This window comes from Falco rusticolus, chromosome 8 (assembly GCF_015220075.1).
Source record: "Falco rusticolus isolate bFalRus1 chromosome 8, bFalRus1.pri, whole genome shotgun sequence".
Lineage (NCBI taxonomy): Eukaryota > Metazoa > Chordata > Aves > Falconiformes > Falconidae > Falco > Falco rusticolus.
The window spans coordinates 52001040-52251407 of NC_051194.1; the positions used below are offsets into that span (position 1 = coordinate 52001040).

A 250368-nucleotide genomic window follows, 5' to 3' on the forward strand; every position below is an offset into this window, starting at 1 on the left:
AGACCTTTGTTCTGCATCACTGACTGCTTTAGGTCATCCCCAGAGACAGACTTAAAGCAAAACCTCTTGAACCTTCTTGAACTTTAAGGAAACTCATTCCTGGATTTTCCATCTGGCTCAAAAGCTCTGCAACGGGCTGAGATTCAAATACCTCTGAACTGAGGGGAAGTCTGGAGCCAGATCCACAGCTGTAGCTCGAGGCCATCCTGAGCTTTTCATGTCAGGTTTCTTTGTGAGTGCCGGCTCCATTCTGCACAGGGCAGATGGGCCACAGGCCATGTGGCAGATAGAGCAAGAGGAATTCCTCTCACACACCACTCACACAGAAAATTTACCTCCAGGTAAACTACGTTAAGAAGGCTTCATTATATCGGACAGCTGTTTACTCTGCTGAAGAGTGTGAGGAGGCCTTTTCTGCTTTTCCAGGACTTTCATCTGCTGTCTCTTTCAGGAAGAGTAGGTGTAATAAGATTTAAAGCTCTGCCATGTAATTGTCATGAAGTTTATATCCCATGATTCCTGTTTGTGAGCAGAAATAAATTAAGCACCTGGGTAAGCCCTCTCTCTCTCCTCTTCTCCTGAGCACCCAGTGCGATGAGAAAACTGCCGAGAAACAACCACAATTAACGATGGGGTCACATTTAGTTCAGCACCATCGGCTGGTTAATTGGCTGATTCCATTACAGTTCTCCTTATCTGCGTGCCAACATAGCTTCTAACAAGCTGCTTGCTGGGTAATTAATCCTGTCTAGGGTTTAGATCCTGAAGCTGGGTCTGCTTTAAGGGACTATGCCATTACGAAGTGCTTCCTCTGCTAGCCAGGGCTGCTTCACTCAGAGCTCCTCCTTGCAGAGCCTGGCTGTGGGTCTGGCTGGCAGACAGGACACATGGAGACATTGCTTTCCTGGTGGTTTTCCTTGGTTTTGTGAAAATAATCCAGACCCTGTATTAGTTTTTCCTTGTGTTTGATGCTGCTTGACAGATCAGTAGTGAGGCAGTGCCTTGAGAAGTTAACTGTCCCCACTTCCTGCAAATGCAGATCATTTTAATGAACAAAACCATAACAAGATGTAATGATCTCTGCTAAAAAATGGAAATAAGTTTAGAAAGTAACCAAACAGAGATCTGATCAACACAAAGAGCGAGCAAGAGGAAAATTAAGATGGAGAATCATTTCCCAGCTGTACACTGGTTTGATGGTAAGAGCCAGGCTTGAGGGTTCATGCACAGGGAAGATCAGACACTAGCAGAGTCAGCAAACAAGCAGCTGTCAGGGTCTGCCACTTCTGTCGCTGTCGTGCCTCCTGCCACAGGCTACCCAGGTGAATTTTTGGGGCGAGGTGTACCCTTGTTCGTCCTGGTGAATGGACAAGACAGAAGTGCAGATTTTATCTGCTCTGATCTAAAAAGTCCTTTCAGGTTTCTCGTGTAAGCTGTAACTGAGGAAGCATTCACCTCAGCCTTCCCCAAGCTGTGATGTGCTGGGGTGTGTGCCAGCCCGCCAACAGTAGATATGTACAAGGTGATTAAGGTAAGAAAATTAAACTTGGAGGTGAATGATTGGACACATTCATTTGTGTAGTCTCTATCTACTTATTTCTCATGTAAATACTTCTAAAAATGAATGCATGGAAAGTAGGTCACTTTGGAATAACATCCTCGGAAGCAGGGATGTTGGAGATGCACATGGAGAAGGCATAACGCCAGGATTAGCAGGGACACAGCAGGGATGTAGGCAATTGGATGCTTTGAGCTGTGGGGAAAGGGGAGAGGTGCTTGTATTTTTACCATCCATTCTCATTCTACTCTCATTTTTGGAGGAGATTGGCTACCTCCAGCTTTTCTCATGGAAAACTTTCCTGTATCAGGTGGTCTCAGTCCTTGCTTTAACTTGTATCAGTCAGGTGTGAAAGTAGCCCAGCAGTTGTTAACGAAGTCACCCGAATGGTATTTACTTCTGAAAGCTGGAAGAGAAAGGACATGGTCTCAGAGAGAGCAAGGTCAAAATGAAATAAGACTTAATAGATGAATCGAGGTATTCCTCAGAGGCCATTTGCACCTTGGCCAGTGCAGGAACACCATGCTTTTCATGAGCTCAGAGACTTCTGCGTGAGTTCTCCCGGCTGAGATGGGTTTTGCTTCAGTTAATGGCCTGATAGACTTGAAGTGTGCAGGGCAGGTATGAGCTCTGAAGCAGACTTCAGAGCAGAAAGAAAAGACATCTACCTCCTAGCCAAACAGGGCACGAAAGGCTTTGTTGGCTGGGTTGCTTGGACCATCAGGAGATAGTGGGGACCTGACACAACTTCATAATTGTGAAGGTCTGTTGTGGTGTACATCCATGCACAAAAATCCTCGTTATCAATCATTTCATAAATCAAATTTGGACATTGGTGTGCAAACTTGTCTTCACCTATCAATTCAGGCAGGTGAAACAAACACACAAGAGGCATGTGATAAAAGAAAGACATTGCTGATGAGAAGGGACTGATTTAAAAATTGGTGCCCCTGGATGAGCTGGGTAAGGCTTTGTGGCTTGAAATTGAGCAACTTTGCTGAGGAGGGGAGATCAGCATGGTGAAGACAGATTTGCCGAAAGGACAGAAAGGGAGCTAGGGAGCAGGAAGGGGAAGGCACTGAACTGGGCGTGGGGTCAGCAGTTGAAGACCTGAAGAGGAAAGACAGATGGAAAGGAGAGGTGGAAGATGTGACATTTGTCATGAAGCAGAGGAAGGCAACTTTACCAGTGAGGTTTGTGTGAACTAGAAAGTGGGGAGAGATGAGATTATACGGCAGTAGTGAAAAGAGGAAGCGGACATGCCAGTTCAGTTCATTCTGCTCACAGTCAGTAGCTGAAGAATGCTTATTCCTTAAGAGCATAAGCCATCCTCAACTAAGAGAACAACAGGGTTATGAAGGAAAGAGGATGCCTTCAGGCACTTGTGGCCAAGAGAAGTAGTGCCTACTGCTCTATGTACTTTCCTCCTGTGGGGCTACTGGGAGGCAGGACAGTTGATCAAAGAGTTAGATAGTTTTTTCTCTTTGATTACTGGTGTCAGAAAGGAAAGGTGTTAGGAATTTCATAGCCCCTGCACTGCTAGAGTAGGTTATCATTTTGTTTCTGGTTCCTAACAAGCAGGACTGCTGGAACGTGGCGCGCTGTCTGCCCTTGAAATGTGTGCCCATTTGACAAATCTCCTTTTGGCCTGGAGAGCTGCTCCTCTGCTTTCCTGTCCTGCTGCAGTTTAGCTAACTAGCTCTTGGCATACCTGCTCCTTTTGGGGACAGAGAGCTCTGAACACCCCCAGCTCTCTGATGCGGCCCAACCTTGCAGCAAGGAGGGGCAGTTCCAGAAGAACTTTGCCAGGTTGCTGCTACCTTCCTCTTTTGCTGGCTAACAGTGCCCGCACACTGATTTTCACCAGCATTAGTGCATTAGGGTGGTTCTTGCATTTCTGGCTGTACAGCTATGACACTTTGCAGTTTCAGTTATGGCTGCATTGGGGATATTCCCATTTCATACAACTTTGGAGCTCAGAATTTGTCAGGGTTGAACAGTTTTGAAGCAAATTATCTGAGGAAGGCAAGAGGCACTCCAATATGTTAAAGAACAGACTGGTACTATTGATGTATTTGGTGCCACATTTTCAAACTGCTGCCTGCTGGGACCCACATCCATCTGTCTTTTGTTTTTTCTTCCTCCAGAAGCATGTACTAAATACCATCTGATTTACTTAGAAAGAATGAAACAACCACTGTTCAGGGGAAAATCTAATGCAATTCAGGTCATCCTAACTTCAATGGATAAGACACCTGAAGACTTTGATATTATTACTGAGACTATTAGAATTGGTGATGCTTTAAATACAGCATTTAGAACCTTGGGAAGTTGTTCAACCTGAGTGGGAATAGGGTTGATGCAGAAAAATCCTGAGAGTTTCAAGACTGAAGTTAGAAAGTTTATTTTTGTTGTTGTTAAAAGCAGGCTGCCTTTACAAAGGTATCAGTAAGAAATCATGTTGGTTTTCCTGCATGGTACAACTGCATTACCTACAAGCATCTTGAACGTCAAATGCAATCTGTCAAAATCTACACTCCTGGTGTTCTGCCAGAAGGGAATATACATATATCCTATATTTTTTTTTCCTTCAGGAGCCCAGTGTTAGCCAATGCAATTTTCCTTGAGAGGCAAGAATTTGAAAGGGTTAGGCCCACGTATTTCTGATACCATCGTGGAAATTAGCATTTCTAACAGACCAGTGCTCAATCTATTATTTGTATTTGTAAAAGCATTGTGGCTCCTGTTTGGTTATTGGGGTTTTGTTGTTTGTTTTCTAGTAAACTTAGCTAACATGCAGGTTCTGTTGATCTGCTTATGCTGTGGAAAGTCTGAATTCTGTGGTGTTGCCTGGACATTATAAATAATGTGCACACATTTTAACCAGGTACTGTGCTGCCTTGTTGCTGTCAGAGAAGTCCCTGACTATATCAATAGGACCATTTGTGTGCAGCACATAAGTCCTGTCAGCAGGAAGATGTATCACACCTCTTCTGATTCACTTTTTCCGTAGGTTTGCTCTGTGCATCCCTTCTGAGACAGTCTACGTATGCTGTTTATGGATGTGAATTTTTGCTACCAAACCAGTAATGCTATCACTAGTCCTACTTAGATGTGCTGATACTAATAAACCTCATATTTTGGTAGAAACATACTATTTTCCTCCAATAAGGAAGGTTTTGTCAAAAAAAAGGTGCTTTTTAACAGTTTTCATGCAAGGAAGGAGAAAGGGATGGAAGAGGGGAGAGATGTGCTGCTTTAGCTACACATCTAGTTGGTCTAGTTAAAGTAGCACCATTTTTTGTGTGTAGACAAGAGCTTAGGAAATGTGCAGGTCTTAGTCTAAGGGACAAGACTTTAAAGCAGTCATTGAAGTCTAGTGTCAGTTTTCAAGGCTGAAGAATATTATTTTATTTAGGCTTCCAGACCAGCCTTGCTCCAGGAATGCACTTAGGCTGTTTTTAAAGCAAACATGAAATCAATAGCCTGGTGTTCTCCTCTGCTATTTCTTGCCAGAACCTAAGGACCACACATGGGTTTTCCCTCCTCTTCGCCACACTGCCAGGCATGCTCTTGGATAACGGCGGGCAGCTCTTGTGGATGAATGCGGAGAGGTTTCAAATGGCCAAACACACATCGGACATCTGGGCAGTTTTTGCTGCAAAGTATTTTCCGTCAGGCTTCCCTCCAGATATTGCTGTGAAAGGACTGGCTTACACCACCCTGTCACAGATTTTATCCAGGCTCAGACTTCAGTGGGAGTTTTATCTGAGTAAAGCTCAAATAGGAGCCTGTCAGCTTACCTCACCATTTATAATGTTCCTGGTGGAACCGAGGGCTGCGGTTTTCATTTTGTCCTTGGTGAATAGCAGCCCAGAGAGCAACAGGGCACTGTGCCTTCCTGCATATCACCCCAGTGGTGGGCCTCAGCTCACCCCTTGCCTGGACCCTTGCTAGGTGCAAGAAAATAACTTACTTGCCTCCACCCTGTGCTGGTAACAGGGGCTTCACCTAGAGTAGCAGATTCAAAAGCTTGTCCAAGAAGGACTGACTTGCAGCTCCCCACTGCACCCACTCCTACCTCCAAGCAGCTGCCATCCTCGTAAGGTAAGCAGGAACCTCTGGCCAGCTACTGATTTCTCTTGAACCAGTGGCCCAGAGATGAATGGTCTTTCAGCTTTCAGCAGCTCCCTCGAGCCAGGCTAGCTCCTCTTCTCCTGCAGGGCTTGAAGTTGAACCATGTGGTACCAAGGCAGGTCTCCAGTTAAAAAAGAAGACACACATTAGCAAGGAGGAGAGAAGCATGCTGAAATTGGAAGTGACCATTTTGTGTTTGATGTTATTCAGAGGAGCCTGTTCTTCATTTAGGACATTAATAGTTGTAACAGAAGCTGTAATATTTCAACAACAGTGGTGATTAGGAGCAAAGAGGCAGCTAATCTCCATCTAAAAAGAGCTAACTAGCCCGTCCTTTAGCCCCCACTGCACTGTCACATTTAAATACCATGAATATTCACTGCTTGGCACCCAGCTGGCAGCTGAGCTGTTTTGACACAAAAACCTTCAAACTCAAAGAGTTTTTAATCAGCCTGCAAGAGAGAAGAAGAAAGTGAGAGAAGGAAATAGGAACAGAGAAAATGAATCAGTGAGTTCAACAGAGAGGCAGGTACCTGAATCCGGTTAACCCCATCCCTTCTCTGCAGCCACAAGTGCTGCTTCTGCAGCTCTGCATCCCTCTCCCAGGCTGCAGGGGATGGAGAAGGGGCACCCTATTCCTCCTGGGCACCACATTCCTCCTAGGTGCTCCACCCTGGCCTGGACCCCCATATCCTCAGGCATCATATTATTCCTGCCTGCCCATTCTCCCTGGATGCCCTGTTCCCTCCAGCTGCCCCATCCTACCCCGATGCTCCTTGCTCAGAGAGCACCCCATCCCACTTTCCTACCCATACTTAGAATGCATCCCCTCCTGCTGCCTTTGCTTGTTTCCTGGTGCAGGGCTTTTTACTCTCACCCTTAGCTGTGTTTGTGACTGGTTACCAACATGCTTCTATTACAGGCAGCACAGTGTCACTCACAACACGTAATGTGCTTTAGAGCAGCCAGTCTTTGCCTGCAGAGTTTTCATCTCAGAAAGAGGTTCATCAGTGTTAACAGCTGCCATCTCCAATATCCTTATTGGTGTCTCAGAGTTGCCTACAGCCCACAGAAACCCCTTTGCTTCAGTTTTTGCAGCTAGGATTAACCATGCAGTTGCAAACACAGAAAATCTTGCTTTCTCCTGGATGAAAGGACCCCACAATCATCTGAAGGCCCAGGTTTCATCACCACTACAGATCTGGGCACTGATGGATCACCCAGCACTCCCCGTTTAACCTGAATCAGTTCTATACACACAACTACATTTCTGTCAAACTAGCTTGAGCACACAACACAGAGTTTATGCAACTTTATGCTGTTATGCCAGCTTTGGGCTGGTTGTGGTGGACAGTTTATACCTTATCTGGTGGGAAAGTAGGGTGGCATAGGCAGACTGCACCCAGTCTACTGCAACGCCTTGCTACGTAAAACTGACTTGTCTAAATTTTCTAAATGTGTTTAACTTGGTGAAGTGAGTTTATGCTGGATCCATGCTTCGTGTCATATGGCTGTGGCATTTTTGATCTAATACTGGGAACCACAAAGTCAGATTTATTTTATAATCAAACGGCAGCCTGAGCTTGAATGTTTGTGGCCCAGACTGCAGACCTCAATCACACGTGGGGAATCTATACATGCCCCTCAGCTGGCTGCATGTTCAGAGCACAGTGGGGACTTTTCTAACCTACTGTGTCTTCAGTGAGTCTGTTGTGCACTTAAACTACACATAAAGTTGTCTCATCTGCCTTCAGGGTCCTTAAAACTGAGATGCACCTCAAAAGCCAGTGTCCTGGTTCCCTTAAGGAAAACCCATGGAGAAGTGAAAGTACTAAGACTAATTTAGGCAGATTATTATGGCCATTGCAAAGGCTACTGGTATCCAGGAGGGTGTTGTGGTGACCTACAGAGACAGGCCAGTGCTGAGGGGAGGGATTGTAGATGGAAACAACAAGGCAGTTGCTGGAAACGCAGGCCAGTGAGAAAAATGAGCAACTAGCACTGGAGGAGCAAAGTGGGTAGCTGCATCCTATTAGCAGTGGAACAGAAACTCTGGGTGGTGAATAAAAAAGAGCAGGGTTAGAGGGGAGCCTGAAGGCCCTGCTACATGGTGTGATGGAAAGGGTGCCACAGTGGAGGGACTGAGAGAAAGCAATGTGGTGGCGATGCTGTGTGAGTCAGATCTGCACTACTCTGATCTATCTGGACTGAAGGTGGAATGTTACGGATGTCAGGGAAAGACCACAAAGAGAAATTAATGTAACCAAGATGGGAGATGAGAGTTTGGGAGCAGGTTTTTCTTGTGTGGGTTCCCCAAATCTGAAGCTAGTGTAAGATTTATTAGGAGTTACTGAAGCTGTGGTGACTTTTACCAAATACAGTCTGGGACTCCTTTGGAAGGAAGAAGTAGAAAGATTTGGGTTCCACATTTCATTAGTGCTCTCAAGATCCTCTGATGCTGCCCAGACTCAGAGATCTCACCCAGCACTTTAAAATGTACAAGCATGCACACAATAGCCAAATGTGCTTTATAATCTATTCCCAGGCAGCAGCCAAACTGGGTTTTGCATAGATTGGTACTTACTCTATTCAAGTTGATAATTATTTTGAATAGAATACTCCCCATGAAGCATGCCTGGAACAGCATCAAACCCTATGGGCTGTGAGAGGCACATCCATCAGCTGTACTCTGGGGTGTATTCTGGAAAGGCTCACAGCTGGATAGGAGGATCCATTTTCCTATATACTTAAATGAGAAAATAGCATGCGCTTTTCTTCAGTCTCTTCTCGCCAACATCTGGCCACTACTTACAATGAATTTGCACAGTTGCTAGAAACTATATCTGGGAATGCTTCCTTCGCCTGTGGAAAAATGTGGGAATCTAATATAGTACAAAACCAAGGTGTTCTAGCTAATACGTGTCTCAAAGATCCTGAGGACTTGGATTTGGAATGTTTTAGAGGAGGTGGGTTGGAATGTTTTAGAGGAGGTGGGTCAAAAGTGTTTTACTTGACATTCATCTACAGTTTTCTGTTGCCTGACTCCATCATATTTGCATATAGTTAACACATTCTGTATTAGGTAAGGAAATTCCAGGCTGAGCAGCAGGTAGCAGAGGTGTGGAACTGGCAGCACTCACTTACCTGAGTCCACCTTCTCCCCAGTCTGTTGTGAGGGGAGCATGGTGCTGCTGTGGTAGTGCTTTGGGGTTGTGGGGCTCAGATTAGACATAAAACAGAAGTTGTGGCCATCTGTGGTCATTAACATTCCATTACACCTTTTGGTACTGAAGCAGTTGGTGCTACATCTAGTCCACTTGCAATACAAGGCAGACAAGCCTTGTGCAGCCCAGCAAGAGGCTGCCTTGTGAGGTTTGCCAGTTGTGTTTTCAGATTGTGGTGGAGCATGGGACAGAATCCCATGCTGCCTGCCCAGAAATAGCTAATCCCAGAGCTGGGAAGCAGAGTAGCCGCACCCTTGTGACCAGAAAACATGCTGAGAAGGAAAGACTTAAGTATGGAGTGTGCAACATACTAACAAGACAGCTTCATTGTTTCTGCAACAGGATTTACTCTCACACGGTGGTGCTCGGTGCTGGCACATATATAGACAAGCCTTAGAACAGTTTGGGTTGGAAGGGACCTTTAAAGGTCATCTAGTGCAACCACAAGATCCAACTGAGGATCCTTGCAGCAAGCTGCACTGGGAGATGTAGCCTGACACTCCAAGGCAATTCTGTGAAATAGGAAGGGTCTCAAGCTCTTGTTGTAAATTGGATCCCTTTTCTCTGCAGAAATCTAAACAAGGGGTGAAAGTAATGGCCCTACAGAAAATGAAGTCTAAACCACCATGCAGAGGGGCAGAAAAGGGCGGTGGTGGTTCCACAGCCTTTACGGACTGATAGCCTACAGACCCCATCCTTGGCACTTGCTCATCCTTGACTCGCCCTGCTGTGCAATGACCCAGAGCAGGAACCAGCCCAGCTGAAAAATAAACTTTTGTTTTTCCTTGGGTTGTTTTTTATCTGGATCAGTTCTCTGGTCTCATTTGCTATATGCAACACAGACAGCGTGCTGGCATAGCTGGTGGTGCAGAGTACAGGTAAGGAAGCAATGGGGAGTGGGAGGGGAGCAGAATTACTTAAACTGATGTAAACAGCCCTGTGGTCAAAAATGCAACCAGAGCCTGATACCAGAGCCTGCCCGCAGTGCTTTCCTTGGTGTCAGGGCTGGCCTGCGGTTTGCACAGAAGTGGGAAGGGGACAAATGCCTCTCTTAAAGAAGCTGCAGAAATTCTTGAGTAATCAGAGCAAATCATCTGAAACTGCTGCTACTGGGACTCCGCAGCTGATGCATAAGAGTTCTGGAACCTTGTAAAACTTACTGGTGCAGCATCCTGATACCAAAAAGCAACAGTGCCACTTTATGTCTTGGTTCCTTCCTGTCTATCCTAACTCTCTTGCAGAATCATTTCTTCTCTGTCCTTCTCTGGGGGAGGAAAAACATCTGGCAATTCTCTTTGCTCCTTCCTTGGCACATCCTGTGTGCCAGGGAGGTTGCTCAGCACCCCTGGTATTGCCCTCTGTTAGGAAGGCCTTGTGTCTGCACCCCAAGGGAAGAGCTGCTTGGTCTGGCATCAGTGGTGGAACCCCACAGCACTGTCCTGTGCCAGTCACTGCCCAGAGAGCAAGCACAGCCACCCTGGATGCTGCACACCCTTTCTGTCAATGGCTGCTGTATTTTATCTCTCTGTGCTGCTGCTTCCCAGGCAGCATGTGATCCTCTGCGGTATGCTCTGGCTTCTATAGGGAATGGGCTGATGCTATAAAATGGTCTTTTTATGGAACTTCTTGGCAACGCAGAAAACTTTCCCATTGCCAGGGTGTTCTTTTTATTCAACAATTTGTTCCCAGAAAGCAACACATTTAACCAGATCTTCTCTATTAAGGGGCTTCAGCTGCATTTGGTTTTTTTCTGAGCTTATTCGGTGTGCTGCAAACTGCAAAACAGTGTCTTACAATAGATTTGTCTGAGGGAACTGAAGTGTGTACTGCTGTGATTCTGCCTGCTGTGGGAGCTCCTTGAAAGCCAGATGTCACATTCAAAGAGTAATCTGTGTTTACAAACACATGGCCACACACACCCACTGCTTTCAGCAGCCAGCAAACTAAAATTCAAATCCTGCAGTTTTGCTTCTCTACCCACCTGCCCCTCACCCAGCCAGAGCAAGAGAAGACAGTTTCCAGAACTTGCATGGGATCGTCTCTTTTATTTAGATGGGGGGAAAAAAATATTACTGTTTGTGGAAGGCTGAATTTAACTTCCCAACTGGGGCCTCTTATATGTAAGTTTTTGCAGACAGAAAAACACCAACTGCTAGCAAGATAATCCAGTTTCCCTTCTCTCGCACTCTGAGGAAGACTGTCTTTCCCCCCACGCCATGCTGGGTTTCAGTCTCGCAGACATTTTCCCGACCACTACACCCCCCCATCCCCCCACCCCCACTCCGGCAAGATCCATATCAAAGCTTCAGCCCCACAGGGTTCATTAGGAGGCATTTATTTCTGCATATTCCGGAGGGGGGGGGGGGATGGGGTGGGGCACAGAGGAGGCAGATAACTTGATTCACAATGCAAATAGGTTGCCCTTACTTTCAACCCTTCCTTCAAACCAGAAAACATTAAAAAACCCATAAGTTCTTCTAAAAGAATAAATACATTAATTCTGCTGGATGTTACATTGCTGGTGCCTCCAGAAAAGTGCCCTAGCACCATTTGATGGGAAAAGTCTGTGAAATCTATTAACTCTGCTCTTGCCCTTGCTCCCTGAAATGCTGTTAAAAGTTCAGTTGAGTGGGCTGAACCCATATTAGAGCGCTTGGTTCATTTAAGAAAGATTCTTAGCAGGTAGTTTTGCACAACAGGGCTAAGATGCTTCAAGGAATGAGGGTAAGTCAACTCAATTCTCTGCAAATTTGAAGCAGTAGTCTGTGATTTACTAATGGGGAGCAGTGAGTTATTAAGCTCATCACAACACAGCATCCTGCTCCCTTAGTCCAGAGGGAGCCAGCTATTAATAAATCAGAAACCAGTGCTAAGCTACAGGGATAAAAGGATCTACATTAATATGAAAATATTAATATCTGGAAAAGCAGATTATAATCTAAATGGGTTAGAATGAGATAGCACCATTGTTTAGAAGACATGGCTTGCTTCAAATCTCATTAGAACTGTAATCATACTCGCAATGGAAGATATCTTCAGACCCTTGAAATCGCTTTGGATGCTTGGTAAATGCGTGATCATGCAGGGGGGTTCAAAGGCCTGCCCAAGGCTTGCCTTTCCTCTGTGTCAGCTGGAGGATCTGCCTGAAGGAAGCAGAGACCCCAAGTACCACCAAAGGGGATGATGTGGCTGTTGCTTCTGAAGGGTGTGCAGCTCGTGGAAGCACTGCACCTGTCACTGGAATGGGCATTGCCCAGAGACACCCATGACTGGGCACGAGCTTCTCTGCTCCACTTCCCTCCAAAACTTTGTCCAGAAGCACAGGAGAGGCGCAGGTGGAAATCTGTGAGATGAGGCTATGTTCTCCCTCCCTCACTCGTGCAAACTGAAGGGAACTCCGCATAGCGGTGCCTGCTGTGAAGGGGCAGAGCAAGAGGGGTCATATTCAGGGGCTGTTTCCTCCCAGGCCAGGTCCCCAGAGCAACCCCTTCAGGGACATCTCCTCCGCAGTTGCCTCAGGTGCTGTCTGGCAGGGAGCATCCAAGCCCTCATTGCTCACAGCACGCTTCCCTCCAGGCCTGGCCATTTTGTCCTCCCTTGTACCAAACTGAGCAGAATCTGCCCCTGGTGGGGCTGCGGTGCAGCCTGGCGCTTACAGGCAGCTCCCTGAAAACACGGGGATGGCTAGTGACCTAGTCTGCCTTCATTCCTCACACCCAGATGGTAACAGGCCCTTCTCTGCTGCCTGTGCAGCTGCTTTCCTGGGTTTCTCTCTCTCACCCTCAGAGTTCATGGTTCTCAGGTTGCCTCCTCACTCAGCCCCTAAGGCAGCTCCATCATTCTGCTCCCAGGAGCCTCAAACATGGTCCCAGGCTTGGGGCCTCACATCTGTCTCCAAGCTTGTCTCCTGGCTCTTTCTGCGCCTGATCTACAGTGGGATGGTCAGCATCCCTGCTCCCAGCTCCCAGGTCTCTTGCAGACATTCTTTCAACTGGATTAAATCCTTCGTGTCTGCATCCAGCTGAATGGCTTGTGAGAGGGTTTTGTATAAAATAGACATCTGGTCATGTGAGAAACCTTCAGCACCTACCCAGCAAAGCAGGGTGCAGTTTGTCTTGCAGCTTTTCACCAACTGTAGGAGGCAGGTTCGTGCAGTTTAGCCCACAGCTCACCAGCATCAGCACGGTGACTACTTTCTTGCCTAGGAGACCCGTGCAACAGCATTGTGTTTTAGCTCACAAGAATTGTTGCCAGATTTCATCGTGAGGATAGTAGGCCTTAACGGTACTGTCACATGGTGATAAACTCAAAAGGCCAGTTCAGTAGTGTAAAATCTTTTCATCCTTTCTATTTTAAATCCAGTCAAAATGTCAAATGGCCTGAGATTTCATTAGAAGAGAAGGTTCTGCAAAGAAAATGCAACAACCGTTCTTGATAAGAAGGTCAAAGCCAAGGTCAGACTGTTGCTCAGAGCTGTTATTTTACTTTGGCACCTGTGGCACTTCCAGCCTTAGTCACCAAAACGAACTTTCCAGCACATCCTTCAGGGAAGTGCCCAGTCAGGCCAGTGGTCTAGCTCATGCTTGCTTCATCACAGACGTCTATCAAAAATAGAGACATTACAAATAAATTTTAGCCCAACTGCCTAGGGGAGGCTGGTGAGTAGAGTTTCATCTACTTAAGATAGGAAGGACCTTTCATAATGCATGGGTTTGATTTTCACAAATATTGAGACTATTCTTTGCATTAATGATAGAATGGATTAAACGTGCCCTGTTTTCCTACATAATACCCCTCTCGAGTTTCACTGGGACCAAAGCAGATCTGGCATTTAAACTAAAGAAATCCCTGTTTGGAGTGTGGGAGTCTCTGGAGAGGCCACAGTTCTGCATTGCAGCTGTGAAGTATGGCATCTCCTCTGTTGCTTATCAGAGATCTATGCTTCTCCTGGGAAAATTTTGCCCAAAGGATTCAGCCCTTGCCAAATTTTCAACTGGATTTTGTTTGTTTATTTTAAATTTCTTTTTAAACATCTGAAACCAACAAACTTAAAAAATGCTCTAAATCTATCAACTTGAGTTAATCCCTTAAAATAAAATAATAAAAAAGAATAATTCCTCTAGGCTGCCAACTTCTGTTTCTAAAACTTAGTCCAAAATGGATTTAAATGACTGAAATTCTAAACCCTGTAAAAATGGCGTTTAATTGAAAAGAATTGATGTTTTTCTTTTCTCCCGTGTTATTACACCTGTTCATAGCATCTGATTAATCTGAATTTTAAAGTGGTTCATATCAAACATACATGTGTATGTAAAATGCTGCTCTTCTGACCTTTGTGCTCACTTTGCAGTGACAGGGAATGCAGATATCTGAGGAGTGAGTCACCCAGAGCCAGCTCTGCCTCATCTCCTCCCCAGTCAGTCCTCCAGGAAAGCATTCCCCACGTCTATGCTCTCCTCCTTCTTCATGTCTATACTCATTTATCATGCAAAAAAATCAGGGCAGGGATGGAGCCAGATATTTTAGGTCCAGAACAGCTTCTAATTTTTTCCAAGGTTTCTACTGTGCTGAAAGGCAGAATTTTGATATGAAGCTACATGGACCCTGGAGGTGGTGTCTGGCTACAAATGCAGCTACATCTCTCTCAGCTTCAGGGGTGCTCCAAGCAAGTGGGTGGGCTGGGCTCCATAAATAGCGTGTACTAATCCATACTCCAGTTTATAGAAAGGGATCGTAGAAAACACACAGCCACAATCTATTCAGGGAATTTGTTAATATTAGAACCTTAGGGAGCAGCTCTGCTTACTTTATATACATGTTTGTTGGAAATATCAGTTCAATAAACAATTTTCTCAGCCCAAGTATCTTAGCAGTGCAGGCATTACAGATGAGGATGATGTTACAGGCTTTTAAAGTCCTAAGGCAGGGTCATTCTCCCCAGTACAGAGGTATAGGTCCACAGTTTTTTCTCATATCAGCACAATACATAGACATCCATAGCACATGAAATGCTTGAGCATCAGCAATCATAATGAAGGCCCCAAAGTGAAACTTAAAAAAAGTACACTTTCCAAGGACCTCCAGTCCTCTGGATAAGACTCATATTGAACTCTAGCGATGTTAGATGGAGATCTTCCGGTATCTTGCAGCAATAAGTATGTTTTTCCTGGAAGTAGCTTCAACTGCATATTCTGAATGAAATCTTTGCTTTGGAGAGAGCTGATGGTCAAATATCTGTAGGTATTGGTCCCTTGTCACCATCTGCCATCCTGCTGAATGATGGTAACATATAGAGTTGTCTGACCTGGTGTGTGGCCAGGACTGGAGAATCCCAAGTTTCTGCCTGTTTCCAGTGGCTTTGCAGGCAATATGGTATTCACCGAGGAGGAAGGTGAACAACTCTCTAACATAAAGTGGATTCTAATGTTTGTATCTGAAGCTGTTGCAGAGTATACAATGGCTATTGTCTTTGAAGAGCTTTGCTGTCTCATTACCCTGGAAAAAACGTTGGGATATTAAATGGAGAACAATAAATCCCACTATCAGCAAATAACCTGCTAGGAAATAAATAAAGTAAGAGAGTTACACTTATCCTAGCAGGTATGGCTTGTTGATACAATCTTACATTCAGAGGTTATTGCATTTAAAGAGCTTTTCTGGAACTATTCAGAGAATATGTGATTTGGTAAATAGGTGGAATATGATTTAGCTTTAAAAGAGCTGGCTCTGAAATAGTACATATCTCTAAAAAATATATTTCATCTTATGACCAGCTGGATGAAGGTCTTGCCAGGACACAGCAGCATCATGTTACTGTACACCGTGAAGACAATGCTAAATTCAGATGCAGGCTCCAGCTAAAATACAGGGTGTTGTGATGTGCTGTTTGGGGCCAGCTTGCTGTAGAAGAAAGCAAAATTCAGGGCTGGATCCCAGCTCAGGAGTCCTTATTCTCCTGCTGCTGAGAGCACTAGTTTTGCCCTACTTGTTTGACTAGGAATGAATGGGACTGGTTTGGATTTCTTCCAGACCAGCTGTACTTTGCCTCATTATAAACTTTACCATAAACGATCCTTTCCCCTGCCTTATCTCCCTGTCTCCTTCAAGGGCAACACTGGAGTGCAAGAGGGATGCTTTTGCTGGGAGCTGTTGTGAGCTGAGAGAACAGGCAAAAATGACCCTTTCTCCTGCTTGGTGTTTCAAACAGCTTCCACCGGCGTGTATTGAGGGGGTGTATTGAGAGTGTGAGAGAAAACACTGAAAAGGGAGGAGAGGCACAAAAAAGGAAGGGTAAAAAAAGTACAGCAAGGAAGCTAGAGACAAACTTCAAGTTATGGATTATTTCTCACCCAGGCTCTAATTAGGAAGCCTCTTATGGGACTGTGAAACTGTCAGGCTGCCAAATGTCAGCGTGTTTATCGGGGATCAGGTGATTCTCCCATCTCAAGTGGCTACAGTTTGGTGCCATGATCCTCCTGGGTCCTTCCAGTGTGTGTGACTCACACTCAGCACTGGCACCTCTGGGGGCTTTGACACGCAGTGGAAGGCTTTTTCTTCTCCCTTAAGAATTCAAAAAAAACCCTTTTCCTGGGATTTGGCCTTTTCATTCTGTTTCTGCACGGAGAGGGTTAACCATAGGGTGCAGAGCCACTTCTCAGTATGTGACTCAGATTCCCAGGGAAATCCCCAGCTTATCTGATGGAGCCTGTTAGTCTGCTAATTGAATAAGCTCCTATTAAAAGTGCAATGTTTTTTAATGACTGCTAACAAAGGGCCAGATTCTGATCTGATCTGATCTGATCTTTTCGCTTGGGATCATTTCTGCTGATGGCCCGGCCCTGCCCCTGATTGCAGCCGCGCAGGGTGGGAGGGAGGCAGCTGCCTCCCCAGCTCCGCCGGCCTCCACCGAGCCCGGCCTCGCTCAGGAGTGCGGAGCTGAAACCAAAGCGCTGGCTCTAGGGCTTCCCTGGTGCAAGTGAGCTACCAGCTGTGCGCTGCAACTTCAGTTGTAATAAGCCAAGACTTCATGAAGTGTAATAGGCAGGAAGCTTTTAATGGGGATCTTTAGGAAGAGGGAGAAGGCTGCAGGGCAGCCAGCGAAGGAAAGTTATTTGTTGGGAGACTACCAAGGACTCCACGTAACATAATTGCTGCGAATATCTAATATGCGATCCAAGCCCTGCTCAGAGTAATTAACTTTCCCAGTGTTGAAATCAGGTTGATTTGTTGATTCTACATATAAGATGTTGTCTATGTCTGCATAGGAAAAATGCTGTGTGTGCCTTTGCATATGCACAATCAAACCTTGACTTTAATTAAAATTATGTGCATTATATCTGTATCTCTTGTTCTCTATGGGAATTGACTTTGGGAAGGTATTTGCCTAATAGGAAATGAAAAAAAATGTGGTTAGCATTTAAAATGAACTTAGTTGGGTTCCAGGGCACTTCCAAAGGAAAGTGTAACAGCTCTGATTTCAGCCAGGCCCTGGCTGCCCCGGGACTGGGTTGAGCTCTCTCACATGACCCTGTGACCACATTTGCCTTCCATGTCTCACCTGAAACTCCCAGTGGGTTCCCCAAGCCTATGTGACATCAGAGCCATGAAAAGTTTCCTAATAGGATTATAAGGAGACTGGTTTTTTGAGACTGTTTTTTTGTTTTTCCTTGCTAGCCAGGAATGAGATCTGGCCACTTTCACCCTCACATGTCTCCACATCTACTCAGTTCCTTCTTGTGTGCCTTTTGTTTTTCTCCTAGGAAGGTTTCTATTAAAATGCAGGAGCTTCTTCTAGAAGGTCCCACATATGTATCCACACTGACACTGAGCCACTGCTTTAAAAGTTTCATAAGCAATCCATAAGTGGTGTTTTTTCCCCACAATAACAATAGCAAAGTGTCAAAAATGTCAAGCTCCTGTTATCTAAGGCAGAGTCTAAAATCCATTTCTCAGCCTGTCTTCTATTCCCCACTCCCAAGTTGTCAGATGCTGTGACATGCCTCCATCACGCCACAACTAGCAGTCCCAACAAACAGAAAATGATTTCCAACTGGCAAACACGCTGTTTACTTTCCAGAAAAATTGCACTTTCCCATCTGACAGCTGATCAAGGGATCTCCTGCTGCTGTCAGCATGAAGAAGTGTTTAAACACAGGGATGGAAGTTTAAACATTTTCTCATTATCACAGAATAAAAAAAAATTAAAAAATAATAAAAAAATAAAGGCATTGAGACTCTCTGGCCACCTGCTGTGCCAGTAATGAAGCGGTGTCACATGACCAGCCGGCAAGGACTTTTATCTCTGCCCCAATATCATTACTGAAGTGACACCTGTCACATGACCCGCATAAGGGCTTTCATCTGGGCTCCCCAAATGCGGTTCTGGCTCATGAGGGGGATTTTCCTGGTGCTTTTTCCCCCCCTTTAAAGAGCATTGCCCACTTGCACCATTACAGACAAGTATTTTGCAAGTATTAAAGCCCTCAGATTTTTTCTTGGGGATATGTAATTTAGCCAAAAAACTTGCTCTGGGCTGAAGTAAAATGAGTCTTGGCCTGGGAAAGAAGTTATTTCATTTACTTCAAGATGTTTTCAAAGCAAATATTTAAGTCTGCTGTTAAACCCTCTTTACATAAAAGAGGACGTTAAACAATTTGTCCAAAATCTCAGAGTTGTTTTTGATTTTTTATTAGGTGGTGAGAAGAAACAGTTTGATGACCCTCGAGCACAATGATCTCCATTTACATGCATTTCATAAACTCTCACCTGCTTTACCAACACATCCTACCTTGCCAAGAGCAAGTCTTTTCTGGAAAAAAGGAAAGGTCAGTCCTGCACCTTTCTGCCAATGTCTGGGATTTTTTTGTGAGGTCTTCAAGAGCAAACACCTACATTTGAGATGTGTCCACATACGTGATAGCAGTACTGAGCACTTACTCACCAGGACACATTCGGTTATTACCTCAAACCAGAACATCAAACATCCAGATGTGACAGGGGATGACCACCCACACAAACTAGATGGGAACAGGCTGGAAACAAGAGAGTCTGAACTTCAGGGCTTTTTCCTGCTCCTCCTTTCCCACTCCATACTCAGCCATGCATGAAGTCTGGTACTTCTCTGACCCCTTCATAATCCCATTCAGCTCACTAAAGCAATGAAAAAATAACTCAGCAAGAGTTACTAGTTTTCCACCTGTTTAGTGAGTTAAGAGGTTAGAGAAGTGGCAGAGAGCAAAAGAGAGAAAGACTGTGAAGCCTGAGGCTGGGAAGGAAACAGGGGAAGCACTGTTGGGTGGCACTAACTTGGTACATGAATTCAGATGTGTTTCTTGTTACCTACCCTTCCTGATGCATTACAACACTACATCCATTTTCCCTGAGAGCTGTTGCCCCTGAGGTTGTGCAGGCCAAGGGATGGAAAATACTGAGATCAGTACTCCTGATGTAAATAGTATGCCTGTTAGTTTGGGAGAGGAGTGGTTCTGGGGCAATTTGTCTCTCTGATCTGGCATATTTAAAGCATTGGGCCTCCTATGTTGAGTTAATGAGCAGAAGAGTGCTGGGCTGCAGCACATACTTCTGCCAGGGTCTTCCTAGCTTTCTGTCCCTCTAGATACAGAGCTAGAAGGTGTCATTTGACCCTTTGGCAATTCAGCATAAGAGCTTCGGCCATTTCGGGGTAGCAGCTATGTAAAAGAGCAAAGCCATTCTCTCTGCTGCTCCAGGACAGAAGAAATTTACAACTGATATTCTGGATAGATACCACGAAGAAACTGATTCAGTTCCCATCCTTAGATCCCTCACTGCCCATGCATAACAAATCATTTCGTTTAACATATCTTGAGCATTTAGTGTCTCTCAACTAGGAGCAGACATCCAGCCATAACCATCCCATGGCAGGCATTAGAGATCCTGCTTCTTCACTGCTCCTAGTCCAGCCATCTCCAAGAGTGCAAAAGGAATGTAGAACACCCCTATCCCAACCTGGGCATCATTTACAGCTGCTCTGAACATGCATATGACAATGCAGCATAACTCAGAAGTGAAAAGCTATCTTCTACCTATGCAGCCATCCATCCACTTTAGAAAAGCTGCTTATTTGTACCAGTTCTTAGAAGCTTTTGCAATGCAACAGCCAGGCCAGTGCCAGTGTGCTTAAGAACTATTGTTTTACTTTTAAAAAGGTTCCAAATGCCCTTCTCTGCGCAAATAAACCTACACATGGGAAGCTGACACAGGGATACACACCTATGTAGAACTCTATAGGATACTGTAGTCTCATCTTGCTTATACTGCTGTGAGGTTACTGTAATAATATTCCAGGTTTATTGCAGAGCAAAGGAAAGACAGAAGGTCCCAATACTGAGATAAATTTCTGTCCAGTATTGCAAAGGGAGGTGAGGCATTTGCAGTCATGAGAGTGGCTGGTGTCTGGGAGATCTAGGTCCATGCAATCTAGATGTGGAAAGGCTCTTAGGACATAGCTTGCCTTTTCATCAAGAGGGAGAACTTGAAGGATTGTCATATAACACAATACCTCTTGTCTTCTTAACTGAGCAGTACCTGTGGATAGTCTGTGTGCTCTTTTATGTAGCTAATCTATATGTTCCTGCAATTATATCTATAGCAAGGGCGAAGGGGAACATAAACAGTTGTATTGCCTCCTGCCCAGATCTGCAGTGTTTGGTTAGCAAACAGTGGATCAGGGTGGAGCTGGAGATTTAGCTCCCTTACACTAAAATGCCACCTTCCAGCTCTTTCTATGGCTGTCACCCATCTCTCTGGTGTTTTCCCATAGCTCCATGACTGGTTTTGTTCCAATGCCCCAATGCTCTGAATAATTCTTGCTCAGAGAAGTCCTCCCGTTCATGCCAGTGACACTACTCAGATGCATAGGAAGTATTCAAGAAGGTTTGCATGATTGCATCTTAATGATTTGTCTTTGTCTTCCTTTTCTTCCCAGATCTGCTGTGAGGTTACAGCAAGGCTTCTGGCTTTTGGTGTCCCAGAGCTGAGAAAAAGCATCCCAGACTACTGAAACCAAATGGACTAGTACTTGAACACAGGTAAGTTACTTGCTTTCCCAATTCTTCCAGGAAGAATTCTATGAGAAATTTCACAGTAACTGTAGTTGGGAAGGAGCACTCTGATTTCCCCATGTATCCTGATCAGCACTCACCTCATATTAGCTTTCCTTCTCATAGTCTGTCAGCAGCCCTGAGATCAAGGAGATTAAAACACCCTGGTAACTCATTAATGAGCCAGGACTCTCTGCAACAGCTGGACTAAAAATGGCCCATCTTTGGCTGCATCTTAATTTTCTGCCACCATCTCCATCAACACCTGCACATGTTTGGTACCCAGTACAAGAAGACCCCTGAATTCAGCTCTAAGCAACCAGTCTGCAATGCACATGTCTAATGCTCTGCTGGTGTGGAACCAGTATGCTGGTAATCCTGTTAGTAATGGCAGAAGCTCCCTCTAGGAAATTATAACAAATAGTCTTAAACAATTCCTTTTGTTGACAACTTTATCCAAGAAACCATCTTCCCTGGAGACTTCACTCAACTTTTGACTAATCCCTTCCTTCCCTCAGGAGCTCTTTTGTTAAAGGAGATTGTAGGCAAACCCCAGGAATGACAGGTCTCTGTAAGCCTTGGATCAGCCTCTACATTCTTTCAATTGTCAGTCCCCATCTGTCCTGTTTGTACATCAATCTTCTGGTCCAGGGATCTCTCTATTAAGTGACACATGGCTGAGTTTATTCTGCAAGTCCAGTGTCCAGACTGTGCTGTTACGTCTTCGTTGCCAAATCAATCTTTCTGACATTGCTTTCTGAAAAACAAAAGGCAGGACATCTGCACATTTTCTTTCTCTTCTACTGAAAGGTGATTTTAAAAAATACACCCCCTGCCCTGACCAGACTCTACTCTCAAATATTTGGCTTCCTTTTGTCAATATCAAGGGTTATTTCAAAGGTCCTTGGTGTAATGGAGGTAGAATCTGTTCCCATTGCAAAGGAATTCTGTTAGGATAAAAATCCATGGCCCAAGTCCTGAATCAAAAGGAAAAAGAAATCCTTGTTACAAATATTCTGCAGGGCTAGTGACTCTTTGCTTGTTAACAGTTGATTTAAAACAAGCTCAAATCTTCCTGTAGATTCAACTACACTTAGGTAGTACAGTAGCACATACGTGCAGTATTTATCTGCATTTTGAAAGGCAGAATGAGAATGGAAGCAGATTCCAATGATCCATACATTCCTCCTCAGCAGGTAGAGGGAAAGAGGTGGAGTAGGGTAGAAAATGGATGGAGTGTTGGCATGCTGGGATACATGCCTGGCACTATGTCTTCCCTTCCTGAAATGAGGAGAACAGAGAGGAGACTGTGATGTTGTTTTGTCCCTTGCTGCATTGCTCAGGGCCCATGGATTCATGACTGAGCCTGGTATGTTTAGCTTTTTGGCTTTTTCTGTTTTTGTAACTTAACTCAGGTTGGCCAATGAAGGAAGGCTGGCCAGTTTCATTATGTTCCCAGGAAATTCCATTCTCTCATGTGCCAGCGTGAGGCTGTTGTGCTTTAGATGCCTATCTACCTCTGGTTAGATTTGCAAAAGCATACAGAACCCCCTGCTTTCCATCCGTAGCCTATTAAAATGACAAAAAAATTATTGTTTCACTTATAATCTTGCTTGCATGTCTGAATCCAGATGAGTTTTTTAAAAAGAGAATTAATAATATGAACACCATCTCTTACAGAATGTGTTTAACTTGAGTTGACAGCTAAGCTTGTTTAGTATGTTTTGTAAGCAGATTAAAAAGGACACAATCACTTTGAGGCCAAGTTAATACAAAAAAAATGTTTAAGAATATCTACCATTTTCATGATTTCACTATTTTAAATTATGTGTTTGTGAAATACTCCCAAAATCAGTTAAAACTGGCCAAATCCAAGTTTGTTGAACATTGAAGCATGAGTGCCCTCCTCAAGTGAGTTGTCCCAGAAGCTTTAGTGGAACTGACAGCCAGCTTTTTGGACAGGATTAGTTCCTTTCTGATCACAGAAAGGGAACAGTCTGCACTTAGCTGAGCAGGTGAGTGAGGAATGTATTCAGGCTGCCTCCAAACCCCAATCTGCTCAGAGGGCTGGCAGTGTCAGGTCCTTCTTGAAAGGACTTGAGGCTGTCCTGTCTGCCTGCTGTTGTCTACATGATGAGGGCAGATGGGGTAAAGAGAGGCTGTGAGACCAGGCTCTGAGTGCTGGGACCTGATGCTATAGCAGGTACGTGCCATCTACATCCATTTGGAAGCACAGACGGGTAGCTGAAGTTTGCCCTGCTATCACAGCTAGGTTGCCTCTTAGCTTGGCAGACAATAAGACAGGCAAACTAATTTGGCCTCAAGACCCATTTCCAGGTCTGCCCAGCAAGCACAGACCCAGCTGGTGACACAGACTGGACACATGCTGTTAACAAATGCACAAAGTAAACAGAGACAGGATATAATAAAAGGGTATTTTCTGATAATGTCTTTCAGCAACAGTGATTCTGAGCGATCTTTTGGTCTTCTGTAACAAAAAGGAGATGAAAAATGTTGATGCTGAAGCATCATTTTGAGGTGTCATACTTAAATAGTGACTAATTAAAACCTAGAGTGTTACTAGCCAAGGAGATTTTGCCTAGCTCTGCTCAGGTTCTATTGTGTGTGAAATCAAAACAACTAAGCTATAAAATGTGAACTTGGTAGACAAGGACAAACAAAGCAATTTGGTCAGTTTAAGCAATGGGGAAATGAAGCAATATTTTGACTGGGGAGGCATCAGAGGAAAGGGCATTGCGGCGAGACGTGGGAATATGATGAAGAAAACCCAAACCTCCCAAGATACCACTGAGCATTGTGCATTGGGAGCCATTGGCTTTCTGATCTCTTCTCTCTGAATGTGAGATTTCTCACTTTGTCCTCAGCCTGGGATGTGGTCATCCAGCCCTGGGTATCAGTTCTGTTCTCCCACCTTCAATACACAAAGGAATTAATGCGCTAAGGAGGGTGGCAGCAGCTTTGACAGTGGGCATTATGAGCTTACTCAAGAATTAGTCGATCATCCCTGCTTTCTATCAAAACTTGCTTGAACCTCCTGTGAGACGGCCTTTTTGGTAAGAAGCAAACAGGTCACAGCTTGCAGGTTGCAGTCACACTTGTGGAACTGTGAACACTGATTGTCCTGTGGAAAAGTCACATTAAAGAAAAAGCTACAAAATGGTCCTTTTCCTCTCTGTGCTACTTCCCTAATGCTCTCCTGTGACATTAGCCACAATATAAACTAATTCAGGATCTTATTTCTCATAGCTCCATTCCTTCTAATTATTTTTTGGAAAATGATTTCTTTAATCTAGGCACCCTTCTCCGGAAATCTCATCTATGGTTTCTTTTCTTTTTTCTTTTTCTTTTTCTTGGAGTAACCAGTAAAATACTATTTGGTAGAACAGTGGTAGGAATGCAATCCGCTAATCAAAAGGATTCAAATGGATCTACACACTGCCAAGCTCTCTCCTTCCCACCCAGCGGAGGGGGAAAAAAAGAAAAAGAAAAAAGAGATAGGGCGAAGGCATGGAGCTTCTCTCCTTCAGCAATCTCACAAATGCAAAACCTTCCACTCCAGTGACTCCTCATTAACTTACCAAATCTGACAGTCTAATTATCGTAGCAGCTTCATGCTTAGAATAAATAAATACTAAAGTGGGTGTTTAAAGAAATTGAGCAGTGAAATCCAGTCATCTAGACAGTCAATAGAGAGTTTATTTTAAATTTTTATATTCTTATGTATTTATATCATTTTAGGAAAGATAATGAGATAGTTGTCTTTCAGGCTAATTGAGTTCCTAGGCTCATGGTTGCTTGCTGTCACAATATCAAACTTAGCTTTAACTTTTGTGCCTTAGAAATCTGATCACTACATCCCCATTTGCTCTTTTCTGCTGATAACTGGGTGAAGGAGAAGTATACCTGAGGATGGGAAATGACTACATGGGAGTTCCAGTCAGGATGTCTTTCACAGCAAACAAGACAAATTTTCTCAGATTTGCATTTAAGAGTGTTAAAGGGAAAATGGAAGTTAAGGAAACCTCAGATATAACTTGCAATTAGACAAAATACAGAAAAATGTCTGCTGACCTCTGATGCAATAGCATCTGACTCCATGAAGGGTATTAACAGCACTCCCCTCCAAGAGCACTTCATCTCCGTGAACAATAAGACCTTTATAGAGATTCTCTGGCCTGAGATCAATAGGAGTCAGAACATTTGATCCATGTCTGTAGGACTTTGTTTCCCTAAGTCATGTGGGCCAAACTTTGTGCCAGTTGTGTTTTTGCAAGGGCATGAGCTGGGGAGTGAACAAAGGGAACCTTCCTTCTTTTCCCATCTCCCCCTTCGCCCTGTGCTCCTACGCAAGGCCCAGCACCTGCCAGCACGGTGTCTGCTCCAGGCCAGTACCTGGGGAAGAGTTTAAGCGGGGCAGCGTTTCCAGAGGCCTGTGCCCTTGGCACGCATCTGCTGTGATGTTGAAATGGCTCTTTCCTGGGGTGGTGTCTTAATGACAGAATACAAAACCTCAGTGTTCTGTCAGTATTTACAGAAGCAGACCTTCCACCAGTATGGACATCAGGCTGGGTGGAGTGAGGGTTGTTTTTCCTGAGTTAAGTGAAGATTTGCTTATCATCTCACAGAAAAGAGTGCTTCTGGGTCAGGAGTGACAGCTGATGTGCTGCTTAACACTGAGTTTGGTTTATTCCCTTATTAAGACACATAACAAACCAGATTCATACACCTGGTGGGAACTTCACTTTCTAGGTGTCTGTATCCCATTTGCAGTGAAGGATATCCACTTGCTACATACAGAGGTGGTGGAACACAGAGTTAAAAAAAGCTTGACTATATAAACCTTTTAGCTATGTAGGAGAACCTGGGGAAACCAGCCAACCCAAACAAGATGTCCATGAAAGCCAGCTCTTTTTTATACATGCCCTGTGGTAACATCTACCAGTGCTGGCTAATCCCAACAGTGATGGGATTTTTGGTAGGCAGTGGCTTGCAGCCTTAACCTCCTCACTGCGTATGCTTGTTTTGCATTAGTTTAGATGCAATAGGCATTAAAATGACAGTGCTCTGTCAATATCAAGCTTGCCTCCTCCTCCTTGTCTCTGAAAAGATATAGTGGGCTGTTTTAAGAGAAACAGTACAGCGTCATCACCATCTGGCACACTGGTTTTGAGTCGCTGGGAGGAGGTAACGACCAGAGACCAACTGTACCCAAAACAAGCAGGTCCGTTCTAGTCAAAGCCAGGATCACATCCACACAACATGCAGTCTTCCTCACAGAGCACAAATTGGACTTGATGACTAACTGCTATGCCGGTGGTATGCCCGGGGTCGAATATCTCCTGAATTGTGAGAAAGGTCTACACTGAGCCTGGACATCAGTCCGGTGGGGATAGGGTCTGAGGTGCCAGCTCAGGCCTCCCCGGCCCATATGCCTCAGTTGTTTGGCCAAAGTTCTTGTTGAGTATGTTTTCTTGGTGGTGCACTGGTGCTAACCCCAAATCCCACTGCTCACCCGCCCTGCTTGCGAGCCTACTCTAAAGGATTTGAGGGCAAAAGAGAGGGAAAACAAACCAAATCTATAACTAAGAATAATAAGCTGCAATTGTTACTGTGTCTGACCTGTCTGACAGCAGAGTGAGATACCTTCTCAGAAGGCTCTTTGCACTTCAGGACTGACACTGAATTGAGAGCACAGCTCATGCTTTCTTGATTCGAGAATCTCATCTTTCTTCCTGAAGTGGTTAATTGGACAAAAAACATTCTGTTTTAGCAGGTGCCAAAGGGTTAGACTGAAGTTTTATCAGAGCTGCTGTAGTGCAGGGCTGCATTGCACAAAGATAATAATCTCAGCATTGTCTTAGCCCAGAAAAAGGGCAGCAAATGCTCCAATTTTACAAAAGGCCGTCACCGTAACCCCTGAGTCTACTAGCCACAGTGGAGGGGAGCTGAAGAATTCCCCGCTCCTCTCCTCCGTTGCTATATCCAGAGCTGCTGGTGGCATGTGTAGAATTAAGGCACCAGGATGATGGGTGGGGTTTGAATATGGGCTTTAGCAGCCCCTTCTAGAACTAGAGGCACATGAGCGAGCAGCCGTAGGAGAGGCCCATCTGTGGACCAGCCGCACTCAGGGGACAGACAGCCTTCCTCTCTTACAGCATGGGCTGTTCTATTTTTTCTAGCACTTTCCATCCAGATGAGCGTAAGCAACAGCAGCCTGTTCCCCTCTGAAGAAGCAGATCGCCAGGAAGGAAAGAACCCCGTGCTCCCTCTCCCTCTCCCCAGGGGCAGCACCCAGCCTCTAGCCATTAGCATTCCCCTCAGTAATCAGAAACATGCTGTTTGGGGGGGTACTTATCTTCCAAACACTGATTTCTCCAATTATTTTTTCCCAGGAACTGGCCTTTGGAAAACATCCTCTAGCTTCCAGCTTGTCATAGCAACTTATAAAAAGGACAGTTACAGATACAATTATTTCATAAAAGTAGAATATAATTTCTTGCAGGAGCCTTTTATTTTTTCAAATGTTGTTTCCCCTCTTACTCTCTCACACACCTTGGGATCAAGCCCCTCCTCCTTTCACCTTTCATCTCCAGTTCATTCTTTGCCCTTCTGCACTAACTTTCTCCTTCAGATGATGAGGACTAATAGCCAGCATCCCCCAGAACAAAGTAGGAACAAAATATATTTAAAATCTGCAGTGTGTTATCATAGCAATGAGAATTTTCAAACAGTTAAATTCCAAAATAGTGTAGTGCCGAAGTGACACAAGTGAACAAATATCTTATGTGATTATGGCAATAGGGATGGCTACATGGGGAATTATTCAGAATTGCCTAATTTTTACAGGCTTAATGAGTCACTCATGAATACGGTCTTGCATGATCATACTGTACTTGTTTCAGCCCTGTGCAGTTTGATTCTGTTCCCAGCACATTTGGTGTTACGATAACACCATGCAGCTTCCTGTCCAAAAGGTACTTCTCACTGCAATATGGGGGATAATAAATACGGGATGGTGCATAAACCCAGGTGAAATGAAACTATACCCTCTGTGGCAGCAAATTGGAGAGATTGACACATTATGCCAATCTGTTTTCTCATTCCTTCTATTTCTCCTCACTCTCTCCCTTTTTCTCACACTGTCTGTCTCTGTACCTGTTTTTTTCCACACTCTCTCTCTCTCTGTCTTGGCACTGACACTTTCATCTTCTCCCTTGGGGATTGGAGATGTCACTGCGGGAAGTGCTTGTCCGCCTCTCCGGCAGCAGCAGAGCCCTGTGGCTTTGACAAACCTCATTTAATTGGGAGGAAGCCAGGAGGGTTTGAAAGAACTGAAACATCCACGAAACTCCTTTTATCAGGCATAATTTAAACTCTGCATGGAAAAAACCCTATATGTATAAAGAAAAGTCAACTTCCCTCCTGCTGTGCATGCTCCCCTCCTCCCCCCCCGGCACAGGCAGGCTCCTGCGAGATTCCATCTTTTCATTTTTCTAAAAGTGTCAAAGTAGATTTGTGCTCTGTGGCTGGGTGAACAGAAAAGGAATGCAGATGTCTCTCACTCATGCACATACACACACAGAGCACCTTCTGAAGGGCAGCGGTTTGGGAGAGATGCTAGCTGGCTGCTCCTTCGCTTGGGATGTGTCGCAGGAGACAGAAATTAGGTTTTCAAATAGCTTGACAACACAGTCCAGGAAGGCTTCTTAATTGTCCCAGTCTTAAAAAACCCCACCAAACTAACTAGTGTAGTGGGTGCCCAGGAAGCAGCGGGGAATGTGAGGGCTTTCTGGCCTGTTGCCCAATAGGAGGGAGCTTTTCCTAGTGAGGAACAGAACCTGTAGCTTGAGAGACCCTTGTGTTTATTGTCAGCTCAGGGCAGAAGAGGCAGATCTGTGTGTACGCAGCTGTGTGCTTAAAAGAAGGGAGCAAGGAAAGAAGAAAATACAGCAAGTAAAACTGAGGGAGAACTGGTGCGACAGGGTACAAGGAACAGCTGTTGTCTCTGAACATCAAAAGGGAGCAGGAGGAGCGGTCCAAGGGAATTGGGGCTAGCACACCATGCTGAGCAGCTGGGAATTCAGGACATCAGGAGGGATGAGCATGCGAGTTACGCTGAACACACAGTGTAAGCCAACCCAAGGGAAAGCTTGGGGCCCCTGGAGTTACAGAATGGGGGAGAAACGACCTGTCAGAGCATATACACCTCCTCTTTGTAAATGCGCCATAGCAGCAGCCCGTCCAGGTCTCCTTCTAGTATTAACACTGTGATCAAGTGGAATAAAACAGAAAAACAAGCTGTCAAATTTGCAGTGGGATGTAAACTTCGCAGCATATGGGTTTGGGGAGGTAGGGCAGGAAGAAAAGAGAGAGACATGTGGGTGAATGGCAGAGACTTCCAAAGTACAGAAGAAACTCATAATAAATAGCATGCGAAGTAGTTCTTTCTTGGTGAAATGAAATCAAGAGTTAACTTTCCAGCAGGAACCTCATAGAGCTGAGGAGGCAGAGGGCTAAAGAAGCCATGAAGAAGCACATATTGTGCAGAAATCCAGCCTCTGGGGAAGGCTGTAAGCATCCTGGAGGCCAAATCAGCCACTGCTGGCACCCTGCTCAACCTAGGAAAACATGAGAAAAAATAGCATAGGTGATGAGCACAAGACAGAAAGCTGGAACCAGAACTTCACCCAGCTCTTTTCAGAGCTTGAGGCAGAGATAGCTGGAGGGACACAGGGGACCTGGATAAACCCACCCCAGCTATATAGCTTTCCAGGACATTTGCTTTTCCATGTGAGTTTGATTATGCTGGAGTATATGCTTCCAGGATTTCAGCTCTAACTCATGTTTTCAGAGGAATTTTGAAAATAAATTTTTATTTTGTAAAAAGAGTGTTGTAAGTAAAAGGGAAAATGCTGCTGGAGAGACTATGTTTTACATGTTGTAACTGGAATATCAGAGGCTGGTATTACCAGTTTACAGTGATAATGCAAGTACACAAAATAACCTGACTGGCCCACTGAGCCAACCAAAGGTCAAAACTAAAAAACTAAAGAAATTACCATTTCTCCTTTTCCTACCCTAGTACCAGTAGTGCAACTGGTTGTAAAATGAGTTGGGGATTCATGGAGATGAATCTGTTTCTCAGGATGAGTGCTTACATGTAATACGCACATGCTCTGTGCCCAGCAAATACCAGTGCCAAGTGGCTGCTTTCTAGAGGAGCACACAGCTGGGGACAAGGAAGTGGAAGAGAGAAAACAAACCAACAGGGAAACAAATAAAAATAGTCGTTTAGTTTTACAGCTTTTACTTTGTTTGTTTGTTCTGATGATGTTGCAGCATCAGGAGGCTCATTGGAGCAGGGCCTGTTGTGCTTCCTCCCTTGGCCCCCACCAGTGCTTCCCCTCCAAGTGACATCAGGTGCCGGAATCCCCCTGCCCTTGCCCTCCCCCTCCCTACAAAGCACATTTGACATACTGACATGTTTTTTTTTTACGAGATAAAATATATTAACAAAAAACAAAAGAAAAAAAACAAACAAAAAAAAAAGCAGAGAAAGAGATATCCTGAGAAACAGATTTATAAAAGGTATCTGGCCTCACTGTGGTAGGTAACTTCTGAATTCTCACCTCCACCAAAATGGCTTGAGCCCCTTCCGCCTTGGGGAGCAGGGACAGGTTAGGGAGCCAGAGCATCCAGCTTGAGGCTGCTTGCTAGAGCTGCACCACAGGCTGCCCCTGCCATGGCAGGATTGTACTGGGGGCTCTGCCCCTTTTGGTCCCTGCTGCCGCAGGCTCCCACACTGGGCAGCAGCAACATGATTCAGTGCTTCTCACCATGGCTCAGGCTTCCTGGTGGCGGCCATACTCTGTGCAGAGCTCCCCTTTGATTCTTAATTGGCCAAAGAGATTCATGGCTGAGTGGTCTGTATGCAGCAGCTCTTTCCTTCTCAAGAACCAAGCATGCCAAGGCAGCTGCTGAGCCGTACCAGCATAAGGACTGTGTAGCGCAGAGTTGGTGCTGACCCACATGCAGCCCAGAGCTCTGCCACAGGGGCACTGGGGCCAGCCTGTTGGTTATAAGGCTGTGATGGGGCCTGTCAAGGGATTATGGCCAAAAAGCAGAAGTGCAACACAGAAGCATTGGAAGGAATATAGTTATTTCTTTGTTCAGGCTGAGAGAGGATTTGTTCTGTTCCAGGACCCGTTATCAGGGTTTAGGACATGCTGAGCTTTGTGTGTCTGAAGATGTGTGTGACAACAGCTGGCATTTCAGCAACCTGTGCTTTCCTGAAAACTTGTCTGGGAAACCCAGTTCTGAAGGGCAGCACCCTTCACTCTGAGCAGGGCTGGATCCCAAGCAATGAGCTGAACAGATCATAAACAGCAGCAGAGAAAAATGTGGTTACGTCCTCAAAGCCTATTTGATTCTTGATCTGTGCATGAACACAGTCCTCAGGACAAATCCTGTCTAGCAATTTCCTACCTATCTAAAAAGTCTGTTGTGTGCCACAAAATCAGTAGGGGGGAGGGGGTTTAGATTTTAATGACTCTCTGAACTAGGTTAGGGCACTTTGCCTGATTATAAATTTATTTCACTGATACATATATACATTATGTATATGTGTGTGTACATATACTTGAAAAATCCTTCCTTCTGTTAGCACACTAGGGAGTGATTGGGTGGTGTTGGTGTGTCTGGTCAAGCCGAGGTATGTAACCATGGCCCTAGTGTCATAGCTTTTGACCACTGAGGAATGTGATTTTCCCCCTTCTAACTAATCACAAGATTATTTCATTGTCTTGTGAAAATGCTGTCCTAGCATGTCCTCCTTACTGCTGTTGAGCAACATTCCTACAGTCTGTTTCCAGAAACAAAAATTGGTACAGTGCAAAGTCTGTCTTCAGTCTGGGCAAGGGGGCCTGGGAAAGTACGACCTTCTGAACTGAACTGTGTCCTGCAGAAAGCTGCTCATAATGTCATTGAATCACTGCTTATCTGAGAATAATCACTACTCCTCTGAGAATAATAAACCCACTATGTGCCTACCTCCACTGCAATCTCTTGAAATCAGTTGCTTAACTGACGTTAGATCTGCTTGTTACTACAGAGCCACCCTGCTCTTCCTGAGCTTGCCAGAAGAGCTCATTTCAAGTTAAATCATTACATAAAGAAACAAATAAACCCAGAGGCGATTTTGACATTGCTGTTATAGGTAGCTTACCTGTCACAGATGACTCGGAGACTCTGAGGTCTCCTGGAAGCAACCAGTTCTAGAAAGTGTAATATGCAATCACAGGTTTAAATGAAAATCAAGCCAAAACCCATTCTTTGAGTCCTTGCAAAAAACGAGTACTCAGAATTTCAAAGGGCCCTATAGAGTCTGTCATCTTAGTATTTATAAATATACGTTATTCCTATAGGATTTGAGTACCAGCATTGGTGTTAATAAGGCTGTTCCAGTTCTGTAACCTTTTCCTGTCATACATCTGTGAATATAGGCCTTGGGCCTCCTGTTACAGTGCAAGTCTTAGCTTTGACTTCAATAAAAGCAGTGTCAGTCCCTAAAGCCTTCACATGAAGAAATCAGAAAGATGTTTGTGGGCCTGAATCCCCAGCAATTGTCTTGCCTTACCAGGGGGCTGCTGAGCTTCATGTATTGCCCTGTGGGCACCTGGGGCTTTTCTGCATGGATCTGGCAGAAAGACTGGGGATGGAGCAAAGGTGCTTGGGTCCTACTCTCTTCTTGCCCACTGCTCTTGCTGTCAATCCCTCACTAAGTTTGTTATCAAGTTAAACATTTTCACTCAGGCTTTGTACTTACCAGACTGGAACTTTGCAGAGTTTGCAGTTTTGGGAAGGGTGTGGTGGTGTTGCCATTTTTCAAGTACACATTTCTGAACATTGTGGAAAATGTAGACGAATACATTCCTCAAATGTTTTCTTACAAAGCATGAACTTTCTCAGGCTTAGATATGAATGAACAGCTTAAGCCTGGAAAATTTCCCTGTAGAGCTGATCAACAGAGACATTTTCTTGCATCAGAAAGGCTGTAATTTCTACCCAGTTACATTTTCCTGCGCACCATCTCAGACAGCAGAGACAAACGGTGCTCTAGCCATGGGAAGGAGAGCGGGAAGGATGGTGTCAACCTCTCTCCTAGCCCAGCCTGGACAAGCATTCCCCATGGCAGCCAGACCACCAGGAGGCAAGCGGCACTGGTCTGTTGCCAGTAGACTCTAAGCTCAGCTGGGGCTTGTGCTGCACTGCCCGAGAGCATCTGCCCTCCCTGCCTGCCTGGAAGCACCAGTCACATCATTCAGGGACAGAAGCTGCTGGCTGCAGGCAAAGCAGGAGTCCCCTCTGCCTTCACCTGAGTAGCCAGTTCCAGAGTGCCAGGCCCAGGGGCTCCGTCACTCCGTCTGACAATGCACGGACAATGTGAAAAGGTGCAAATGACTGAACTTTTCAGCATTTAACCTTTCCAGCAACAATTTTTTACCATTAAGCTAGGCAAGCAGGTCGTTAAACCTGTCTATCACAGGGTAAGTAACAGTTCACAGCTGAAGTGTTCCTTTACAACCAAATACTAAGGTAATCACTAAAGCAGTAAATGGCAATATAACTGGGATGGGACTCATAACTGTTCAGGTGCCAGAGCACTGGACTTATCGGCAATACATAGAAGTTATGTATTAGTGACTTGAATAGCCCCTTCCCAAATCAGTCACTGAGATTAACTCTGGCAGAACATTCCTCTTGGATCACTAGTAACATTTTCTCTGGATCCTCTTTCCTTCATTTTACCCCCTCGACTGTAATAAAAGTGTAGAAATAAATTGCCCATATTGAGTAAAGATGTAAATTTTCCAGGCAGAATAGAAGATAAGCAATTTTAAAAATGGTTTGGAAAGTCATAAGATTTTTTTCTATGAGGTAGAAATTTTTACCTCTTCACAGGGCTGGCCAAAAACTTTCAGATGTTGTTTCTGCCAGAAAACTTTGATTTGTGAGATTGAAACATTCCGTGACAATATATCAATTTCCGTTAATGTTTAATAAAAATGTCAAGATGACTTAAATATTGTACTTTACTGAAATCTTTTAACATTAATATTCTTTAATGAGTTTAACATAAAAGTTAAAAAATGCATGATCAGTTGATAACAGCAGGGAAAAATATTTCAGTGATATCTAAGTAAAATGTCACTTTTTGTGGAGTGCGCTTTCAGGATTAACATTCCAAAGAGGACATAGGATTTTCTTAACATTTACAGATAGAAATAGCAGCTTGCTTACTGGGAACTGGGAGGAATACCTGAATTATAGTTTTTGCTGTCTCAACCAAGCCTCTTGACTTAAATTTATCACTTACATAACATGGGGATTAATAATTATCTACAAGGGGTAGTGTAAGAGCCAGTGACCCAGCTACTGCTGTCCCTGTCCAAACACATCTCTCAGTGGAGAATTCTGCTTGAGTGAGGACTGCCAAACTTGCCACTTTGAGTATACAGAGCTTTGATTATAAATGGAAGATATGGGTAAGAAAACAGTGTGTCTCTGCTCAAGGATTTAATGCAGTTAACTAATCCACTTTAAATCAGTTCAGATTAATCTCCTGACTGACCCCATATAGACAAACCCTTAGCGAGTGCTGAGGCCCCATTGTGTCGAGCATGGTAAGAACAGAGCAGTAAATATTTTCCTTACTGTAAGATTAAGACCAATCTAAAATTGTAAAACAATGTAAAGAGCTACTCCTTAAAGGTAAGAGATAAGAAATATTTGGCTATCATTCCAAAAAGTGAATGAACTACTGATTTAATTGTCTTACAATGATGATACAGACATAAAATGATGGGATTGTGTAGGGCTGATTGGCTTTTTTAACAATACAAGTAGATCTGAAAGGTTGCACTTGGGTTTGTTATTTTCTGCCGGTATGCGAGGCAGTGTGTGCTAATGAGGAAATACCTTTCTATATGAAAACCCAGGTGGAAGTGGCTAATGAACTGATAATGAGGCAAGCAAGCCAGAGGACAAAAGTTAAACTTTCCTAATTGATGAAGAGAGAGAAAGAGGATGCCAAGTGCTGCTGGATGAAGGTGCTGGGGTTGCAGGCTCACAGAGAAAATTTCTCTCATTAGTGAAATCTCTGTGGCTGCATGACAGAAGCAGAGCTCTTGTCTGTGTGGCAGGCTGAGAACTGCAGCCCGTGCCCAGTGCCAAACAGATAGGAAGTTTCCCTACAGCCTGGCCAGCATATATTGTGCATTAGTTGCAGTGTTGCTCTTCCGTTTGGGATCAAAGCCACATGCGGTTTATTATGACAAGAAAAATTTCATCGTTTTAGAATTCAGTTTCCAACCATCCCATTTGTTAAATGAAGCATCAGCATAAGAAGTGAGATAAAAAAAAAAAAAAAAAAGCACTCGGCGTGCAGACTTCATCTGCAGTCTCCAAAATGTCATTTAAGTTTGTGTTTCAGAGCCTGCTGCTTGTTGCCTCCATCTGCTGGTGACGTTGTGGGAACGCAACACATACTAGAAATGAGCAGAAGTTGACTGTGGAAAGCTCCTAAATCTCATTCAGCACAGCAAAGCCTGCAGATATGTGAAAAAGTAGGCTTAATTTAAAAGTCATTGCTGCATCTGAAACAGCCCAGTGTAAAACTTGTGTCTGCTATAGTGAGACTACGTGGCATAGGAAACTTCCTTAGTCACCCTGTGCGATAAATCAAGGAGTAAAGCTAACCCATAGCGAGTTCATCATGTTATAAACAAATAAGCACTGTTCCCCATTGTTTGGAATCCGAATTTCAGAAAAAGGAAAGAAAAACTAACTCAGTACTTTGGGCGCTCCAGTATTCCCAGTTTGGCAAAAGCACTAGCTTAATGTCATGGGCTGTGATTCCTAATCCTTTCCTGCCCTTGACCCCAGCTGTCTAGATTCAAACTTGTAACCATTAATGGGGCTGGATCAAAACACTGGCCTTCTGGTGTCACCAATGGTGTTTAGAGGGGATTTAAACTCCCTGCTTTTCAGCGCAGTGAAATGAACACAGCAGTACATTAATGCAAGGATTTGAGCTCACACAGCATGAGAGCTTTCAAAAATAGTGTTAACAGAGCTACAACTGCCTCTTTCAGGGGAAGCAAAATGAGGGGAACAGAACAAATGAGCAAACATAGGGCAAAGCCTTGCTGCTATGGGCAGGGCTCCTAAGCCCGGGTAGCCAGGGAGAGGGCCCGTGAGTGCGCTGAGGCATGGGGCAGGAGCTCTCCCAGCCTCTCATGTTCTGCAGGATCTGGTTCTCAAGCCATGGCTGTGGTAAAACCATGCTTCCATGCCCCACAGCTGCATCTAATTCTCTATACCAAGTGTGTCTCCTGCAGAGAGGGGGCGAGATGACAAGCTGTAGGGTTGGCCATGGAAGCGTTGCTCACCCATCCTTCCCGTTCACCTGGGATCAGGCACAGGTTGAGATTCTGGCAAACTGTAGGCAATGGGCATGAGGCCCATTTCTGAACTTCTTTGTGCAAGAAGGCACAGGGGCATAGGGTGGTCAAATACTCCTTTGCATGTTTCATCCCTTGCCAGGTGCCCACAGAGGGGGCAGGAGAGCTGCTCTTCCTCCAGCTGCTCTGTGTGTGCCTGGCTCACAGACCCCACAGCCCATGCTGTATCTCCTCTTCAGGCTCTGCAGCTGGATGTGCTCAAGCCCACAGTAGTGACAGGAAAACATCTAAAGGTTTCCAGCTTTCATTTCAAAGATTCCTACTAACCCACCTGGCCCAGGAACCCTTCCAGTAACAACCTCAGTCTGGGGCTGAGCCTACACTGCTGAATCCAGTGGGAGTTTTGCCATCAACTTCAATGAGAATAGGATCACACCTCAGTGCTTTGTTTTGCCCGTGTTCGTTCCTTGCCTCGGGCAGGAACCTGTTTGTTTGTTCGCTGCCTGCACTCCCTGCAAACATCAATAGGACTAGCTAAAAGCATTCAAGCCATCAGATTTGGGGAAGTGCTCCAAAGTTTGTTTGCTTATCTGAACCATCCCAGGCACTCAGATTCACACAACTGGGCTGAAAATAACCTCAAGAGAGAAGCATTTCTCTCAGGCAGACTCCACAGCTTCCACTCGGGCTGAGCGTGTCCTGAGGGGTGAAACAACACTTGTGCTTCAGGGAAGAGAGGGGAGATGCACAGGAGCATGTGAATGGCAAATATCTTTAAACAAAGAGACTAATTTGCCTTCTTACCAGCAACCCTATCCAAAACTGATTTGATTTAGTTCATGACTAGGGCAAATAGTCCCACCTTTATATCACTAACTTTCTTCTATCCAGACTGGTTTGTATAATCCAGGTGTGAGCCAAGTGCTTGGTTCCAGTATGTTGCTGGAGCAGCTTGAAGGCCCTTAGGCAGGCTCTGAGGAGGGGAAAGGGATGTTGCATCTCAAGCTGGCACAGCTACTGCCCCAAACACTGGCTCAGCACCCTTCTCCCATATGTTTGCTAGCATGGTGGAATGTTCCCACAGGAAGGTGTCCTCTAATTCCTGCATTTCTGTCTCCTCCAGCCGCAAAAGGCACCAGCATCACAGGATCACAGCATGGCACAGGTCAATTCTGCCCCACTAGAGTCCATTAGGGAAAATCTATGAAGCCTGAAAGCAACTCAGAGTTGAAAACCGCTTATGATGACTAGACTGGTCTTTACTGGAACTATTTCCATGCTGCCTAAGTGCCTGTCCTCTCCCTCCCAGCCCTGCCACTGGCATCCTCCCCAGCAGCAGGAGACAACACGGCTGCTCAGACAAACTAGAGCTAAGCAGGAGCCAGTGCTCAGGCAGTTCTGGGCACTCACACATCCTCTTTTGTCTGAGCTAGTGTCTTTGCTAGCGTCTTTGCTAGCATAGCCTTAACACTTGCACTTTTAGATTGTCACTCTATATAGCATCAGGATACCTATCATAATTGCTGAGAGTTTTTGGCCTTGTATGAGCAGATGACTGGCATAAAAAAATTCTTTGTGATCAGTTTGTCCCATACACGAGCATTGTCCCATACACTTCCTCCCAGACTACCATTCCAAACTTGTAGACTACCCAGCCAAGCCTTCAACAACTTAGAGAGGAAAGTGCTTCCTCCAGCTGTCTGCTCTGTGCTTGCTCCCTATCCAAATTAAACTTGCTGTGGACTGCGACACATTCCCATTTCACGCTGGTTTGATTAATGTGTCTCAGCTAATTGTGTGAAGGATTCCAGTCCTTTAGACTGAGACCAGGTTATTGTTCAGCCAATCGTGGCTACCATGTGAAAATGGGGGCTGTTTAGTGTTCATGCACCAGAATCAAAGGAGGGGCATCTTGGATTGGGTCACAGAGCAACACCCACTTCTTTGAAAAGATGTTACTATGCTCTACTAAACCTGTAAACCTCTTGCTCAAAGCACGTCTTCTCCCTCCTCCTCTCCCCCCTGCTCTTTTCCCCCCTTCCAGATAGACAGGCTCCCCCCCCCCCCCCCCCCCCCCCCCCTCTCTTAGGGTACAAGTGAGAGAGAATGGCTAGACTGTAGATGGGTGGAATTCACATTCTAGGGTTTTTAATATTTCACTTTTATATTTATCTTACAGAATGATCCTGCTGAGAGGCTGAGAATCCGTGCTCATCATTTCCCCCTCACTGACACTTGAATATATTTTCCCAAGAGAAAACATTAAACAAAAAGAGAAAGAGAGAAATGGGGAGAGAGAGGGAGAGGGAGAGTGACTGAGCTGGCTTTTCAAAGCATACTTCTCAACCTGCCCACATCAAAATAAGAGACAACTGGCCCTTTGAAGTCCAGGACACAGACTTCTCTACCAGCCCATGTGGAAATAAAAGAAGCCAGCTTTATAAATCACACAGATTTCTCACCTTGCCCACATAAAAATCAGGGACAGTGACCTTTCAAACTGAGGTTTAAAGGTCCCCAAACCAATCTCCATAAAAATAAGGAGGGTTCAGATAAACTGTGTCTCTAGGTACCTGTCAGCTTTTCCAGTCTAAACCAGGGGATGTTGGTCCTTTGCACAGAGGAGTGGAGACTAACTACATTGTCAGCACTTGCAGCAATGAAATCTTCCATCAGCCTAACATACCCAGCACTCAGTGTGCTACGCATGTACCTTTGCTTCTATACTAGGCCAATCCCAGTGTTGTTGTAGGTCCTACAATACCACTATCATTAGGTAGTTCAAGGGATTTAGTAACACTGAAGCACAGGATTTTTCATAATGAGAATTACTGACCCCAAAATTGAGCGGCTAGTGGCTTAGAGAAAAAGTTGGCATTCTTGTGAGTAAAATCCTACCAGGGTTATAGTTGGGAAGCCTGGAAAGTCCTAGCCGGGTGTCCTCAGTTAGGACGCCCAATAACTGTGAAAAATAAGAAAGAGAGTGAGAAGAGCAATATCCTCCTTCTGCCAGTCCTCTGCCTTGGTATGAAGCTGGGGGAACTGGTCTCAATGGAGAGAGACTGGGCTTTACTGTAGACCGGCACAGATTCACACTGCCCTGGCTGGTGCTGGATTTACCACTGTGCGTAAAGCACACTGACGTTTTAGCACTTGATTTTCTAGCAGAAAGGGTCCTGCTGAGACTGAATGTTGCTGCTGCTGGGAACATCAGTGGAAGTGTATGCAGCTTCACTGCCAGGTGCCACTCCTGCATGTGTTTGCCAGTGCAGGGGTCACATTGTTAAGCCCCTTTCACTGCTGAAGGTGTCCTCCTGCGCCAGAGTAACTGGGGACTTATTCTGCCCACTTGTGCTGGCAGCAGCCGATACACTCAGCAGCAGCAGAGGCTGTGAGCTGTGACAGAAAACCCTGCTGTTCTGAGGTGAAAAAGAAAAGCTGGCAGACAGGTCTACTGGTGGGTGCTAGAAAGCAGTTCAGTGTGTCATCCTCAAAGGTCCAGGGCTTCAGCAGTGTCTTTGGCTGTGAAGTTATTGTGAATTCTGGGCTTCAGAAGTAGGTCCTCACTGAGCAAAGTCTGGGCCAGTAAAACGTCCTCCAACCTCATTTTAGTTGCTGAAATGTGTGAGATCAAGCATATCTGGATTTCTGTGCCACTTGCGGTTGTGGATGTCTAGTGTTATTATTAGTTACCCCGAGCAAAGTGCCTTGTGCCTATTGATATGGATGAGTTGTGCTAAAGAGGTAAAGCCACATATTTAAGAAGAGTTCACAGCACGTGATATGATACTGCTAACTTCAAGCATTCAAAGCTTATCATCCAGGCAACACCCAAAATAATCAGATTTCCTTAAAAAACGGTGACTTTTTAACATGAAAAATGTCAGGGTTTTTTATTCGCTTTTTCTCCAACATTAGATTTGTCTCATATTAATTACATTTTGCATATGATAGACATCCTTAAAATAAACGCTGAGATATATGATATGGGGAACTTGGCTCCAAAGAAATTTGTGATAAAATTGCAAGAAATCAGGAATTAGTAAAAACATACATTAAAGAAGGAAGAAATATAAAGCCTTGTTGTTGTAGTTGTAGCTGGTAGCTGATTGCTTTTCTCACAGTTGGGAAACAGCTGTGAGGGCAATTACAGCTACCTGGAGAAGACCGCTACAAGCAAGGACTGTATCTCATGGCTGGCACATATTAGCATGGTGATCTGTGGGAGGAGGCAAGCTAGGGTAGTTTGCTGTGCCCTGTGTTTCCAGACTGCTCATGGATTCAGCCTGCCACAGCACAGACTAAGGGACAGGGCCCCTGTCTCTGCTCACCTGTAAAATCAGTCTTGGAAGCTGCCCCAAATCAGCCTTGGAAGCTTGAAAGCTCCCCAAAGAGAAGGTGTCTTGCAGCATTCAGCCATGTGAGGATGTTGGAAGGAGGCTCACGCTATTTTGACAGTTCTGGATGAGGATGCATCCTTGACTGGTGTGTGTATCACATAAATAGGGCAGGTCTGCCCAAAGCAAGCTGTCCACAGGAAAGAGAGAGCTGGAATCTGAACCTGACTCCAGAGTTTGCTGTCTTTTTCTACCCTGTTAGCTTTCCAGGAACCCATAGCAAAGCCCCTATTTTAGAGATTTATTCTGCATTGAAAACCCAGGGGTGTGTTCTGAAGTGCCATCCCTGCCCATCTGGGCCCTCATTCTTCAAAGTTTCTTGTGAGCCATGGGACATCAGTCTTAAAAGCATCAGAGGGAGCTGGGAAAGTTCAGTACATAGTAAAATCATACTGTCCAGGGTCAGCTCAGCGCTCTGGCTCTCCTTGGTGAAGAATTTAAGAAAAAAGGTATTTGTGCATGCTTGTAGTTTGCTATGTAAGGTTTTCAGTAAATGCGTAAAGTTTGCCGAGTTTAGGTGTGAAAGCATTTAGAGCACCAGTCACTGAATGCTATATGAATATGGATTTATATTTATATTTTCTGAGTCTTTTCTTCAGACAAGATGCTATGTTTGAGTTTCCAAGATAATAGGGCAGTGATTTCCCCCCGCCCCCCACATAATACTTCCATAACTAGCACTGTCGGCCTAAGTAGCTCTTTCCTCTTTGTCCCCTTCCCATTTGGTCCTGCTACTGTTTGTGCAGCCTGATGATGAACTGGGTAAATAAACTGTTCTCATTTAGAGTAACCCAGGGAGAAAACCAAGTTATAGGTTCCCCAATTCATGTAGCCCCACATGTGAGAGATGACACAGGAGCAGGAATGAGAAGCCAGGGATAGAGATGGGGGATAAAGGCTACTTAAGGTGGTACTTGCCTGTAGGAGAAATGTTGGTAAAATGACAGTCAGTCCGTCCTGATGATTCAACAGGACAAACACATCTCGCAGAATGAGGATTTTCCAGCCATATAGCTATATGGTGTTTGAACCAACAGTCCTACGTGGAGATAAGCATGCTGGGTGATAAAGTCTCATGCACACAAATGCAGAAAGTCTCTAAACTAGTGCAGGGTGCCTCTATTATTAGTACATGAAAGGAGCTGGCTATTAGAAAACGGTAGGAATCCCCGTTCTGAACCTCACACTTGGCAAAATACCTCAAGTTAGGCATCGAAAGCCTCTAAGGAGCTTTGAAATCTTGGCCTAACAGAGCCTCATTCCAGGCTGTATAATAACATAAAACCTTCTGTGAAAGGCACTAATTATTTCATGGCTCTTAAAGCTTCCTCATGATTTTTAAATAAGGGGTTTTTTTTTCCTTCTATAGCACAAATCCTATTAATCATGGTATTAGTTATAATACTAGAGAAATGACGATGGGGCTATAACCCTCCAACTGCAAAACCACAGGAAATGTATCCAGAGATTTCAGAGCCGTGAGTGGAAGGATACCCTTCATTCGCACTCTAGGAAACTGGGCCCTGCCCTGGCTTTGAACCCTGTTAATTGGCCAAATATGGATTTTATTTTTTTTTTCTCTTCTCAATAATTCTTTTTTTCACTCTCTAAGAAGAAATCCAGCACAATTAAATGGACTGAACTCAAGACTAAGAACTGGACCCACTTGTCTGACTTATCACATTCTAGCTAAAAGCAGAGAGGAAACCCTACCAGGCAGGAGTGTTTCTGGATGAGGGAATTAAGAAGGAAAAAATCTGACCGAACAGACTTGAAGCTATGAAGTCCTTTGTCCTGACTTTCCACATGTCAGTTTCCTGTACTTTCTCCTTTGAAAACCACCTTTGGGAAACACTATGCAGGAGAGTGAATCCCTGGGAGGAGATGTGAAGGGGCAGACGCCTACAGCAAAACCCAACAGGAATCTATAGGTTGACCTTCCTGTCAAGTCAGTAACAGGGTCAGCAACAAGCAGTCAGGAAAGTACAGGATCCACTAGTGCTGGTAACTGCCTTAATTCTACCAAGCCACACTAAGGACGTGTCTCTGTGTTTCAGCTTCCCCAGCAGGAAAAATGGCTTAAGAGGCTCCTGAATATGTCTGCCCTCACTCACTGCTGCCTTTATAAAGTAATTTCACACTTTCCGTTATGCCAAAGCAGTCTCTAGGGCTGCACCATAAACTGGATGATACAAAATGTTCCAAGTTAAAATGAAGAAGAATCTCTGAAAAACCTCAGGGCCTTGCCACTTTCAAGGTAGTTCAAGAGCAGTATTAGAGCTCCTTTGTGAGAATATGGTGTGCTGTATCCTATAGTAAGTAAAGGATTTAACAAGAGGAATAGAATTTGCAGTACCTGCACACCTTTTATGCCTTCTTCAATTTGATGTCACTTTAATTGGCTTTAAATTTTTGATGAGATGACAAACATCAAAGGAAAGTAATTTGATTTACTCCTGTGTCTGTGAGAAAGTTGCCACATATAAAATGGGTTACAAAGTCTGCTATGAACTTGGCAGATTGGACCAAATTATTTCTGCTATTCACAGGACTTACACTTGGGACTTCAAAATTAAGTAGAGGGCTGGAGCAACAGATTCTTTTTCTCTCCCTGAAATGGCGTATTTTACTCACCACCCAGATCTTCACCAACTGTTCATAAGCACCAGACGTTCCCACAAATATGAGCTGGCCCTGGATCATTTCAAAAATATACATCCTGCACTCCTGAAAGAAACCCAAAGTATTAAGTCATTCACGTACATGACATATAGAATACGTTTGTTGGGATGGACAGAGAGAGGAAGAGAGATAATTGCTGGAATGGAAACTTAGAAGTCCTGATTTATAAATGCAGAAATCCTGATGTCAGCGGTAAACCCTGTATATATTGCAGCTCAAGTCTGAAAACTACCAGCATGATACGTAGGTATTATATACCTACCTCATATCAGGACATGGGGTGTCTGTATATATGTAGATGAATACAGGATTCAGCAAACACTAATATTCCTCTACAGTATGATGGTAGGCAGGATGTAGTATCATAAAAAACCCTACTGATTGTGGGAAGTCAGGAAGGTTTCCTTTGGGAAGGGCCATCGTACACCCTTGGTTTGGTAGCACTGTTCTAAGCACTTGCAGCTGTCCCTTATCGCAAGTTGTATGTAGTATCAGTAATCTCATCCAAGTCCTACAGATTGGAACACTTGAATGAGAAAGGTGACAAGTCAAATAGGATGGGAGCAGGACCAGAGATAGCTCACATTCACATCCCTCCAGTATTTTAGAAAAAAACAGAGCAAAGAACATACAAGTCTGTTCCCATCTCCTTTTTCTCATCAGCACCATCCACTAAAAAAAAAGCCCCACTCTTCACCAGCAAGACAGATGGTGCCCACTAAGCACCATCTTTTTTTCCAGCACCAAACAATTTGTTCCAGGTCTCTTTCAATTTATGCTGTTACAAACCCATCTAAAAAGATGGTCGTGGCCGAAGCCTGTGGACTATTTGGTTGTTTTCTGTGAGGAAAAAGGTGCAAAATTGGAGTGGTAACCGTAGAAAAGATAAACAGGGAACTACTACACACTATATTGACTTGAAGGGTACGTTAGATGCAGAAAGAACCCAGAGGCACTAACCACTAGAGCAGTTTTTCCTTCAGAAGCAGTTAGCTTTTCACTGGAAAACTGGAGGCAAGATTTCATTAGCATAAAGAGCTCAGTGATAACATGAAGTTAAAGTATTCTTATTTTTATGCCATCCCTTGCTCTGCACTTGCGCCAAAGCAAACCAGACAGCTTAAAAAAACCCCCACTAAACCCTGCAAAAAGTGCTTAATTTTATTAAGGTGGATTAGTCCTCCTGACAAAAATAATGAGATAGTTGTGGTCAGGGTAGACTTACCTATTTGCAAGTATTTCCATCTCTTCTTGTATGGTGTAAAACTGCTCATTTAGTATTTCTTTTTCCTCCAAACCTCTCTTAGGTTTCCCACCTTTTCACTAAGCCCCATCCCAAGTTTTCAAGTTTTGGTTATAGCAAATTTGAGTCCTTTAAGCTTTGTCTAACAGGCTCTGAAAGTATTATTTTCACTTGCTGAGCAACAACTGGTAATCTCTTCTGGTCATCTGTACTGCTGTGTTATACCTTGCACCTTGTTTTTGCAATACCGTAGATGCTTTTCCTACCTGGCTGTGGTCAGTTGAAAGCCTGACATGCAGCTCATCTGCAGTATCCATTTTGGTCATCCTTGCACAACAGGTGATGCCAAACCTGTTTGCAGATCCACATCTAACGCTCTTTTCACAAACATCTCTGCTGCACTTTCCCTTAGTTTCCTGTACCCTAACCTTGGGTTTTGTAAGTTTAGCTCCTTGTTTGTCTAATATGCTCTTACAGAGTCCAGGCATCATGAAACTTCACCCAAAGCTTTTGTAACATAGATTTTTTGTGTTTCATAGCACTACCACATCACTAGATATTATTTTGGAGCCCACAGATTGATTCTACTGAGACCAGTGTCATACCAATGCTCTTGTTTTCACAGCTGATGTACCCAGTGGCTCACCCTATTTTGCAACCACAGGGGCTGCTGTAATCCACTGATTCCATTGCACAAGTTTAACTGTGTATGGTCAAAGCAATTTAGGTTCTCTTGAGCTGTGGGGAGAAGAGAATCAGCTCTATATGTTTTTGGAGCAAATGATCCTGACATTCACCTGCAGTTTGGGTTCTGATACCCTAGCTAGAAATGCTAGGATTAGACTGCCAACAGCAGAAACTTTTTTCCTAGATTCAGCTAGCATTTCCTAAGGATTACTCATGAGCAAGGAGTTCAAAAATTCAAGTCTAATGAAGCAGCCTTTTCAGCAATAGGGAAGCTGTCAGTTTGAGGAGAGGAATGACTGGTGGGTTGTTACAAGTGCACCTTCTGGTAGAGCTCTCTTTTGAATTCCTGGTTTATTCCCATTATCTCTGGAAGCCTTTAAACCCCAGCGCCTCTAATAAAGACAAATCAGTCAGAGCAACCACAACTGCCAGAAAGGAAGGGCCTTTTGTTTCCTGTAGTGAGACCTGGCTGACCAGCTGCCTTTAATGGCTGCTTGATACTGTATTGATAGATTAGTGGCAATTATCACTGTTTCTATCTCTGTTTCCAGATGAAATATGCTTTTCTTTAAAAAAAAAAAAAGTCCAGAAGTAGCAGCTAGAACAACTGACTGGACACCCCCCTCTTTTCCCACGTATTTTTGTCTATGTGTTAAAGCAGGACTTTGGAAGCTAGTACTAGTCATCATATTAGCCTTTCAGTAGAGGCTTTAACTTTTCCTTCTGAGATATGGGATTTACAGTTACTGCTCTGACAGCATTATGAGGATCCTTCTGTTAATGAGGATGATTCAAAACCATCTACTTTTAAATATTTCTAAAGATTTCGAGCTATTGTTGGTTTGTTTTTCCCCTTTTCCTTCTTACCCCTCTGATTTAATTCCTGAGGTCCTCTTATTCCTTCCAGTCTACATGTTTCTCAAAGGGACTCGGCCCCATATAGAAGCCATGAGAAGAGCTAGGGCAGGAGGGGTCTCTCAGGAAAAGGCCTAGACATGATGTTTCACCATGTGCCAGATATGCACATGAATCAAGACAGTGACTGCTAAAGTAATAGGAGAGGTATAACTAATTACAGGGGTATTTACTGACCATAAACAGAGCCGGCTCAGACAGCACGGTTGCATCTGCCTACAATCCCTGGGGCAGGTTTGAACACTGCACTTACTCCTCAGTCTGCAGTGCTGCATCACACAGTAGAGAGACAATTTCATCAGGATTACGATCTAAGATATCTCTGCAGCATCCCAGAGTTCCCTCTCCACAGTTTTTCTGGCATTGGGAGATTGCAATTTTATATTTAACCAGAAATATATCCTTTCTCTTGTTCTTCACCTGTACAGTGAAGCCCTTAGCCTGTATCTCCCAGTTTGGCATAACAGGGCAACGTGAACCAGACTGGGGAGAAGGCTGTAGCGGGCCTGGCAGGCCCACGTTAAATGACTGCATGGGAACTCCTATTCAACATGAATCTGTCTGGGAAGATTTTTATTTTTTTTAATAGAAGATTAGACAAGGAAAGCCTGACTGAAAAGAAGAAATTACTTAAGGCACTCATGATGTTAGCAGCTACTAGTGCAGCACGTGCATAAAGCACTTGGTGTTTTTTTTTTAAAAAAAGTCATTCTGATATGCAGTGTGATCTCCCTGAAACATTAAGTCTCCCTGAAATCCCTTAATTGAATCTTGTAAAGTCCTGAAGAGATAGTGAGGGAGAAAGAGAGAAAAAAGATACAGAGAGATTAAAGCAGCTTTTCTAGTTAGTCCAAGAGCAAGAGTCTCCTTCTATATCTCTTTCTTCATCTATTCAAGGCCTCATTCACTTCCCATGTGCCTCCCACTGACAGTATTGCTGCTCAAGCACACTATGCATGAATTGCCATAATGTTTTATTTTGTTATAATTGGTTTCTTTAAACCAATGGCTTTAACACCCACTGTCTCATGCCATTACCAAGGGCATTCTGACCTGCCTTCATGTAAATTGCAGCATCCAAAAGACACAGGGGTTTTTTTCCCTTTCTTCCCAATAGACAAGTAACATCTGTGTGAATTCACATTATTTCCTAATAGACAAAAATTGAACTTAAATGCAGTGTACATCAAGATAATAAATGGCTCTTGTTAGAGGAAGTTCCTGAATAGAGCTTACTGAAGTACTCTCTATTCTCTCAGCATGACATCTTTCTTTAGGGAAACACTTTGAATGTTGTTATTATAAGGAGGTGTTATAACAAAGATGCCTATAGTGTGAATGTAGTGCAGTGGGACTGGGAGTACTGTGCTGTGCGAGCTGGTCAGAGTGCCGGATGGGATCTTTGTATACCACTCCTGTGTTGCTATTCATTATACTAGAGCAGAGTTACGTAGTGGGCATGTTGGTTTTGCACAGCCAGAAATAGCAGGCTTTCTGTGCATAGCCAGGGCTTTGGACAGGGCTCAGCTATCAGGAAAAAACAAACAGGCTTATACCAGCATCTGCCTAATACAAACCCTCCAATCTGCTAGGCAGGCATCATCTTCAAACTCAGCAGACATTCCTGAGAGACTGTCTGGAGGGGAGAGGTGACAGGTAGTGGGGAGAGAAGACAGGACTGTTTAGATTGGCTTAGCAGCTGGAAGCCATTAGAATTTAGCAAGGTCTTCCTCCTTGGAGAAATCTTAAAGCAATTAAATTAGCAGCAGGCCTACGGAGGTGAACAAACTAAAAACTGCCTTTTCCCTGAACAGCCCTCCAGACTTAGGCCATCACAGCCTCCGATAAGCCACGTATCTCTGGAGGGGTATACAGCCTGAGAAGGCTTGGAGCTTTGCTGTTTGCAAACTTAGCCCTCTTCCTGCAGCCTCCTGCACTCCCACCCTTTCCCAGTACAACAGTTAAGAAAAGTCCCGGTGTGACAGGCACAGGCAGAAATAACTGGTTTGAAGAAAGGGTGAAGCAGCAATACAATCTAGTGATGTAAAATTGCCCAGAACGAGGGTGTTGTCCTGCAACTCCATGAGCTGCGTGTTATCCGTAAGTCTGGACGCTGTTGGTGGCAGTGGGCTCAGGCTGGCGCAGAAGGCAGATGAACCCTAGGGCCCAGCTACACATCAAGACCAGCCCAAAAGGACCAGTGGGACCCCTGTGAAGCCCTCATCCTCTCCTGCTTTCTGCCTGCTCTCAGACACCCCTATCCCTTCAGCTCGGCAAACGTGTGCCTTGTTTCCTGTGATTCCCAGCCACATTAAGATTATGGGATAGAGCTTGTAAGGTAACAAGACTTTAACAGAACACAGCCTTTCTCCTGTATGAAATGCAGAGTACATCTGAGATAGGTTCTTTGAGAAGAAGGACAAAGTATCACAGAAATAATGAAAATCTCAGACACCTTTCTACCTCCAGACCCATTCAGAAACCCTTTAATGCCATGTTTTGTCATCGAGGCCAAAGTTAATTGTTGGTGCAGTTGTGGATCCATTGTTTCTTCACAAAGCCATTGCTGTAGAGAGCTACTGCTGACTCTGCTGACCACATAGACACAAAACAGTATGTGCATTAAGTGAAGGTGTTCGTTGCAAGACCTGAAAATGCTTCATAAATGTTACCAAATGAGATGTACACATCTCATAAAAATTATCAGATGAGGCTTATATAAATCCATAGATGAGATGTAGTGGCATCATTCCCAAAAACTTCTATGAACCCAGTGGCAAAACAAAACAAAACAGAACAAAACTCCCCACTGCTCACCCATTTTCTGCTCACAGGTGTTAATGTTTACAGTGACTTAATTTAATCACATAAAGATGATTTTTCCCAATGGACCCCAGATGCTTTGAAATTGGTCAGTACCAGTACTATCTAGATCAGAAGAATAGTCTGTAGCACCAAGCAACACGTCAGGAGGACAGCACCAGAGAGGAGTACATCTGTCTGGGGATGGACTTGGTATGAGCAAGGCCTGCAAATAAAAAAGATTGCTGTATTAGGACAGTCCTTCTATCTGTATAGTGCATAGATGATAGTAATTTGAAACAGGACATTATTTACTCTTCAATCTTTAAACACAAGCATCCCAATACAGTTTACAAGCAATTGACAAAGAAAGTGTGTCTGGAATATCGCTGGGGCAGATCAGATAAAACAATATTGTGTTTTGCAGGGCTTTACCATTTGTGACTGAAGCAGCCATCCCAAACTAATGCCAAAAAAGCCTTTTGTTTCAGCACATTATGTGTACTCTACATGTTACATTTTCTGAACATAGAGGGGTTGATTATCAATTCTCTGGAACCAGTTTTATGTAGCAGTAATTGCTCTGACTTAAATGAGGTTGCTCCCTGCACGTATCACTATAAATGCAAGAAAGGCTGGACTGACCACAGAAATAGTTTCCTGAAGTTCAGTAAGAGGTTATGCTTCTGTGCCTTAATTGGCTGTGGATACAGATCTATATGCATGCTAAAGCTTTGGTCTGAGCAGATATATTAGCAGTATCCAAACTGTGACTCACCAAAGTCAGCTAATTTGAGCTCACCAAGGCAACTGATGAGCAAGTTCTGGGGTTTCAGATCACGGTGAAGAATGTGTTGTTGGTGGACGTAAGCCAGGGCATGCAAAAACTGTAACATGAAGAGCTAGAAAAAGCCAACAAAAACCTGAAATGATTTCGTGTGACTTTGCATTGATACATTAGCTCTGAACTTAAGGAGAACTCCTGGAACCACACAGAGACCAAGCAAGTAAGAAAACAGTAAAAATCTCCAAAATTAGTAGAGCTGGCTGAGGAAGAGAAAACTGTGGTGCGGTATTACTGCCCTGCAGCTTTCTGAAGGTTTTTGGGTAGAATATTTGGCCGTGAGGGCAGTTATAGCACAGTCCCTCAGTGCACATTTTGGAAATTTAACTTGTCTTTAGAAATGGACTAGTGATTGCAGGAACAAGTTCAACATGCCAAAACACAGCTCCAGCTCTCAGAACAGCAGATATTCTGATTTTAGTGTTCAAGGCAAAGATGTACAGCAAGCAAAATGAAGGTTTAAGGAGCTGGAAGTTTTGCCCATTTGAGCCAGCTACACCAGCAGAGGGAGATCTACACCACCTCTTCCCAGGATAAACTGGACCAGTGAACTGATTTCCTTGACAGTCTGAATTGTTATCTTCAAGCTGGGAGAAAACACAAGGACCTGATTTGAACAGATATAGCAAGTAAAATATGATGAATGAAGCAAGCAAGCAAGAAAGCAGGAGAACAAGCAAGAAAGCCAGGAAGAAAGAAAAATCTAACTCCCACTACCATGGCAGTGTAAATAAGCCTGGGGTAAAACAAGCTGGGCTGAGACAAGGTATGAAGGTGGACAGTGGATAGAAACGAAATACAGCAAAAGTAATTGGACTTCACCAGAAAAAATATTTTTTTTTACCAGAAGTTCAATGAAAGAGGAGGAAAAACAGTGACACCCATAGGTCATTTCTGTACCAGAAAAGTGTCCCTGTAATATTCTGCATACTCGCATCATGTTAGATAGGAACCACTCAAGAGAAAAAAACAATAAAATTTGCCAGCAAAAATGAAGCAAGCTAGATAACCCCCCCTAAAGGAGCAGTAAATCATTTTGCAGTTTATTTCCTGCTGACAATGAGGATTGCAGACAGGAAAGCAGTACAGCTGGCTAGTGTTTATTCACAGAAATGCCAGTGAGTACGTTACAGCCGTGTACTCCATGTGCTTTACAAGCCCGCCTGGTAGCAGGACCCTCGAGATCTGTGCCAAAACTACAACACTGCATCTTGGATGCATCTGAGCTCTGAGGATGTTTAAAATCTGAGGCCCCAAGAAACTTCATTAAAATTGGTGTTGCTTAACAACTATCTGGAAAAAGATGTGAACAAGGTGGCAACATTTGAAGATGACAGAAGTATTTAGATTAGCTGTGATAAGAAGTGACAGTGAGGAACTTCAGAGAGATCTGACAAAGTCAGATGAATAGGCAGTTTGATAAGATACAAAGTTATTGTTGACAGCTGTAACATGAATTAACTGAAGCTGCTCGGGAAAAGGACCCAGGCATTCACTGAGGACATTCGCACTGAAACCTTAAGTCAGCGTGCAGCAACAATCCTGAAAGTTGATTAAATGTGAAGATGCATACAAAGGAGAGTAGGAGACTACTATAACATTAGTCTATAAAGTAAGGATACATCTTCTGCTGTGCTCAAGTCCAGTCAACCAATCCCAAAAAGCTGTGGTAGAAACAAAAGATATTTCAATGACTGTAAATATTAAGATAGTTCCAGATGAGGAGAAAGTGAGATTTGAGAGTTTTTAATTAGAGAGATGAATAATATATTCTAATGATAAGAGGATACAGATTTGTGCTGAGACATTTTCTTGCCACAAGATGTCATCGTTCACAAAAGCTGAATATCTTCTTGCAGGCTGAGGACATGGGAAGAGGGACTAACTGAAAAAAGGCTTTGGAGATTGAGAGTGAGGTTGTTAAATCTTTGTCAAAGGCAGATTTTCTCCCAATTTTTTGTCATATATGGAATAAATAAATATTAGTAAGTAATTTATAGTGACCATACATGGTGGAAAATAACACTTCCTCATGCTTTAAGGGATACTAGTCTTCTAATGAACTTACCATAACGCTGCACAAATGAAGCCCTCCAGGATGCTGGCCCATGTACTGTGCTAGATCTGTGCACTAAATAAAAGAGAACTTGAGGCAAAAATGCTTCTACCAAGAATGCCTCTTCTCTAAGTAGAAAAAATATGCAAGCACTACAAAGATGCCTCTTTCACCTCGGCAAACATCTGATCTGATGCTGCACACGAGGATATGCTTAAGTGCTGGGTCAGATCACGGACCTGGCTAACCTGTTATCTCATCCTAGCAGTTTATGACCTGAAGCTGACCATTAACAGAATCCATACTTGTGCCAGCATTAGTCATAAAGCTGTTGCAAGAAGACATTGACTGTATATTTTCCTTATAATTTGGTTGATAGCTATCAGCAAAAGCAACAGAAGTAACAAGACTCATGCAGAGAACTTTTTGTTGGCATCCTCCCCTCTCCATGAAAGCAACCTGCAGCTTGGTCATGGTGAGCCAGTGGGATCAGCCAAATCTGACCCCAGCTGGGATGTGAGCTTGTATCATTACTCCCTATCCTTGCTGTGGCTCACGAACAGTGCTTTTATTGTGTTGTCAGGGCAGAAATGGAGGAAAATAGTGTCTGCCACCCTAGCAGAGGCAAGATGTGGAATAATTTTTGCATACAGCTGTGGCATATACAGAAAGAAAAGAGTAAGGCTGTGTGGCTGGAAAGGAGGAGATCAAGAAGGAAAATCAATCACTGCACTAAAGAATTACAACTTGTTTCTTTACAGATGTCTCATAATGCAGTAAATTCATTACGCAGCCACTTCCCCATACTTCCCAGTACCAGCTCCACAGGAAGCTAGAAAAACATCAACTCACCATGTATTCCAAGACAAATGTTAGTGTCTCCTTGGTCTGGACAATGTAATGAAGAAGTACTATGCTGGCATGTTTCAAATGATTGAGCAGAGAAGCTGGAGAAACACAAAAGGAAGATCAACTTAACCACTGCTGGAAGTGGAAGGAGAGAGTGCACACAGCAAGGCAGTGAAAATAAAAAACTGAGGAGAAATACTCCAGACTTGGCAGTTCTGTAAGAAGCGGCAGCTACTGAGTCTGGAGGAGGTTGGAAAGGCTCCTTAGAGAAGCGAGCATCAGTGCTCCAGGCTTGGCAGGAACGTGTCCTTCTCTCTGAGGTGGGATCTTGCCTCTGTCAGAAATAGCAGTTCACGGTTCCCAGCTGACAGCTTCTCAGCTGAGGAGAAATAATTTCTTCAAGGCAAATGCCAAGAGACAGGGGCTGGGAGCTCCCAGAGCCAGAATGCCGCAGCCCCCAGCCTGTCACTGAGCTTCTCATCCTTCTCCCATCCACCTCCTGACATATGCCCTCAGCAGGGCCCCTTAGGAGAAACTGGGGTGTGTGGGGGGTGTGGGGGTGTGGGGGGGTGGGTGTGTGTGTGCATGCTGAGGAAGGAGCTGAGTTTCTGTCAGCTTCCAGCTTCACAATATCAAGGTGTAAAAATCTGTCAAAAGAAATTATAGATGCTAGCTGAATTCTGAATTTAGCTCTGTACTTTTAGCTTGGAGAAAGCATATTAGTTACTTTCTCTGGTTTAAAACTGAAAGAGCAGAGATCATGAATTTACTGAGTGAACCGTAACTTCTTTGTATTTATACAACTTTGGCACATTTATTCTTTTGGCTTAACCATCTAAAAGCATCACTGCAACTGTGGTCCTGGTCTTTAGGTGCTGATATGCCTTCACCGAGTCTCAGCACATCTAGGCTGTGGTGATGGAGGGGGCAGTACATGGAAGAGCCTCTGCCTCTGTGTAGACCACAGAGCACCACAGACTGATGCTAAGACAAAAGCTACAGCCTTCTGAGCCTTTCAGCCTTGCGCTGGGCCTCTCATGATAGAGCAGGCTCCAGCTGACACACCCATGAAGGCAGCTTCTCAGCAGAAAGTCTCAGAGATAGTCTTTGTGGGGGAAGAGCAAGCACAGCTTCATCATTTGCTACCTTAGGTTTGAGACAATAGTTGCCGCAGCTCTGTACAGAGGAGGGATATGAGGATATGGAATATCCCAGCTCCACCTGTGGACCCCTGGCACTGCTGAAGAATCTGACCCAGCTGTTATGCTGAAACTGTGCACAGAGAGAAGCCCCAAAGCTCAAGAAAAACAGAGGTCCCTGACTCCAGATTTTAGTTCAGTTTTTGACATAGCAGGATAGCCTCGGAGATGCTCCAGAATCACCTTTTCCTGCTGATTAAAACCAAATTAGTTTACTGTCAGACCACACAGTGCTACAAATTCTATTCATATAAGGCACGGGCATACAATCTTGTTTCTGCTGAATTAGCTGAAGCATACAATACAGAGCTTGGGCTGGCCATGGGAGGCCAAATGAGTTTTGGTCCTGGATAAAAGCTGCTTTCTGTTTTTCCAACAATTTGCAAAAGATATTTGAAAAGTTTCATGCTGGCAAAGCAAATTTATACTGGATTAGCACTTTGCCTTTTGTGACCATAACAATTTTACCTGGTTCTAAAAGCCCTACAGCGAGATACAGTGTATTACACAGCTGTGGCCTAAGCATATGTCAATACTGAGACAGCTGAGCATTAAAGGATGCCTGATTCAGCATCCCAACTACTGGGAACAGCACAGATTGTAAATTAGTTCTTGCACAGAGCTTGGTGCTGCTGCTGCTATGCTGCCTCTAGTACTGCTAGTCCATTTAACTACCACCAGTATGTTTCCAGTGCATGGCAGTATGAACCTCAAACATGATCTACATTGTACCTAATTGCCTACAAAACCAGTAAAGATACTCTGGCTAGATCCCATTTGCTAACCTGGCTCTGTGATACCTCAAAAAGCCCATACAACCAAGAGCTGTTGCTCCAGAGGAGCAGTACAGAGGGTCCACAGTAATATGGAGAATTCGGCCCCTGTGCCTGAATCAGGCCTCTGGGAACTGCTGCTCACTTGGTTGCTTCTACAACCCCCTGCTGGGGTGTCAGGTGCTGCAGCCAGAACTGAGCTTTAAACACATTTTGTCTCTGTGGGGTTTCCTGGGGTGAAGCAGCTTTGTCAGGGGGGTGCCATTCCTCCAGGGTAGCAAAGAATGCACCACCTTAATAAATCTTGTGCTTTGTTTGCGCTACTGACTTACACTGTAAATTTGAGGTGTCAGATGCTGCAAAGCTCACCACTACACAAAAGATCTATTTAAAGTAGACGCTTCATAGGGTCACTGTTGTTTGCTCCCATAATGAACAAAGTTAAGGCTCTCAGCCTGCCCAGTAGAGCATGTTAAAGGGGTGCTACTGATCTTTAGAGCATCATTAGTTCTGTGTAGATAAAGCTTTTAAGGCTTATTTTACTGGTGGGCTACAAATGTAAACACAGAGCAAAAGCATCACAGCAAATAAGTGTACAGGAATCTGCAACACAAGTCATTTTGTAAATAGGCATATTTTGGTACCTCTCTGCTTTCACCCAGAATTGGACTAAGGACTTTGTAAACTTTCTTATCTTAATTACACTGCTACAAAACCTGGAGTGGGTCCACTGACCTCTCGTTATTCTGAGTTGACTGGTATGAGAGTTCTTCTATGCTAGGGCTGCTCTGTGAAAGCTGGCACATCTGTTCCCTGACTCTCCATCCCCACAGTGACAAGATCAACCCTAGCTTTGAACTGCAGTAAGAATAAAACCCCAACAAAGTATGTGTGACCTCTTACATTGATAGCTCTCACTAATACTGGACTGGCACAAAGGTTGCATATTTCTGTGCACGGAAGAAACCAGATTATGATCCTCTTGGGGTTGTAGAGCAGATAAAAATAGAAGTCTTAATCAACCAGGCAGTTTGTGAACTTGGTCTGCAGGGACATGTAAATACATTCAGCCAAAATCAAGCACTTAAACAAAAGCATTTCTTTCTCAAAGAAATTGAGAAAGCTGCAGACATTTTGCCCAGAGTTCTACAAAGTTGACTGATAGAAAGAATTTTTCACTGGGCTGCTATGATAGATGTTATTAAACACCAGTTTTATTGAAAGCATTTCTCTTCAGGCTGGGATCTGTAATGCTCCAGGTATCAGCCAGGAAAGTGGCACCATTTGTGATAACAGCAAGCAGACACACTGGTTCAAAGGGCACATAGAGTCCACAACTGTCCAATGCAACAGCAGCAAAACCTGTCCAGTGCTAGTGTATAGAAATGGGAGTGAGAAAGTGACTACGGAGCAGGCAGCAGGCAGGAGGTGTAAGTGGGCCGCTACACTGCTAGAAAGGACATGCTCTGGCTACAGCCGGCACTTTCCTTATCCCAAGCTCGGATGAATACGTTACAAGGGATTATATCGGCCAGCAGGTTCCCCCTCTGTCCATTGCATGCTCAGCCTGCCCAGGACAAAGACCTCCTTCATGACGGGATAAGGAAACTGAGTTTTAGGAGAAGGACAGCTGGCACATCAAGTAGGCAAAAAAGGACTTAAGAAGACATCACATGGAGCTTTTTGAGGTTAAAAAAAATGCTCTCCAAGAATGATGTCCCTCACTCTTCACTGATGTTTGAAGAATCTCTTTTTGTCTTACCTTCCCAAATGGTTGTAAAGGGCATTCCCTCCTCTGCCTCCAGCCTGACCACTTTCAATACCACCAACTGGCCGTTGGTCCTATCAGGGCAGAGTGGAAGGTCACATGAAGCTCCTCAGTGCTCAGCATGACATTAACAGTCTTCCGGGTTGCTCAACACTTACTCAAGCAAAATTTCTATGGCTTCTCTCTGACCCCGGTCAAGCTCAGAAAGGAATTACAAACCCATCTCCATCTTGTCTTCATTATCAGCGAAACAGGAGCCAGCCTGCCTGGCTAGAGTAGCACAGTCCTGCTGATCATATTGCTAGAGTGTGGCTTTGGGCAGTGTTCCCACCCAGCCCTCTCACAGCTTTCCTGCCCCTGTGTGATGGCAGCATGGCCTCATCCCCAATTTTTCCATCACGCAGGGATCCCTCATTTCAAGGAAAACCCTCGCTCCCTCCCTGGTAGAGCCAGACAACCTCCCAGTGTGCTGCTGAGGAGCAATGTCTTTGTGGAGCCTACATGGCTGTGGTGGAGGAGTGCCCTGGAAAATTGGGATTGGGCTCTGTAAATAACCTGATTAAAGACAAAGCTGGAGTTTTGATTTGCCTTTATCTCCCATAAGAGGTGTTTTCAGCAGGCACTGGGAAGGCAAGAATGGCACCCGTGGTCCTTGCTCACCTGCTGATCCCCTTGTACACAGTTGCACAGGATCCTTCACACAGCTGCTCCACATGTACCTAAGATGTGGCAGCACCAAACAGGATGCCTTGTTTCTGCTTCACAAAGAAACTAGAATGTGTTTTAGATTGCTGGATAGAACAAGAAACTACTAGCATGTCATTCAGTAATTAAATACTGATTCATGGCTGGAATAATCATTGGATGAAATAAATATCTCCTGTCTGGCTCTATGGATGCCGCACACTCACCCATTTGAACCTCTCCGCACCATCCTGCCCCTGGAAAGGATCAATGTAACTCCAGGGCCTCTGTGTCCTGCACCTCCAGCTCTGGAAGGTGTAGAGCTGCAGGGGCTGCAGTGAGGGTAGAGGAAGGGGTGCTCTGGTTACATCCAACAGCTGGCGCAGGAAAAGGTGGCAAACTATATCGCTGGCAAACCACCACTTTACTGATGTGATTCTTTCCTTTCTCCTTGATTGCACTGGCTTTGAGCACTTCACATCATTTTCATCTCCCCCCCACCAGTCACAGATCTTGAGTACAGTTTCACAGCTCCGTCTGTAAGGGGAGCAACTGTCTCTATGTTCCTGTCTTGGTAAATGGTAGCGCTCACTCTGAGATCACACAAAGATAAAACTGCCTTAACTGCAGAGGATGCTTCTACCATTATAATTTGAAATACATGTTAATTCTCTCTTACCCTTGATTTATTGTTCTCTAGACAGCAACCTTTTAGGGCAGGGACTAAAAACCAAATGCAGGAGTGAAATTTCAGGAAGTTTAAATTTATGCCTTCTCCTCCTTAAACACACCCCCAACTCGCTTCCTCACCACTATATAATTTACACAGCTTGTTAATTTGGCCCATACTGCATAACGGTGCCATAAACTATACAACTATAAAACCAGTAGTAATGGCTGACAGGCAGGCTGCAAGCTCCTTCTGAGCAGCTCCATTGGATGGATGCCTGCATTATCATTTGACTCAAATGTAACAGGATTTGTAATCTATGGCATGCTGCCTTCTCCAGAACTGTAGGTTGTTGGCTCCCTCCCTGTTTTACAATCCTTCATTGGCATGGAGCCGGAGTGCAGTCTTCTCGTTCATCACATCAAACACATTTATTGTCATTTAAGGCACGGAGTCCTCTTGCAGTAGCTTCACAAGCCTGAAGCTGCAAAGTTTGATGCTGTCTGGTTAGAAGCAAATGTGAATGTTTTGCACTGCCAAAACAAGCGGAAGAACCCAGGCTTAACCCATCTCAATGCAGAAGTATCACAGTATGATATTAAATGCCTCTGCTGTAGATGCCACTTCCATGTGCCCAAGGTCTTGGATATGTCAGGAGCCCCTTCTCTCTGAACAGCAGCTGCAGCATCCTGGTCTGACAGCACTTACACACAGCATGTCTCCCATGTTGTCCTTTTTCAATTAACATGTATCTCGGTTTTTTGTCCTTTGCTCTTCTTCATCCCTCCATCTGTAGTAACAGTTTGTATGACTCACATGAGGTCCCTGCTTCAAGGAGTCTTGTGATTTCTGCAGTTTTTCTTTGAAAGTCCAACATGCAATGATCCAAATTCACCCCTGGAGTAGCTTCGTTGATCTCAGTTCATTTGGCACATGACCTCCAAAAACAGCCAACGTTTTTTCATACCTAAAGTTAAAGAATTAAGCAATAAATCCAGATTTTCTGCTCATACAAATGTATTCCAGTTAAGCAACTCTCAGTGTAATATGTCAGGTAATGAAGTGACAGGTTTGGTACAGGAACAGACCTTGACTTCCCTCCATGTCTTGCAACGCAGTTACTACACCAGGCTTTAGGCTTCAGCCGTTAGGCTTCAAGTTCAGCTATCTGAGCAGTGTGGCTGAGCTGTGCTTTCTGCAGGAGCTGTACGTTGACTGTCCTTGCTGTGGTATTTATGTTCTTAGCCATGATGTGGTGGCCATGTCAGCATGGGGAGCTTCTGTCCCTGTTGGATCACTTGTCTAAGGGATGCAATGAGTTGTAGCTGATAGAAAATAGTCTTGTCCACATGTTAAAATAGCCAGAGGAAACTGATTAATCCAGCCCAAAATAGGTTGCATCAATTATGTACTAAGCAGGCAATGCACAGTGGACTTACAGTGGAATTGTACAGATGAAAGTCCCCTTTTTTCAGTCCCTCATGAGTAGGACTCGCTGTGCAGCTTCCTAGGACTAACACCCAACCCACACCGAGAAAATGCAGGCAAGGGTGGAGGGAGCAGGCATCATACTGTGGAATTCTTATGCTGACCCCTTACATCCCTCAGTTTTCACTTGAATGCATGATGTGAAATCTTCCCTTTGCTTCATTGTTCTGGTGTCTAAGAATAACGCTCTTTCCTTGAGCAGAAGGGGTTTTTTTAAGCCAAAATGTCCTGGGAATGCAGGAACAATTTCTGTGTCTCACTGCAACCAAACTACCCAGCCTCTGCATGGCAAGAAGAAGCTAACATACCTGGAAGGCTTGATTTCTTTCACATTATTTTCCTTTGCACTTCCCAGTTAGCCATAATTTACTAAACAGCTATCATCATGGACTTCAGTCTGCTATTTCTTTTCCATGTATTCTTTGAGCCGTGACAATTCAGCAGTAATGTGGATGTGCTGTCCAGGCATGAGAAAGGTTGTCTAGACACGACATACTCAGCAATAAACTGGTTACGCAAGCATCATTCGCACATCTGTGCAAAGTTGCTTATTCTGGAAAATATTTTGTATTGTTATGACCATATTTACACAAATGGACTTTAAAGATATGTTTAAGCATAAATAATACTTGCATTTTAAAGGAACGGGAAGATAAATGCACAAAAAGTAGACAATAACCAAATCCACGTATCGATTCATACGAAGAGTGTTCATTTTAATGTTAGGTACGTTTTGTGTCAGGTAGTAGGGGGGAATTGCTCTCTTACAAGGAAAAGTCAGTTGTGCTGGTTAGCAAGAGCTGGAAAATGAAGCAAGCATGGCAATTGGTTCTAGGTATTGAAAAAAATTATGGAATACTAGTTCTGGTTAGCAGAGGAAACTAATAAAAATGTTCAATAGTTTTCCTTAGAAAATGTGAGAGTTTATAAAGGAGAGCCTGTACCTGTTTTCAGAACAGTTGTTTTTAAAGAAAAGGTTCAGGTGATCTAAGAAATAGCCTACCAGGTGCTGACATAACATGAAAGGCAACACCTTACTGAACTTGTAGAAGCGCATACCTGTGGTATGTATATACCCATATAGGCGTGTGTATAGTGTACATATAGACATATAGGTGTGTATATGTAGTGTACATATACACATATAGGTTTATGACTTTTAAACATATTCTGCAAAACCTACGCGTGGATAAAATCATACATGGGGTGTGCGTGCAGTTAGTACTCACACCTCTGCGCACCTGGGAGACCCCTGCGGGAAGGCCGGGCTTTGCTCAGAGGCTCCATGCGGGGGGGCGGCCGGCCAGGGAACCCCCCTAGCTGCTGATCAGCTTCCTGGGGCGGGTCGCAGCTTTGCTCTTTAGTTGCGCCTCTAATACTTTTCAATGCACGTTCAGTTCAGGTGCCTTGCCCGCACGCTCGGTGCCGGTGCCGAGGCCGTAACAGCGGCGCCGCACAGCCAGCCAGCCAGCCCCCCCGCACCCCGCCACCTCCCGCCTGCTGGCCCTCCAGGCCGGGGGAGGGGAGGCCGGGCCGGCCCCCCGCAGGCCGCTCTCTGCCCGGTTTGTCCCGGACAGGGACCCGTCGGCGCCGCCGCCACCGCCCGCCCCCCGGCCGCGGCCTCGCCGCCCGCCGTCCGTGCGCACGCGCGCGGGGGGACGCTGGGCCCCGCCCCCTGCGCGGCGGAGGCCCCGCCCCGCGCCCCCGCGTGAGTCGGCTGCGCTGCGCCCCGGGAGCGGGCGGCGGGGCCGGCGGGCAGGGAGAACGCGGCGCGGGTGAGGCGGCGGCGGCGGCGGCGGCGGGGCGGGAGGGGAGGTGGGGGTAGCGCGCCGTGCCGCGGGGAGGAGCGGGGCCCGCGTCACGTGGGGCGCCGGCCGGTGCGGTGCGGGCGGCGCTCCTCCCGCGGCCCCGCGCTGCCGTTGGTCACCCGCGCGCTCCCTCGCCCCACCGACGGCGCCTCAGGGCCGGCCGCCCCGCCTGGGCGTCCCTCCGCGCCGCTGCCCGGGGACCGGCCGGGCCGCAGGGCAACAGGTGGGGCGAGCTGCGGGGGCGAGGGGCGGCGAGGGCGATGGCTGCCCTCCCCTGAGGGCAGGCGGGGGCCTGGCTGGCCGGGGGGCCGCGGGCCGGCCCCGCGCCTCGCACACCTGCGCCTCAGGGCAGGGCCGGTGCTGCTGTGCGGCGCTGGGGGCCGGGGCAGGCCCCTTCGCAGCCGGGCGGGAGGGGGCCCCGGGGAAGCTGGCGGAGAGGCTACGGCACGGCTCTGGCTGGAGGTGCGGGCTGTCCAGCTCCTTTCGCCTCGGAGGGGCTGGTAGAGCAATGATGTTGAGATTTATTTCTGTAGCTTCCTAAAGGACTCCTCCCTTTGGATGGGAAGAGGCTACCTAAACTTTGAATAGTGCGCCCTTTATCTTCTCCCACTTTTCTTTCAAAATCCTTTCTCTTTGCATAACTTGGTTACTCAGGAGCAAATGCAGTTTCAACTTTTGGAGTCTGTTACGTGATAGTCTGGCGTGGCCGCAGTATCGCGTACCGGTGGCATAGCGTGCTGTCACTCTTGCAGACCTCTTCAGCGCAAAACGTTTTGGTGAGGCCCTGGAGAGCAGCTAGCATAGTCGTAGGTGTTGGAAGCTGATCGCTGCTCTTGTAGTGCAGCAACTTATAAAAAACAGCTATACTTACCATCTTTCAGTTTCTGTGGAGTTAACCGTTTTCAGAAGGGAAAGCACCTGAACATGAGCAAAATTAGGAAGGTGTTATTTCAAAAGAAAAAGAGGAGGAAGGGACATTCAGAAATTTTTGAGCCTCGTAAGAGTTTGGTAAATTCTAAATGATTAATTGCGTGCTACAGCAGTTTTCAGCTGTGTTCTTTTAGCTGATACTAGGTCCTCTCTTTGTGGTTTGTTTTGGTTTGTTTTGTTTTTCCCCAACTGCTTTACTGCTATACCTTGTTTGCTACCATCTCTCATTCACTGGATCTGGCATCAAAACCTTGAGCCGTTTTCCAAAGGGATCGCTGCTTTTACTAGCAAGTTTTGTTTTGCTCTGAGCAGTTGTTAATCTCACAACATTAAAAATAGTGGTTGTACCCACTCGGTGCTCACCAAAACACAAGGGCTTCTTCAACTGGTAACACATTTTATGTGAACCACAGTTACCGGTAATGATATATATGTAGATGAGACTGATGTTGACAACTTGGTTTTGAATTAGGAAGCTTGGAGGTAACCTCCTTCAGAACCTGAGTAGATAATTTTGTGTAACAAACTTGTAGTCTTGGTAGTGTAAGTTTTCGGTAAGTATGATGGACAAATTTATTAAAAATATGTTTGTAAATATGTAAGTAAACATGTCTGAATGTTGTAGAGGTGTTTGTAGTATTTATGAACTGTAGCAGGTAAATAAGCACATGAGACTGATGGGAGTTCTAGTAGTTCTGAAAGCCAGGGACATACCAGTTGTTCTTGTTCAGCGCTGAATGCTAGATCGGTTTTATATGTATGTTGCATATTAAAGAATGGTCAATGTCCACTGAGGGACGCAGTCCCATAGTAATGAAGGTAATGTTTACTCCATGTCATTCCCTGCTATAGCAGTTACAATGGTGTGGCTGTGTTTTGTGGAGAATTTGAGTTAGCATTCTACCCTGTAAGTGGAAAGTGACGTCAGTGTCATGCCAGTGACCATCTGTCTGTAACACAAATCCATTTCATAATTTGGCACTATTTGGCACTCTGCTTTTTATCTCTTGCAGTGTTGAAGCAAAAATGTAGAAGATAAAATGTATGGGCAGAGCAGTGTAGATGCTGGTGTCATACTGATCTTCCATACCATGAGAGTGATGTATTGTGCATGGCTGTTCTTCTATGACCTTTATAAAGTTTTTTTATGAAATTCTATGAACATTAAGCTATTTCAGGTAATCTTAGTGGAAAAGAAAGAGTGTATATGTAATGCTACAACATACTATTATATAAATGTGAAAATCAGCAAAGAAAATTGCATATTCCTATTGAGAGGAAGAAACTTTCTATTTATAATTAGTTTGTAGCTGTGACCACGTCACTTGTATTTTATATTAGCTGTGAAATGGGAATAATCTTGTGGTTTCCTACAGTGCATGAAAATTTGCACTGAACTTGAAAATTACTTCTAAAATGTTTTAAAGGTGTCTCAGTTGTGGAAAAAAATCATGGCTATGATTTTCCATAATACATGTAAAAGCTTAGTAATGCAACCTAAAGTGTAAGCTTTTGTAAATAAAACATAATGTATCACCACAATCGTATGACTCTCTTAATTTCTAATTCACCAGTGTTGCAGATTTCTGAGTTACTTAAACTTTCAATTTGATCTTGAAGGGAGATCTTGCAAAACCACTAATGGGATGCCTGACTTTAACTTTGTTTTGTTACAATCAGAAGTTTTCATGAGAATGACAGTAAATTGTTGTGCAGTTGAAGCGCATGAAAATGAAAGTTCTTTGAGCCCTTAAAAGGAAAAAAAAAATCTAAATCCCCAAAATATGGAAGCCAAGCATTTTAAGCCTCATTTACCTGATCCTGAATAAGTATATGTGATGTAATTTATACAATTGTTGATACTTTGGCTTTCTGAAAGCTCACATCTCCTTGATTCACTGATTAATTGGGTATTTATATAAGAAGCTGGAGTTCTTCACAGAGAAGTGCCAGCTTTTTTAAGAGAATGAATTTTAGAGTTAGGTGGGGTTTAGTTGGCTGTAAAAATAAAACTCCAAGTATACTTACTCTGAGCAAGAACAGATCACTGAGGATTTCCAAAAATGCACTTCCATTTTCCTTTGATATTTTGTCCACACCTGTGATTTACGTATTGCATGCCAGTTCCCTTATATTTGTATTATATAACAGAGACTAACTCTGTTAATATTTTAAAAAGTTTTATGGTTGTGGTGGGTTTTTTCCTCTTCCCCCTGTTCTTTTTTTGTAGTTGAGGAAGGAGAGACAGACGTGGCTTGAAAGCAGTATCTTTCTGGGAACAAGTGTGGCTTTCTGTTTCTAGAAAATATCCTCTGATTGCTTTTCTTTTTGGTGTGTGTTTTTGGTTTGGTTTTTTTTTTTTGAGCAAGGTGCATATCACTCTATCATACTGATTTGGTTTAATATTTTCTTGGCTCTTTATCTTTCTGTGATATGTTTGTTGCCAGTGCTGGAGCCCAAATCACTATTTTTAGCGTCCTCTATTTGGAAAACTGGAAATGTTTGGTGTGATGTGTTTCTGTTTGTCTGTAAAGGTCTGCTTGGTACTTTGTTATTCAGAGCAGTTTAGCGAAAGTGTTGGGATTTGTGATAGTTATTTCAATTATTTGTCAACTTGATTACTGTTTCCAAGTGTGAATTGAAACTTCTGTATGCAAGTTACAGGTTTGCATATATTGTCTCTTGTAATAAAGACTGGACATATGTTATTTCTATTTTCTGTATGTAAGAACTTCAGACTACTCATTCTGGATTTTATTCTTGGAGATGTATTGTCTTAAAAGACCATTATATTAAATAATGTATTTTCTGGTTTTGGATATCAGACAGCAGCTATAATAAAGCAAAAGGTCTAAATAATGTATGCATGAAACTTATTTTATTTAAATATGATTACATACATACATTAATGTAATTAATGAAATGTGCTACTTAATTAGTAACATAACATTACTTAATGTTAGTAATGTACTACTTCTAGTAAGGCAGTAGATCAAGGAAAATTACAATTCTTTCAATATTAAAAAGCCAAACAGATTATAAGAAGCAAAAATTAACTGTAGCTTTGTTTCATTACAACACAAGTAATATGAAGTTATCTTCATGAACATGGAAAGGTGTGAGGGTGAACTTGCAAAATTCAAAATCTGAAAGGATAAAAGTGTAAATAGAGCAGCCAGTTTTCTCTCCTTGCTTTCCATGGTCTTACCATATCTTCATAGATACTCTGATACCAGTTTGCATGAAGAAATGTTCTGAACTCTTAATTGGCTTTCTTCATTTCTGCACAGGTTTTAATAGAACTGTACCTTTTAATGCTAATACGTACTTTGGTTCAGGAGTATGGTTATGAATTCAACTCTGCCATTTTCTGCTCATACAAATATACATCCTTATAAATTTATATTGGAGCGTAGAATTCTATCTTATATTAAGCTGAAAACTGATCAATTTGATTTTTCTTGAGTGGTATACTGAGAATTACAGAAAGACACTGATGTTAATTTCTGTCTTTGAACTAGGTTTTGTTCAGTCTGTCCTTACAATAGACCTATTGTTAGATGAGTAGGTGGAACAAGTCTGGCTGTTCAGCTTTTGTCTGCCAGCTCAGTGTGAGTGAACTAAATATTTCACTATCCTATCCTAGTGTTGTTGAAGTGCTTATGTATTTAACATGGGATCTAAAGCTTTGCTTCTTGGTTTGGTTGTGGTGGAGGGTTTTTTTTTCCGGTTTAATGCTATTTGCAATTAAATAGCTGTTTTGTTTGTTTTACAGTTGGTGGAAATTACATTGTTCCCTTTGAAAGAGGAATGGTTTAGTGGTGATGGAGTGCTGCCACTGACAGATGGACTCACAGGAAAGAAGGTGAGAATGAGCAGCTAGGTGAAGCCACAGAGACTCCCTGAAATATGCCAGCTCATGATTGATTGCCCTGTAAAATTAAGTGGCGTCAGGATCCTCTTTGTACAGTAAAGGGAGGAAGAGGGGTAACTTAACTTTTTTTTCAGTTGTGTGTGGAACACTCAACTTACTACAACAGCAGCTTCGTTAAGTTGCTGTAACTTACGGAGGGCTAGCCATAGGCTAGAAACTTGGAAGTAACTGGTGAACAGTAAATCATATGTTACCTGCACCTGTGAGTTTTGATTTTGGATGAATAGCCCTGCAGTAGACTATTCTTTTGCTCCTTGTTTCTTCTACTAAGAGACCTGACAGATATCTCATGATTTGGGGTTCGAAAATTAGTGTCTTGTAATAAATAGTAGTATGTGACTATCCAAATTTGTCTTACACTGTTCTCTGAAGGCTTATTAAATAGATAAAAGGGTAAATATCAGGCTTTGAACTGAATTTCATGTACAGTATGCTGATGAAAACTTCCCATATTATTGTTTTGTGTTCCTTGGTGTGCTTTACCCATCTCAGTAAAATCCATCTTTTGATTTTAGGTAAATGTCCTAACTATGATGTTGGATTTTTCTAACTTTTTTTTTCTGGCTTATATTACTTGATTATTTCCTTTTTAATTTCCTTCTATTCTAAACAGAAGTATTTAAAATACAAGATGGACTCTGCATTTTAATACTATGTAAGTTGTTTGAAGTACTGACCTGAATTTTAGAGGAGTTATCGTCACCTTTTTCTTGTCTTCTTTTTTCCATTTTTTTCCTTCTTTTTTCTGTTATGTGGGAAAAGAAGAGAGATTAGGGATGGTCACAGGAGCCAAGAGAAATAATTTCATCTCTTAGTTATTGTCATCTTGAATGTTTCAGAGGCACATTGTGCAAAGGTATTGTTCATCCTATGCACCACAGTTAGCAAAATTTTTAGTTAAAAAAAATCAGTAGTGTGCATGAATAGGGCCTTGCGGCTTTTTGAGTGTGCTACTTGCGTAAGTTGTCCACAGTGTGGCCTATCAGGCTACCTTTTTCTGGGTTTGCTTCGGTTTTGCAATACATTAGATTTTCGTGTGCCCTTTCTTCTAGACAAAAATTGCCATGCCATCAAAGCTTTTCTCGCTACCTTATTGTACTTCACAGGTTCATGCAAACCTGCAAGAAGTGATTTATGCGGAGAGTAAATGACTTGGCTGTTGGCAAATAAGGACATAAACCTACTTTCTTCCTGTAGGGTGGATAACAATCTATTCTATATAAAGTTTTAAATAGATTTAAAGAAAACTCTTAATTTAATTTGAAATGCTGTCAGCCTATATTGATGTTTAAAATAACTTCTTGTGTTTGTTTAAATCTAGTGATTCCATAAATTGTTAAAACTGTGTGCTTGTTGTCAAAGTTCCGAGGAATTTCTTTCTGCTGAGAGGGAGAAGTTGCTGACTGAACATTCAAACCCCAGAGTGTGTTGAAGTGTTAAACCAGCTTTGGATAGCACCAGTCGCTCCTGCAAGCCCAGATACTTCCATTGTGTTTCAGGATGTTTTGGGGTTTTTCCTCCCTTGGTTCAATTGATTTGAATGACTGGCTCACTTCAATCTGAGAAGCTCATTAATAATTAAAGGAGGGGGGGACACCCACCCACCACTTCATTTTTCTCTGTAAAGGTAGAAATATGTATATAAAGGATGAGCTCTTACAGGTGTAACATTTTGAAGACACTGTGAACACGAGTAACTGGTTCACAGTAAAATGTGCACATAATACATCCTTTGCTTAATTACTTATTTTTAAAACAAATGTTATTTGAGATGTTTATGTCTATTTCCAGCATATTTGGTGTTCTGTGCAACTGATAAAAACGTGTTTGTAAGGCTGGTTTTCCTGCGTTTGATTTCCAAAAGCTGAATAATACAAAATGTGAATAAAACCTCATAAACCAGAAATATTCCTTCTGCTTTCTAATGCAGGAAGACTTAACATTCTAAATCTCACTGTTCAGGTAGGAACACAGTTGCTTACATGTGGGTGGAACTGATGCAAAGATGTCCCTCAGCATATAATGACAGAATTACATATTAATTCAATCTTGCTGTGAGCAACAAATACAATATGTAATATAAATTCTGTGTCAGTTGTGAATAAATGTATCTTTACGTTTACTAGTGACAAGATCAACTGCTTTTCATGCAGTAAATTAGAAATGAAAAGGAAAGCTAATGACTTCAAATAGAAGATACTTGTTTTTAATATAAATAACATTTATATCAAGATTACCAAATTGTAAATGAAATACATTGACTTCCGGAAATTAAAACTAATGCCTGATTTACAAAGCCTTTCTTGCACAGGTGAAAAGCAAACTGCATTACTGAACCACAGCAAACTTCAAGCTGATTCTGTATTTCCTCCAATCTTTTTGTAGCTCAGAAGAGGCAGAAGGAGCCAAAGAGAGAGGCCTGGTCTATGTTTGGAAGGCTGGTTCCTGTTCCATAACTCCGGAAAGGCTTCCAGGCCTTAGTGGAAAGACTGTATTACAGGCAGCCCTTGGAACACATCATGGATTACTTCTAACAGAAGGTAATAAACATCTGAATTGTAAAGATTTCAAACTTTAGTTATTGTCAAGTTTTCTTCTTTTAGATATTTTTTTTCGTTCTCTCTCATACACAACTTTTAAATGGTTAGATTTTTAACTTTGCCAATATTTCCTTCTTAGTTATAAGTTACTTAAAACTGTTGGAATAGAAATTATATGCATAGCATCTTCTTTCATACTCCTTTCTCTCTCTCTCTCTTTAAAAATGGCTCTGGATTTCCTGTTTAAAGATGGTAATGCAATCTGAACCATGTTTACTCAAAATGACATTTTTTTATGATGTCTTTAATTCAAAAAACACAGTACAGCAACAGGTTCTGTTGAAATGTAAGAGCTTTGGTTTTTGGTGTGCTTCTGGAAAAATGTGTAGCTAGTAGATGCGTTAGAATGAGTTTGTTTGTGAGCAGTTTGGCACTGTGAATCAAAGTATTTGTGAAAGCCAGTCCCTTCAATTGTTTGCATAGCTTGGTCCTTAAAATCATTTAGGTTTGACGAGACCTTTAAGATCATCAAGTCCAACCATTAACTCAGAACTGCCAAGTCCATCATTAAACCATGTCCCTAAGCACCGCATCTGCACTTTTTTTTGAACATTTCCAAGGGTGATGATTCCACCACCTCCCTGGGCAGCTGTTCCAATGTTTGACCACCCTTTCAGTGAAGAAATTTTTCCTGATATCCAATCTAAACCTCCCCTGGTGCAACTTGAGGCCGTTTCCTCTTGCCCTGTTGCTTGTTATCTGGGAGAAGAGACCAACCCCCACCTGCCTACAGCCTCCTGTCAGGTAGTTGGAGAGAGCAGTAAGGTCCCCCCGAGTCTTCTCCTCTCCAGACTAAACAAGCCCAGTTCCCTCAGATGTTCCTCATAAGACTTGTGGTCTAGACCTTCCCCAGCTTCATTGCCTGTCTCTGGACACACTCCAGCACCTCTGTGTCTTGTGGTGAGGGGCCCAAAACTGAACACGGCATTTGAGGTGCGGCCTCACCAGTGCCAAGTGCAGGGGGACAATCACTGCCCTGGTCTTGCTGGCCACACTGTTTCTTGTACAAGCCAGGATGCTGTTGGCCTTCTTGGCCACCTGGGCACACGGCTGGCTCATGTTCAGCAGACCGTCACCCAGCACCCCCAGGCCCTTTCCCACCAGGCAGCTTCCCAGCCGCTCTGCCCCAGGCCTGCAGCGCTGCGTGGGGCTGGTGTGAGCCCAGCGCAAAACCTGGCAGCTCTCCCTGTTGAGCCTCATGCAACTGGCCTTGGCCCATCGGTCCGGCCTGTCCAGATCCCCCTGCAGAGCCTTCCTGCCCTCCAGCAGATCAACACTCCCACCCAGCTTGGTGTCGTCTGCCAGCTTCCTGAGGGTGCGCTCGATCCCCTCATCCAGATCGTTGGTAAAGACATTAAACAGGACTGGCCGCAGCACAGAGCCCTGGGGAACACCGCTTGTGACTGGCCACCAGTCAGATGTAGCTCCATTCGCCACCACTTTTTGGGCTCAGCCATCCAGCCGGTTTTTTACCCGGTGCAGCGTACACCCATCCAAGCCATGAGCAGCCTGTTTCTCCGGGAGATGCTGTGGGAGATGGTGTCAAAGGCTTTACTAAGGTCCAGGTAGACACCATCCACAGCCTTTCCCTCATCCACTGGGCAGGTCACCTTGTCATAGAAGGAGATCAGGTTTGTCAAGCAGGACCTGCCTTTCATAAACCCATGCTGGCTGGGCCTGATCACCTGGTTGTCCTGCATGTGCCATGTGATGGCACTTGGGATGATCTGCTTCATAACCTTTCCTGGCACGGAGGTCAGGCTGGCAGGCCTGTAGTTTGCTGGATCCGCCTTCCTGCCCTTGTACTGATCAATGGGCATACTGTTGTAGACTAAACTGGAAGTTGCTGCTTTGATTTTTTTCTCTGATCTTTTTGAAGAGAATAGGTTATTGGTGAGCCTGCTATAACCACCTCTCCTCTACCGGAGTTATGAGCTCCGGTGGGTTTTTTTAGAACTTGTTTATTTCATAATTAAAAGGGCTTTTTGCATGTGTGTTCATGCACCATGAAGGCTGTTGTTTGTGGATATGATTAACTGGTTTTCCTGTTACTGAAAACCACTGTTCATTTTAAAAATAGATTTCAACTTTTCTTTAGAATTAACAAAGTAACTTGAACTGGCATTACTGCAATCTTTTCAGGTAAAGGTGATGAAATTTTGCAGAGGCTGCAGTATAACATCAAACCCCAGTGGCAAGGTAACATTTACCACCACCCCCCCCACTTATGACCTGATAGGGCAACCTGTTTTACTGTAGGGTGGCAAACGGTACAGTTTGATGGTAGATCTCTGTATGGAAAGATGTACTCTGTACTTTTTCATGCTCACCAAGCATGGTTGTGTGTCATTGTGTTGTATGTTCTTAAAATAGAATAGCCCAATAAATACACGTATGTTTGGTATAAAATATAAAAAGTAGAATTTTTAGTAGAAAAGTGTTACTTGGTTCAACAGCGGATGCGTGCACAAGGTAACATGAACATGAGGTGTAGAACTTAACAGCAGCAATAGCAGAGTGCAGCCAGCAGCGTTCACATGTCAATAGCCATAGTTTTGCTGAGCCTGGAGTAAGCTAGAAATTGGTATTTATCTGTTTATCTGACTCCCTCTTCAAATTTTTGTATTGGTTTAACTTCATCAGGCTCGTGCTAGGCTTGTTTTTTTGTTTTCTTCTCTCCTAGGTGGAGAGGTCTACAGTTTCGGAAAACTGCCCTGGAGATCAGGACTGGAAGAATCATGTGCTAATAGTCCTATCTTAGAAAATACTTTGCTTGGACATCATGTTATTACAGTGGCAGCTGGCAGCTTCCATAATGGAGCCGTGACAGAAAGTGGTGTGGTCTACATGTGGGGGAACAATTCTGCTGGCCAGTGTGCAGTTGCTAATCAGCCGTGTGTGCCAGAGCCACAACCTATCAGTATTTCTGATTCTGAAACCAGTCCTCTGTTATCAGTAAGGATTTTACAGCTAGCATGTGGAGAGGAACACACGCTGGCACTATCACTAAGCAGAGAGATATGGGCTTGGGGAAGTGGCTGCCAGCTTGGTCTCATAACGACAACTTTCCCAGTGACAAAGCCACAGAAGGTAGAGCACCTGGCAGGACGTGTTGTGCTCCAGATTGCTTGTGGAGCCTACCACAGCCTGGCTCTGGTACAATGTCTCCCTGTGCAGGAAATGAAGCCTATCCCAGAGAGGTGCAATCATTGCAGTCAGCTCCTTATTACCATGACAGAAAAGGAAGATCATGTCATCATTTCAGATAGTCACTGTTGCCCACTGGGTGTAGCACTGTCTGATAACCCACCAGAAAACCACATCTTCTGTCCCTCGTTGGAGACTCCAGAAGGAAAAAGTGTAACAGGTAGCCAAAGTGAAGACTGTCAGAAACCATTTGTGGAAGAGCATACGCTTGTTACATTAGAATCTGATGGAGCAAGTGTGCTTTTCAGCAGTGATGCACAGGAAGACGGTGGAATTCCTAGTCCTGGAAATATTCTGTTCCCAGAAAAGAAGGAAGTGATGAAAGAGTACTTAATCAGTTTATCAGATCACTCATTAAATGAGAGCGTGGAGAAGAACATCTGCACAGAACCTGAGCGGGTTGGTACCTAGTAACTAGCTCTTAATTTGCAACAACTCCTCTTGTATATGTGACAACGTTGTTATTTTCACAAATGAAAAATTCTGTTAGGTTAATTTAGCTGCAGTGTTCCTATAGTTCCAAAGTGTTTCTTCTCTGATGGTTCTCAGATTGAAGTGGAAGATGTTTTTATTGTCCTCCATCCATGTTCAGTTGTAAGCCTTCTATGTCATCAGTCTTGACAGTGCTTATGGTCTCTCCTCTTCATGGTTCAGGGTACCAGAACCACAGAAGCCAATTTCCCATTCTCTAGCTGTTTTATGGTGCATGCATTTCCCATTTGTGGGGAGCAGTAAGCTGGTACTTGTCTAATTTACTTTTAAGGTGAAACTTTCTTTTCTATATGTGGAACTAATCCCTTGCAAATCTAATTTCGCAATCATTTAATTCTAGATTGTAAGTAAAGATTGTAAAGGTAAGGTTAGTGTTGACCAAAAGGCTTCTAATGTTAATCGTGTAGGAGTGGCATAAACTTATAAACAGGGATGGGAAATACCTAGGTACTATGTGTGATCTGGAAAATGGTTCTACAGCACTGTTTTGAAACTATAGCAGAACAACTTAATAAGCATCAGAAAATGCTTGATACAAAAGTTTGAAAGCTGTTCCTAGCTTCCTGCTAAAATATTGCATTCTCTGCTTTTTTGGAAAAAATCTTATTTGGGGTGGGGGAAAGAAGATACAACCCAAAAGCAAGTAGACAAAAAACTAATCCAAAACCTTGCAGTGCAGTCTGGCAGTCCTGCTGGATGGTTTATGGTAAAGGTAATGTCTATAAGGAAAACTGCCACTCTGTGGCCCAATATGCAGAATTCATAGCAGAACTCTGAAAATGTCTTCTGTCATTTCAGGTGTTGTGTAGACATCAATTTCTTGTTACAGGAAGAAATTTTGCACAACGGTTCTGGGAGATAAATTTCACAGTGCCTAATAAATAGTTGGTTTTTATTATCACCTCAGCTTGCAAAAAGAAAAAGAAAGGGAGTAGTATTAAAATCAAACTGTCCAGTAACTTGATAATTCAGCAAGTTATGTTTTCCTATTCTGAGGGAAACTTAATTCAGAGAAATAAACATTGTGTGAACACAGTTGTCCTCCCTTGTGCTTGTTGCTAATACAAAGCATTCTAGCAGTTGTGGGCCCCTCAGACTCATGCAAGAACTCCTGCCATTAGGACATGACTGAAACGTGTAGTTTCATGCCCCCTTTCTCAACTCCTTGTTCTTGGAATATTTCCAGAGTACTGTTTTTCCTCACTCAGCTCCAGGAATAAACAAGCTTGGAACTGATTCACTGAATCTTAACACAATTGAGCATACGTGTGAAGAGCAGAGATGAGGACTACTGTAATGTTTCAGCATTAGTAAAATCCTTTGTTTTTCCTACACGAATCAAGTTTGCTTTTTCGTATTGCTAGGTATGCCTTTTATAAATAGGAATGAAGTACAAGTAAATAGGACCAATCCTTCAGCCTAGCTTTTCACAAAAAAAGTCAAGGGTTGTTTGCCTTCTGGCAGAATAAAGTGAGCTGTAATATTTATAATAGTATTATTTCCCACCATGTATTAGGTGGGAAAATGGAACTTCGCTGTCTTAGTTTTAACATTCGAACTATTTGGCAAATACTAGCTTGTGTGTTATTTCATACCTGGTGGGTAAATTAATTGCTGTTACAGGTGGTCACGTGCTGGTACTAATAATTCCCTTCAGTCAGTTTGTCCCTAGCTGGACTTGATGGTTATTAACTAAGCTTTATAGGGATGCAACAGCAGTGTAAGGGGACATGTAGCCTAGACTGGTCTTAAGATAAACCTTGCAAAATGAATCCATAAATCACTGTTTTCCTTTTAACATATCAAAGAGAGAACCTATCTCTGTAAATACAGCGTACTTGCTGATGCTTTTTAATTGGTGGCAAAGAAGTTAGTAATAAGCCTAAAATTAAATCCCTTTTTATATTTGTTTGCAAAGATTCATGGTTTTGGAATTTTAAAAAGACCAGACCCCCACAGTCTCCTGTGCATGAGCTACACAAGTGCAACAGACAAAGTTCAGTCCATGTAGAAATGATGCTTGGTCCTACCTTAAAAAATAAGATTCTGAGGAATAGATGTACACCTTAGTATAAAAAGCTTCCTCATAATGTCTTGTTCAGAACGGCACATAGTTTGAGTAGCGAATGTGTATGTCTTCATATCATCATCCTTCTGTGATGTGCTGTCTGGTGTGATAGTCTTCAATTTTTTTTTTTTTTCTGGTTTTAGCTTTCTCAAGAAGAACAGCTCAGTGCTTGTATTCCTGGCCCTCCAGGTACCAGCACATCTGCCTTGAACAGCTTGGTGGCCTCTTGTGCGTCAGCAGTTGGTGTGAGAGTAGCTGCTACATATGAAGCTGGAGCATTGTCTCTGAAGAAAGTAATGAACTTCTATGGCACACCTTCAAGTGAACCAGGATCTCAGTCTGGCGGTGGTGGCTCCCTAGGGCCTGAAGCTCTGAAAGACAGTCGAGAAGAGCAGGTCAGACTGGAATCCATGCAGGGCAAGAAGAGTTCCAGTTTAGTAGATATTAGAGAGGAGGAATCTGAAGGAGGGAGTCGAAGACTTTCCCTGCCTGGCTTGTTGTCACAAGGTAAAAAAAGCATGTTGGGAAGACCAACTGGAAAAATTACTATAGTGTGATTCACAATCATATTTGTGAAATACAGATTCACAAATCTAATCGTCTACCAAAGCTGTTTATGAATTGTAAACTATATTTTAGGACTTGAAAGCAGTGGAGGGAGTGAAGACTAGCAGATGTGCATGCTAAGAAAATCAAAAGCCTATTGGGTTTAGGAATGTTCTTTGTTGGTAAAGTAAGGTAATGCAGGCACATTGTAGTAGTCTGGGCGTCTTATTGCAAAATGGCAAAACTTTCTTCTGTCTAGGTTGCATAGCAGATAAAAATCTGTGTGGCCTGTAATCCCTACTGTACTGAGCTGGTTTTGAGCCAGGGACTTAGAAATACTCCAAATCCCACTGCCAGACTAGAAAGTTAATGACCTTCTTTCCTCATACGTTTTAGTGTTGTTAATTGCTCTGACTGGGTACGTGGTTTAGTTCTATATTGATCTTGGATCTGAGAGGAGATTTTCGGGAGTATTGAAATCTTCTAGTCACTGCAAGGAGATATTTTCTTTCAAAACATACCTTTTTTAATGTATGGTTTGTTTTGTTTGATTTAATTAAGTATAACTGCATAGTTCTCATATGGCTGTTATCCTGTAAAAGCTGGTTCTGTCTGCTTTTAGTGTATGTCAGCTTTGCTCTCAATATTAATTAAGACCTCTTTAAGAAGGCTTGATCAGTTATTTCAAATGGTACTGTTACTGTGTATCATGCAGTCTGAGTGATACATTTACCTAAAATGATGAGCAATTTTTCTATCTCTTGGCCTGTTTTCAGTTTCTCCTAGGCTCTTACGGAAGGTAGGCCGGGCAAAAATGAGGACTGTAGCTCTGACTCCAACCTACAGTGGTGAGGCTGATGCTCTTTTGCCCTCTCTAAGAACAGAGGTGTGGAGCTGGGGAAAGGGGAAGGAAGGACAGCTAGGTCATGGCGATGTTTTGCCAAGGTGAGATTTCTTTGATAAATGGGGTTTTTTGTTCAGTAGGTCACTAGGAAATCTTGAGTATTCCGCTTCCTCAAATTCTCAAATTTGGTCAACTGCCTTGCATTGTGTTCTTGTTCTTTTTAAGTGTTGTGATTTAAGTTCCTCAAAGTAACATATTTTATGCTGTATTGCTACTGAATACCAATCAGTTATGACTTTTCCTGGTGTAATCAGTGTGACTTTTGGTGATATTTTGACTTCATCCAAAATTTTGTCCTTCATGACCATTTTGACGTAAGCTGGCTTATTGCCAAAAGACTCCAATTATGTTTGTTTTTCTCTAACTTGTTATTGAGGAAAAAAATAAAACTTCAAATTTATTTTGGTGTCAAGAATACCTCTGATAATCTTTTTTTTTTCTTCTTCCCCCCACCCTTTTATGGGTTCTGGGGATTGACAGGCTTCAGCCCCTATGTGTGAAAAGCTTAGATGGTAAAGAAGTGATTCACCTCTCTGCTGGTGGCCATCATTCCTTAGCACTCACTGCCAAATCCCAGGTACAAGTGATTGTTATCATTTAATTACTTATCTATGACATAATTGTCATGTTTGTTGTTTTCTAGGTTTTTGTTTCTTTTGCTTATGAACTTTTGTTCCCATTTTTGGGAGGCAACTTGGAAGCACTGTGGAATTTTAATTCTCTTTCTGCTGAAGTTCTGCATGTACCATAAACGTTATGTTTAAAGATTGCCATGACTTAATTTGTTGCATTCCATTTCTGAATGCGAGAAGACAATTTGATAATGTAGGAAGACAGTGGAAATTAGGGAAGTGCTTCTTGCTACATGAATCTTATACCGTTGACGTGTGTTCACACAATTGATGCTTAGCTGTATTTTTTTACAGGTGTTTTCATGGGGCAGTAATATCTCTGGCCAGCTTGGTCACTTCAACTCCCCAACGACAGTCCCTCGTCTTGCAAAGGTACTTTGTTTTTGTATTTTTCTTCTTTCAGTCTCTTAACAAGCAAGTGCAAAGTAATTTCTAAAACTTGGCCTTGTTTATGGATCTGTGTGCTGTATAGTAATAGAGCCCTTGATTTCTTTCTTACACTGTGAATACAATCCTAAGATGAGCTTATGGAAATCTGCCAGAGAATCCTTTACAAAAACACTGGGTTTTGACCACATTGAGGTTCTAAAACTGAGAAATGTGACTGGTTGTACCTTTTTGTCAGATTTCACTTCTACCTTATATTTGGTTTCTCCGACACTGATGTTGTGGTGCTGAAACTTTTAAATCCTTTGGAACACTGTTTTTATTCTAAACAATTGCATCTTTAGCTTTTGTCATTTTTAGCTTTGCTAGGCTGTGACCACATTTGTTGCTTGTTTCTGTATTTCCAGAGCTGTTTTGGCAGTGGGTTTTCTGTTTGTTTTGAACTTCTCATCACATTGAGTGAATAACCACGTAATAATTTTGGGGTTAGACCAGACCCTTTCCTGTGTTTGCTGGTGCTTATCTTAGTGGAAAACTAGCTGCAGAGTTTTCTTGCTTAGGCCTTACACAAACGAATGTACAGCATGTTAACTGTTTCCTAAATGTATCGATTTCCCAGTTAAATGTAGAGGGGAAAAGAGTGTCTCAACTTTAATGAAACTCGCCTGATGCCCATTTAAAACAGATTTATAATTTAAAGGCAAAAAACCAGCCATTAGAAAGAAGACTGGAAAGAAAGGTAATTTTCACTATATATGCAAGATATTCATTTATGAGACACTGAAGATGAAAAATTACTGGTTATTGCAATACTTGGCAGGTGTGTGATGTGTGTGTATTGCTAGAGGAGTTAACTATTCTTCTCTGCTTCCAGTTTTGGGTGATGGTTTCTAATGTCTTTTCCTTCCTTGTGAATTTCAGGTGTGTGGTGATGGTGTATGGAGTATAGCAGCAGGACTAGATTATTCCCTCTTCTTAGCAGATGAGGAAGACTTTCAACCTGGATTATATTACAGTGGCCAGGAGACAACAACAGAAAATAATTTGTATGAAAATAGCTGTACTAAGAGTCCGGTTTTGTTACTGTCCTGTAGTAAGGTGAGTGGTATTTCCTTTAAGTTAGTGCAGGCCATACTGATGCTTTTTGAAAATAGAATAGTGCTGGTTGTTCAACTAGCTTTAAGGGTTTCAAGTAAAGTGAGCGGCGCTTAACAGTCAAATCAGCCGCACAGCATACGGAGGGCAGAGAAGAGGCCTAACCAATGTCATTCTCTTCCCTGCCTGCTTTTTGGTCTTTCCTTTTGTTTGAGGGACAGTGAGGTGTTTCCAGTGTATCTAATCTACTTCATTCCATGTGTGTTCTGCAGAAGTGCCTTATATTGTGTTCTGTTTTCACCACAGTCTTCATGTGTTTGTTCTTCACTGCTATTGCTCTTCATTTTACTGTTGTTTCTCAAATGATTGAGGGTGCTGCTTGTCTTACTCTGTTCTGCGTCCTGTGCGTCTGGTTCGTGCGTGGGCGGAAGGTCCCCCTGAGTGTTCTGCACCATCTCTTTCTTCCCCCCTTCCTTTCTTATGGGTATAAAGGGGGAACTGAGCACAGGCACCAAAATGTATGCAAGAGAGGACATGCCCCTACGCAGTTTACTTCACCAGGATGAATCTCATGTCTGCCTTGAAGCTGGCATGAGGTAGAGGAGTGTGTACGCTTGACTGCACATCCTCTTCCAAGCTGGTTGTAGGATTTCAGACCAACCTGAGTCTGAAGTAACAAGGAAGAGATGGAGTGGGTAGAAAGCCGCTCTTTGTTTCAGTTCTTCTGGGTCTCATTGCTACTTCCCTAGATTAAGCAGAATAGCAGCTGGAGAGGAGTGCTGGGGAGAGACAGGGATTTAAGACACTGGGTCTGTGTATGTGTGTGCACGCAGACACGCACGCTTATATTCCTTCTGTAAGATTGTTGCTAGCCATGCTTTTCTCTTGTAAGGTGACTTGTAGGCTCTGGCATATCAGAGTTGGCCTGTGGGTTGCTTGTTGAACTACTCTGGCTCAATGTTTCTAAGGAATTCTCTATTTAACAGCAAAAGAAATAAAAGAAGACATCAAACACCGAGTGTGGTGTTGCATGCGAACCAGAATTAGCGAGGAGCCACAATGCATCAGTGGCACTTGTGCTGACCTTAGAGAAAAGTTTTGCTTCCAGCTACTGTGGAAAGCAAATACCTAGTAATACCTACACCAGTACCACTTGTGGTGTTAATAGTGATTAGTATTAGTCCAGTTCGATGCTGTAATACTACTTCTTAATAAATTGGTGTCTTTCAGGTCCAGAAAGGACTACAGTTCAGAGCACAGTCATAATATTAAAGCCTTATTATTCTAACTTCCTAATTAATAGGAGAAATAGCTGTTGTAATGATGTTATTTAATATCAACAATGTTGATATAAGCATGAAGTATATTGCAGTTCTGTAAGTGACTGAACTCAAGGTCACTATCTCTTAAACTCGGAGTGGTTCTATGAGTCACCTTAAAAGATGGTCTGTTTGTTGGCTTTTAGGCTCTGTCAGTACCAGAAAATGAACAGCATTGACTATAAATGTTTCTTCTACTTTTATCATTCTTGTATTAAGCCAGTATTGAATGGATTGTTAGTTAGTGTAGGTAAATAATACTTATTTTTAGGAGCACTAAGTGATAATATGCTTTATTTTGCATCGCCCTACTTTTAAATTGGAGTGTAAAAAGAAAAATATTAAAGCTGCTGGGTTTTTTTCTCTTTTTTTTCACGTTGTAGGTAGGGTACATAAGCAATGTGATAGCTGGTGGTGACAGCTGTTTGGTCCTGGTAGACAAAAACGTAATGGGATATATTGCCAGTTTGCATGAGTTGGCTTCTACTGAGAGAAGGTTTTATTTCAAACTGAGTGAGATCAAATCTCAGGTTCTTAGACCACTTTTAGGTTTAGGTAAGAACTTATTTTAATATTTTCTTTGATATTATTTTCCCTATGTTCCACAAATCTATTTATGCAATTTTTAAAAGTAATAATTAATTTTTGGGGTAAAGCTGGTGTCTTAATCTTATCCCCTGTTTGGATGAGCTGGTGAAATACCACTATAATTCGACATCTGCGTTATGTTACTAGTATTTTCACTTTCCTGATTGTTTAACTGTAAATAACTTTAATTGAGCTGTATTTAGTCTAAAATTTTTGAATTCCTGATTCTGAATAATGTAGCTATGAGGTGTAATTGCTGATAAAACATCTGAACAGCACCTTTAGTAATGGGTGCTGCTCTTTCATAAGGTAAGCTAAATTGCTTTCTGGTCTGTTACAGATAATTTGGGCAATGCAAATACAGTCCAGTTGTTGCAAGAAATGGCAAGCAGGTTCAGCAAGCTGTGCTATCTCATTGGTCAACATGGAGCTTCTTTAAGTAGCTTTCTTCATGGGGTAAAAGAAGCCAGGAGCCTGGCCATCCTGAAGCATTCCAGTCTCTTTTTGGATAGCTACACTGAGCAAGTATCCAATTCCCTCTCATCTTCAGTCTCTGTAGCTTATTGACCACAACAAGCCCTGAGTTAGAGGAAGGTAGATCATAAGAAAAGCCACTTAAGTAACTGTTGTGCGAATTGTGTTCTTGCAGTTTAAAATGCAGATTAAAATGGAGATTTTTACCCAAACAAATTAATATTGTAGCAAGCTATATATTTCAAAGTCGTTGTGGAGCACACTGGACAGCTTCAGCTTCCCTAATGTAAAACTGTGCACGAACTCTTCTTTGATTGCTGCATATATACCTGTAAAAAGTGACGTGTTCATTACTTAAATAGTAAGGATCTTGAAACATAATGTAATAGAGTTACTGTGGCTAGGCTACTAAGTAAAGCTACCTTTGGAGGTTTACTGTAGTTACAAAATGCCTTTTCAGTAGTCATTAACTAAAAATTGCCTGCCAGAAAAGTGGTTCGTCTGTCCTGATAACTGCTAAACAGCCAGTATTACACCTTTCACATGAAAAACAGAGCTGCTTTAGCGCTCAGAATTAAGTCTGAATTATACTGGTTACTATTTTTATGAGCTTAATGGTTTTGGGAGTGGAAGTCTATGCAGTCCCACTGTTTGCTATCTTTCTCCTCAATAACTTTTGTAGTTGCTGGATAGTTTAATGCAAATATAGAAGTCTCATCATACTTAACTACAGGCTTATGTGAAAAATAGTGGCTTGACAGGGGAGAGAGTCTAAAAATGGCCTTTCTGAATATAGTCTTGGTTACTAGACATCTGAAAATCTCTAAGGGAACAAGACTTCATGATGATCAACTTCGGTTGTTAGGCAGTTGCATTTTCAGTTTGCAGCTAGCTACACTTTTTTTCTGACACAAGCACAACAGTTACCACTTCTGCTGGGTCAGTGATCTTAAGCTGTATCACCCTAGACGCAGCTTTCTTCCCCATTTGTCACATGGGTTGTTCATAATTGTAAATACGTATTTTTCTCCCTTTTTTACTTAGTCTGTGACTTCAGTTTTTCTTGTAACTTAGATTTCCAGAACTGGTTCTTATTACCCGCTTTAGAAGGGCTTCTTAATTTCTTCTTCCTCCCTGTGAGACTGAAATACTTAAATTTCTGTTCTCATTGTTCCTGCCTGTCTTCTGCTTTCCCCCTTTGCTTTCTAATGCTTTACAGTTTTCTGTGTATGGCATCAGAACCTATGCATGCTCCTTGGCATGGTGCCATGAGCATCTTGCAAAGATATGTCAGGCAACATAAGTATTATTTGTTAATTGGGCTAAGCTGAGACCTCTTCCCTTGGAGAAAGGTGGTTTTTGTTGTTAGTTTTTTTTAATGGTTTTCTTTTTTGGTAGGGAAGAAGTGAAAGTTAGAATGTTGAGTAGCAGGAAAATAGAAATTACCATCTTGATATTTCAGTCTTGAATATAATTAAAAGCTAGCAGTATTAAACTATTGAAACAGATGGCCTATTCTGTACATGCCCAAATTTGGGGGAAAAAAAATGAAATTACAGTTCGGTTTGCAAAGCAAGCCCTCTGCATTGTGCTAATGTCAGCAGAAATGTGGAATAGTAATGCATGTTCTGACCTCCATGTGGAAAGTGAATACTAAGTGTTCAGTAACAAGGAGTGTTTCACTTCAGTATTTTCTCAAGTACTTAGATTACTTGTATCGTAAAAGATATCACAGATCTAATTGATAAACTGTTGGAGATTACAACAGTTGCTGTTTCCAGGGGTGTTCCTACTTTGTAACTGAAGCTCTTATTCTTCCATATTTTAGGTATTGTACTTCAGTAACAAACTTCCTTGTAATGGGAGGATTTACGCTTCTTGCAAAGCCAGCAATGTAAGCAAACCTTTACCATTTTCTGGAATTTTTGATCAACTAGCAAAGAGGTGTACTTTAAAGAATTGTGTGTGTATGTGTGTAGTAATAAGCATGTGGAGGCTTGGTCTCATTCCATCAGAAGAAGAAAAAGTAATTTCCTCTCAACTGTGATAAAAATTTAGGTTAAAATGCTGCTGAATGAGTTCGGTTACTTTATCTTGAAGTTGATGAAAGGAGGAAAAATCATAAATTATTGTAAATACCTTGAAAGAAACATAAATAAATTTCAGATAGTGATTTTTTGAAAGGTTAGTCTTGAGGTTAAATTATCATAATCTATTCAGTGTTAGTGTTTTATTCTTTCAGATGTTGCTGTCAAAATACAGAACAGCACATTTCTAAGAATTAGTAAGAGTAGATAATGCAAATTCATTTTAATCTGAATTCTTTAAGTTTATGGAATTGCTTTAAAATGATGCAAAAACACGTGAAGAAGTGTTGTTATATCTGCTCTGCCTCTCAAGGTTGCTTGACTATTTCATGGGTAGTTGCTCTTAAATGTGAGGAAGGAATTGTGTGTTAAGGCCTGAGACATATCTATTTGAAGCTTATAGATCATAAAGTAAAGCTTTTTTCTCAGTTCAATAGTATTTTTGTCTAGGAAGTAATGACACTATGCATCTTTCACTTTGGTGCTGTGAAGTTGTTGCAGTGAGGGTATTTAACGCACCTGAGGAATTGCCAGCTTTCCTTCCTACATTCTGTAACTTGGGAGTGATTCTGTTAGAGCTGTTCATGGAGCACTTGAACGTAGTGTAAATGATGGTGTTGGAAGTTCTCTGAAACAGCAGGGTACCGAATGCAAAGAATCTTCTGCGCCTGAGGAGCAGTGCCACAGAGTAAATACAAAATACTACTGGAGAGAGAGACTGAGAATCTTTCTGCATTGGTCAAGATTTTTAGGGTGACTTACAGGAAATATTAGTTCATATAAGCTTATCTATAATCAGTACTGAAAAGTTCTGGATGTTGAAATCACTGGTACTGAATTCATCACATCAGTTGTCACTGTCAGGTGTCACAGCTTCTCCTACAGCAACCAGGGTCTCATTAGGTGAATAACACTTTTTAGGTTCTGGAACTTCAGAGAGGAGATGTCTTAGAGGTTTTGTCCTGTAACTTGCAAGGGGAAGTCAAGAATATCCTTGCTGATAATGATGAATTTCTTTGCGCGTCCTCCCCGAGGGATACTGTCTTAAGTCCATGGTTAACAATGTCAGTCTTCTAAGGATATCCTGCAATATGAATGCATTAGAAAGTCCCAACTTTAAACAAGTGCTAGCTTCAATAGATGTCTCTATTGTTGGCAGGTTTTTGAGCGTGTCCTCTGAAAGAGCAGATGAGCTATACTCGGTGTTAAGAATGTTATTATTTGACACTTTTCTACAAGTCCTCCATGTGAGGATCTCAAAGCACTTCAAAAATGCAAGCCATGCAGATGGTTAAATTTAAAAATTATTAAATATGGTCTTCTCTCTGAGGAAGACTTTATTCTTAAAGATTATTGAACCAAAGAGTTCTTAAATATCATTAGCAGATGTAGACAAGGTACGTTATTTTGATGTGTGAAATGGCATCTTACTAATCGTGTAGAATTCTTAGGGACCCTGCTGTGCAGTTCTCTGATCTGTTTTGCTGTCCCTGGGGCCTGCTTTCTGGGCCTCTCCTGATTCTTGCAGCTTGTGTTTTAATGCTTCCCAGCCTGATGTGCTTTAATGCAGATGTGTCATATGTGTCAGCACATGTGTGCACACAGATATGGTGAAGGAGAGGGAAAAGTAGGTTTGTTTTCCTTTTAATGAAGAAATCCTGGGTTTTGTGCTAATGCATTGTCTTCAGAACCATTTCCCTCTTCTTCTCTGAACTAGATTAGTTCCCCCTCTTGGAAATCAGACTGAGGATTGAACAGATTTCCTGCCTTTCTTTGAGGTAGGATGTAATTTTTCTAGTTAGGGGAGAAACTGGTCAGTTGCCTTGAACAGCAGGGGTGGGGAAGAGACTATTTTGATGTATTAGGGAAGTCCACTGGAGCAAAGTTATAATTCTTTCAGGCCTTCTTGTATGTGTTAGTGTTAGAAACTTACTTCTCTAACAGTAATGGGGAAGTCATTCCACCTGTTAGCTCTTTTACTAATCAAGTGTTAAAGGGGGAAAAAGGCAACTAGTTACTCTCCAAGTGGGGCAACTTAACTTTCTTCAACCAGTTTAATGACTCAGCATGTGAGAGTAGAAGTCGTCCTGTGTTGCAGTTGTTAGGGAGCTACATGTCTGTATTAATGTATTTCCTTAAAATAAATTGGGAATAGATTAATAAGAAGCATGCATTTGCCTCTGTAATTTTCACTGGTTTATGATAATCCAGAAAGGGGCATTCTGAGCTCATCTACATAAAACATCACTGACGTCTTGCTGTTTTTTTTCTTCTCTCCTCCCTCTGTTCCCCAATGGTCCCATCATTTAGAGACTTCTTGAGTAAAAACCAGGAGCTGTTACAGAAACTGTCTGAGAAGAATGAGGAAAACCTCCAGCTAGTAGAAGTTCTCAATGCTCTGTTTTTCATGCCATTTGGACGACTTCATAACTATGCTAGGACTTTGCTAAAGCTTGCTACGTGTTTTGAAGTGGTAAGCTGGCTTTGTTATCTGTATCTGAACAAACAGAAAATTTATGGCTCACAAGTAACTGTGTGAAGCAAGTGCCAGGTAACTAGAAATAGCTTAGTCCTCAGAGAAGCTACCTCAGACTTGTATTTGCTGCAGGGAAAATCATGCATATTTATTTGTGCAGTCTGATACCACACCTGCACAGATCACATGATGGTAGAAACTTACTACCCTGCCAGAACTTGTTTGTGTGCCTGAGCACTCGATTACAAATACGTTATTTTGATGTTTGCCTGTTGGCTTTCAGTGCCATCTGGCATCATTACTGTAGCCATCCTTGGCTGTAATACTCTACTAAAAATACTACATAGATACTAGGCAGACTTTTACCACCCATTTAGATGTATACAGTTGCATTCTTTTGAAATAAAAGATGACTAAAAGGCAGCAATAGCTACTTGTATGTTTATCCCACTAAACATTTAAAGTATTACTCCTGCAATTATTAGCACTACTTCTGCTACAGCTTGTTAAGCTGCGAGAAGGTAGGTTATGTAATTGTATATCAGTCATTCTCCTCTTACGTTCATGGAACTCTTGTATTTTAAAAACTCTTGGCACACCAACAGAACATGTGACCAAGAAAATAACTTAGCCTGCACTGTTACTTTACTAACCAGAACAACTGTCATGCATTTGGTGCTGATTTAGCAAAATGAGCAGTTGCACTGCAGCTTGGTTAGTCGTGTTGGTACAGGTGTTCAGAAACACTCTCAGGTTTGTCTTACCTTATGCCCTGTAGGCATCTCCAGAATACCAGAAGCTACAGGATTCTAGCTCTTGTTATGAGAGCCTTGCTGTCCATCTTAGCAGAAAAAGAAAAGAAGCAGAATACACACTGGGCTTCTGGAAGACCTTTCCTGGGAAAATGACGGTATGACAATTGTCTGTCCTTTAGCAGCTTGAATCTCTTGTGGTTAGCGTTATACCCTATGTCTACTACTGGTGCTGCTGTCCCAGTTGCACTTCTCGTATTTCTGATTTATGTTGCTACAGTACTTTTAACTTTAGGAAGGTTGGGCCTTTTTTATGAAAGACAAATAGCACTGACCTTAAGACACGATCAGTGAGAAGTAAGCTTCTGTAATTTTGTTTTTAATCCTGCCTGTAGGATTCCTTGCGAAAGCCAGAGCGTCGTTTAATCTGTGAAAGCAGCAATCGAGGGCTGTCCCTGCAGCATGCTGGAAGATTCTCTGTAAACTGGTTCATCCTCTTTAACGATGCTCTGGTGCATGCTCAGGTAAGCCAGCTTGTATCCAGGAACAAAACCTTTTCTGTGCTTTAAACAGCATGACATTTTTCATATAGTGAAGATAAGGTTTTTGCACTGTTCACTGCAATGTTGCTTGAACACTTAAAAGTGATTTTTTTTTTTGTGTGTGTTTACAAATGAATTTGAAATGATGTAATGTTTGATGGCTGTTGCCCTGTGCCTGGAGTAGTTTCTGTTGGCTGTTTCTTGGAGCGAGGTGCGTATAAGGAGCCTGTAATGCTCAGTTTTCCCTAGTCCTCAAAGAAAGGGGAAAAAATGTTCAGAAAAAGCATGGGGCAGAGGTAATGGATCAGTACCCAGTGAAGTTTCCCTTCTCCTTCTCCTTGCCTACAGTTCTCAACGCACCATATTTTTCCCTTGTCCACGCTGTGGGTAGAAGCTCTTTCAGAAGAAGCTGGTAATGTGTGAGTATTCTTGCTTGTGATGCTGAAATAGTCAGATATCTTGGGAGGGAGGATGAGCATTTTGTAACTGGTTATTGTAAACGAGGCACAGAATAGGCTGGATGCAGTCATGTCTACTCCTCTTTCTGGTTTTGGAAAACTTACAGTATTTCTGTGTCTTTAAAAAAATAGTTGTATCAGTATCTGAAAGAATAAGGTAGTAAAGAGGGAAGCAAGTAGTCTTTCATACTACTTCACTGCTGACTTTAACATTAAAAGTGAATGCTAGCTGGGGTGGGGGAGGGAAGGTAAAATATTCATGCTCTAAAAACCTTGCCTTTTTCAGGATGAAATTTCACTGAACTATTTCCCCCCTCCCCTGTGTAGGAATGGATTGAAGATAACAACACCAGAAGAACAGCTTGTTCTTGTTTCTTCAACACCCCAGGAAAAGGTAGGCATATCTACAAATTTTGTATGGCTTCAGTGGTATGAATGAGTTCGTCTCTCCAACTGTGAGACCAAATAGGGAGAGTTGTTACCTAAGTGTTCACCGAGGAGGAAGCCTTCCTGCAACCTGGTATGCAGCTTAACTGTACCCTGTGCTTGCCTGTAGAAGCGTTCCAATTTATAGCACTATACTGAGGAGTGCAAAAGGATATTATTGTAGTTGCTGTAAATGCAAAGGTGTTAGCTAAATTCTGTGATGAGACACTTTCTGTTTCAGACCAAGTGGCTGAGGGCAATAAGCCAAGCGGTGGATCAGGCTCTTAAAGGGACTTCTGACTTAATTCTATATGGAGCTGGTGGGAATGTGCCAAGACAGGAACCTCCTATTTCTCGCAGTGCCAAATACACCTTCTATAAGGACCCTCGATTTAAGGATGCTGTCTATGATGGGAGATGGCTTTCAGGGAAACCCCATGGCAGGTAAAAGCATTTCAGTGTAACAGCTGAAAACAAAATGAGGTGGTTGCTGTATTAGTAAGTAGGCTCACTCATAAGAGTCATGTGGGAAGTGTGAACTGATTGTCTTACCCACGTGTATGGCTTTGCGTTTTTTCCAGAGGGATCCTAAAGTGGGCAGATGGGAGAATGTATTCTGGGACTTTCCGGACTGGGCTGGAAGATGGGTAAGATCCTCTCACTATTTGTGGAGCCAGAGGGCAAGAAATAGCTTTTGTTTTAGGAGGTGATAACAAAAGCTTTTTAATGAAAGGTTTTGCAGTGAATCTTCCTGACTTAGGCTTATATTAGCAAGATATATCTATATCTTGATATATAATCTCCCATTTATGCAGAGATATGGTAGTTACCTTTACAACAGACTCTGCAATTATGTGATTAAGACCTTGCTCTGAAGCAGATGAAGCCAACTGAAAAGTCTGTGGTGGATTTTGTGTTGTATAGCACAACATACGTATTTTTTCATATATGTATATATTAACTTTTTGTGTTGCAATGTTTTTTCGAGAGTTCTGGTGGATTTTTATCTCTCTAGAAAATGCAGTGTCTTTCATACAGTGTAGTGATGTATCTTCTCTAATGTTTTTCATGCTGTATTTCTGGTAGAGCAAGGGTTTAATAATGCAGGAAGGAGATAACAAAAATCTTGAATTGAGACTTCAGGATCTGGGTGATGAAAAAACTAAAGGGAGTATGTGATCCTGATGATTAAGATGACTAGTACAGAGGAGTTTGAAAATAGGATAAACAGAAGTTCTAAACATTATCAAGTTCCCGGGTGAAACAAATAAGACCACTCAAAAGTAACTTAATTTATTACACAGCTTTGAATTAATCTATGGATTTCATTGCTACAGATCTGCTTAGGGCACTCTTGAGGTCAAGAGGTTAACTTCTTTCCAAAGGCATTTTTTAATGAATCTTGTGAGCAGACATGTCTGTACTGGGCAGGATAAAAATGTGTGAGTAGTGCTATTGGCTTCCAGATGTATTTTCAAAGTATTGAGTTGAAAGGGAAACTGAAATGTGGTCTAGCTGGAGACAGCTTTTTAAAATGTGCCTTAGCTATTTGTGTAGTATTGAACTATAAAACCAGGTTAGAGCCTTGGTTATTTGTAATTTATACTAAGTGTAACTAACTTTGATGATTTTAGGGTTGTTGAAGATGGAAATACTGCAAACAAATCCCCACGAGAAATCAGTGTATGGGTATTTAGCTGTAATTGCATGCTATAGTCTCAACACTTAACAATAGTAATGTCTTGTTGGGGTAGGCATGCTCTCAGGAGAACATTCATGGCTGGATTTTAATCTCCTCAGAAGGTGGAAACCAATGAATAAGTTGTGTGTGTCATTCTTTTCAGGCATACTGAAATTGTGCACAATTTTGTGCCACTGAGCATAATTGGAAGCTAACATCTTTTTTTTTTTTTTTTTTAAATACTATCTGTGGCAATATATGTTCTCATCTTTCCCTGGAATAAAGGTGTGCTTGAATTATCAAGACCTGAAGAAGGCAAAGGTAGAAGCAGTCTTAGGATGTGAGAAGACTTGTGGCCTTCAGAAAGCATAGAAAAATGCTGCGGTGTGGTAGAGGGGGAGAGCGCTTAGTGTGCCACAATCAAACAGAAGAAAACCATTACAGCCTAAATTGACCTAGTGATGCTGGAATATCCTGCTTTCTCTTGAAAAAAATTAATAGTAATTAAAAAAACTTCCTGTAACTACTGTAGTTGAAGAGATGCACTAAAAACTATGTAGAGCATTCTGCTTTATGGATGGGTCTGTGAAATGTATCTGCCACTGTTTTAAATGGAATGTGTTGGCGTTACAGCTGCTTGTGTTCCTTCTGTGCATTGACAGGTATGGTGAATACAGAGTGCCAAACAAAGCATTGAATAAGGACGACCATTACGTGGGGTACTGGAAGGAAGGCAAAATGTGTGGGCACGGAGTCTACAGGTAACGTGTAGCACCTCTGTTGCTGTCATTGCAGAAGGGCGAGCAGGGCTGATGCTCTGACACACTGCTTACCAAGGCGTGCTATGTAGCTTTCTTGTTATTTTTCAGACTTGTGATAGTTAGCTTGGTTTATTTTCTGCTTTGCTCTTGGTAGGTTGCTCACAGTGCGTACTTGTACAGTGCTCTGTTACCAATATCTATACTAATGTTGCTACCACCTTTCAGTAACAGAGGATTCTTTCTTCTGAGAGATAAATATGACCTTTAATGGCCTTGCTTGTTGGGGGGAGAGTGGCTTTAAAACAACACAGCATCAAAAGGCTTGTATTAAAAGCTCACTTTTATCCCAAATATACTTTTACTGTAGTTCCTGCTTGGTGTGGCTGTAATGCAATTCCTAGAAGGAAAAGGAGATGGATGGGATACGTTCTGGAGAAAAAAAAACCCCAAAAATGAACCACCACCCGACAAAATACAACCAAAAACCCCAAAATACAACCAAAAACCCAAACCACATTATAGGAGTTTTTTTCTCTTTTTCATTATAGCTATGCTACTGGTGAGGTATATGAAGGGTGTTTTCAGGATAACATGCGTCATGGGCATGGACTGCTGCGCAGTGGGAAGCTGACCTCTTCCTCTCCTAGTATGTTCATTGGTCAGTGGACAATGGATAAGAAGAGTGGTTATGGAGTTTTTGATGATATCACAAGGTAATGCTTCAGTTCCACGAATCCTTAAAACACTAGTATGATGTACAATTGGTAAAAGAGGAAGAAAGGATTTGATCTGTTAGTAGCAATAGTAGTGCATGTCTTTTTTTTTTATTATTTTTCTTTTTTTCTTTTTTCCTTTCCCTTTTTTATACTAGGCTTTCTGGGTTGATCTAAGGAATTAGTTCTAGAGACTGCTTTTTGTTGTTGCTTCGGGACTAAATGGGGGGGGTTTGTTTTGATTTTTTTTTTCTGCCTTGCTTTCCTATTATACTCTTGTCTGAAAACTAGCACTGAATATGGTATCTTGTTGTGAGGTATCTTATGTGAGTGCTGAAAATTTTATGAATGTCACATGAGAAGTATTCTTTCATCTCAGGCCTACAAGACTGGGTTGTTCAGTGATAGGATATACAGAACTTCAGGTAAATTTCAGTTTGTGCTCAGGTTTTTCATTGACACTTTCTGTCAGTGCAGCGGAGGGAAGATGTTTTCTCTCGGAGCAGATTAGTGAAATGATGGTCTTGCAAACAGAATTGCACTGAATTAAATTCTGAGTGCTGACAATATAGTTTGCTTTTTCAGTCACCAATTTAATGCTTTTTTTTTCCCCTGAAAAGTGAGCTTGTGATGAAACCACTTCTCTTGAGCTCTCAGCTTAACTGAAAGCCAACTTAAAAGTAAAAAGTCTGGAGGTAAAATGTGGTGGGGGGACTGTGTATGTGGGTATCTTTCCAAAAATGAGCTATTGTAGCGTGTCTAGGTATTTCCTGATGTTAGTTCTGCATCTAGTCTTATTCAGTGGTAGTGGTTGTTCTTACACTCTAGCGTTAAAATGTCTTCACATACTTCAGTCATTCATTTTCCTAGGACAAACTGAAGAGATGGCAGGTTTCTTCGCAGAATCTCTCACCTCCTGAATTTGTAAATGCAGTGACAGTTCATGGTGGGGGAAGAATGTGGCATTTGCTGTCAGTTCTGAGGTTACTCATGTTTGAGTGGGCTGTCCTCACAGTAGTTTTCTTTCTGGTCCCAGGGAAGGCAATGTGCATGTGTTTGTGACCTAAGGATTAATTTTCTTCACTGCTTGTTGTTCAGCCCAGACAAATAAAGAATAGCTGCAGGCACTCTTTATAACTTGCTGTCATTATTGCAAACCAGCCATTTGAGCAAGTGGGACTTCTCCTCAGTTATGTTTCCATCCTGGTAACTAAGTATGCTGCATCTGTCTCTTCAAGAAGCCTTCACCCAACAGAGACCCCTGTAGCTAGTGTGATGAATCAGACCAGCATCCTGCTAGGTTATGGGTCCAATCAGGTGGAAGAGACCCCTGAATTTGCACTAATGGCTGGGCTTGCTTTACTATGACCATAATTTTTCCTGTGTACTAAAAGGAAAATGCTTGGTAATAAGCAGAGTTCTATTAAATCAGTCGCTAGTTTCCCTCTAAAAGCAAACAAAAAAGTCCCTTGGCAAATTAATTTTTTTAAAATTACTTATATGGTGAAAACATAATTCTCTTTCAGAACTGGAAAAAGAGATTGTTTCAGAATGTTTGGGACTTGCACTTGGTTTCAAATACTAGCCTGACCTCTGTGGGCTTACATTAACAAAAGAATATTTTAAATAGTAGTCTGAAAGAGTCTGATGCTCACTTGTGAGCAGTATTTAATAGTCTAATACGTTTTTTATGGTACAATCTTTTGTTAGGCTCTAAATCAGAAACTTTCTACAGTATGATCTATTGCCTTATATTTTTTGCACTCTGATATTTTTGAAAATGTTACATACAACTTTGTAGGTGTCCCTGCTATCCCCCAAGTAGAACAGCTTGGTTTCTTTCATTTATTATCCTCTCAATTTGAGTCATCTGAGTTTGAGTAAAGAAATCAAAGGCTTTGGCAAAAAAAAAATAAATTGCTAAAACAAGCTTCTTGCATCTTTTCTAAAGAACTGCTAAATACATCAGGTAGATGCCTGAGGAAGCTGAACGTCGCCTTTCGTAGGCAACTTAAATCTTAGATAAAGCTGATGTGGATCAGCTCACACGTTTCCCTTTTTCTTGTGTGCTGTAGCTTCTGCTTAGGTTCCGTTGGATAGGATTGGGCTTAATGTGGCTTCAGCACTGTTTCAGATAATCAGGAACAGCTTGCTTGGATGTGGCCAATTTGTAATGTGAATTGTGAAAGGAAGTTCATGATAGTGTATTTCTATCAAAAAAAAGAGTTTCATTTTGATGGCGCTAGCGAAACCAAGTTGACAGACCTGGAGCAAGTGCTGTATGACTCTCTTCTAAAGATTTCTGTAATGGTCAAATATCGCAATAAAGCCAAAGAAAAGATATAAATATACTACTTAAACTGTATTCTTCTACTTCATTTTTCTTCAGAGGAGAAAAGTATATGGGAATGTGGCAAGATGATCTTTGCCAAGGCAATGGTGTTGTGGTTACTCAGTTTGGACTGTATTATGAAGGAGCTTTCAGCACCAACAAAATGATGGTGAGTTGAACACTGGACTTTGTGCTATAGCAACTTTTCCTCTAAGTGTGGTAGCTTTTTAGGGTAGATGACTATGTTAGGCTGTATAGACCTTCTGTTCTTCTAATCTTCTATTGTCCTGGCTTTTTAAACTGTCTTTATAATCCCTGCTCTGTTATACTTAGGGCTACTTCAGAAGCTGCTTTTAAAAAGTTATTTGCTAAGAATTAGTGACAGGTTTTTCAGTGTAATACTGATCTGTGGCCTGGCCTTCTGTTGTAATCACTAGTTTGGGTTCTTCATAATTCTCTTTATAGGGGACTGGAATTCTGCTCTCTGAGGATGATACAGTCTATGAGGGGGAATTTTCAGACAACTGGACTCTGAGTGGAAAGGTTGGTCTTACAGTTGTCACTTGTAAACTGTTACCATCTAAACCAAAAAAAGTCTCTTTCCTTGTCGTTTGGTTCCAAATGGATTTCAGTTAAATTTTTTACTATCTTCTCTCAAGGGAACACTGACCTTGCCAAATGGAGATTATATTGAAGGTCTCTTCAGTGGAGAATGGGGGTCTGGGATAAAAATCACAGGAACCTACTTCAAACCTAGCTTGTACGAGAATGAGAAGGACAAACCTAAAGCATTGTGAGTGTTGAATAAGAAATAACTTCTCACATTGTTCAGTAGTAGTTTGGAATATAACTATTGTCTTTCTTCAGAGGCCAATTAAATTTTTTTTCCCAAAGAAACAGATTATGAAAACATTTTTGCTTTTTCATTCCTCTTCCCTCCTGCTTAGGAAGTAAAATAAAATAAAAATCTTAATAGCTGTTCTTGCTTTAATTACAACTTGAATGCACAAATAACAGTATGAAATTTCAGGATAGCAAACATGCTGCTACTGTCCTATAGCAGTCTCAGAGGTTTTTTTATTTATATTTCAACTGACTGTTAGAACCTGAGTTTGTAGCTGCTGATGACTTTTGAGGTACTGAGAAAAGACTAAGTTACGTTTGAGTGATTAAGTCAATCACAAGCCTCTCTTCTGCCAGTTATTCTGTTGGTAAATTAATGCATTTAGTATGACATTTAATAATGCCAATGGTGATGTATTTGGACAGGATTAGCTAGTTACTGCACCTTTTCCAAACAATGCATAGGAAAGTAGTAGAAAGATCTGCTGATTTGCAAAAGAGCATTTTAACATCTTGGCAAAGATAATTTTGAAAAGTATCCATGTAACCCTATTTACAGCAGATGCATTAGGTCAGTGTGCTTAATTGTCTTGGGGAAACACATTTTTATTTAAGTCATAACTGAGATATCCTTGAGTAAAAGAAACTTAAGTAAATTAAAAGAGCTATTAGTGACATTTCAGTATTTGGTAGCACTATGTACTGGTTTACAATAGTAGTAATTGTTGTACCATACTATAGAATTTCAGATTAAAATGGGAAACTCCACTCTTAACGTTTTTACGTAGATTACTTCTCAGTATGCTTTCTGAAGCATTCACTGGTAATTTCTTTTGACAGTGCTGACACCTACAACAGGATGCAAAGTTAAGCAGGCCTCCCTGCTGAACTGAACACTTGCAACCTTAGCAGCTGTCTGCTTTTTACCCCAGTAGGGAGTCTATGAATAAATGTATGTACATATTTGTGAAGACTGCTTGTGAAATAAGGGTTTCACCTGCCCTTTTCAGAGTCTTGAAGCTGAAAAATCTTCTGGTATAATTTGTGAAAAGGCTTAGAGGCTACTTTTTCTGCTTTGTGAAACTGTGGAAGCATGGGGAAATACCAGTGTTGCTAGTTCTCATCTCAAACATGGTGGGGAAAAATATTAATGAAAGGTCTGACGATCTCTGATACTTGTTTTAAATAAAGATAGAACTGTTAACCCTGAAAGCATTTATTTGCTTTACAAAAGCTTTTCAAAGCCCTAAATTTCATTGTATATCTGAGATCTATATCTACAGAACTGCATTTTCAGTTTTCTTCTGGTTATAGGGCATCCCTGAGCAATGCCTCTGAGTGAAAAGATGCCTGAGCTGGTTTTGCTTTCTACCAGCAAATCCCTAACATGTCATGCAACACCGTATGTAGGTACTACTTTAGGAGCAGAAGCCACATATCCATTCTTGATATTTATCTGTGTAGCCATGCTGTTTGTACATTCCAGGATAGTGAGATATTTGGGACATACTTGTACTGTGTCCTTGCTACATGAATGTGTCCTGAGTCTTCTGAATGAATACCGGTGTGAAAATAGGCCCAGTCAAGTGCAGTATGTCCGGTTTCCTTGGAAATCAGTCCCTTTCATGTTTAAGCAAACCATTTCCTGGAAGACTACAAGAAAGAGTATGACTTGTCTAATATAATAAGGTTTGTAGTTGTTCCCACATACAGGTATTAAAACCACCTTTAGTCTGGAACATTGGAATATGTTACATGGATTAATGTATGTTAGTTAGCAAGGAAAAAAAATAAGGAGCAGTATTTGTAAGTTCTGTTTAAAAGGTGTTGAAAGTCAACACAGCAATTAAACAGTAGATTCTAGGTTCGTTCTTAGTGGTAAACTTACACGGTAGAGACTGTTCAGTGTATCGCCTTTTGGTAAAATAGCATGAGATATTAGATTGACGTTAGCCGTATATGGTTTTCATAGTTAATTGTGTTGTTTTAAGACTGTTTGATTTAAACAGACTAACTGATCATTTTATTAGGCGGAAACTTGGGATCCTGGCAGTGCCTCCTGATGAGAAATGGAAAGCAGTATTTGAAGAATGCTGGAACCAGCTTGGTTGTGAGAGTCCGGGCCAGGGGGACAGATGGAAAGCTTGGGACAACATTGCGGTGGCGCTGACCACCAACCGACGACAACACAAAGACAGGTTGGTTTCTGGAGAATGTAGTCAGCAAGACAAAGAAAGTCTTAAGAAAGAAACTGGAATCACACTCTGCTCTAGACTAGAATCTCTAACTGTAAAAGTTCACTTAAAACAACAACAAATGCTAAACAAAATCAGACTCTCAATACTCTGCACTATAAACCCTTTCAGGGACATACTGATGTTTACAATGAGTTCAGTTGTTAGCTTCAGGGTTTTTTGCCTTACTGTATGTCTCAAATAATCTGTACGATGTCTTTGTCCTTTTTATAACTGCAGCCCAGAATTATTGAGCCGCTCACACACTCAGACACTGGAAAGTTTGGAGTTCATTCCACAACACATTGGTGCCTTCACTCTGGAAAAATATGAAAATATAAAAAAATATTTGATAAAGGTATTGTGACTCTCAAATGCTCACATAGTTTGTTGGTAAGGCGTGACGTCAAGCTCATTTGTAATAGCTTTCGGTAATTCTTTCCATATTTGTACTCTTGTAATCCGTGATGTATTCATTCATGTTTGCTCATAACTTCCTAACGCATTGAGTTAAAATCCACAACTAAGACTAAAATAATTTCATACCTAATGGATACTGCCTTAAAGTCAGTTTCTGCTCATTACTGTTTTAATTCTTATATGTTGGATCCCAGCAAAGCATCTTGAAACACTTTCTAATTATTGCATGTTAGACTATTCCAAGCAGTAGCACAAGTTCTTGTACTGCCTTGAGTCTTCTGTGAGCTGTATTCAGCTAATACATACATTTTATAATCCAAATGGCCATTTGTTAAATACAGCTTATTTTTAATATGTTTGTACATTTGGGGTTTGAAATTTTTTTTTCCAAAGCCTGTTGTTGGATCTCTGACCCATGCCTCTTGAATTCCATTTTTCTTTCTTTAACTTGTCTGACATTGACCTACCTGACTGGCTAATTAATATCTTTCATCTCAGGCTTGTGATACTCCTCTCCATCCATTGGGCAAGCTGGTGGAAACACTAGTAGCTGTCTACAGAATGACCTATGTTGGAGTAGGAGCTAATCGACGATTACTGCAGGAGGCTGTGAGAGAGATAAAGTCCTACCTCAAACGCATCTTCCAATTGGTTAGGTAATGAGACTCTTAATTTTCAAGTCAGACTACTGCTGAATTAATTAAAAATAACTAGTGTTGATGCAGTCCAAGTGTGCCAGTATCTTTACTCTCTTTTGGGGGTTGCTTATGTTTCCTTAACCTTGAATATTCTGTTCAAAATAGGAAAATTAAAATCTTCACCACAGTGTATTACATCCTACACTGTACTTCAAAATGTGGCTGTAAGAAGTGTCTTGAATGTGGATTTCCACTTTAATGCCTCCGGATATCCACGCTGTGAAAAGAGTGTTCAAAGGGTTTCTAAGAATAGTGAGTATGGGGACTCTGAGTGTATTTCATTAAAGTTCTTACCAACATGGATGAGCAATGTTCCTATGAAGTGTTTGCTTAAATTTTTGAGAGCAATTATAGCTTTAATTGGGTCCTGCCAATATGAAAGCAGAAATACTCCAAATAATGAATTATTAGAACCCTTGTCTGGAGGGAAGTGATGTCAAGGTCAGAAAGGTACCTTTGGCACTGGAGGGGTGACCTCCCGAAGTTTTCCTTCAGGTAGGTGGTATTGTAGGTCTGTTAGCTATGCTGTCTTAGTCCACAGTGTGTTATTTGAGCTGGCTTTTCTCTTCAGTTGCCTTCTAATGCTGTAATTTTGGGAAACTTCTTGAAGTTAAATCGTACGTTGTTGTATGTATTGCCATTTAGGTTCTTGTTTCCTGATCTTCCGGAAGAGGGCAGCACAATTCCATTTCTGGCAACAGAGACGAAAGGGAGGCGATCATTTTGCAGTGGGAAATCTGACTCCAGATCGGAATCTCCTGAACCAGGGTACATAAAAGAAAAATAAGTGAACTAATGAAGGCCTCACTTTATTTCTGCTTGCAGTTTTTCCTTGGATGGGGGAAGAAAGATAGGAACATAGTGCATTTATTATCTCAACTGATGGATATAAGCAGATTTTTTTTCCCTTTTCTTTGTGATGACAGATTCTGATGAGCAAACTTCCTCGTGGTGGTTTTAGTAAGCATTTCATCCACGCAATGGTTTTTTACTTAAGCCCAAACTTGTTTTGTTTGTTGTGTGTAAACAAGTTCAGGCTTGGATCTGGGCTTCAGATAACTATTTGGGATATGAGCCTTGGGGGTAATGCAGGTCCAGTGCACATATACTGTATCACAAATAGCCAGTCACATGAAGCTCACCCTGTGTCCATTGTTGTGCTGTCCACAGCAGACTCAGGTGTGGGCAGACAAGGAAGAGGGAGCAGTAGAGATAGTCTTCTGAGAAAGGCTCCAATGACCTGTGCAGATGGTATTAGTAGGCACCTTGAGTTCAGCTTTCCCTGTTGGGATTACAGCTTGGTGCCAAGCAACTGCTGACTTGACAAAGCCTGAAGCGTGAGTGTGTGGAGCTAGGTCAGATAACTTAATGGGTTTTAGCTTATTTTCTAGCTTGTGCTTTGAAGGTAGGGTTCAGCTGTCAGCAGAGCGGCTCAGAATTGGGGCTAAATGGTTAGCCTGAGGATACATGTAAAACCTGAGCTAGAATATAGTAGAGTATTCAGCTTTTATGTTACACAAGGAAGAAAGCCAGTGTTCTCTTTAAAACTCACAAACCTCAAAAAAACCTGCACCACAACCATTCCCCCCACCCCAAACCCACCCGTATGTGCACTGTAAAGGGAAATTACTTCTAAGTATTTCTTAGCACAGCTACTATTTGATGGATTTGTACTTATTTTGTTACTACTATCCCTCATAGAATAGGCTTATATTAATTAAAAACTTGTTCCAACATTTTTTTCACTCAATTTCTCAAGATACTTACGTTTTTAAAATGTCTTTGTCTTCAAACTGTCCTCCTCTGTTGTTTTGTTTTTGGCTTTTTTATAGTTATGTGGTAACCAGTTTTGGCTTGCTGCTCCCTGTGTTACTGCCACGGCTCTATCCTCCTCTGTTTATGTTGTATGCCTTAGACAACGAGCGTGAGGAAGATATTTACTGGGAATGTGTTTTACGTCTAAACAAACAAACTGATATGGCTCTTCTAAGTTTTCTGGGAGTGCAAGTGTGAGTATGATTCAACAAGACAGAACTTAGAAAAAGATTATGGCATGTAATTAGATAAAGCTAAAATTAAATAAAACTACCCCCCCCCTATTTTCTAAGTAGTTTTATTTGATTGAGAATTCATCTGAACATATCTTCAAGCTAATTAGTATGGTTGAGAGTGAATCAAAATTTTCCTCTTTGGAAGCTGGAGGTGGAGAAGAAAAAAAGATTGGCATTGCTACAAAACCAGAGTGCGGCATTTTAAACTAGGCTATTTTCCAGCTGTTGTTGCTAGATGTAGTTGATCCTGTAGGAAGAGCTGTTGTATCTCATAGAAGAACACGATAACTTAATTGGCATAACATGAAAAATGCTATAAGACTATGCTTTCTTAATTCAGTGTGTTGGGTTTCTTGCAGGAAATTTTGGCCAGGAACTGTATCCATCCTTGGAGAGAGTAGAAAGGTATGTTCATTCAGCCTTGACTTAGTGTGGTTTGCCCAGTACTACTTCCAAGAAACCTGAGATCATGAAGAAGCAGTCAAAGAATTTTTGACCAGGCTTTTTGCTTAAGAGATGCTGTGCTATCTTGTTTCCTTACATTTTGCCTGCTACTTAAAGGCTGCACTAGTGATTTCTTGCAAAAGCTGTCAGTTCAGCTTTATCACTTACTGTCTTACTCTGAAGTGAATTCCAATTCAGGAAGACATTTGCTTGGTCTCCAGCTGTGAAAGTAAAAGTCTAGCCAAAGAAATTTTCAAGCTGCTTGACTTAGAGTTATATCATTTTATACTTTCTGATTAGGAGAAGAATTGCATCGTTTTTATTCTTAATCGTTATCTTGCCTGAAAGTGGTTGAACGCTAGTCTTCGATGGTAGTAGTGTAGTACTCAATCTCTGAGCTCCCAGTAAGAGTGGTTTAATAATCATAACTTTGAACAATTTCAGTGTTAACTGTATACTTGAAATATCATGTCTGTTCATGAATCAGTATACTTTTGTTGGAAGTTTTCAGTTTCTTATAGTGATTTAGATACTCCTGCCTTCAGGTCCTCTCCTTCCTATTTATAACTGTGGTTTGTGCGAAGTCTGTAATAATTGGAAGCATGGCTTTCATTGTAGTAGTTGCTGCAGGCAGGCAAGGTGATATTCCTTGGTAGAGATTGTTACAAGTTTGTAGTAATAACCAAAGCTGCTGCTGAACCCCACCCCTGAGTGTATGGATTCCCAGGCAAACAAGTCCCCTTTTTCCCAAATCATAAAGGTTTTTCATACCTGAAAAAACATGATGCAAACCTCCACTCAGACTTCACTGTTAAAAAATGCAGCAGTAACACATTTCTTGAGTTACTTCATATCTTCTGTATTTTTAGGAACTAGGCAAATTTTTACCAGCTGCATGAATCCTTCACACTTTTGTCTTTTTTGGGTTACAGAGCAGAGCCCCTCCGCTGTGAAGTACTTTGTGGCTTGTGTCTTCTCTGAATTAGGCAGCATGTGATGCTCTTTGCAGCCATTTACCTTATTTGCTGGGTCATTCCTTCAATTAAACAGGATGTTTTTGACAAAGATGACATGTTTATCTGCTTCTCTCCTCTGTCTAGTTTCCTCATTTCTGTGAATTCCTCTAGGTCTTTTTGCATCCATTCTCTACCCGTTCCATTCAGAAAGACGTAGCCTCTGTTGCTATTAAGAGCTAATGTTTATATTTGTTCTTTTATGTTTGCTTCAAACCAGAGTCTGTGATTGACTGCTATGACTTTTCTAGGTTTCAACTGTTCCTGTCTTTAACAGTTCCATCTTGATTGTTAACCATTAAGATATAATGATTCTCAATCTTACTTGACCTGGAAGGTACCCAAACCTGTTTCTCGTAACATACCAAGAAAACATATGTAACATACCAGCCTCCAGCTGGACTCTGCACTTGTTGATCATAACTGAGCTTTTACGCCAGTGTTGAATGATACTGTGCTTTTCTTCTTCTGCTGAGTAGTGGGGTGATTAAACCTGTGTGATAAATCTTCTCATGATTACACAGGTATCCTCAAATACAAAAGATGCCTGCTTTGCCTCTGCGGTTGAATGTTTACAGCAAATCAGGTAATTCTCTGAAATTTGCCTGCTAGTGTTTTAATGTTCCTGCTATAGTAGTATCTAGCTTACTTGATTGTGATCCTTTATGTGTTATTTTTTCACATTCATAAGAGAGGTCACCAAGAAGTTTGAGTTCCTACTAAAAATGTTACCAAATTCTCCCAATGGGGAATGAAGTATAGCCTCAGGAATGCAGTGGAGAGATGTGTCCATAGGACACTGTTCAGAAGCAAAAGTGTGAGGATGTCTAATCAAGTATGCATGTGAGTTTCTAAACAGTTATGGCAAAATGACCTGTGCATGGAGAGCTTTTCTGTGTCTGTTAGCTGACATAAGGAATTCTGCTGTTGGAATTTAAGTAGAAATTGAAACTGTTTTTAGAAATGAATTTTTTTCCCCTTTACCACTATGCTGTAATGTCTTAAAACTCTGGCTTGTGGTACTGTGCCTTGGTCCAGTAATTATAGCCTGGGGTACTACACAGCCTTGGTAGCCGGGGCTGCTGTGGTATGGATGATCTAGTTTAGCTTCTTGGGCATGGGGGCGTGCTAAGCTATCAAATTATCTTCCTAATTTAGATGCAGATAGGTAACTTCTTACTGTTACCCTGTTTTTCTTTTCTTCTCCAAATAGTACCACATTTACCCCAGCTGACAAGTTGAAGGTAATCCAGCAGACTTTCGAAGAGATATCTCAGAATGTACTTGAGACTCTTCAGGAAGATTTTCTGTGGTCCATGGATGACTTATTTCCTGTTTTTCTCTATGTGGTGCTACGAGCCAGGTATGCGCTAAGAGCAACAGCAGTCATAAGCTGGCCATAGGCAGTGCGAGTACTTTTACCTGTATTAAACAGTCCTGCTTCTCGTTGTAGGACTAATTGCTAGTTTTATGTAACTTTGTTAATTTTCCATTTTGGCTGTGTGCTTTGGCCTGAAAATATTTTGAACAGTTAACTGTCAAATGGCTGTGACTTGAGAATGAGGTTGGGGAAAAGCATGTTCTTTGCATAACATCATGTGCAAAAAGTAAAAAACATTATTATGGTATCTTTTGTTCACCTTTTCTTTCCCTCTCCCCTTTGTGACAGGATAAGGAATTTGGGATCAGAGGTGCACTTAATAGAAGACCTGATGGATCCTTATCTGCAGCATGGGGAGCAAGGCATCATGTTCACTACCTTGAAGGTATGAAAGTTATTCAGGGTTATTAAAAGTTTGCTTGCGAAATGAGTCACCTTTGGGCAATGATGATCACATTAGGACATTTCTATGCACATTAGATTGTAACTCCTTTTGACATTTTTATTTGCTTTTTAGCTAGAATGAACAAGGAAACTTAGAGCTTAGAATAACCTAGCATTTGTAGGTACTGCTAATGAAACAGTGCAATGTACAAATGTACTTTATTCAAATGTAATATTGGTTGCTGTTGAGCTGTTCTGAATGCTCACCTGGAACTTGCTCCCCTGCAACTTACTCCCTTTATAAAAATTTAAATGAAGTGCTGTTTCGGAGATAGCCATTTCAATAATGTTTAAGTCTAACATTACATCAAGATGCTTCACGGATTAAATTTTGAAGGAAAAAAGTATAATTACTGTGTCATTCTCCACATTCTATTTCACATTCTTCTCAAATATGGAAAAAGGAAAAGAATCTGTTTTGATGAATATCCTATTGTGTACACTAGGACCTCCATAATGGAAATAGGTTGTTCTGATACCTCAAAACTGTTCAAAAAATGGGTCTTGTGACAGTTTAGCTGCGTGGAGCTTTTTTGTGGGGTTGTTTTAGAGGGAGGCTGTTAATCTGAAACTTAAATAAAAATTGTAAGCTGAGCTGCTAGGTGAACATGATTGTATTTTCTGTCTGTGCAAACTGGAAATAGTGGATGCAGAGGTTTATTCATACCTCTCATTTTTATAGTGCTGTAAAAAGGGAAGGTTCGAGTTAGTTAAAATTTATCAAAGAATCTATGTATTAGTAGAATCTTACTTGCTATGAGTGCAAGTGTTGTCAGAGACATTTATATTACGTTTCTGGTCATGACTGACCCAATGGATATTTGAACCAGCATCAAGGAGTAAATAGCTATCAGCAGCAGGTCAGGGTATTTAGCTAGGTGATAGAAACCTTTGCTTTTCAGTCTGAGTGCTTTTGAAACAATTCCTGTATCCTTGTGCTGTAAGAAAGTATCTTCTTTCCTGGGCCCTTCTGTCAAAGGGCAAATAAAGACTTGTGAGCAAAACCACGTCCTTCATCTTGGCAAACCTGGGAGCTGTGAAAGTATTCAGTCCCAGATTATGCTACCTTGCTTCATTAGGAGTTGGACGTAATTTGTAACTTAAAATCTTCTGTTCTTTTTGCTAGTTTACATATCAGAACATTCTCATGTATTAAGTGTCATTGTGTCATCACTGCTTGTAGAAAGCCTAGTCCTCTGTTTTCTCGGGTAGAAAAAAGTCAGCCTTTTTGTGTGTGATGCTTTATGAGCTTGCTGAGAACTGGTATGTGTGCTAAACTGAACTTTGTTTTAATTCAGGCGTGTTACTACCAGATTCAACACGAAAAGCTTACCTAGACTGTCATTTACGACCCGGCTCTGTGGGATAATCTACTCAGTGGAACTTCACTAATACCCACTTTCATCCCTGAAATGGCACTTAGAAAATACTCTGTTACAGTTCTGTTGTTACAGATGAAAATACTCAGTTGTTTGTTCTGAACTTTCAGTTTTAAGATTGGAAAACTGTAGTCAGAGGCTGTCTATGAAACAGTGACGAAGCTAGAGACTTGGTTTGTCAAGTACTTGCCAAGAAGAAATGATTTCCTATTCTAACAGAAAGATTGTTTACTCCTTTTAAATTAACAATGCTGCAAAAAGGCATGGCATCTACATAGAATACATGTGAAAGTCTGGACCGCATGGCTTCTAAAGCAGTGGGTTTATTTTTATTATTCCTGGTTTGTCAACAGAGATACTTAAAGAGAATGAATTGCACCACAGAACCATTCAGTCTTCCTGATTTAAGCTATTATGTTTGTTTATTTAAAAAATAGAACTAAGTTAGTATTTATAATGGGTAACCTATAGTGTGTTTGGCTGTAAAGGTTTTGAGGCATCTGTGTTCAACAGCATAGCTGAATGCAGTATTAACGTGCTGTTGTGGAAATAATGACACTGTTATGGACTTCCCTGTTTACTGGAATTATAAATATACAAGCGTTCACCATTCTTTCTGTTTATGGAATAAATAAAAGGCACTGAGCACTTCAGATTATGGCACTGAGTTAAATACTTGAAATCTGCAGTGTTCAATTTCATTGCCCTGAAGTCAGAGGACAGATGCTTTCTCTGGAAGCCCATGTGAGAGGAGAATGGGGACGTGCTTTTGAACAAGCTGACAATGGATCAGGTTTGGGACTTTTGCCTGTGAACTTATGTGTCAGAGTGAAAATGCTAACCTTGTCGCATTTTTGAACATGTAGAGAACAAGTAATTTCCCTGGGGGATTTGTGTGTGTATGTATTCTTCTGTGGTTTATGATTAACTTCATACCAATAACACTAGTGGATAACTTGGGTATTGTAGATGCTGTTCTTTACCATGACTGACTCAAAAGGGGGAGGGAGGAATGGATTATAGAATGTTATAATAGCTTAAATTATGTCAAACTACCATAGATAATGCTAATCATATTTTTGAAATAGTAATCATGGCTTGTGTATTGGCACCTATATGGAAAGAAACCGTATGTCAAAATACTGTTTTGAACAGTGACTGTAATGTAGCAATTTTCATAATAAAGTAAAAATGATTGGTCTTTCTGAAGCTATTTTTAGTTTTATCAGAGAAGGGAAAAGAGTAATTCTGACAAGACTATGTTTAAAACCATTATTGTTATACTTGCAACACACTACAGTGTTAATAGACTGTAGAGATAAAGGGCTTCTTCATGTTTGTAAACCATATTTTGTTAGCTTAATCTCATTTTTAAATTTATGCAGACTAATTTGAGGAGAGAGAAGCAACAATGTGAATAAAAGGGAAGCTAAAGAAGCTAATTTGAGAAGGGGGGGAGATACACAACTAAGGGTGGAGAGTATAATGGAGTATAAGGCAGGAATAAGAACACTTAACCTTTTGTGCTAGATGCAGCCTTTCCGTGTAATCATCTCTTAGAACTCAAAGTGCAAAAAATATTTAACTGAAACCTGTAGGAGTACAACTGTTCTTTGAAAAGGAACTATGCCGAAGAGCTGAGTAAATAAATAGCAGTAAATTTTATCTGCAAAGATGAATTCAGGATTTATTTCAGATTTTGTAGGAGTGTAATCATAAAAAAAAGTTTTGTTGTTTTTTCCCCTGTAACTGTTCAGTGTTAGTGTGTGTGTTGTCTTCAAATGTTTCAGAAGAAAGGAAGGATTTTAGTCTTCAGCTTTGACATGTGGAAAGCTTTGTTTCATATGACCTTGCTCCCACATGGATTCTGTGCCTTAAACCAAGATTGTAACCAGAGAGAGGACATCTTCCCATAGTCTTCCTGCCTTTCAAGAAGGAGGTATATCTACAAATACGTAGCTACCTCAAATGTTTAACTTCATTCACTGTGAATGTGCAAAATTAAGAACTAAAAACCCTAAAGATTACATCTGCCTTTCTTTATATATACACACGTGCATGCATATATATATACACACACAAACTCTTAGAAAAAGTAGTGGTATCAGATATGCTTTTAGCTTGCTGATTAATGGAAGCAGGCAGCCTGGGCTGGATTATTTTTGGTCTTTCTGATATGTAGCTCTGTTATTAGCTGGAGAGAATCCTAGGATTAAATGTGCTTCTGACACAGATTGCACTTTACAGCCTATGTGGGTTGTGATGCATTAGGAAATCAGCACAGAGCAGCTTTGATTTGTGTATTTCTGTAGCTAACAAAGAAATTAACCTGCAGGACTTCTCTAGCTGTATTGCTTCATGGTAGTTACTTTTTTATCTCTTTGTTTTGTTTTGGGGTTTTTTTGTTTGTTCTTAAAGTGAAAGCTGGGCATTTCTTATGCTACAGCAGAAATGCTGTAGCCAGCAACAGAATACCAGTGTTCCAGTATTACAGATTCTCATTATAATTGCAGGCATGGTAGCTGAAGACAGACCTTAAGGGATGAGTGCCCTATTGACTGGGAAAGTTGCTGAGAATAAGGAACTGCTTAAGTGACAGATAAAGTAGGCTTTTTACGCAAGAAAAGGGTTAAGGGGATTTGTTCTCTTCTCCCTGGTAATGAGTAGTTCTAAGGTTAGGTTTCTGCGGATTAGAAAGGAGAGGATGTCCGTAGATTAGCTAGGGCGGTGGGGTTACTTGCTCTACTAACGTCCAGCAAATAATTCTTTCCCTCTGGAAGTTCTACGTGAGCTGAACGTGGTGTATACTGTGGTGTTTGCAGGTAAGAAAATACACACTGTACTGAAACCATTGTACTGCACAGGTGCATTTCCCCCATGCAGCTGTGAAATTAGTTTTGTCTCATAGCTACAGCAAAGCTCACTAAACTTGTGATAGCCACTTAATTCCCATTAGCTAAATATTAGAGATATGTATGAATGGGGAGTAGGAGCTCAGAAGAGAATTTTTTCCTTACTCATCTTCACAAACTGTTCTGACTGGAATGCAGGTGCTATACATTATTGAGTTATTTTATCAAAAGTAGGTTCACTTCCTAACTGTACTGGTTTTTGAAAGCAGTGTTGAGATAATGTAGTGGAAAGATATGGGACTGTAACACAAATCCTTTCTTTTGAACTACCTAGCCATGTACTTCTAAGTTGATTTAGTATCGATGTGTTTATGTTGTCAGATGGTTGGTTGTTTCGTGTGGTGTCTTGTTTTTTTTTTTTCCTTTAGTAAGCCCAAGCTGTTGGCAATAAACAGCTGGAAGTACAGCTGGCTGCCTCACATGACTGCAGTGTGCTGCACACAAGTATTCCTCTCTGGATGCACTGCTCTTCTTAGAAGTGATGCTTTAGTGGCATTTACCCCGATGTAAACAAGGTACTTGTACCACTACTAGAGCTGTAAGCTTTTGTTTGAGGAAAGCAGAATGAATCATCACCGAATGTATCTGATTACAAAGAATAATAGCATAAATTACTCCATCAGCAACTTTACATATGCAGATGTGATTAAATCTCACAGAATGCCTTACATGAACATAAAATTTATTCAGTCTTTTTTTAACCTGTACCACCTCAGCCTTGGAATAAGTGGTTCTTGGGTTAAGATAAGGATATACGGTTTCAAAGAACTGGTCTCTTCCTTCGCTTAAAATGTGTCTATTTATGCCACTAATACTTAGGGTTGCTTTTTAAGTTAAAATACTTAATAAGTCTCCAAAAGTGTACAAAAAAAGATGCTTTTTTACACTGACTAGAAGGAGAAGCTGACAGGCTTCAGTGATGAGACTAGCCTAATAAAGTTTATTTAATGCAGCACAAAAAAGCCCTGAACAGGGCATGTCGCTTGAGATGCTGAATGTCTCGTTACCATTTTTTGCCTACTCAGTTTGTTGATTTATAGTGGCTTATTTGCAAGAAGAGCTTTCTCAGAGCGTTCCCTGCCCTCGAGCTAGCTAATTTGCAGTCTTCAATGTGCCGGATCACTAATGTCGACAAATTCAAAGGTATGAGAAGTTCTCCTTGTTAAAAGTGCTCAATAACCTTGTCAAGCATCTTAAATTTAAGTTTATAAGAGCAGGGGGGTTGATGTTCTGAATGTCAGGTGCTGTGGTGTTGTCCCCTTCAGAGACTTGGCAGCATCCAAAATTTTCCTTTGCATCCAAAATCGTCCTTTTAAAGACAATTCTGAAAAGTGTTTTAAAAGCAGGACTTGGGTTCCCTTGCAGCTCTAGCCTTGCATCAGTAAGACCTTCTGGTCTGCCTGACAAATAAGGTCAAGGAGTTTCGTGTGCTGCTGCTGAAGGAAGTAAACCCTGCAGCCCAAATCTGGGGTGACTGATGTTTGTAGACATGAGGTGACAGACTCCTTTTGACTCTAAATTCTGGCACAGTTGGCGTGGATATCCAGCTCTGTCCCTAATAACAGGCAAAGAGAAATGACTTCTCTTAATGAGCATCTGTAATTGCACGCAATACGTGAATGGGAAGGACCTTACACTGGCTGGCAGATTAGTCAGGTAAGCCTGTTAGCAAGAACTTGCATCTAATTTATGTAGATCCCTGGGATGAGGAGACCCTGAGCTCTGGCCTTATAGTCTGCATAGATATAATTCTTAGGAAATGAAGACACAGTAGCAGTTAAAAGTTTGTTTGAACCCTCACCTTTCCACTTAGGCAAGCGATTTAGTAGGTCTTTTTCTAAAGAACTGCAGAGAAACAAGATACTCTTTTTTTTCTCTTCTGATAATGACTTGCTCATCATTTATTGCTACTGACAGCTGCTGAAACTAGGCTTCACAGTTGGAAGCTGCTTTCCTTTTGTTGTGTGAAAATATGAAACAGCTACTACTTTATGAATGAGGTGAGCTGTGTTGTTAAGAACTTGGCAGATTTTGATGTTTAAATGCTGCTTCTGTCAGTGTGAGCATAAACTGTAGTTTTAAAAAGCAACAATGGATGGAAGGGTTACTAACTCAGTGTTCATTATTAACCCTAATAGCTCTCCGACAGCTATACCTGAGGGTTTCACCCCAAAAGGCAAGCAATCAGCATTCAGTAGCTTTCCCACTTTTTCTTGGAAATCCAAGGTCAGCTTTCAAGACTGTGTCTAAAACTTCTAAACATACTCAAGTTAATCCCACATCTGTTCTCTGTGGAAGCAGTAGTGATACCAGAAGCTGCACAGCTCCGTGGGGGGGAACCCCAAACAAAAAAACTCAAGTATTTTAAAGGGGTAACAGTATTGTTAGTATTTTAGCAGAATCAGAAGTATTTGAGCACTGTATTTTCTCTACAGGAAATACAGATCAGGAGTTGGCTCCCTTTATAATAAGTACATCTGAAATGCTTGGACATGTTCTTTTGTCTTCAAATGTCCTTTACCACACCATTGTAATGAGGATTCTGAATTGGCAATGTGCTGTTGGAAGTCTGTGTAGCCTATATAAAACCAAACAGCCATCGTACATGGGAACCAACAGATGTCAGCAGGGTCTGTCTTGAGTTCTTGAAAAATGTGAAAAAAACCATGGATATAAAAGCTAGAGAAAACTTAAAATTGGTAATAATAGGAAATGGGGCTTCTGAAATGTAGCTTATGGGATAAGCTGTCAGAAGTTTCCTTTTAGGCCATAACTTGCAGGTTGGGTACTATCTCCTTGTAAACGTTTCTGCAACTGAATTTGGAGCTATAGACTCTTAGTTTCCAAATGGGGCAGGGGGGTGAGAATCAGCCAAGCTGAGGGTTACTTGTGTTTTCATATTGCTGCTGTTCAGTGAAAACCAGGAGTGCTGCTGTCCTGAATGTACTTGGCAACATAGGGATTCCTCTTCCCATGTCTGTACCATCTCACAGTAAAGATTTCTGTCCTATTCCTGATGTCTTTGGTAAATAAGAAACAGGTATTCATGACTAGATTTATATGGCCTGCTTTAAATCCATCATTAGGCAGATCAGCTAAGCTTAGCAAAGGGGGGAAGGCAAACTATTAAAGGAAAAGAACTCAGACTATTGAAAAAAATGAAATAATTGCAGCTCAAAACCCAAAAAATTGGATATTGTGGGAGGATCAAATAATATTTTTGTTAGTCTTTAAAAGAGGAATCCATAATTTGAAAAGCAGTCTTCAGATTAGAATTGCAGTAAGATGTATCACTCGGTTTCCTGTAGAGGTAACCTGTAATGAATTGCCAATACTCGGTAATAAAATACTTGAATCATAATGTCGTCACTTTGATTATTTTTTGCTCCTGCAGTAAAAGTGCCAGTAATGCCTTCTGCTTTTATAAGTGGATCAAGATACTACTTTTCCTGCTTGTACCTTTGATGTTTTCTGTCCACAGAACAACCTAGAGGAAAACAGCAGCTGCCTTCCTCAATTCTAATCCAGGAGACAAACTACTGTGTATTGAACAGAATTTGGTAAGGCATTCACTGTTCACGCAGTGTCTGTCACGCTGTGGTTCACTGTTGGCTGAAGTCTTCAAATATGTGATGTTACAGGTTTTTTTTAACTTGTACACTGAATCATCTCTTCAGTGATCAGTTTAAATATTTAACTTTTTAGAAGCAACCTTAGAATACTGCTAATGACAGTAATGACAGTATCTTCAAACTTTAATCAAGTGTGATTTGAGGATAGATCAACTAGGATGTAATGAAGATTCTGAATTGATTCAGAGCTTTCATATACAGGCTCCTGATGCTTTGGGGTATAAATGCACCATACAGTGTTCTCTGGGGGATTTCCATACTTGTTTGCAAAGAAGAGTTCTGAGAATTCTCTGAAACAATTTTGTACTGCGTTGTTTCTTATTAGCAGTAGATTGGAGAGCTTCCTCTGTTTTTAGTCTAAGGGAACGTTACAGGTTAGTAGTAGGTTGTCACAGAATTCTAAGAAAGGGAAGGATTTGGGAAGAGAATTTTAGAAAAGGCTTATTCTTTTATATTCAAAAAGCGCAGCAGGACATGGATACAGGTTAATAAGTGTAAGTGTTGGCTTCCTGCATTACTTAAAAATTCTTGTTTTAAAAGTTAAAGAAAAAATAAGGTAGTATATGCTGTTTCTTATAATGAAAGCTGATAGAGGAGGGGATTTTTTTAGATCAGCAAACTTGGACTCTGTCTCTAAAAGCAGCAACCAATTATAAATTGTCAGAAAGAGATGATGATACCGGTAAGGTAAGCTGTGGGTTTTTTTGAGGGGGTTGGCTTTTTAAAATTTTAATTCACAGTGAGGAAATACAGGAAAATAATGAAATCCATGTGGAACAAATCCTTCAAAGACCTTAAATTCTAACAGTGATAGAAACAGGGATCCCTTTTTTGCAAAATCATGTCTCTGCTCAGTGAAAATTCAGTATGAAATCCAGAGCCCTTCATTTTAATACTGTGTCAATAACAAGAGGAATTAAATGAAGTATATTCTTGAATATTATTATTTTCCAAGCTATATTGGTATAAAAAAAGCTTTAAAAGTCTTTGCAAAAAAATACAACTTTCCATAGTAGTGCACTTAAAGATGAGGAACAGAAGATGTACCAAATAGCTTCTTATTTTAGATGGCTTAATGAAGCAAGCCAGTGACAATTCCATGAAGGAAATAAAATGTCATATTGCAGTTGAGGTTTGTCTGTCTGCATTTTGGATGCTGGTGGGTAACTGAATTTATAGGTGGGACTAATGTATTTAATTTATGCTTCCAACCTGTTGTACACTTAAATATGAATGGTTGCCCCCTTCTTTAAAATTCTGCTGTCTTATCAATCTAAAATACCTGACAGTACTCTGTGTACTTTTTTCCCTAGTTCAACATCTCTCTGTGAAATGTACTTGGTGTGAATGCAGTGCTCAAAGAAGTGGGTGGAATATCCTTGAGTAAAGGAAAAGATGGAAGTGCCAGCAGTCCACAGTCAAGATAATGGTACTCATAACTTTTGCATTTCTTTTTCAAAGAGCAAGAAAACTGACAAAAAGTTTTTATTCCTTAGTCTGTAACTCTTCTTCCATTGAGTCATGACAGAGATGAACATGTCTAGACGTATTGCTACTTAATAATTGGAATGATTCTTGATTTTTAATGGTGGTATGCAGTTAATTTCAGGAGTGTCAGAAGAGAATAGCTGATGTTTGTTTCTGGCTTATAAAGTCAAGAGTCTCTACAGCTGTATCAAGAATGACTGATAATTGCAAGAGGGGTTTTTTTTGTTTAAAGAAATTACTCTCTGTAGTTTGAAGGTTTGTGCTTCTGTATGGAACATGTTGGTCATTCTGAGCCAGTTTGATGTAGGGATAGCATTCTGGGAGATAATTAGTACAGTCATCTCAGGAAGAGGCAACCAGTAATGAGGAAAAGATCTTAAAAAGCATCTCCACCACAGGTGATGTTCTGTTAAGCACTAGGAAGTTCCTGTAGAAGAGAATCCTTTTAAGAAAACTGCATTTTGGCAGGTTTCTCTGTGGGGCTCACAGTCAGGGTTCACAGAGTTCATAATTTTTGTAAGTGCTTAAGTGTCTGCTTTGCAGAGACAGATGATTCCTTTGATAATGAGGTACGTTTCCAGGCTTTTCCAGTTTGGATATTCAGTAATTCTGGCTGATGATTGAGGCAAAAGTCCCATCTGCAGAAACTTAGCAGGCAAGTACTTGTATAAATTCACACATAAGGAAAATACCTCAGTAAAACTAAAGCTGAAGATAGATCTCACACAGGTGTGAGTAACATTGAGGTCTAGAGCCAGTGCAGGAAACAATTAGCTGTCAGTGGCTTCTGTAAAAATCGTGCTCAGGAGAGAAATAAGTAAAGAAGGGCTTCCATGTTCCGGTTAGTTGTGACTGGATGATAGCAGCTGATGATGTCTGCAGTAGAGAGTACTCAGCTGTTCTGGGTGTGCTGGATGATCTTTAGTTTTAAGAAATTACTATTTTGATTTTGGCTGATAAAGCTCCTGGTGTCTTGGTTTTATTTCAACATTTTTCTTGTATTACAATATTACTCATTGAAACATGCCAAGTTTAATGTTCTAAGCAAATAAATATGAAGAAGAGACTCCTGTTACAGTTGTATTGTATGATTACTTTGGCACGAAAAAGCAAAGATACAGCTTGTGCTTACCAAAAAACACAAGAGTTGAGAGCTTACTTTCCTCTGACATGCAGTGGGAGTCAGGCATCCAGCCCTTATGGTCTTTCTAAGAACCTTTATAACTTAATAAATCCAATTCCTAACATTTGGTGTGGTGTTGTATTAGTGCTGTTACAAACATTGTGTTTCTCGAAGTGTCACATATCAGAAATGTTGTCATTTCTGAGGTAAAATTAAATTTCATGCACTCACAAAAAGCCCGTTTGTATCTAGGCCTGACTGTGTAATGTCCTATCTGTTCGTCACCTCTTAGTTTCTGCTTCCTTGAGATTTTAAAAAGGCACTGGATTTTTTTGGTTTTCCCCTGTATTAGAGTAGTGTTCTAGCAGATCAAGCGTTGCTTCTAATAGTAAGAGCGGTTCTTCCACTTTCCTGGGACAACAGTATGTATTTGGCAGGAACTTGCATTCATTAATGATATTTTCCAAAATGTGTGCACCTCGAGAGTGGAAAAAACCAGATGGTCCCTGGCCCAAAGAGTGGGTCATCCAAAATAAAAGCCTATAAACATAAAAAATTGCCTTGTTCATTTTACCTGTTCTCAGTAGGAGGTACAAGCTTGAACCCAGACTGATATGCCTCAGATTCCCAGCGTGTTGGGGGTTTTTTCCCCCCTCTCACAGGTCACTTGAAATTGTTAGTATTGACCTAACCCTGCTGGTTAGTAACATAATAAAATAAAACATAAAAAAAATAAAACAGAGTTGATTGCAGGAAACAAGTGAAGCAGACAGGAATTGAGTGCATTTCTTGAAAGTACAAACTGAGGAAAGATGCTTTTCGAAGGCCTGGGTCATTGTTTGGCTTTGGTTGGGCTTCTCTTTGTACTGAAGTGTCTTGCGCTTTTCTGTTTCTTGGGCTCAGGTATATCTCATGTTCTGACTCTAGTGCTACAAGAACTGAGTTTGCTCTGTAAAAGAGATGTCAATGGCATTGGCATGTTATATGACCTGCTCAGATCTCGCTGGCTGCAAGCACTTTTAAAGGTAAAGAAATTGAGCTGTGAAGGCAAAGGGCTTCTTGAGAGCAGTCTCTCGGGGATAGCTACTTTATTTTGCCATACCAGGACAATAAATGCTTGTTTAGACTTAAGTGTTTGATAGTCCTAATGTTGGTCCTAACATCAGCAGTCAAGGTGAACAAAACCACTTGTGCTTTAAAGAAGAAAAATATATTCTCTTTCATAATGTCCTAGACGTTAAAGCTCTTCTACTTTACATGTCCCTATTAAGGCCAGGGGGATGGAGGTGTAGGCTGAACACACAGCACTGCTCAGCTGTCTGTTCTATTCTTAAATCTCTGTATGGCTATGCATCCCACTTTTGGGCATGGATGCTTGTGAAATTATGTTTTTCTGGTTTTGCCCACACTGATTTGATGTGTAGTTGAAGATTTTATGTTGCTACAGAACAGTTTTGGCTGGTGTTTCTCTCTTGAGTAGACATATCTCTGAGACAAATTCTGCTTTTCCTCTAACAAGGATTTTTAAAGATCTTTAAATTTTAAAGAAGAAAAACTTGCTGTGGATAAGAATGTCCATAGGGCCATTTAAAACACAGCAATTTATTTTGTTTTAAGTTAAATTTAAATTGTTAATCATGTTTGCAACTAGAGGGAGGAAACAAGCAAGCTACAAGTCAGAGAATTGATGCTGTCGGGCTGTTGTCCTGTGTAATCAGCTTTTCCTACTAGAAGATTCAAAATTGCAGTGTAACTGGCTAGCTGGATGATAATATGGAAAGACAATGAATACAGACGCGGTTCCACATGCATTAGACATTAAGGATTGAGACTGTGATTGGTTCTAGTTGGACTGAGAAATTCCTAGAACTACGGTAGTGCCCACTGTGTTATGTGTGTGTCTATATAGCCATGTGAACAGATCATCATTGCGTTGTCTTGTCTGTCACGGCTTTCCCTAGATTTATGAGTGCCTCCAACACTATCTTGGGAAAAGACCAGTTCCTGTCACGCCGCAGGCACACGTGTTGAATCGTGAGGTAAGGTGGTGTATGTAGTGTGTTGCTTTACTTACTCGTGCCAAATTAGTTGATTTAGCCGCAGGTAACAGTGCTGTGGTGTTTGTGTCTCAGGTCTGAGTACATTATAAACATTTGAAACCTTCTGTCCTCTCCCACATGGTCAAGCTACTTGCTAACTCCTACTGTGTTGTGGGGTGGGTGGGGGGTGGGAGGCGTGTACAGCTGTGGTCACTAGACTGCATGAGCCCTAGCCAGTGTAACAAATGCGTAAATTCTTTCTTTTAACCACTGGCCGTATGTGTGTCTTCCCACGTAACTGGGTCATTCGGCATTATGGCTACAATCAAGCAGTCTGACATGAGGATTTTGAAAAGCTTTTTGGTTTTTTCTGATTTTTCATATCGTAATAGCAGATCCGTTCTTCAATTTCTGAATTAGTGGGAGAGTTAATGACTTAAGTGGAGAAACTGACAGTAGTGATGAAATTGGTTGAGGCATAGGAGAAAAAATAGAGCACACGGCACTGTGCCTGAATGGAATTAAGCCTGGCTGAGTGTTGTTCAGCTGTGGTCATATTGTCCATTCTAAAGTAAATTGTATGGATATGCTCGGAGTCATATAACATGGCGGCCTTAACGCTCTCGCCGTACAATATTCCTCAAAATTCAACTTACAGCTTTCTACATGAACTGTTCTCTAAAACCAGTGCTTTCTCTCGTATGTTTATCAGGTGGTAGAGTTACTGCGTGAAGCCCCTCAGTCCGGAGAGATCAAAGAGCTAAGACGACTACTGCGTGCTCCACACTTAAAGGCAAGTCCTGTATAAGGAAATAAAAAGTTGCTGATAGAGCTGTCTGCAGTGGGGGTGGAAGCAGATGGCCAGCTGTTCAAGAGAATTGGCAAAGGAGCCAGAAGGGACATAGTTTCCTGGTGATGAACTAACTTCGTTGTGAAATCAGATGTGGGCTGTGTGTCTGAAGTACCTGCAGTGGGCCGTGTTTTAAGGGCCATGTTTGAGAGACATTTCTTAGAAAGCTCACATTCTGAGCAGTTGATGCAGTTACGTAAAACCAAATCTTCCTTGTAACTGCAAAACCTGCTTTCTTTACCCTAAAGCTCTAAATAAAAATGTTTCATCTTTTTTTAAGTTTTCCAGAAAAAGCATAGAGAGGAACTGTTCTTAAAACTTTTATTTCACATTTTGCATTTCCAAGTGGGAAGAAGAAAATTTCAATGTGTGAAAGGGATCTGTGTTCACATAGGACATTACTTGCTGATTTCTGTTTTCTGACCAGTCACTGTTTAAAGCTGCACTCCTGTATGATCTTTGCTTATGCATTGGTTCGTTGGCTTGTTTATGTTTGTAACAGGCCTTGCTATCTGCTCATGATACTGTGGCCCAGAAAGATTTTGAACCAACCCTTCCGCCACTGCCAGACAACATACCTGAAAATGAGGAAGCGATGAGGATTGTCTGCTTAGTGAAAAACAACCAGCCTCTGGTGAGGGAGCGTTTTCTGTTGAAAAGGCTGCGTCTTTCAATGCCTTTCTGTTATTGCCAAGAGCAGACGTGAAAGGAAACTTCCTGGCATGCTTCATTGATCACTGTGTTTTTTGTTTTTATTTGCCAGGGTGCCACCATTAAACGCCATGAGATAACAGGTGACATAACAGTTGCCCGTGTGATCCATGGTGGGCTAGCAGACAGAAGTGGTATGTGTAATCTGAAATAGTGATGCCAAAAAATTGAACTTGAAATAAGAGGTTTGAACTAAGATCGTAGCTTAGCTTCTACAAGTAGTTTTCCATTATAGAGCAAGAAGATTTGTATGTTGGACAGCGCCATAAATAGTGATACGCTGCAGTGACTTTGATTCTGGTTTCATCAATGTTCATATGGATGTGCTATGTCTGAGACAGAGTTGAGGTACAAATCTGGTTTTCATTGTGCGTTCTTGGTACCAATACTTGAATAAATCTCTCATGAGATTGACCAGGAATATCCCAGATTGCAGTGTAGTATGAATACCAGCAGCTCATTCCCTGATGGAGAAATGGAAAATATCAGTAGCCCTTGATTCTATAAGGGGGTTTAAGGGATATGTAGTAATACTTCTTGGCACTAGTCGACTAAACGCTTTGGTAGCTTTAGTTGCTAAGAAATCTTCCAAGGAGTTTCCTTGGAAATGTCACTATTTTGTCATCCTAGAATTGAACGTGTTCCACATTCCTTCAGAAATGTAATGTAACTAAAAGGTAAAACGTCAGAAGTAAAATTGAACTGTAGTCATTATAAAATAGTTTTCTGGTCTTTGTGTAGAGAAGAAAACCAAAACTGTAGACAACAGCTGATGAAGTTTCTAGTCTGATTAACGTTTCATTTGAGCTGAAGGAAAATGCAAAATTAAACAATACTGTGAAGATCTTGTAAAGGACAGAGGAGTCCCAAGGCATCCCACTGCACCTGAATTTTTAAGGGTCTGATTCCAAGTCTCATGGTCTATTAGTATAACGGCTTTAGCTAGAACAGGTTCAGAAATTACTTTGAGAAACGGAATTAAAATGTTTCTTCTACTTTTAAAGTAGATCATCAATAGATTGTAAGCATGTTATATGGGGGAGGTGGGAGACAATAAGAAAACTGAAGCTTGCAAGCTTCTTGTGACCAGCAGAAGTCTGCAGTCCTATCCAGGGGCAAGATAGCCTGAATCCAAAATCCCTTCCTGCATACCTGGTGTATGGAAACTTTTAATGCTGACTTCCAAACCTGTGGTATATCTGTGTCCCTGCCTCACCTACCAGAGGTAATCCATGCTGTGATAAAACTGCCGCTGCTGCTTTCATCTTTGTGTTCACTGTAGGGTTGCTGTATGCTGGAGACAAACTGGTGGAAGTAAATGGAGTTCCTGTTGAGGGACTTGAGCCTGAGCAAGTTATTAATATTCTGGTACTGAAACTTTTTTGAATCTTTTTTTCTACTTTGTACCTTAAGAGTAACTGTAGACAGTTTCTTTCTCACACATGGAAGCTCCACTCAGTTACTATTCCACATGAAAGTAGTGGAATGCGCTAAAGCAGAGTGAGCGAGCTTGTAAGCTACATACCTCACTTTGCAAAACAGGGCAGTGGTCATTGCTGTTGTCAGAATTCTCAGGAAGAAATCTGTTGAGCTGGCCCTATTACTTGTCAGTTTGCCCACAGTCTTTGTGTTCTTCACTGCAAAGCGTTAGTGCCAGTCAGTAAGGTATCACTATATGTAATCACTATCAAGTCTTTCTATGTTTTATTCCTGTGGTTGTACTGTTTCTAAGTACAGGAGATACAAATGCTATTGGAATGCTTGATTCTTAAATATTTTTTTTCCTCTCCCTTTATATCACTGTCTAACCAGATCCTGCTGCCAATTTAAATTAGATTTCAGTAGACATGTTTGGTATAAATTAATGTTGGAATTATATGTAATAAAACATGGATTTAATTTAATTAAAAATATTTAGCAAGACTTCAAAGTTTCATTCTTGAGTTTCCTTTTGAAAAAAATACAGTTTTGTCACACTGACTCTGCCTAAATTCTGTTTCTCCTGTAGATACTACAGTAACTTTAAAGCCATGTTGTGTTAAGTTTGCGATGCCAATGTTTGTTTATTTCTGTTGAATATCAGTCATATTTCAATCCTTTTCTAACCATTTAGGCCCTGTCTCAGGGGACAATTATCTTCAAATTAATTCCAGTTTCTGATCGGCCTGTCAGCAACCAAACAACAGTAAGAGGCATTCTTTTTCCCAGATTGTTACTACGAACAGTTACCCCGATAATGTCTAACAGTGCGGTACAAAGCAATAGTGTTGCTTAGAAGTTTATTGCCATCCTTGAGGTGTTACTTGCCTTTATTGCTACTTCTCAGCTGACATCAATGTGCTGTTGCTGAAGCAGTAAAACAGCAAGCTGGAATGTAGCTGTGTTAAAGGTAACGAAGACATTTTCAGAGTGATCTACAGGTTGAAGGTTGATTGTTTTCACAATGTAGAATCTGATTTTTTTTTTTTTCTCTCCCTTAATGAACAGATAGGGTCTGGGATTTGATCTGTTTTTTAAAACTTGACTTCATTATGAATTAACTTAAGTAGCAGCAATATCTGGCCATGTGATTATAAAGCTCGTGTTGTATTTGTTCTGAACGTGGCTTCCACTGAGCTCTTTGTCTATTTTCTTCACCAGGTCTATGTGCGAGCCATGGCAGATTACTGGCCCTTGCAAGATCCTGCCATACCATGTGCTGATGCAGGCTTGGCTTTTAAGAAGGGTGAAATACTCCAGGTTGTGGACCAGAATGATGCTCTCTGGTGGCAGGCCAGGAAAGTTTCAGATCTCAGTGCCTGTGCTGGACTCATACCCTCGAATCATCTTCTTAAAAGGTAAAAAGCTATCATTTTTCTGATTTCCAGTTAAAAAATTAGGCAGTTATTCAGACTTTGCTATTTAAAATTTTCGTAAGTTGTATAGTAGTATGATTCATTGACCTCTGACAAATACCTATCTTCTTTCCGTTTTTCAACTTTTTGCTCCCCTTCCCTTAATAATACCTATGTGAGAACAAGCTCTTGAAAGCACCTATGTATCATCTTAAATTAAGAAGTTTGCAGCAGTTGCCTAGTCTCAACACTATTTACTAAAGCATCTAGTGGGATGTAGCAGCTGAAAGATGGGTGGAAATTAAGGACCCCAACTATTTAGGAGTCATCTATCATTAAAAAAAAAGCAGAGGTGGGGGCGATGACATGGGGGGTGGGTTAACAAACTTATAGTATAAGAGCATAGCTGTATCAAGAAACAGTATTTTTTTAAAGATGTCCTGTGAAGCATGAGTGACTTCTTCAGCTTAGGTCAAAACAGAGTAGACCAGATTAAAAGGTAGGAGAGTGAAAAAAAAACCCACCAAAACAAAAAACAGGCTCAGGGAAGAACAGGGTTCCCTTGACTATTATTTTCTGCATAAATAGGCCGTTATTTTTATACTACATGCTTTCAGAACCAGAGTACTCAAACTGCTGTGACACACCTTTCAGTTTGATCCTCTAACCATGTGTCCCGTCTGTGTTACCCTCAGGAAAACATAAGGCCATGCAATTGTAGATGATAAGCTTTGATTTGTACTACGTGTAAACCTGGCTGTGGTTTGTGTAATGAAAGTTGAAATCAAACCAGGTTGTGATTGAGGCTGCGAGCAGGAGGTGCTGTGTAGTATCAGAGGCAGTAGTACTACTGCCCATAGCAGTAGCACACTCTTCTACTTCCAGGAGTTTATACTAGTATGGCTTACCTTCTGTCCTTATATATAAACTCAAAATACTCTATAAATACTTCTGGGCTGCTGATTTGGAAATTGTTTTTAAATAGTTCTGATAGCACATCAGCTTTCTTTCAGGACTTTTCAGTGGGCTAAAACATGGGGAATGTTTCCGTTCTTGGTGTCTTCTGTCAGCTCAGTACTGATTGATGTGTGAGCAGTGAATCTGAGTGTAATGTGCTTGTGGACTGTTCTGTTTCTTTAATTGTGATAAATCTATTTCTATGTAGGAAGCAGCGAGAATTCTGGTGGTCTCAGCCTTTCCAGCCCCATCTCTGTCTGAAATCATCCATGTGTGAGTGAAAAGTTACTTGAATGGTAGAGTAGGAAAGAATGAAATAGAAGCTCATATGATTTGGTTTAATTCAAAGATGTTGTGTCTGGAGGCATATTGTAGCGGCAGAAGTGTGTTCCCCAGGAAACCAAGGTAGTTGTACTTGAATACTGATGGTGGAGGCTGTTGTCTCCGGTGTACTTGGGATCTGACTGTGAGAGAAGCTGCGACTTCAGCTCCTTCTGAAGTCTGTAAGATCTAGGAGCTCTCTAGGAGAATTGGGTGTGAATAAGTCTTGAGGTGACAACTGTACTATCCCTGGCTTTCCAGGGACACAGCTAACAGTTCTGCACTGGAAGGTGCTGTGTGATATATTTAGAATGTTTCTTTGTCATCAAAACTATTAAGAGAAAGATAGAACTCTTTTCCTTGAGGTGTAAGTTAAGCTATGCTGCACAGGAGTTTATTCATGGTGACAATCCAGAAACATTATCCGCTGCCAGCTATAACTTTCTGTAAATACGTAATTTTTCCCAGACAAAGAATGTTCTTCCTCTTTTCTCTGTCACCATTTTCTTCTATGGTTCTTTATACTAGTAAAACATTAAATTTTTTTTGGTGATAACTCCCAGATGGAGTGTGTTTCATTGCCTAAGATTCCTCTTGGACTGATTGCTTTGTTCGTTAGAGCTGGGGCTCTCTTTCATCCTAATTTTATTGCATTTTACCTGCTTCAATGGATATGCTGTGGGCAGTAAGCACTGTGGAAGAAGGTAGGAGATTGTATCTGGACAACATTACATTCCTGTCCCTGGAATCAATATAGCATATAGTTTTACAGGCTTTTAAAAAAGTTGTCAGAAATGAGGCTGTTTAGTAAATACATGCAATAGAAACCCAAGTTCTTGGCATTTTGTGTGCTTAGCGTAATTGAAATCAAGCCTTTTTTTCACTTGAAGTGGTAGAAGCTTACATTGTCTTAAAGTGGAAACTTAAGCTATGTATTATCTGGTAGGGAACTGACAGTTTGGATGGATTGCTTTTGAGGAAGGAAAGACTAAATTTTCTCTTTCTCTTTTCCTCTCACTCTTTCTCTTTCATCTTCAGCAGCTGACCTGAGCAGCTCTGACAGAGTATTTCTTTAAAAGATACGTATGGGCAAAATATGGCTGACATGTTCTGGTAATTTCCCTGTAACTGGAAAATAGTTCCTACAAGGCCTATCTGAAGGGGCGTGCAGGAACAGAATGCACCAACAGTGCAGATTGTGAGCCCAGGGGATTGGCCAAGCTGCAAGGTCACATTTCAGGGACATGAATTGATGTGGTCTGGTGATGGAGAGGGAGCTGAATCAATCTTTTTCTCTTCTTCCTTGTAAAAATAATAATAAAATCAACCAGACAAAACATTTCCCTCGAGTGAAGCATATTGGAAAGATAGATGCTTTTAAAAGCTTCAGGAGAGAAGGGAGTGAGTGGAAAATAACCTATTTATTAAGTATTACCATGACATAATATAATCTACAGGATAAACAGAGCAACAGCCACGTTAAACCTTTTATTATTTCAAAAGGAGAACTCAAGTTAGACATGTTTGCCTCTACCACAAGCCCTTCAGAGCACTAGTTTAAGAAGAGCCTTTTGCTCACTAAAGACATTAGTAAGTTGGAGTTAACAGTTAAAATCTTTAAAGATGTCTGAGGCTGATCTGAGCTTCAAATATTTTCCTTCTGATGTCTGAGTTCAGTATTGTAAGGTCTGTAAGGTTTTGACTTCCCCAGTGTTTTTTCTGATTGAGATGATTTTTTTTTTTCCCCTTGTGTTGATCTGTAGAGGATGACATACAGATTGATGAGAAGTGTGTGGAAACAGGTAACAATTCACTTGAGATTGTTGTTTGCTTCGAGGTGGTAGCTAGTTAAAGCCTCATTTTGTTTCCCAGGTTAAAACACTCATTCTCCTAGTGAACTTAATAATAGAAAATTCTATTTTTCATACCCTGGAAACCTCCTGTATCATATATTAGTATAATAAAATGAGCTGTTTGCAGTGTTAGTGTACAGTGCTTATAGTAAAGTGTTGTGCCAAAAAGAGGGACCACCCCAAAAATATCTGCCTGAATGTGATCCATCCGCTTTGATTCAGGTTTTGGACTGTGGCTGTAATATTACCATAGTTTTGGTCTACCATAGATTTAATGCCACAGATGACTGTAGTCTTGAAGCACCCACACAATTAATTGTCAAGAAACTGATCTCAGGAGAATATGTTTTTAAGCACTGAGCAATAGGTTTTTACATTTAAATCGTTTGTGTGAAGACTGTTAGCTTGACTTGCTCCCTAAAGCAGCACAGCTCGTTCTTCCTTTTCCCAAGGTAAATCAAAAAACTCTCATGGAGGGATGAGATCCTGTAGGACTGGGTGGAGAGAGACCAGACAATTAATTCAAGTGTGGCGAGCTGTATTTTGCCACCTTGGTGTAGAGGGAAGTGAGGAAAGTATGTGTGAGACAGACTGATAGGAGCTGAAAAATTGATTTCTGATTCTGAAATTCTATAGGAGGAAAGGAATTAAATTTTGAATTTATTTAATATCTTTGCTATCTGGATTGTGAAAAAAAAGATGAAGAAACATTTGAGTCTGGTAAGTTTTTTCTGAACTAACTCGAAATTCCTTGCTGTTGTTGTGCTGCAGGAAGTGTGTCCAGAAACAAGCAAGTGTCTTAAAAGCAAGCAGGTGACAAAACCCAGAATGCTATTTTATCTTTAGAAGCCATTCTGGCTTGAAAAGCCATTATGTAAACCCCTGTTCCCTTAAGTCTTCCTCTCGCTCTCTGATTGCCTTAGTAGTGAGGGTTTTGTCCTGTTATCCAAGTGTGTTCTTCTCGTGCATCAGTACCAGATCTGTTTAGCAAATCCTAATCAGTTATACCCGTGCAAGCTGTGACAGCAGGGGCTCCATTGATGTCAGCAGATAATTGGATTACCTTAGAGTCATGGAGGCCTAAATCCCCAGTGTCTGCAGCAGTTGGTGTGGTAGAGATGTTCTGGATTCCTGATTGTGTGTATGGTTGGCATACAGGAAAGAAAAATGCTTTTATAAAGTGAGTTATTTACGTATAGAACGTACACTCAATCGGTGCTTTTTTTTAACCAGGCTGGTTTTGGGGATTGTGGGTGGGTGATTTTGGTTTTGGGATCTTTTTTTTCTTCTTTGTTTGTTTTTAGGGAACAGCTACCTGTTTAGATAATATTCAGAATCCTGAAAAACTTGAATCTTCTAAAATAAATAATTTTTCCATTAAAATAAACCTGCTGCTGCTAAACTTTGTTTCAGATACTTAGTCATCTTGTGGAGAAAATGGCATTCCACCTTACACTTGCCCTTTTCCACAAGGTTCCTCCTTGCCAGTTGGATCTTCTCTGCTTAATCACAGGTGGTTTGTTCTCTTCCACCTCTCGAGCAGCGCCCAAAGCTTTTAAGACAGAACCAGCAGGTCTACAGGGCAGTCTTGTGTTTTCAGGCTAGGATGTTTCTGATAACTGCACTTGAGGATTACTCTTGCAAATGCTAGTCACTACTCAGTGCTGACTCAGCTCTCTGCTGTATCCAGGCAATCAGAGGAATAGTGAATATTTGCTATCTTTACGTTTTACTTTAACCACTAGTTGAACATCTGTATGATGTATTTTGCAAGTACAATACTGGCATAGATGCTATAGCTGAGTCTCACTCTTTGGGAACTGAGAATTCATGCTTAACAGGCATATTTTAGTTTTAAAGCCTGCAGTACCTGTTCCCTAAATTTCCTAAATGGATTGGACAAAGTTGGTTGTTTTTTTGGTGGTTTGGTTTGGATTTTTTTGTTTGTTTGCTTTTAAATCTTAGTATAGACTTTTAAAAAATATTGTTTTATGTCTCTCTTTATCTGTATGTGCAGAGGAACTTAAAGAAGGTAATACCAACTTTTTTCTCAGTCTCCTGTAAGCAGTAATCTATTAGAATTTATCTGTGTTTACTGCATCACCAAGAGCTACCACTGCTCTTAGAATACCCAGTAGGTGAATTGCTTGTTCCTGTAGGATTCCACACTGCACTCCATACTGTAGAACAGAGGCTAGATAAAGCATAAATGCTCAAAAAGATTTGAATGATAGCTCAAAAGACCTGAAGATGGCAATGATACAGGCATAAGTCAGCTGAACAGTACTCAGAACTCTGCCCTGAACCGAGCAGTTTGGTGCCAAGTAGTTTTTTTCTACAGTCATAAGGAGTTGTTAGTACACACAGAAATGTAGGAGTAAAACTGTATTTAACAGGTACAAGCAGTGAAGAGCATAGATTTGAAAGAAGAGTAACTAAGATGCATCTAACTTTGTTTTGGTACTTGCATAATGATCAAAGAATCTAGTGCTAAAGGACAATACATTTCATGTTTTGCAAATGAAAATGATGTTCTTGTCTTGGAACAATTACTGCCTTTAAAGATATGCATATGTATTCTGTGTCTTATTCTTACTTTTAATAAGGCTTAAATAAAGGGAATACACAGCTCCGATAGTTACCTGCATGATTACGGGAAAATTAGGAGTCCTTTTTGAAGAGAAATCTAAACACTGCTGACACAATTATTTTTTTTCTTAGTTGTTTAGAAACTTTTATAAAGGTTATTTGTAAACTGTTAGAGCATTAATCTATCAGGAAATAGAGATTTTTGACCCTTATAGGAGAGATCTAATTTGGAAAAAAACATATAGAGATTCAGAAGGCTCACCTGAATGGTTAAGCCTTCACAAGGAACAGCATGAGAATGGGGACAAAAAGAATTGGAGGAAACAGATTAGTCAGGGATGTTGGAGCACAGATATCACTGATCCAAAGACGATTAAAAAGAAAAAATAAAATCGGGTCCTCATTCTGCCTGAAAGATCTGAACAGATGCATACTGCATTTTCCAAGCATGCTATTGGGCAGAAACTGTGTTATACATTTTTTTAGTTCTGATTTTTGAGCTACGGACTTGTTGGTCGTTGTAATGTTGTAACTGAAGAGTTCTTGTTAGCTGGGTTTCACCTGAAAAGCTTAAGTTATTTTTACTGTAAGTATTTCAAAACATCCTCTAGCATCTAGTTATCTTAGGAATGAAACAAATAACATGTTGAGTTTCAAATCTGATTTAGAAAATACAAAGACTTTCTAAGTTTAGTTTTTTCTCTTACAGAAATATTGGTCCTCTGAAATGGTCATTGGTCATGTGAAATGTTTGAATGTTTCGTATCATGGAGTGTTGTACTTTTTTTTTTTTTTTTAATTAGATGAGGCATGTGTATGTTTACTGAAACACTGTTTTTCATTTGGGTTAAGCAGTAATTGTTAGCCATCTAGCTCTTAGGCTTTCACTGTTCTTTTGTTTCATGAGTACTTGTTCTTTGTATCCTAGAAGAAGAAGAATTTGGTGAATTTGGTCAACGAGTCTTTATTGGTATGCAATGACTAAAGATAAGTAAGATGGTTGGGGCTTGGTCTAGATTAAGTGCTTGTCTGAAGTTAAATAAAATCCTTTGTTCTTTATTTCACATAAAGACTTACTGAACTGAATGCTACTTATTCTGTTTTCCAAACCTCAGGAAGTCTCTTTCTTCTGCCTAATGTTTGTTCTCTTGATTTAAATCTCCCTTCCTGTTAGGCTTCTGGTGAGACCTGACCACCGCCATTTTAACTTGACTGGCTGTTAAGATTTATTTCACAATTAATTTTACTAGAGAGTAATGTTGTCTGTTGTCCATTGAGAATAATCATGAGGGCTTTCATTAGAAAAGTAGACCTAAAGTGAGGTTTTTAGGACTGGATGGTAAGGTGGAGCAATAAACCCATTCCTGTCACTAAACCATAGTGGTCTTCGAAATATCTGGGTTTGTTCTGGAGGCTGGAGCAAACATTCCAGATTTGCTTTAGGAGAGCGAACTACCTACGTCGTCAAAAAACAGTTGACCTGTTCCCTGGTGATGCTTATGTGGCTAGAAGCTTCTTTGGCTTGTTTTGGGGATCTTTTGGGGGTCTCTAATTCTGGGCTTATCTTCAGGTGACTTTCAGCGAGATTTGGCCTCCTCTCTAGCTCTCCCTTAATGCTCAGAGGTTCTGCCAAGCTGACATACCAAACGCGGCAAAGTCAGTCACTAACTTTCACCCTGCAAAAAGCTCAAACGCCCAGCATGTTGTGTGGCTTAGAAAGAGGCACTCTAGATTAAACAACTAGTTGCCTTCATCTTAGGTGTGTTTTCCAGTACTGATCTCTCTGCCCCTTGCAGCTGGTTTCCGCAGAAGTATGCGCCTGTGTCGCAGGAAATCCCAGGCCAACCAGCAGTCAGGTTACGCTCGGTGCCCCAGCAGCTGTTACAGCGCTCTCGCAGCTCCCTACGAAGAGGTGGTTAGGTACCAGCGGCACCCAGCAGACCGGAACAGACTAATCATACTAGTGGGTAAGAGGTTAACTACTTTCTCATGCAAATTTCACAATCTGTAACAGAGGGGAGGAAACAGTCGGTGGTGGTCTGACCCACTGAGGTTTCCCCGCTGGCTGCAGGTAGCTCTCAAAGCAGCATTTCAAGAATGGTTGTCTGTCATTTGACCCCGTTACTGGTTTTAAAGTTTCATGTATGTGTCGTCGTCTTTGCTTGAGGTAGTGAATGTTTTTTACAAAAAAAAAGTCCTTAGAAGAAGCCATAGGGTTATGAATGCTGGTTAATAATGGACTTGATCAGAGAAATGGTTCACTTTCTGTACCAGTCCCAACTGAATATAGTGATGAGAAAACATTTGTAACTTGCTAGAAAACATCTTTACACAGGGGCATTTCTACAGCAGTATTAAGTGCGGGGTATGGCAATGGTAAGAAGAATGTTTAAAATTAAATCCAGGCTAGAAAAACTCTCAATAATGGGCAGCAGTGAAAGTTAAAAAGATGCCTTTAATAATTATAATAATAATCTAGGAAATGTTGTATTAAGTGGGCTGCAGGCTCCCAAGTAGTCTTTAATGATAAAGACTGAAAGGAAGCTGTTGTTCTGCAGTGTTCCATGATCCTGATAAAGCAAAGTGGGTAAAGGCAAATCCATTGTCTTAAGTCTGGAAGTATTTGATAATGATTTATTTTTCTTTTAAAATGGTATTGCTTAGTTGCCACCTGGGTATGACTATATTGCTGGGAAGTGATTTGTACGCTGAATCAATCAAGATGCTTCAGTCACTCCTGGTACATTTTTTGGTAATTTACGTTTCATCTGTGCATGTGCACTGTTAGGAAGTGAGGAGTGTGTGTGAGCAGAGTGTCTCTGTCAGTAATATTAGTTGCTTTTCCAACTTTTCAGGTCCTGCAGGAGTTGGTGTGAATGAGCTAAGGCGAAGGCTTATCGCAAGTAACCCACGAGAGTTTCAAAGTGCCATACCTCGTACGTAATGTTCTTCCTCTTTCACTCACCACCCCCTTCAAATATGACTAGGAAATGTCAAGTACCTCCCTCTTGTGTATTCATGTGCTCTTTTCTGTGAGGCTGTTTTTTCAGTCGTATTGCAAGCCAGAATCATCTGCTTTTATAAGTGTTAGTTCAAAATACTATCTTTCTCCTTATTGTGGCAAATCAGCTGAAGGTATTTTCAAGTTACAGCTCCTGAGACCCTTAAAGCTTTATGTAGCAGTAAATTATCTGCATGATTTTGTTTAATCTTGCTGTTTTCTTTTCCTAGATTTAAAAATAAGAATGTTTCTTAGGGATATTTTAAGTTCATAGTGTTTTAAGTGATCAGATATGAGAATGAAAGCAACAGAAGTCGGTGCTTAATAGGCTTTGCAGCTTTCCTTATTAGCCTTCTAGTGTCAGATGAGACTTACACAGCTTAATTTCTGACGTAATAACTGAAATTGTTTCTACCTGTGCTTATTTGGTTTTGTGATTTGGATAACCAAATTGGAAATTATGAATCTGAAGCTGGCTGAAAATTCAGGAACTCTTTTCTGCTTAAGATCCCAGATATGGTCAAGGTGCAAGTGTGGGAAAGCTTATGGGATGCTTTTGAATTTGCCTCAGAGGAGTAAAAACAGCTGTGCAACCAGTTTCAAAGCAGTTCCTGACCAGTCGGAGTCACAGGCCACTGTCCTTCCATTCCAAGAAATACAGATGTGCTTTGCTAATTTTCAAGGGCTTGCCACTGGGCAACCAGTAGACAAGGCTTTTGCTCTGGATTAATAAACGGAAACAACTCATTTTATTACTTATTAAAATACCGATGTATAGTCCTTCATGAAAGTTGTCTTATTTTCATTTATAAAATTACAAGAATTAGTGAATTTGGTTGACTGCAGTTGAATTTTTGTGTGTGTATGTATATCTCCTTTCAGACACCACTCGTGTTCAGAAGAGTTATGAAATGAATGGTCGTGAATATCACTATGTATCAAAGGAAACTTTTGAAAACATGGTGTATAGCCACAGGTAAGCAGGAGAGACAAATTACACTTTTGTTACTTAAAACTTAACATGATCCAAGAAAAAAGACAGTTTTGTAGGTAGGTCCCAATCCGGGCTCTTCCACTCATACTTGGTGTGTTTGGTATAAATTCGGGACAAACTATTTGAGCCCATGGCTTCAAGAACTGTGTTTGTGCAGTTGCAGATAAGATCCTCAACAATTAATCTCAGAATCCTTCTAAAAGTAAGTGAGATCTCTGGTACTGAGCTCACTTGATGTGCTTGTGAGTTATGAGTTTAACTCTCCTGGAAACCAGACTGCTTTCTAAAACAGTGCAGTGAGTCAGACCTGTTCCTGATCTACAACTCCATTGCTGAATCTCTGCACTGATGGCATCAGACAAGTAGCTGAACTGTAAGGGCTAAACTTTCCAAAGTGTCTGTGCACCTCTAAGACAGATGAGCTCAGCACCAGAAGCTACATTCCTTGAGCTGTGCCAAGTGCTTTGAGATCTCCTGATTTATGAAGTTTTTGTACCATTTAAATGGCAGGCATTTTCTCATTAGAATCACAAACTCAAAACACATAACTTATAACAACAAGGCAAGTAAAAAATGCATGCTTTGGGGATGTCAAACTGTCATGGGTTTGATTTTGTGCCCAGTGTAGTGGGGAAGAGCAAAGATGGCGATTGTTCATCAGCGTTCAATATGTTTTACGATCATTCAGCCCTGATCACTGGATTACACTTGAAGATTTCACCCTTAAGTTGAACCTTTTTGAGATTCAGGTGCTCTTTCATTTTCCTTCTTCCTCACCACTGTTACAGGATGCTGGAATATGGGGAATACAAAGGGTACCTGTATGGTACCAGTATTGATGCAGTGCGAACAGTCCTCGATGAAGGGAAGATCTGTGTAATAGATTTAGAACCGCAGGTGAGTTGTAAAGGGACAAGGAATCTAGAATTTGTATCTCCTGGAAGGAAAAATAATTCTCCATATATTCTTGAGCTATTGGAACAATCTTTGCAGTCTTCTGTTGGTTCTTTTTCCTTACTTTTATTACCTCTAACACTTTGAGAACTACTTAACATGCTAATATTTTCAGCTAGACACTATTCACTCTTCACCCCTTTCTATCTTTGTACTGAATTTGTGGATGAAGATAAGGCTGATAAAGGCCTGAGATGGTAAACATCTAAAGCTCTGCCCAGCAAAATTATACCAAACTTCTCTGAATTACTTGCGTATTTAGTACATAGATGCTGTTTAGGCTACTGGGTTTCAGCATCTCTTCTTACTGGATGTGAAGAGACACACCATAACTCGACAGCATTTAGAGACTTCCCTCTTAGTGCCAGTGTGGCAGAGCCTTAGGGTAGCAGTGGTTTATGCTGATTAAGGTAGAAGTTAAGTTTCATGACCTATGGGGGTGCTACTCAAAATCCAAACCACTATAAAGAGGCAGATTAGGCCACACCTCAGTCTTCATTTTAGATGTAAAAATGTCCTTGGATCTCTTCTGCTGCACTTCCCCTAACAAAAGGGAGAAGGAGAAAGGGTGTGGAAGTGTAATCCTGCTACTTGAACAGACGTGCCACTCTCAGTTTTTTAGGGTGTGAGTTTAAAGGACAAGTTTTGGGAAGGATATGAAGTAGTGGCACAGAGCTACTCTTCAGTAACTGCTGTGAGGCAGGAAAATAACTGCGGAGTTGCATGCTTTTGTTTTAGGTCTGGTGGCTTGCCCAACTTTTCATGCTGTGCCTTTTTTTTTTTTCCTTCTTTCTAGTTCCCTCCACTGCTCTGCAGTTGTTCAAAAAGGCTTATTGGCATCAGGGAATATTACACAGCACAGATTTCCTAAAACAGGATACTTTCTTCCAGTAAAGGTGTACTTTCTTCCAAGGTAGCTCCCCGGCAGTTAAAAAGAACAGATTTCAGGTTGATCTTTAATGTTGTTGATTGTAGAGATCTGTTAATGACAATGTCCAGTCAGTCAGGGGAGTGGAAAGCGTCTCCTAATAAGGTTACCGAGCAGAATGAAGTACCTGGTATGCTACAGTTGCTTAACAATGTCTGGTCCAGGGATTATTAGTGAGGTCGTCTTAAAGTAGGTGATCCTGAAAAAAGATTACTGCTAGGTCTGGGGATAACAGCGCATCGTAAACAATTGGCTTTTATGGGAGTGAAACTGGGATGAATACACTTGAAATACTTTAACTTCTTTTTACTCTTAATTTGTAGGGCATACAAGTAGCCCGGACACATGAATTAAAGCCCTACATTATATTCATCAAGCCATCCAGCATAAGCTGTATGAGGCAGACTCGTAAAAATGCCAGGATCTTAACCGATTATTATGTGAACATGAAATTCAAGGTGAGATTTGGGAATAGAAGAGACTCAGTGTATTATTCTGGGGTTCTGTGTTTAAAACATAATGCATTCTACTATGTTACTATGTTAACTCTTAAAAAAAAATTATTGTGTCTTTAGGATCAAATCTAAACTGTTGCTGCCTTTTTCTCTTTGGTTTGTTGGGATCCCCCCTGCTCCTCCCTTTGTTTTGAAGCGAAAGGTTTTTAATTTGTACTTTGAGGATTGAGGCATTTTGCTTGAAGGAAAGGCTATTTTGTATATTTTTGTTGTAATTAACTGCCTTGTGCTCCTGGAATGTGCTTCATTCAGTAATTTAACCAAATATTTGTTTCATGTAGTTATAAGAATGTATTATTTCACGTGTGTTTGATGACAGTATCAATATCAATTCTATTATAAATTCTACAGATAAAAAGCAAATCCTGCTTGTAGAAAATGCATATCTTGTATTTACAATGTGTCTAATATACTGTCACAGTTGTTTCCCTGCGAATCATAATCAAGTTTAGCATCTTAAAATCTTGGTGACCTCAATCCATAACTGTATATGGAAATGAATGATGATTGCTGTGGCAGAAACAAACATGAACACTGGGGAAAAAAAACTAAAATGGGGAATGAGAACACAAGCGTTACGGTAGATTTGCCTTCCAGTCCCCAACATCCTCTGCCAACACTTGTCAGTAGAACAACCTTGTTGGGGCAAATGGAGGATACTGGGACAGGAGGTGCCTCCTTGGGAAGTCAGCTCAGTTCCAGAGGGTTGGGCCTCGCTGAACAGAATGCAGTGTGCTGGCAGGATCTGTTCTCCTCCTGTTCACGCGGCCCAAGGTGCTCTGCAGATGCTGTACAGGCGCGTTTCTCTACACAACACTAAAGGTTTACAGGCTTACTCTGTGTCTCACAGGAAGAAGATTTACAGGAGATGGAAGATTCGGCGAAGAAAATGGAAGCGCAGTTTGGTCAGTTCTTTGATCAGGTGATTGTGAATGACAATTTACAAGAAGCATCAGCGCAGCTGCTGTCTGCGGTCCGTCGTGCACAGGATGAGCCCCAGTGGGTCCCTGCAATATGGATATGCTCAGACACTCAGCCCTAATTCTGAGCAGCAGGCAGCTTCATAAAGATTACAGCTTATGTTTTACTTCAAGAATAATCCTGATGTCAGGATTGCAAGAATTTATCTTTGTATGTGAGGGATTTGCAAGAGGATTAAGAAAGAAGCTGCTACAGGAGACACAATCATCCTGTGTTCTGTGTAGCTCTTCAGCTTTTTATGTTACAGTTGCATCCACTTTTGTACAAAAAAAGGAAATGCTGTGAGCACTCAATTACAAGAATAAAGAAAAATCTATTTTGTTGCATGTATCTGCATAATTTACTTGTACGTAGCTATGGGAAAGTCCCTTCCCTTCTTTTTTATTATGGGCATTCTGGTACTGTGATAGCTGTGCGCTCCAGAAGCCTTACTGGCAAATGCTATTCAGTCAATATTCAGGCCACAGCATGTTCTTTCAGCATGCTGCCTTTGAGCAAAGGGTGCCGTTTATGGAAGTATTGGTTTGCTGCTTCTCCTGTTTAGCTTTTAAGACAGGGACAGAGTGGTATCACAATCAGAATTACTCTAGAAACCACAGTTGTCCTCACCGTACATCTAGCTTGTCTGTTCTTTTATTCCATCAACTCAGGCATGTAAAAGCTGACAGAATGTGGACTTGCTGAAGACGGAAGCCAGAAGTGCCTTTTCCTCTTGGTTTGCTCGACGGTAGCATGCTCTCCTCATCAAACAGTGCAGCGCTTGTAGTAAAGCGGTTCATTACTCTCTATCTAGCACTGCAGCTGTTGTGCTGCCTGAGGAACACAGTATTCTGTTGGCCTGCCTCACCTGAGGAAAATCAGCAAAAGCAGTTTAAGAAGTCTAGAATGTTGCAGCTACAGGTGTACCTGCTTGTTCTAGAGTCAGGCCCAGTACTCCTTGTTCAGAGGTAGGAGTGGGATGGCTGGAGTCCCAGTGCATCACTGGGCTGGGGTCGGTACGGGGGAGGGGGGGCGAGACTGGTGCTGGCTGGCTGGTCCTGCTGCTCTAACTCCTGCCTAGCCAGGCATTTTGTTTTCCTGCCTTTCAGGTGTTTGCTTACGGACGGCTCTGCTTGTGCTACTACAAAAGAAAGGTGCCCTTGTTGGAGTTGCATTTGCATCCTGTCCATCTGTGCTAGAATGGAATTTTATCACATTCGTTTTCTACTTTTTCCGTTCGCGGTGCAGCGCTTCCTTTGCCCAGTGAAGCAGAACACCAGCTAACGGGGGCTGGGCCTTCGCGCGGAAGGGGCAGGAGGGCCCGGGCCGGGCCCAGGCGCACTGCCGCAGCACGGGGCGGGGCGGAAGCGACCGCCGGCTCCTCCCGGCTCCTCCCGGCGGCGGCGGGCGCGGCATGGCGGCGCGGCGGGCGGGCCCCGGCGGGGTGAGGGCGCGGCGGGGCCGGGGCGGGCAGCTCTGCCCGCGGCGGGGCCACCTCCGGGAGGCGGCGGGGCGAGGGCGGCGGGGCTGCAGCCCGGGGCGCCCGGCGGCGAGCACCGGCGGCGGCGGGAGCTCGGCCCGCCCCGGGGGTCGTTTCCGAAGAGGTGCAGCGGGGGCGACCCGGCGGCACGGCCCCCCCCCCCCCCCCCCCCCGCTCGGTGGCGCGGCCCCGCCGCTGTGGCCGGCCGCGCGGTTGTGCTGGTCGCTGCGGGGGGCGGCAGCCGGCGCTTCCGCCGCGCCTTTGTGCTGTCGCTGCGTGCGCCGCCCGGGAAGCGCGTTCGCAAAGCGTTAAACGTCCCGGAGCCGGTGAAGCGCTCTGAGACCTTCGGGTCCGTGCGTGGCCGCCCCCCGGGGTGCCCGCGCTCGGGTGCCCGCGGCTCCCGCCCGCAGCTGGGGCGCGGCCCGGTGTCCGGCCCCGGCCGCCGGCGCGGGGCTTGGCCGAGCAGCGGCTGCCTGGGCTGGGGGTGCCGGGGCACGGGGCGCTCAGCGCTGCGCCTCTGGGTGCCCGAGCGTCCCCGGCAGCCTGTGCCCGCACTCGCGCGAGTTCCTGCAGCTCCGAGACGCTGGAAGCGGGCAGTAACGCGGGTGCGGGCGGTCGTGTGGCGGAGCTGAGCGCTTCCGTACCCGTGGGGCCGCCCAGCCTTCACTGCCGGCTTGCATGGGATTTCTTCTGGTGCAAGGAATAAAGGATACAAAACGATACAGAAATTAATTCACATTTCAGTTGCTTTATAGAAGGCAGCAAAATAGAGAGGTAGTGCAGAGCGCAGATGTACCACTGTGCAGGTAGCAAATGCTGTATAAAAGGTGGAAATTTTTTTGCCTTTTTTTTTTAGTTTCTAGTTTTGGTTTTGTTGTTTGTGGGTTGGGTTTTTTGGTGTGGTTTTGTTTTTTTTTTAGTTTTTAGGGTTTTTTTTAGTTTTTTGACATACCAACCGTCCTAAACATTTGATAATTACTGCCACAAGAATGTCAGAAACAATAAGAGTAATGAGCTCTGAGCTTTATCAGCATTTGTTTTCCCTGCCGGTGCAGGGGAGCAGAGTGCCCCGTGGTGGCTGCTCCCTACCTGGGTGAGTGGCACTTGCTGCCAGTCTTCAGCATGGCCAAAATCCAAGTGAGAGGTTTGAGGCTTAATCCTGCAACGCTTCCTTGCAGGAGGTGGCTCATTCATTTTGGGTAAACAAACCTAAGTAGAAGTTCCTCGCTGGAACTGGTACCAGCATATGGAGTTACGGGGTTTCAGTACGAGGAGCCTTTGCTGCCATAGAATGAGCGGCTGTTGCTGCAAACTGGAGCGATGCTGGGCCCTAACCCAGGGGCAGGAAGGTTCACATCCAGCTAATCCTGGCTGCTGGAAGCTTATTTTTAGTTCAGAATTAGCTGAGGTTCAGCGTGAGGGAGTATAGACCGCTTCACAGTGCCTCTTTCAGGGAACACCTTCAAACGAAATGGGAAAGAAACAAGTGGTAAGTTTGTGGACGCTTGAGTCTTATCAGTCTTATAGCCTTTTTCATTGCTGCTATCAGCTGAATTTTTGGAACCCGGGAGATGTTTGTTCATGTATATTCTTTTGATATAATTACATAATAAAAAATCTGAAAGTAAGCCGCCTTCCTTTTTCTCCATAAGAGAAAGTACACGAGCTCAGTTTCAGGTTGTTAACAGGAGATACTTATTTTTAGATTTTAGTTGCGTTTGACTTCCTGGTAAATATTTTCAAAATTGTATAAAAGTTACTATTTTGTCGTATTTAAAAGTCTTTTTCATAAATGAGCTTCCTTTTATTGTTTTTCCTGTTGTTTTGAGTTTACAATTTCATTAATAGAAAATACTCTGCTCACACTGTATACTGTGCAAGTATATTGAACACATAAATTATTGCAGCATTTTGATATTTAAATAGGATGACTGCCAAACTTTCCAATGAAAGCAGTACCTTATATGGAAAGTGAAAATTTTTCAAGTGAAGTTGAAATGCAAGCTGTGCGTCACACACAGCTGTTAGGTATGTGTCCCTAACGCAGCATCGTCAGAACTCTGGTAAAAGTGTATTATTTCTGCGTCTTTTGCACATTACTTTTGCTTTTATTTTCTCCTTTTATTTCATCTCCATCAGGAGTCTTTAGCTATTTAAGAGGCATACAAAGCAAAACATACTTTGTGTGTTCTGACCGTATCTGAAAATAGCTGTTTTCTGAGAGGTGGTTTCACACCAGCAGAAGTTGACTTTTGTCTCTCTTGTCCTTCAGTGCCCACCTCGTGCCCTCCCTCCAGTGCCAAGGTAAAACCAGTTCATTTTGTGGAATTAATCATGGTTCTGTACTGCATGGTTTCTGTACTTTTAAAAGCAATGAAATTAAGAGAAATAAGTTTAATAAACATCTGAGTAGCCATAATAGCTTTAAAAATAATTGCTTTTCTTGCCAGTTTGTTGTCCCAGAACGCCTTACAAGGAATACAAAGCATTTTAAAGTTTTACAGAGGCTGAGAAATTTTACTGTGTTACTTCAGTTTTAATAGTCTTGAGAGATAAGCCCTTCAGAAAGTTTCAGACAAATAACTGTTCTAGTTTTGTTAACATCTACTGTGGTTTTGTTGATGCCCTTCTTTTGAATCTCTTCTGTCTCTTTTTGTTTTGTTTCATGTCCCTTATTTTATTTGACTCAAATCCTTCAGAACAGGAATTTCTGAAACTAGACTAGTTATTCTTGAATTATGGGTATAGGTGTCTACTAGTTTGACATAGTGAAAGGAAAAAATTGGGGGTTTTTTGGGTGTGGAAGGAAAGGCAACAGTATAGTTTTTATGACATAGTACTTCAGAATTAATGCAAAGTAAGTGTTTCCTAAGAGCAAATGTGATGCTTGTGACTGACAACATACAAAGATAGTGTCTTTTTAGTAATGTGTGTGCTCAAATGTTTCATAACTTTTGTTGGTTTGTTACATATCAGGCAGTAAGACAAGTTTTAATTAGCCAGGTGATTAAAGCTTTAAATCTGATCCACAGCTAGCCAATCAAGAAAGGTAGTCATACAAAGCATTGAGTCTTAATGATTTATTCATACCCTGAAGTTACACACAACTGCTCATAAAGAGAAGTAGGAGTAGGGATAAGAAAATTAATCACAAAAGCAGCAGTGTGAATTTTGCCATTGTGAATGGTAATTGATTCAAAATTTACTTTCTTCTTATCTTTGTTCCTTTCACACTGCTCTTCAACACCTTTTCTCCTTAAATGTGAAGTGGAAACCAAGGTGAGTTATTCTGGCATTAAAGAGAATTTTAAACAGTGGTAGTTCCTTTTGGTGTCACTTCATCCTGTCTTTAAAGAAAGAGCCTTATACTTTTCCTAAATGCAGGCTGATTATTTAAACTGCATGGATACCTGTGCTGCCATTGCTGGAACCGTCTGTTGCCTTTGTTCTTTTTACTGTTTGCTATTTCCATACTGAATCAACGTAACTGAAAAGTCACTGTGCTCTAAATAAAAGTTTATTCTTCAGAGCATTATTCAGGGCATTTTAGTTCTTCACTTAACACGCATGCATGTGCATATTACTTATCCTGTTCTGCCATCTTACGTACTCCTTCTGCTTGTGTGAACTGGTGAATTGTCATCTTACCTGTAAAAGGTGAAGGATGTCTTCACTTGTAAAAAGGAGTCCCGTTCTTAACTAGCAATAGAATGGCTGTTAAGAAAAGGGAATGGAGGTTTCTGCATGCTGTGCACCTATACGTCTGTTCTGTGTTCTTCAGATGAAATCCCACTCAGTCGTCCCAAAAAAAGGAAACCCAAAGGGAAGACTCCATTAGGTAAGGTCCTGCCAAGACTGAAAATTGTGTTTGTAATCCTGGGTGTGCTCTATTTTTGAGTAGCGTTCTCAGCTAATTTATTAGCATTTATTTTATACTGAATAATTGCAATCTTTTTTTCCCAAAGCGGTGTCATTTTATGACAAGTCTGTAATGCTAACTGAAGTAACTTGTTTCATTCTCTGCTCCTTCTCACTAGATCCATTCCTGGTACTGCTAATACAGCATTTCTTGATACCGAACTGAAAAAGTTCCTGTATTCCTGCTGGTTTTTCCTTTCTAAAATTTTTGGGTACTTCATTAAAGTTATTTCCAGCTGTAAGCTGTTTGTTACTTTGAGTGTGTTAAGTACGTGAATTTTGAATGACCTAAGATAAAACTCATTTAACAAATTGGCTCAATTTCAGTCCTTGGCCAAATAAAGTCACAAGTTGATCATTCCATTATCATCAACGAGTTAAAAGCCTAAAAGTTGACTAGCACCAGAGCTTTGTATTTTTACAAGTGGGTTTGCAGAACAAACATGCCATTTTAAGCAAGATTACAAGTGATCTATTTTAATAAAGCAGAATGTGTTGATAGGATTTAGTGGATTTCTGTAAACCAGTTGATTTGGGTCCATATGATGGTTTGATGAGTAAACCTTTATTTGCTTAAAAGAGCATACAATTGACAGCTCACTGGAAGACCTTTAAATGCAACAAGTAGCCCTGTTGCTAGCAAGGTTTCCCAAAGATTAAGTTTTGTTTACTGTTGTTTTCGTTGAGCTGAATGATGGTGCAATGTACCTCTTAGCTTTGGCCATTACTTTGCTAGTTAATTTTGTATTTTAGCACAGCAGAGCTTTATAAAAGGTGGGAGAACCTGTGCTTGAGGTGAAAACAAAGATAGATTCAGTTGGTATCATAAAAGTAGTACTTCAAATAGCTATAAAAAGGCAGATGTGATGTAAAATGGAGAAGTAATTTTGTCTTTCTGCTTGCTAGAATATTTGATTAATTCATATTAACTCTCACAGAAATGTGGTTCCTCCAAAGCATAGTAATTCATCTCGCAGACTGGAGTAAACATCCTTCAGTGCTGATTTTTTTTCTGCTCCTCCTTTATTCTTGTGTATGTTTATCATTTAAATTTCCCTTTGGTATGATGCTTTTTTGCTTTAGCATGCATCTGTGTGAATCAGCTTATGACAAACTGCAAATTTTTTCTTGTCCCTTGCATTATAATCTTTGCACATAGAAAGGAAAAACAGAGAGGTGTAATTCTTTCCTGTGGTAGATTTTTTCCAGTCAGTCCTCTGTTGTATGCCCAAATGGGAAATGTGCTACTTCTTGGATACTTGGATTTTTTCCTGGGCATGAAACTTTCAGGGTGAAAGGAGGGTTGTCAGCTATAACTTTTATATATTCTTACTTAGCACATTTGTTTCCCACCTCTTGTATTTCCTACCCAATACATTTTCATCTCAGCTGTAAGCTGGGCAAATACAGATGTTCTGTGCAATGTAGCAAAAGGCAGCTTTTTCTTGCCTGCTTCTCAGCAGCTCTAAATTAAGGTGGCTGGATCTTTTCGTCTGGTTTTCAGATGGCATCGTCCAAGCAGCAGTTCGTCGACAGTCTGAAAGCAGTGAGCCCCTAACTCCTGAACCTCATGATGTCCCTCCTCAGCGGAAACGCAAGAAGAAGAAAGTACCCACTGGTATGTGAAATAATTGTAGATAGGAATGAGCTGAGTAAAACTTGGTAACAAATATGATTGGCCAACTTGTATTTTGGCTTAAAACATTTAATGTGCTTTTGTACTTAAAACAGCTGAAAGTAATCTTTGACGGAATGCTAGCTCAGGGTTTCAGCTTCTGATTTCAGATTCCACAGGGTACAAATCCTCATGAAAATAATGGCAGTACAGTTTTGGAAGTGATAAGTTTGATCATTCAAATCTCAGAAGATCATAACTTTTTTGCCACTGTTTATATAATAGTTATTTATGTGTTTAAGTGAATGTATTTCCATTTTTACGAAAGCTGTGAAACTTTCATGTGGTTTATTTTAAATCTTCAGATTCTGAGACTTCTTTTACCGAGCAAAATGTTGCATCCCTATTTCAGAATGGAAGTGGCATGGATGTCCCTGAAGCTGAAGAAACAGTGATCCGCAAACAGAGAAAAAGAGCAAAGTAAGACAAAACTAGTATAGCTCGTAATTTGGAATAACTATGATGGTTAATGTGGCTGAGTAGTATTTTACATCATCATGTTACACAGCTGTAAAATCCTGAAGGTCATGCTATCATTCAGCCTGTGCAATAAATAGTATGCGTGCAGTTCTTTCCAGGATTAAAATCTAACTTTCTTCCCTTGTTTGTTTTTTTAAATACCTGGATGCACTACAGTTCTGAGTGCATTTACGTGAGCCTAGCATTTCAGCCACATACCTAAAGAAATTAGAAAGTATAACTGCTTTCTTTCATTTTACTGTACTTTTCTTAATTTTATGAGAAACTAAACTGCTTTCTCATCCTTTTTATTTGCCTTTTCTCCAAGAGCTATGCCTTTAAATCATTTTAGTCACCTTTTTTCCAAAAGCATCCACTTTCTTGGCCTTGTATTTAGTTGGTATATTTTTTTCCTAATTGTTAATCTCTTCATATGTATTTCTTCCCACCTTATTGTTTTGACACAGGGCAGAATTTAGAGAGAAAAAACCCAAAATCAAGGACTAGCTTCGTGGTTCTAGTTAACTAACTGCATTAGAGTTTTAGTCCTTAAAATTATAAATGGGGGTAATGTTACAGATAGTAGCTTGATCAGTTCTTATCAGTGAAACTAGACGTGTTAAATTTTCATAGGAGCCTTCAGGTTTTACGTTCTATTTCCTATTCTTTCTCTGCCCCATTGTATGTTCTGTGCAATAGGAAGCCTCGGCCAGCTGAAACACACAGTTCCAACGACCTGGAAGTGGAGGAGGAAGACATCATTGAAGATGAGCACAGAAAGAGCCCAGATCAGCAGCCTGTGTTTGCTGCTCCCACTGGAATTAGCCAGCCTGTTAGCAAAGTATTTGTTGAAAAAAATCGTAAGTACCTCTTGTGGTTTAAGTAATGTAAGGACATTCTTGCAATTAAAGGAACCATTATTGTGTTTAACATCTAAATACTGCAATATTGGGAAAAAATCTTTAAAAAATAAATTTTCCAGAACAAAAATAATTTGGAAATAAATATACATAATCATTTTTTGCTGTGGTAGAACTTATAGTTGAATTTTTTAATTTCATGATCTGGGTGAAAAAGCCTGTTTGATGGTACCTAGCTGAGCTTATTTGACCTAATACTGTCACAGTGCCTGGAGAAGAAAGTATCATTTACTAGATTGCAAAAAGTGGAAGGTTTTTTTTGTTTGGTTTGAGGTTTTTATTGGTACCAGGGGACACTGAGTAATCACCCAAAGTGCTTTGCACATTCTTAAATCTATAGTCTGACCCACAAGGACGCTTCCACACTGAGATTCATCCTGGCATGAATGTAAACTGTCAAAGAGCAGGATGTGGGGAGAAGAAATTTTCTGATGGAATTTCTGATGCTTACGGCTTTTTACCACTGATAAGTATTGATGTAGAAAATGTGATGGAAGGTAACAGTACTCTCTAAATCTGATTTCCTCATCCTGACAGGTCGTTTTCAGGCAGCTGACCGTGCAGAATTGATTAAAACCACTGAAAATATCAATGTACTTATGGATGTGAAGGCTTCATGGACTACCAGAGATGTCGCTCTCTCAGTCCACCGAAGTTTCAGGTGAAAGATAAATGTTTTTATGTAAATAAGCAAAAATCAGCACTGATTATTTGTGCGGATTTTTTCCCTTCTCCCTGAAAGTTAGCACCTTTTCTCTGTCATTGTGATGCATCTGTGTCTTTTGGATATTCCTAGTAAATGATGGTTCAGGATGCGACAGGTATAAAGTTTCTTAGTCCTCTAAATTTTGGTATTTGTTGTCAAGAATATCTATTGCTAGTCTAGACATCACATGTGAACTGCCACTTATAAAAAGAATAACTAAGGAAGTCCTACTGCAAAGATTCAAACACCATCTGAATAGCAAGATATTGATCTGATAAGAAAAGTATTGGAGATCTACAGAAAAAATGTGTTAAAAAATGAGATTCACCCATCAGCTGTATGACCAGCATAAAAATACCTGAATTCAGATAGGGCTCAAAGAAAGATCCTGGTTGGTGAAAAAGAAGGAGTGAAATTGGACTGGGGCATAAGGCTGCATGCACATCATAGCAAAAAAATATTTTATTTTTTTTAATATGTGGGCGTGTTGTGGTACAGAACGGGAAGATAACAGCCATTTTATTCTCTGATGTGTTTTTTCTGGAAGCCTGCACTTCCTTCTCAAGCTTTTTCCTTAGCAAGGAAGATAATGAAAAGACTGACTTGAGGACAAGTTTAAGAGCATTGTGTTAAGTTTAAGGAGCACAGTGGTCTTGGGAAGCTGCAGGCAGTGGGTAAGAGTGTTCTATTCCTGCACCAGTAGCAAAGTGAAGTAGTCATAGGATCAGGCACAGTGTCTAGGTTTTCCTTGTTAAATGCTCAGGTTCTAGTGCAATCTGCTAAGGGAGGAAGCAGAAGTCCTGTTGCTTAGAATTCTTAAAACTAGATCAGGAAAAGCATGTGGAAACAATCTGTGAAAGACTGGCATCCTGTCATGGTGGCAGGGTTGAACAGATGGATTCATAGGCCTTTTGTATCTGTAGTTCTTCGTTAATTGAAGATGTTAAACTTGTCTAATGTTCTTTCCTCCATTCAGATTGATGGGACTTTTTACCCATGGCTTCCTTGCTGGGTATGCTGTATGGAACATCATTGTTATCTACATTTTGGCAGGAAGTCAACTTTCCACAATTTCTAACCTGCTCGAGCAGTATAAGACACTAGCATACCCAGCTCAAAGTTTGTTCTATTTGTTGCTGTCTATCAGTACAGTCTCAGCCTTTGACAGGTAAAATATGTTTATATTTTAAAGGTTTATGTAATTTGTGTGCAATATGTTCCTTTCTCCTTCCTGTGGCACATTTTGATCTGCTGTTGATGATTTAATGTGATGTACTTAAAGAATGATTTTACACGTGACTGGCTATACAGATAAAGGGTGTATTTGTGCATCTGGACCTTTGTTACTCATTCTGTCCATTGCCTGCTTCAATGTGCTGGTACTGTTTGTGTGATCGTGGAGTGAGGTGAACCAGGTGGAAGAGCTGACCTGGGATTTTGTTTGGGGAGAGGAGTGGAGAACAACTACTGTTTGTATTGTTACTTTTCATGTGAATCCATTCCCTAGTCAGGTTTGCACCGTAGCTGTATAAACAGTTTTCCTGGCTTAGCTGGGGTTTCTGCATTACAGCTTATGGGTGGGGAAATGAACAGAAAGAGGAGCAAAAAAGATCATAAACAAGTAGATTTATCAAAGTTATAAATGCTTCTTTTAGTTACAGATAGTTTCTATGGCAGCATGATAAGCCAGGAGAGGAGTTAGTGCTATGGAAGAAATTGTGACTCCTCCCAGGGAGGAGGCCTGAGTTATTCTTAATTGCCTCTGTGCTGGTGTAGGCTATATGAGCAGTTATTTTAGCATAACTCGGTTGGTGGCGAATGAATAAATGGTAAGGATTAGAGAGGGGATAGGCTTCTCCACATCCTCCCTGTTCTAGAAAGGACGGCAGTGTGAAAGCTACAAACCTCATGGAACACCCTCCTTAGTTTCAATCTTTCTTGAATTTGCATAAGGACCATTGTCATTTGTGTGGGATATAGGTGTGTATTAAAGCACTGTAGCAGAGGCAGAAAAAAGGTATCTTGCAAAAAGTAAAAGAGCAACAGAATACTGTTAGAGGAACAATATTATTATTTTACTGGCTGTGTTAATGACCCTTGGTTTTGTTACCAGGATTGATTTGGCAAAAGCATCAGTTGCACTGAGGGGCTTTCTTACCCTAGACCCAGCAGCAGTAGCCTCTTTCTGTAAGTATTTTGAAGCCGAGAGGAAGTTGTCCAGAAAAGACAGTAAATGGAAAAATCCTACGTACTGTTTTCAGTGAAGTCTTCCTCTGTGGTTATTTTCTGCTTAAGTGACTTCCTTGGTAGTTAAAAATAGCATTCAAAGGCTCTGAACACTCTGCTACATAATGCTATTGTTGCAAATGCTTTAAAAAATTATCAGGGCTGTTAGTGAGATAGTTCTTTTCCCACTTCTGAATACAGAACAAAGACCTGGCAAAAACTGGAATCACAAGATGCCACCTTTGACGTAGCTGATAGGTTGCAAAAGTGCAGAAACCAGATTTTGATGGGTCAAGGAAATGTTGAAGAAGAGAGAATGAATTAAAAGGTGGCTATCATTGGAAGCAGTGGAGTGAAAGGGAAGAAAATGTAGTGATAATTACCATGTAATGATGAGACAGCATTTTGGGGGGTTATATCTGACACTACTAATTCCATTTCTTCCAGTGTACTTTGCTGCTCTTATTTTATCCTTAAGCCAGCAGATGACATGTGACAGAATTAACCTCTACACACCACCTTCGGAAAACGGCAGCATCTGGTAGGAAACTTAAGAAATCACTTCTGTAAATTTTAACATAGCTTACTTAAGAACCTTAGTCAAACTGATAGATTGAAACGGTTATACAACATACATAAGAAAGTATTAATGAAGGATTTAGTTACTAAACCTGCCTTTGTCTGAGCTTGTCCTGAATCTTTGATAAATTTCACTGCAAAAATGAGAACTCAGTGATGGGTATGGTCATGTTGGTTGTAAATCCATTAATACCTCAAACAAGAGCCTGTTGGAACGATGCTGCAAATGTCATCTGGCCGGAACCATAATCTTTTTCTGGAGAAAGGAGACCCTACTGAGGTAACACTTTCGTGTTGAAGGGCAGGACATTCTGTAGAGAGTCAACACTGTTTCTGAAGGAGATAGTCTATTCTGTCCAAGAAATGCATGTCATGGTACTATGAAAGTAAGTCTGCCATAGGATGCATGGGCTTAGCAGACACAGCTGGCATTAAATATGAAGCATTGTTTCATGCTAGGAGATCCCATCCAACACGTGCTTTCTGAAGTAGGTATTTAATGGTCTTAAACTGTAGTAGCACGAGTTTTTAAAACAGACCAGGAGAAGTAGAATAAAAACATTTACATGAAAATTTGCTGGTTTGGGCAGTTAAATTATTCTTCTTTTTTTTAAGGGCTTCTATAAATGTTTGTTGTTTATTAAAAAGCCTGGATTCTAGTAACAACACCACAACCTGCTGCTGTTATGACCGTAAGAAAAGCATCAGCAAACTTAAATCATAACTTTGTTAAAGTCCTATCTCATCCACTCCACAGCATCTGTACATAAGTCCTTGTATTGGCTTCCAGACACTTTACTAACTTGCTGTTCACTTGCCTTGGTGTTTCATGTGGAAGTGCTTAAAAATAAGAATGACTGACGACATTGTGCGGTGTCTTTCACCACAGTAAAATTTGAACATGCATTTTGATTTTTATTTTCTGTCTCTTGGCCAAGAAAAGGACTTTGCTGTTGAAATCTACAAGTGGACATTCTCTATGAGATAATGATGTTTCTTAGCTGAGTTGCTGTCTTGGGTAGTCACTGTCTTTACCAGGCCCTTGCAATACAAGACCATGAGGAAAGTACAAGTAGTTCTGTTTTCATATCTGGCTTAGCAAGCTTGTTTTTATGATACTCTGTTGAAATTCTTATTGTAACCTGTATGTGCCAGCGAACCTCTGACTGATGGGTTGATGTGCTTTTCCCAGGGTGGCAGGTACAGAGGAAGAAATTGTTCATCCATGGGTTGTGGTGAATCTTGTAGTGTCTATTCTAGTTGGGACAAGTTGGATCTTCTTGTCTTACCGACCAGAGCTAGACCACAGTGAAGGTAGGAAACATTAATAGGCAAAATGTTGTTTGTTCAGGCTTTTATTTGCTGTGCTTTGCATTTGGTGTTCAAGACTAGTCCTGAGAAATTTTGTGGCTGAGGAAAAACAAGCATCTCCTAGCAACTTTCCAGAGCAAGTGCTTCTTAGGATGCTGGTGTCTGTGTTTAGTTTTATAAAGAAAAAACAGTAATTTAAAAAGGAAATAAAAGCCACCTTTGTCCTGGCTGAAGCAATGAGAATTCTGAAACCTGAAAGAGCATGTGTCTCTTTTTCCATGAAGGGAAAAGTAATGTTTACTTCAACAGTATTTTAAATATTTGAAATGTATTTATGCTGCCTGTGTTTTAGAAAATTCCCTAGTTTTATTAATGTTCCTTTTGCAAATGCTGAATGTGTTTTGAGCTCAATGTTATTTTTAATAGAACACTGCAATAGTTTTGGGAACTCCTGAGCTTTGAAAAGTCAGATTTGTGCCTGCAGAACAGGACTTTAAATGAGTACTGCTTGTGTTGATCGGGGCTGGAGGAGGGAGGAAGCAAATTGTCCCTTCTCTTAGAAGAAGCTTTGCCTAGAGACTAGGCCCTCTTCCTTTTGTTGTTCTAACTGGGATCCAAAAGCTTTTCTGTCAAGTGCATGCAACCTGTGACTAGAAAGTATACTGTACATAAAAATCCTAAGTTTCAACTTACAAGTCAACAGGTATCCAAAAAGTGTCATGAGTTGAAGCACAGATTTGTGTTTGGGAGTTTCTAGAAGATTCAACATGCTGCTTCAGATTACTTTAGAATTTTAATGTACAGATTTCTGCATTTCAGCTGGCTCCAGATACTCTGCTTATTTCTAATAACTCACTCAATGAGTTAAAAAACCAAACAGCTAGGTGGCAGCTTTTACAGTCTTTGACAGTAAAATTTATAGTAGATGTTTTAATTGTATTTAAAACCCATTTTTAAAATAATAAAGACTTACTCAGGGAAGCCAGTGTCAGGATCTAACTCAGGTTTTGATGAGCTTTTTTGATATATACATATGCCTACTAAGATTAGAAAACCTGCTTCAGAAATTTCAAGAGAAAAATTCTGTTAGGACTTACCCAAATAGTAGAGAAAGTTTAGTCTACTAAGGATGAGGTAGCAAAAACACATCAGTCTCAAACTTGAGGGGATAAACTACATCATTGCTTGTACAGATTGTGTAACTTTACCATGTTGACAAGTTGTTGGCAAACACAGCCTGGTCTATATACTGAATATGCTGTTAGCAAGACAGAAAGTACACCTATGCTGAGGGTGCAGTATAGATATGCAAAGGAACCCAGATACGAGAAACCGTACCCTCAGCAGCACAGAGCTCCACAGGGGCTACCTCATCACCTGCTTAGTGTGCATCTCCAAATTTCTCTGCAAGGAGCTCTTCACAGCAGATGTTAGGCTGTCTCCTGTGCCTGAGCTGCCAAGGAGAGACAGCTAGCTGTGAGCAGTATTGTTCATGATATGCCAGGTTCTAGTGTTGCTAACTTACGCCGTGATACATATAGCAGATATATCAGTAAATGAACAAGTCTCTGAACTGAAAACTTCCTCCTTGAGTCTGACACTGTCAAAACTTTAACAATCCCACAATCTACTTTAGAGTTCTGTTTCAGTGTGCCAGTTGAGTGCAGGATGATACCACATATGATCAGCTGCTAACATCATTGCTAATTCTGTTCATTTGGGGGGCAACAATACTTGTCTAATGACAGTGGTGGCTCTTGCCATTGCTGAGTTGTTGATGCTGTGGCTGGTAAGAAAAGCAAGAGACTTGGGGGAATGCAGGGCATTTTTCAGGAATAATGAAATTGTATTCAGGTGAAACTTTTTAAAAGAAAACTTAATTCTTTTATCTTTTAGAACTGATGTTTCATGCTGAAATTGAGGAATTTCCCCAGGGAGAGACCTTACCCAGAGTCCAGCCATAGTGTGGAACAAGCATCTGCAAATACTGTAGCTGTGACTGATGGCTCAACGTTGTGTATTATAGCCATGTATTATAACTTTCATAAAGAAAAAAATGTATTTTTATAATGTATATATTTTATTTTAATCTTTTTATGTATGCTACAATTTCCAAATGTGATTGAAAACTTCTATACATTTGCTTTTTATTTTACAAAGTAGATTAGTGAATAAAGTCAAGTTGGTTTTATAACTATTGCTACCTGTATAGCCAAAGGAACTAGACAGATGCAGAAGATCAGGTATTTGGTACTTTTCTGACTGCAGTCTCACAACAGTCTGCTTTTGTTACTAATGCCAATAGCAGTTGGCTTACTTGATTTGGTTAAATATTCTCTGGAGATTAAAAAAAAACTTAGGAAGAAAGTAGTCTAAGGAAGATTATAACAACACAGAGTTAGGAAACATAAAACCCCAAAAAGTTAGTAAGCTTAAAATAATCTGGATTTAGTTGTTTTAAAAAGTATTTGCTAGAATAAGGGATTGGAGTCTCAGGGATTTTTAGTAATTCCTTAAAAGAGGACACTTTATTTTTCTTCATCTTCATTTAGTTGTCTTGACAAAGGTATTGATAACAAGTTATTTCAAGTTGATGTAGATACAGGAAAGAGAAGTTTTAATGTTGCAACAGTTTGGTCATTTAATGAATACCTAAATACATCTTTTGGTCAAGCAGGGTGTTTTTGGGTTGCCAACAGGATATATATACGTCCTGTAATATCTTGACAGTCAGGATGCTTAACTATTACAAAGCCATGCACAGAACTAGTGTTCTGATTTGTCCTTACCCTGTATGGCAAGAGCTACAGTGTTATTCACTGCTCTTTCTAAAGAAACTTGAATTTCACAGATATTAAAAATGTTCCTACTTCTATCTGTTTTGAGGGAGATTGATATCCCCCCAAAGGATGTTTGTTGTTTTGTGTTAGGATGGAATGGGAAACTTCTTCCTAAAACTTAAAAGAAACTTAGAACACTTACTAAAGCAAAACAAAAACTCTGCAGCAACCCACCTTCTGTGTAGTGATGTAGTAATAATAGTGGCAGTTGGTGGGTTTTGGTGATGATAGTGAACATTATTCTTCTTTTACATTAACATGGCAAAATGAAAGCACTGCAGGTGTGAATAAATATAGACGTACTGCAGGATGAAACAGTCTCCTTATTAGACATCGGCAAGAGCTAGTTTGAAATCCATTTATCAAGGAAGTATCACTTAAAAGCCTCAAGCCTATTTGTATATTTTAATACTTACTGACTTTGCATTGTTTTATTTTATGTGTGTGTCTTAAGTGCGGTTGTAAAGGGTGTGCAGTTGTCAAAGTTCCCTGGAGAGTAGTGAAGAGCAGCCAGATAAAAAGACTTGAAGGGGTTTGATGAAGAGCCAGTAACTTTCTATGCTGTTACCTGAGTTGCTTTAAAACAAGGATGGGAAAATGAACAATTAGTGCTGCTGCTGCTCTGTTGAGGACTTGAGTTCTGTCGTGCTCATCTGGCAGAGTTAAGTAATTCAGAAATTCAGTGTTTATGACATTTTTTTGAGTGCTGTGGTAATCTTGAGGAAAAGACATCCAACCTCCAATCAAAAAAAAAAAAATTCTACCAGAATTAAAAGATGTTCCACAGCTGCTGGCTGCATTCTGGGGCATTCACTTCGTTGTGGGAAGCCATTAATCTTTTCTGTAAATTGTAATGGTTCTTATGTATGTACTTTTGTAAAACTAGAGCTAAATTTTGGCTGGCACTGCGTTGTACATTAACGTGGAGAGATTCAGGGTGCTGCTCCCCTTCAGTGTTGCACTGGAGGTTGTCACGATTTGGCTGTAGGAGATGGGGGATGAAGCACTACTTAAGTGTTCCCATGTAGATTGCCATCACATTTTCTCCAGATGTGTGTTTGGTTTACAGAATTGTTGAGTGGAAGATGAAATCAATAATGGCTTCTTTTTGCTGCTTGACATTTCTGCCATTTTGGCATGGCAAGAAACAAAATTTTGCCCATAAAGTACTGAGCTCAGGCAAAACTGTTCTAAGGCATCACGTCAGTCAGTACAGGAAAAACCTGAATAACATCATTGCTTTATTTCTGACATTGCTAAGAATTGGCATTCCAAGTATCCCTTGGACAAAGTGCTGCTAGCCAAGAGCCAGATTCGTTTTCATTGTGAAATACAGTAGTTTGTTTGGATGGTTGAGCAGGGATTAAGTTAATGAACTTAATGGGATCTATATTTCAAAGCAGGCTTACCTTTCCACTGTATCTTTTTGGGAGAGTCCAAGTATATGCATATTTAAATTAATGAGGTTTGAGGTTGCCATTTAAAGTCACACTTGATAAACAATTTGATGGCTAGTTATCAGTTTCACAAAGTACTTTTAATGCCATTAAACCTCACAATATGAGTTTAACTGAACTTTTTTGTTTTGTTACTTGGAAAGTTTTAGAATGAGTTTACAAAATAGATGTTTAATTACAAAACATGCAATATCTGTAGAAGCCTTAACTGAAATGCCTTTGTGCGTTTCCATACCATTGGTTTTAATGCACTATTTTTGTGTTAATGAAAAAATGGCAAAGATGTTCGTGCCAATTTCTTGTTTATGTATGAAACAAACAACTGCTCTAGTTAGAAACAATTGTACTATGTTGTCCTGTTTCCAAATGATTAGTCTGTTTAAAATAAATGTCTCTCTTTTTTTTCCCCAGTGCTAATGCGATGTATGCTATACAAGCATGTGAACAGTTGATTGTGGGAAAACATGTTTTCTTTATTTTTGGCAGTGTTGTAAATAATGGCTTTGCTTTCTCTCCGTCAGATTCCTGCTGCTGGACTGGTCCTTTACGCCATCAGAATACCATAAACTCCTGAAAACTAGGAAGTGTATTTCATCAGTTAACGGCGTTTATTTAGCCTAAAAAGAATATTGAGGGGAATGCGATTGCTGTCTAACCACCGAATGGGTGATGACAAGGGCAAGAGTCAGAGGGTTATCAGGCTGTGCGGTGGTGGGATGGGTGGGAAGGCGGCACTGGGCACTGCTGGCAGCTCCAGTTTGACAGTGGGCTGAGCTGGGCGGGGGGCGCAGGGGCTGCAGCCTGGCCGGGGGCTGGACCCACCGCACCTCCAGAACCCCTTCGGTGCTGAACTGTGCTTATTTTCCTTCTTGGCAGTCACTTACAACTTTGTTAAATTCCAGTTTTTTCATGTTTAAATGTTACTCTCTCAGTTCAGCTTTCTCAACGTGAAGCAAGTCAGCAACGATTTGATATCTTTTAAAGTTATTTTCGTGTTGCTGAGGTAAACTTCAGGAGCGTTGCCCTTAGGTCAGAATTACTCGCTTGCATGTTTGCAGCCGGATTAACGTGACTGAAGGCTTTGGGACAACAGAGTAAATCATCAGGTACGTGTTTATCGCGAGGCCTTACCTTTCCGAGGGCTGTTCCCTCGCAGCGGTGAGGAAGGCGCTGCTGTACCGCCGTGGGTGCGGCCGTGCACGAGTCCGCTCACAGAGGGCGGGAAGCCGAGCGGCCCGCTGGGCCGGGCCCGCCGCGCTGCCGCTTCTTCGCGGCCAGGTGCGTTCGGGGGTGTGCCTTCCCGACACCCCCAGCCGGGGACGGGTTGTGTGTCGCCGTCCCCTCCCCCGGCCATTTAGTTACAGGTCAAGCCTGACCGTTTCGTACCCCGCCGCCACCGCAGCCGGCAGCCGTTGCCCGCCGCGCCGGCAGGGGGCGTCCCGCGCGCAGCAGCCGTTGGGGCCGGTGGCGGGGCCGCCTCAGGCTCGGCGCCTCCCGCCCGCAGCCGCCCCTCGGCCCCGGGGAGCGCAGCGGCGGGGCGGCCCCTCGGGCTCCGGGGTGCGGGCGGCCCCGCGGGCGAGGAGGAGCCGGGTGGCGGGCGCGTTGTCAGCCCCCGGGGAAAGGGAGCCGCCTTGTCGCCCGCGCGGGCGGTTGTTGCCTGCGCTGACTGGGTGTTGCTGCAGGCCGGTGTGCCCGTAGCAGGACAGCAGCGAGGGGGGCCCTGCTGAATAGTTCCATCCCTGCCTCATCCGGGGGTGAAAAGACTCCTGGTGGGAGCAGGAGCTGGATCCCCTCTGCCTCTTGCATCCCACGCTGTTTGGTGGAGCAGGCAGTGTGTGCCCGGGTAGCAGCAGCAGTCAAAACAGCAAACCCAGTCAAAAAGAAAGAATTCCCTTATATTCCTGCACATGAACAAAACTATTTGCTTTAATTCTGTATTTTAAATTTATGTAATCTTCAAACTTAAAAAAATTCAGAGCCCTCCCTCTCTGAAGTGGTTTCCTGTACTGATTTTCTGTAACTGTTCATTAAAATGGAAGAGAGCCTGGCTTTTCAGGTTGATACAGGCAGACCTCAGACAGGTAATGATACAGCGACAAACAAAAAGCAAGATATTGTGTACAAATTATTTGGCTAGCTGTTTATTCATAGACCACCTCCATTTCTCACAGCCTTCTTTTTTAAATCTTTAAAAACTTTTAAAGTCTTTACTTCTCTGTTACATCAGATAGCTTTATTTCATGGTATGGTTCTTACTCATAGTCTTTTGAGGTCCGTCTCACTGGATGTGTTGTGTAGTATCTCAGGATTTCAGTACTTTTTCCTCATTCCTACAGGACAGGGATGACCATCATTAGGACAAGTCATTACAGCTAGCTTTTTGTAGAGGTTTATTAGACAACCTAATATACTTTAGCAAAGCTACTTACTAGCATTAAAGACAGGGTATGTAAGTCACCTACTTGGGTATCTGCCTCACCTCAGAGACCTTCAGAACAATGGTTTTCAAATGCTTTGCCATTTAACTGATCCTCCAGGCTAAAAACTGCTTTCATAGCGCTTGAGGAGAAAGAGGGTGTGGGGAAAAGAGAGAGGTAAGGTAAAACTCAAATTTTTTTTTTTTTTTTCTTAATAGCACCAAGTGGAAGAAATTGTTCTCTCTTCAATGAGTATTTATTGCATTGAGAGTCTTTAAAGTGAGTAGTTCAAATAGCAGATCAGGTTGATCCTGAGTAAATCACAACTTTTTCCTGTGTTCGTTCATTCAGTCATTCACACACTGCTGTGATATGAGACCAAAACAGAAAGAAAGTCAACAGTTTTGAGCATATATTCAGGATAATGTTAATTAACATAAGTTTTCTATTGTTACAGGTGTTTGATTATTTTAGGTACTATGAACTGGAGCACAAAGGTGACAGCAAAAAAAGCCCTTGCATTTTCACAAGTATTGCAAAAGTAACCAAGCTATACATTTCTGTTTCAGTGGCCATAAGATTTTGCAAATGTATACAAGTTTTAGAAGCCCCTTTGAAAATACCTCACATTGAGCCTAAATGTGAGATACTTCAGAATTTCAAGTCCTTATGCTGGTAACACACGTCATTGGTATGAGTAAAAATGAATAAACACATGCTCTAAAAAAAATACATTGTGCTTAGAACTATGTCAGCTTGAAATACAGTCTCTGCAACTTGTATCTTAATACTACAGATCATGAATCTCAGACTTTGAAAACACTCACTGTGCAAAAGCTTCAGATTTTCAGTAGAACACAGTTGATTCAAAGAACTTACTTTCAGTGACAGTTGAAATATGATGATTATACATACTTTTATGTTAACTATTATTTCTTATTTTGCATTATTCCTTAATAGCAAGTATCAGAGTTAATGAACAAAACTGCAGCAAACAATTCAGGGACTACATTCAAATATTTCTGGTTATTTTAAGAATTACTAGAAGTCACTAGAAGCCTCTTAATTGCTTTTTGTTTGAAAATATTCTAGTTGTTGAGAAGCAATAGTTCTAACAGTTAAGATTTGTGAGCTTTTTAATTTACAAAACTGTATTTCATTTTCTTCTTAAAAGTTATGTCAGTACAGAAGCTGGATCGGTATTTAGAAACAAGTAATTTTTTTTCTACAGAGACAGCAGGAAAGTAACTCCACTGGAGCACAAAAGTTTAAATCAATTTATAGTGACTTTTTTGTTAGTAACCAAGTTAATTTTTATAGAAAGAGCACGGGGCACTGTTGTTTCAAGAGAAACTTGCAGATACTAGCAGCTAAGGTGCCTGGAATTTTCTGCTCTACTCTTTTTTTTTTTTTTTTTTTTTTTTGAGTAGTAATGCTTATTCAGCAGTCTATAATTAAAAATATGTACAACTTCATGTGTGTTCTCACTTATTTGACATAGTTTTAACATGTACTGTTAGTCAAAAGTTACTTGTAGATGTTATGTAACACATTTGATTTGAAAAGTCAAAATTTTTAGTGGTTAAGAATTAAGAACATGGGCTTCGCATGAAAATAGTATCTTCTCTAAGAGCACATATTTAAATTACTAATATTTTTATGATCAGAGTAATTTTCCAATTTAGACAACTATTTTCTTACCTAACGATTGGCATAAATATGAAACTTCTTTCCTGCAGGAACAAGAAGCCATTAATATGGCTGGACTATGGTGAAAACAGAAGTACAAGAATTACAGAAATAAATGGAGACAGATAGGGTAAGTTTATTGAAAGGGTTTTAATCTTAAGTTTCACATATTAGGTTCTGAGATACAGAGCTCGTTTCACAGCATAATGAGCAGAATCAACTTTTTTGTTAATATTTTAATGTGATTGGTTAGAATTCTATGTCTGTCTCAGGCTTGTGTTTTGGTCATTTGGTCTTCAAGGCTCTGTAGTGAAGCTGCTGGCAAAACAGTATTCCCAAGGCTGGCTGTAGCCTGGCTCAGTAATGGAAGACTTGAACACTTAATGTGGAATATTGTTAACGATGAGAATTTAAAATATCCATTCAGTATCTATTTATACGTTTCTACTACAGTCAGAACTTACATCAGTAAAGTACTCATGGCTTTAGGACAACATTTACTAAAAGGCGATGAGAATGAGCAGCTTTTTTAAAAAGAAGCTGCTTTTGTTCAGCCTGAGTTGCCTGGTACAGTATGAGAGATGAAAATGTACTGAATTGTAGGGAGAAGAAAGGCAGTTTTTCATCTGACTTAGATAATAAAAACCCTAGAATCCTAGTGAATTTAAGTTCTTGCTATAGCTGAATCTGTCCTTCACTGTGCCATGCAGAAGAGGCTTGTTTGTCAGCAGGAGTACCAGTGAAGCTTAATGCATATTGTCTGTTCTTTTAAGATACAGTATTAGGTTCTGGTAAGTTCTGTTGGTGAATGGGAATACAGTATAAATAAAAATATGTACAGTAACTTCAGATTATTTAATATGATTCTTCAAAATTAACCCATACCTGTTATAACTTGAGACTTACTTGCACAGTAAGAGGTCCTCAGATTAACTGCTAAAATGACACAGCAATAAATGGAGATGCAAATGCACAAATCTGTACAAAGAACGTAGACAAATGTAAGAGCATGAGTCACATTTTCAAGTAGCTTGATTTCTTTGGGAAATACGCAGTATTAAAACTGCATGAAAATGATGAAAATGCATGAAAAGAAAAACATTTATTTGCATAAGCAACTAATCTGTGCAGTTGCAAATTTAGACTTGGAAGCGGAGGATTTCTCCTTACTGAAATAATCTGGGTAATAATGAAAAGATGAATAGATTGTTTAAGTAAGGTCACAGACAAAACCCAGGCCTGAATTCAGAAAGGCACGTTGACTGCAGCAGTATGAGCTAAAAATACATTATAAAGTAAGATCACAGTAGGAATGCTCTTGTTTAGAAATATTTTGAAAGAGGGAGATAAGCATTCAGCCATTTTCTATATACAGTTTTCCTTATGGTCAGAAAGTGAGGCACGCTGCACTTCATGATGCCAACAGAGCAAGGAGTTAATGAAGTATGGCCACTTTAATGGCATTTTCAAGTATACCTTGTCTAATTGTATTTTAACCATACAAACTAAAGCAGCAAATACAAATCACATTTTCCTTCTTTGAAACACAGGAGAGGTATGTTTGTTTGGTATTTATTTAGAATTCCCAGTCTGTATCATCTTGATTTGCAGTAATATGTCCAAGTTCAGTTCCAACTATTGCTGAGGGCAGTGCCAAGAACTCTGATCTGTTATTTTGAATAGGAGGTGGTAATAGAGACAGCAGTGAATTCTGTGTTTGTTCTTTTATCTAGAAAGAAGAAAAATTAAAACAAGGCTGCACATAAAAGTCAACATAACCTTGCATCTGACTTGATTAAAAGCACATGAAATCAGAGCCATGTTCTTGCATGTTACAATACTGAAAATAACAGGATGAGGGGTTTAGCGTTTCTCACTCTAAAGCTGAATTAATCTTTCAAGGTTAATTACTATAGCTCTGCGGTTCTTCTGCTTTAAATTAAGAATATTAACCATTATTCTTATTAGTTAGGCTGATTTTAGGTAAGTTAAACCAACTTTATCAAAGGGGAAATGGATTACTCTTAATACTTCCTATACTATCAATACCATTTTGTTTAAAAAAAAAAATAAAAATAGTCTGAAGCAGATATGCTGTTACAGGATGTTTTTTTGGCTCCAGCTAACTTAGTAATTTTGTAAAGCCACAAATATTAAGAGTTGGAGATTTAGGTTATAGCTGTGTCATTTAACAAAATGTAGTAAACTCACCTGTTTGAAGAACGTATGCGAAAGCAAACTGCTTGCTGATGGCCTGGATCATAAAATGAACAATATAATTATATTTTGGAAAGTAAAATACTGCTTTTGGAAAATGGGCTGGACTGACAAATCAATTTAAACGCTGTGGTTTTTCATCCACAGGACAAACGTGGATATGAGAAAAGCAGCACAGAACTCCTACATTCTATGCCTCAGTTTGTAGTGAAGGCACTACTAAAGAAATCCATTTTAAAGGCTTTTTCACTTTTCCATTTAACAGAAATTTACTGCCTCATTCAGAAAAGACAGTACTGAAAACATATACTTCAGATTTCTGTTTTTTTCCTGTACAAAGTGCATGTTTAAAAATGAATTTTACTTGTTACAAAGTACACTCGTATTACAAGAAATTCAGGAGCCAAACAACTTTAAAAGCATGGTTCCTCTATCAGATAAGATACCTTTTGTTCTGTAATTTAAAAATTAAGTGTAGCGTGGTACATAGTACTTCTGGTCTGAAATTCTGACTTTAACAGTATTTAACTAATTACTGTATCCTAAACTGTGGGCCACGCTTGGTCTTAGATTGAAGTGACAGAAAATTCGTTTTCACTAGAAGGTTACCTTTTCTCAGGGTCTTGTTGCAAGCAAAGTTCTACCAAGTTGTGGAAAGCTGGTGAAAATGTTTTGGAAAAGGGAACTTGCAGTCTTTCACTGGTCATTGTGTGTGTCATGCTCTCACCAATTCCAGAATCAACACCTGATCGGGAATTCTTCATCCTGGATTCCCCACGGGGAAAGGTATTTATATCCCAAGGACAATATGTGGGACCTTTCAGCTTTTGCAGCAGCATCTAGTAGAAAGGAAGACCAGCAAAAGAGTTCAGCAGCTAATCTGGACCTATTTAGGCTAAGCTGTGAAACTCCAGGAACAGAACAATCATTTGATCTAGAAAGAAGCATGCATATTTGAAATAACAAAACCAGCCACCATTTCAGCAGCAATAGCATTGGTTTCTCAGAGTAAAACAAAAAAAGCTCAGCATGGTTTTCAGTAGAAATTAAGTTTAGAATCATACCTGAGTTCGGGGCATATCTTGAAATGGAACATGTCCATTGGCTAATTCACATGCTGTAATTCCCACACTGTAAATGTCAGACTTCATGTTATACCCAGATAAATCCTGTGAAAGAAAACTCTACTGGATCACTGATGCCATTGATCAGTGCTGACAAAAAATAAAAGCGTCTGTTTCAAAGCAAGATTCCAGTACCCTGTAATCTATCTACACTGGATTGAGGCAATTAAATTGTGAAACTTCAGGCTTTGTTCAGAAATCTGATGGTTGTACTGAAGACAAGTTTTAGGATCTGTAGTAGTTTCCAGGAAGGTCAGGTGAGGAGACAGTACAGCACCACCTTAACAACAGCTTTAAAACTGGTTTTCTTTAGGAGAAATACAAATCCAGTTCATCTATGCCTTTTCAAAAGTTGCAGTTCAACAGCTTCCACTGCCTTTCTGCAAGCACGCTGAAGTTAGACGTTGAGTATTCCCAGCAACTTTGAATAGGAAGAATGAAATTTAATTTATACTAACCTGTCTCAGTAGTTCAGGACTCAGCCAAGGAAGCACAGATGTACTAAACTGGGGGAAATCATATACCACCTTTGACTTTTGTCCATTTTTAATTAAACTGTAGAGGTTGTTTAAGCCAGAGAGAGAAACCAGCCCATCCCCTGAAATCAGAATGTGGCTAGCTTTAATATTCCTGTAACATAAAGTGGTAAATTTTAGTTATAAAAATTATTCAAAGAACTACTAGAGTAGAAAGGCTTTCATATTTCATTAACTTGTAGTGCAATGTTAGCATGCAGTTCTATTTAGCAGATTATTTTCATGAAGTTCTTCACTCGGTATGAGTTGTCTTTTTAATACAGCCCCAAGAGAGAGGAGAGATGATCAGCAAGAGAAAACTGCCAGAAATTGGAGAAGGGTCCTCCTTCCCTGCAAAGGGTGTAAAGTAAGGAAGCTGTTTCTACAACTCTGTTTCTTGTCGGTTTGAAAGAGCCAAAGCCAGACAGATGTGTAATCCCTGTAACAACTGGCATGAAATAATGCATGAGTACTGTTCTTGTTAAGTTTCTACAAACTTGGTTCTGCTGTATTGAAAAAAAACAGCTTCTGCAGTGGCTGACATAAGAGGGTATATAGAAAAAGGAAGGGAATAACACTTAAGCTGAAAATTAATTTTGAAGTGGAACTAAATTCTTCATAAACTGGATTTTGTAACCTGATTCTTACCTACTGACATTCTCCTACCTGTGAATGTAGCCATTCTGGTGCATGTAATTTAATCCTCTGATTGCACCAAACAGAATGTTCCCTATCAAAGCTTCACTCATTCCTTCAGGAAAGTAAGTCTTCAGCAGGTGTCTAGCTGAACCTGGAAGTGAAAAAAGCCTAGCTAAGCCTAACAAGTCTTGTTAAATTACTTGTCTATGCTTGCTTCATTGTCTACATTCATCAAGAGTGGTGTTCTCATCTTTATATTGACTGTGATACGTCAAGAACAGTTACATAGATGCAACTGATGGATCCATTGGGCAAAGATCACACTCAAGCCATGCTTCTGTTAACTGAAAGTCTATGCCAAACCTTTACTCAATCAAGTTTTCTGTTGCCAAAATTCAAAGCTGTATAAACTCAAACATCTCTCAGTTACCATTCCTCACATGGTGGGTGTTAGGACCAACTGCAATTTAATGCAGTTCCAATACCAGCCTTCAGTGGGGGGGAAGATTATGTACAGAAGGCTTCTCTAAACAAATAGTTTGATAAAGTTTCTTTTTCCTGTAAGACAGGGTTTGCTTAAAAGGAAACCTCTGATGGACCGTGTGGTCCAAATGGTATCAGCCCTTTTTCCTATTCCAAAATTGCAGTTAACAGTTCTTACCATAAGCCATGAATGGGGAGATGACCCAAAGCCAACTACCAGCTGTAAACACTGTCCAAAGTGTCATTATGTTGGGATGCTGGAAAAAGTGGGATAAAACCACCTCATTCTATGGAATTAAATGAAAGTGGATGTGTTAACCACAAGACAACAGTCTTACTAAGAGCATTAACTACATCAGTAATCAGTAGGAAGAACTGTTGCCTGTGTGCATTTATACAAAGTTGCAGGTGATGTGCATAGCCTGCAATAGAAATGTAAATAACTTGCCTGTAATTACATTTGTCTGAAGTAAATCTAGTTTGCTCATAGTCCAAAGTTTTGGTGTTAAATACCAAGTACAGAACATGTTTCAAAGAAAAAGCTGTACAATTACAGTAGTATTTCTAAAACACTTGTTAACTGTTTTCTTCAGAAAGCAACTCTCAAATTTACACATGCCTGGTGTTTATATTCTATGCCTTTGGAGGAAAAAACTTGACTGAAATGACCCAGTACAAACACAAAGGCTACCTCTGTTCAGTAACCCCACGTGTATTCATCACTATCTTCATCAGCCTTATGCAGAAATGCTATTGCTTTACCTGTAAGGCTTTCAAATGTTCTTCAGAGCAATTTTCTAGGTCTGTGATCCTGACAGCAACTTGCATGCCTGTAGGCATATGCCGTGCAAGGTAGACTGAAGTTAAGTTGTTGAACCTCCTTCCTGAAACCAGAAGTGGCTGCCTTAACATTGAAAAATACAATAATCCACCACATAATTTCCTTCATATTAAGAGATATTTTTACAAATCTAAAATTGCAGTTGATAGCAGCATGACCTTTTCTTTAAGAATGTCAAGAACTTAAGTAGTTGCCACAAAACATATCCACCAAATTAGTTAAAGTATGGCTCTGATATTTTTAGAACACCTAGAAGTGTTTAAACATTTTTCAGTATCAATTACACATCTCAATGAACAACACTTTTACCACGTATATTCACATAAACATGTGCATGCACAGTAGGGTTCAGGGCAGCCGTCCTTAGGGCAATCAACTCAGGTAGCCAAGTGACAAGACATGATGTTACTTAATGCTGTTATTTATTGTGCACATATCACAGATTTAGAAGCTGACATGCACAAACATCAAGAGAAAAATTCAGGTAATTGTTGATTTGTCTTATATCTTAAAATAAGTGATTACTGAGCATTACATGAGCAATGCACATTTCACAACTAAGGAGAACAAGAATAGTTCTCGTCAGCTGATAATACGTTTTACAGACTTAATATTCACTGCAGTTAGCAACAACCTATTGAGGACATACATCTGCAGGAACAAGAAATATTTTAAGATATACTTATGTTACCTATTTCCAGCTGGAGTTCATAGTGAGAAACATTAGAAGAGCAAAATACCATTTCATTCCTTCCTGTAGATGGGGGAATCCAGGCTAGTTCAGAATCAGCCTAACAGTGAGGAAAAACAGTTCTCAAAATGACTGTAATTTTTAAACATGTATATGTTTAAAATTAATACAGAAATACCATTAATTAGAATGCAAAGATGAAGTACTCAGAATGTGCAAGTTGGTGCTTTTACCATTATACTGAGACTTAGTTTTATGACCTACTGATTAGCAGTGGGTTTTTTTGTTTGGTTGGGTTTTGTTTGTGTACCTGTCTGTTTGCTTTGTTTTTAAACAAGTACAAGATTAAGAGTAACAGTTACCTACAGTCTTTTTCCAAAGTGGAAGCCCCAAAGTATTCTGGTTATTTTTGCTGTTAACATTTTAAGAAATACCACCTAATGAAATTATTTTTCATATGTACCAGCTTTATATTTAATGTTGGCAGTTACTGTTTCTTTTTTCTTCTTACCAGGGATTCATGGACACTGCTCTGAGATAGCTCTTCTGGTCTGATTGATTCAACTGGTGTATGCAGAATACAGGAACAGTCCTTGAGAAGGGAAACAAGTGAACGTTCATGGAGTCACTGCGATTTATTGAACGTGGCAGTGGGAAAACGTTCGAAAGTAGCCCCTCCAAGCAGGAGTTGGGAAAGTTTTCTGCTACAAGTCAGTCAAGCAAGAGGTTAAGAAACAGCACAGAGCACATACATGGCAGACTTAAGAGAGAAGAGATACTGAACAGTCTCCTTCACCAAAAGTTGATGCAACAAAGTTTAAACAGCTCAGGACTGTGGAAATCCCCTCATGCAAGACATTTCACCAGAAATGTTTCACATTAAGGTATGACTGGCAAAGATTTTTAAATACAAACTTACCAAACAAGACATGGAACCACTTTAGGTCAGGGGAAAAGTCACATACACCCATTTATCCTAGAAAAATTAAAAGTAGCATGTAAGATTGTACATAAACCTGTAATAAATATGTCTCTAATCACAACTGTGAGGCCATTCTTCTCAGTTAACACACACAAAACCCCAAAACTACAGCTCTGGGAAAGCCTGCTTCTATTGAGCCTTCAGGCAGCATATGGGTTTTGAATGCCATACTGAGGATATCCAGTATTACAAAATCATTTAGGTTGGAAAAGACCTTCAAAGTCATTAAGTCCAACCATTACACATTCCAGCTCAAGTTTTCCTTTTTGAATCATTGGCTTAGTGATCTTATTACCACTTCTGAACAACTTTATTGCAAGTTAACTGCATATGTGCAGAAAGTAAAACAGAAGAGATTCATGAATCCCTGCAGTTTGTAGGAAAATAAATGTCTGTTGTTTTAAAGGAGCACAGCTGTGCTAGTCAGATCTCGGCTCAGCTGCGTGCAGCTGAACTAGCTCTCAAAAAAAGCAAGCCAGTAGCAATTGCACTTTACATTTCACAAGCAAGAGAGGAAATACTTTTGTAAGGGATTTACATTAAAAAAGAAAAACAGGGTGGGTGGGTGAACCAGCTTAGATAATTTTCGCTTTACTTAAGCTGCAGAATCAGCATTTAAACTCTCTCACAGATCAGAGTAGCCACTCTGAAAGTCCTCCAGCAGACTTAATGTCTGATGCTTTGAAAGCTTAGGCAGTGATGAGAGAGAGATGACTATGTTTTATAAGCATATCAAAGTGTAGAGTGGGACTAGCTAATTTACTAATTACAAGCAAGTCTTCATGATGAATCCTGTTTGGTGGCTGACAGTCACCTACAGGAGGTATTTCCATATTAATATGTAATTATTGCTTGAAAGTTAACCTTAAAATGGTGAAGTACTGTATCAGAAACTGCTTTGTTTATCAGTCTAAGCACTTAAAATATGTATGTTATTTAATCAAGGCAACACTCTTGAAAAAGCTAACAAGCTGCCCACCACATCATCTGCTGCCAAACATCCAAGCTACTCCTAATCTTTAATACTGTTACAGTGAAAATTTGCTTGAAGAAATACCGAAATTCCTTATTAAATATGAAACATGGAGACAAAAGGAAATACTTAGTAGGTACTGGGCACCTTGAGAAGATCAGGGCATGATTTACCCAACCTCATTGAGGAAGTCTGTGGCGAAGTTGCAAAAAAGTAATAAAAATCATGCAGGTGCTAGCTGACCAGCACTGTAATGGCTACAGCATCCTTCTCCTACCTGGAAAGGTGATACCTCATTCCATTATACAAGATAGTTTACTCTGTTGCTTGGAATATTAAACTATAAGAGCTAAGATGAAGAATCAAGTCTTAACGCTACAACGCTAAATTATTGTAGAATTTGTTCAGAGGGGGATCACCAGCCAACAGAAACATCCATGATCCACATTTGTTCCAATAACATTACAAATGTAAGGTTTTTATTTTTCTTATGTAGTTTAACATTGCGTCCATTTTCAATACCGTTTTGGATCATGTCCCTACATAAACCTTTTTCCTTGTTTCCACATGTTTTTAATTTTTATTTTTTTTTTTTATACTGCAGAGAGTGACAGTGTTGCACAGCGGAGCTGACACATCCATCCCAGCTCGGCCAGAGCTCGGGTGCAGCGAGCAAGGCGGGGGAGAAAGAAAGAGAGAAACATGCCTGTGAGCCGGGGTGCGGGGCCGGGGCCGCCTCCAGACGCCGCGGGCGCACGGCGCTCCGGTTCCGCTGGCGCTGGGCTGCGGCTCCCCCTTCAGCGTTGGGAGGCGGCTCCCGCTCGCGGACCTCCGCCGAGACGATCCGTCCGTGGCAGAAGTAACGGAACGCGAGAGAGCGGCTCCCGGGAGAGCGCCTCCCTTGCTCCGGGACACCCGTTCCGCGCCCCCCCCGCCTCCCGCGGCGGCCAGGCCGGGGCTGCGCCCCTGCCAGCGCGGCGGCCGCTCCCCGCAGGCGCCTCCTGAGCGCGGCGTGCGTCGCTCCTCGGCCCGCCCGGCTCCCCCCGCACTGGGGCTGAGGGCGCGGCCGGCCCGGAGCCCCGGGCGCCCCCGGTACCGCCAGGAAGCCCCGCAGGCGGGGCAGGGCCCCCCCCCTTGCCGCCACCGCCGCCGCCTGAGGCCGGGGCCCAGCCGCCCGCCCGGAACCCCGCCCCGCGCCCAGCCCCGGCGGGGCCGCGGCGGCTGGCGGGGCCGCCCGCAGCAGGCGGCCCGGCGCATTGTGGGGCTGGCCCTGGCGGCCGCGCCGCCAGCCGGGGGCTGTAGTTCTGCGGCGGGAGCCGGGCGGAAGCCGCCGGGGTCCCTCCTCAGTCGCCGGTTTACGACACGCGGGCCCGTCGGCCTCGGGTGGCAGCGGCGGAGAAGAGACGCGCTGGGGGGAGCGCGGGGCGGGTAAGAGGCGTTCGGTGCTGATTCGGGGTGGCTCTGTCGCCTCAGGGGCGGCTTAGCGAGCTCCTTCCTCTGCCCCGCCGTAACGCCTTCGGGGCCGCTTCCCGCCGAGGCGCGGCCCCCCCCGGCTCCGCGGGCCCCCGCCGTGCCTGGCCGCTGAGGTGGGGCGGGCGGCGGCGGAGCTTGAGGCAGGGCGCTGGGCCGGAGTTACAGTAACCTTCGGGCGCGCAATGCGCGTGCTGAGGCTGCAGTGACGGGCGGGGGGCTGCTGTGACCTTCAGCCCGCCCGAGGGCTCCGTGCTGCGTCCGGGCTCGCCGGGAGGTCCGTGTCACCGCTCTTGGGCGGCGAAGCTCGATGGTGATGTTTTAGCCCTGGTCCTGACGTACGGATGTGGGTGCAAGGAGGGTTTGGCTTCTATCGACTTTTTAATCACATCGTTACGTCCTGATCGGCTGATCAAATTGTAATAAGGTCTCTGTCAGTAAATGTCTTATTCTGTCAGCCATCCTAGGGAAAAAGTGCTGTGTGGAGTTGCATCCTTGCACTTTTATTTCTTAAATGCAGTCTTCAGCTGTAGGCTGTTGCATGCATGCTCATTTTTTATGGTTATGTTTCAGAGTTGTTGACTGATTGCGAGAGTCTGATGCAAATACTAGTAAATAACTTTTCACACACCATTACAAGGCATGGTCATTTTTAGGCATGCTTTCAGATACTCGTTATCTTTCAAAAGATGTATTTCTGAGTAAAACCAGGTAGACTTCTTTTTAATTACACTTCTAACGCTGAAGCTAAATTGAAAAAAAGGAATTAATTTCCAGTACCTGACATTTGTCAATTCTCTAGTGATGGTGTCACCTATTAGAACTATTTGTTTGATTTGATTAGATTTTGATTTGATTAGAACTATATTGATTTGTCAAATTTCTCTTAGGAGTGTCTGAAAATGGGGCTTAAAGAGTAGGGTGTTGGAAAATTACAGACTTTTCTGGTGGTGGTTTGCCTCTAATAATGGGTTCGCTGCAATGAATATTGTGTAGCAGGAGCACTGTCTCTCAGGAAGGATAAACGTGATCCACTGATTGGTTTTCTAAGAAGACAAACCCAGCATTTTCACAGGCAAGTTTACAAAAGAGATAACAGATCCTTTTATCTAGTTAGTTTGCTAGTGATACTCTGGTGACTGAGTCATATGGATCAGTCTGGTTTATTTCAATGAATACAGAATTGTAACTGTTGAAATGCTGAGCACTGGCTGGGTTATTAAGTAACCTAAACCACTTCCTTCGGTGAATGCAGCTATGCATCAACTTTGAAAGCATTGGTGATTTCAGTGAACTTTAAATGTTACTTAAGTTCATTTCAAGTTTATAGAGAACAAGCTTCAATTTTAAAAGAAGCCGCTAATGACCTTTATAATGAAATATGAGCACAGCACTTGCCTGAAAAACATATACCACATTTTTGTAGTCTCTAACCAACAAATACTTAATGCATGATGATTCTTTTTTTCTCTGAAAAAAGAGATTTTTTCTCCCAGGCTCCCCTGGGATCACAACATTGCTATGTGTATACATTATTTCTTGCAGGTAGACTTTTCCTTTGAATAAAAGTAAACCTGCAAGAAGTAAAGTATCCAGGAGATGTGTATGGGGTTTTGTTTTGTTTACTTAGAGTTCCTTTCTTATACCACACTATTTATGGTTGAAGGTCTGTTGCAAGTTTGCTTATGATTATTACGCTCGTTATTAGGATTGTGCTGGCATAGTTTTTAATTTTTTTTTCCCGCTTACATGAGAGAAACACAAGCACTAAATAGGTTTCTGTAGGGATAGTAATGGCTGAAAACAACAGGTTAGGCACACAGCAAGAGTTAATTTTGACAAAGCTCATGTTCCGATAGTTTAGTTTTTCAGTATATAGTCCTTTGTCCTTCATCTCATCCTATATAGTGTTGAAGGATTTGGCTTCTGCCTCTGAGCACTAGTCCCAGGAATGTTTTGGCAGCAATGCAACATGGTCGTGTTTGCTATAAGAATAGAACTGTTTCATTAACCTTGAAATGCAAAAATTGTTTATTGTTACTAGCTGGCTTGACACCATTCCTGTTTTAGTAATGAAAAAAGTACTGTGTTAATGACTTGATACCATTTTGTTTGGTTTGGTTTGGTTTTTTAATTGCATATTTACATAGCAGTAGAATTCAGTATCCCAGAATAATTGACTCATTCGGTTTGCTTCCTTTTGGAAAATGGATGTTGCCTTCTCCCTTAATCGAGTTAGAATCTTCTTTGTTGTTGAAATTTTGTTTGTGTTAATTGTGGCTTGATGCCTTGCATCCTGTAATTGTACAGAGGAGCAGATCTAGTTTAGTCTTTCCAAGTGCTTGTGAGGAGTCAACTGCTCTCAGCAAATGGGAACAGCAGGATATTTATGTTTGAGTTTGGATGTTGTCAAAATAGATGCTATTTTGACCAAAAAATTTTGGCTATATTTTTTACTTTTTGTACATAAAGAAACAAGCACATACATTTGCTTGTCTACAGTTTCCAGTTGTAAAAGCAACTTACCTCACCTTTCTGATAATTTGAATATGACTTGGAGTTCTCTAGTGGTTGAATGTCTTCAGAATTACATTCTGAAATAAGATGGCACAACTGTCATTCTGTGTCTGTCTTGAGTTGTTCAAAGTGGTAGTCACAAAGATAAGACTATAATTTTTAATATTTTATAGCTATTTCAACTTCTCTGAGTCTTTACTTAATATTGCTTTTGCAAGTTAATCTTGGCTGAGATCTTCTGACTCATTGAAGGAAAAATTAATGAAATCTCCTGTCATGTGGTCAGGAGACCACATTTTTGTCTCTTTACTACCAAGATTAAATGCTATGTTGAAATATCTGTGGTTTAATGGAATATGTGGTTCCTATTGTTTAGTTTTTCTTTTTTTTAACCTGTACACTATGATATCCTACCACTTAGTAGGCAATTCATGTGTATTTCTCATAATGCTTTTAAAATGTTTTTCCAGCCCTTGGTGGTTTTGTTTTGGTTTTGGTTTGTGGGTTTTTTTGTTGTTGTTGTTATGCTTTAATTTTTGTACAGTTTTCATTGGGAGTTTCGTCAGATTTTGTTATAACAATGGTGAACAATAAGACTGTTGCCTGGGTCATAAATGATAGCCCTCCATGCTTTTAAAATACTTCTTGGCGTGAATGGGCTCCAGCATTGCCTTTCTTTTTGAGTTTCTTTTCCATTTTCCATGCACAGATGCTCTAGGAAACCTCAGAGCAACTTGGGTTCTGTGGGGCAGATGTAAAAGGCTTAGGACTAGTTCTCACCTCTACAAGGGGTCTTTTTCTTAAGTGTGCTATAGGTACTCCTGATTTTAGCCTACTGTTTCAAGCCACAGGATAGTTGCAATGTGAAACACGCATCATGGAGTAAAATTTAATTAGAGAGCACAGAAATAAACAGATTGAGGTAGGTTGGTATGTATGTAAAACCTCGTCTGATATTTCCATTTCTCTTGAGCCTTCCTTGAAGAAAGCCTCCTGAGAGCACCACTTCTACATATAGGCCATTCTCCAGTATTCGAATTCTCCTTGGTTCTTCCATGTTCAGTTAACCTATTTGTAAAAGACTCAAACATCAATGGGAAATTGGCATATGAGGGAGTAGGGGGACAAAATGGGTAAGAAGTACATCTCTGCGGAATTAATATAGTAAATTGACAGTGGAAATAATCTTTATAAGTAAAGATTAAAAATTATACCTGAGAAAGTTTTCTGGCTTCTGTTTCGGATATTTTTGTAGCATGGTTGTATATTTTAAAGCCATATTGTAAATTTTATGGGCTTCATCTGAGTGTATTTAATTACAGTTGTAACTTGGAGAAGGAATCTGAACTTAGGAAATAGTTTTATACCTGCAGAGTAAAAGGGTCATGGAGTCACTTTCAGGGTGGTACTGCACAGTGCATTAGCTGGGTGAATTTCCAGAGAAGTTGCCTCATGACACACTAAACTAAAGCTATAAGAAGCATCGGAAATGTGAGCATTAACTTTTATGGTGTTTGTTTATCTAGCAAACTTCTCAAAGGTTTTACAAATGAGATTGCTCTTTTAATTCAGTAGCTTGATGTTGGCCTGATGCTCTAGAAAACTTTGAGCCAAATGATTTTTTTTTCCACCACCACACTGCCCCCCCCGCCCCCCCTTGGCTGAACTGAGATTGAACTGCAACAAATAGTGTTTCTGCTTTGCACTACTTAGAAGAGAGATTAAGTCCCGTTTTGAGAGGAAGTAGCATTCATTTTTGCAGTGTTAAAACTCAAAGGAAAAAGATTCAATCAGAACTGTGAAGAAACAGTCCTGTGCGGCAGAATTTTGTCTTGCTCTACAGTGACTCTTTTTATTACAAAGTAAAATCACCTTGCTCTGTGGATCTACAGCATTCTTAAGTATCGTCTTCTGCTGTATTCAATTGTTTTAGAGGGTGTGAGTGTGTCTAGTTAGTGCTTTTCAGCAATCCATTTAAAAAACAGCCTCTTGAAAAAGATCACAAACTACTGTTGGAAACAGCTATACATTCAGATAGCAAATGTTTCTGAAATCTCAGTCTTACTGTTTTCAATAAGTGTCTGATATGAATAAGATTTAAAACTGGTAAATAAAGTACATATTTAAATAAATAAATGACAGTGTAAGAAGATATTGCTTACAAGTGTGAGCTGACCTTAATTGAAGGAAATTCTTTTTTGATCTCCTGCCAAAGTCTACAAGCAGATGAACTTGGCAAGCTCTAGGCTTTCTTCAGAAAGCTCCTGCACTGTCCTTTCTGGTCTTGTCAAATGAGAGGTTGCTACAGACAGAGAGACAAACTTGTGAGTGTTGTGCTTGGGGATGGGAGATCTTAGGGAAACTTTGAAGAGCAAATTTGAAATTAATTAAGATTTCAAGAGATTTTTGTGTTTACTGAGTATAGGAGGAGGGAAAATGAGACTTTTGTTCTCTTTGATTTCATATTTTTCTGTCATCTAGGGCTACTCTTGTATTTTGCATGGAAGACACTTGATCAGTCTTGGCAAGGGAATGGCAGAATTTTTGCTTTATTAAACTGTTCTGATAGGTTATCTCCATTAGTCATGGTAGTTTCATTTCTGGTTTAAATGAGTCCCTACTGAAAAGGAAACACAAATTTTGTCGTGGTCCACGAAGTAAATGTCTGATAGATCCAGTTTTTAATTAACAGACTTCTAAAGGGGAAGAAATTCAAGCAAACAGTCCTATAATTTTTTTTTTTTAACAATCAAAATGCTTAATATGACAGTTCTGAAATCCTGCCTTTAGTACGCATTGCTTTAGATAAATGTAGTACCCTGAAGAAAACTTCTGTGTAGTTGGAGCTACTGTCCTGTAGGGTAAAAGGAAAATGCCTCATTTCAGTGAATGAACCTGTCATACACTAAATGTTATATGGAAGAAGAGGAATGGTATAGACAAATAGGTAATTGACAAAGCTGATGCTGAAAGTGAAAAGTTATGTCTGCAGGGAAAATACATTTTTTTAATGCTACAGTTTACATGCAATTTGTAAACTGGGGGTTAAAATGTTTAGATTTTTTAGATAAATGGTAGTACAGGGAGAAAATTCAGACTGAAAGGGATGAAGTCATGTTAATTTACAGGTCTCATTTGAAAGATTGACATCTGTCACTGTGACAGCTTTGGCATTCTCTTTCTTTTATTTCTAGATGATGGCTGAGCTGAGAAGCCTGTGAAGCATGAAATGTCCTATAGATGCTTCTACTGATCGGTAGTAGCCCAGATGAGATAATCATGTCCTAAGATGGCAACAGATCTGGAGTATGAACCGGTCTGCAGAAGTGAGTTGATGGCAGATTTGTTAGTATCTTGGTGGCTTGATGGCTCTCCCTTACTCTGTCTCTAAACCAAAGCCAAAGCAATAAAGGGACTGCACAATCTGACTACAGAATGCTATTTCCAAAGAAGTGAACTGAGAAGAAAGGACTCATGAATTTTGATCACAGGGGCTTGGAGAGCGTCTCTGGTAAGTTGAAGATTTGCCGTTACAAATCCTGAATGTATCAAACATGTTATAGAACACCAACCTGAAGACAACGTTAAGTTCCACGTTGTTTGTATTGCTTAGCTGGTACTGCAGATGACCACAAATGGTGAGTCCTCTTAAGTAGCTTGTAAAATCATCTTCCAGTGTAAAATGTCATTTGTAAAATTCTCAATGTCAGTAATCAACATTGGCATTTTTTTCCACTGAAAGATACTGAAGATAGTCTTCTTTACAAATGTAGGAAAGATAATTGCCATATACCTTTGATATGCAGTATTCTAGCAACCTAGAGTTAATGTTTCCTTTTTTTTTGCAATAGTTGTGAAAGAGATTAAGGCAGAGCATGACACAGGAAGAGCTCAACTTCCTTTCCAGGATTTTGAGTATTGTGTTTCTTAGTGTGTTTTCCTATGGATGATAATGGAATTTCTATTTGTTCCCTGATTTCAAGCAGTGTTCAGTTGATTTTTGTGGTTTAACGTTATTTACATCTACATTCATTAATGGACAAAACAATAAACAGAAGTACAAGAAAAATGTCAATTTCCTTCAGAAAAGAGAAATGTAACTATGCTAAAGCCAATGAAACCTTACAAAATCAATAGCTGGTAAAATGCAGGTCTGTGATTTAGCTCAATGAAGAGGAAAATTAAAAACTGAAACTCATTACATATATCATATTGAAGAAGTCAGAGGGAGTCATGACTAGACCAGCTGTCTAGACCAGTTGTGGAGTCAGCTGGGGATCAGGAACTTACAAATATTACAGTGTAAATCAAATACTGGTTCAATAAGTATTCTGGTAATTTGTCCAGTACAGAATAATTCTTTTCAAATCTACTGAAGGTTTCTAAATTATTTTTAGTATATAGAATGTATATTACTGCTGCAAGATTAAATATGTTGTGTATAATAGTTATGGACTATTAGTGGCATTTACTCACTTTCAGATGTCTGCTCCAGCGAGGACCTTCCTGAGGTGGAGCTGGTGAGCATGCTAGAAGAACAGTTGCCAGATTACAAGTTACGAGTGGACTCTTTGTATCTGTATGAAAATCAAGATTGGATTCAGTCTGCTGCCTGCCATGGCCATCTTCCTGAAATCACTTCTCCAGTTCGTGATGAGGAGCCCTTCCGTTACATGAGTGAGTATATCTGGGTCTGGGATATATATTTTTTTCCAACTATTGAAGAGAAAACCTTAAATATAAAATTAATATTATAAAGCATTCACATTTGGAAAACTTTGGACAGGCGGAAGAAAAAGATGAGTTCAGGGGAAGTGCTTGTAGTTCAGCACTGCAATTCTAAGGGCTGATCTAGCATGTCCTATGGCGGCCTGTTCATTAGATTTCACATAGAAATAAGAACGGGAACATGTGATAGTGGAAAAGAGACAGGAAACTAGGATTGTGCTAGATTAGATGTAATATGAGAGGTACCGAGCATGTGGCAACTCCGTTTTCAGGAGATTAATGACGCTGTCCTAACCTTTTGTGGCAATGTTGCTTTTGAAATGCAACATGGTTTCTTCTGAAGGTAGAAATGGGGTGAATGCCAGCCAGGTGGGTACTAGAACAGTGTTTATCACTGCCTTCCAGTTTTGAAAATACAGAGTAACTTATCCTTAAACCCAGCAGATCATAAGGAAGAAAACAGCTTCTGATCACATGAAGAAACATTTAATATGTTAAAAATCAAATTATTAGAAGGCTGCCAAAGGAACTGAACCCTAACTTGCCTGTAGTTTCAAGTGTTTTCATGTGAAAAGAGGAGAATGCATTGTAATCACTTCAGAGGAACAGGGAAGTTCTGTTTCCTCCATCTATTTGAACTATTGGAATAGAATACTTGTGAGAGTGAACTTGGTATTTACATACAGCCTTGGTATTTATAGATAATCTGTAATGATTACTTCTTTTTTTGTAATGCCACCTCTGAACGGGCTTTTTTGTTGTTGTGCTTTAAGCGTCCATCCAGGATGTATAGCAAATGAATAAGTAAAAGTAAAATAATACCTCATGAGAATGCAGCACTTGACACTTTAAAGCAATCTTGTTATCAGTTCAGCTTGCAGACTTGGAACTCTTTAACTGTGGAAAGTATTTGGAAAGCCACTTAATGTTTATTGCTCAGTCTGTTTCTGATAGTAATATTGCAAGCATAAATGATTTTTAATTGAGTGGACACTTTTGTAGTTCACTGGCAGCAGTTGTGTAGTCAGTGGGGTGTGTCCATCCTCCTCAGTTTCAACTATATAGAGTGCTGGAAGGAACTTTACATCAAATGTGGCTCTGGTGAAGCTCTCTGGTAAACGCCTGCAGTTCCAGTGTGATGAAGCACTAAGAGAAGGACCCTCAGTCAGTGTGAGCCTATAATTCCAAACTGCAGTGAGAGGGGGGAGGGGTTTTATCAGTGTTTTGATAAAGGCAGTCATGTGTTACCTGGCTGTCAAGGTGCTACAGAAAGTAGTGTCTTCCACTTTCACCCAGTGAGAAGTTCTTTTTAACTATAGAAAATGTCCTGTGAAAACATTAAACTGCTTGTGAGAGTTTTTTGAACAGTTACCATAGATGTTTTCTTGACAGCTCTCAAAAATGAGCTGTAACAATGACTGACATTAAGTTAAAAGATAACCTAGGCATAACATACAGAACTAACTCTGTCATTTAAGAGCACAGTCATAACTGCTGAGTCATATAAACTCAAGATAAATATAGCTTATGTTTCTCCTAGAAATTGTCCAAAGAGATTTAATGTGGTAGTCGTCATATTAGTTTTTTCGCGCCTAGTAACTTAGAGGGATATATGGGGAAGGTCCCAGACAAAAACTGATATAAATCAAAATCTAGTTATAATCATTGCTGAATAGCTTGTTAGGTGAAATTTGTGCCTCTTTTTCTGTTGACTTGAATTGGGAATAATTGTGACAGCCACACTCTTGAAGTGTAACTTGGTTTTTTGTGTGTAGATCTTCTCCTTACTATATATGTATGAAAACACTTTTATAACTTTCTCCTAAAGAGAACACTAAACTCGTGGTCTGAGTGAATTTCCAGTTGACATCCAAGATAAAAAAATAAAAATTAACAACAGTTATTGCACTTGAGCTCCTCCTCTTTTTATGGCTGCTGCTGCCTGTTATTTGCCTATGTGGCTCTTAGGGACATGGTTTAGTGGTGGACTTGGCAGTGCTAGGTTGGACTTGATCTTAAGGGTCTTTTCCAACCTAAACAATTCTGTGATTCTATAGTTCTATTAGAAGGTTTATCCAATGACCAGTTGAGTTCCCACTGGCAGTGTTTTCAGTGAGGTGGAAGAATGTTTTCTGCTTCAACTGTGGTAGTGTAAGAAGCCCTGAATTACAAGGCATTTGTCTTTAGAACTACTTTGTATGTGTGACTAAAGAGACATGGCACAACCTAACAAGAATATTAACCAAAATGAAGAGTTGCTTGCAGCTTTCACTTGGCAAGGTGAGTGAGGAGAGATTGCCCATGTGCATGTTCACAAGAGACAATTATGACAACCTGTGTATAATTTTGATTCTGTACTGTAAGAAAATAACAAAAGTTGTATAGAGTGAATTTCAAAGCTGTCCTGTGATTTCATTTGTCAGAGTAAATTTATTTGGGTTCGATTTTTAGGAACCTACCTACATGAGTAACCTTGTATGTAATTAGTGTAAATCTTTATTGAGGTGACTTGCCACTGGATAGAAACTTTTTACTTGAAATTGCCTGTTGGGAACAGTTACCACAGGAGAGCTGGTTATAATGTTCTGACTATAATGGCTGAAATGTATATATGTGCGTATTTTCCAAATATTAGTAAGCCTGATGAGTTTGCTGTCCTCTCTTGGCAACCAAGTGGTGCAGTAAAATTGACCTCCCAAATGTGTGTTATGCTACTGATAGATGAGTACTTTAAATTTTGTGAAGAATTCCTATTTTTGCCCTGCTTAGAAATACAATTAGTAAATGGCACTGCTATAACTTCAAAGCTTCTAAATACTTGAAGAGCATGTGTTGGGTTTTTATGTCTGCTGATCTACCTGATAAAAACATTTGATTTTTTAGATTTTCTGTTAAGCCCTTAGAGAAACAGTTCAGTAAACTTTTTTTCTTCTATATTGTTCTTTCTGTTCTCCTGTCCTTCAAGACTGCAAGAAAGTTTCTTTCTATACTAAAATGCAACTTTTTTTCTAGTGTAGCCTTAATGTTATGTTTTAAAAGGTTAAATACGGACATTATGTATGTAAAGGTCATTCATAGCTTATATAACATATGTAAATAAAGTTAGTGTGCACTTGAGCTTGGCACTTCACTATCTTGTAACTAATTGTGCAGTCCTCAACAAGAACAAAGAAAAAACCCAATACCGCTATGTATTCAGAGTATAAATATGATTTAAACAAGTTAGAAGTGCCAAGGAAATCTTCAGAAATAGATTTAGACCAAATCCATAGTAATCTCATTTTGCAGTGCAGTGATGATGGAATTCGTTTCAAAACAGGTTAACTTTGACCTTCAGTTGAAGCAGATTCTTCTATATTTCTTAAATTTATATTGCTGCCTTCTTTACTTTCATGATTCTAATTCCATAAAGCAAATATAGCAAATGTCTGTTGAACTTGGACAAGCACAAATATCCATTACCTGCAAGTGAGATGTGTAATTCTGCTCTTGAAGGGAATCATATTTAAGTGATTCTTTAAAATTTCTAAGGAAGTTTTAATAGTGTAAAAAGTATGTTTACACATTCATTTTTTTTCTTCTGGTGGTGGTAGGTGCATGTAAAAAATCACCTGTTTTCTTACATTCTAATTCTTTCTTCTTTTTGTTCCTTTTTCCCTGTGTCTTTCATTTTCTATAACTCGAGCTCTTATTGAACTTCCTTCCTCCTCTTTGGCTGGATCTCACAAATTTGCACAAGGTAATTAAGATTTCTTTTTTACTAGCATCTTCTGTTTCTTAGGACAAGAAGTAGAGCAGACCAGTGCTTTGTGTTTTAGCACTGTGTTTTGTTCAGAGTTGTTGCAAATTCTTCATGCTTTGTTTTTTCTTGACTCAGTCCTGTCTTTCAAATCCTGCTTGTCTTCAGTTTTTTACAAACTCTTCAAAGGTCAAAATCACTCAGTCAGTAAGATAAGATTTACTGCTACATCTAAATTGCAGACATATGTTATCCTATTTCTTTTTAACTGTTTCCAAGATGATCAAGCACTTAATAAACACGTTTTCGTCACTAGTCTCTGGGGTCTCCATACTTCCTGTGTATAGCTGTCACACTAATGGGAATTTTGTTTCAAGGGTAAAGTCTGCGTTTTTGTTCAGCTGTATTTGGATATGCTCCAGTATATTCTTCCCTCTCTTCCCAGCAGGCTGGATAATTTAATAGCGTGGCTGTATTAAAAAAGAGATTTTCCTCCTTTTTCTAAATTTGAAGGATATGTGAGCAGCTCAAGTTTTAGCTCATATTGCTGAAAGCTGTGAATGTTCAGTACCTCATTGTATCAGTCTACCAAATGAGTATTGTTTCTATTATATTTCTGAAGTTAAGATGTGTTTTCATAGCCTCCACCAGTTTTATAAACTAAGTATTGTATTTGTATATAAAAACATTCTCTTGAGTTTTACCTCTCTCCCTTCCCAGCAGTCTTGTGGTACTTAAGCTACTTCAGTAAGTATGTTTTTCTCTTTTCAGTTCTTGGCACAGATAATGTGGAGCAGAAAACCTACAGTGATGCTGACATGGTCAAACATCTGTTAGCTGAGGTATGCTCGTGTCTGCAATGCTATGTTACTGCATTTGAGGGCATGTATTTGAGGAAGGGCTTTATTCAGCTGCTGGAAATTTTGGTTCAGTTATCTTCAGGAGCTGCTTATCAGGAGTGCCCATTTGGTTGCACTGTCTGAGACACAAAATTTAGCAAAACTATGGGTGCCCATGGAACCAGGGAGTGTGAGAGAAAAACTGCTTTCTTTTGCTTTCCTGTTGCTCCTTTGGTTCTACCGTCTCAAAACTATCCATGTTGAGCAGTCTGTTCTGGGGAAAGTGTCACCTCAGAGACCACAGGCCTAAGTATATGTGACTGCTTGTAGGGTTCAACAGAGCCCATATAACTTCTCCAGTACTCAGCACAAAACGCAAAACTGTCCCCAGGTTTGATGCTTTCCCGTCCCCCTGTTACCGCAAATGCTCTGGAAGAGAATGTACTATATCAAGAAACACGTGTACGGATGTGTTCTGGATCCAGATGATGAAGCAGTAATCATTGATCTCACTATGTTGATCCATCTGAGAGTGAAGGGGGATGTCAAAGCAGTGTTGCATTAAACAGTAACTAGGAAAATCTAGTACTACTCTGAATTTAAACCTTATCTGATCAAAAGTAGACATTTGTTCTCATTTTGTGAGCAGAAAGATCGGGACCTGGAACTGGCAGCCCGAATTGGACAAGCCCTCCTTAAGCGAAACCATCTGTTGACAGAACAGAATGAAGCACTAGAAGAACAGTTAGGACAAACTCTGGATCGAGTGAGTGATTTCGCCCACCCCCCTTTCTTCCTTTCTTTCTTTTTTTTTTTCTTTCTTTCTTTAATTTTTTTTATGATGATGGTAAGAGGATTAATAGAAATACATTATTTCATTGTGAAAGCAGGTGATTGCTGCTCTCAAACTGAAGTATAATTAGACATCATTCTCCTAATTGTCATTGTTCAATCAGCTTTCTTACTCTGAGAATGGACTACGAAGACTGCATATTGTAATTACTGAGAAATTGTGAGAATGCTAGGTATTACTATGATATATGTACAACAGCATTGCATTTTAAAGTGTTTGTTTTGACCATCAGTCTGATACCCTGCCATTAAACTAAGAATCTAATAATCTAAGTCAGAATAAGTAGTTGGTATCTGACATGATCTGCTATATAATGACTCACAGGTGAGAAAACTGCAAGAAAATGTTTAATGGGGTGTTTACACTTAGAATAAATAAATAAAATTTAATGAAAACTGAATTCTGCTGAAGATCTTCACCCCATCTATTCCTTTAAGCACAGATTCTTGATCTAATCTTTTTCTTTCTTTCTTAAAAAAGAATTAAATTTTCCTGAATTTTTTTAACCCTGTCATCAACAGATGTGGTCTAAGTTACAGTGAAATGGATTCAGCTGCCTGTATAAAACAGTATGCTGGTAATAAAAAAAATAATTAGCTGTAGGACAGCAGAAATTTATGTATTCATATACAAATTAAAATGCGCAAAATAGAATTTATCTAGATGAGATCTGTCTGTTCTCCTGTTTTTTATTTGTCCTACAGTTCATATTATATATACATTGGTGTCCTGGTTTCAGCTGTGTTAGTTAGTTTTCCTAGTAGCTAGTACAGTGCTGTGTTTTGGCTCTGATGTGAGAACAATGTTGATAGCACACTGATGTTTTTAGTTGTTGCTGGGTGATGCTTACACTAAATCAAGGACTTTTCAGTTCCTTGGGCCCTGCCAGCCAGAGGGCTGAAGGGGCACAGGAAATTGGGAGGGGACACAGCCAGGACAGGTGACCCAAGCTAGCCAAGGAGGTATTCCATACCATATGACATCATGCTGAGTATATAAACTGGTGGAAGAAGAAGGAAGGGTTGGACATTTGGCATTATGGCATCTGTCTTCCTGAGTAACTGTTACGTGATGGGGCCCTGCTGTCCTGGGGATGGCCGAACACCTGCCTGCCTATGGGAAGCAGTGAATAATTCCTTGCTTTGCTTTGCTTGCATGCACAGCTTTTGCTTTACCTATTAAATTGTTCTTATCTCAACCCTTGAGTTTTACATTCCTTTCTGATTCTCTTCCCCATCCCTCTGGGTGAAGGGGAGTGAGCAAGCGGCTGCATGGTGCTTGGTTGCCAGCCAGGGTTAAACCACAACAATTGGGGGGGTACAAGTCTATACATGTAAATAGATTTCATTTACATGTCAGTCCTTTTCTCCAGGAAGTTACAATTCAGAAAAATGTTCATAATAAAATGTAAACATGTACCAAAGCAGCTGGAAAATTATTTTGAAGTAAACAATTAAAGAAGTAGGTTCTGTTGTCCATTCTCACATTATCTTGAATTTTCAGTCTCCCTCACAGTGTTAAAATTATGATTGTTGTGAACTTCCTATAAAATCAGTAGAGGTTGAATCTTCTGTGCAAATGTAAATAAATGAATTGTGACCTGCGAGCTATTTTTTAATCTCATTTTAGACTGGAACAGTGATGTTCCAAGAGGCTACATAAATAATACATTGTAATATTGTATAGCTAAAATACATTTCATGAACTGATGATCTTCTTTTGTCATAGGTTAACCAGCTGCAGCATGAACTGTCGAAGAAGGATGACCTGCTTCGTATTGTTTCAATTGCTTCTGAGGAGAGTGAAACAGATTCCAGCTGTTCCACACCTCTTCGTTTCAATGAGCCTTTCAATGTATCACACGATCTGCTGCAGCTGGATGTCTTGCAAGATAAACTCAGAGAGCTGGAGGAGGAGAACCTTGCCCTCCGATCAAAGGTATATCCGACTTACAGTTATATACCACATATGCTGGATATGAAATAAATCAGGATGGTTGAAAAATCCAGCATCTGGGTTTCTCTTGAAGCATATAGCTATTTTGTATCACTGTATACAAATCATACCCAAACACTTTCCCTCTACCTCCCACATCCTTCTGTTTCCTCCACTACTCTTCATTATCTCCAGAGTCCTCTGGTAGTCCTTCCTCAGTTTCACTATGGTATGTGAAAGAATGTGGGAACATAGGTAAGCACCCAGCAAAAGAAGCTTGAGGGCCTGGTGGATCCAAGTAGTGTGACCTGTTTTGATACAAGTCTGACTGCAATTAACAATAGTATTCTGGGGATTACATTGTTTTGCCATTACATTTTTGTCAGTCTATATTAAATAGTGAGGGCTAATAAGCTTCTAATCAAATTCTTTTAAAGACACGCTTAGTCTCTGTATTTTAATTGGTCTCTCTTGTGTATAAAACATGCCTGTATTCAGGCAATTGTAGTGAGCCTGTATTTTCTTTTTCAATTTTTATTTTCATGTGACAGCATTATGTAAAGAAATGTGTTTGCCTGCACTTGTGTAGCTGTACTTCTACTTGCTTGGATAATCTTTAAACCCATTTACTAAGTCTTAAGGTGAGTCAGTCACTTAATGGCAAACAGTCCTGAATATAGACCTAACTGTGCAAAGTTTAATATTGTCATCCTCACAGTTGAAACAGAAGTAGGAATCTGGTATGCTCAATGTTGGTTAGACCTGTTGTACTCTATGTCTGGCCCAGAAAATTTACAGTCTAAATAGGCTAGTTGGGGAGTATGGCGGAAAGCTGTTCTACTGAGAGCTTTTCAGTGCCACCAAAGATTTGGCTGACGTAATTCAATTTTCAAGATTTCTTTTCCTTAAGAAGTTTTGAAGAAAATGCAGTTGCTTACTTCTGGTTACTGTGTTGGTCTACTTTACCTAACAATTACATATTTTTGCAACAGTTTTTTATTAGAGGTGAGAGATCAGGTTTTGTTCATGTGTCTTTCACTCAAAAGACCTCTAAAATTCAGGGAAAGAGGTGGTGGTGAAAAAACGGTTAGGAAGAATGGCCAGATGCATAGAAATTGTAAAGATGGATAGAGGGGATGCTTCAGTTGCAAGAATTTCGGAAATAAAAAATTGTGGCATTAGTAGATGTATAGATAAACTGAAATTGGAATACCAATAATTTTCTTGAAGGCTTGCCACCTGAAGACAGAAACCATTACATATGAAGAGAAGGAACAGCAGCTGGTCAATGACTGTGTCAAAGAGCTCCGTGAGTATTCAGGCTGTATCTTGCAATGGCAAAATGGTATTTGAAATACCTGGTGCCTATACCTTTTTAGTTACCCCTGAATCAAAAAATAAGCTTCAGTAATTTATGCCAATTATTCAAGTCTTGCTCTTTACCCAAGCGCAAAATTGCTTCTGTATTTGATCAGGTTTCACTCTGGCATTCAACTTCAGGCACGTGTACTGTGTTTAGAGAGGGAAAATGAACACAAAATCTAATGTTTATAAACCACCTAAACTGAAGCCTACAGACACCAAAAAATCAACAAAATATACTTCTTGTACAGAGTTTTCAGCATGCTTAACACTGAAATACATCAGTGCATAGACTCTTAAATGCCCATTCTAGATTACTATGTATCTATGAAGACTTTATTTTTAATATATATATTAGGAAACAAAGAATTTATAAATTGGCAAGTGTTTTGTCTAGAACAGTATTTTCTTTGGGGACGGCTTATTTGCAAAAAGTTGCAGCTACTCTTATGCAAATTCATGTTAAGTATTCTGAAACAGTAAGGAACAATCCTGTTATTTTGTGTGTGTGGTAATTGTGTAACCTGGTGGTACAAATTTTTTATCTGTAGTCATTTGATGTCTGCTGCTTCCTTTGTGCATAATAGCCTTAAGCTTGTATTTTAAGGTATTTTTTTCTATACAACCACCATAGAGAAGACTGGGTTGCTGCTTGATTTTTCTTGTTCCAGATGACCATAAAAATACTCTGAATTGATACTTAGTTGTTAATTTACTCTGTTCCCTCTGAGAAAATATACATCCTTTGCAAATAGAAGTTATGCCATATAAGCTCTCCTATCTTCCTTCAATGAGAATGTCTGTGAGTTCTGTTTTGTTCAATCCGATAGCATACACAGGCATGCTAGGTAATTCAGACTCACAGAAAGAATCTTCACCCAAAGGATATCTAGTCTACAGCTTTAAAATGTGTGTCTTCAGGAAGAAGGTATCTGTCTGTGAGCTTAAGTGTCCACAGGCCCATGCCATAGGCAGGACCTTGTTCTGCAGAACATCTGTTGAGGTACAATAACCACTAAATTTGTAGTGTGACCTTTATGCAAGATTGATCAGATTTTACGACTCTGCTCTGCTTTCAGGGCAAGTATACAAGCAGGACTAACTGCATAAAAATATTTCAGATTTTTGAGCTGCCTTGTCACCACACTTGAAGTGCTTGCTTAAAGAAAAGAAGAAACTGGGAATTGTATGCAGTGGTTCTTTGGGGAATCGATAGTGACCAGAATCAAGAGCTAAACAGGTGTATGCTTGACAAGGTCTGACAAAATGCCTTTGCTTACAGAGAATGGTAGTTAATAACAAGATCAATTCAGAGCCTGACTTCTTCAGCGTATTCCCAAACTGGCCTTGGTCATTTGAAATTGTTTATAGCAGCTTGCCTTGGATTTTATTGTGATCATTTCACATACTTGTGTTATGTATTTCAGGTTCTGCGCACTTAGCTCTTAATATGTTACACCTGTGTTTGAAGTTCACTCTCTCTCTCCTCCTCCGTACCACCATTTATGTTTTCATTATGAATGTTCTGAGACACCTACTTCTATGAACTACTAATTGATTTCCTAACAGTATTGGTAATTTTGAAGATTGTTGTTGACTTTCACTGATCTTTTCTGGGTTTTGTGTTTGATTTGGTTTGCTTTTTTGCTGTGTGTTGGGGAAAAGCTCTCTGCTAAGTTCCTTTTATGTTTTGTAGGGCAAACAAATGCTCAAATTTCCAGAATAACAGAGGAGTTGTCAGAGAAGAGTGAGGAGCTGGTTCGCTACCAGGAAGAGATCTCATCCCTCTTGTCTCAGATTGTTGATCTTCAACATAAAATCAAAGAAGTAAGGGAATGAAGAGTGTACGTGCGCATGTGTGTGCGCGTGTGTGCATGCCAGTGCTTACAGCAGATAAAAATTGACTTGCAAACCAGGGAGTTACACTGCAAGAGATTGGCTGTTTCGGGAAAGTATGGCAGAGGATCAACTCTCTCAGGGAAATCGGCTGAAAAAATGATGAGCACCTTTTTGTGCTTTCAGCACGTGATTGAAAAGGAGGAGCTGAAACTTCACTTACAAGCTTCCAAAGATGCTCAGAGACAACTGACAGCAGAGGTACTTAAGGCTCCCGTATATGTATGTGTGTGTGTATATATACATTTTTAGATAGCTGTTTGGAATAGAATGTAAGAGAAAGAAAACTAATAGAGAATGGGAACTATTGCTTTTTAATTATATAGCACTTTTGATTTTTCCTTATGGTAGGGGTCATATGATTGGACAGAAAGAATAATTATTTTTATCAAAGTCTACACAAATGTTTTTGTAGTTCACAGGAGTATGAAAGGCAAGAAAGGTGTTCCAGGGAGAGAGGTCTTACTATTCTTAGTAGTTACGAGACAGAGTGTTTTAGTGTGAATATTACTGATTATATCAACAATACTGTAGTTCATCAGATGTTAAGGAAGTTCTCTTTTTTTTTTTTTTTTTTTTTTTCTTCTTCTTTTGCATCAGCAGTTACTGTACTTGCAGAGTTTTTTGATGTATTTTCCTTTGGATTTTATTATACATTTTCCACTTTCAAGTCTTAATTTGGACTTCGTGCTTCACCATTAAAAACGGTGTGGGTGCCATGCTAACTATTGCCCATTCCAGGTGCTGGCATGTGTCATGCAGCTGGAAAAATATTTGTGTTGAATCAGTTGATACAGGTTTCTGTAGGAGTGAATTCAGTTTCATTCTGTCTTATCTTTAAAGCTTACTGGTATCACATGGTGGCCTCTTTTTCTCTTTCAGCTACATGAGTTGCAAGATCGGAATGCGGAGTGTCTAGGGATGTTGCACGAATCACAAGAAGAAGTGAAGTTGTTGCGCAGCAGAGCCAGCTCTATTGCTTGTCTCTGCCACCGCCAGTCATGTGGAGCATTTCCAGTGGTAATAAATACCACTAGCTTGGCATACACCTACTGACACATATGGCCTGTGGCAGCATACAATTATACGAGTAAAACAGCCAGTACAAGAGCTGCAGCAGTAACTATTTTGTAGTAGGCAAAGGAGCTGATTTAATGGGTTTTCAGTTCTTTAATGTGTACAGTTTTGAGAATTTAATGTATTGGGAAACTAACCATGCACTTGACATATTGTGATACTAAAATTATTTTTCCTTTTTATATGCCTTTTCTGTTAAATAAGTCAATTGGCATGTTCTACAGTTAGTGCTCAGTTGTGCTAGTATATTGTTCAATGTCAATATGAATTGTATAACTTGACAGTGTTTCTTTAAGAAACAAAGCGTCTTTTCAAGAGTTCAGAGAGTTTTGGGGTTTTTTTCCCTGTATGTAGTTTATGATGTAATTTTATGTCCTTATCTTGTGAGATTAAATTATAAGCATCATCAGAAATGCATGACTTTAGCCTAATTGCCAGAGGTGACTAAAACAACGGAAAAGGGTTAAAGGCATTTATTTTATTTTTATTATTATTATTATTATTAGTGTCAGATATATTCTGATTACTCTCTGTACTGTATTTCTGGGCTGTGCTGGGAATTTGTCAGGTTTTGGTTGGTTCTGTGTATGCAGAATCCTTCATGCTCATTTGGCCTTGTAAGAAGTGCTTTTACAATTATAGCTTAACTTCAGGAATCAACATTGTGTGCCAAGAAAAAGCAGATGTTGCTAATGAAAACTGAACCCATACTAGTTATATGTAGGTGTAGTTATGGTGGAAAATTGCCCCTCATCCATTCCTTCAGAGACCAAAGGGTTTGTCTGAAATATATTGATGCTGGGGAAATGTGGAGATTTTTTGAGTAATTTTTTTAGAGATATTTTCTGCTAAAATTGTTTAGAAAAAAGACTTGAATCTAATTTAGTAACTCTTCTGGTTTCTGTTTTTCCTCTAGGATTCCCTTGCAGCAGAAATTGAAGGGACAATGCGGAAGGAATTGAGTCAGGGTGATGAATCTGTTCTCTTCAAGCAAAAGTATGTTTTCAGATCTCTATGTGCTATTTCAAGATTTTTTCATATGCTTGTATTAAGTAAGGTGAAACTGATTTCTGGAAGTCTATAAATGTGAATGTTCCCTCATTTCTATATAACTTAATAAAAAAGCTTTGTAGTATTTGGTAATCTTTGCAACTTTGGAACCTACTATTCTTACTTGATTCTGTGAGTAAGTTGGGAATTTGCTATAAGGATGTTATTTCATTCTTTAATTGATGAGATTTTTTAAATGCAAGTTCTCTGATGGACAGCGCTAGTTTTATCCCCTTTAATGCTTACAGAAAAATTCTCAGGGAAATGAAATTATAGCTGAAAGACTGAAAACAGTTTCCAAAGCCCTGAAAGTCCTGTTCCTAGATCTTTTACTTTTGAGCAAAAAGTAACAAATTAAATATATACTTCTGAAAGCATATATAAATTAAATAAACAAAATATATGGTCCTGAATGTTCTCAAGTGGTTATCAATAGAGGTTCAGGTTTTTCGGGTTGAAGTAAGTGGTAGTTCTGATATTTAATGGAACACAAGTGTCTTAGGCAATCCTGGTTTTCTGGGCTTAAATCTTTTTAGTCAGGTCTCTGCTGACTTTGAAGTCTGTTGTTGAGAGCTTTTTCAAAATGCTTCTGAAACTACATTTGCTTGCTTATCTTTTCTGCAGGTGTCAACAGAAACGAGTATTTGACACTGTCAAGGTTGCTAATGTCACTCGTGGACGTTCCTCTTCCTTTCCTGCCCCATTGCCGATTCCTGGATCTAATCGGTCAAGTGTAGTTATGACAGCAAAGCCCTTCCAGTCTGGTGTATACCAGTTGGAGAGCCACACGCAGATGACCCAGAGGAGCAGCTCTGAGAATAATTTAAAGTAGGAAACACAGCCTGCTATCTTCTTTCTAAACTGATGCAAAACTAAATCCAGACTGGATCTCTGCTGTGTAGGAGAGAAGTAGTTAATTTAATGGCCTTAATATCTGTTGTTATTTGATGTTTCTCACAGAGGCACTCATAATCCTGGCCAGCCAGGAACCCCTGGAGACAATGACTTAGTCACAGCTCTGCACAGGCTCTCCCTTCGTCGTCAGAACTACCTGAGTGAGAAGCAGTTCTTTGAGGAGGAATGGCAGCGAAAAATGCATTTGCTGGCTGAGCAGAAGAAAGGGACTAGTGGCTGTAGTACACCAACAGAAAGCTGTTTTTCCCTGGGTACAAACTCAGAATTCACTGATCTCTCTGCCAGCTCTAGTAATCTGCGTGCCCTCCTACCAGAAAAATTGCAAATTGTCAAACCCATTGAAGGTAAGAGAGTGATCTTCCTTCTCTCATCAGCAGAAAAAGATTTTACGTTAATTTGCCAGCTAAATCACTGTCAGTGTATGTATAGCTAGGTATGATATGCAGTAAGAGGAAATAGTAGTATTTGGCAGGCTATGTGCCAGCCAGCTCATCGGTATCACTTTCTATTTGGCTTTCTTATTTGGCGCTAAGTGTTAGGCTTTTTCATGGCATTGCCATCCAAGCGTGTCATGCATCATGGTGTCGGCACCACTTGCCTGGATTTGTTTTGATTATGAATTTTTGTAACTCAATACAATAGTAGGTAGTGGCTCTCTGAGACTCTTCTCTTTGTTCACACCAGGATCTCAGACCCTTTTTCACTGGCAGCAGCTTGCTCGCCCCAACCTAGGCACCATTCTTGACCCAAGACCAGGTGTTGTTACGAAAGGTTTTACCCCTCTCTCTGATGATACTGTGTACCACATCTCTGACTTGGAGGAGGATGATGAGGAAGAAAGTGAAGGAGGTATAACATTTCAAGTGCAAAAGTCCTTCCCGGAGGAAAAGAAAAGTACAGTGGCAAAGCCAGTGGCAGGGATTTTCCTGCCACCTGTTACTTCAGCAGCAGTACCAGTCACTGGTAAGAAGCATGATTAGTGTTTTTTCTTCTTTTTATTTTGCAGTCTTTTTCTCAATGGAAAGTATTTGGCCTTGCAACAGTGCTGTCTTTGCTCTTTACCACTGTTGATTTATTTTATTTATTTATTTAAGTAATTATAAACTTTGCTTTGATTAGTTCTTTTTTGTCTGTATTTTTACCCCCAATGGACGTAAATTGCAGCCTCAAATCCAGGGAAGTGTCTGTCTTCCACAAATTCCACGTTTACCTTCACTACCTGTAGGATCCTTCACCCATCTGATGTCACTCAAGTTACTCCCAGGTATGGTGACTGCTGACATCCTACATGTTGCTCCATAGGAATAAACAGTCAGTTGCTTTCTGGCTTCTGATATATCGACCGGTTTTAAAAAATACCAAGGCAGCTAGGCAACACACAGGATGTTACTCATACAAATAGTTGTAGTTGCAAAGAGGAAACTTGAAATTCTCTAGAGTGAGACTTAAAACACGTTAGTGTAAGTTAAAGGAAGTAAATTTGTACTCTTAAATATATACAAGTATGAAAAATATACAAATGCCTTGTATAATATACCTATTACATAACCAAAATAATTCTGTGATAGTTTTTTCCCCTGAATCTATCATAAGCTTTTAAACTAAGTTATTACTGGACATCTATGTTGATATTCTATCTAATATGGTATAAATGATATAAATGATAGAAGGTAAGTTCATTGGTACTTACAGTAAAACCTCTCTGTCAGCCTAGTATAACTTCTAAACATTTTGCAGAATTCTGAATTTACTAAAGCTGAAACTGTCACAGCTAATAGCAATAGTTCATTTTTTCTTGAGCTTTCTGTATAATAAAAGGCAAATGCAGAGAAGATGTAAAGATGTCTAATGTGTACATTTTCTCTGTTTAATTTTTATTTTATTTCAGCTCTGTGGGTGCCCCATTTTCACTTGGAAGTACTGGCAGCAGTATTGGAAACCCAATAGCGAACTCTTCATCCATTTCTTACAGGCTTAGTATTGGCGAATTTCTCACCAACAGAAGAGACTCCACCACTACTTTCAGCAGCACAAGCAGTCTGGCTAAACTTTTGCAAGAACGGGGCATCTCTGCCAAGGTTTACGATAGCCCAGTATTAGAAAAACTGCCTTTGCTACAGCCCACTCGAACTCTCCCCATTCCTTCTACTCCACCAAATTCTCCCTTGCATTCACCTTGTCCTTCCCCTCCGCTGTTTGAGCCCCGAGTGTATCACTCAGAAAATTTCCTGGCTTCTCGACCAGCGGAGACATTCTTGCAAGAAATGTATGGCCTAAAGCCCTCCCGTAACACTCCAGATGTAGGCCAGCTCAAGATGAACCTAGTGGACAGACTGAAGAGGCTGGGTATTGCCAGGGTGATCAAGCCCCCTGAGACACAGCACTACAGCAAGAATCAGGGGCCGGAGGTTAGCCTGCAGAGGCAGGAATCGACTGTGTTTCTAAATGCAGGTAGCAACTTAATGGCAGGACTGAGAAGAAACCAGAGTCTTCCAGCCATGATTGGAGCTTTGGGAGCTCCAGTTTGCACACAGTCATCAAAAATGGATATCCTAAAGGAAGACTGACTGGTCTGAAAAATTATTGACTTCTAGCATAGTAAATAATACATGAGGGATAAACATCCAGTACAGGCATGGCTAGATGTGCTACAGAAGAGTTGGAGAAGGCATGTGCATGTTAAAGATGTGGGGGAGAGAAGCATTGGGATCAAGGAGAAAAAGAACATTGCTTGGGTTAGATGAAGAAGGCTTTTGTGGAAGATAAGAAAGAAGAAACCAAAGCTTAGTTTTGAGACCCCTTTCAGCATCTGTCTTAACTTAAGCAAAACTAAAAGAACATGATAGACATTCTCAGTAGTTTAACCTTTTAAACGACATGTGTAAAACTGTCTTGCAGGTGCTGTTCTATTTTTTTCCACCATATGACCATAGTATTTTACTAGTTGTTAGAAGTCAGGCTGTATCGTTTACTTATAATATTAAAATAACAGTCAGTCTGACCAACATTATTGGTCCAAGTTTCTCTCTGTAGCAAACAAAACTTGGATTTTATTTTTTAAATTCATTTATTTTCCATTTCAGAAACTATGCTTTAAACTCATCTTCACTTTGAGAGGCAGTGGAGAGAACCTTTAGCTCTATGTAAGAAAACAATACTTCTGTTCATGAACACAGAAACTGGTGGTCAGGATTTATATTTTGAAAGAGTGCAATTGTGCTAGTGAGGTATTAACAGAAGTTAATTTATTTCCAGACTTTCTGAAGTACACAAAGGAAGGTGTAATGAGTAAGAATTAAGAAGCAGGAAAGTATGTATTAGGGTGAAAACTTCAAGCTAAGAAATCTTTCCAAAGTGTGCTGTGCATCTTTTTAAATGAGAGTATTTTTTGCGCGCGCGCGCACACACACACACACACAAAATCTCAGGCACATTACAGCGTTTTAAAAGGAAATAATACCTAGGTGCTTGATTTAGGGTTTCTTTTTATTTGATGTAAGCAGATAGTACTTACTTCAGGACAAGTATCAGAAATTTGGTAACCTGACTCTTCTCTTGATAGGTAGACATTATGTATATTTGAGAGTTCTGCAGTAAACTTCATGCCTTTCAGTTAGTTGTTTCTGAGTTTAGGGAGGATTCTGTTTAAAAGATTCCATGAAGAGCAAAATTTACCAGTCTACATTTAGAAACAGGAATATGAAAGCTAGTGTTCTTCATAGCATTGTAATGAACATCAATCAATTTTGTCTACATTGAAATCCTGTGTTTTGATGAAGGAGAGTGGTTCTGAACCTGAGTCTGAACAAAGCCGAGGCAGACTTTCTGTCTCAAAAGAGAAGTCCATTTTAGAAATCTGATTTGTGAGGGGTAATAATCAAAATATTACTGCCCATGCTGCTTTTTTGATTCCTTCCTATCCAAGGTTCCAGTCATAACTGAATAATCTACAGTAGATTTGTAGTGTAACTTAAAGAAGAAAGTTTTCCCAGAATTCCTGAGGAATGGGTTTTCACTAGTGACCTGATAATCTTTATGTAATTTTTCACTGTACCTATCAACACTTAAAAATTCTTCTAAAATTTAGTTTCCATACATTTGAAAATTGTCATAAAGTTTGGTTTCCATACAGTTAGATAAAACAGTCAAAGTTTACCTTGCCTGTTAGTGTTTGTGGGACATAACTGATACCTGTCTGGGTGCATGGTGTGAAGCATCAGTATAATCACGCTGATTTGCATTTGCTGTAAGGCACATCCACCATAATCAGCACTCTTGTTGCTGCAGGGTTGAGTGGAGTAGGGCAGTAAAAGAAAGCTTCTTAACCTGGTTTATAGGAAATTTGTAATGTGGCCTTTCAGCTTTTATAGTTCTATAGATCTTGTGATGACTCTTTGATACAACAGTCTTTTTTTTGTAAAAGGAAAAGGGGTAACCACTTCAAACTTGCACAGGGATTCTTAGCAGAAACTTGCCTGTCAGCAGCGCACACAAATATTCAGGAACTCCTGGAGTTGCCTTTTGCTCTCTAAGCAAAATCTTACGTAAAAGGTGAATTTTATTTAAAATACCATATACGGGTTAATTTTGTTTTTTAAATGAAAAATATTTAATTTCTTCATGTAAATATTTATGTTTATATGTACTTAGCTGTGCCATGGCGTCCTGCGTAGCTGTATAAGGTAAGAGTGAAAGGCATGGAGGGAGGCAACTTTGCTCTCCAGTGAACTAAGATGGGTGTGTCTGCAGTGTATTTGTAACTTCTAGGTAAAGAACAGGAATGAGTTCACAAAAAATTAGACAGTTTGGTCTCAACAGAGAAGTGCATAGTGTGTCAAAATTAGGTCCATTTTATGTATGTTTATTATAGGAATACATGTAAGTTACGGATACATTTTTGAAGTATGTTTTTGTAACACTGTTTAACACTTTTTCTAACCAGCTTCATTAGATAACTGTAGCCATTGGATCATTCTGTGTGTTGTCAGCAGAAGTGGCAAATCCGCTAAATCAGAATTCCTTTGGCAGACCAGGTTTCAGTTAAAATTAATCTAAAAGCACATTAACTGAATGCATGTTTCTCTTTGTGATGCTTCCATATTCCATAGGCCAACGATTTAAACTGGTTCAGTTCAAACAATACTGTGGATATGTTGAGAGGTTGGTTGGTTTGTTTGTTTTCTGTAGGATGATGTACCATCAGGTACTTTACACAAGACAAGAAGAAAATGGAAGGCTGTATACCGCTGTGTTTATGCATTTATCCAGTTGGTTGATGCTGTGGTGCAGTGTTGAAATTCTGTCATGTGTTTATACCTTTGGATGGTCACACACATGTCGTATATCTATACCTATCTTGCAGCAACAGGGAAAATTGGTACTTCCAAGTTTACTGTTTTGTGCCAAAACCTTGAAGATAAACTTTTTTTGAATAACATACGTGTTCCTGAGAACATATTGAAAGTTGCCATCATTCTAGGAATTGATTTGGCTTCTGTTGCCTCCCAGAAGAGAGGAGACAAACTTGCATGCATAAGGTAGTTGAGAATGTGCACAAGATCTTTTGATCCTGCACAAGTGTGATTTGGTTGAGTGGGAGGTAGAACTAGAAAGAACAGAGAACTGGATTTCAGAAAGGTTCTGTTATCTTGTGGTTCGAGACAAAAACAAATGCTAGAAAGAAAGGACTTACCTATGCTTGCGAAAGTTACAAGAGACAGAAATAAATTCCTGTTATTTGGTATCTTGGTGTCATGTAAATACCTTCATTTAGATTGGCTTAAACCAAACACAAATTTAAAGCTTTCTAGTTCCACAGGATTTGATAAACTCAGTGATGCCTGCATGCTCAAAGTACCTGTGATCAAAGTTAACAGCAGCAGAAAGGGAAGCAGAAGATTGTGTTTGAGCCTCATTTAGCTGTTACACGAGGGAATTACAATGTTTGAATGGTCTGGGAATTTCATGGTATTTTTTTCATCTGCTTTTTGCACTTACTGTTGTTTCATAGTGAAATGTAAATTTGATAATAAATATGTATAACATGCCATTTTTCAGTATATTGGTCATCTTGTGTGGTTTGTTCCAGATGTCATCTTCTATACTACAGCGTTCTGTAATAAGCCTAAAAGTAGGCCTTTTTTGCTAAAATTTAGTGATTGTTATACTGTGTGTGAGCTTAGTGCATTGGTATCTGAACAAATGGTGGCTGTAAGAGCTGAGAAGTTGATTAAAAAACTTGATCAGGCTGGGCTAGACTGTTTGCTGTTGTGTTTATACCTAAGCAGTTATAGGTGGCAGGTGTGCAGTACAAGCTGCAGTCTGACTGCATAGTAAATGTGCGATGCTGAAATTAGAACAGAACGCTGACAGAGTACCTTCTGCTACTGTTTGAAAGTCCTTTTACTGGAGAATGAAAAACTTGACAAATGAAGAATAGCTCATCAACATCTAAACAGAATATTTGAACATGAGCCTCACTTTAAATGAATGGGGTTTCATGTTTTCTGGTACTTTGTGGGGTTTTGTGCATGTTGTTTTCTGGGGTTTTTTTTCCCCGCCTGTTATATTACAGTAGTCGATATGTTCCTCTAGCACTGTAGTATTAGACAACACTTGTTTTTTCTTCTCAGTACCTGATGAATGTCAGCCCTCTATATTTGTGATTAATATGGGGTAGAGATTGAAACCAAGCAACTTACCTTTGAAGAGTACTCCCTTTGTGTAGGTCTCACTGAACTTCTCTTGGCACAGTGAAGCCAAATTCTTAAGGGGTGCGTCAGCCTGGGGGTGTGCATACCACCTTCAGCACAAGCCCCTGCATTCACATTTCAGGCTGGAAGGTTCTGATTGTTTTCCCCAAAACACACAGTTCCTTCAATGGTCCATAATGGGAGCAACGTTGACGTGCAGTTAACAGGTTTTTACCTGAATTAGTCTGACAGTTACTGACAGTGGTTCCTCTGGGAGTCTGTGTGCATGATGACAAAGAACTGAGAACCACCATTATCCTATGGTAAATTTCTTGTATTTATTTAGCTTTCTTATTTTTCTGACATGAGAAGAAGGACTTTGATTCTTGTCAGACTGAAGTTGACTTTCCAGCTCAACTTTTCATATGCTGAAGCTTATGAGTTAGACATTTTGAGGAGATATCCTCTTCACAGTGTTCAATCGTCACACAGGCAGGATCAAGCTGCAAGCTCAAACACCTGTGTCTGGGCTGCAAGACGCGACCAAATTTCCTTCACTAGAAAGTAGGTAACCGTTTCCAGGTATTCATTGTATTTATGCATGAGTGCTTAAAATGTTTGCATTTGTATTTGCAAGTCATCAGAACAAAGGCCTCTGTTACCAACTTAATTAACTAATGATATTACAGATGCCCCACAGTAGAGAAGTGTTATGTCCGTAGGCAGCTAAATGGCACCAAGAGGAGCATTAGATACTGGTAGAGCTGGGATTTCTGGCTACATGCTTTCTCTGCATCAAAGCTGTTCATGGTGCATATGAAGAGAAAATTAGTGTTGGTATACACATTCAATAGGAACTCAAGAGCTTTCAGCTGTCCTGAAACACCTGAGCCTGGGGAGTACTACTGGCTGCTGCTTTGTAAGAGTGTCAGTGTTTAGGAAGGTTTTGGCTTTTTTTGCCCTCTTCTAGCACTTAAGATGTAGTAAGGGAAGAGAGTTGTAACCCCTTGGAAGCTGCAGGAAAGGAGCTAGAACTAACCACAAAAGCTCAGGTGTCCCTGAGGAAGGTGCAAGGAAGCACTTCCTGGAGAAAATAGGTTTACTAAGCCATCTAAATCAATGGGACTTTGGCAATTCTGAAAAGATAATCTGGAGTGATTCTGCACAGATGAGACTTGGAAATGCCTTGAGCTCCTCCTGTCTTGTGTTCCTTTTTAGTTAGTCACACTGCTAAAAGAGACTTTTGACAGGCCCCCAGGAGCAAGGGCCTTTAAATAGCATTTTATATAACGGAGAAGTGAATACAAATAAGGCATTTTGTGTGGGTTGGAGTCTCCACTTGAAAATATCTGTAACTCTTGCAGTTGAGCTCTTGGTGTGGAGGTTTGGGTAACCCAAGAGAAGCAGGAATTTCAAATTAATTGGAAAGACAGAAAACCTGTATGCTGGTTTTGGCTGGGGTACACTTAATTTTCTTCATACCAGCTGGTATTGGTGCTATGTTTTGGGTTTGTGCTGAAAACAGTGATGGTAATGCAGGGATTTATTGCTGAGCAGCGCTTACACAGAGCCCCAGGGCCTTTTCTGCTTCTCAGACTGCCCTGCCAGCGAGCAGGCTGGGGATGCACCAGGAGCTGGAGGGGACACAGCCAGGGCAGCTGACCTCAACTGACCAAAGGGATATTCCATACCATATGGTGTCATGCTCAGCGATAAAGCTGGGGGAAGAAGGAGGAAGGTAGGAGGATGTTTGGAGTGATGGCATTTGTCTTCCCAAGCAACCATTATGCATGATGGAAACCTGCTCTCTCCTTGCTGTGTTCACTTGCAGCAGCTGTACAGCTCGGGTGAAAGCCTGGCAGGACTCCAGCTAGCCTGTGTTACCGAAGAGATTTTCACCACCTTACCTGGTACCACAGCCAGCTCCATTTGGCCCTTGTCTTCTCACAGTATTTATCAGCCAAACATTCTTTTCACACAGCTGGAACTGCTCACGCGAGTCTCATTGGAGATGGAAAACTGATACAAATTTTTCCTGAATGAGGCTTAGCTAATTTGCAGTGTCTCTTGGCATCAGAAAGGCATGCTTCAACCAAAACTACAGCAGTTCTGCTTGTTTTCTTGGCAGTGATACTGAGAAACTGGGTAGTAGAGCAACTCCTTGGCTGACTTTGCATAACTAGACCTTTACGACCTTTCATCAAAGAAAGGTGCGGGCGTATGAGTGTGTTCACAATGTATTTTGTTGGTTTTAAAATCAAAATTTATTTGACTGCATGTTTTCACAGCATGTTTGTGTTGCATATGAGTAGTAAAGCAGAGGAGGAAAACTTTGGGGTGATGTTTTACATTAGAGTCTGAGTGACTTTGGAGTCTATTTTCGAGGTTCCTGACACTGGGATTTCAGTTCCAGACTTTGTATTTCTGAGAAGTATATCTATGACTGGTGACTCCAAGCCCTGTCTGCAATGCTGGGACATTAAACCCTTGGATCCATCACTATTTTGCTTTTCCTGTCTTTTTAGAGGAAGATAGACTAGTAAACGTGCATAGCACCATGTGCTCAGCTTTGGTGGGAGCTTCTGTCCACGCTCCCCTCTACTGGTCTAAGTTACCAGAGGGTTTTGCAGATTTTCACACAGTTTGAAATTTTGCAGCAAAGTCATGGTGTACTGTGTGATTTCAAGTATCTAAACACTGAAGATTTACCTAATACTGAGAACAGGATACTTGGCAGCTCCAAGGCTGGAGAAAGCTTGGTGGAAGTTAGGGAAATAAGTTTATTTTGGCAGGCTTTTGAGAAGTATAACTTTGGGGCACAATGGAACACTGTAGGTGACAGAGAAGAGTTTCCTTTTGGTAAAAAAATTCTTCACCAGACCACACAGGTACCATGCAGTGTATCTCTAACACTTTTTGCTTTCACATCAGTCACGAGGGCTAGCGTGACCCTACCTTGTCCCTGTACAAATTTTTTGAGCTTTATTGCTTTGGCCTGTATTTTTTTGCCTATATCGTTCCAGACGCCTGGCTCCGTTCGCCCGGCGGGGCCTGGAGCCTGAGGGGCCGCGCTGAGGCGGGTGGGGAGCGAAGGGCAGCTCGGTGGCGGAGCCCCCGGCCCAGGCGCCCTCCGGCAGCGGCGGCAGCAGGTGAGCCCCCGCCGGCCGGGGAGCCGCAGCGCCGCGGGCGGGCGGGCGCCGTGCCGTGCCGCAGCCGTTGCTGGCCAGGTGTGCCGGCGGGCTGAGGCGTTGGCGCCCCGGCTCGCTGTGAAAACCGTTTAGCGCACCCAATTTCGGAAATACTACATTTAACTTAGGAAAAGCGGTTTTATTTTGTGTTGGTGCGTGAGAGGGGGAGGGGATGCCTGAGGGGAGAGAGGGTGAGAGAGAGGGTGCGTGAGGGGAGAGGGTGAGAGAGGGGGTGAGAGAGGGTGCGTGAGGGGAGAGGGGGTGAGAGAGGGTGCGTGAGGGGAGAGGGGGTGAGAGAGAGGGTGCGTGAGGGGAGAGGGGGTGAGAGAGAGGGTGCGTGAGGGGAGAGGGGGTGAGAGAGGGTGCGTGAGGGGAGAGGGGGTGAGAGAGAGGGTGCGTGAGGGGAGAGGGTGAGAGAGAGGGTGCGTGAGGGGAGAGGGTGAGAGAGAGGGTGCGTGAGGGGAGAGGGTGAGAGAGAGGGTGCGTGAGGGGAGAGGGGGTGAGAGAGGGTGCGTGAGGGGAGAGGGTGAGAGAGAGGGTGCGTGAGGGGAGAGGGTGAGAGAGAGGGTGCGTGAGGGGAGAGGGGGTGAGAGAGGGTGCGTGAGGGGAGAGGGGGTGAGAGAGGGTGCGTGAGGGGAGAGGGTGAGAGAGGGTGAGAGAGAGGGTGCGTGAGGGGAGAGGGTGAGAGAGAGGGTGTGTGAGGGGAGAGAGGGTGCATTTTTGGGGGTGTGTTTTTTCTTTATTTTAAAAGTAAAAAAAAAAAAAAAAAGGCTTGCTTTAAGTTCAGCATTCCTTTCACTTTAATGCAGTCTTACAGAAGGAGCAGTACCAAACAATGAGTGATTTACCAATATTGTGATCAACCTAGGTGAGTAGAAAAAGTACTAGTTTACTTGCGTGTTTGAAGCTGTCTAAATGTGTTGTCTTTGCCATAACATTATAGATGCTTGCTTGAAAAGCAGTCCTGCCCATCACTCAACACGAGCATCTGAAATACAGGAACAGTCACAGCTGATGGGCAGGTGGAAACTGCATGTGATGTGCTTATTTTCAGGTCAGGTTTGCATGTAAATGTGGGCTTTCTGATATACTGGAAATGTTAAGGTCAGCTTAGTGCGTTTAGCTATGAGTCTTTGTTAACTGTGTTCAGTGACTTTACTGATGAGGATAGTAACTACACTAGTTCTTGCATAATTCAGAGATTTGGTGTATGCTGTGTCCTGATAGGAGAGAGCAGAATTGTGTATGGTTGGGAGTAAGTTGTTAAGGAAGTGATTATAGAAGCAATGTCTTTGTTCTGCTTTGCATGTCATGAAAGCTCTCAGCTTCTTTGTGGCAAGAGGAGAAGGAAATGAATGTTTTCATTAGTGGATGTAAACTAGCTGCCAGCACCACAAAGTGCTCCTTGGGTATTGCAGCTTGAACATAAGTATTGCAGAAGAGATGAGGGATGGTAAAGGTCAGACAAGTCTTCTCTGTGCCTCTCTAGATATCAACATGGTATGTTATGAATAAATTAGAGTAGCAGCATCTGTTTGTCATATATGTAAACTGCTAAATAAACTCCTTAAGAAAAAATGCTTCTGCTTCCACTGGATCTGCTTTGAGTATGAAAACACCTTTTTGTCTAGGTGTTGATATCATAAACTAAAAAAAGGAAACAATAACCCACAGGAACATTTGGACAGTTTTAAATATGCCTTTTGGAGCACTTCTAGTATATGGAACTGACTTCTGTGTCCGTAAACACAATGCTACAACAGTGACCTTAGTCTGGGTTAATGAGAAATGACAGAATGAATGAAAATTTCCTTTGTGCTATCAGATCCAACATAACAAGCAGTTTTATTCCCTACCTAGGTTCTGGAATACTGGATCTGAATGGTAAGTGCCTTTAAGAGAACAGTGCATTGGATGTGGTTAACCACTAGAATGAAACAGAGGATTCATTAGTTTCCAAGAGTGGTAGTAAAACCATTCATAGAATATTGACCAGGCACTGTATTTCTGGCTCAGGATTTTCTTTCCCATGGCACTAGTAGGTCTCAGGGTAGCCCATGAAAATCCCTTTCCCTCCAGGCTAGCTTGTGAAAGCCACTGCTTCTAAACCTTCCCTTGTACTTCGCGGTTACTGATGACCATATTAGAGACTGATGAAACATGCCTGGGAGCTTTCTCTAAGTGCTATGATGGGATTGGATAAGACGCTTAACGGATTTCTGATGGATTCTGCTGGACAGAGTTGTTAAAGAATGTGTTGCATAGTGGTTGTTACTTTGTCTTTCCCTATCTCTCTAGGAATAGAATAGGCTGCATAAGCAGTATGTATCTCTTCTCCCACTGTAAAAATACATACAAATTGATAAACATTGATTTCACTGCTTCAGACCAACCCTGACTATATGGACTGACCTGTTCCTTTGCTCTCCCTTTATGGCATCTTATTCAGTTTTGACTCTAAAGCTTTGCAAATTTAGGTGTCCTGGCTTGTTTTCTCCAAAATATTAAGCATGGTCAGACTGACCAAAACATGGGATTTGTAGAGTAGAAAGAAAAGAAAGTATGATTTTTAACAGCTGTTGATCAGGCTACATTTTTCTCTTGCTCAGATTTGGCTTTCTTTTTGTATCAGTGACCTTTCCAAGGCTTTTCAGAGGAAGGGTCCATGAGCAGTGGAACAAATTACTTATTCACCAACAGTATCAGCAGTTACTTTATTCAATAGAAATAGTTATATTATAGTCAGAGAACAGAATTTTACCTTTAGTTTTAAGGTATTGCCATGATAATGAATACAAATATGTCAGTTTCAGCCTCTCTTGTACTTCTGTACTCTACTGCTTTGCCATTAACAGACTTTATGACCAGTAAATTTCAGAAGGCACTTCAAACTTCAGTCTGAGTTTAGCACATTAAATGGAACTCAAATCCTCCCAAGTTGTATTTGAATAAAGAAATTTAATTTTTATATTTGGTAAAATAATTCTGTATTGAAGATCACCATTTTTGTTGTGTAGTAAGGTGGCAGAATGGTTAAACTTTGCAGAGGATTAATTTTCAAATAGTCTATCTTGGAAATGTGGCCTGTTTTTCTTACAGTCACTTTGGTGTTCCCCTACCTAATCAATGAACTTTCAACTCCAAAAGAGCTGGTGTTATGTATGTCCCTTTATACATGCCGTGAATAACATCATGAGCCAATCTGAACTTTGAAATAAACTGCACATCGCTTATGTTTCTTACTTCATATGCTTTGTTAACAAATTCAAAATGTGACAGACCCACTGTGTGAGTAGTTTGCCATTCCTGATATGGATTTCTTCATTGAGCAGCTGATGTCTATGTAGCATATGCATAGCTAGGATAGTGGGAGGATTGACAAGAGGAGTATGACTTATGGTTTTTATTGCTGATCATAGTCATGGAACTCGTTAGAATGAGGATATGCAGAAAAGGTAGGTGAGATTTTCAGGATACTTCTGAAAGCAATAGTGGGACACCATCACCCCACACCCCTAGTGCAGTTACTGCACTAGGGAGAAAAAAAAGGTGATAAAGGCATGTTTCCTGCTCACTTTCAGCTGCAATTAGATTTAAAACATGGACATTTTCTTTCTTTGTCAGTGCTTTGGGTTTTTTATTAAAGGTTTATAGTGGCAGATGAGGACTTGCAAAGTTGAGAATGAGGTATTAACTAAAGGTAAATTAAGAACTAAGATACACTATGAAATAAAGAAACTGAAAGTGCAGTTGCTTTTGTGGTGGAGCCAGTGCAGCAACTCAATGTCACCAAAAAGGGATAGTCCCTACTCCTTCATTCCCTCTTACATCCACCTGGGTATGTGAATCACCTCCCCTTTCTCTGAACAAACTTGTTGATTCCCTTGCTGTGCATTAGTAAGCTGGGTGAGGACAGAAGGGTTCAGAAGAAGGGTGGCTGTGATGGCAGGAAACAAAATGGGGAAGAAAGGTAGTAGGCTGGGAGAGAACAGGACATCCACCTTTTGGAGGTAGAGGGCTTTTAGACTGTAAGAAGTATTTTAGCTGTAAAATGCAACATCCCTTGAAGAAAATAGGCATCAGGTTGTCCAGGAAAGAGAGAAGGCAGGTTGTTACACAAGGGAAGAGCAACTGGGAGCCAAGCACAGTAAGGCAGGGAAGGGCAATGCCGGTGCAAGTCCAGTCCTACATTATGAGAGTAAGGCAAGTAGGGCAGCCGTGGTGACGGCAGCCAGGGTCAGCTAAGAGTCTAGATCATCAGACAAGTCTCTGGTGATGAGACAGGTGCAAGGTCAAGCTGCGAAGTCAAGTCAGCAAGACAAGGCTGCAATCAGGTCTGGAAAGAATAACCAGGGTCAGATACAGCTGGGTAATTGCCAGGTAAGTTGCATAGTGATGAGGTGGGTCTGAGGTCAAGAAAGTCAGTGTTTGGGGCAGGATCAATGACTGGGCACAGGCATGGCAGCAATGCTGCTGCGGTGTAGCTCAGGTGGGGGCCAAGGGTAAGAACTTCAGCTTTAAAGCAGCTCCCAAGGGAGAGGGGCAACCCTCATTGAAGCTTTGATCTTCTGTGTGAAGATCCAAGAATAAAAACTGGTTTCTCAGTACCAATATGTAGTTGGTCCTACTACCAATTTGTAATCCTGTTTTTGCCACCAAAATAGGTGGCACAGCTTCAGGAAGACATCAGAAAGCAAAAGCAAACGCTAAAGATATCCTCTAATCCAAAAAGATCTCTGAGGAGAGGTGGGCAAACAGCTGAAAATTTGCCAAAGGAAGTAACAGAATTGTTAATCCTGTGCAGGTTTTCAAGGTTTTTTTCAGTGTGATGACCTTGCCAAATTTAATATTTGTTTATATTTTCCTTTGAAAACTAGGCCGGAAGATAATGTTCTTGCACGCTTAGAGCAATAGCCTGCGCTAGCTCTGAAGCAGTGCCATGATCTCTGTGAAATTCCTGTTCCATTATAAACCTGTGTATGGTGCTTTCCTGCATCTGAATCATGTTACATTGTATTTAAACTTCCAAATTAACTACAAGGAAGAGGTTAATGTCTGGAAGGGGGGGGGGGGGGGGGGGGAAGAAGAAACAAAAAATTACATTTTAATCAAAAGAACATGCTGAGTGGTGTACATCTTGGTGAAGAACTCCAGTGTAAAGAATTTTATTTTTGTATGAATTCTACTTCCCATGCAATTTACTTTTTTTTGACAGTAGCTTAACTTTGCACTTAAAGGAAAGCTAGAATAAATAAATGTCAGTTTCCATACTATTTTTAACAAATAAACTTCCTGTTCTTTTAGGAACTTAACCTGTCAGTCATATAATTGCTTTCTTGCCCTTTTCTTGTTAATTGCAGGGTAAACATAGCTTTCTGTGTTTTGTTCCTTGGGTTTTATGATGCATGTAGGGAAAGCGCATCTGTGGCTTGCAGTTTGTTGCAGAGGAGCAAGAGGCAGTTTGATGTTCTGTGTGCTTTGACTTTGTTCTATAGCTACCTTTGAAATGGACAGAACTGGATTCAGGCACTTAAGGGGTCCCTTCCCCTTCATGCTTTATGTTGTTCCCAAATTATGCCATTTTTTTACATGATATGCATAAAGCTTTGTTCACAAACATTATAAGCATTTAATTACTTACATAAATTTTTGCTGACATATTTTTTTTACTGTGCCTTATTTATCTTTTAAAAGTTCTGAAACTATTAAAGTCGTTTGTTTTCCTACTGAAACTTGTTTTCTTAAGTTTCATAATTTTAAAATACTGAATAGAGCTTGGAAATTAAATGTAAAGTGTTAAAACTATGGGAAATGGCTCAAGCTATGACTTTTACCATAAAGTATGTCCATAATTGAAACACTTTAGTTTTTATATAAATAATCACCAATGTGGAATTATTATGCATTCTTTGAAACCAGAAAGTATGGATTCATCTGGTGTTGATTATTATGTTACCACATGTTAATTATGCCTGGCAAATAATTGGTTTTTTCCATTATATGTTTGTGTGGAAGCTAGCTAGTTCTGCTTCATTTCAGCAAACTGGACTGATGCCCAGAGAGCTATTATTAGTAGCTGCATTGTTGTAATTTATACCAAATGGCAGAATTTGTGATAATCAAGATGCAATGTACAACCTGAAAGGGCAGTTTTTGAGGAAACATGTTTATGTTTCTTTTCCTTTATAGTTATGCCATATTCATGACAACTATGTTCTCACAGTTTATGTTGCTGTTACTGGGTATTTCCAACAATTAGAAAAATACCCTTATATTTTGCAACTTCAGTCTTGGAAACTATATGTACTATAAGATGTGGCCATATGAGAAAAGCTATTGCAATAAGTACCTGAGGAAAACACAAATAATGCACTTCAATCTGATTTCTGATTCAGCTACATTTCCTTGAAGTAAATCTGCACAACCAGGAAGGCTGTCTGTCTTCATGAGTAGCTTTGCTGCAGAGTTACCTTGTGATTGTCACTTTTTAAAGCAATAACTGTATTTTACCACCACCTACAGGTATTTAAAGGAAATATGTTTAGACCTGTGACCAACATTTGCAAATGTATTCCATATGTATGGAAAATGAGACTATTTGTGACAGTTGCACAGCTACTGCTACAAATATTTTTGATTTTCAGTCTTGGGTCAAAGCACATTGTTATAACATGCCCTGTTTTATTGAAGAAATATCTAGTATGAAACTGAATTATCAGACAGCATGATGGAAACATTAATGAGATGCAGTTTTCAAAAACAGTGTACGTTTTACCCCTTCTTGAGTAACTAACACTCTGGGAGACAAATAGAAAGTTTTTTGTAGTTTAAAATTCCCTCTATTCATAGATGGATATTCTGTACATTAGGAAGTGTGTTTTTTACAGACTAAAACCATGGAATTGGTGTTCACCCTTAAACTTAAGCAAATGCGGCTAAGAGTGCTAGGTATCTAGTACAGTTTTGATTCTGTCTCTCATTTAAATGGAATGATTCATATGCTTGCATTGGGCAATAGTAGTACAACTACTGGTCTTTTAAATGAGCAAGATATAAGAACTCAGGTTGCCTAGGTCTTCCAGAGAAAGTATCTCAAAAGTAACAAACGCATGAGTTCTTGAATAGAATGCTATTCTAGTATGTCTATGTACTAGTATGCCAATGCCAACAGAACTTCCATATTTTGTGCGGTAGCTGGAATTTACATATAATTTAAACAAGGTATTTTGTTTGGTTTTCTGTTTTTCTTTTCTTTTTTTTTAATCATAAGTCAGACTGTCTCAGATAAGCCATACAAAATGTATACCAAAACCTGAAACCTTAAAATACAATACTAGGTCTAAGGTAAAAACTATTCAATTGGATTAAATTTTATGTTTTTCTGAGAGGGAGAATATCTGACTGGAGGGAAAAGAGGGACAAAACTTTGTGATTTGCTTGAGTGAATATTTAGAAACTAATCTGTGCTGTGTTTTAAATATGGCTACAGAAATTCAACAGCATAGCATATGCTATACAGGCTGGCTCTTCAGAGTCATTGTCACTCTAAGTTGACCATAGCACTGGATTTGAGGGGAAGAGAACTTCTTAGGGGCTCTTCTATGACTGCCTAGGTTTTCCAGACTAGTAATAATACTAGTGGATTTATGTAATCATTCATCCAGTAATCGTTGCTGTACTACCACGGTCCAAATACACCCTAAATATGATGTATGTCAAATATAGTTCAGTAATGTCTCCTGCACATCATTCAGAAAACCTGTATTCCAGCCCAATTAAGATAGCTTCCTGTCCACCCTGTTCATTACAAAAGTAAGTAGTTTCACAGAATAGGATGGAAAGATACTGTCAATGTGTTTGTGAACATAAGGCCCAAGGGGGTGGGTTTTTTGCTTTAATTTGTAACAGTGCAAGGAAATAATAAATGAAGGGCAAGTAGTTCTGCCTATATGGAGAGAATACTTATTGTGTGGGCTGTAATTTTATTTTTTGTTTTACAAAGCTGAAGCTTCTTGCTGTGTCTGTACAGTTTCTCTGTATAACGGGGTAATAACTGTTCCATGCACAATTTAGTTTATAAAGTGGAGACCCGTGCATTTTGATTTATTCATAAATGCAGAAGGGGTAGCTTTTGACTATACTTTGGGCTTTCTAGCTTGCATTTCTGGATGTGAAATTGTTATTTACCATATTTTTTTTACAGATCTGCACAATAAATATAGGCTGAGCCATCTTCTTTTCATCCTTTAATCTCTTCCATCAGTTCATTGTCTGTTTGACCACACACAGAGAATCAGGCAAATGACTTTTCCTTCTTTCTGGACAGATGTTATCAGCAACACAGGTCACCCTTAACATGAAGGGAAAAAACCACCAAACTAAACTCTGAAAACAAACTCAGAAAAACAACTACTAGTTTCCATATGACACTATCAAAGTGCTTGGAAAATAAGGTCGCTATTTTTATCCTTATAAGGTAATGGCATACATGTATTTATGACTGTTTAAAAAATGTATATGCTCAATCCCAAACTACAAAGCAGAACACAGCAGTGGTTGGGTGAAGGGACAGGAAAGCAATGGGAATATTAATTCCTTTGTAACGTAATCTTGTCTTGTTGCTAAGTGATCGCTGCAAATTGATGCACCTCATCTTTTGGCTTTTTAAAGGCTGTGCTCTTGGCTTTTCAGTTGCTGTTGTGGTCTAGGACTGGAGAGGTTGAAAAGGCAGGTTGTCCTAACCTTTACAGAAGGTATGAGCTGCAGCAGATGAGGCTTAATTGCTCCGAGTCTCTAAAAAATACAGCTAGGTAGATTTGACTTGACTTTGGTTCATGTTGCAAAGCTTATACTTCCCAATACTGTTTCATGCATTTCCTAGCCAAAGTTGGCTGTGGTTTTGGGGTTTTTTTGGTTGGGTTTTTTTTTTTTTCCTTTTTTCTTCTTACTAACATGTTATATTATTTCCATGATCCAGGAGCATGCTTCTGCTCCAATTTCCACATGAGCAATAAAATAAAACTTATAGTACTTCACTTCAAAAACATTACAAATTATAGCTGTGGCACCAAATGATTCAATCAAGAATAATTTATTTGATCTTTTGCAGTCTTTCCACATACTCTGTTATTCCTTGCCTGTTTAACATGTCTTGGCAAGATTTTCTTATATAGTCTGTAAAAATTGTTCTAGTTTTGATCAAGAATGGCGCTTCTCAAGCAAGAAAGTGAAAAGATAAATTAATTTCTCTTCTCTTTTTAATATTGCATTTTTAAACTCAATATTACAATGATCATCAAAGGAAATTAAGCTTTTCTGATTTTTAAGTTTGCTACTAAAAAAGCTTAATGTGAAATGGCATTCACCTATGGGAATTGCTTTTTACACAGAAAAAGTCATGAGGCTTCCACACACTAGTAATTTGTTCCTCCTTTCACCCAGAAAAATCCAGTATAACAAACTGTGTGATTTAAATGAGTAAGCCAGGTAAACAAAGACTAGAACTCAAGGTGGTAAGTGATGTAACTCAAGTGAAAAAATGATACTTTATTTCCTGAAGGAATCCAATTTGTATCTAATTTGCTCACTATTTACTATTTATTCTCTATTACTGGAAAAAGTAGTAAGAATACTGAAAGAAATAAGATTTTTAAAAAATATTTATTTTTTTTTAAAATCACTGCTAGGTAGCATGAGCTTTGCTGAAGATGGATTAATGTTCCATCACCTGGGAAAGAAACACAAGTTGTTCCCAGCTTCCTGCAGAGCAGGAACATGGCAAAGGGGAGACAATTGTTTGGTGTTTTCTAGGAGTTATGAACACTGTGTAGGTAATTGTTCTCCATTCTCTGGTAAGCATGTCCACTGCAATAGCTATCACACAGGAACAACAGACTGTTTTTAATCATCTAATGACTTCTCATGAGAACACTTGAAGAGCTTGTTGAGCTTAGAGATGTGTCTTAGATACTGGATAGCAGCTGAAGACAGCCAAAGCTTATGCAGTGTTTCCCGAACAACTTTTGCCCTCCTCTGTATCTCCTAGAGAAGTGTTTTCCTCTCCAAATAAACATCTGGCAGGCTGGAAGCCTGGAAGCCAGTGAGTTAGTGAGGAAGCAGCCACCCCAGGAAGTGTGGATCTTTATCATAGTAGTTGTTGGTGATGCTTTGTTGTCTTTTTTAGCAGTCCAGAAGGGTTTGGAAGTAGGTTTCCTGCTTTTGTGCTTGGATTGCCTTTGTATGTCTGATTCAGACATTAGGAGTCAGCAGGTGATAGAAAAAAACGACATCTGGAGCAAGGATGCTGGGAGCCACTCTTGGCAAGAGGGTACCGCACAGCGTGGAGGTGGGGTGGACAGAAGGAAGCAGGTCTGACACTGCAGCAGCAGAGGCTTGAGGGGTGGATACAGGTTTGGCATGTTTGCTGGTAAATGCTTCATTATTAGCTTCTCAGACATCCCAGAACTGGCAGCGGATGGTGCCTTAGTTGCCATCTCCTTTGCTCACTTATACCCTCAAAATACTTTTCTGAAAGCATATTGTGAAAATCCTATTGTTGTTCCTTATGTCATGGTTTGAACACTTCCTGTACCTTCTTTATTTATTCCCCAGTCATACAATATAGGAGGATTCAACCTGTGAGAAACTGGCATATTAAAAAACATAATGGCACAGAAGGTGACCTGGGTTCTGTTCATAGAGGCATTTACAACTAGTGTCTCCTAGTAAAATTCACCATAGAGAAAATAACGTTCACTTCTATTCATTTGTCAAGTCAAAGGAAGCACAGGCATGCTCACAGCTCTCTGAGAAATCAGCAGAAAGTCCAATGAATAGGAAATTCTGCTTGTTTGGCGGTTGTCTGTCCAAAACCTGATTCCATTTAATTTCATTTTGTTTCATGTGAGTGAGAGGTGGAAACAGTTAAAGAATACTGTGATAGTGTATTTCTATTGATAACTTTGCTGCTGACGTAGTACACTTCAAGGGGTTTTGGAAAAGCCCCTGTAAGAAGTAAGACTAACTTTGTAAACTACTGATGCACATGATTAAGTTACTGAATTTTCAAAATTATGAACATGTAGGTTGGCATTTCTCTTACTGTCTAGCTTTGCCTCAGGCTTGTTAAGGCAAAGAGTAGGTGTTTTATTTCTATAACAATTAATCATTTACATTTATTGCTTATATGAACTTACCATGAAAATTATTTTGGAATGTTTTTAGAGATTGTATGTTTATGTTATATGTCCATACATATGCACAGATATGTATATAATTCTGGTACTGGTGTGTATATATATGTATATACGTAGTACCAGAATTGTGTATGGTGTATATATAAAAATAAATTCATAAATAAAACTATTATCAAAGCAGTAGAAACAAAGAACTAAGAAAGAGCACATCTTAAAATTAAAATAGAAACAGATTTTAAAAACAGAAATAAAAAGCCAATAGTAGAATAGTCTCCTGTAAAAGCATGAATTATCCTCAGGCCTGAAAAATTCTAAATACTCAACCTGTAATAAAACTCATTCTGACTTCAACCTCAGCAGGAATACAATCCTTTAATAATGGTGAAGGAATAAAATACATACAAATATACTTGCCTTCTGTTTTCACATAAAATACTAAGCTTTTAGAGCTGCAGCAGTGACATCCAGTGACTAAACTAGTCAGTTCTAGACTCTATTCGCATTTGGAATGAATGCTAAAGGACATGGATTGAAAAGGAAGGCTTAGATTGGGAGGATAAACAGACACTGCTTGAGGATGCAAAACATGATAAATATCTAATCTAGAAAAATTATATAAATGTTTAATTTACCCATATCTGTTTCAGAATTAGACATTAGCTGAGCCAAGTGGGGAATAAATTATTTCAAAACAAGTGCTTTGTCCAGGGAGGCAATTTGTTTAACAAGACTATGCAGCATTTCATATCCTTTTTTTTTATTAGTTACCAACAACAATAGAATTCAGTAGGTAATACTTCTATTATATCTTGATTCAGATATGATCAAACTTTGATCTAAATCAACTTTAAGATGGCAAGTTCTTTCAATTTTTAATAAATTATTGATATAAAGACCAAAAAAGAATTAAGAAACCTTCCTTGTGTTAAGGTGACAAAAATACTTACTGCCATTTTATGTAAGAAGTCCCTTATTCTGCTTGAAGTCAGTGTGAGTTTTAGAATGAAATTGAAACCTCACATAGCTTCTGGCTCTGAAAATGAGTGATATCTGGTAATGACCTGACTCCCTGCTTCCTCAGATATCCAGAAGGTTTTTGGTTAGAACCGAGGCTTGAAATCTTCACATTATTCAAAACTTTACATTATATGTTCTGTAGTACAATTACAATAATCAGAAAGTACAGAAGTAGCTTATTTCTGGGCTTTTCGAAAATGTAGTAATAGGAACTAATTCTTTAGGATTTGAACTTTAAAGCATGGTCCAGGTTGCCTACCTTTTTACTGTTAAGAAATCAATGAATGATGAAACAAGTGTGTGAGTTACGTAAGCTCATAAGCAAAAAGAAATGTACAGAGAAAACTGATTAAAAGAATTGGAAAGGAAACAACTACCCAACTGAAAATAAGGAAAAGTGAAAGTTTGTCACGTCTGTCCTCTGACAAAAGGCAAGTTTGACTAGTGATACAAGGAAAAGAACAAAAATTTAAGCCTTAGTCACATTTGCATTGCACTTTGTAAGATGATTAGTTTCTGTGCTGAGGAAAAGGCCCTTGGGTGCTTTTGCTCTGTGGTGGCAGTGACTGCTATATCTTAGCTCTGACTTTAAGCAAAATGGGACAAGCCAACTATGCTGGTGGTTATGCAAACTTGCTATCTTGCTCCTTATAAGGATTCAGGAATACCTGTGTCTTTTCATCTAATTCAAGCACCAAGTAGAAGTGTAAAGTTATGATTCAGTGTATTGAAGGCAGCAGACCAGAAGGTCTTATTACCACTATGAAAATTTTTAAAGACCTAAGCAGTGGAAAAATGAAGTTATATCACTAGGGGGCAACAAAACATCACAAACATCTATGTTAAATATCAAGCAATGTCACACCCCCACTGAGAGAGGCATTTGTGTTATGACTGGAAGAACAGCTTGTGTAAGCAAATGCTTTTGTATTTTTCCAACTGTGTTATGTAGTAAATCTCACTTCAGGGATGATAGAGTTCCAAGTAATGATACATACGTTATATATGCATACACAAAACTTTTCATATAGCTTTGTGTTGCTTTATCTCTTTTCAGGTACAGTAAAACAATAACAAAATTGGGCATTTGTGTATAATTTTCATATCTGAACACCCTGTATTTAGCACTTAGGTTAAGTACGACATGTTCTGCTAAAGAATATCCACTTTATACAAATAAAGAGGCACAGTATAGGAGAATTTGAAATTCACTGTCTTTCCCTCTTTTTGGTCTTGGCATGACCTCCAACCCAGAATGATGACAGACATTCCAGAAGACAATGATACTGCCCCAGTCCTCTGAAGCTATTAGGTTAGTTATGAACCCTTGTCTTCCATTTTCCTGATGTGTTGCTGGCACTAACAATGCTCCCAGCATAAAACTAGTAGTAGCTTGCCACACTGCAGTGGAAATGTAGGCTGTGGTAGTACTATGGCTGATAAGGGAGAGAGGAGGGTGGAGTATCTGACCTGAAGTCACTGGTGTGAGTCAAGAAAGAGTTTCACCTGTGGGTTTTAAGCATTTTTCAAATCCTAAGAATTTTACCATCAGGATTGTTAGTTAGCCTTAATCTGCAGACCAGGAGCTAAGACAGCTCCAAACTAGGGGTTGTACTGGGATGGCACATTCTCTCCTGTTTTTGCTGTTGGAAAAAGTGGAGCTATTAACAGAAAGCTCCGCAGTGAGAACTACCAGTTAAGAACATGGAGCTAAAGGATTCTTCCTGTGATCAGATGGTAGCCAGTGTGCCTTTTCAAGCAGTGTCTGCTTGTAATGATGCTGACATCTTGTATAAAGCTTTCTCCATTTAGTTATTTATTTATCTATCTATCTATTTATTTATTTATTCCCTGTTATCCTAATTTCTCAGTAGCAATTCTATGCACTGTCAGAAGGCTAAAATCCAATATTCTTAGCTTGAAACTCTGCAGAGCCTTGTCCAAGGCGCTTTTTTTTTTTTTAATGACATCTCTGTTTCAGTTAACTTTAGTTGTGCTCTTACATACATCTGTTTACTGATGAGATAAGTTATAGTGAGGTATAGAGGCCATGAAAAATGGAGTGTAAGTAAATTTTATTATTTTTATTTTTACAGAAATGCAGTATAAACTGTGCTTGTGTCAACTTTATTTATGGAAGTTCTCAGTGATAAGAATGATCTGGAATGCATTCAGTGGCACTGGTCTTCTCTGCTGTACTTCAGACCTTCCAGCTGGGCCTTTTGTGTCCTTCTCTAATCTGTGATGTTCTGGGGTTGTAATCCCTGAGTAAAGCTATTTTGACTGTAGAATAAGAATCATATGAATGCTCCTTGGATTTTCTTTTGACTGTCAAACCCAAGTAATTTCAAAATAAGACAGCATAAAGCATCTTGTAAAGGGTTCTGGAATATTATGCTTGTACTGACCCTGCTGTCTGCCAGTGGAATCTTTGAAAAACAAGCAGAATTTGGTAGCTGGCCTCTGATGTATGTACTGTAAATGGTCTTTTCTCACACTGATTCAATAATGTGTACAGTTCCTACTGTTGCATAACTGGCCAGAGCTTGACTCTGTGGGTTGACCTCACAAGACATGCAAAATGGTGATCTTCCTAATGGTAATCTTTGTATTGGCAATTGATTCACATAGCACATGCTATAAATAAACATGAAGAGAGAATATAATGATAATGGCACATACTCAAAGGTTAGAAAATTCCTAAGTATGGATTCTTGGGTTCTTCAGAACAGCAACAAAGCTTAATAAAAATAACCAGTTCAGTGATCTCTTAAGGAGAAGCTAGGTTGGTGAGTTTCATGATTCGCAAGTTTTACTTTTTGAGAGGTTTCTAAAGTCCCATGGGACCTTAGAAAAGTGTTTTTCAGTGTTTTAGAGCTCACAGATTTAATTTTGCTCATCTTGAGAGCCCCTTCTAAAAAGGAACAAAAAATGTTTTTTAGAGTTGTAGGGACTTTTTCCACTGTGGATCTTTAACTATTGACAACTGTCTTAAGCTATCAGCAGGTTTCAGGGCGAGCCAGAGGTTACTGTGATGGCCTAGGCCAGGTCATAGCTGAATGGAATTCTTTGATCCCACTAAAAGTTCAAAACAGTTTTTTTCCCATCTTCAAATTCTGATTCCAGTTTTAGCTGAAGCCTTTTATGTTATAGTTATAATGCAAAGGAGTCCAGAGGCTCTCCTGACAACAAAATGGACAGTACATGGAAACTGGAGAGACAGTAACAGAATAGAAAGCAAAAATATTAATCTTAATATGAAATACTGTTTCCTTTGAATTTTTCTTTTGAATATGTGTTCTTCATGCATGTGGTGGTATATTTACTCTTATCCTGTTTCATCATTTACTAAAGCTATCTTAATCTAACCTTTAATCCAACTACGGGGTTTCATTCTCTTATATGTTCCCCAAAGTACTTTTCTTTGTATGTGATTCTCAACTTGTTTGACCATAAGAAGACAAATGTGTTTTAAAACTGTAGCATTTTCTTTTTTTTTTTTTTCATCTGTGCCCTGTTCTTCCAGAATTACTTTATTATTTTGCACCCCAAATCTGAGTGACTTGAGTGAGATCTTGCACTTGAAGTTTTGACCAGGTAAGGCACTTGGATTCAGTATATATTTGCATGGACTGGTAAATTCAGACCTTTCAGCATCCGATATGACTAAAAATAAAGCAGCTTATCTGTAAATGACTTGTGGAGTGGAGCCAATTTGAAACCATCTCTTTTTACCCACATAGATGCATCCTAAGAAAAGCAAAATGAAGTATGTATTTTTTTTGAAATCTAGTTGGTTTTATTTCTATTGTAATAGAATCACAGACTGAGATTTCTTTAAATTTTGGTGTCATTTTAGTACTTCTGTTTTGGGCTGTCTTACTTGTGACCCTCAAAGAGATTTATGGATAGCATTGATAGATGCTAAGTCTTAATACACAGGCCCCCAAAATACGTTTATCAGAGGCTTGGTGTCACACAAATGACAGACTAACCATTTCTATTTAACTGACTTCTCCTGACCTGCACTGCTCCTTGCTTTATCTGAGCTATGAGTTGGTAATTAGTAACTGCATGGTAGAACCCCATTCTCAGCATTTAAACTGTCTCTTTACTTTGTGACTGCTTCCAGTCCATTTCAGGGCAGTTAATCCATTTGATTATTGACCCAGTTAATAGTCAGTAGACTCCACTTCACTACTGACTTTGCCCTGAAGTATTGCAAACATTCCTACAGTCAGGAACAACAGACAGGATACCTAAGAAGCTGCCAGGAGTGCTTCAGCTTGTGTCAGAGAGAATTAATCTGTTAACTATGAGAAACTTCTAATCTGTTTCAGCATGGTGACAAGCAGATGAATAAACTCTCCAAAGAAAGTGACTTAACCCACCTGCTTGTCTTTGCCCACAAATAATTGCAATTAGTTACAGCTACTAACCGTGTAAGTTACTGTTCTTCAGCTGTTATTTCTGTCTTTGTTGCTGTTTAATTCATTATCTGGGAAATTCTCATCCCATGTGTCCAGGACTGAGATGCTGGTTGTCTGTCTCTACATCTACAAGCTACAAGGTCTCAGTCTTACAACTAGAGTCCCCATCCCTGTCTTCAGCCATGGTACACTTAATGACACTTAACTTACTTGTAGCACATACTAGTGTGATTTGTAAATAGTTGGTATGTTCTAATAGAAGGCAGAATAGCCTTTGTAGTACAGCTCCAGATACTGTGATGAATGGAGCCTGGATCTAGAGTGAATAGCATGGCTTTATTTAAAAACAAACAGACAAAACCCAACACTAAGCCACAATGTGTATCTCTTGAGTAGGCAATGAATGTGGCATCCTCATGAACCGTATTAAAGCCTGCAAGATACAAGGAATAGAATATCATATAGACTGTGTCTCATTTTTTTAAAAAACACATTTCATTTTAGCTAGTGCTGTTTAGAAAACAGTTGCTCTAACTGCAGGGAGATCAGAAAACTAAACAGGAAGCGTCCCTGACGCTGCTTCAGATGTCTGACTTCTACCCAGAGTGAACCCATGTGCTCTACAAGAAGCAGGAACAGCTAGCCGATTAATCCACAGGCAAGAAGAGCCTGCTCTGGGAAGATCGGGTTGCAGTCCTGCCTTTGAAGCTTTACACCACACCCCTGCAACGTGAATTACTAGGGGAGGATCATATTCAGCACTGATTCAGGAATTCCTTCTTTCTTCAAGAACTGTTGCTAGGAGTTTGGTAAGTACTTTGTAACAGACTTTCAGTTTTACATGAGAGATATCTTTTTTTTCTTTGGCTGTCAGAAAGGAGTTATCTACTGCTATGTTTTCTTTAGAATGGGTAGATGGAGTAGTCAGATGTTTAGATTCAAAGTCCAGCAATGAGTGCTGCAAAAAGGGAGACACTTTTTCTCTGTAAATCTGAAACAGTAGGACAGTGAATATACTTTAATGATTAGGAATAACACCTAATACAACTAATTGGTTGTCAGAATCTCAGACTAAGGTATTTAGAGCTCCAAGACAGTCCCTTGAAAAAAAGCCATCCTAAAGGTGAATATGTTAATTTTGAACAATAGCTGGAGTTTGAAAACAAGCTCTTTTTAAAAAAAAACAATTTCTCCATTACAGTAACTCCAAGGGAGGCTTGATTCAGGCACAGTGGTCTGCCAGGCTATTTCAAATCCTGCTAAAGTATGTAACATTTGAGGCAATTAATATTTTGAGAAATACAGAACATTTTAGGAAAATCAAATTAAGCTAAGGCTACTATAAGTGAATTGTACTCACAATCTATATTGAAATTCTCAAGAAACAAAAACCCCTAGAACAATGAGGAGGGTTGTGAATGAGGCTTACAGCGCTGCCAATGTAACAAACACACCACCCCCACCCACTCTGAAACCCCAGAATATTATTGGTGTTTTGGTAATATTTTACTTGGAAGGATTGACATAAACTTCATTTTTAGTAACTATGTAATGAAAAACAGTGATACAAGCCTGTATTCTTTTAAAAAAGTTTGCTAAAAGGTAAATAACTGTTTTAGAAAACCTAAATACAACTTAAATGAGGAAAAGGAGCATAACAATGGGAAAAGCGGAGTAGGGAGAACAATAACAATTTGGATGGAGGCAGTATGTAGAAGGTCAATGTGACTCAGTACTCTATAAATTAGTCATCAAAGTACTTCATGGAAAACATGTAAAGATATAAACCTTCCTTCCTGAATGTCTTATGGACAGATGCAAAGACAGGAAGTCCAGCTGACAGTATAGATAGGAACGGCAAAGGCATGCTGTAGGAATTGCTAGGCACTTACTTGGGAAAAATTGTCAGCCTTTTCCCTTTGTAATCTTCTGCTCATTATTTAATTCTGTTAGGAGAGAGTTTGTGATTGTCTCTGAAGACAGCAAGTATCCATATCCACAGTAAATTTATTTTTTAAGGTGAATTTGAGAATTGTAATCAAGTTTACTTTGTGTGTAATGCACACAGAGCAATGTTGAGGAGGTTACGATGATTAAAACACATTCTACTGTGGCCTTTTCACCTGTCAGTGTGTCTCACATGAAAGGGTTCATTAAAAAGTAGTTATATGGGCAATAACTTGATAAATCTATTTCTTGAAATTTTTGTAACTTTTATGCTGGAGAATTTCCAGTGTGCTTCAAACTAACGTTCAGTAACCTGTGTGTTTATGCTTATGTTGTGCATTGCATAGTTTGTAATCTGTAGATTTAATGTGTTTCAGCTGTCCGGTGTAGTTATATGACCTTTAAAGTGCATTTAGCCTTTTAGTGGAGTGCCTGCATTTAATAATACTGCTAATGAAACTCATTTGTTACTCATCTATCTAATATTCTAAATGCAGAATAACTGTAAGTTGAAGTTTCATAATTATCTTGACTCAAGCCAGATAGAGCAATTAATGGCATTGAATTTATCTATCCTTAATCTCATCAGAGAGTTAATTTTGAAAGTCAAATGGTAAAAACTTCTAAATTATCGGTATCTGTTTTAGGGTTCAGTGACAAATCTAAAGGACAATCAGGGAGAGAGTACAAAAGGAAGCAGATTTTCTGTCAGAGAGGAAATGTTAAGATTGGGGGGAAAAGTGGTCCAAGATATAGTGAGCCTAGGACAAAACAAAGGTGTAAAAGAACAAGCTTCCTACCAGGCTTTCGGAGAATGTGTCCAGAGCCTTTAGTTAATTTGAATTCTCACCTCTGGCTAGACCAAACCCACAGTTAGAGAAGGAGAGTTACTGGATTCCAGACCTAGCTTCCAGGACTGTTTATATGTTTCTCCAATAACCTTTCCAAGTAAAGTGCATGAGCAGGAGCAGATACCAGCACTCAGATTGTCTGTTCTCCAGTACAGGGGTACCAATAGCCTTCATGCTATTCTTCTGACTTTGTGGATTTGAATTACTTTTAAGGCAGAGAACACAGATTGCTCTCTCAGGTATATCAATGGGATTAGGATTGTTTCTGGAAGCATGAATATTAAATCTCCTCTGGGAAAAAGGAGACATTGACACTGTCTTGCACATTCTTGGAAGCTGCCTAGCATCTACATTTACTTCAAAAAGGTGATTCTGGCAGTAACTCTCTTCTGCATTTTAAAATTAGGTAGCAGCTGCTTGAAATGCTTTGTAACTATTGTGGTTTTGTTGGTATGCATTCAGTATGTTCTGAGAATGTCTGCCAGAGGCAGTCAGAGCATGTGTACAGGAACAAGAAAATAAATTTTAAAGTAAAAAACTAGTAAAACAACAGTAAAGCTTAGGAGCCTCAAGAACTTATATCCCACAATTTCAGAGCAAACTGTTCAAAATCTAGTTCCAGTACTTTCTGTTGCTCTTTGTTTGGGCTACATTGCAAACAGTTATATTTTCTCTCCAAAAACTACAAGCTGATGGGAGTCTTCATATCTAAAGCTCCTCTTCACACTGAAACCAGGGAGGACTGTCTTAAAAAAAAGAGACAAATTACCTACTTCTGTGTGTTTCTTTTAGGAAACTCTTTTTACATTGCAGTAGGGACAGAGTACCCCAATGGAAAGAATGAAACAAAACCATATGGAGAATTGTATAATTCCTTTCCTCTCATAGTTATTTCACAGCAAAATAGACTTATTTTTAGTCCTTTTAATTTTCTCTCACAACTCCTTTGTTTGGTTTCCTTAATTATTTCTGGTTGCCGTTAATACAGCTGTTCATTTTCCATCCTTAGTATTGTTTCCGTCTTCCCTGATGTGTGCTGTTCACAACTGAATATACCTCTGAAATTAGCTGGATGATTTGATTTACTGCTTAGTGAAAAACCGAAACTAAGCTTTTGAACATGCTGACCCAGGATATGATCTGGGCGCAAGATAGTTCAACCTTCCTCCAGAAAACTGAATGTTCCAAAAGAACTGGTTTTAAAACAATTATAATGAAAATAGCTATTGCAGCAAGTAAATCAGAAATACAAGTATTATATGAAGGAAATACTTAGTTGGTACAGTTTTTATGAACTTCACAGAAATTAGCATTTTCTGTAAACATTTTCCTCCTTGACTTTTTCCTCTGTATTTGTACAGTCTCTAACATAATGAGGTTCTGCACAACGATTTATGCTTTCATAGGTCAGAGAAAAGGTAGTGCAGAAAGATGAGGCTGAAGTTTTCTGTGCTCTGAGACTCATCTGATGAATGCTTTAGGTCCATGGAAGCTGGCACTGCCACCAGAGTAAGCAGCATGATCTATGGTGGGAGATGAAGGGAATACAGCCCTTTCTTTTCTATGGCTGTGTTATTTTATGTTGGTTTTAAGCAATTGCAGGGTGATAATCTGAAGCAGTCTGAATCTGGGGGTATTCCCACTGATGGCAATTACAGCATTTCTAACCGGCGTGATGATCCAAGGCTCAAACATCTATTGCAGTAAAAATGTATGTGGTGTCTCCAGCTGAAAGATAGACAGGGTGATCTAAACTTGCCTGACAAGGCAAGGCAACTTGTATTTTGACCCTTGGTATGTGTGCAAAATGTGATCAATGTCATGATGACGTTCCAAAGGTTAACAGGTATGCTCAGAATCAGTCACGAGAGACATCAGTGTGGCAGGTAGTTCCCTCCTGTGCTTGCCTGTTGTATTTTCAGCAATTGACAGCTTCACTTTAGTGAAATCAAGTAGTTGTGTTTCTGTAGCATGTACAATGTAAAATTACACATAAATGAGTTGTTAATGAATATACAGCACTGAAATTACTCTCTCCATTAGAAAAGAAGGTTGTGGTAAGTTAGCTGACCTCTAAATACATGATTATTTATCAATAAGCACAGTTGTGATTTGAAAACATGCTCTATACTTTTCCAGTCCAAGTTGCTAGGAAAAAAACAGGCTAAAGGCTTTAGAATGCTGATGTTGGGACTGATACACTGTGTCCCTAAAACCCTAACTAATATCGCTGCTTATCTGTTTTGCTAGTAGCTTTTGTGCTCTGAGAGTACCTATTATTAGGATGCTGAAGGCATTCCCTATTTAGGAGTAGGACTAAATGACCAATATTTTTGTTACAAAGATGTAGTTTCTTTCCAAGTAGTACAGGTTTGAGTGTGCTAGGTTTGGTGGTTTGTTTTTTAAGATTTATGAAATTATGGAAACTAGTGATTTAGTTTAGTCTACATTTAAAAATATTTTGTTAGGAGCAAAAGAGTATTTCCTTTCCCTATTAGGCTGTATATGTGGAGTGGAGATTTACCTCAGATTGTCACGTTGGATAGATGCAGTTGCCATGTTTAAATAAATAACTGGCTTATTTCCTTATTTCTGTTTGAATCGATCTTCTGTGAGGTGAAACCTGAAATTTAAATGATGTTCTCAATATGTCCTTTATGATAAGCTCATAATGTTGGATCCTGTGCCATGTGTTTTCTTTTGGTTTTTTTTTTCCCTGTGACTAGTAGAAGTAGCAACAAAATCATCAGTCATTCATTATAAAGGTATCACTAGTAGTTATATGATTTGATGAAGGTAAATCCAGCGTTCCTGCAAAAAGTACAGCTATTTTAAAAAATTACTCTTAATTTCAAGATGATGTTTCACTTAGACTGTTGCATCAGGTGTACTGCACTGCATGACCAGGGAGCTACAAAAATTACTTGCAGGCCACTATTGCCAAGGCATACTCTCACCATCTCTCTGCATCCCAGAATATATCCAGTTTCCAGCTCTTGCGTGATGGGTATCATGGATGTGAGGCCCTGACTGAGCTAGGTAAGAAGAACTCAATGGTGGCGGAAATTAGGATCTGGAGCTGTGTCACAAGAGAAGTTGAGTGGAGGTAGGATGGCAAAAGTACCTGATCCCAGGTGTGAGCTGACTAGGAGAAGGGAATAAATAGGTCCTGGAGCTAAGCTGGGAAAATGAAAAACAGTTTTAAAGCACAAGTGAAAGAAGTTGATAAAGGAAAGTGAAAAGGCAAGAAAAGTCTATAGTTATGTGAAAAAAGAAAGGTGTTCTTGTGATAGGCTTACTAATTTGGGGGTTTTTTTTGTGTTTCACTTTCAAAACACAGCATGGTGTTTTTTTCAATTAATGTATCAGTTGTGTTTGTAAAGCAGCATTTACAACCTTAATAAAACCAGAACCGATGCAGGAGTTAAAATCTGAAACAGTGACATCAGGTCATAAAACTTTTTAGCATTACAGCTAATGAAGACCTTTGTTTTTCTAAATTTTTACTTTACTGTCCAATTTTCACTTCACTTCCCAGTTTTCACTTGGGAATTTAAGAGACTGGAATAGTGCAGCAGCAAGCCAACATTTATGTTAAATGGTGAGAGGTAAGTAACCAACTAAAACTCTCTTTTATAACAAGAAGGGATGTTGAAGTTCTTGGAGGAATCTGATGGACTCTCTGGTCTCAGGACTGATACAGACTATTAGGGCTGCTACTGTAGGGGACAGGAAGAAGAGAAGTTGGGGGTGGGAGCGGGATTTCGATAGCTCGTGCTTTAAATCAGTGATGTTTGTGTGCTGAGGATCCACAGTGGGCCGCCTTCCTTCTTATGGTGTTACTGTGACCCTGCAAGGTTTTGCTCTGGCAGAAGCCAGTTTAAATGACAGACCAGCACTGACTCTGGGCCTTAAAAAGCTAAGGCATGTAGCATCATTCTTTGTTCAGTTTACATCAGAGCCGAGGTGATAGAAATCATACTTATTTCATTCTTCATACTGACTCTGGAGTAAATGAGAAGGCATGATACTTCAAACAGCTGTAAAATAACACATGTAATGAAATACTTTTTAAGGGAACTCACTGACTTTGCCAGCTGGGAGACAATGCTACAGGTACGTTTCAGTAAATTTGTGTCATACAAGTATCCTAGTAAGTAGTACAAGATATCATAGGGCAAATATAATGTTTCTGAAGTATAGTGAACTGAAAAAGGTCTGCTTTTATATCAGAGGTGCTGTAATCCGTCTAATTAGACCTTTTTATCTTTAATTTTAGGCTGTGTTAAACTCAGCCTCTGAGTGTGCACATCCTATCTCCTGCTGTTCATTCCTCTGTTAACTTATATCCTTTGTCTTTCTTGTGTGCATGTGTGTGCACTTCCATTTCCTGGGCTGTCAGTGTGAATGAGTCACTTGTACAGTGTCACTTGTACAAAGTCACTTTATGCCATTTTCTAAAGCTGTCTGTTTTGGCTACTACCGGAAATGCTGGCTTTTATGTTGCTTTTTCCAGTTAGCTAGTTAGAGATAAATAACATGATAAAGAAATGCTTTCTTCTAAACATTCTGGTAACTATAGAAATTGGTGTTGAAGGGACTGGTAAGTACAAAAAAAACCCCAAAACCACCAAACAAAAAAGTTAAATATTTATATATATACACACACACATAAAAGATCTGGCTCCAGAGACTGGGCTGCAAACTGCATGGAGAACACACTGAGTTTTATACATGTCTATCTGTAGCAAAAAAAAAATGATCTTGAGAGGTTTCTTGTATTTCTGTGTTTAGGTGGCAGGATAGAAAAGGCCCAAGTTATAAGAGCAGGTAATAAGGATTTGTTATTGGGAACTTCTTTGATAGCTTGTGGTCTGCCTTGCCTATCTATATTCCAGCTTGAGGGAACCTAATAGCATTATTCACAAATGACAGTATTTAATTAAACCTGTAAATAAATCAGTGCCAATTATTACCCATAGACCTTTGATGTCCTTTGTCAAGTAATTCAGATGTTGTCTGTTATAGATATAAAAATGTGTTGTTCAAAAGGTAGGTAGTTTGGGAGCAGTAGAGTTCCAGTTCATAAGGAAATGTCTTAGGAAGTTATGAAATTTGCATTAATGACACTTTGACGTAAAGAAAAGCCAATATTAATGCTGGACTGATTCCTGGCTGTCCTAAATTAGGACCTTTGTGGAGTAAGGGGCTATATTTCCTCCCAGAGGTTTTCAGAATTTGACCTAAATAAATCAGACTGTTTAACATGACTTATTTAAACTCAAAATATTTCCTATCTTTCCCATGACAGAGTCTCCTTCACAAACGTACACAATTTGATCTCTTACTGAGCCAAACATCATAGATGAAGTATCTTGAATTGTGCTTTCAATATAAATACAGTAAAAATAAACAGAATATATTAAAAAAAAAAAGAAATAAAATCAATGTCAGAAGAGGCTTACAGCTTTAAGTTTTTGTTACTGAGCAGCTGAACATTGAATTGGAAAACTTGGACTTTTCTAGAGGGTTTCGTTTTTTTAATTGAAAAAACAGTGCAAATTTCACTTTGATCGTAGATTTCACTCTTCCTTTAGGAATTATAAGAAATAAACTACAGAAGGATTTAAGCATTTCAGTACTAAAACCTTCACCCCCCTCATCCCACCTCCACCCATACCTGACACAATGTTCTAGGAATGTGTGACCTTAGGGAAAGGTTAGCAAGAAGATAAAGGAGATAGTGTTTGGTCAGTAGAATTTGCAGTAAGGCAGATAGGCAGTTATACAGCCTAAATTTTTCCTCTTAGGAAATTGCCCAAGCATCAAGAAGCCCTACTTTTGACAAGGTACTCTTTTGAGGGAAATGTAGGTGTTCAGTGGAAGAACAGAAATACTGTAGATTTTTGTTCTCTGTACAAATGCACTAATTTATCCTCATAATGTCACAGTGGCAATTACATATGGTAGCTCATGATATACAAAATTCTATTTTCATACGAAAAAGAGAAACTTACTGAAGTTTTCCATTTCCGGCTGATTGTTCCCTATATTTTTATTCTACTTGGGAACAAGGTTTTGGAACTATTTGATGACTGAGTAAAAATGGATTACTACATTTTGCAGTCTAAATCTATACTCTGTAGATTCCTGGAAGATGGAATTGAGGCCTCAGCTTGGGGTCATCCAAAAGCAAATTTAAGTAGAGTTTTCCTGAACTAGTAAAAGTTTTGCTGTCATGTTTGGAAAAACTCGAATATGGAAAAGAAGAACCCAGGAGCAAACTTGGAATTAATCCATGAGCATCTGAGGTTGTGGATAATTTGCAAGTTCCTTTATGAAGGGTCACAACTATACCAATGATTACAAATTAAAACTTCTAAGGAAAACAATGCATATTTCCCCTTTTTGAGACATCTTTGCTTGCTAGTGTTTTCTGATGTACCATAGTAATGATTTATTCTAACTTCATTGACAGAGAAAAGTTTAATCTGTTAAAGATGACTTCTATTAATGTCACCTGCTACTTCAGCATCATGTCTTTAGCCTTTCTGCTATAAAGCTGTATCCTAAGCACAGTGACATGTCATCTACTCCCATAGCCTGTCCTGCCCTCACTGTTTTAGGTGATGCAGACATACTATCTTCACAGGCATGTTAACAAAACCACTAAAGACAAAACAGTGTCTGAAGGCTAGGAACGTCCTAGTCCTTAGATCTTTAATTTCCATTAAATTAATATTAATTAACTTAGCCAAAGCTTAGTATTGTACTTTAAGAAAAGAGGGTATCTATTGGGAATCTATCTGTTGGTAGCTAAAGGAGATACTGAGTCTGTTGTCTAATTAAAACCCTTACGGAACTTGTAGTTAGTTGGAAAATATGTATTTCTAAAAAAGTTAAAACAAAACTTTTCTAGAGGTAATCTCATATGTGCATGCATAACCTCATCTTTGGCAACTTGAATGTGCCGGCTGCCATGGAATAAAAGTTTTCTTTGTGGAATGACTATGGTTGTACTGGTTCTATGCGAAAAATAATAGCTCTGCACTTCAGTGAGGTATTTAATATTAAAGGGATCTACAAGATACAAAATATTTCTTAAAGCATCGAAGCCCATGCTGCAAAAAATCCAGACTCTGGTGAAATGCAACTTACACAGAAGTCTGGGAACTTGGTAACTATAAATTGATGAAATATTTGTTAAAAATAGAAGCCTATGCTTGTGGAAATGAATCTAGGATCTGCAGACAGAGTGAAACTTATTTGGAAGGATTGGACATGCCAGCCAATTATACAATGTGTCAAACTGATCAGGACATTAAGAGTATGAAGTGTTAGATTTTAATCATTTATGTGTTCTGGGAGGTGATTTCGATTGTGGCTTGAAAGTAAAGCAATGCCTCTGATCTGTACTGAAGATGGGATAGGAGACTTGAAATCAGCTGAGCATAACTATAAATCCTGTCTTGTTTTTCGTTGTGCTAACAATATAATTATATTAACATAGCTCACATTATTTCCAAAGCTTCCAGTTTGTATAGCTACCTACATGTGACCATGAGCTACCCTGCTAATGACTTTTGAAGAGCATTCAAAGAATTTGATTAAAGTGTATATTGTCATTTATATGTTATACAGGAAAGATGAAAGGAAGAAAGAAGGGATGTTCCTTACCTTTAACCTTTATCTTGCTCTTCGTCTGTATCACTGGGCATGCAACTCCTGACTTAGATGATGGCGAAGAGGATGTTCTGGGTAAGAGGTTACAAAACGACACAAAACTATCTCAAACAACAAGAACTGCTATGTTAAAATGCACTGTAGATGCAATTCCATAGTTGAGATTTTTCTGGGAAACTTCTGAAACTGGAACTAAGCTACAAGGTTACTAAGCACTGGTTCCTAACTAACAGGGCAATGCTTAGAATTTTGCCTTCTCTAATGGCTTTTGTTTCCCATGATTTTTGGACCTTATAATCCTAACCAAACATTATGTTAGATATCAAGATTATTCCCTTAAAGCTCTTTACGACCTGTGGAAAAGTTCAATGTTTGCAAAAAGAACATGCAGCTGGTAAACTCAGGTTTTATCTCCCCATGCAAATGGAGCAGAAACATGATTAATAACATTGTAGACTCATGTTAACTCTCCTGTGCACAGCTCAAGTCACATTTAATTTACAAAGTTTGGTCTAATGATGATGCAACTACTACCCTAGTTGTTTTTCTGGGCCTTGAAGAAGCTCTTTGTATAGCCCTAAGTGACTTGAGAGTGCTGGATAAGTAAAACCTCATCAGTTAGAGATTTTTGTTAATAAAAATAATGTCAGAAGTGTGACTGTTAGAACTGGGGAGGTTCTCGGATTCTTACCATTGTAAGATCATTGCTTACTTTAACTTCATTGAAATTAAGTGAGGTGGATCAAACTTCTATACTGGATATTGTTGTGAAAGATCTTTTAATTTCCTCCCAGAAAATTCTGAGGCAACAGATGAGGGAAAAGTACACTTTTTGTGCTGTACTAAAATATTATTCTCTCCTCTGAACAATTATTTAAAATTGTGATGTCTGTCTTAAGCTACAGAGAACTACACAGTGGATACTTTTCCCATTTGAAAAGTCTGATTTTGAAGCCTAGCTGGGAATGCAGCTAAGAGAAAACTTTTAGTGATGTTGGCACTCTACTTGATCTGTCTATGTCTTGTCTGATTTTTCATCCAGATTATTTCTTTATATCAGACTTTTGCATCACTGTTCCTTGAGACAAAAATATTAATTGTGCATAATCATGGCTATACTACAAATGAAACTAGTGCTCTAGGACTGTCACAATTAGTCACTACAATTTAAGATGCACACTGTTCCACATTAAGTGTATGCTGAACATAGTTATGTAGTCGAGACTGCTTCATACAGAATAAATTTGTTTCTCTTTAATATTTCAATGAAATTACATATTTCATTTATGTACTTCTCTCTGAAGTATATAAATGCCCTTCTTGTTTGAGGGCAAAGTCATGTTTATCTTCACTCTGCCCTGCAACTATTAGTTTTATAAAAATCCTTAGTCTGCTTGAAGTTCATGAAGACCAAATTGTCTTGCTTGTTAAAATAACACTTCACCACCAGAACAAGGAATCTACTGGATTCATATTTTTCCTCTATTTACTTTGTTTGTAAAAGACAATAAGAAGATAATCCTAAGGAAATTAATCGGCATTATTTTATCTCTGGTTATTTTATAACCAGTTATTTAAGATTGTGCAACCAGTAACTGATTTAGGATGAGGAACAGTTCTGAACTTTTGGGCTTGTATGCCAAAGTAAAAAACAACCAAAAGTGATGCTTAGAAATTAAACTAGGACTCTGTTTTTGTGACAACTGAAGACTTGCTTGGAGTGTTTACAAAAAAATTGTTGTTGCAGTACTCTTTTTCTATAAAACGATTAGGTAGTTGGTAATTAAAATCATATTTGTGGTTTCTTAAGAGTGAAATTCTGATCTCTGTTGAATTACAGTGAATAACAGTAGAAATTCTGTAGGCTGTGATTTCACTAATAGCATTTATTTTCTGAGTTAGATGGTTATAAAATATTGACATACTTCAACTTAGAATTCAATTAGTTTCACATATTAAAGGATAAAATAGGTTGTATGCATCCATTATTTATAATATCATACTTTTTGATCACATTGGGTACAAACGCTTTGTGAATTTGAGGGTTTTTTTGTCTATTAGTATTTAAATTACAGCAATAATTAAGGTTGCAAGTCAAGTCCAGTGGAATAAAAAAGGATTCTCAATTTGTTCTCTTCTGGCAAAACCTGTAATTCTTTCCACCAATAAGTAAGGTTAATAACAAAAATAAAAGATGTAAAATCACTAGTTTGTATATTGTTCAATAATACCATATGTGGTTGGGAGCACTTTAGTTGATGTTCCAAAGCCTGAAGAAAATGACTCACAAGTTCAATATGCTTCTTACTTGACTGTGAAAATTTATCAAGAATAAATGTGACCGCTTAAAGAAAGGGTAGGAAACACATGGGTAGGAAGAGCACTGAACAGCGTGTGGGTGGGAAGCTGTCAAACTGACAAAGACGGAGAGAGAAGAAACAGCTATTCATTAGTGACAAGGTGCTTAGTATTGATATCACTTATCAAAGAGAGACACTTACAAGAAAGCCTGCAAAAATGACAGCATATCTTTATAATTGAGGATAACCACAGAAACTCTTATAAGGTTGAGAATCCATAACCTAAGCTAACAAAACCAGAAAGTATTTTATACAAAAAGTCAGAAATATTACAGTTTTACTTCTTCCCATTTAATTTATATAGTTCTGTTCTGAAAAGCAGCTCTACAATAATACTGTTGTCTTTCATATTTAGTGTGCTGTAGCTATAATACAGAAACTAGTTCACTTTCTAATTAAAAGGATGTATTTTTAACAACCAGCCCTGCAGATTATTCCTAAAAGTCTGAAAGTCATATTATGCTTACAGCCTGGGGAAAAAAGTATTGGTTTTACTTGTATTAGCGTAAGAGGATTAGACACATTATTCACCACTTCTGGTTTTGTAATATTAGACTGCTTACTGGTAAAGCGGTAACAGTGCTGTGCACTGATCATGTAAGGTCCAAGTGCTCAGGGCTACAGCATGACTAACTGGAGGTTATTAGAAGTCTCAATGAAATTTCTGCGTTAGTTAATAGTAGCTCTTCATGTGTTAAATACAGTGCCTTGAGTTGCGGAAGTTGCCATGTAAATGACAGCAAATGTGAGAATGTCTGTGCTGTGTAGAAACAGTCTTGGCTAGTATCCTGTTTCTGACAGCTGCCAAAAGTAGGAAAACAGAAGGAATGGAGGAAGAAAGTAGTGACATAAAATATCTGCACTAAACTCATGCTCATTGTGAGCCATTTCATCAGCATTACTTTGGACTTACCACAAGACTATGGGGTGGAAAGATTGTTAAGACAGAGCAGCGGACAATTAGCGCCTTCTGTTATGAAAACATATGTAGCTGATGTAATGGAGTCATTGTATTAAAAAGTTGAAGAGCGTGAGGAGAGGGAGGAGAGGAGGTTTTGTTTTGCTTTATTTTGGTTTTAGTATGGTGAGTAATAACTTTTGTGTGACAGGGAGCATCAGCTCTAACCATTACTTGATGTATTTCTGTCAAAACAAACTCAGTGTTATTGGTCTAGGGTAGTACAGTCCTGTAATTCTGTAGACTAAATTTCTTTGGACCAGATGCCTAAATTCAATGAGTAATAAATATCCAACTTGGTCAGGTCCAATGTGGAAGATTAAACTCATTTGCTTTTTAAAATGACAAATGCAACATGCTATACATAAGAAGGAGAACTGATGCATTTATAAATATGAGGTAGAAAATAACTGTTGAAGCACCAGTATAACAGGGTTATAGTTACTAGGAAGTAAAAGCAAGTTGCAGAGCATTACAAAAATAATGCAATATTCTAAAAAAAGGCAAGTAATTCTGTGTTGTATTAAGCAAAAAAAAAAAAAAAAACGCAAAAAAAAAAAGGATAATTATTCCACTCTATTTGGCACCAGTAATGCCTCAGGTAAAGGATTCTGTTCAGCTCTGAGCAGCGTACCTTTACAGTAATTCAGATCAATATGAAGAGATCCAAATGAGAGTTGAAAAAGGGTTAGAAAGCAAGGATAATAAAAAGATTGGAAGAAAGGAGTTTATTTAGTATAGAAATAATTAAAAGGAGACTAAAGCTATCAGAAAGAAAGTAGAGCAGAAGTGGCCTACTGAAATGATGCAGTAAGTGCTAGGGGACTACTGCACTACAAAGGCTTCAAGCAGCCTAGGAAGGAGCTGAACCTGCAGACCCCAAAGTAAAGGTTGAGAGTGCAGGAAGCCACTTTCTGTCCTGCATCAGTGTTGAATTGCAAGACACGAACGTTAGATTAGAAAATCAAAACAAATTTGCTATATATATGGTTTTAAATTATTCTGTCTGTGCACTGAAGGAAGTACAAAATAAATAATATGTAATAAAGAATATTTAGGCTGTATATTATAAAAAAGGCTTGTCTTGCAAGAAGGGCAGTGAAATCCTGGAACTGACTGCTTCAGGTTGCTAGGAACTGACTGACTGCTGGGAATTTTACTTCACTGGAGTTTTTTTAAGAACAATTTGGACAGCTGTCAGAAAAGGTCTCAAGGTATTTATCCCATAGAAATATGCCAAAATTTGAATAAGAAACTCCATGAAAGTTTGTTCCAACTTCCTTTCCACATTTCTATTGAAGAATATTCACTGACCTTCCAGACAGATACTGTCTCTAAATGTTATAGCCTGTGTTCTTCACACGGGACCCAAAATGTAGTAGGAACAATTTCTTCTACTGTTCAAGAGCAGAGGAGAAGGTCTTATACTAGAGAATTGATTTTCTCAGGGTATATTCCATGTGCAACATGAGTACAGGCAGATTTGTATGCATGCAGATCTACGGGCCAAACGTGCTTGCCTTCTCGTCTACTGCTCTAACCTGAGAAGGAGAGCTAATTTTATATCAGCTGTGTGGGTTAAGTGTTCCCAGGTGTAAAATAATGGGGAAGAGTTCTTTCACTGTTCCCAGACACAAGAATGATTCAGTTCCCATGAATCCCTTTGAGACTTCTTTTTTCGAGTCACTTGGTTATTGTTCAGAGTTGGAGGGTTTGGCCCCTGGGGGTTTCACAGGGTACAGATTTTAGTCAAAGAATGGTAACTTTCTAACACTCCTAAGAAAATAAATGTCTGATTGCCAAAAAGCGTGACACAGATAGTCTGTTTGCAGCAGATGTCAGTACATTTGACTGGTAACAGTGTCACTGTGACTGCAGAGGAAAGGCCTTAGGAGGTAAGCAAAACAATGTTCTGTGGGTTTGATGGGAAATAATCAAGGAGTTGAGACCAGAAAGTTCCCAAGATAAACTCTACTGAGCCATTTGCTCATCATCCTTGTGTAGTTTTGCAACTACGCTTGCACACTATTTCTGTTTTCATAGCCCACAACATTCATGTGGCATAATGTAGCAAGCAAAAAACAAGCTGACATAACCTTATGTCTGAAATTCCAGTAGTTAGGAAACCTAGTAAGTTTTCAAAAACTCTTGTAGACTGAACTGGGTCACTGACACAGGTCAAGTAGATCTCATTTCTTGTCTGCCAAGAAAATAACATGTTTTATAAACTAGCTGCCAGTGCTCACCCCAACTGCATCTGAGTTGGATCAGTTTCTGTGGAACTCTGAATGTTTAATTTTACCATTTCAGGAGTTCTTCCAAAAGTTACTGAGAACTTTAATGTTTTGAAGGCATTTTTTCCCCTATTACTGTGTGGGGGAATTCCAAAATTTCATTTTGTGATGCAGTATCCTCTCAACTTTTCAAGTTGAGCCTTTTTAAATCCCTTCCAAAGGATTCCCAGATCTGTTGGAGAAATTTAGACCTTTGAGGTCCAACTTGCAATTTCTTCTGACTTCTAAATCCTAATTCTTCAGGGACTCAGAAAGACTCAGATAAGGAAACTGGCAAGAAACAAAATTCAGAAATCTGTTTTAGAGACTGAATATTGAACGAGAATTTTGGAATTAGCCATCCTAATCTGTATTTTAACATCACATTGTCCATTTTTGGAAGACCTAATTGTGTGCCACAATTTTTGTGTTGATGGTAATTGTGTAATAAAGTTTGTTAATTTTTCAAGGATTTAAATGCTATGAGATAAACTATTTTAGTGCTGAAAATTGTTTCTTTCCTGTAGGTTTAATAGTTATAAGTGGCTGAAATGGAATAAAATTGCTAAACTTCCATTGACCTCAGTATTTATGAGGATTATATCAGCTGTGCATTTAATTTAAAAATAATATAATAAGGGCAATTTTATATGTTAAAATTAGGTATCCACTGAGCAGGTAGGTAGTAGCTATACAGATTTTCTTTTTTCCATGTCATAAAGCCTGATTTTTGTGGATTCTTGTAATTAAAAATGGAAACTTAATCTAGTTACTAGTAGGAAGCTGTGTAAACAGATCATGTAAACTCTTCTCATTCATTTTTTTTTTAAAAAATCCTGTTTGCTGGATGACTGCAAAAAGCATGGATAGATACTTTTCATATACATGTTAAGAGACATCATTGCTCTGGTAAGCTCTGGGAGAATGAATGAATAGAAAATTTCAGGTCTGTTCTTTTGGCTGCTATTGCAAGCATACAAGCTCTGTAAGTCTTTCAAAATCCTCTAGGGTGAAATAGTTCCTTGAAAAAGCAAACCAGGAAAATATATTCAACCATATATTGATAAGGGAACAGTATCACAAACTGCATCATCAGTCAGAATTTCCTTATAGATGTTGACAGTATAAAAGTTTGCTAGTGTTGTTCTTCACGGTATATATCTGATAGTTTCTAGAAAACATTCCCTGACCTAGTAATGTATATTGGAATACATAGAAATGACACGGTTTGAAAAGATACAGTTTCTTTTTGCCTTAACTTTCTAGTTGGGTACTTAGCTCTTGAAAGCTCTAATGTAAGAACAGTGACATCAAATAAAATAAGACAATATGATGACCTTATGATTGTACCAGTAAAGTGTAATCTGATAGGGGAATGGTGCCCTCTGCAGGGCTGCCTTACTTAGTTCTTCCTGCACTGTTCACTACGAGATGTTTTCATGAGCTATGATCACTGTTAGAAATGCATGGACCTGAGCACAAAGAACCCTCTTTCTGCTTTTTTTCATGCAGGAATAGTCATTGTGGTTTTAGGAGCTACTAGGATTTTCTCGATGTATTCGTTGTTCAGAATTTCTCAGTAGCTCCTGTGACTAAGCCACTATTCATAGCTATTTAGAGGTTTATGATGAGGAGTTGAAATTTTTAATGTGAGCTATTTTGATTGAAAATTGAAACCACACATTTGGTTTGATTGAATGGATTTTGTGTTCCAATGCAGATGATGATTTTCTTTTTACGTCTATGGTTATGTGTTCAGAGTGTTACAGACAGATGTTATGCAGTGCCTCTCTAGCAGAAGACACGAGCAATCTCATTTTGAAGTTACACTGTGTAGTGAAGCTAAATAGCTTAATAACAGATATTCTCCTTCTCTATATTACAGGTGCTGCTTTGCCACCACTGAAAGTGGGGCATTCAGTCTGTGCCATGAAAGCAGATGAAGGTCCATGTAAAGCAATCCACATGCGCTATTATTTCAATATTCAAAGCCGTGAGTGTGAAATATTTGAATATGGTGGATGCCACGGGAATGAGAACAACTTTCTAACGCTGGAAGAATGTCAGAGGAAGTGTGTGGTAACAGGCCAGTACCCATTCTCTTATCCTTCTATCAGTTCTTCATTTGCATCTGTTATTTCTCATCAACGAACTGTATGAATTTTGGAAGTAGAAACCCTCTTCAGTGCCTATTAACACAGTAATGTGGTGCCTCTAATTATATTCCCAAATATTACACTAGGCTGTAGTCATCTGAATTATTGTGCATTAATTAAAATAAATTGTGCAAAATAAAAAGTTCAGGATATGGAAAGTGTGAATTTTTTTAGTGGACCTGTGGAATAGAGACACCAGTGCAAGAAAGTTTATTTTCTAGCTAGAGCCCCATTTTAAATGAGTTCTTAAAGGGAAATTGATGTTGAGGCTGGGCTAAGCTGGTGAGCAGTACAGATGTTGTTTATTGCTTTCAGAGTATCTAACATAATTTTTGATCCCAGGTTTCTCCTTCACTTGAGAAGCTGATAGGAGCTGTCCAGAATCTTGGACATTTGCTATGATTCAATGTAATTAGAACTACAGTAGTAAATAATTCTAACTAAAAATGTGAATTATAGCTATTTGTCATAAAAGATCTGTTTTATTGAAACCTCATCAATTAATCGTTAGAGAGCGGAAAAGGAGATGCAAAATATGATACACAGTAGAATATGCAGAAGTGCCTTGTGAATGCTGTTTTTGCTATTAAAAGTGATCCTTGTCATTAACTAAGGCATTCAGGCTTGTGAAAGTAACTAACTCCTGTTCCTCACAGGAGCGTATGAAAGAAGATTCTTAAATTGGAAGTTAATGCCAGTGGAGCTAGAAATTTGAAAAGTTCATATTTTTAGAGACTGAGGGAATTAAAGTCTTATTGAGAATTTCTTCTGGATACCTAATATGGATCTTGCACTCATGGGAATTAGATGGAATGTGTCTGGCTGTGTAAACAGGAAGCGAGAGTGAAGGAGCTACTGAGGGGGGGGGGGGGGGGTAACAGAAATACAAAAAAAATTTCCAGAATAAAAAGCTCATCGGAGGTGTGTGGTAACCCTCAGATAGTATACCAACTATGTGGTTTTTTCCCCAAGTGAATTCTTATGTTGGATGTTCATTTATTTAGACTTTGAGGTAAGACAGAAGGATTAATTCTCAATAGAAAATACTTTTCAGTCACGTATGCCTGACATACACGACACACATGCCCAGAAGCAAAATACGTCATTAAGTGTTACTGAGCTCAAGACAGTGATACTGAGCAATCCTGCAGTAGAGAACAGTTTACAGGTTATTCTGAGAATATGTGACACAATCAGATTGTTAATCTTTCCTGCCTGTTAGATATGTGCCCTGGTAGCACCCTACAACTGTGCAGATCTCTGTAGGTGTCACTTTGTTTGCCCTATTTTCATAATTTATTCCAGCCCTGGGCCTTTCCATAAAACTGGAAACTGCTGGTATGTTATAGGTACTGAGATGCTGGTAATGCTGATGTGCTATAGGTACTGAGTTGCTTTGCAGGATATAAATTTGTACCTTCTAGGATTAGTATAGGTTGCTTTCAAGCACAGCAAGTTTATATATGTTACAAAAAATACTTTGAGAAATTTCAGTTCAGAAAATTGATTCCAGAAGCTCCTTTTTGGATTTTCTGACCCAAACAGACTATATGTATAAGACAACCTCATTTATAGCATTGTGCTTTGTTTGTAATAAATGTAAATGTCTCTATTCCCATCTCCCTTCCCTTCCAGAATTCACATCTATGTAGTATTTAGATCAGGCCTTAAATCTGTTACATTGTCTGTTTCACAACACATCTGTATTTCCTGATAAAAATTACTATGGTTTGTGTCACTAAATTTATTCTAGACATCCAAGTAGGTAACCTCTCTCCCATTCTGCCATTGACAGCTTCCAGCAAGATTCACTAATGAGCCTCAGAGATCAGATGTGCTCCAAGGAAGAAGTGACAAGAGTCAGTCACAGTCTTGCTCTGTTTTCAGGAGTCACATATAAGTAAAAGCAGTGCTAATGATATTAAAATCAGGTATATCTTGAAATGACATCCCATTGAGGAAAAATTATATGGAAATCATAACTCCTTAGTTACTAAAAAACATAATCTAGCATTTCAAGTAAAAAGAAAAAGAAAAAAACATGGCATAGAGAAAAACATCTTCCTGAATAGAAATATCTTGCCCTAAATGCAAGCACACACAAAGTCAGTGAAATTCTGTCCTACTTGAATCTGAAATGGGACTCCAGCCAACTCTTAATGAACTGACCGAGAAGGGAAAGAACATTCATACAAGCAATTCAGTTTCTTTTCATGTTGAAGTCTCAGATACTACTAGAAGTGCAGATTACTAATTTGGTGCTCATATACTGGTATTTGTTTCTCTAAAATTCAGTTAGGATAAAAGCTATTTCCAATATTTTTCTTTTTCCAGACTATACTGTTTTTGTCTTAGATTCTTCACACCTGATTAAAGAGAATACATACAGCAGTAAGATAGAATTAAAGTACTAAGTTTTTAAATAATCATAAGAAACTACTGGATAGGAGCAGATGACAGTTCTTGGCAGAAAATCATACAAAGAAATTCATTACACAGGTAATGGAAGTTCAGGGTTGTGCTTAACCAGTATACAAAACTAACACAAAAATGTTTTGCTCCTTTTCTACCTGTTGTTTTGTTCTTACATTTCTACAAATTGTCTTATCAAAAGTTCTAGCTGTTCATTATGTTTGGGAACTAAACCCTACAATATTTAAGGAGAGCAAATAGCTTTGTGCTGATTATAGCACAGCTTATAAAATCAGTTACAGATTTCAGATTTCTTGTATCAAGGCCTAAGTGATAATTCTGGTATCTCTATATCTGGGTCATTTTCTCCAACCAGAAAATGCCACTTTTGGTGTTTGTCAGTATAGAGGGTAGGGTTGTGGTGCCTGAAGCTTAAAAGGCATGAGTTGGTGTTGCTTCCAATTTGGGCCAAAGGTTGCCACCCACCAAACTGGGTGTAGAAGACTTACATTTGTTGTTTGGTAATCATCACTCCTGTAAAGGTTTATGGCTAAAGAAGCTGATGTCCTTCCTCTACTTGACCCAGACTGGGAAGATTTTTGAGTATTAATTAATACTACTTTTTTCTATATGGTTATCTGGAAGATATATCTATCAGAATTGAAAGATGACATTTTTGTGAGTGTTCAAAACATATTAACATAATTTTAAGGAGTTAAAAATTATTCAAATTGTGGCATTAATATTTTGCATAGTAATCATGTTTGTCTGACAAATGGTCTTTCTAGACTTAAAATTCTTCCTTTGTCATATGACTTCCATGAGTCATAAGTTTGTATAATGGATTTAACTAATGATTTTTTCCCCCCTATGGTTAACCAGCTTAAAAGTTACTTTCTATATTTATTAAATTTTCAACCCAGAAGTTGATGACACTTGCTGCTGAATCCAACAGTTAATACATACATATAAGTTTAAAGAATGAATGTTGGGAATGTCATTCTAAGAGAACAACCTTCCTTAAAATACATTTTCTTCACTTCTACAGTGTTTTGTTTAGAAAATTATGATTAATCTTTTTCAAGATGAAAAGTGGAAAGTTATTTTTCTTGATTAGCATTCAGTGTCAGAAAGACCTGGGATCTAGGATGTGAAGCTAGTGTGTCTTATTCTGTCACCAGGTTGGCTTTTGGTGCTTTACATCTGGTATCTGGCTTTGGGTTTCAGCTGGACCCACAGCATTTTTGCCGTGTTTGGAGCAGCGTTGTCTGCAGGACTGCAGCTGCCAGTATCTCTTCCAAAACATGCAACTTCCTGGTAATTTGGAGTGTTTGTCCTAAATTCCAGTTTAAAGGCTAAGACAGAAGGTAAACTGAAAAAGGTGGGGTTGATAGATACAGAATTTGGAATGAAAGGTGTCAAAAAGTCATGATCAGGTGCGATGAGTGAAGATCGTCAATTATTTCTTCAATCTAATGCTAGTATTTTGACTAATATTGTTATTTTTACTCTGCCATATATGTTGGAGCAGGTCCAAAATCTGGAACAGATTTCCTGGACCACATTCTGTACTGGCATATAATTGGCATAACTCCAACTGAAAGTTATATAAAATGAGAACTGGTTTAGTGTCTACATCTTGGTACTCAGCCCAAGCACAGTGTTTGGTGTATGCATAATAGTGATCCAAGACTCTAAGTATTGAATCTGCTGTGAGGAACTGGAGCAATAAAGGCTTGTTATTTCTGTATTCTCTGAATGAATAACAGCAGATAGAATGTTTTGGTGGCGCACACAGTATGCTGTTGACCATCAGCCATAAAGGAAACTAAGAAGTTAACCTGCTTTTGCCAGTAAAATTCAGTAAACCCCCATATAATTCATTAAGTTCTTTTTGTTAAATCTGGCTCAGTCTGTGCAGTCTTCTTGTATATGGTTATATTTGTCTTACTTAATGTTTCCAGTATTTATTACTGCAGGAAGACCACAATTTAGTAACTGCAGAAATCAGACTGAAAAGAGAATATAAGTGACAGGAAAACACTTAAAACCAAAGAAAAATCAAATTGCTACTCAGGCATTTATCACTGTGAAGAATGTTAAGGTCAAGACTGCTAAAAATAAGCTAAAGGGAAGTTATGTGACATATATACAAATTCAGAAGAAATAACGTGAATAGTTAAGTGTCTGATTTTCCAATATTAAGCACAATAATAAATGAGCCAACATGAGTGAACTGCCAAGCTCCTTAAATCAGAACAACTTTTAAAAGTTTTGAATGAATAAGCCATCAAAGACAGAATTGGCTAATTCCCAGAACTGACTGAAGTCAGTACAAGATTTCAGGGAGCCCAACTACATACAGGTTGGTCACTCTAAGACTCTCTAAGACAGTGTTTAGATTCAAGATGCCTAGTTCTGACTCAAGTCTCCTAGAAATTAGCTGCATTGTGGGTTTTTTTGTGCCCAATATTCACCACTTCAAGGAAGAAAATAAGAGGAGCTTGCCTATATGCTCTGTTGTTTACTGGATGTGAGTAGAATCACAAATGTCATCACTAGCACAAAAGGCCTAATTTTCAAGGCAGGAGATATATGTCCTAGGCTACTTAAGCTTCTAATATGGGACATGACAGCAATTCTAAGGTCTATAATTTATACAACAGATCTACTCAGAAAATACTCAGAATACTCAGAAAAAAACTCAGAAAATGTTTGCTTACATAGAAAAAATTAACTCAGCTGTGGATTTGGGTTTTTGGCTGAAACCAGAAGCAAAAAGACATGGTTGACATGAAAGTAAGATTAGAATATTCTAGGCCTGTATAAACTCACAATAAGTTCTTCCTGTTCTGTGCCAGAAGAGTAGAGATCATTTGCTAAAGTATGATTGCTGATTTTGGCCTGAAGGGAACAGCTGAGTGAAATTAGTGAAATGGCCTGATGTGAGTGGCCATGGTTTAGGTCATGGGTTTAAGTGCTGAAGGCACAGCCTCCTACTAGTAGGAAGCACTGGAAATATGTTCAAACAAATGATATGTCACCCTAAAGTGCATGTCATGAATAATATTTTTTAAGGATGCCAGCTGCATAGTCCCAGAGATGGAAGGAAAATGTATCATGACAGAATTACTACCAGATAGATTTGTTTTGAAAATATAATACAGGCATGTTTCCAGAAGAAAAATAAAAAAGCTGGTAAAATTGTGTTCTATCTGTTCTGTCATATGCAAGAGGTCAATAGGTAACGAAGAGTTTTAGAGAAACTAGCATTTCATAATGCAGTTAAGAAAAGCACAAGTACAAGACACGAACTATGAAGCGATCCCTTTAAGATGACTCAGGTGAAGTTCAGAAGCTGCTATTTTGTATGGCTTGCAAAATAGTTCTGTAATAGAAAATGTATAAGCTATCCTTGGCCACTTTCTTTCTCTCAGCTGCCAAAAAATTTTCAGCCTTTATTACACATTGGCTGAGCTGGTCTCCCCTTGGACTCCTTTGTAGTTTTATGATTAGGCAGTCTCCTAGAAGGGGAAGAAAGTTTGTTTTTAATTGCCAAAAAGGAGTGTGGGGTTGAATTCAGATATCCAGCTTCTCCAGCAAGTACAATAAAACCCAGGCTTCTCCATTAAAAATGACAATAACAACTTCATCATCACTGATCATACACTGAAAGAACTATGCAAACAAGTTTATCATCTATACTACCCTAAAAATAGTTGGATATGCTTGGCCGAGTGGGCTTTAATATCACAAACAGCATAATGAAAACTATTCAGACACTACATTAGCATAGCAAAGGGAATTGGACAGCATGCGAGAGGTCTTTATTGCTAACTAGATCAGCTCCAAAGCTATTAGCAGTATCAGTAAGTAGCTACAGGAGTTGGGTTAAATTAGTCTGCTAATTACTTTTCTTTTGAAGAGTGAGATTATATAATACAGTATTCTGGTTCCAGTAACATAAAAGGAATTTCTCTGTTTAATATTGTCATAATTTGACTCCAATACTTCCCATATCCTCAAGTTACCAATATAGCAGGTCTTCTCATACAAAAGAAATGACACTTTAGTTCTCCAGAACAAACTTTTGTGCTACTTCTATAATGAAGAAAAGAAAGAAGGGGAAGAGATGCTGTATTCTTCCTCCTCAGTGCTCATTGCTCACTGCTAAGCACCCTGGTATCACAGGTGAGACTTAACATGTCTGCTTTTGCTAAATACTTTTATTTATTTATATTGCAGAATTGCCTCAGAAGATGATGTTAGCAAAAATTAAGAAAGGTAATTATGTTTACCTAATAATCTAAGACTCTTACATGATAAGGGATTTAGCTCCTTTTGTTAAATTCTTTATGTATTGTTCCAAGTTCTCTCCTAAAAAAAAACACAAAACAAACAATGTCAGACTAAAGTGAGTTCTTACTCCTAAACTACTACTTCTGTAATTTGTCAAAGACTTTGAAGACAGCTGTGGTCACTGAAGATGGTAGCTGTTATGTCTTCTCCCCAGAATAAATACATCATGACACTTTTTTTCCTCTTTCTTTGGTAAAGGGAAAGGAAGGACTCTGCAGAGATTCAAGCATTGTATTATTAGCCATGGTGTGGGACTCATTGTATGTTTTGAGAATAAACTAAATGCTTTCTTCACTGTTAGCAAAAATAGGAGAAAACTTCTGTTAAAGTAAATGCCTGATACCCAGACTTCCTAAATAGCCAGTGCTTGAGCACTGAGAATCGCTTGTCTGAAACACTGCTGGTCTGCTGAGGTAACCTGTGTTCCTAACAAGGATATTTGTTTGATACTTACAATAGAGCTTCTGAAGACTTCACCTTCAGCTTTTGAAGACTTCCACCCTTCCCCTTTGCACATTAGAGACTTAACTGAATTGGGCCCAATGCTGGTAGCCAGAGTTCCCTGAATACAAGCTTGAGTAAATTTCACAACTCAGCAATTCTTTCTCTGCTTACCCTCCTTCATCCCTCCTTCCACTTGCTTCCTCTTGAATTGGTGTGCATTTAACTCCTCGCAGAAATACCCATATTTCCAGGTACATTTTGAAATAGAATAATTAAATTATTTGTCTTTGCAGAATGGTATACAGAATATTTTCATACTGAGATGTTTGTTTTATTTTCCAATTTTCTACTGTCTTTTCCATTTTTAATGCATAAAAAAAGAAAAAAAAATTGTGAATCTATGCTGTGGAAGTTACTAAAGTTGATTTTCTACAGATGTTGCAGACATTTGGCACTACTTCCTTTAAGGTCTGACCCTAGTTCCCTGCTTTTAATGACAAAACAGAACATACCCTGTTAAATACAGCTTGTGGCTGTCATCAACATCATTACATATTTACTATTGCTTCCAGTAATGTAGTCTTGAATACTGAGTCTCTGGAGGAAGACATGGCATTTAGAAGTATAATACTAGTTTGTAGTTATGATTATATTGCCTTCATGACCTCTCCAGAAGTGGCTATAAAAGTTAGCTGTGAGCTCAACTTATTTGGACTTAATTTCCTTTTTCTGCAAGAACCATTTTAATATAAGGATTTTCTAAATGAAGAACAGCTGTTTTTAAGAATCAGTCATAATCCTGTAGTCTACTTTCATACCCTTATTATTACCCACCTTCCTTTCTCAGTTAATATCATAATCTTATTCTGAAATCACAATATTATGCAATGTTTGATGAAAGAGTTGTTTCTGTGTCCTCTATTGTCTGTTGGCTTCTAATAGATGATATATGGGATAGACACCACTGTGGTAGACTCTTGCACGCTACCTGTCTACATAACCTGTCTTATTTCCCTTCTCACCTGAAAGCATATAGTATGCCTTGCCCATACCTTTTATATTTCATGGAATCACAGAATGGTCAGGGTTGGAAGGGACCTCTGGAGATCATCCAGTCTAACCCCCCTGCTAAAGCAAAGTTCACTTAGAGCAGAGGAGGAGACCCCACAGCCTCTCTGGGCAGCCTGTCCCAGCGCTCTGTCACCCTCAGGGTAAAGAAGTTTTTCCCCATATTCAGGTGAAACTTCTTGTGTTGTGGTTTGTGCCCATTGCCCCTTGTCCTGCTGCTGGGCACTGCTGAAAAGGGCCTGGCCCCATCCTCTTGGCACTCACTCTTAAGATATTTGTCTTCTCCAAGCTAAACAGGCCCAGCTCCCTCAGCCTTTCCTCACCAGGGAGATGCCCCACTCCCCTCATCATCTCTGGGCACAGCGCTCCAGATGAGCCTCACCAGGGCAGAGCAGAGGGGGAGATCACCTCCCTCGCCCTGCTGGCCTCGCTCCTCCTCATGCCCCCCAGGGTGCCATCGGCCTTCTTGGCCACAGGGCACACTGCTGGATCATGCACCACTTGCCGGTTGTTGGTCTATGTGAACTTAGATTTGTAAATCTGTGAACATCAATAGGTGCTGCATTTGAATAGTAAGAAACATGAAATACCTGAATGTAGAATACATATACTTATGGGCAAAGAACAAAATTTGTAATAAAAAATCAAAATTAAGCTATCCAGGAGTGCTTAAAAGAGTTAATTTTGTGTACTTCATGCAAGAACATTTTAATGGTTCAATTTTACATGCAATCTCTGAAAATGACATTTTCCTGTTGCTGAAGCTTTACAACAATTGAAATACAAGATATTGACAATTATTTCTTGGAAAACAGTAATCATGAGCTATTGTAATGTTTATATATCATGTGCATCAATTGAATTTAATGATATTGTTGTCCTGGCAATGTTTTTAATAGATACTTAGCTAAAATACATGTAATAGGATTAACTTCTTTGCAACTCCATAATCTACTCCAGAAATGTTAAGGACTTCAAAGTAATTATTCTATAGTAATTTTTATTAAAATGGAAGCACTCTGCACACTGTTCTAGTCTCAATATTCTATTGTTTTACAGGTAAGGAGGGCCTTTATATGTTGCTCTGATCTGATTGTCTTATATGATAGCTATATATACTTTTCTCTGCAAGTTAGCTAAGAATCATATTTCAAAGCATCTACTAGCAAGAATTTGAGAATACCACCACATATATTGCATTATTGTTTCCCTGATTTTCTTTTAAGGAAATAATTCTGAGAAAAAATAGAATATGGTGAGAAATTGATATTTGGGTATTACTGTATGGCTATGTATTTTTCTTCTCTGCCAGAAGCCATGATACCATGCCTTAATATTCAGTCAAATTATGCAGTATTGATTTGTTAAATTTATTCTTGGTTGATATTGTAGTTACTTATTGCAGACTATGAGCTGAAAAATGATAATTAGAATAGTTACTCCGTCTCCCAGTTTCCTGTATCCTTTTATAACAGTAGATAGTTCCAGACAAAATGCATTGTTAGATTTTTTCTGTTTTTTAAAAAGCTATTTCCTTTTTTCTTCTACTTTAACATTGCTTTCTGCATAATTTATGCTAATATTAACTGAAAAGACTACATAAATGACAAGAATGCATACTTAGATTCAAATGATCCAGCTGAGATTTAAGTCTTGTTTTGATTCAGAGTAAAAACTAATTTTCATCTTAGAGCTTCAATGAGGGAGGACACTTAAAAGAATCATTAGTCCTCATTTTCTAAGATATAATTTACTGACTACTTGAAAAGAGGAAAAAAAAAAGAAATAAAAATGTCCCTATAATGCTTCAGCATAATATTGCAGTATTATATATAGAACAAAAGCAGTACAATAAAGCAGCAGTTATTTTACAGTTGGTCTTTAGCCTGAAGTTACAGATTTATTTCATAAACTTCCTCCAGTTCTATTTTGTTTTGGAATATGTATTTATCTTTTTTTTAACCTTTCCCCCCACTCCCCGCCCCCGCTCATCATTTACCATTGTTCGTAGAAAAGCCAAATTTCTGCTTTGATGAGAAAGACCCTGGAATCTGCAGAGGCTATTTTTCCAGGTATTTCTATAACAAAGAGACAAAGTTATGTGAAGTATTCAAGTATGGTGGGTGCCTAGGAAACCAGAACAACTTCAAGAATTTGGAAGAATGCCAGACTACCTGCCAAGGCAGCTGTAAGTTGTTGTCCTCATTATTCCTAGTCTTATTGTTGTATAAACAACACTGTGTTTTGAAAAGTATCTCGCATGGAAAAAAAAGCAACCTAGGGTATCCTGAGGTGGCAATAATTTTTATCTGAAATTAATGTTAATTATATATTTATAAAATAAAAATACAAAAATGAAAAATATAAACTAAAAAAGTTTGTACATACTATTAACTTTAATGAGTATTACAGTACCGCCACTTTTTTACTTTTTGCATGACAGTCTAAAATCTGTCAGCTGCTTGGCTTTATAATATCATAAAATGCTAATATGTATTTTTTTAACCCATACCTCTGAATATATTCCTTTCAAACCAAGTCTTGTAATGAAAAGAGGTGCCAATATAGGAAGAATTTGTTTTTACTGTTTCCTTGTTGTGCATTACTAGCTTCCCACCAAAGAATCCTGGGAAACCTGTCCCATACTTCTGAATTATTTGGCTGCGCTGCTTTGGCTACAAACAGCCATTCAGACTGGCCCTAGATCATTCATCCAGTCCCTTGTCCTACTGGTTGCTATGAATTGTTCTATATGAGAAGACAGTGACCTTTAGAACTCCTCTCCCCTTCACAAAGTACTTAATTTTACTCATAGGGCAAATATGTTTTCCCACCCAGAGCCTCCAGACCCTTTTGTCTTGCTTGTCTCTAGTGGGCTTTTTTCCAGGACTGTTTCTTAATCTGTTATTTTGGCGAGGGGAACTTGAGCTTATTCACATTTAGAATAGGAAAGACCCACTATGGGTCTTTTTAAAAGATTTTTAAAAAAGATATACGTATAGTTCCATGTGCTTTCCCCCTACCTTTGCTGAATCATTTCTTCCTGGCCTCTGATTCCACTTTTACCTTCTGGACTAAAAGTTGTAGAATGCTTTTTTTTTTTCTGACTTTAATCTGAAATAACACCTCCAGGTAAATTTGTATAAATCCCCAAAGAGAGAATTAGTGGCCACTGCCATAGTTTAAGTAGGTCAAAGTTTTTACCTTAGTGATATTGAACCATTGATACTAATTTTTTTTGTGTGTTTTTTCGTTATTGTTCTCCTATTGTTTATGCTTCAGTAAATTTATTGCCAATTGTTCCAGCTGAAGAGCATCCTAACACTGTGAACAGTAGTTCCCTAGTGGAAGACACCAACCAATTCCCTGGGATTTTTGGTAAGCATTTGCATTTGCTCTTCATAATTACCCTTTTTTAATGCAGACACTCCTTGGCTCCACTCATTTTCCTGTTTATTTGAAGATATGTATGTTGGTTGAAATACATAAGCACAGTGAAGTCAGTAATGTTAAAACTAGCTTCATAACTATTTTCTTGTTATAAGACATATTTTGAAAAAAGCTTACAATTGCAGAGGCTAGAATAACTAGCAGAATATCTGCTACTAATAAAAAAGAACCTTACAAAACCATGTTTGAATTAAATCTTACATCAGTAAAATTAAAGAAGAAAAAGGAATCCATCCCTAAGCTGCCTCAACACATCAGTTTCCTATGCTTTTGGGACCTAAAGAAATATTGCCTTCTAGTAGTATTAATACTGACATGGAGCTAAGCAAATGGGTACCAATCATAGCTTATTCTCAGAGCTTTCTTGTGTCTAGATAATATGTCACTGTTTCACCCTTTTTTTTTTTTTCTTTTAGTAAATTTGTTGCCAACTGCTGCAAATGAGAAGTCCAACTCTATGAACAATAGTTCCCCAAAGGAGGAGCGCAACCAGTTTCCCATTTTTTTTGGTAAGAATTCACTTTTGCAGATCTTAACTCTTCGTCTTTTATATGCACTCTGGATTGCTTTTCCATTTCCACTCATTTTGCAACATATCTAAAACTAGAGAATGGGCTTCTATGTCAGATGTTTTGATAGGCAGAGAAAGTCAAAGCAAAGAAATATTGCTACTTACAGGTCTTCCATATATATCGAAGTGGAAGACTGACCACATCTTGTCCTTTTCTGAAAATGTGCGCTTCCTGAAGGTCTGATAAATACAAAAAGAGCAAAAGCTGTTATGCAGAGTTCTTCTAGTAAAAATTAATATTTTTGTGGGTATCTAATTGGCAACTGATTTAAAGCTCCTTTTTCCCATTAAAAAAGGACCATATTTGGATTTTGGAACATGGCTCGGAACAAGATTTATAATACATTTTTATTTTCACTAAGGACATATTAAACTCAGTTCTTGGTTTGAATATAACAAAGTGACCATGAATTCATTTTGTGTCTGCTTCAAGGTATTTTTGCACTATGTATTATAATGCAAATGAAAATCTGGACCTTTACTGTAGAGGGCTGGGTTTTAACAGTTTCTGCAGCTGGATGCTGTCCACTATAGATTGCTGGTACTTGCTCACACTGTAAAGGGTAATTGAATTTGAGGGATGTTATTTTTATGATCCACAGTTATGCAAGAAGAAACAAGAAACAGTTGGAAAAAGCCTGAGCATTCTTACCAAGTATTTCTGCTGGTTTTCTGCATTTACACTTACTTGTACTTTTGAGGATTGAGTGATGGCTTAGAGATTCATGAAGGTTTCTGTGGTTTATATGATCTGTAAGTTAATGGGCATCTAGGATAACTAACATTCCTGTGCTCTTTGCTTAGAATGGTATGTCTAGTAAAGCTTAAATGTGTGTTGTATGTTATTTTTTTGCCTGCACTGTGATCCACGTGTATTGTTGGGCTGAGGTAAGTTTCTGCGATAGTTGGGTTGTTTGTGTATCACATACAAAGCATCAGTGCACTGTTATTAAAATGTCTGAATATAAAACAGTAAAGCTTTTGGCAACTTATTTTACTGAAAAATATTTGAATGATTTAAGGCCTGATATGAAGTCTAGGGACATTAGAGCATACGTGTTCCCTGAAGGTTTTTACTCACAGTATGAATCCCCAAATCCCCAAAACAACTGATTTATACCAGCAAAGGGACGTGATTCACTGTTTTCTCAGAGGAAATAGAAGGGTTCTTGATTGTGTCAGCAATAGCGAATTCTCTGGTAAAGCACATTTTTGGAGGGAGAGGCGAGGATGAGAAAGAGAAGACTTGAAGATTGGTGGAAGAAAGGTTTGGGGAAAAAGGGTGGGTGGAGTCAGTGTAGCTGGTTGGGTTGGATATGAAACGTGACCTTGGAAGGGCCAGTGCATTTCAGGGCAAAGTCTGAAGACTCCGTAGGTTCTTCGCCACTGTATAACCTTTGTGTTGCACTAACCTGCCCTGTGCAGTCACCTGCTGCTATTCTGTTTATCTGCCTGTACCTTTCAGGCTGCTGGGATGGGCTAAAATCCTATGCTTTTGTGCAATCCTACTGCAGGGGGAGGAAAGGGTAGGGTCAAAACTGACAGTTGATTTCTCCACAGAGATGTGGGAAATGTAGCCTCCATTCCTGCTGTTACTAGAAGTAGAGGTGTAAAGTGAAGTTGCAAGGTAGAGCCATTTCTCACAAACATGCACTGTGACTCCCAATGGCCCTCAGTGAGAGACAAGAATCTGGCCTTGCACAATATGAGGTCAGGATGAACTGTTTGGGATGGAGTGGCTGATGTCCATCTTCTCAAGCACAGGCAAAGTAGCTGGTCTACCACTGTGACGTAACAGAAAGATCTATTTTGCTGTTGCAAAGCCTGAAATCCATTTGAGAAGCTCTTGCAGAGCCACTGGCATGAGTTCCAGTTCCCAAGCTCCACTTGAGATGGGTTCCAAGGTCTAATTTCCTTCAAAAGTTTTTGATGGAGTTGGCATGTTTCTGAGAAACACATTTTATTTCATTGTATCGGCATTTTCCAGAGGAAAACTTTACACCTGGAAATGTTTGACTAAATCAGCTTAAAAGCTTTCATTTGTCCTTTGTAAATTCTTTTTTCCTGTGCCTGTTCATGAGCTGACTTATGTAGCATATTTTTGGCAAATAATATACATAGCAAATCCAATTTTATGAGCTTGCTATTGGATTTTAAAACCTATTTCAGTCAGAAATTTTGGATAAACTGAATAGTATGAACACAAGAGTAAAGCCAGAATCTTAATGCTTATTGTTGTCAACGTCAATAACCAGTTGATTTCTGTAGAAGTTGCATCAAAGGCCATAGAATGGACCATGTAATGACATTTATTAATTTTTAGGTTCGTATGATCCTCTTGAAGTTAACATGTAATGAGTTATGGAACATAATGAGTAATGCTGCTTGCACTGTGGAAAAAATATTGCTAAATTGTAATCTAAATTAAGGAAAAAAAAAAAGTTTAAACCAGTACTTCTATCTCAAGTAACCTCTCAGTAAAGTTGATATCTGTAATTCATAGACCTGTAATGACTAGATTGGGGAAAACAATTCTGATAGTAGGACATGTATTGCTTTTTCTTTTTTTTTTTTTTTTACTGTTTTCAGTGTGTACCCCTTCCCTTCTGTGCAGTTTTGTGGCTGTGGGATTTGTTGCTTTCTTTTTCTTTTTTCCTTCATAGAAAAAGTGGGAGATAAAACGTTTTAACAACTCTTAGAAAAATGAGGTTGTAAAACCAAAACACTTTAGAGAGACACTCAAGAACAGGCATAATATCTAAACTTACTGTAGCATCATATACATAAGTGCAGTGTTAGCAGCTCAGACTGAACAGAAAGAACTTACTTGGATCTAATTCTCGCTGTGACTGGGTTAACATGCTGGCTCAGAGGTTATAGATTGTCCTGCCAATAGAGATGTTGGGCTGGACATGACACAGTACATGTTTTATGTTCACAGTTACTTAAAGTTAACAGGCCTTTTAGTGACCAGTATTGGAAAATTAATTCATAATTTGTATGATCCTCAGCAGACAGGAAATTATGATAAGTAATTTTGTTTTATTTTAATATACTTTTTTGTTGTATAAAAATGACTGCTATATGGCAAAATTAGAGGTTTTCTTCATGGGCTGGTTGTTTCTGTGAGTGTAAAGAATATGCAGATATTTTGAAGATAAACATGAATAGTGTTTGGTATTTGGGGCATTTATCTACCAATGATATACACAAAGAAGAACAAAATTTTTAGCGAGAATACAAGAGGGATTCTGAAGAGCATTCGGACACAACTCTGCCAGTTGCATTATGCATACACAGGTAGTTCTTATTCACCAGTAACCATAGCCCTGGCTCCATGGCTCCCCTAAAGCTTACAGTGGTTGCGAGAACTCTTTCACAAGGGGACTGTGGAGTCTCTCTGGAAAATTCTACATACCAGATAAGTAATTTACATTACAAAGTATATATTTAAATTCTGTTATATAGTTAACAAACCTATGCTGTTTGGCTCTTTTATCACTGGCAAGCCTTTCTGCTTTTTAAGTTCAGAAATTAGCAGGTTAAAATAGGTAAGCGTGTTTTTTTAATGTTGCTGAACATATGTTTTGAAAGCTAATATCATCTCCAGAGTGAGCAATACTGTCACAGTTATAAAAATAAATTAAGTAGTGCTCATTTTATAACCTGAAACTAACTTTATCTTAAAAGAACAACTCATGACTTAGTTTTTGTGTTTCAGGATTCTTTCTGAATAGTATGATGTTGCTAACACAGCTTCAGATATATTACTAATTTCATTTTGCTGTCTTAACTTTGCATAAAACACCATTCTATTTCTTTCACAGCTACTTTTCATACTTTTTCACCATGCCAGTTCAGCTGTTTTACTTGGCAGATAAACCTTTTTTCAGCAGGTGCAATATGTGTAAAACACGTAAAGTGTAGCATGTTCTTTCTGGATGTTTTTTTGCCAGTCTCTTGAATTTCCCAAGTTAATTCATAACTTCTTGATTTCAGCATCTCATGTGTTTCCCAGGTTTGTGACAACATGATGCCTTCAGCTTTGTTGTAACCCAAATTATTCCCTAAAATTTTATTTGTTTTTTATTTCTGAACCACTTCTACCTGGCTTTGTAACTTCAAGAAGGCCATCTTGACTAGCTTCACATTTACATCTCAGCTGTCTCAATTCTGCAGCCTCTTGAAGGAAAATGGCACCTGTTTAGGTCCCTTATTAACTGGTGATGTAATGGCTCCCATTCACTTTCTTGCATCCTCTGCAGCAATTGTATCAGTTTTAATTTTGTGTATGAGTCACTCTAGGGTGTTAGATGATGGAGTTTCTTCAGGCTTGGGAATTCTGGCACGGATTTACTTCTTGAACTTGTTCGAGTGCCCAAGTACTTCGGATACCTCAGGTTCATCTTCCAGTGTTTCAGTTCTCACACTCTCACTTGCAGCGACACCGAAGAAACAAACCATCAGCCTGCTCCTTGGAATGGTAAAAACCTAACAGCAGCACTAAAGCACCAGCATCTCAGTCACTTTGTGCACTTCCTTTTCACATTCAAGCCGTTGTTATCCTGCAAGTTACAAGCTATTTCTTGATAATGGCTCAGTGCCTTCCAATGGAGTGACTTCTATTACTTAGGTCAAGCTTTCTGTATTCATGCAACAAACCCAATATTAAGGTATTGAATCTTACATTGAAAATGCTGGTTACTTTTACCTTCTACTTGATTTTAGAATGTATAACAGTATTTGGGAAAATTCACTTCATTTATGATCATAAATATTTACCATATTTTTAAGGCTGTCAAAGTTTAATTTTTTTTCACTTCACTTTCGCCAAATACTTTACTTGAAGCTTCTCTAATTGAATTTGAACACTATCTCCTATTACAGAAATGGCAATTTTATCACTAAATACATAGGAAACAAATCTTGCTTTCAGGTAAGCCTTTGCTGGCGTTTGGAATTAAAAAAGCAAATAACATTTGCAGTGGTATTTTTGTAATCATAAAGAAAAAGATACTTATGTAAAGTATCCTGGATTTTCAGGAAAGCAGAATTAAATTTGCCAGTAGATTTCATGTGAATTTCAAAGTTCTGTCAGCTTCAAATCGCCTATGTAATATCAACATAACAGAAAACTGGTAAATCGCAGTGTTGTCTCTAACCTTTTTTTTTCTCTTGGTATTTCTAGAGCCACCACCTATCCCTTCTTTGTGTATGACCCCTATGGACAGAGGACTTTGTAGAGCCAAAGAGTTAAGATTTTTCTACCACTACTCAACTGGAAGATGTCGCCCATTTAGTTATAGTGGTTGTGGTGGGAATGAAAATAATTTCACCTCCAGAAAGTCATGTTTGAGGATCTGCAAGAAAGGTATGAGAAGTGATACTACCACAGACTATCATAAGAGGTAAATATTATGCGAGCTGAAATATTCTTGCAACTTTTAGTAGTAAGTACTGGCCTGATAAAATGTAATAGCTGAAAGTCTTAGAAAAGTGAAAATGGAAATCAGAAGAGACAGAGCTAGCGAGAGAAAGATGGACAGTAAAATACAATGTACAAGAACAGAAATAAGACAACTTGGCATTGGTCAGGCATGTGAAGGCTTTAGGTAAGAAAATGTTCTTTTTTTCTTTTTTTAAGAATATTTCTTGAAAACAAGACTTGTCTCTTATTTCTGATAATCTTGGATGTGTTGGTCATACAGCATATAATCTTACTGTCCTTATTTTACCTTTAGGATTCAATAAAACAAAAGGTGAAAGAAGATTAATAAAAATCAAGAAGAAAAGAAAGAAACAGTCCGTAAAGGCTCTAGGCAAGGAAATCATCCCTGAAGGAATACAACTTTGATTTTTATGGCAACGTGAAGTAAACCACTATTCACCTGTGAATGAAAACTTTAGTGTACACCATTAAAATATATTTACTGTACTGATTATTTTGAATATATGTTGTTAAGCTGCTTATATTTTTATTATGTATTTCTCATTCATGTTAATAAACATTACTTTTTACTTTGATAAAGGTTCTTAAATTCTAGTTTGATTGTATATAATTGTCATAACTGAAACAGGACAGAACAGATGGTGTGGGCGTATAACTCACAATGATTAAAAAGTAGCCAAGATTCAAATTTAATTTATTACACCATTATTCTTTTTTGAAATCTATTTTTGTACTAAAGAAAGCATAATGCTTGTCAAAGAGTAATCACTTGTCAAGCATGATTATTTCAATCAGATTAAAAGATAGGTCTATTGCTATAAAGAGGAAATAGGCACTAGATTTGTTTTAATAAGATTTATTTTAGGTTATGCAAGCTAAATTTAACTCCACCAAAGCACATATAAGTACACTATTGTGAAATGTGAGATCAGAATTAACCCACCAAAACCCATGAAGAGAGCGTTAAAGTTGTGAATGTAATGTGATATATTTGCAAATATTTAAAAATGTATTTGCTGGGATCATAGATTTTTATCCTTGTTCCTGAACTAGGCTCATGGCTAGCAAGTTTTCCAGAGATACATATCAAAGTTTTACAGAAACCAAAACAAATTCCTTTCATAGAATTAAATACAGTTGCTTTAGAGATAACACTATGCTTACTCTCCAGTTGACTTTGAGGATTATTTTGGCTGTGCTTTCATGGCTTTTTTTAAAGACTGACATGAAACAGTGGTAGTTCCTACCCTTCTTCAAGGCACCTCTCTGGTCTTGGGTAAATCTTTTATAATTACATTTTTTTAGAAGAAAGGAAAGAAAAAAAAAAAGATGACATAGTTGGTTTCCTCTTAAGGTTTTTAGAAGCACCTTGCTGCCTATGAAACAGAAGATAGCAGGATATCTTTGAAACTTCCCTGTCTCCTTTGATGTTGTAAGTTGTTTATGTATGATGTTTTCTCTTTATGCTTAAAACTACTGAAGATAGTTAGTTTGTGAGAGGTAGTGTGGAAATAAGTAGCTGAAATAGATGTGAGGGGCTCAAACATTGCAGCAAGGAGCAAGAAACATCAATGAAGGAACTGGACTAAGCTGCCTCTTTGCCTGAGTGCTATTATTTACGTGTGTGTTTTCTGAAAACCTATGTTTTATATGCCTGATGAACTTTGGACTAAGTCCACAAAGAAGCTAAGCTTCACTGCTCAGAATGAAAGCATTTATGCATTCGAAATATCTGAGTGGGAGAGTAAGTAAAAGTCACAGATTTTTGTACAGAAATTCTATCCAAATCTCTTTTCTGGTGCCTAAATCCTTTCATGACTTTTTCAATCTAGATTTTATTAAGTCTGATTTGTAAAGTGCTCACAGAACTGAAATGTACACCAGAAAAGATTTATGTAGAGTCCGGTCAGATAAAGTGATGAGCACCACAGACTTACAATGCAGTATCTGTAAATCGGGCAAGTGCAGTTCCGACAGGAAACCTATAAACTCCATAGACTGCTGAAAACTAGTAATGTCTGTTCTTTACACAGAATTCATTTGGTGCATTGGTTACCTGCCAGTTTCAGTGCCAGTTTGATATGTTCCCATTCTACTCCATCATTTTTATTGACCTTACTCTCCAGGTATCATTTGTACTCCATGCACTAGGAGTTGAGGCTGTAGGTGCGGGTTGCGCTGCACAGATGCAGAGCAGTAGGTTAAATACAAGTGGAAGTTTGTCATTGCAGACAAGTGGAGAGCAGTGGTTTAAACTGCTCCCTGGCCTTTCCACTTGTGGCATAGCAGCTGCCTTAGCACAGTATTGTCATGGCCTCCAGAAGTCAGCAGTTGCTTTCAGCACGCTAGGTGTGGGAGAGTTAGGACTTGCCGGTGGGCTGAACACTAATGCCAAGTTTACCCTGCTTCTACACTGACTTGTGTCTGCCTGCCTAGGAGTGCAGGCAAGTGCGCAAACATCTGCACCTTTTCTATAAATTTTATGAGGAAGGCAGAAAAAATACCTAATCTTCCATTCTTAGTCATGATTATTTCCCATGGGCTGCCAGAATTAAAAGGTAATTTCTAGATTGTGTGTGTACCTGGGGGTGGACACAGCATGGAGGTGTGTGTAACTTGGTTTCTACGTAGCTCAGTGACTCAGTAGGGACATTCTGAATCAATGGTTTCAGATTAAAGGGAAAAGAAAGAATGTTAAGTGCTGGGTAAGTAACACATTTGCAACAGCTGCCTTCTGTCACTGATGTCTGACATATATGCAGTACTATCCTATACATCACGTTAAAATCCTTTTGCAAAGAAACACGCTATTTCCTAGCATGATTCTTTAAGTATTTGACTGTGATTCACATTAAACCAAAACATCTTCTAGAGCTTTCTTGTAAAAGAGAATGAAACTCATTCTTTAGCAACAGCAGGAATGCAACATTCAGATAACTCCAGTGTTTATATGAAACTGTTATTGGTGGTAGTGTTCCTTTAAGGAGAGTTTTTCCTCAGCATCAAGGCCAAATAAAGGTGATG

At 40.1% G+C, this 250368-nt stretch overlaps 7 protein-coding genes and 2 long non-coding RNA genes across 26 annotated transcripts; 6 read left to right on the top strand and 3 right to left on the bottom strand.

Annotated features, from left to right (window-relative positions):
• Positions 1-20884: 20884 nt before the first annotated feature.
• On the top strand, positions 20885-104866 carry ALS2 (alsin Rho guanine nucleotide exchange factor ALS2). 3 transcript variants are annotated; one of them, XM_037396282.1, is made up of 34 exons: positions 20885-20987; positions 66052-66141; positions 68596-68750; positions 71494-72416; positions 74721-75084; positions 75900-76068; positions 76508-76604; positions 76954-77031; positions 77968-78144; positions 79844-80015; positions 80389-80569; positions 82351-82416; positions 84920-85082; positions 85864-85995; positions 86233-86361; positions 86728-86798; positions 87165-87231; positions 87505-87707; positions 87845-87910; positions 89607-89705; positions 90254-90418; positions 92808-92919; positions 93216-93293; positions 93410-93543; positions 95624-95791; positions 96068-96185; positions 96746-96903; positions 97591-97713; positions 98778-98954; positions 99356-99401; positions 100978-101039; positions 101667-101816; positions 102123-102219; positions 103577-104310. In XM_037396282.1, exons 2-34 carry the CDS (start codon positions 66122-66124, stop codon positions 103613-103615), a joined length of 4959 nt encoding a protein of 1652 aa, XP_037252179.1. In that variant the 5' UTR covers positions 20885-20987; positions 66052-66121; the 3' UTR covers positions 103616-104310. The 3 variants fall into 3 exon arrangements, with proteins under 3 accessions (XP_037252179.1, XP_037252177.1, XP_037252178.1); XM_037396280.1 differs by lacking the exon at positions 20885-20987 and adding an exon at positions 61237-61313 and having other exon boundaries at positions 103577-104866; XM_037396281.1 differs by lacking the exon at positions 20885-20987 and adding an exon at positions 63299-63454.
• Positions 24035-61151, bottom strand: CDK15 (cyclin dependent kinase 15). Its single transcript, XM_037396283.1, is given in 18 exon segments — positions 24035-24141; positions 25747-25756; positions 29509-29638; positions 32245-32293; positions 39380-39443; positions 43513-43586; positions 43589-43605; positions 46885-46888; positions 49331-49392; positions 49394-49433; positions 49986-50109; positions 52120-52182; positions 52960-53054; positions 56691-56770; positions 57357-57454; positions 57608-57757; positions 58657-59017; positions 60768-61151. Coding segments are annotated over 17 exon segments (1287 nt in total). The 5' UTR covers positions 58777-59017; positions 60768-61151.
• Positions 104867-109954: 5088 nt separating the features above from the next.
• On the top strand, positions 109955-132669 carry MPP4 (membrane palmitoylated protein 4). Of its 4 annotated transcripts, none has more exons than XM_037396284.1 (22): positions 109956-110129; positions 111515-111630; positions 113716-113837; positions 114774-114851; positions 115564-115644; positions 116204-116335; positions 116465-116546; positions 117695-117780; positions 118526-118597; positions 119053-119249; positions 120412-120476; positions 121211-121228; positions 122288-122326; positions 123077-123097; positions 124395-124409; positions 125895-125936; positions 126763-126933; positions 127822-127902; positions 128850-128943; positions 129750-129858; positions 131167-131301; positions 132209-132669. In XM_037396284.1, the coding sequence occupies exons 2-22, from the start codon at positions 111597-111599 to the stop codon at positions 132398-132400; spliced, it is 1866 nt and encodes a 621-aa protein (XP_037252181.1). In that variant the 5' UTR covers positions 109956-110129; positions 111515-111596; the 3' UTR covers positions 132401-132669. The 4 variants fall into 4 exon arrangements, with proteins under 4 accessions (XP_037252182.1, XP_037252181.1, XP_037252183.1 ...); XM_037396286.1 differs by having other exon boundaries at positions 109957-110129; positions 113740-113837; XM_037396285.1 differs by lacking the exon at positions 124395-124409 and having other exon boundaries at positions 109955-110129.
• A 1036-nt stretch (positions 132670-133705) lies between these two features.
• Positions 133706-150299, top strand: TMEM237 (transmembrane protein 237). 4 transcript variants are annotated; one of them, XM_037398638.1, is made up of 13 exons: positions 133706-133762; positions 136071-136102; positions 137067-137077; positions 137580-137636; positions 139221-139334; positions 139697-139811; positions 140550-140710; positions 141308-141431; positions 142453-142644; positions 143590-143663; positions 144150-144243; positions 145474-145595; positions 147489-150299. In XM_037398638.1, the coding sequence occupies exons 1-13, from the start codon at positions 133733-133735 to the stop codon at positions 147554-147556; spliced, it is 1194 nt and encodes a 397-aa protein (XP_037254535.1). In that variant the 5' UTR covers positions 133706-133732; the 3' UTR covers positions 147557-150299. The 4 variants fall into 4 exon arrangements, with proteins under 4 accessions (XP_037254535.1, XP_037254536.1, XP_037254538.1 ...); XM_037398639.1 differs by lacking the exon at positions 133706-133762 and adding an exon at positions 133812-135287; XM_037398641.1 differs by lacking the exon at positions 133706-133762 and having other exon boundaries at positions 133812-136102; positions 139744-139811.
• A 3827-nt stretch (positions 150300-154126) lies between these two features.
• Positions 154127-163620, bottom strand: STRADB (STE20 related adaptor beta). Of its 3 annotated transcripts, none has more exons than XM_037398636.1 (12): positions 163167-163620; positions 161425-161481; positions 161017-161097; positions 160506-160605; positions 159736-159857; positions 159152-159230; positions 158518-158641; positions 157795-157966; positions 157277-157381; positions 156822-157051; positions 156207-156249; positions 154127-155724 (listed from the first exon to the last, which is right to left on the bottom strand). In XM_037398636.1, exons 2-12 carry the CDS (start codon positions 161434-161436, stop codon positions 155572-155574), a joined length of 1221 nt encoding a protein of 406 aa, XP_037254533.1. In that variant the 5' UTR covers positions 161437-161481; positions 163167-163620; the 3' UTR covers positions 154127-155571. The 3 variants fall into 3 exon arrangements, with proteins under 3 accessions (XP_037254533.1, XP_037254531.1, XP_037254534.1); XM_037398634.1 differs by having other exon boundaries at positions 159152-159260; XM_037398637.1 differs by lacking the exons at positions 161017-161097; positions 161425-161481; positions 163167-163620 and having other exon boundaries at positions 159152-159260; positions 159736-159877.
• LOC119152890 lies at positions 157973-163163 on the top strand. Its single transcript, XR_005105962.1, has 3 exons — positions 157973-158218; positions 161020-161389; positions 163065-163163. It is a non-coding gene; the product is annotated as an uncharacterized LOC119152890 (long non-coding RNA).
• A 120-nt stretch (positions 163621-163740) lies between the features above and the next one.
• Positions 163741-190900, top strand: TRAK2 (trafficking kinesin protein 2). 3 transcript variants are annotated; one of them, XM_037398631.1, is made up of 17 exons: positions 163741-163888; positions 169642-169958; positions 170930-171124; positions 174861-174914; positions 175686-175756; positions 176403-176519; positions 178335-178544; positions 179772-179850; positions 181600-181730; positions 181926-182000; positions 182682-182819; positions 183793-183872; positions 184551-184754; positions 184887-185185; positions 185526-185804; positions 186006-186105; positions 186730-190900. In XM_037398631.1, exons 2-17 carry the CDS (start codon positions 169922-169924, stop codon positions 187406-187408), a joined length of 2748 nt encoding a protein of 915 aa, XP_037254528.1. In that variant the 5' UTR covers positions 163741-163888; positions 169642-169921; the 3' UTR covers positions 187409-190900. The 3 variants fall into 3 exon arrangements, with proteins under 3 accessions (XP_037254528.1, XP_037254530.1, XP_037254529.1); XM_037398633.1 differs by having other exon boundaries at positions 186814-190900; XM_037398632.1 differs by lacking the exon at positions 174861-174914.
• Positions 190901-211680: 20780 nt separating this feature from the next.
• LOC119152444 lies at positions 211681-214144 on the bottom strand. The gene is made up of 2 exons (XR_005105779.1): positions 214111-214144; positions 211681-211796 (listed from the first exon to the last, which is right to left on the bottom strand). It is a non-coding gene; the product is annotated as an uncharacterized LOC119152444 (long non-coding RNA).
• TFPI (tissue factor pathway inhibitor) lies at positions 211966-247938 on the top strand. Of its 6 annotated transcripts, none has more exons than XM_037397738.1 (11): positions 211966-212172; positions 215568-215670; positions 217700-217769; positions 221803-221919; positions 229321-229521; positions 236249-236287; positions 239886-240062; positions 241157-241252; positions 241741-241833; positions 247084-247266; positions 247637-247938. In XM_037397738.1, exons 3-11 carry the CDS (start codon positions 217760-217762, stop codon positions 247747-247749), a joined length of 1029 nt encoding a protein of 342 aa, XP_037253635.1. In that variant the 5' UTR covers positions 211966-212172; positions 215568-215670; positions 217700-217759; the 3' UTR covers positions 247750-247938. The 6 variants fall into 6 exon arrangements, with proteins under 6 accessions (XP_037253635.1, XP_037253639.1, XP_037253638.1 ...); XM_037397742.1 differs by having other exon boundaries at positions 241181-241252; XM_037397741.1 differs by lacking the exon at positions 217700-217769.
• Positions 247939-250368: the final 2430 nt, after the last annotated feature.

Coding starts and splice junctions, on each gene's coding strand:
- STRADB (XM_037398634.1), bottom strand. Junction 158,642..159,151: donor CTCCCCATTCATGGCTTATG/GTAAGAACTGTT, acceptor TTTCACTTCCAG/GTTCAGCTAGACACCTGCTG. Junction 157,967..158,517: donor CAGAATGGCTACATTCACAG/GTAGGAGAATGT, acceptor TTTATGTTACAG/GAATATTAAAGCTAGCCACA.
- TMEM237 (XM_037398638.1), top strand. CDS start 133,733: ATGGCGGCGCGGCGGGCGGGCCCCGGCGGG. Junction 139,812..140,549: donor AAACAGAGAAAAAGAGCAAA/GTAAGACAAAAC, acceptor TCTGTGCAATAG/GAAGCCTCGGCCAGCTGAAA. Junction 142,645..143,589: donor ACAGTCTCAGCCTTTGACAG/GTAAAATATGTT, acceptor TTTTGTTACCAG/GATTGATTTGGCAAAAGCAT.
- TFPI (XM_037397738.1), top strand. Junction 229,522..236,248: donor GAGGAAGTGTGTGGTAACAG/GCCAGTACCCAT, acceptor TTTATATTGCAG/AATTGCCTCAGAAGATGATG. Junction 236,288..239,885: donor GTTAGCAAAAATTAAGAAAG/GTAATTATGTTT, acceptor CATTGTTCGTAG/AAAAGCCAAATTTCTGCTTT.
- TRAK2 (XM_037398631.1), top strand. CDS start 169,922: ATGAATTTTGATCACAGGGGCTTGGAGAGCGTCTCTG. Junction 178,545..179,771: donor ACCTTGCCCTCCGATCAAAG/GTATATCCGACT, acceptor ATTTTCTTGAAG/GCTTGCCACCTGAAGACAGA. Junction 184,755..184,886: donor AGCTCTGAGAATAATTTAAA/GTAGGAAACACA, acceptor TGTTTCTCACAG/AGGCACTCATAATCCTGGCC.
- MPP4 (XM_037396284.1), top strand. CDS start 111,597: ATGGAAGTGCCAGCAGTCCACAGTCAAGATAATG. Junction 117,781..118,525: donor AGCAAGTTATTAATATTCTG/GTACTGAAACTT, acceptor CTAACCATTTAG/GCCCTGTCTCAGGGGACAAT. Junction 118,598..119,052: donor CTGTCAGCAACCAAACAACA/GTAAGAGGCATT, acceptor TTTCTTCACCAG/GTCTATGTGCGAGCCATGGC.
- ALS2 (XM_037396282.1), top strand. CDS start 66,122: ATGGACTCACAGGAAAGAAG. Junction 75,085..75,899: donor GCCTGGCTTGTTGTCACAAG/GTAAAAAAAGCA, acceptor GCCTGTTTTCAG/TTTCTCCTAGGCTCTTACGG. Junction 80,570..82,350: donor TTTTTGGATAGCTACACTGA/GCAAGTATCCAA, acceptor TCCATATTTTAG/GTATTGTACTTCAGTAACAA.